Source organism: Pongo abelii, chromosome 10 (assembly GCF_028885655.2).
Source record: "Pongo abelii isolate AG06213 chromosome 10, NHGRI_mPonAbe1-v2.0_pri, whole genome shotgun sequence".
In the NCBI taxonomy this organism is placed as follows: domain Eukaryota; kingdom Metazoa; phylum Chordata; class Mammalia; order Primates; family Hominidae; genus Pongo; species Pongo abelii.
The window spans coordinates 108673332-108912213 of NC_071995.2; the positions used below are offsets into that span (position 1 = coordinate 108673332).

Sequence of the window (238882 nt, forward strand, 5' to 3'; positions counted from 1 at the left end):
GTAAGACAACTTCAGACACTGATGAGTATGTGAAGAAAATAAAACAGTTTAGTGACGGAGGATGACTGAAGCCTGTTGGCTGAGATCAGATGTGGGGGTTTGGGAGCAGTACCTCTGAAGAGGTGATATTTGAGCTGAGACCTAGAGGAGAAGTAGGATAGAGCCAGGTCAAAGACGGGGTGTGAGTCTGGCCAACATGGTGAAACCCCGTCTCTATTAACAAATACAAAAGTTAGCTGGGTGTGGTGGCAGGCGCCTGTAATCCCAGCTACTCAGGAGGCGGAGGCAGGAAGAATTGCTTGAACCAGGGAGGTGGAGTTTGCAGTGAGCCAAGATCGTGCCATTGCACTCCTGCCAGAGTGAGCGAGACTCCATCTAAAAAAAAAAAAAAAAGACTTGGGGTGTGAGGCACATGAGCAAAAGCCTTAAGGTAACAAAGGGCTTAGTGTGGTGCAAGGAATCGGGGGGCCAGGGGAGGAAATGGGAATGGGTAAGTGAAGGCAAGAGTGAGTAGGGTGATAGGAGTTGAGGTCAGGGAGGTGAGCAGAGGCTGGAGTATGTTGGGGCAGGAAGGGAGTGGTGAAGAGTTTGGATTTTTTTTTTTTTTTTTGAGATGGAGTCTCTCCCTGTCGCCCAGGCTGGAGTGCAGTGGTACAATCTCGGCTCACTGCAACCTCCGCCTCCCGGGTTCAGGCAATTCTCTGCCTCAGCCTCCCAAGGAGCTGGGATTACAGGCATTCACCACCACACCTGACTAATTTTTTTGTATTTTTAGTAGAGATGGGGTTTCACCATGATGGCCAGGCTGGTCTCAAACTCCTGACCTTGTGATCCGCCCGCCTCAGCCTCCCAAAGTGCTGGGATTACAGGCGGGAGCCACCGCGCCCGGCCAAGAGTTTGGATTTTATGTTAAAGGCAATAAGAAATCACTAGTGTATTTCTGCTGAATCTTATTGAATGTTTTCTTTGTTCTTTTTTTTTTTGAGAGACAGGATCTCACTCTATAGCCAAGGCCAGAGTGGTGTGATCACAGCTCCCTGCAGCCTCAACCTTCTGGGCTCAAGTGATTCTCCCGCCTCAGTCTCTCAAGTAGCTGGGACTACAGGAACATGCCAACATGCTAGGCTTTTTTTTTTTTTTTTTTTTTTTTGTAAAGATGGAGTCTTGCTATGTTTCCCAGCCTGGTTTTGAACCCCTGGGCTCAAGCGATCCTCCCACCTTGGCTTCCCAAAGTGCTAGGATTATAGGTGTGAACCACTGTGCCCAGGCTGAATGTTTTAATCTTTCAGGGGGCAGGTGAGAGAAGAGGTTCTTTCAAACCATGACCCAGGTAGAATCAGGAAGTGAGAGGGGCTGGGGGAGAAAGCTAACATCAACTCTTGCTCATACCCAGACCCTGACATGCCCCATCAAGTCAGATCTTCCACTGATAGGATCCCCAGCCATCAACTAGGCTTGTTCCCACCCCACCCAACCTCACTACCTCGAGCATCCTATGATACCATCTCCTTGAAGCCTCACTGGCCCGCCTCGCACCCTGTCCTAGGGCCAGAACCACACCCACCTGTCAGACGCCTCCATCAATTCCACACAGAGATCGCACCCTACATGGGGACCTCTGGCATCAGACAACACCCTGATTTCTCAACGCTTTCTATTCCAGACAAACCATTCAGACACTATAGCTGATTCAAGAAGCACCTTGCCATAGAACACAGGCTTGATACACTGAGATAGATCATTGCTCTGAGATAATGGAGCATCTTGAAAGTTCATCCATCCATTCATCTACCCCTTCATCAATCCAACAAATATGATCAGTGCCTGGCCTAGGATGGATATTTGCTTTCCCATAGCTTGTGACAGGGGCCAGGCTGGTAGCATAACTGGGTGCTGTGGGCTGAGTGTGACACAATGAGGAGTGGTGGAGGCTTTGGAGAACTGGGGGCCACATAGCCCATCAAAAGGGCACTATTAGTCATGCATCATGACAAGTGCTTGTAGTCCCAGCTATGTGGAATGCTGAAGTGGGAGGGTCCCTTGATCTCAGGAGTTGGAGGCTGCAGTGAGGTGATTATGCTATTGCTCTCCAGCCTGGGTAACAAAATGAGAAAAAAATCTTTTTTTTTTTTTTTTTTTGAGACGGAGTCTCACTCTGTCACCGAGGCTGGAGTGCAATGGCGCAATCTCAGCTCACTGCAAGCTCCGCCTCCCGGGTTCATGCCATTCTCCTGCCTCAGCGTCCCCAGTAGCTGGGACTACAGGCGCCCGCCACCATGCCTAGCTAATTTGTTTGTATTTTTAGTAGAGATGGGGTTTCACCGTGTTAGCCAGGGTGGTCTGGATCTCCTGACCTCGTGATCCGCCTAACTCAGCCTCCCAAAGTGCTGGGATTTCAGGCGTGAGCCACGGCGCCCAGCCGAATCTCTCTCTTAAAATTAAAAAATAAATAAACAAATAAATGGAACTATCAGGCTCTTCACCTGACTACTCATCCCCCAGAGCTGCTAGCTTTTCCAGTTCCTCAAGGGAAACCAGAAAACTAGATCTGTAGGTAAAAATTGCTTGATTTTTAAATGTTGGCAACTAACTCGAATTTGTTAAGAACAAGATGTCAGCCACACAAAGCATTTTTTCTTTTTTTTTTCTTTGACACAATCTCAAACTCACAGAAAAGTTACAACTACAGTCACAAGGTTTCCTTCCTGAACCATCTGAGCATAGGTTGCTGAAGCAATGCCCAATCACCCTGAACACCTGAACGTATATTTCCTCCAAACAAGGACGCTCTCCTGCAGAATCACAGTACATCCATCCATGCAGGAAATTCACCCTGATGTACTGCTACCACCTAATCCTCAGACCTTATTCAAGGTTTGCCATTTGTCCCAGTAATGTCCTTTGTTTTTGTTTTTGTTTTTTGAGATGGAGTCTCACTCTGTTGCCTAGGCTGGAGTGCAGTGTTATGATCTTGGCTCACTGCAACCTCCGCCTCCCAGGTTCAAGCGATTCTCCTGCCTCAGCCTCCTGAGTAGCTGGGATTACAGGCATGCACCACAACACCCGGCTAATTTTTGTATTTTTAGTAGAGATGGGGTTTCACCATGTTGGTCAGGCTGGTCTCGAACTCCTGACCTCAGGTGATCCACCCACCCCAGCCTCCCAAAGTGCTCGGATTAGAGGCATGAGCCATGGCGCCTGGCCCCAGTAATGTCCTTTGTAGCCTAAGGGTCCAGGACAATTGCTCTGTCTCTAGAGTCTCCTTCTCTCTAGAACGATTCCTCAGTCTTTCCTGGACTCCAATGACCTTGACACTTTTGAAGAGGACAGGACAGTTACTTTGTTTTTGTTTTTGTTTTTTGAGATGGAGTCTCGCTCTGTCGCCCAGGCTGGAGTGCAGTGGCACTATCTTGGCTCGCTGAAACCTCTACCTCCCAGGTTCAAGCGATTCTCCTGCCTCAGCCTCCCTGGTAGCTGGGATTACAGGCACCTGCCACCACACCCTGTTAACTTTTTATATTTTTGGTAGAGATGGGGTTTCACTGTGTTGGCCAGGCTGGTCTCGGACTCCTGACCTCAAGTGATCCTCCCGCCTTGGCCTCCCAGAGGGCTGGGATTACAGGCATAAGCCACCGAGCCCAGCCCCAGGACAGTTAACTTTGTAGAATATCCCTCATTTTGGTTTTGTCTGATGTTTCTTCATGATTGGATTCAAGTTGTACATCTTAATATTAGAAGCAGCTATAGAGTTTGTGTGTCATGAACTATCACAGAAGTGATGCTCTGTCCTTCTCATTGTAACATAACAGATGACACAATGATTTTTATTTGTCCCATTATTGAAAATCTGATGGTTTTTTTTTTTTTTTTTTTAGACGGAGTCTCGCTCTGTCGCCCAGGCTGGAGCGCAGTGGCACAATCTCGGCTCACTGCAAGCTCCGCCTTCTGGGTTCGCGCCATTCTTCTGCCTCAGCCTCCAGTGTAGCTGGGACTACAGGCACCCACCACCACGCCCAGCTAATTTTTAGTATTTTTAGTAGAAACGGGGTTTCACCGTGTTAGCCAGGATGGTCTCGATCTCCTGACTTCCTGATCCGTCCGCCTCGGCCTCCCAAAGTACTGTGATTACAGGCGTGAGACACCGCACCCCGCCTTTTTTTTTTTTTTTTTTTTTTTAAGAGGCACAGTCTTGCTCTGGTGCTCAGGCTGGAATGCAGTGGTGTGATCATAGCTCACTGCGGCCTTGAACTCCTGAGCTCAAGAAATCTTCCCACCTCAGCCTCCTGAGTAACTGGGACTACAGGTGTGTGCCTATTATTGCAGGTCTTAACTTTGATCATTTGAATAAGGTGTCTTCACTCTTCTCCACTGTAAAGCTATTCTCTTCCTCTTTGAAATTAACAAATATTTCACAGGGAGGCACTAGGTAAAGTAAATATCTCATCACTCATAAAACCTTCCATTTATTTATTTACATCAGTGGGGACTAGTGATTCCATGGGTTACAGTCCATTACTATTTATTTATTTATTCATTTTTAGACAGAGTCTTGCTCTGTCGCCCAGGCTGGAGTGCAATGGTGCGATCTCGGCTCACTAAAACCTCTACCTCCCAGGTTCAATCAATTCTTCTGCCTCAGCCTCCCGAGTAGCTGGGATTACAGGCGTCTGCCACCACACCCAGCTAATTTTTGTATTTTTAGTAGAAACAGGGTTTCACCATGTTGGCCAGGCTGGTCTCGAACTCCTGACCTCAGGTGATCGACCCACCTTAGCCTCCCAAAGTGCTGGGATTACAGGCGTGAGCCACCATGCCTGGCCTATTATTATGTATTTAGTGGCTCAAATTGTCCAAGATTTGGCCAGTGAAAGCCCCTCCAAGCTAGCTTCTGTGTGCTTCTGTCATGTCCCCATCATTAAGTCCTTCCTTACTCTCTAGCACAAGATATTCCAGGCTTATCTTGCACTTTCCCTGCCCTGGTCTCCAAACCAACCATTTCTCCAAAAAGCCCTGGTTCTTTTCTGTGGGCAATGGTATTTCAAAACCAAGATCTAGTGTGCTTTTTGTTTTTTGGAGGATTTTTTTGTTTTTTTTTTTGAGACAGAGTCTTGCTCTGTTGCCCAGGCTGGAGTGCAATGGCATAATCTTGGCTCACTGCACACTCCACCTCCCGGGTTCAAGCAATTTTCCTGCCTCAGCCTCCTGAGTAGCTGGGATTATAGGCGCGCACCACCACTCCCGGCTAATTTTCATATTTTTAGTAGAGATGGGGTTTCACCAAGTTGGTCAGGCTGGTCTAGAACTCCTGACCTCGTGCTCCAGCCACCTCAGCCTCCCAAAGTGTTGGGATTACAGGCATGAGCCACTGCGCCCGGCCTAGATGTGCTTATTGTTATCGGGGTGTCCCTTCTCCTAGATTCACTCAGTTTTATATGCACGCATACACATTCATGTCTATGTTTATCTATATTTGTTCCTATAGTCTTCTATCCATATTGAAAACCATATTTTCCTAAACCAGCTCCACCCAGTGTTAATAACATCTTCCCCAACTGAATCATCAAATCCTTGTTACACAGGCCGTCTTTCCTCCAGTGGCGTCTGTTGGGATGGGTAAAGTAGGCCGAGTTCGTGGTCTTGCTGACATTTTATCCAATAAATGCACCTTCTTTATTGAGGATAGTAATAATAATAATGACAGCTAACATTTATTGAATACTTACTATGTTTAAAGCTTAACACTTCTACTTTCTAGCTGTGTGGCCTTGAGCAAGTCACTTCCTGTGTCAGTTTCCTATGGCTGCTTGATGATTTAAAACAATCAAAATGTATTCTCTCACAGTTCTAAAGGCCAGAAGTCCAAAATTAGTATCACTAGGGCAAAATCAAGGTCTTGGCTAGAACACACTCTCTCCAAAGGCTCTGAGCTGGGCATGGTGGTACGTGCCTGTAATCCTTGTTACTTGGGAGGACTCCTTGAGTCAAGGAGTTTGAGACCAGCCTGGGCAACATAGCAAGATCCTGTCACAAAAAAAAAAAAAAAAAGGGCTGGGCGTGGTATCTCACACCTGTAATCCCAGGACTTTGGGAGGACGAGGAGGGAGGATTGCTTGAGCTCAGGAGTTTGAGACCAGCCTGGGCAACAGAGCAAGACCTCATCTCCACAAAATTAAAATTAAAAGACGACTCTGGGCCGGGTGTGGTGGCTCACACCTGTAATCCCAGCACTTTGGGAGGCCGAGGCAGGCGGATCACGAGTTCGGTAGATCGAGACCATCCTGGCTAACACGGTGAAACCCCGTCTCTACTAGAAATACAAAAAATTAGTCGGGCATTGTGGCGGGCGCCTGTAGTCCCAGCTGCTCAGGAGGCTGAGGCAGGAGAATGGCATGAACCCAGGAGGCGAAGCTTGCAGTGAGCCTGTTGCACTGCACTCCAGCCTGGGTGACAGAGTGAGACTCCATCTCAAAAAAAAAAAAAAAAAAAAGACGACTCTGGAAGAAAATCTATTCTTGCCTCTTCCAGCCTCTGGTGGCTCTAGGCATTCCTGTCTCGCTCCAGCCTCTGCCTCCATCTTCACGTGAGCTTCTCCTGTGTGTGTGTAAAGTCTTCCCTCTGTTGTCTCATCTGTAAAGTTAGGACAGTAGCGATGCTAACTCCCTGTCAGGGCTGATGTGAGGTTTCAATGGGTTAATGTAGATAGGGCAGTTTGCATGCTGGCAGGCAGGCGGCCCTCGATGAACGGTGTGGCTATTATGAATCGATTTACGGAGTTATTTCTACCCAGGACTGGCAATTGTGGGGATAATTGATTCCAGTGATGTCACCTCCTCAACTGCCAGGTTTTCAGCAGGACTAAATGTGCCAAATGAGCTTTGCTGAGCCAACTCCTCTGGGTGTTAAGAGCCACCATGCCAATTCTCCTTGCTGTTTCTCGGGGCCTGTCTGCCGCCTCTCCCTAATTAATGCGAAGGTGCACCCGCCAACAGGCCCACTTGCTGCCATCCCAGGAAACACCCAAGTGGGATACAGCCAAGTTTTGGACATTTTTTCAGTTACTGGATAAAAATAGTATTTTGGTCATTTAAACAGCACGGACAAGAGGGGGAATGCCACCCTGTCCTCCATCTACAGGGGCAGCCTCAGGGGCTGAGAGGGCCTGGCCTTTGTAGTCTCAAATGGATAAAATGTTCTAAGGAAGCCTGACCATGTCACAGTCCTAAGACAGTGTCATAGCACACTACCATTGTCATTAAATTGAAGAAACATAAAAATGAACCAACCTGGGCAACACAGAAAGACCTCATCTCTACAAAAAAAAAAAAAAAGTTAGCTGGGCATGGGGGCACATGTGCCTGTGGTCCCAGCTACTCAGGAGGCTGAGGCCGGAGGATTGCTTAAGCCCAGGAGATAGAGGCTGCAGTGAGCTATGATTGTGCCACTGCACTGCAGCCTGGGTGGGTGACAGAGCAAGACCCTGTCCCAAAAAGAAAGAGACAGAAAGCCAGCCTTTTTCTTTTCTCTTTTTTTTTTTTTTTTTTTTTTGGAGACAGGATCTCACTCTGTCACCCAGGCTGGAGTGCAATGGCGTGACCTCGGCTCACTGCAACCTCTGCTTCCTGGGTTCAAGCGATTCTCCCACCTCAGCCTCCCAAGTAGCTGGGACTACAGGTACATGCCACGACGCCCAGCTAATTTTTGTATTTTTAGTAGAGACCGGCTTTCACCACGTTGGCCATGCTGGTCTCGAACTCCTGACCTCAGGTGATCCGCCTGTCTCGGCCTCCTAAATTGCTGTGATTACCGGCATGAGCCACCATGCCCAGCTGACCTTTTTCATTCCATTCAGTTCCACAATCACTACTGGAACTTTTCTCTTAGGCCAGGCTTTGCCAGGCAATGTGGGGTCAAAGATGGAGCTCTCTCAAGGAGCTCACAGACTGGTGTTGTTAATGGCAATGAATCATGTATGAATCTGAGCATTCAAAAATGAGGACAGGCATTAGCACACAGCCTCTGCCTGGCAGATAACAAGTCCAGGTAATGGTTTTGAACCCCTAGGGTATTTGTTCCTTTCTTCTCTTATTAACTTCCCTGTGTGAAAATGTTTTGAATACGGAAAACGAAACAAATCACATTGGAATTTGTACCTCTATGGTAAACTACCTGTACAATTTTGATTCCATGAGAACACTTAGGTTTAACTTTGAAGCAAAATCTAAAGACTAAAGTTCCTCACTGAATCAATTTTATAGTAAGCACAGTTTAAACATCCTTCTCTATAGGAAAATTGTAACTTTTGCTTATTTTTATTGGTACTTCTAAAGCTGTGTAGTTGAGTGAGTAAATGTACTATAGTCAATTCTAACTAAAGGAGAAGATATAGTAATGGGCTTTCTTAATATTCCCTTTTTTTTTTTTTGAGACAGAGTCTCACTCACTCTATCGTTCAGGCTGGAGTGCAGTGGTACAATCTCCCCACTCACAGCAACCTCTGCCCCCCAGGTTCAAGCAGTTCTCCTGCCTCAGCCTCCCAAGTAGCTGGGATTACACGTGCGCACCACCATACCTGGCTAATTTTTTGGTTTTTTTCTTACTAGAGATGGGTTTCACCATGTTGGCCAGGCTGGTCTTGAATTCCTGACCTCAAGTGATCCACCTGCCTTGGCTTCCCAAAGCGCTGGGTTTATAGGCATAAGCCACTGTGCCCAGCCCTAAGATTTGCTTTTTTTTTGAGACTAAGTTTTGTTCTTGTTGCCCAGGCTGGAGTGCGCTGGCAAGATCTCGGCTAGGCTCACTGCAAACTCTGCCTCTCAGGTTCAAGCGATTCTCCTGCCTCAGCCTCCTGAGTAGCTGAGATTACAGGCGTGTGCCACCATGCTCTGCTGATTTTTATATTTTTAGTAGAGACGGGGTTTCACCATATTGGCCAAGCTGGTTACTAACTCCTGACCTCGGGTGATCCACCCTTCTCAGCAATATTTGCCTTTTTAGAGGACATTTTTCTGTTCTCAACGAAAATGGGTTTTAGAAAAGTACTTGGTGCCCAAGCTTTTTATAAGATTTAATCAGGCGAGACGTGGTGGTTCACACCTGTAATCCCAGCACTTTGGGAGGCCAAGGCAGGTGGATCACTTGAGGTCAGGAGTTCGAGGCCATCCTGGCCAACATGGTGAAACCTTGTCTCTACTGAAAATACAAAAATTAGCTGGGCGTGGTGGCACATGCCTGTAGTCCCAGCTACCCAGGAGACTGAGGCATGAGAATTGCTTGAACCCAGGAGGTGGAGGTTGCAGTGACCTGAGATTGTGCCATTGCACTCCAGCCTGGACAACAGAGCAAGATACCGTCTCAAAAAAAAAATCATTTATTTAATGCTGCAGTGAAAGCTATGGAAGAAAAATACAGTGTGTCCTGACACCAAGTGACTTGGTCAGAGGGAATCAGGAGGGCTTCTGCCAGGAAGGGACATTTACACTGGGATCCTGAAGTCTGAGTAGGAGTTAGCAGAGGGGAAGGGTCTTCCAGACAGAGGAAACAGCATGGCGGGAAAGGTGGTGGTGAGACATAAAGAAATGACCAGTGTGGCCAGTGATGTCAGCAGGGGACCAGACCAGGCTGGGCCCAGTGGTATGGGCTTCATGCCAAGGGAAATGGGGAGCCATGGAAGGTTCAAGGCTGAGCAGACGATGGAACTGCTCTGATGTGGTCTACCAGTCATCTTGAACTTTGGGACTTAGGAAGTAGAGGCTGTCTGTCATTCAGGAATGTCCAGTGGGTGCCTGTGGGCAGGAAAGTCACAGAAAACACAGGACTGGCCTGATGCCCCATTTTGGTGGACTGTGCCCCATACCTGACACCCCAGCAGAAGGGAATTGGTGTGGGATTTGGGATGGGAACCCTGATGCACTATAAAGACCATCAGAGTGCTCTGCCCAACTACTGTAAGCGTCAGTAGGGTTACTCTAACTCATACTCCTAGAGACACTGTGAGGATGAAGGTGGTCACCCAGGAACAGGACAATCAAGGTTCAGTAACTGGTAAGCAGGTGTTGGCTGAGTCTCCTTCTCTTTGTGGCTTCAGTTTCTGCCTCTACGCACGGAGTCTACCAGCCGCTTTCACTATCCCACTGGCTCTGCCACTTACCTCGTTTAGGCACACACTCCCCATTTCTGAGACCCCATTTCCTCCTCTATAAAGCAAGGGCTTTGGGTGGGGTGAGCTTCAGCAAGCTGGAACCTGTGGTCTTAAATTGTGAGCATCAGGCCGGGCACAGTGGCTCATGCCTGTAATCCCAGCACTTTGGGAGGCCGAGGTGGGTGGATCACCTGAGGTCAGGAGTTCAAGACCAGCCTGGCCAACATGGTGAAACATGGTCTCTACTAAAAATACAAAATTAACTGGGTGTGGTGGTGCATGCCTGTAATCCCAGCTACTCAGGAGACTGAGACAGGAGAATCGCTTGCACCTGGGAGATAGAGGTTGCATTAAGCTGAGATCTGCACCATTGCACTCCAGCCTGGGCAACAAGAGCTAAACTCCTTCTCAAAAAAAAAAAAAAAAAAATTGTGAGCATCAGATCCAGCAGGGCATCTTGTCACCAAGGATTGCTCTTGGGCCCAGTCCCCAGAGAGAACTCAGTAGGTCTGGGGAGGAAGTTGGATGTTTATCATGTGTCTTTCACAGGATCCTTCTTTATGCTGGTGGCTTGCCTAATGCCAAAGTGTCCCATGACCCATGACCAGGTGTCCTTCTCCCAGGAAACGTGTTGAGATCAGCTGATGCCCTTGTGGCTCTTGTTTCACCTATATCCAGTTCATTCCAAACAAGACAGACACTCTCTAGGAGAGCCTGACCGGGAGGGGTGAGCAGTGGGTTCAGGTGTGTTTGTCGAGTGAAACACAGAGGGAGCAACTCAACAAAAATAGCGGAAGCAATTTATTACTCACAGATCCAGACAGCAGCGAGCAGGGTTTGCATAGCCAATGGAAATGGGAAGCTATTTGGGACATGTGTGCTTAACCAATGGGGACAGACAGAGAGAGAAATATGGGCTAAAGACTTTATTGGAGGCCAGGCACGGTGGCTCACGCCTGTAATTCCAGGACTTTGGGAGGTTGAGGCACGTTGATTACTTGAGGTCAAAAGTTCAAGACCAGCCGGGCCACTATGGTGAAATGCCATCTCTACTAAAAATACAAACATTAGCCAGGCATGGTGGTGGGTGCCTGTAATCTCAGCTACTCAGGGAGGCTGAAGCAGGAGAATCGCTTGAACCCACAAGGTGGAGGTTGCAATGAGCCAAGATTACACCACTGTACTCTAGCCTGGGCAACAGAGTGAGACTCAGTCTTAACAACAACAACAACAAAAATGTAATCTCAGCACTTTGGGAGGCCGAGGCGGGCGGATCACGAGACCAGGAGATCAGGACCATCCTGGCTAACACGGTGAAACCCTGTCTCTACTAAAAAATACAAAAAAATTAGCTGGGCATCGTGGTGGGCACCTGTAATCCCAGCTACTGAGGAGGCTGAGGCAGGAGAATGGTGTGAACCCGGGAAGCCGAGCTTGCAGTGAGCCGCCAAGATTGTGCCACTGCACTCCAGCCTGGGCAACAGAGCAAGACTCTGTCTCACAACAAAAAAAAAAAAAAAAAAAAAAAAAAAAAAAGGCCGGGCGCAGTGACTCCGGCTGTAATCCCAGCACTTTGGGAGGCTGAGGTGGGCAGATCACCTGAGGTCAGAAGTTCGATACCAGCCTGACCAACATGGAGAAACCCCATCTCTACTAAAAATACAAAATTAGTTGGGCGTAGTGGCGCATGCCTACTGTAATCCCAGGTATTTGGGAGGCTGAGGCAGGAGAATCGCCTAAGCCCAGGAGGCGGAGGTTGCAGTGAGCCAAGATCGTGCCATTGCACTCCAGCCTGGGCAACAAGAGCGAAACTCTGTCCCCCCCAAAAAAAAGACTTTGTTGGAGTCCAGGGCATCCCCCTAGCAGGTTTCCCTCAGGGAGTTCTAATTGTTGGGTTTAGAGCTAGTGGGCATGCGTTCCAGGAGGTCACACTGTGACTGGTCACTGCAGCATGACTGTGCCATCCAGGCAGGGGGTGGGGTCAGGGGGGTGAGTCAAGTAGTTTGTCTTCAGCTGTCCCATAGGGAGGGGGTCAGCAGGAGGCGGTTGCGTAAGACAGATACCTGGGTTGACCACCTTGAGGAACTGGGAGGAGGTGGAGAATGGACTATGTCAAGGGTTGACTGAGACTTGCTTTTTATATGAGAAAGTCTAAAATATTCAAAATGGTTGCCCAGGCAACATAAAATTACAGGAATTCACTACAGTTCCCCAGCTGAAGTAATGATATGGTTCAAGGTTCAAGAATTACTTTTTTTTTTTTTTTTTCAGAGAGTGTCTCATTCTCTCGCCCTGGCTGGAGTGCAGTGGCTCAATGATGGCTGACTGCAACCTCAACTTCCCAGGCTCAAGCAATCCTCCCACTTCCACATCCCAGGTAGCTGGGACCACAGGTGTGCACCATGACACCCGATTAATAAAAAAAAAATTTCGGTGGAGATAGGGGTCTCTCTATATTGCCAGGCTGGTCTTAAATGCCTGGGTTCAAGCGATCCTCCTCGGCCTCACAAACAAAGCGTTGGGATTACAGGCGTGAATGACCTCACCTGACCTCATTGTTATTTTTTTAAAACACAAAGCTGGGGCTCTGAGAGGCAGCCTAGTAGCCCCAGGGTCTTTGAGCACACCTGTCTACTTCTGCTGCGGTCTTGTTTTCAGGTGGGGTGAGGTGTGAAGCAAGAAGCTGGAGTGGTTGGTGTTGAAATGTCATACCTTCATAATGGTACCTGCTAATTAAATGATAGCATTGTGCGGCTTCCAGTACTGTCATGTTTCATCAAATGGAGAGCGGCTCCCATAGCGTCACCCCCTCTCTCCGTTCTTGTTTTCTTCTCCCACGCTAGGATACCCAAAGTCACAAGTCCAGGAGCAGCTCCAACCTGCGGGTTCCTACCAGGGCTTTCCCTCTCAGCCCCCTGCACGCCATAGTCATTGACCTGTCATTGAATATTTCATATTGCCAAATTCTTTGTATGTTCACATTTGCAGGCCTCTTTTTTTTTGAGACAGAGTCTCACTCTGTTGCCCAGGCTGGAGTGCAGTGGCATGATTTTGGCGCACTGCGACCTCTACCTCCCAGGTTCAAGTGATTCTCCTGCCTCAGCCTCCTGAGTAGCTGGGACTACAGGCGCGCACTACCACACCCGGCTAATTTTTGTATTTTTGGTGGAGATGGGGTTTCGCCATGTTGCCCAGGCTGGTCTTGAACTCCTGACCTCAAGTGATCCACCCGCTTCGGCCTCCCAGAGTGCTGGCATTACAGGCGTGAGCCACTGTGCCCGGCTGCAGGCCTCTTTTAAGAGCTACACTTGCAAGCCACAAGCTCCCAGAAAAACACACTGAAGAGGGATTCAGTCTCAGAGATTTGTTGTAAATCCTGGCTTTTATAGTCTTTGCTGTGTGACCTCAAGAGAGTTGCTTCACCTCTCTGAGCCTCAGCGCCCTCATCTGCAAAATGGGGGCAGGAACACGCTCCTCCCAGGTTGGAGGGAGGCTTAAATGAGGTAATATATCTCCAAGCACCTGGCACATAGCAGATGTTCAAGAAATGCTCGTTCCTTTTCTTCTTTTTGCTTTCTCTTAACACCATAGATTCCTTTTTCCTTTGGAGGAGAAGAAGGTACTCAAAATTGGGGATCCATTCACTTTTTCATTCTCAACACAAATACAGATTGAGGCCGGGCACGGTGGTTCATGCCTGTAATCCCAGCGCTTTGGGAGGCTGATGCCTGAGGTCAGGAGTTCAAGACCAGCCTGGGCAACATGGCGAAACCCTAACTCTACTGAAAAAAAATACAAAAATTAGCCGGACGTGGTGGCGAGCACCTGTAATCCCAGCTACTTAAGAGGCTGAGGCAGGAGAATTGCTTGAACCTGGGAGGCAGAGGCTGCAGTGAGCCAAGTTCACGCCACTGCACTCCATCAGTCTGGGTGATAGAGTGAGACTCTGTCTCAAAAAAAATATAGCTAGCTAGCTAGCTAGATAGATAGATAGAGTGCTTACCACATACAAGGCATGGCATGCGGACTGCAGCAAGGAACACGATGATCCCTGCTCTTGTGTTGCAGCAAGAGGGCTTAGGCACTGGGATCAGGCAGAACTGGTTTCAAATTGTGGCTCAACCACCTATCAGCTGCGGCTCCTCAGGCAAGCCATGCCACCTTTCTGAAGCTTAGTTTAGGCAATTCTAAAACGGGGGCAATAAGATATCTCATAGAATGCCCAAGAGGAGCAAAGGAAAAGATACTTGTAAGGTTGCTTAATAGCGACAGCCAGCAGCCGTGTAATCAAGAGGTTCAGAGTTGAACTGTGGGGGCCGGTGAGGATGTCTGGCCAGCAAAAGAGATTAGAGGCTGCAACCTGGGGACCTCAGGCTTCCAGGATCGGGCCACTTAGGAATGGTTGCCCTCCGGCATGCTGGTCAAGCCCTAAGCCCTAAAGTTCTGCTAGTGGAGCTTATCTGGTCATTATACAGATGAAGAAACTGAGGCCCAGAGAGTGGAAAGGCCTTGCCCAAGAGGCACAAAATCAGGATCAGCTCTCCCTTCCCTTGCTCCAACTCACATATTTCTTTCTTTTTCTTTTCTTTTCTTTTCTTTCTTTTTTTTTTTTTTTTTGAGACAGGGACTCCCTCTGTTGCCCAGGCTGGAGTTCAGTGGTCGGATCTCGGCTCACTGCAACCTCTGCCTCCCGGGTTCAAGTGATTCTCATGCCTCAGCCTCCTGAGTAGCTGGGATTACAAGCGCGTGCCACCACACCTGGCTAATTTTTGTATTTTTAGTAGAGACAAGGTTTTGCCACGTTGGCCAGGCTGGTCTCGAACTCCTGACCTCAAATGATCCACCTGCCTCAGCCTCCCAAAATACTGGGATTACAGGTGTAAGCCACCACACCTGGTCCAATTCATGTGTTTCTGAAGTTCCTGTCGACAGACATTTATGTATTGGTCTCCTTTGTTGGGTGGGCATCTCTACTGAGTGACTGCAGTGGGCTGCTGCCACCCCTCTGCATTGGGGACACAACATGAAAGAGTGGCCATGAATTTGCCCAAGGGGGTAGGGATTAATGGGAGGGAAACTTGAGGACTCTAACGCATGCAGTGGGACAGACCCTGATTAAATGGGTGCCAGCTAAAGGCGGATGTGAAAGAAGGCTCAAGTTTGGGCTCACTTAGGATGCACTGGATGCTCTACTCCTGGGCATGCTCCATTTATTCTCACACAGGCAACCCTAGAAAGTTGCACTATTTTTTGTTTTGCTTTGTTTTTTGAGACAGAGTCTTGCTCTGTCACCCAGGCTAGAGTGCAGTGGCATGATCTTGGCTCACTGCAACCCCCGCCTCCTCGGTTGAAGCGATTCTCCTGCCTCGGCCTCCCGAGTAGTTGGGACTACAGGCGCCTGCCACCACGCCCAGCTAATTTTTATATTTTTAGTAGAGACGGGGGTTTCACCATGTGGCCAGGCTGGTCTCAAGCTCCTGACCTCAAGAGATCCACCAGCCTTGGCCTCCCAAAGTGCTGGGATTACAGGCATGAGCCACCACGCGCGGCCTGAAAGTTGCACTATTTTTACTCTCATTCCATGGACTAGGAAGCTGAGGCACAGACAGATGAAGTGACCTGCCCAAGACTACACTAGCATGGTATAGCTTGAAACCTGGGCGTTCTGACTGTAGAGACCATGTTTTGAGACAGGGTCTCGCTCTGTCACTCAGGCTGGAGTGCAATAGTGTGATCACGGCTCATTGCAGCCTCCTTGTCCTGAGCTCAAGTGATCCTCCCACCTCAGCCTCCCAAGTTGCTAGGACTATAGGTGTGTGCCACCACAGCCTGCTAATTTTATTTATTTATTTATTTATTTATTTATTTATTTAATTTGGAGATGGAGTCTCACTTTGTCACCCAGGCTGGAGTGCAGCAGCACAATCTCGGCTCACTGCAACCTCTGCCTCCCAGGTTCAAGCGATTCTCCTGCCTCAGCCTCCCGAGTAGCTGGGAGTACAAGCATCTGCCATCATGCCCGGCTAATTTTTGTATTTTTAGTAGAGACAGGGTTTCATCATGTTGGCCAGGCTGATCTTCAACTCCTGACCTCAGGTGATCCACCCTCCTCGGCCTCCCAAAGTGCTGGGATTACAGGCGTGAGCCACTGAACCCAGCTGAAGCCATGTTGCTGCATCCAGGAAAAACAGAGATGAATACAGAATGGAGAAATGAAGGAAAGAAGAAATGAAAGAATGGGAAAATGAAAGAAAAGAGAACAAACAAGTATTTTTCTTCATTTTCTTTTTAATGGAATAGTTGGTATGTAATACTTGTAGCACACGTGACTTATAAAACATACTAATAGAAGGAACACTTTTGAACTCACCACCAATATAAGACTATAATAGAAAGTTATCGGCTGGGCGCAGTGGCTCACTCCTGTAATCCTAGCACTTTGGGAGCGTGAGGCAGGTGAATCACGAGGTCAGGAGATCGAGACCATCCCGGCCAATATGGTGAAACCCCATCTCTACTAAAATACAAAAAATTAGCTGGGTGTGGTGGCGTGCGCCTGTAGTCTCAGCTACTCGGTAGGCTGAGGCAGGGTAATCGCTTGAACCCGTGAGGCGGAGGTTGCAGTGAGCCGAGATCACGCCACTGCACTCCAGCCTGGCGACAGAGCAAGACTCCGTCTCAAAAAATAAAAAAGTTACCAATAACTTCCATCTACTTACGCCAGCAGGTCTCTGCCCAAGTTGTACATTGAACACACCTGGGGAATTTTGGAAAATACTGATACTCTCAGATGGGATTTGGGGTTTCGTTTGGGCATCTGGATTTTTTAAAGGTATCTGGATTTTTTCTTCTTTTTTTTTTGAGACAGTGTCTGGCTCTGTCACCCAGGCTGGAGTGCAGTGGCACAGTCATGGCTCACGGCAGCTTCGATCTCCTGGGCTCAAGTGATCCTTCCGCCTCAGTCTCCCGAGTAGCTGGGACCACAAGTCCCACCATGCCCGGTTAAGTTTAAAAATTTTTTTAGAGACAGGAGTCCCTCTGTGTTGCCCAGGCTGGTATCTGGTGATTCTCACGCGCAGCCTGGTTTGAGGACCACTGACTTATACTCTCTTCCCCCTGGTTTCCACCTTCACCTTCAGGTGATGGTAACCACCATCCTGAAATACGTGTAGTGCACCGACGGATTCTTTGCCTCCATCCTTCCCTATTTCAAGGAGTAGTGACGTTTGCTATTTATCTTCCGCTGGCCACGACGGGGCACCAGAGAAAAACACGGGCTCCCTTCGCGCTGAAGGAGGCTTGGCCCTTGCGACGCTCCGTCGTCGGGCTCGTTGCCGGCGCAACCAGGGAGGAAACCGCCGGCGTTGCTGTAGCGCGTCTGGGAATTACACCGGGGTACTGGCCGGCCCGCTTCGTGCCTGCGGGAAGTCGGGCCGGGGGACTCTTCGGAAACTCCGAGCCTCAGAGAAATGTGAGTCGGGGGGTTGGACTAGGCCGGATCCGGCGTTAGGGCGGGGGCCCGCAGGCGGCCCGCGGGGGCGGGAACCGAGGCGGCAGTCCGCGGGCTCGAGCTCAGGGCGCCTCTGGGGTCCTCACTCCGCTCCCCACGCGCTGTGACCCCATTTGTTGCACGTGCATGTTCAGGTCGACAGAAGGATGCGACGTGTTCGGGGAGCAGCCCACCTTGTGGGTGGCCAATCCGGGACGGGAGTCTTAAACTTTTGACTCTTGGTGCAAAGACTGATCCACTGGCGGCTTTACGGGAGCGGGAAAAAAGTATGTGAAGCTTGCCACGGTCTCAAGACCGAGGTCACACGTTAGCAGCCCGCCGGCTACATTTGGACCATAGACGCAGAGTGTTTGTCCCCAAACCTGGAGGACCTCCAGTATGAGATTCTTGGCGTGCACCAGGCCTTTTCGCTCATTCAACAGGCGTTCCTACCCAGGCACCGCATCGACCCTGCACTTGAGGACAGCTTTTGGGTCAGGGGAATTGGTGCCTGGAGTGAGACTGCTCTCTGCTTTCAGGGCTCCAGCTGTATCCCTACATTGCTCAGGCAATTCCTCTCTCTAGGTCTCAGCTTCTTCATCTGCAAGATGAAAGGTCTGTCATCTATGGTAGCCCAACATACTTCCGAGTGTTATTATCAGGCTAGGCCCCTCCCCGGGGACTGCCAGACCCAGGGCAGGTTGGTCCCAACAGGCAGCCCCTTGCAGCAGAGAGAGCCTGGGCTCTGGTCTCAGACGGACATGAATTAGGAACCCAGCTTGTTTATTTCGTTTACTTCCTGGCTCTGTGATCCTGAGCAAATCACTTTGTAATGCCTAACCTTGTTTTTACTAACCTTGTTTTTTAACGCCTAACCTTGTTTTTACTAACCTTGCTTTTAGACTCTTTTTTTCTCCTTAATCACCTAGCCTTGTTTCCACATGAATAAGCTCTCCCTTAGCTGAGAAAGCCGGATGAACTCCATCTGGCTCCCTCATTTACAAGACATCAAGGATTCCTTACCCACCCCTTTCCTCAAGGAGTTAACTTGTGTAAGCAGAATCTCAACATATCAAAGAGTCCAATTAACTGATAAGTTACTGAAACAAGCAATGTACGAAGTTCCCAGGATTTTGCTCAAAAGATAACACCATAAAACCTTGAGTTTGTGTCCAGCAGAGCACCCATATCTAACATCTTATGAAAGATTTAGAGCCCCTGCACCTGGAACTGTTGTTTCTCTGTAACCATTTGTCTTTTAAATTGTTTCTCTGTGACTATTTGTCCTTTTAATTTTTGCATGTTTTACTTCTGTAGCATTGTTGCATCTGAGCTCCCCTCCCCTTCCTAAACCAAAGTATAAAGGAAAATCAAGCCCCTTCCTCGGGCTGAGAGAATTTATTAGCCGTCTCTTGGCCACTGGCTAAATAAAGGACTCTTAATTTCGTCTCAAAGTGTGGCGTTTCTCTAACTCGCTTGGGTACAACAACTTTACCTCTTCGACGTAAGTTTCCTCACCTGCCAAATAGCGAGGTGATTGTAAGAATGAAAAAAAGTCATATGTATTGAGTGCTTGGCACATACATGTGTTCCTTACATTATTGTCTCTGTTTAAGCAGAGCATAAATGCCCCCGATGTGCCTAGTCTAGCAATCTTAGGACAATCCCTGTGTCTGTCTGTTGTGTCCCTGGTGATGGCTGGCCCACAGCTGGGTGCATGCAGCCCAGAATTTTTGATGTTTTTGTTTTTTTGAGACAGAGTCTCACTGTCACCCACGTTGAGTGCAGTGGCGCTATCATGGCTCGCTGCAGCCGTGACCTGGGCTCAAGCAATCCTCCTGCCTCAGCCTCCTGAGTAGCTGGGACTACAGGCGCGCCACCACTCCTGGCTAATTTTTGATTTTTTGTAGAGATGAGTCTCATGATGTGGCTGGTCTCCAACTCCTGGCCTCAAGTGATCCTCCTGGCCTCAGCCACCCAAAGTGTTGGGATTACAGGCATGAGCCACTGTGTCTGGCTAAGGTTTTTTTGTTTTGTTTTGTTTTGAGATGGCGTCTTGCACTGTCACCTAGGCTGGAGTGCAATGGCACAATCTTGGTTCACTGCAGCCTCCACCTCCTGGGTTCAAGTGACTCTCCTGCCTCAGCCTCCCAAGGAGCTGGGATTACAGACGCCCACCAGCACACCTGGCTAATTTTTTGTATTTTTAGTAGAGACAGGGGTTTCACTATGTTGGTGCAGCTGGTCTCGAACTCCTGACCTCGTGATCTGCCCACCTTGGCCTCCCAAAGTGCTGGGATTACAGGCGTGAACCACGGCAAATTTAAATTGATAATTTGCAGCACTAGTGGCAGATCATTTTAAAAAATGCTGGTGCCTGGGCCCTACTAAGTTTTGATTGAATTAGTTTGGAGTGGGGCTCAGACACGTTTTTTTTTGTTTGTTTGTTTGTTTGTTTTTAAAGTTCCACCAGTTGATTTCACTGTGCAGCCAAGGGGTGGTGACCACTTGTTAAAGGGATGAGGCCAAGCTGGTGAGGGTTGCTGGGATTTGCAGTGGCTCACTTTCCTCCCATTCCTGTTCTCAGATGGCGCTCCCGACGCTGCCGTTCTACTGGTGCAGCCAGCAGCGCCTGAATCAGCAGCTAGCACGACAGCGAGAGCAGGAGGCCCGGCTTCGGCAGCAGTGGGAGCAGAACAGCTGTTACTTCAGGATGTCTGACATCTGCAGCTCCAAACAGGCAGAGTGGAGCTCTAAAACCTCCTACCAGCGGAGGTAATTGTGCGGTAACTGCCGATTGGATGGAAGTGGGGGCCACTTGCTGGTCAGGGGATGAGGCCTTAAGGATTTAGGGAGCGTAGGATTTGCCAGGCAACATGAATTACCTGCATGGTGATGTTTTTCCAGCTGGAAATGGAAAAAAAGATCATCAGTGCAGCCATACATTGGCATTGAAAAAGATAAAATGATGCAGAAGCATATGATAGAATTTGGAAGCCTGCTTGTAACCCCATATCCCCAGAGACAGCCACAGTTAACAGTCGGGCACATATCCTTCCATGCTGTTTCCCATTGGTATTTGTGCTTAAATACACACACACAAAGCTACTTTTATAGAAATACATGTAAAAACATGGAGGCCAAAAGCATAGGCTTTGAAGTCAGACCTGGATGGAAATCCTGACCGTGTCTCTTGCTGAATGTATGAGCTTTGGTTTCCTCATCAGTCAAGTGGGGCTACAGCAGACCTATGCTGTAGGATTTATGTGATGGATAATATATACATTATTTATACATTTATACATTTTCTTTTTGCAAAAAACAAGATTTTCTCTTACACATACTATTCTGTGACCTGCTGTCTCTGCTTTGGCTGGGGACACATTCCTATGTCGTCATGACACATCTACCTCAGCCTCTTTTACCGACACAGCAGAGTAGAGCACGTTCCCTGTGGCTGTAGCACGATTGATTCAGGCAGGCCCCCTCTCACTCAGCATGCACGCCTATCAGCGTGAGAAGATGAAGGAGGAGAAGAGGAGGAGTCTGGAGGCCCGACGGGAAAAGCTCAGGCAGCTCATGCGGGAGGAGCAGGACCTGCTGGCCAGAGAACTGGAGGAGCTGAGGCTGAGCATGAACTTGCAGGAAAGAAGAATCCGGGAGCAGCACAGGAAGCTGAAATCAGCCAGAGAAGAGCAGAGGAAACTGGTAACTCCCCAGAGGGCTTCAGGAGGCTGTGGAGCAGGAGTGCTCCCAGCCTGCATGTGTCACACATGTAGGGTCATTCCTGGGTGCTCAGGTCTGATGAGATGCCAGTTAACTCCAGAGCCAGCAGGAAAAGAGCTTAGGTCCTTGTGCAGGGACTGGGTTTTGGATCAGTTAGCTGTATTCTCTTTAGCCCCTTCAATCATTACATCTGAGTGCTTTTCCTTTCTTCCAGTTCTGTGGGTCCACAGAGATCTAGGACTAGTCTATTTTACCTTCCAAAGTAGTTATGTGAAACAGTGAGCCCTAATCTGTGCTTTTCATCCTGCTGTATTATTTTGAGACCCCCCTAGATAGGACCTCTGTGTGGCATCAGATTTTGGCCCCCTTTTGTCACCATTGCAAGAGTCACTTGGTAGTGCCATGTGGTTCTCAGAGCTGTGCGTGTGAAGCACGAGGGTTTGAACAGTGGGTGCAGTGACGGTGTGAATGGAGGCACTCATAGCCTGAGCTGAGTTCCACTGTGTGTCATCCAAAATGTGAATGGATTTGAAAAATGACATCAGGCTTTCCATTTTGTGTTTTCTTGATAGATTGCTGAACAACTTTTGTATGAACACTGGAAAAAGAACAACCCGAAACTTCGAGAGGTGAAAATCAGAGATCTCCATTGATTTACCTAAGTAGATGAAATCATGTTTCCAGACACTTTCTTTTTTAACACGTATCTTGTACTGGGTTGAAACAGAGGAGGGAACCTTGAGCCACCTGAAAAGAGCACCAGGCAGAAAATCTGGCACAGGCTGCACTGAGTGGCTCATTCAGTTGTTGAACAAACGTTGATTGAACCTCTGCTGCCTGGTCTACCAGGTGGGGGTATGGAGATTAGATGTGGTTTCTGCTCATTAGCTTGTGTCCAGCATGGGAGACAGTGGATAGCTCATTACAGGGCAGGATGCAGGGTGCTGGGCCAGCCTGAGAGGATGAGCATGGGCCAGCACACTCAACTCTGGAGGGGTCGGGGATGCTTCCCAGAGGAGTTCCTGGGGTAGAAGAGTTTGAAGGGATGTATGTGTGTAGAGGTGAGGAAAGGATGTTCTAGGTTGATGTGACTGTGAGAACCAGGCCTGAGACTCGAGAACAGAGCAAGCCCTGGGAGCTGAAAGTGTCTGGGTGAGGCTAGGATGTCAGATAGTGAGGGAGAACCCCAAGAAATGATGCTGGTGAGGCAGAGGGTGCCAGACATTGGAAGAGCTTGCGTGACCTTCCTCCAAAGGTGCTGGGGGCGGCACACAGGATCCCAGCTGCATTTCAGAGAGACCCCTCTGGTAGCAATGTGCCGGCCGGCAGAGAGGGGTGCTGCGACAGCCCAGCCGGGGGTTGGTGAGGGCCTGAACTGGGCTGGCAGGGGAGGAGGTGGCCTCTTGGCTTGGTGGCCTTGCCCGTGGAGATTTGGCTGCCGGGAGATCATCCCTCACTGTTGTTCATTTATTTTCAGCTTATAGTTTTTGTATACATTTGCTGCCTTCACGTTATTCGTAGTTACATTTAGAAATCGCCAGGCACTAAATAATGGGACATCTGGTGCTTTTGAGCAGTTTGCACTAATCTGTGGGAGGACTCCTTAGCCCTATTGGCTTCGGTGGAATCATCCAGAGCCGTTAAATCAGAAAAGTTTATTCAGAACATTCAAGTTAGTTGCCTATGTTCACAGCTGTAAGTTGGGAAAGATTATTTTAAAACTTTTTTGTAGAGATGCGGTCTCCCTATGTTGCTCAGGCTGGTCTCAAACCTGGGCTCAAGTGATCCTCCCACCTCAACCTCCCGAGTAGCTGAGACTACAGGTGGGCGCCACCATACCGGCTAATTTTATAAACAGTTTCCCAAACAAAAGATTTGGATTGAATGTTGTGATCCATTTTCTAATCCAGGAGATTATCTGTGCTCAAATCTCTTACGATCCTAAACTTGTTGCACCTACTGGTGTATCACTTGATACAGGGAGTATGTATTCCATCTGCTTTGCAGAGGAAGCTTCAGGGAGCCAGGCACAGGGTTGAGTCTTCTCACCCAGCTGTCTCCCAGGGCCTGGCATACAGTAGACCAACCCAAGGTGGCCTTTGAAATTGTATTTCCATTTCAGCGTCCAGCCCAACCCTAGGGCTAGTGGGAGGGAAGTCTTTGTTACTTTGTACCAGCTCAAAAGATTGGTGTAGGAGTGCCTGGTCCTTTGGTCTTCTGATTGACATGCATTCACACTGTACATGTTGAAGTCACCCCACGCTCTCTACTAGACGCCTGTGCCACTGAGTCCCCATGAAGGGAAGTCATGGCCACGTTCCAGCAGGTGGCACAGAGGGCAGCAGCACACTGTCCCCACAGTGCCCATCTGTCCGGTGAGGAAATTCACATCATCCCCCTTCCATCCTCAGATGGAGCTGGACCTTCACCAGAAGCATGTCATAAACTCTTGGGAAACACAGAAAGAAGAAAAAAAACAGGTGTGGTATGTGGCTCTGGGAATAGCTGCGTATTCTGCTGTGCAAGACTGTTCACGTCTTTGCATTCTGTTCACATCTTTGCATTCATTTACCGTTTTCAGCATCAGTGACTCAAGGAGTATAGTATACTCTTTCTTAGTTTACTTGACACATGTGAAAACTGGATGTTTGCTCTTACATATACCAGAATCCTATGTGGTAATTCCCAGGGCAGAATAAAGCCAGGTGACCAGGGCTGGGAGGTGGCACATAGAGCATGCGTCTTCTTTTTTTGTTTTGGAGGCAGGGTCTTGCTCTGTCACCCAGGCTGGCGTGCAGTGGCACGACTCACAGCTCACTGCAGCCTCGACTGGCTGGGCTCAAGCAGTCCTCCTAACTCAGCCTCCCGAGTAGCTAGGACCACAGATATGCACCACTGCGCCCAGCTAATTTTTTAATTTTTGTAGAGATGGGGTCTTGCTCTGTTGCTCGGGCTGGTCTGGCCTCCTGGCCTTAAAACGATTCTCCCACCTCGGCCTCCCAAAGTGCTGGGATTACAGGCGTGGGCCACAAGGTCCAGCTAGAACATGTGTCTTTAAGGGCATTTTTGTCTCTCTTTTGATGAAATCTGCATCATAAGCTTGCAGCCCTGGCTTACTGTAGCCCCTTTGGGGTTGAGCTTCCACACCTCTGTGCACTGGTCGCTTTGCTGCCTGGTTCATTTTAGAAAGTGTTTTGTTGAGTGGGAAGGAAACCCAACATTATCGAGTCCCTCCCTGACTTGGCCTCTGAGGGCGTTGTCATTTGGGATTCAGGCAGGATCTGCCTGGGCCCTGTGGCCTGCAGAACGGCGGCAGGAAGCTGGGTTTTTGTTGGCTTACGGAACAGATACTGACCTCCTGTGTTCATTTGGTCCCTTGTAGCAAGAAGCCACTGCAAAGGAAGAGAACAAACGGTATGAAAACGAATATGAAAGGGCCCAAAGGGAGGCGCTAGAACGGATGAAAGCCGAAGAGGAGAGGAGGCAGCTGGAGGACAAGCTCCAGGCCGAGGCACTGCTGCAGCAGATGGAGGAGCTGAAGCTGAAGGAGGTGGAGGTGGGCACAAGCCCCTCTAGGCCGTGACCTCCTCCACAGCTGCTCATTAGCATGAGATGGGCACTTGAGAGGCCGCCGTAAGAAGAGGCCATAGCAGGGCTGAGATTCTGCAAAGGACGGCAGCAGCCAGGTTCTCCCTCTCACATGCATCCCCTTCTGCCTCGTGCTTTCCCTTCCTCCTCGTTTGCATGCCTGAATTCCAGAACATTAACGACATGGAGCCAGTAGCTGTTCTCTTAGAGGTGGTTAGCGGCCTGCTGTTGGAGAACCTTCTTAGAATCTGGATTTTCCAGTGCACTGAGTAGACACAATTTAATCGGGTGGTCTAGCACCCAGCTCTCCGTGGGGAGCAGGTTTCGGGTCTCGAGGCATAACTGAGGGTTTTTGGTCCAGGGGCTGTTTTTGGAGAACATGGCACAGTTTCCTTGAAAGAGTTAGATCTTTCTATTTAGAAGAGGGAGGCCCATGCTCCTGTGACCTCACTTCCCCTTGCCCAGGCCGTGATTCAGCAACTACATTCTTAGTGCCTACTACTTATTCTAGGTGCTGAGCACTGGGTTGGGAACTAGAGATAGAGCCTGACCAAGGCCCACAGTCCTGACCTCCTGATGGGGGCTGTGTCAGGTGGAGGACAGTTGTTAAGTTACAGTAAGAGTGGACCAGTACAGGATCCTGTGGGAGTTTAGAGTTCAGGGCTCAGAAAGGCCCTTGCAGGAAATGGCTCAGATGGGATGGGATGAGTAAGTGAGTGGTGGGAGGGGATCGTGGCCACCGTTGTGTAGTGTCTGCAAAAAATGGAGATGGAGAATGAAGGAAGATCTGATTCCCACGATCTCAGATCTCAGTTGAGCTTACTCTCATCATCACCACAGGCGACCAAACTAAAGAAGGAGCAGGAGAATCTGTTGAAGCAGCGGTGGGAGCTGGAGAGGCTGGAGGAAGAGCGAAAGCAGATGGAAGCCTTCCGGCAGAAGGCAGAGCTGGGGTGTGTGTCAGAAGGGCCCCCCACTCTTCCCAGGCGGGTGGGCCTCTTGCTTTTTCAGACTTGCATTCATGTTGCTGAAACCATAAAGGAGACAGCCTGGTCAGCAGTTATCTAACTTCTATTTAATTCTTTCTGAGATACTGAAGGCAGCCCACATTTGATTCTCCTTCAGGCGCTTCTTGAGACATCAGTATAACGCTCAACTCAACAGACGCACACAGCAGATCCAAGAGGAGCTGGTAAGTCTGAAGAGACAGCCTGACATCTTTCTTAGCCTCTTCTGAAAAAAAGCCTTCCATTGCTTAGTATATGAGTGCATTCTCTTAAGAATGAAGACAGCGAGGGGTTGGGGGAAAGGGGAGATGTTGGTCAAAGGATACATCCCTCGGTTGGGAGATCTGGGAGTAGTGTCCATCATGTTGATCACGGCTGATGATACCATATTGTATTCTTGAAATTTGCTAAGAGAGCCAATCTTAAGTGTTGTCACCACGAAAACCAACTGTGAGGTGATGGATATGTTAATTAGCTTGACCATAAGGATCCTTTCCCAGTGTCTGTGTGTATACATAGATGGATAGATACAGATTTCAAAACATCAAATTATTTTTCAGTAAACATGTTACTTAAAAAACAGCACAACAACAAAGTGAGATCACCCCCTGGACCAGCACCTGCAGTCTCTGTCTGTCCCCAGAGGTGTCTGTTTAGTTCACATCTTTCTAGATGTGTTTACTTACAGAGAGGTGGAGGTTTTTGTTTTTGTGTTTAAATCTAATTGAGGCTGCATTCCTCAGCACCTTCAATTAACACTAAATCTCTTAATTTTTAAAAAGATCGGCCAGGTGCGGTGGCTCCCGCCTATAATCCCAGCACTTTGAGAGGCCAAGGCAGGCGGATCACCTGAGGTCAGGAGTTTGAGGCCAGCCTGAATGACATGGTGAAACCCCATCTCTACTAAAAATACAAAAACTAGCTGGGCATGGCCGGGCGTGGTGGCTCACACCTGTAATCCCAGCACTTTGGGAGGCCGAGGCGGGCGGATCACCTGAGGTCAGGAGTTTGAGACCAGCCTGGCCAACATGGTGTAACCCTGTCTCTACTAAAAAATACAAAAATTAGCCGGGTGTGGTGTCAGGCGCCTTAATCCCAGCTATTTGGGAGGCAGAGACAGGAGAATCATTTGAACCTGGGAGGCAGAGGTTGCAGTAAGCTGAGATCAAGTGGTTGCACTCAAGCCTAGGGGACAAGAGTGGACTTCTCCCAAAACAAGAACAACAACAAAAACTAGCCAGGCATGGTGGTGCATGCCTGTAATCCCAGATACTCGGGGGGCTGAGACAGGAGAATTGCTTGAACCCAGGAGGTGGAGGTTGCAGTTGAGCCGAGATTGCACCACTGTACTCAAGCCTGGGCAACAGAGTGAGACTCTGTCTCAAAAAAACAAACAAAAAAAGGTCATTATGCTTAGATTGAACCTGTTCTTTTCAAATAGCTCCTTTACATTTGTAAGTACTTTGATGAGCTCCCTTGCAGTGAGGGGGACAGACCCAAGCTGCCCTTCCCATCCCTGCCCACTGCAGTCAGGGCAGGACATGGGGCACAGTGGCACGGTTGGTCCTGGTGTGCAGCCGTTTTTTATGGGGTCTTGCTCTGTTGTCCAGGCTGGAGTGCAGTGGCGCAATCACAGCTCACTGCAGCCTCAACCTGCCAGGCTTAAGCCATCCTCCCACCTCAGCCTGGGACCATAGGTGTGCATCACAATGCTTTGTAGAGATGGGGTCTTGCTACATTGCCCAGGCTGGTCTTGAACTCCTAGGCCCAAGTGATCCTCCCACCTCAGCCTCCCAAAGTGCTGGGATTGCATGCACGAGCCCCGGTGCCCAGCCTCCTGCATTATTTTAATGCTTCTATTATGTCGATGTACATAGTAGCTAATTCCCCACCAAGAAGCATTTTGGTTGTTTCTGGTTTTTCCCTCTTACCTAAAAGCTGCAACGAGTGTTTTGCACTTTTGTGTCACTGTGGTCTTTGTTCTTACAAGTGGGATTTTTGCCAAGTTGTATTCCAAAAAGTTGTGCAACCAGGTATGTCCGAGGCCATGTGGTGGTGGCAGGGTCTCCCTTTAGCCAGAGAGAAGCTCCTAGGCCTGTGCAGTGTCTGAACCACCCCTCGTGATTATCCCCGGTCTGTTCCAGAAATAATCCAGCATCTTCCCATCTCTGTCTTGAGAACACTGTGTAGAATCACGAATGTCTGTGTAGAAAGGAAAGGGAGGGCAGGCCCCTCTGTAGGGTCTCATTGCAGAAGGGCTCTGTCCAGCCCAGCCACGTGCCGCCCTCTGCTTCCTCTAGGAGGCAGACAGGCGGATCCTGCAGGCCCTCCTCGAGAAGGAGGACGAGAGCCAGCGCCTCCACCTGGCCAGGCGGGAGCAGGTCATGGCCGATGCGGCCTGGATGAAGCAGGCCATTGAGGAGCAGCTGCAGCTGGAGCGGGCACGGGAGGCAGAGCTGCAGATGCTGCTGAGGTGAGTGGCGGCTGCTGACTAGGCTGGATGCTCCTGGCCTCAACTCTGGTACCTTGAAATGCCCCATGGATCCCCTGTTACTGAAATATCTATTGGCTGGGCGTGGAGGCTCACACCTGTAATCCCAGCGCTTTGAGAGGCCGAGACAGGTGGATCGCTTGAGCCTAGGAATTTGAGATCAGCCTGGGCAACATGGCAAAACTCCAGTCTCTACTAAAAATACATAAATTGGCCAGGCGTGGTTGTTCATACCTGTAGTTCCAACTACTCGGGAGGCTAAGTGGGAGGATCACTTGAGCCCAGGAGGTTGGGGCTCCGATTAGCCATGACTACACCACTGCACTCCAGCCTGGGTGACAGAACGAGACTCTGTCTCAAAAAAAAAGAAGAAATAGCTGTGTATGTTGTCCATCATTCCCGAGGAGCACATCTTCATAATGGACCTGGCCTCTGGGGGTGTTTCCCTTGTATTATCTGAGGTGGAAATCATTAAGGTTTAGAGTAACGATGTGTTCATCTGAAATCTTAGAGATTTGGAAGGAAATTCTTGTTTTTTTTGAGATGGAGTCTTGCTCTGTCACTCAGGCTGGAGTGCAGTGGCATGATCTCGGCTCACTGCAATCTCTGCCTCCTGGGTTCAAGTAATTCTCTGCCTCAGCCTCCCGAGTAGCTGGGATTACAGGCACCCGCCACCACACCCGGCTACTTTTTGTATTTTTAGTAGAGATGGGGTTTCACCATCTTGGCCAGGCTGGTCTTGAACTCCTGACCTTATGATCCACCAGCCTTGGCCTCCCAAAGTGCTGGGATTACAGGCATGAGCCACTATGCCCAGCCAGAAGGAAGTTCTTATAGAGATGTTGAATGCTGCTTACATCTATAAAACTGAGTTTGGGTCCTAAAGATTAAACTAGTAGATTGAGATCATCGAATAATAAGTAGCATACATTGAGCACTTACTGCATGCTGGACACTGTGCCAAGTGCTTTACAGGCCTCGTCTTACTGAGTCCTGACATCCAGCCAAGTGGTGGCTTGTGAGACACGGAGACTTGAAGAGGTCACTCGTCCAGGGTGAGCTATCAGTGACACAGGCATGTGGTGGCAGGGTTCAGGCACAGGCAGCGCCCTCCTTCTCTCCACGTTCTGATGGTTTCATTCATCTCTGTGTTAAACAGCCACGGTGTAAGTCATCCCAATTCCTTTTTATAAGGAGATGGGGTATTAAAAAGGTAACTTAAAATACTTCCAACAGAGCCAGGCACGGTGGCTCACGCTTGTAATCCCAGCACTTTGGGAGGCCAAAGCAGGTAGATCACTTGAGGTCAGGAGTTCAAGACCAGCCTGACCAACATGGTGAAACCCCATCTCTACTAAAACTACAGTAATTAGCCAGACATGGTGGCACACACCTGTAATCCCAGCTACTCAGGAGGCTGAGGTACTAGAATTGATTGAACCTGGGAGGTGGAGGTTGCAGTGAGCCAAGATCACACCACTGCACTCTAGCCTGGGCAACAGAGCGAGACCCTCTCAAAAATAAATAAAAAACTTCCAACAGTACTTTCCGTGGATGCTGTCCTTAATTGTAATCTTTTCAAAGTGCGTGTGGATGTTTATCTGCAGGGTGGCCCTGCAGAAGCCATGTGCCCTGCAGCCCTGTCTGTTCTGTAGCTCGCTTCCTGCCAGGGCGGGGAGGAGCCTGCGGTCATGCCTTTTGTGTTTGCCCAGGGAGGAGGCCAAGGAGATGTGGGAAAAGAGAGAGGCAGAGTGGGCCCGAGAGCGCAGCGCACGGGACAGACTGATGAGCGAGGTAATCCCAGCTGCGGCGATGTGGACGGGCTGTTGGGTCCTGGGCAGGTGTCTGGAAGTCCATGGTCAGTCACCCTGCCAGATGCTCTGGGAACAGAGTCTTCTCTGGTCATTTTAAGTGGGCTTTGAAAATCATTGAAAAAGTAATATGAGCCTAGTAGAAAAGAATTCAGAAGTACAGAAAGTAGAAATGAAAAAAAGTCCCCCAGAGCCCATTCTGTATGCAGCCATAGCTGCTTCTTCCGTCTGCTCTTCTGTTTCTATGCCTGACATTTTTTCTACATGTATTTCTTACTGTCTTGTGCTATTTGGCTTCAAGCGTTGTGACATGCTGTTACATCTTCATAAACGCCATGTCAGGGGCTGTATCGCGGGCTGTCCTCTGTCACCCGCTGCCTTTCCACTCCCTCTTATGGGTGTGCTGTGTTGTTCTAATTGGAAGCCATTCTGAGAAACGCTGCAGAGAGCCTCTTGGTGTCTGAGGCTCTTCCCACACGTTTCGCCCCTCGGGGTAGATGACAGCCGTGACCTGGAGGACATAAATGCTTTCCTGGTCAGTGTGTACACTGTGCATGGAAGACATACCCCAACCGCAGGGAAATCTGGGAGGAGAAGAGAGAGTGTTATCCATGGACTGAAAGCAGCTGTTGTAAAGTGGTTTCAAATGAGAAACTCTACGTTGTGTCTGGTAGTACACTGTATTTTGGAATCCACAGGAAATCGGGTCGCAATTGGTGATGTTTTGCTCTTGTAAATACCAAGAATTGTCCAGTGCCTTTTGATTTTCCTCATTTAAATTTCCCTCCTGATGGTGGCCGCTTTCTGTTCCCCCAGCCCTGCAGCCTAACTGTTGAGAGTGTCAGGTGGTTTTCTGCTCCTGACTGTGGCCTGGGCTGGAGTTGAGATGTCACACGGCTTTGGGGCCGGGTCTCAAACACAGCAGGTTCAGAAGGTTAGAGGATCACCCCAGCTCCACCTCTGGTCATCTGTGTGGCTTGTGGCTCTCTTGTTTTTGGAACCCGCTGATAGGAGGGAGACTCACCTTGTTGCTGCAAGGTTTCTGTGCCCCCCGGGGGGAGAGCTCCATCCCCATCTCCTTTGATTTCTTTGGCACTCAGCTGTCTCTCCATAATACACAGTCTGGATACATTTTGTGTGTGTTGGGGTGTGAGGGAAACATTTCTTGTATACTGGCAAGCGTGGCCGACATTGTGAGAGCAAATCCTGTCATCTGGCTCTGCCTCTGCATACCTGGGCCTGAGGCCCAAGGATGAGGCTGGGCCTTGCTGTGGCTGCAGCCTGTCCAAGGCTTGTAAAACCGGGATCTGTTAGGGTCAACCTCAAAGCTGTCCTTTTCTTTCTGCTGAGGTTAGGTTCTGACAGGGAGACAACAGCAAATACAAGAGAAGATTGAGCAGAACCGACGGGCACAAGAGGAATCCCTGAAACACAGGGAGCAACTTATTCGAAATCTTGAGGCGGCGAGAGAGTCGGCTCGTCGTGAGAAAGAGGAGAATGAAGAGCTGAAATCGGCCAGGAAGCAGGAGCTGGAAGCCCAGGTAGGGCTGAGCCCGAGGGCGGGAGGCACCGGGCCTGCCGGGTTCTTGCATCATCACAGGACAGGGTTCAGAGGCCCTGGACCGTCTGGCAGGGCTTGCGCGCGTTTGAGAGCACAGTGCTCCCGTTTGCATCCCGGCTGCAGTCCTCATCCTCTTGACTGTGGCTTCTTTCCCTCCACATCCTCCATGTCATGTGGGTGAGGCCGGCACTGCTGTCTGTTCTCTTTACCCTGTCTGCTTCTGCAAGCGGTTGGCTTACCGGGGGCCATAGTTCTCTCTTCATTTCAGTCCCTGATACATAAGACAGAACAGCTCTCCAAACACCCAGCCACGTGCCGAGCTTTTCGCGAGGTACACGCCACGCATACGTACAGCCTCTCCAGCTTTCCATGAGGTACACACCACACATACAGCCTCTCCAGCTTTCCACGAGGTACACGCCATGCATACAGCCTCTCCAGCTTTCCACGAGGTACACGCCATGCATACAGCCTCTCCAGCTTTCCACGAGGTACACGCCATACATACAGCCTTTCCAGCTTTCTATGAGGTACATGCCATGCATACAGCCTCTCCAGCTTTCCACGAGGTACACGCCACGCGTATAGCCTTTCTAGCTTTCCACAAGGTACACGCCATGCATACAGCCTCTCCAGCTTTCTACAAGGTGCACACCATGCGTACAGCCTTTCAAGTCCCGCATGCTCCCTTCCGTTCCTTGGCACGTGCATTGCTGTTGCTCAGCTGGATTCTCCTCCAGTCTGGGTAGGGCCGCAGGCTTACCTTCCTCATCAGAGGCAGGGATCTGCCCTGTGGGCCTTGTCTTGGGGTGGTGACTTAGCTCTTGGCACCCAGGTTGCGGAGCGCCGGCTGCAGGCATGGGAAGCAGACCAGCAGGAGAAGGAGGAAGAGAAGGAGGCCCGGCGGGTGGAGCAGCTCTCAGATGCCCTGCTGCAGCAGGAAGCGGAGACTATGGCCGAGCAGGGCTACCGGCCTAAGGTAGGAAGTCTGCCAGGAGACAGGCCAACACCGGCAAGACAGACTCTGCCCGGCCTCTGCTCCCCTGGGCCTGCTCATCGCCCCGCGCCAGGCTCTGCTCTCCGGCCATCCGGGTTATTCCTTGTTCCTCTTCTCTTGTATTCCTCTCTTCCCTGACCAGCAGGGAGCCCTGACACAGGGGCTGTTCCAGTCCTTGGTTGGGCCTCAAACCTTGAAGTGATTTTGCTCTGGCCTTGCCTACTAAGCTGCATGCCTGTCCACCCTCTTTGGGCAATCTAAGAAGAGCTGTGGCCACAGCTGCTGAGAGGGGTCAGAGCAGTAATCTAGGCCTCAACTGTTGAGACAGCGAAGCCCAGTGAACAAGAGACCGGTCCTCCTCCTCACCTCCCCTCCCTCCCTCCTGTGGGTATCCTCCTCCTCCCCTCCCTCCTGTGTGTGTATCTGTTTCTCTGCCTCTCAGTGTCTTTGTTCCCAGACCTGTCTGCACAGCACCATGGGGAGCACAGAGAAGCAAATGCTGCCTTCCCTGCCCTGAGGAAGCTGATGACTGAAGCACCTCCACTGCTGGCTTGTCCCCTCTGCCCTCCTTTACCCAGGGCCACCCTGGCCACCCGGTGCCTAGAGTGCATTCCCCAGGACACATGCTGCAGAATGAGGGCTGGCTCCCTCATGGTCAGATGACACTGGGAAACTGAGTGAAACATAATTAGAGCAGGTGCTGCGTTTGCCATAGGCCACTCGCCCTCAAACACTGACTCTCACAGTTGCAGGGAACAGCATTTCCTAAACCCACTTGGCCGTGGATCAGTGAGAGTGTTGGGGTCAGGGTTTCACAGATCATATGTGAAAGTGTTTCTTAGGGCTAGTACTCAAAACCAGAAAGATATCAAGTGCCTCATTTATGGCTTAGGGTCAGACTTTTTCAGCTGGAAATGAAACAGCCATTTATATTGTTCTTTTAGCTTGTAGTTAAAACAAGGCAAATTCCTCATGCTCCAGATACTGCTGATCTGATCTCTCTTATGTTTTCTTTCTTTTCTCAGCCTTACGGACATCCAAAAATTGCTTGGAACTGACTTCATGGGTACCATAAGTACAGAGAACAAGGGATGCTGAGGCTTCTGATCCCAGCCGCCAGGCAGTTTTACAGGGCTCTGTTACAGTCAGTGCCCGGGGCACTGTCAGATGGCTCAGCAGTGCCTGCTCAGGTTCATCATTGAAAGCATCCAGTGTTTGTCCAGACATTAAGGTGTTGTGGTCTGGAGCACCTGGTGAGAGGCCCTTTCATGCCTTTCTTACCCAAGCAAGGGTCTTTGATGGGCACATGTTTACAGCGCTGCCGCATAGTCTTGTAATATATTAACAGTCACATCAACTCAAGGTCAATACTAAGAGCCACAGGTTGTACCTGTGATGGGGCACGTGGTTTCCTGTTGTCTCACCTTTAATTGTCAACCTCCAGTGTTGAGTCTAAAAATATGAGGAAAGCTTTTCAGTTTTTAAAATTGCCATTTAAATTTAGTCTATTAAAAACAAACCTAGAGGTCTTGGTGCAGTTGATTTCAGAATTTATTAATTTAATGGTCCCAAAAGGATTACATCTTTTATATTCTGGAAGAAAAGAACTGTGAACAAATTAGAACCCCGGAACACTCTGACGTCCGTGGATGCATTCCAGAAAAGTGGCAAGAGATGAGTCTTTCCTCCTTCAGGAAGCATTTTGGTAGAATTTCCATAGAGCATTGTCTGTGAGTGACTGATCCAACATGTATGTTACCAAGCCCCAAAAGGAACCTCAAACTGGGTGTGGTGGCACGTGCCTGTAGTCCCAGCTACCCAGGAGGCTGCAGCGAGAGGATTGCTTGAGCCCAGGAGTTCGAGTCCAACCTGGGCAAAAGAGTGAGACCCCATCTCTAAAACAAACCAAAAAGGTACCTTAGAAGGTCACCTGGTTGGCAAACCTTTTAAAGGCAGGGGCGTGACACGTAGGACACATTGGGAATGTCTTGGCTACACGTAGCCTTCTGGGATATATGTGCCCAGAGGGAGAAGCACTGAGCCTGAAGAAACTAAATGAGTCTCAGAACCACAGACCAGCCAGAAATCTCTCCCACCATTATATCAGCATGATACAGGTCTACATTCATTTCTACAAACAGGAACAAGTTCCTTGCAGCAATATTATTTTATGACTTGTATTTCTACTATACTCTTCCTCTGAGGTTTAGTTTTCATCACATTATGTTCAAGATTCCATATCTCCATAAATTACAGCTAATTACAGGGCATTGTTCCATGGTTATTAAAAACCAGAGTTTATTAAAAATCCTGAGTCTAAGGGCTGCCTTACCTTTCACTTCCACCATCCTGTAGAAACAGATCAAGCTGCAAACCACGTCCTTCATCTGTTGTTCATTTTCTTGCAACTGTTTGACTCTGATCCCCTGAGCAGCACGTTCATCACGCATGCTCTCTGTTGCGTTCCCCGTTTCAGATGTCCAGTAATGGTGAAATAAAATCCTGCTTCGACAGCACGGCTTCCCGGCTTTGTTACGGATTTTGTGATTGACTGCCGTTAAGTGCATTGTTGGTGACAGGCTTTTTACTGATTGAATCCACATCTCCCACATACAGGCTTGGCTGTTTTCTTTTTTTTTTTATTTTTATTTATTTTATTATTATTATTATTATACTTTAGGTTTTATGGTACATGTGCGCAATGTGCAGGTAAGTTACATATGTATACATGGGCCATGTTGGTGCACTGCACCCACTAACTCGTCATCTAGCATTAGGTATATCTCCCAATGCTGTCCCTGCCCCTTCCCCCCACCCCACAACAGAAGCTTGGCTGTTTTCTATGACTGATCATGTTTTATAGGTTATATTCATTTTTCTTAGGAAAGTGGTTTCTCCCTTCTTTCGATTGGAACCACAGTGAACTGAGTTTAAACTTTTTTTTTTTTTTTTTTTAAACACGGCTTTGTTCTGTCACCCAGGCTGGAGTGTAGCAGTGCAATCTCAGCTCACTGCAACCTCCACCTCCCAGGTTCAAGTGATCCTCCTACTTCAGCCGCCCCAGTAGCTGGAACTACAGGTGTGTGCCACCAGGCCTGGCTAATTTAGTAGAGATAGGGCTCTTGCCATGTTGCCCAAGCTGGTCTCAAACTCCTGGGCTCAAGTGATCCGCCTATCTCAGCCTCTGAAAGTGCTAGGATTACAGGCATGAGCCACTGTTCCTGGCCTGAATTTTTTTTTTTTTTTTTTTTTTTTGATACAGAGTCTGACTCTTGTTGCCCAGGCTGGCATGCAATGGCGTGATCTCGGCTCACCGCAATCTCCGCCTCCCAGGTTCAAGTGGTTCTCCTGCCTCTGCCTCCCAAGTAGTTGGGATTACAGGCGTGAGCCACCACGCCTGGCCAGTTCTGTATTTTTAGTGGAGACAGGGTTTCTCCATGTTGGTCAGGCTGATCTCGAACTCCTGATCTCAAGTGATCCACCTTCCTCCTCTGTCTCCCAAAGTGCTGGGATTACAGGTGTGAGCCACCACGCCCAGCCTAATTTTTTGTTTTTGAAGCCTGGTGGTAATCATTAGCATTAAAATTATGTTACACTGGTTCACTGCCCTAATTAAATGTTTCTGCTCTACACTGGTCCAAAATAATTTGTTTTCTAAACTTAAAGTTTCCACTGTCTTACTATTTCTCCTGTGGCCCATACACCTCTGGGCCCAGGGTATTTGCATTTTGTACTTTTATTGTGTTGTAAAACATACATACACATATATGTATGTGTATGTAAAACCCATACATATATGGGTTTTATTGTTGCTAAGCACCTTTTTCTACTGACTCGAAATGAGTGATTTCTAGATTATTCTTTGGCAGTTTCTTCTACAAAGGTCCATTCCTTTGGTACAGATAGTGCTGAAACCACTGCTAGGAAATGCTTCTTGCACTGATATAGAAGTGATGACTTGGCCGGGCGCAGTGGCTCACGCCTGTAATCCCAACACTTTGGGAGGCTGAGGCAGGCAGATCACGAGGTCAGGAGATCGAGACCATCCTGGCCAACATAGTGAGTCTGTACTAAAATACCAAAGGTTAGCTGGGCATGGTGGCGCTTGCCTGTAGTCCCAGCTACTCGGGAGCCTGAGGCAGGGGAATAGCTTGAACCGGGAGGCGGGGGTTGCAGTGAGCCGAGATCATGCCACTGCATTCCAGCCTGGACGACAGAGTGAGACTCCATCTCAACAACAACAACAAAAACCCCTCACTTTCTGCTCCTCGTTTAGCACACGTTCTCTCTAGGGAACATACTAGGCCTGGGAAGTCACAGCTGACCATGAACAGCGACAAGAGTCAGACACTCGAATCGGACACACGGATGAGCAGACGTCACTGGCAGACACAGCCAGTTGTCACTCATGGGGCTGAAGAGATGTTTGTGCAATACAATCTATACATCTACATTTATGAATATGATTTTTTCATCTGGGTTTTTAGGTAGTTTTTGGTGTTCATAAAATATAGAGCAATCATTTAAAAGATATTGTAAAGCCTTTAAAAACATTGGCCTTAGCAGTTCTTGATGACCTCGACTAAATTCAGCCATGAAGCTCTGTGGAGTTGGATTTTAGGGAACTGATTTTACATTGTAATGTCTTCCTTTTAGAGGAATGTTTATGCCTTAATATCACTCAAAACACAGTATCTACCTCAAAGGATACATGCGTGGTTTTTTCCACAGGTAGCTGGAGTTTTTTATCGCTATAAGAAGCTGATTGATTGTATAAATTCACTATCATTGGTTTGTTCATTGTCACCTGTTTGGTTTCCAGTTTTTTCTATTAAAATGGAGTTGCTGGAATCCTCCATGCACGTAACTTCTAGTTCAGGTATTCCAGTTGATCTCCAGCAAAATGACTGGAAAGGGGCCACTTTCCATATTACAGCCATCAGGATCATGATGGAAAAGCCTGGATTTATGTCAGGGTACTGCCTTGACGCTGCCCTAGCGCTTTTCTTCTCATTTTCTCCCAATTAACTGCTCCAGACACTGCAGCTCCCTTTCTTCATTTCCCCAAAACACTCCCTCTTCCATTTCCATATAGAAACGCTTATGGTAGGAGGCTGGCGGGCGGGGATCCCCCACGTGAGGGTGCTCAAGCTGTGTGGCACTGTGGTTTGTGCCGCTGACTCCTGGCTCCTGAGACAAACCAAGCATCTGGACCTAAGCAGCTGGGCCACTGACGCTGGCTTCCAGTTCACATGTACAGCTCTTCTTGATCCATCGGGGTTGCTGATACACATGGGGTTCTGTGGGTACTTTGCAGTTACTGTGGCCTCTGCCAGTCATAATGGAGCAGTGCTAGTTTTCTGGGCCCAGGCCTCACCACACAGGCCCTCCTAGGTGATGTGGGCCAGGCCTCTGCCTTCTGCTGCCATCCTCATGTCAGTAACTCCTGGCTCTGCAGCTCTAGTCCAGACTCTGATGTCCCTACCTCTTTGACATCTCCGTGGTGTCTCAAAGGTGCCTCAAGCTCAGCATAGCCAAGACGAATGAGTGATCTCCCTCAAACCCCCATCAGAAAAAAACCCCAGACGCATCTGGCCCTTCTGCAGTGTTCTCAGATAAGTGCCTGGTGATGCCATCTATCCTGCCAGTTGATTATGCCTTAGACCGAGGGCACCGGGTCCTGGTGGCCTCCTGAATCTTTGGCCATCCACTTTGCTCTTTTATGTCCACCCTTCATGTCACCGAGCCAGCCCATTTTTTTTTTCCATCGTACAGTCAGAGATCGTTTACAAATAAACACCTGAAATGAGAATCGTCCACCTTCTTCAGTGGCCGCTCACCGCACTTAGTACCAAGAGCCAAATCCTTCCGTGGCCTACAAGGCCCTGTCCTGGCCGGCCCTGCAGAGCTTTCCTGAAATGTACTGCTCTGCCTTCTGGCCAGAAGACAGAAATACCGGATTGGTACAAAGATGTTGCTCACAGCATTAGTATGGTAACAGAAACCGATAACCTAGGCATCTAACACCAAGAGGCTGTTTGAGCTTGGGATGTTATGCAGTGAATTAAAGTGGAATGGAAAACAAAGTTATGGAGAAATGTTCTGCCACGTTAAAAAGTTAAGGCCAGCACTTTGGAGGCCGAGGCAGGAAGATTGCTTGAGCCCGGGAGTTTGAGATCAGCCTGGCAACACAGTGGGACCCTGTCTTAAAAAAAAAATAGGCATGGTGGTTCGCACCTGTAGTCCCAGCTACTCGGGAGGCTGAGGCAGGAGGATCACTTGCACCCTGGAGGTTGAGGCTGCAGTGAGCTATGATTGTGCCACTTGCAACGTAGCCTAGGTGACAAAGGGAAACCTTTTCACTAAAATAAAAAATCTGTGGTATATTCGTTCAATGAATACAACAATGACATTGAAAATGAACTAGGCTGGACACGGTGGCTCACGCCTATAATTGCAGCTACTTGGGAGGCTGAGGCAGGAGAATCACTTGAACTCGGGAGGCGAGGTTGTGGTGAGCTGAGATTGCGCCATTGCACTCCAACCTAGGCAACAAGAGCGAAACTCCGTCTCAAAAAAAAAAAAAAAAGAGAAAAGAAATGAACTAGCTACACACATTGACCTAGTTGAATCTTGCAACATTAAGGGAAAGAATTCATCAGTAGGTTTCTGTTTGCATGTTCAAAACCAGGCAAAACCCTAAGCTGTGACCTAGGGATGCACACAAAGGTTTGGTTCAGCTAAATGCAAGGAAGTGATAGGCACCAAAGTCTAAGGGGAAGAGGGACCCTGGGGTCCCTGTGCCACCCAGGCTCTATTCCTCTAAGCCTCCTTCCAAGGTGAGGAGAGGATCGCACAGGAAGCAGCCTTCTCAGGGGCCTCGCTCCTCTGACACTCCTAGGAAGGAGGACCAGGAGGAGATGGGAGCCCCCGAGTCTCTGCTCCACACCTCCCTCCCGCCGTACCACTGCCAGGGTTGCAGCCAGGGTTGAGAGAAAGGCACTGTTCTGTTTCTTAACCTGGTGGTAGTTACACAGGTAGCCACTTTGTAATTGCAAATAGATGCATCAGACATATTTCTTTGTTTATAGGTCACAATAAGAGAGAGACTGAGAGAACACTTGAATCAAGCGTGAGGGGAAGAACAGCCTGTGGCCCACACTGGCCCGGGTTCTAGTCCTGATGCTCACCACTTAAGTGGCTGGGTGACCCTCCTGGCCCAGTTCTGTGAAATGTGGAGAAGGGAGATGTGAAGATGTGAAAAGATAAGAGTAAGGAGGCATGGAGCTCAGGCCAGGCACAGTGGCTCATGCCTGTAATCCCAGCACTTTTGGAGGCTGAGGCAGATGGATCACCTGAGGTCAGGAGTTTGAGACCAGCCTGACCAATATGGCAAAACCCCATCTCTACTAAAAATACAAAAATTAGAGGCTGGGCACAGTGGCTCACGCCTGTAATCCCAGCACTTTGGGAGGCTGAGGCGGGCAGATCACCTGAGGTCAGGAGTTCGAGACCAGCCTGGCCAACATGGAGAAACCCCATCTCTACTAAAAATACCAAAAAATAGCCAGGCATGGTGGCACATGCCTATAATTCCAGCTACTTGGGAGGCTGAGGCAGGAGAATTGCTTGAACCCAGGAGGTGGAGGTTGCGGTGAGCCGAGATCACGCCATTGCACTCCACCCTGGGTAACAAGAGCGAAACTCCATCTCAAAAAAAAAAAAAAGCATGGAGCTCAGAAGGCCCTACTGTTTCTGCCAATAGGATGCTGCCCCGAGGAGTCCACCTGCCTGGGGTGGAACTGGCCATGGCTCTGCCTTTGGACTGGACTTGGGCAGGATTTCCATTGCTTCCAGCGGAAGCAGGTCAACTCCTGGCTGTGCACCTCATTCCCCAGCACTCCCTGGACAGGGAGACTCTCCCTCAACTCTGGGGATGGGGTGGACCAGCCTGTGCCATGCCCTGAAGGGAGGCTTCTGCTTCCGGCAGCAGGCGCAGGGCCACTCCTTTCAGAAGGGCTGCTGTGGGGGAAGTCATTGTGCTTGTGAATGAGGCTCCTCGAATCATTCCAGCAGTGAAACTGGGCAGCGTCCTGAACACAGAGTTCAGTCTTACCTGAGCAGTGGTTACTGAAGATCTCAATTTGAAACAAACAGAAAAGACGAGAAATATTTGTGGCAGAAGTAAGGAATTGAAAGACAAAATACAAACCCGGCCACCCAGGCTGTATTCCTGTGAGCCTCCTCCCAAGGCGAGGAGAGGACCACACAGTAAGCAGCCCCGCCAGGGGCCTCCCTGCTCCGACCCTCCCAGGAAAGAGGACTGGGAGGAGATGGGAGCCCCCAAGTCTCTGCTCCACACCTCCCTCCCACCACACCCCTACCAGGGTCGCAGCCATTCCTCACCCTCTCCTGGTTCCAGAAGGCCTGTTGTCCTTGGCCTGGACGTCCACCTGTGCCAGTCGAGCCCTGCGGTTAAGAGCACAGGCTCAGTGCTTTCACTTGCTCCAACAAAAACTGGGCTCCAAGGGCCGAGCCTTGGTTTCTTCATCTGCAAAATGGGGGTAGTTTTAATTCCTACTTGGGGAGCCTGCTTTCATAACTGACTGGGAAATGCCCAGAGCACTTAGCCCAGTGGCTGCTGGGAGTGCAGGTGTCAGCTCAGCCCCTCTGGTCTGAAAGCAACAGGCCGGGCTGGGGAAGAACCTGAAGTGGGGTCCTGGGAAGGGGCGGCGGGAAGAGTGGAGCAGAGAGCATTTTGCATCCCCGGGCCCAGAGGGGAGGACACTTTGCATCCCCTGGCTTGGAGGGGAGGGCCAAGGTACCACTCAGGCCCGGGGATGCAAATTGCAAAACCAAGTTAGACTTCAAAACGCCCCCATGAAGGGCCAGGCACGGTGGCTCACGCCTGTAATCCCAACACTTTGGGAAGCCAAGGTGGGAGGATCACCTGAGGCCAGAAATTCGAGACCAGCCTGGCCAACTTGGCGAAACCCATCTCTATGAAAAATACAAAAATTAGCCTGGTGCGGTGGCACATGCCTGTAATCCCAGTCACTCAGGAGGCTGAGACAGGAGAATTGCTTGAGCCTGGGAGGCAGAGGTTGCAGTGAGCCGAGATCGTGCCACTGCACTCTAGCCTAGGCGACAGAGTGATTTAAAAAAAGTAGTATGAAAAAGATGACAGCCGAGCGCAGTGGCTCATGCCTGTAATCCCAGCACTTTGGGAGGCCGAGGTGGGTGGATCACCTGAGGTCAGGAGTTTGAGACCAGCCTGGCCAACATAGTGAAATTCCATCTCTACTAAAAATACAAAATTAGCTGGGCATGGTGGTGCATGCCTGTAATCCCAACTACTCAGGAGGCAGAGTCAGAATAATTGCTTGAACCCGGGAGGCGGAGGTTGCAAGCCAAGATTGCACCATTGCACTGCAGCCACCTGGGCAACGAGAGCAAAACTCCATCTCAAAAAAAAAGAAAGAAAGAAAAGAAAGAAAGAAAAAGATGAATTGCTAACAGTGTTGGAGCAAGTACACAGTCATCTTGGAAAATAATAAAATGGAATCCCTCCCTACCTTTAAGAAAAAAAGAAAAAAAGCACTCCTCTATGTAAAGTGTTCTGGGAGAGATGGGGATCACAGGAATAAGCCAGGCCAAGAGGCCAGGGCTAGGGGAGTGGGATTCTGAAGGGAAGGGCAGTGGAGAGCCAGGCCCAAGGGGGCCTGTGGGATGATGCAAAGGAAGGGGAAGATGAGCCCCAAGAAGGGAAGGTGGGGGTTGGGTGAGAAGAGGGACTTTAGAGAAGGAGACGTGGTCTTTGGTGAGAAGCCTCCTTTGGGAGAGAAATGAGGCTGAGAAGTTCTGAGTAGGTTTGAGTGGTTTGAGGAACTGGAGAGATAGCAGCTGGGGAGCTGTGAGCCCAGCAGGGGACTAGGTGTGGGGCAGGACGGAAGGTGGAGCAGGTGGGAGGATGAGGCGAGGGTCCAGGCCAGCTTCTTCTCATCTCCAGCACCCCTCCCTTCGGGACTCGGTGGGAAGTTGACACACATACTTTGAACACAGCTGGGACCACCGGGCCTGGACTGAAGCGGAGTTCTGACTCCTGGTTCCATGGCTGGCTAGCAGACGTTGGGACCCCCAGAGTCCATAGACCACAGGGACCCGTTTCTGGACAACCTCACGTGCCCAGCCTGCTGGACAGTGAGCGGCTCCCGAGATGGTCACCGAGTGCACTTCTGCCCTATCAGCTTCAGGGGATGGAGACTGCTGCGGTCACGGTGTTGTGAGCAATGGGACAGGCGCTCAGACAGTCCTTCCAGTCAGCCATTCAACAAACGCTAGAGAGATCCAGGTGCCAGGGACTCAGCCTCCTGCTTGAGGGCCTCTGGGCTGTGAGGGCACCAGCTGTCAGGGCTGTGAAAGTTATCTGTTTACATAGCCTGTTGCCCACCTGCCCCCACCCCCCTATATCTAGACTCGTGCGGAGGAGGCTTTGAGGCGCTGCAGTGCAGCCAGCCCAGCAGTGCCAGCTCCACGTGGAGGCCACCTTCCCTGACTCCACTGGTTGTTTTTTTTTTTTTTTTGAAACAAAGTCTCGCCCTGTCACCCAGGCTGGAGTGCGGTGGCGCGATCTCAGCTCACTGCAACCTCTGCCTCCCAGGTTCAAGCGATTCTCCTGCCTTAGCCTCGTGAGTAGCTGGGATTACAGGAGCCCGCCACCACACTTGGCTAATTTTTGTACTTTTAGTAGAGACAGGGTTTCACCATGTTGGCCAAGCCAGTCTCAAACTGCTGACCTCAGGTAATCCACCCGCCTCGGCCTCCCAAAGTGGTGAGATTACAGGCATGAGCCACTGTGCCCGGCCCCGACTCCATTGTTGATGGTAGTGGCTGCTGCCATTGTGCCAGCCGCAGCAGGGAAGCACAGCTGGGGCTGCACACTCCATGGAGCCACTGGGAGACTTACCCCTTCTGGGTTGGGATGGGAGCTCTCCGTGCCTCTGCAGCCACCAAATCTGCAGCTGCAGACCCAGGCCTCCCGCTCCAGGAGGGTAGGGCTAATGCCGCCCAAACTGCAGTTGTGGATTTGAGCCTCCTTGCGCTCTTGGGCTCTTGGGGGAGCCACGAAGAGGCAGGATCTGCCCTCCTGGGTGCAGCTGCAGCCACTGGACCTACGACTGCAGACCTGAGCCTCCCGCTCCATGAAGCAGGCAGGAGCTGGGGACAAGTGGGAGCCCTTCCTCTTCTCAGTTGGCGGGGTGGGAGCTCCCAGGTGCAGCTGTGGCTGCCCTCCCAGGTGCAGGACCTGGGTGTCTCTGCAGCCTGCATCCTCGGGCACCCCAGAAAGGACCCCCCAGTCTCTGCAGGCTCAGGGGTGTCTGTTCCCACTGCCTGGCCTCTCTCAGCTCCCAGCACCCTCTCCCATCTCAGAGCAGGGTTGGGGCCAAGCCCTGGGGCCATGAATGGCAGCGGGAGGCAGACAGTCCTGGGTGGGAGTGGGCAGGATCCCCAGTAAGGCCTCATCTACAGGCCAGGGAGGGCCTGAAGGCTGGGGGCCAGGCTGCCAGTCCTGCAGACCTGAGTGGGGACTTGTGGTACCTCTTCCGGGCCTGCCCATGGCCACCCATGGACCAGTAGGCAGGTACTTCCTCCCCTCTGTGGTCCATAAAAGCCCTGGGCTCAGCCAGAGCAGACCAGAGGATGGAGAGGGCAGAGAGATGATGACGGGACAACCAGCTGCAGAGGGGAGTGCTCTCTCTGCTGACAGCTGCAGACGATGGGAAGACCAGTTGCAGAGAGGAGTAGTACCCTTTCCCCTGAGATCTGCAGAGACAACCTGCTGGCAGAGAGGAGCTACCCTCTCTACTGAGAGCTTCAGAGACCTGCAGAGACATCCGAATGACTTGCCTGTGGAGAGAAGCCACCCCCTCCAGGGCCTCCTCTCTGCTGACAGCTGAACACTTGATGGGACAACCTGCCTACAGAGAGGAGCTGTTCTAACACTAAATAAAAATCTTTGGCCAGGCATGGTGGCTCACGCCTGTAATCCCAGCACTTTGGGAGGCTGAGGTGGGTGGATCACAAGGTCAGGAGATCAAGACCAGCCTGACCAACATGGTGAAACCCCGTCTCTACTAAAAATACAAAAATTAGCTGGGCATGGCGGCGCATGCCTGTAATCCCAGCTACTCAGGAGGCTGAGGCAAGAGAATCGCTTGAACCCGGGAGGTGGAGGTTGCAGTGAGCCGAAATTGTGCCACTGCACTCCAGCCTGGGCAACAGAATGAGACTCTGTCTCAAAAAAAAAAAAAAAAAAGTCTTCACCCTCCACTTGTCTGCGTACCTCATTCTTCCAGGACGCAGGACAAGAACTCAGGCAAAGGCACTGGCCAGAGATTTCCAGCCAGAAAAATCGACACCCCAGAGATCCTGTAACATTGTGACTCCACCGGAGGCTGGGAAGCGCACCCTGGTGGTGAAGAGGAGTAAGGAGCATGACAGCAACTGACACACTCTCTCCTTGGATGTGAGGCTCGGCCTCCTGGGCTGTAAACATCCTTATCTGAAAAATGGAAAGAAACACTCACTTCATCCGGCTGTAGTGAGGATGAAATGAATGAACATGTGTCAAGAACTCAGCACAGGCCGGGTGTGGTGGCTCACGCCTGTAACCCTAACACTTTGGGAGGCCGAGGCAGACACATCATGAGGTCAGGAGTTGGAGACCAGCCTGGCCAACATAGTGAAACCCCGTCTCTACTAAAAAAAAAAAATACAAAAAAATTAGCCGAGCATGGTGGCACGCACCTGTAGTTCCAGCTACTCGGGAGGCGGAGACAGGAGAATTGCTTGAACCCGGGAGGTAGAGGTTGTGGTGAGCTGAGATCACGCTGCTGCGGTCCAGCCTGGGTAACAGACTCTGTCTCAAAAAAGAAAAAAAAAAAAGAACTCAGCACAGTGCCTGGCGCAGAGGAAATGTCAGCTAAAATTATAATGATGACTTCACATGACTCTCCTACACTAAAACATGTTTAAAAGCAGAAGCCAAGGAGCTGTGTGGTGGGAAAGGCCTGGAAACGGTCTACAGCAGAGCTTCGCAGTGTGGTCCCTGGAACCTGTTAGAAATGCTTGCCTACTCCTGGGCCCCACCCCAGAGCTGCTGAACCAGACTGTGGGGGCCCGGCCTGGTGAGCCCGCCAGGGTTCCAGGAGGCCTGCTGCTGGCTCTTTTGAGCCTCCTTGCCTGAGGAGGTTGCTCTGGGTGTGAGCTGTGACACTGGTCCTAAGCCTGCACAGACGTCCCCTGAACAAGTGGGATCACAGCGAGGACGTGGCATCTTTCCGACTTCTCACTTGAAAAAGTACCCGTGGTGCTCAGGCCCTACCCCACCCTTCTTCCATTTGGGAGAAGAGTCCCAAGTCACCTAACCAGAGGACAATCACTGGTGACCATGGGCAGCCCTGATGAACCACCATGCAAATCTATACCAGCTCCCCCTAGGAACCTGCACAGGGGGCCTTTCTCTGAAAATAAAAAAAAGACCAGTGGTTTTAAGACACTGAGCTCATTCCAGGACCCCATCACCTGTTAGGAAGAAGTGAGGGCATCTGTGCTGGGCTGGCTTTCACTGCATTTAAAAAATTAAACTTAGGGGCCGGGCGCAGTGGCTCACGTCTGTAATCCCAGCACTTTGGGAGGCCGAGGCGGGTGGATCACTTGTGGCCAGGAGTTCACACTGGCCTGGGTAACATGGTGAAACCCCGTATCTAAAAATACAAAAAATTAGCCAGGGGTGGTGGTGCATGCATGTAATCCCAGCTACTTGGGAGGCTGAGGCACAAGAATCGCGTGAACCCAGGAGATGGAGGTTGCAGTGAGCTGAGATCACACCACTGCACTCCAGCCTGGGTGACAGAGGGAGATCCTCTCTCCAAAAGAAAAAAAAGTTAAATTTAGGGAATAAATATATTAAGATGCATGGAACTAGTATCTTGATGCAGGGTTCAAAGAAAGCTATTTGCTCTGGGTGCCGTGCCTCACACCTGTAATCCCAGCACTTTGGGAGGCTGATGCGGGCGGATCACCTCAGGTCGGGAGTTCAAGACCAGCCTGACCAACATGATGAAACCCTGTCTCTACTAAAAATACAAAATTAGCCGGATGGGGTGGTGCACGCCTGTAATCCCAGCTACTTCTGAGGCTGAGGCAGGAGAATCACTTGAACCCAGGAGGCAGAGGTTGCGGTGAGCCGAGATCGCGTCATTGCACTCCAGCCTGGGCAACAAGAGTGAAACTCCATCTCAAAAAAAAAAAAAAAAAGAAAGCTATTTGCTAAGCACAGAGGAAGAAAAAGATAGTCATTACTGTAAAACTGCGGAGCCCCAAAGCATATGAAACACTGCATCTCACTAATGATGGCATTTTGGGAGAACTTTCTCAGACCTTTTACAGAGTATCTGGAAACATCAACTAATTGATGGGGAGCACAGCATTACCACAAAAACACTTGTAGAGCCTGTTTATTGCATAACTAGCAGGCACAAATTCCAAAATGATTTTACAACACTTACAGGGCACAATAATTACAGGAATAGAATGTACAACAAAAAGTACAGAATAATGAGTGACAGGGATCAAACAAGTTGGAATAAAAGGCATCTCAGTTTTCCTATGCAGCATTTTCTTTTCTAGGAACACATGTTACCTTCAACCAGGACAAGGAAAGAAAGAAAATTATACTATTAGAAAGCTCATGGGTGCCACTGAGGACAAAAACAGGCGAATTTTGCTCTTGGTTCTGCAACTGAATCGCTTGAGAAGCCGTGCACAGCTCCCGAGTTGTGCGTTTAGAATTCTGATTACATGAAATGCTGTGTTTGATCTTTGGGCCCAATTCACTGTTCTTTGGCAAATAAGAACTATTTGCATTCCAAGGCAGATGACGATTTCTGTGAAAGGAGCTTAGAGGTGCACCTGTTTCCTTCTGTTCAGCCAAGTGCCAGTTTCATAAAGTGCACCTCTGCCCTATCGGCTTTGGGGGAAGGATGGCATATGGGGAGGAAGGGATCATTGAGAATACAGGGTAAAAAAGAACGTTACCGAAGGTAGACATTGCTAGTGCAAGGTACGGAATCCATGTGCAAAAGGTGGCTGAAACAAATGTTCAGACAAGGTGCGATCTGCCAACAGGAGCAGAGAACTCTGACACCAGATCTCAGATGAGGCCAAGGAAATGTGCAGGGCACATACAGAGAGGACGACCTGCAGCCCTCCAATGGCCACGTCATTCCACCGGGGAACTTGTTTGGCGTTTTGGCACCGTGGGCTAACCGAGCACTCTTCTGACATATTCTTACAACTGGAAATGCTTTGTTGGTCCCCATGTTCCTTGACTTTCTCTAGGGCCATAAAGGCAACATCTTCTATTGCAGGTCCTCAAACGTTCCAAGGAAAACACTGCTTCACCTCCTGCAGACAGCTCATTTCCCAGAAGCCTCTACAGAAGCCCGTCCTCCCTGGGACAGCAGGGGCAGGGGTTTGCAAGAAAAAGGAGGGTCAGCTAAGGACATGAAGCCTGCAGAAAAGGCTATCAGATGGCGCCTGAACTTAAGGTAGGAGGCCCCCTTCTAGAAGGCATCCCGGGAGCATCCAACAGCAATGTGGCACTTAGGGCTGTGGGACAAACAAGTGGAAGAGTCTTTTGGAGATGTGGACCCTTTTCCCATGCTACTCACAGTGTAGCAAAACGCGACAAAAGCATCCACACACGGTGACTTAGTAAAGCAAGCACCGTGGGGGTGCTACTTTCATGACAGCATACGGTCAAGCTATAAAGGTGTGCATCAATCAGTCCTGTGAAAATAGAAGCTTAGTTATTAGCATGTATTGAGGCAACTTGTACTTTGATTCTTGTGTCTTCTTCACATGTGTGAATGACCACTATGGGACAGAACATACGGTTAAAAACAGGAGCGAAAGCAACATAACACACAGGGTTGGCCGGCTCCATTATGGGTAAGACTCAGAGGCTGCTCCAGGTGTGTCTGGGGAAGCCAGGCCCTCACACTGCACAGCTTACAGGGCCCTGGGGTGGGGGGCTGTGAGCTGGCAGCCTAGAGGACACAGCTCACCTGCACATGGTCTCTGAAAGTGTTCAAATTGGTTGCCAACATTTATAAATGGAGAGATGGCACCAAAAAAAATCTAGGTTTCTTGTCTCTTGAAAAATCAAAGCTGTGGCCACCCTAGGCCCACTTTTCCACATGGCAACAGGCGTGGAGCTGGGGGCTACTGCCCCTACTGGGTAGGCCATGGGCTCCCCATAGTCTCCTCTGCCTTGCTGCCGTGTACCTGGCTCCCTTCACTCATCCACATCACCGGCCCTAGGCCAGGGTCTGAACCACACATACAGAATGGCTGCAGTAAGCAGGAACGGGAAGAGCTTTCACATTCAGAACAAGAAGGGGCTTTTTAGTAACTAAAAAACAATCTGAGCATGTTCCAGCACTTCAGCCTTAACTCCTTCAGAGCTTTGGGGTAGCAGGCAGCCAGCTAGAGCACACTCTCTAAGGAATTCTTGAAAGTTGATGTCTAATTTTTAAGTACTCATGAGGCGATGGAGGAGAAACTAACTCAGATGACTGTGATACGATACATCTTTCCTTATAAGAAGTCCTTAAAGATGATGAAAAATGTGAAGCAAGTCATGTGAGAAAGCTGTAAGCGGTCAGAGAAGCAAGCTGACTTTTGGATGAAGGGTACAACACAATGTCAGGGAGTAAGTGATTTCTTTTCCCTATAGTTCATGGTAGTGATACCTGAATGGGTGGCACAAAATGAGTTCTGGCTTGTTAGACTGATGCTTCTCTTTGCTGCAGGTTTTGAACAAACTGCCTGGTTGAGGGGTGAGGGAGAGCACCTGACAGTGGGTGGTGATGTGCATGGAGCTCCTAACCTGAACATGGCTTCATGAGATGTCCTGTGGCGGGTCAATGCTTTATCTCATTCCATGGAGCCTTCAAGACGACAAGAAAATATCAAGAGATAGGAGCTTGAGATAACAACATTAAATAACACAACATGTGACAGGGTAAAACACTGACAAGAGATGGATCAATTCATTGTTTCCTTCCAAGAAAGACTGTGACACTAGTTTTAAAAAGTGGCAAAGTCCTTTCTCTACATACATGCTTGGAGATATCCCAAACTTAGAGATTCTGAAGTAGGTCAGGAAATTCACTTATTGCACGACGCTTGGTAGGGAACAAATGACGTTGATTTTTTTTTCTTTAACTGAACTCTCTCAAGAAAATGTTTTATGAAAAATTTCATTTATAGTTTTAGCCATAGGCAGGGAGTTTTAAGGGATGGAAAAGTTTTCACAAACTTTAGACAATGAAACTATACTTTTGGATGTATGTGATCAACTCGACAGTTGTTGACAACACAACCGAACATCAGAAACTAAACCAGCAAATAGGCACAAAATAAGGCAAGTGGGTTAAATAGTTGAAAATTGGTTAGAAAACATGCAAAAATAATACTGAGTTTTCTTTTAAAAAGTTTTAAACCATCATTAAATGTTTCTTTTTGTAGAAATCTGAAGAGTTCTGCATCTGAATTTGAAATTGGACTTTATAAAGCCTAGAAAACAGAGGAGGCGGTGCCCTGCCCTTGTCAGTTGTTGTTCTCTTTGGTGGTGATGGTAACCAGCTGCTTGGCAGCCTTGGCGATGTCGTACGCACACTGGATGACCTGCTGCGTGACCAGCTGGACGTCTGTGGGTGAGCCGGGGTCCCCTGGGAGGGTCTTCTTGCACTCTGACTGCAGTCGGTAGGCACTGGACGTCAGTAAACGAAGAGAAGTCCTCACCATATCAGACTTGGGTTTCTAAAAGGAAAAAGACAGCCGTTTACCCTGAACTGCGGGGCAGACATCCAAAAGCAGGGGACAAACATTCTTCTAAAGCAAACCAAGCTGCTCCCCAGAGTGAAAGGCAGTTTGGTCCTGCCCTTTCTCAAAGGGGTGCTTTACACACTCCAAGCTTCGCAGCCCACAGCGTAAGAGATGCTGAAATATTCTGATTCAGAGGTCAAAGTGCATGCAGGGTAATTTTAGTAGTATGTGGTATTTTGAGGTAGTTTTTGAAAAATATTAATCCGTGTGTAAAATATTCCAGAAAATCCTATAAATTTTAAAATTTGCCTTTTAGCACGACTTGTATATCCTTGTCTTATTAAATCAACATTCATGCAGAACAAAAATATTTCAAAGCTCTATACGACTGCATATTTTATTTTATTTTTTTTGAGATGGAATTTCACTCTTGTTGCCCAGGCTGGAGCGCAATGGTGCGATCTTGGCTCACCGCAACCTCCGCCTCCCGGGTTCAAGCGATTCTCCTGCCTCAGCCTCCCGAGTAGCTGGGATTACAGGCATGCACCACCATGCCTGACTAATTTTGTATTTTTAGTAGAGACAGGGTTTCTCCATGTTGGTCAGGCTGGCCTTGAACTCCTGACCTCAGGTGATCTGCCTGCCTCAGCCTCCCAAAGTGCTGGGGTTAGAGGCGTGAGCCACCACACCCAGCCTCGACTGCATATTTTAAAACTGCATGTGCTACAAAAAAGCTAATGTAATATATAGGTTATAACGAAATTTCTTGCTGTTCATTTAAAAGGATTTAAACCAAGTGAGCAGGAAGTGACTTACTTTGGGGAATAATGCTGCCATTTCTGTAACAGCTACATGTATCCTCTCTGAGCAGGGAATATAACTGCAAGAATATTGAAGAAGTTATTCAATGACAGTAAAAATGATTCGGAGGCAAAGAGTACTCAAGTGCTAGAACAGATTCTGTTTACATTCCCTTCATGAAGGGGCTGGGGCTGCAGCCAGCTGTGCATCCCACACCACCAGAGGGCACATGGTTATAAAGCAGGACTCTCATTGCTTCCTGAAAGTTCAATCTGATGAAAAGTCTCCAGGTATGAAATATGGCAACATACACTCTTGGTCAGGTGAGGCCACACAACAGTACAGAAACATAATTCACCCCTCCTCACGTCGGTCATTTACTTCTCATGTGTTTCATCGTCCTGATTTCTAGAAAGAGAAAGGATTTCCATGCAAAAGGCCACAGAAGTGAAAAATAAAGGACTGAAAAAATTCCTTAAAATTAGAATTGGAGTCTCTCAAGTAGCTGGAACTTCAGGCATGCGCCGCCATGCCTGGCTGATTTTTAAATATTTTTTTGTAGAGTCCCACTATGTCGCCCAGCCTTGTCTGGAACTCCTGGATTCAAGTGAATCTCTTGCCTCAGTCTCCAAAGTGCTGGGGTTACAGGTGTGAGCCACGGTGTCCGGCCCTTTCCCCATTTTTTAAACCATGAAGTTGGCTTCTGAATAGATTGTCATAAGCAACTTACGTATTTCACCTTTGTAATAAATCTAGTTTCAAAACTATTATAATTAAAACTGTCGGCTGGGCACAGTGGCTCACGCCTGTAATCCCAGCACTTTGGGAGGCCAAGGCGGGCGGATCACCTGAGGTCAGGAGTTTGAGACCAGCCTGAATGACATGGTGAAATCCCGTCTCCACTAAAAATAGAAAAAAATTAGCTGGGCGTGGTGGTGCATGCCTGTAATCCCAGCTACTCAGGAGGCTGAAGCAGGAGAATCACTTGAACCCGGGAGGCAGAGGTTGCAGTGAGCCAAGATTGTGCCACTGCACTCCAGCCTAGGGGACAAGAGCGAGACTCTGTCTAAAAAAAAAAAAAAAAAAAGACTGCCTACATTTTAAATTAAACCATTACATTTCAAGAAAATGGTTTATAGTATCCAAAAATGCCTTCATAGGAAATCCTGACTTCTACCTTTGTGAGCAATTAGAATCACAAACCATTTAATAACAAAAATTCCAACATATAAGGAGTTATTTAACTTGTAAATATGAAGGGGCAACAACCTATTTGGTCACACAGATTTCAGAAAGAGAAAAAAGCAATGTCCACAGCCGTCACATGTATCATGTATACTAATAAACTGTGTGTCTGTTAATATCACAGTGACTGACAACCACACTGAAGATTTTTTTTTTTTTTTTTTTTTGAGATGGAATCTCGCTCTGTTGCTCAGGCTGGAGTGCAGTGGTGCAATCTTGTCTCACTGCAACCTCCGCCTCCCGGCTTCTCCGCCTCCCGGCTTCAAGCAATTCTCCTGCCTCAGCCTCTCAAGTAGCTGGGATTACAGGCTTGCGCCACCACACCCGGCTAATTTTTGTATTTTTAGTAGAGATGGGGTTTCACCATGTTGGTCAGGCTGGTTTCAAACTCCTGACTGATCCAGCCGCCTCGGCCTTCCAAAGTGTCGGGATTACAGGCGTGAGCCACCGCGCCCAGCCAGTGAAGAGTTTTATATTTTGTTGGTTATGGTTTCATTTTTGAGAAATACGATTCACCCTTACCTCCTGCTACACAGAGAGGGAATCTTTCCTAAGGCCATCTCTCAAAAGCTCACTCATTATGAACTATGTGGGGAAGTCCTCAACAAAATAGAAAAGCAAGCACACCCAGATTAATGAGGAAGCCCTCCTCCTCTAACAGGAGTCCACATTCACAACTTCACATTGGTATCTTTCCTCAAAAAGGTTTTCATGCATAATATGTCATAATCACTGAATTGTATGTGTGTCTGTGTGAGGGCAGGAGTGAGGCTGGAGGCCCAGGAGACAAGACCAGACTTCAGGAAGGTCAGGGGCTGGGGTTGCTTACATGGATCAAGAGGAGAAAACAAGAGAAAAAGGCATGGGTTTAATTCGTACAATTCAAGATTATAAATAAAAGCATCTTGGGTATCTAAGTATCCAGAAATTTTAATATAGCATTGAACAATTTATGAAATATAAATTCTCTAGACCAATTATGGTTTTAAACCAAAAGAATAAGCTAATAATTAAAATCTCTGCATCATTCTCTCATGGTCTTAAAAAAAAAAAAAAGGAAATCAGATCATTATATGTGTTGTTGAATGGATTTGTAAATTTTAAAGAAAGAAAGAAAAAAAAAAAACCTTCCCAAATTGTACCAAGCACCATATTGCATCTTTGAAGCAGAAATGGCCTCAGGGCAGATATTTATATTTTTGACAACGACAGCAATATAAGGCAAGCACATTTTAGTTTGAAATACAAGCACAGCACTTCTGAACTAGAGGAAATGAAAAGTGAAGCACATTGACAAATGGGGTCACAGTGTTCGGGAAGGAAGTGTTATTGAATCATGATTACATTAAACGCTGTCAGGAACTTTGGCCAAGAACGGTGGCTCATGCCTGTAATCCCAGCACTTTGAGAGGCTGAGGCAGGCAGATCACTTGAGATCAGGAGTTCGAGACCAGCCTGGCCAACATGGTGAAACTCTGTCTCTACTAAAAATACAAAAAAATTAGCCGGGCATGGTGGCGTGCACCTGTAATCCCAGCTACTCGGGAGGCTGAGGCAGGAGGATCACTTGAGCCAAGGAGGCAGAGGTTGCAGTGAGCAAGATCATGCCACTGCTCTCCAGCCTGGGTGACAGAGCAAGACTCTGTCTCAAAAAAAAAAAAAAAAAGCTCTGTACTTTGGAAAGCCATGGGACACTTTGCTTTCTGTAATCAAATATGAAGTCACTCACTGCCAAGACTATGGTCCTGAGCAAAGTGAGTGTGCTTGTAACCCGTGAGGTCCAAAAGGCATGGTATGAAGAGAATGCCTGGGAAAGGAGGGAGGAGGAAGCCAAATAATTAGACAGTTTTTATCAAAGGAGGCTAAAAAGTTATGCAGGTTTCTCTTTTTCTCTGAGGAGCTTTCAGCAGTCCCTCCAGAAGACTAACTCTTATCTTTCAATAAACATGGATTATTCCCTTCTTTCCTAGTGGGAAATAAGGACACTGGGAGATGTGTGAGCCACATAAAAAAGGGTACAGAAAGGGGAGGTTGGCCCAGTAGTGCCAGGACTACAAAAGGGAATACAAAGGCCCAGATGCATGTCCGTGTGGAAGAAGAAAACAGAGAGAAGAGTAAACAGCACAGCATCCCTTGAACACTTTTTGCTTGTGCAAGGTGGGAAGAAAGTTCTTCACTGAAGTCCTAAACTTTGCTGACCTAATGAAAAGAATGAGATTTTTCTTGGGTTTGACTGAACTCTGCTAATTTAGCTAATGTTTTATGAGTGTCTACATCCTGCCAACCATGGGAAGCTAGGATGTTACCCCAAGCAGTTCACAACTCACTGGAAGTTCTCAGAGAATTCACTCTCAAAGAACAAAAGGCTAAGTTGGAGCAAGAGCCAGTCCCTTCCTCAGGGTAAGAATTAACCACAGGACATGCTTCTAGTCAGAGTAAACAGCCTCCCCTCTCATGTGCAGAGATGGATTTGGGTGATGATGAGATCAACTTTATTTATTTTGAGACAGTTTCGCTATTGTTGCCCAGGCTGGAGTGCAGTGGCATGATCTTGGCTCACTGCAACCTCCGCCTCCAGGGTTCAAGAAATTCTCCTGCCTCAGTCTCCTGAATAGCTGGGACTACAGGCACATGCCGCCATGCTCAGCTAATTTTTGTGTTTTTCATTGACACAGGGTTTCACCATATTGGTCAGACTGGTCTCGAACTCCTGACCTCAGGTGATCCACCTGCTTCGGCCTCCCAAAGTGCCGGGATTACAGGTGTGAGCCACTGTGCCCCAGCCCAGGATACCTTTTGTGTCAGCAGCCTTGTCCTTAGCCAGGCCAGGGTATAGCCATGGCCAGAAGCGAGGTGTAAGGTAGCCCCTTTCCCCCTCCACCTAGAACTAGCATTGTCGCCACCCTAACTATGCCACAATCCTGTTTCTAGAGGCATTTATTTTCGGAGCTTCATAACAAGATGAAAAAAAAGAAAATACCATGTAAATCAAACAAGACAAACCAAACCAAAACTGACATTGTTCTTAAGCCTGTTATGTAGACTTGTTTTCAATGACCTTGAAGTCAGCTGCCATTAGGAACGTGGGCATCATCCCTTTCTGGGCGCATAACACATGCTCTCCCAAAGCAAGGTCTTCAATCCTGCTTACCTGTCATGTTTATTTTCTTGGGCTGCTCTTAAGAGCTCCTGTATGTTTTTGGTGATCTGTTCAGTTTTCCTGATGACATCTTCGGTGCTAGGGAGAGTGGGGCTTGGGGCCACATGGGGTTCTGCTGTGTCTGGTACCAAGCCATCACCTGGCCATACCATACTTCTCTGCCGTCCCTTTCGGCTTGACCTGTGAACATTAAAGATGCAGTTAAATACAGCAGGTGCTTATCAGCTGCCCCTCTGCTTCTAGGAGCCACTTTGTATGCACTGGCTAAATGCATGAGCAGGCTGGTCTCGTCATTTCCTTTATCCTATCTAGCAGGAGACTCATGGTAAGGCTCTAAAATTGGCTATTTCACTCTACCATAGGGCTGGAAGTGTTGACTCTCACGGGAAGGGTGAAGGAGGGGAAAAGGGAGGGAAATACCTGGAGCAGGGAGGGTTTGTTTAAAAAGCCATCCCCAGGTGGGCCAACTCCTTGGGTACAAATGCAGAATGTAACCTAATGTTGTCTTCATGATGAAGTGGGGTAATGACTTTAAACACATTACAGACAGCTAGAGACACATAACATGCTGGTACAAAGAAAAAGGCCTTTCGGCAACAATGTGAGATGACAAGACATGTAAACTACGAGCATATGCTTGAATATTTTAAGACTTTATGAGTCTGAAAATAGAGAAAAGGGGTGTGTGTGGTGAACTGCTTCTGCTGGCCCAGGCCTGCCAGGTCTCTGGCCCTGGGGAGCCCCTCCCCTGGCACACTCGTCCTGTGGATGTACCCCATGCCATCTGGCTCCATGTCGTTGGGAGTGTTGTCGTAGTCACTCTCAGGTGTGCTGTTCTGCTTCTCCAGCCTGGATGCCTACAAGAAAGAAGAGGGACCCTCATGAGTTTGTAACATGAGACCCTTCTCAGGAGTCTTCCCCAGGAATTGTTACCTGTTAGGCTACTGGCCTTCACATCCCAAATCTCATTTGGGACAGAGGACAACTGTCTAGTGAAAATTTAGTAAAAGATGAACATTGGATCCAGAAATGGCCTCTTTCCTTCTTTGCACCATTTTCTTCTTAGCTCAGTGGCTACTTCCTAATCAGATCCTTAGTACAAACTAACAGACATGCAAGGCAACACATCCTCATTTAGTTCTCAAATTTATAACATAATGAGATGCAGTTAAAATACAGGCAGGGCGTGGTGGCTCACACCTGTAATCCCTGTATTTTGGGAGGCTGAGGCAGGACGATTGCTTGAGGCTAGGAGTTTGAGACCAGTCTGGGCAACATTTAAATAAATAAATAAATAAATAAATAAATAAATAAATAAATCAGCCAGGCATGGTAGCATGAACCTGTAGTCCCAGCTCCTCAGGAGGCTGAGGGAGGATTGCTTGAGCCCAGGAGTTCAAGGTTGCATTGAGCCATGATTGCACCACTGTACTCCAGCCTGGGAAACAGAGTAAGACCCTGTCTCAGAAACAAACAAAAAAACATGCCAGCACTTATATGACCACAGACCTTCAGCACTGGAAGCCACCTTCAGATTATCTGATTGAACCCCATATGAGAAAATGAAGGGCCAAAAAAGCTGGGTGGCCCACCAAAGGCCACAAAGTCTGCAGAAAAATAGGACCAAGCACCAGGTCTCCTGCCTCCTGCTACCTCCAATATTTCATGCCTGGGCTCAAATCTACCCCTTAAAATGTAAAGATTTGGTGCAACTGTGGTGATCAAAAATGGGATACAGATTCAAAAGAGGAATCCTAAAAATGTTTCGAACAAATGGCAGCACCGCTAAACACAGGATTTTCTAGGGTGATGAAATTTGAAGGGGACTTTATTCCTTCAAAGGGGACTATGTTCTGAGTATTTCATGAACATTATTTTCCCTATTTATTTCACCCATAATGCTTGAGAACTTCTCTGGAACAGAGATCAGTGGAGGCTAATTTAAAACCTAAACCAGTTACCTTATAAAATACAAGTGTGAGCTATTTCTAGCTTTACTCCTTGAATTTCATCCAAGTTAATCAAAACATGTGACTAAGGAGTTTTATTGATGCTGCAATAAAATGTGGCTAAGGACACAGATGTAAACTAAGAGCTTTGTTTAAACATATGGAAACCCTGTAGCTTCATCCAAAAGAGTGGCTACTTTTGAGTAAGTTGGTTTAAGAAGGTCTACATGGCCAGGTGCGGTGGCTCGCACCTGTAATCCCAGCATGTTGGGAGGCCGAGGTGGGCAGATCACTTGAGGCCAGGAATTTGAGGCCAGCCTAGGCAACACGGTGAAACGTCATCTTTACTAAAAGTACAAAAATTAGCTGGGTGTGGTAGTGCACACCTGCAGTTCAGCTACTCGGGAGGCTGAGGTGAGATGATCTCTTGAGCCTAGGAGGCGGAGGTTGCAGTGAGATGAGATCGTACTACTGCACTTCAGCCTGGGTGACAGAGCTAGACCCTAACTCAAAAAACAAAACAAAACAAAACAAAATAAAACAAAACCAAAAAAAAAGAAAAAAAAAAACCCACAAAACTCTACATAAAGCCTGACTGTCACTCCTTACTGATAACACCTGGTGGGTACAGACAAGGCAGCTGGACCCACGTGGAGGAGCCCCCCCTTATTCACACCACACTTTGTTTGCTATCCCCATAGACTCTCCTGCTCCCAGGGTGCATGTTCTCTTCTCTGTCAGCTGAGGTCTTCCATCCACACCTCCACACATGTTCTGTTTAGTTCCCAGCCGCTCAAATACAAGACACTTGCTGTGGGCTCCTAAAATTCACTATGAACTCGTGCCTCCTGCAGCCACTCAAATCCATCTGGCAAATGATTAAACGTTGGCTTGGAGCCATATGGGGAGTCTGTAAAGCTAATATCTGTAGAATCTACAACTTTGATGATCCCTTTGTTTATATCTCCTACTAATAAGTAGTTCTGCTTCCCTTGCTGCCTTGTTTTGATCTGGCTTTATGAACAGTCAGTGAGTTTGGCTGCTAGAAGTCTATAGCAGGAAGATCATGGGCAAGCACTGTGGTCTTCCAGAGATGAGCTTAGAAAACGAAACAGAAAGAAGAAAAACCCAAAACCCTTCTTATCTTTCACAGGGAATGCCTAACTTTCTTCTCTTTTTTTTTTTTGAGATGGAGTTTCACTCTTGTTGCCTGTGGAGTGCAATGGCGTAAGCTAGGCTCACTGCAACCTCCACCTCCCGGGTTCAAGCAATTCTCCTGCCTCAGCCCCCTGAGTAGCTGGGATTACAGGCATGCACTACCACACCAAGCTAATTTTGTATTTTTAGTAGAGATGGGGTTTCACCATGTTGGTTAGGCTGGTCTCAAACTCCTGACCTCAGGTGATCTTCCCGCCTCAGCCTCCAAAAGTGCTGGGATTATAGGTGTGAGCCACCGCACCCTGACAATTTTTTTTTTCTTTTTTTTTTTGAGACAGGGTCTCACTCTGTCGCCTAGGCTAAGTGCAGTGGTACAATCTCGGCTCACTGCAGCCTCGCCCTCCCAGACTCAAGCGATTCTCCCACCTCAGCTTCCTGAGCAGCTGAGACCACAGGCACGTGCCACCACGCTCGGCTAATTTTGTACTTTTTTGGGGAGACAAGGTCTCACTATGTTGCCCAGCCTGGTCTTGAACTCCTGAGCTCAAGTGATCCTCCAACTTTGGCCTCCCAAAGTGCTGGGATTATAGGTGTGAGCCACCACACCTGGCCCCAACTAATTTTTAAGTTTTATTTTGGTTTTTATATATACACCCACACAGAGGTGTATGTGTGTGTGTATACATATACACATATATGAATAGATAAAAACTTGCATTTACGTAATTATACTGAAAAATTTGCCCAGAGTTGCTCCAGTGGAAAACAAACTAGAAACAGAATTAAACCCAGAAAATTCTACATTTTTATAATGAATCTTTTTTATTTATTTATCTGGAGACAGAGTCTTGCTCTGTCGCCCAGGCTGGAGTGCAGTGGTACAATCCTGGATCACTGTAACTTCTGCCTCGGCCTCCCAGGTTCAAGCAATTCTCCTGCCTCAGCCTCCCAAGTAGCTGGGACTACAGGCGCCCACTACCACACCTGGCTGATTTTTTGTATTTTAATAGAGACAGGGTTTCACTGTGTTGCCCAGGATGGTCTCGAACTACCGAGCTCAGGCAATCCACCTGCCTTGGCTTCCCAAAGTGCTAGGATTAGAGGCGTGAGCCACCATGCCCGGCCTTTATAATGAATCTTTTTGCCTTCCCTGATGAAAATGTGATAAATCGCAAATCAAATGCATTACCCTCAATGATCAAAAGTACCAAGTTTCATTTAAACATTTTAGAAGAGTAGTGACTCATATACCTAATAAATGCATTCGGTAAATGTTTTCTCAAGTATGGAAAACAACATATAGCAGGAACCACCCAGGAAATCAGTTACTTACACGTTAGTTAAGTCCTTCTATCGTTGTCAACAAAAGCATATGTGCAGAATTTCAGTGTAGCCAGCATTTAATTGTATCAAAATTATTATAAACATGCAAAGCCAAAAGCTATTGGTTAAGAGTGCTGCTCTCTCAAAGCTGTTAATAGGAAGGTTACCTTATAGCTGGTGCTGGTTCAATTTATTTAATAGGTTTGCAGTTTTCTCTGAATAAAGACACGCCATAAAAATCTAAACTCATGATGAAGCTGTCAGGAACAATCAGGGTGATCAGTTTAAATGATTTTTGTACAAAACTCTGTCTCAGCAAGCAGTCCTTGCAATGATTTTTAAGGCTACCATACAAATTAAAAAACAAAATTTCACAGTAGACCAAAGAGGTTTGACTTACAAAATTTCTAATGAGATATTTAATCACTGTCTAACTGTCCTTTAGTTGTATCTGGGCTATTTTAATGAAACATTACAGTTCAATTTCAGAACTTCTCAGGAGACTTTTTTTTTTTTTTGAGACAATCTCACTCTGTCGCCCAGGCTGGAGTGCAGTGGTGCAATCTCGGCTTACTGCAACCTCTACTTCCCAGGTTCAAGGGATTCTTGATTCTCGTGCCTCAGCCTTCCGAGTATCTGGGATTACAGGCATGCGTCACCAACCCCCGCTAATTTTTGTATTTTTAGTAGAGACAGGTTTTGCCATGTTGGCCAGGCTGGTCTCAAACTCCTGAGCTCAAGTGATCCACCCACCTTGGCCTCCCAAAGTGCTGGGATTACAGGCATAAGCCATTGCACCCAGCCGACACTTTAATACAATTTATCAAGAATTCTTTTTTTTTTTTTAGTACAGTAATTCCTTTTTTTTTGAGACAGGGTCTCACTGTGTTGTCCAGGCTGGAGTGCAATGGCACAATCATGGCTCACTGCAGCCTCAATCTCTCATGGTGGGCTCAAGTGATCCTCCCATCTCAGCCTCCCAAGTACCTGGGACTATAGGTGCGCATCAACACACCCAGATAATTTTTTATATTTTTTATAGAGATGGGATTTTGCCATGTTGCTGAGGCTGGTCTTGAACTCCTGGGCTCAGGCAATCCACCCGCCTAGGCCTCCCAAACTGTGTGAGTCACTGCACTCGGCTGAGAATTCTTAATAGACTGAAGGTGAAGTGAAGAATTCCAAAAGGGTCAGGGCATGGTGGTGCATGCCTGTAGGCCCAGCTACTCAGAAGCCTGAAGTGGGAGGACTGCTTGAGCCCAGGAGTTTGAGGCTGCAGTACGCTATGACCATGGCTGTAAATAGCTACTGTACTACAGACTGGGCAACATGAGACTCTGTCTCTAAAAAATAAAAAAGAAAAAAAAGAATCCTGAAAGGGCCTTGGTAATCCATATGCCACTGGAACTAGGAAAGAAAGGCTCTCCATCATTTCTAGGTGTGGAGGGAATGGCAAAGGCCCAGTGCAAACCCCACCTTGCCTGTAAAGGTGGTCCCTTACCCGCAGCCACCTTCCTCCTCTTACCTTACATTACCCTTCCATTAAAAAAGAGATGGAGCCAGAACTGGGACATGGATTTTCAAAGCCTGTGCTCTTTCCACGGCTTTCCCAGGTTGCGGTCATGTACCACTCTTTATGCATGAAAGAATTTTTTAATTGACAGTGCCTTTGGGAGCAGGTGTGCCACCTAAGTCCTTAGGACCCTTTCATTGATTTATCAAAACGCTGTGTATGGAGGAGGTGCTTAATACTTACCACCTGACTACTCTAAAAGGGGCTTACCTGAATCATGCACTGCTATTGTGACCATAAATTATACACCAGTAGGTGAGGTTTAACCAACCCATACAAGTGAACAGCTTTAGGTTAACAGCTGCTTGCACAGCTCCAATGCCACAAGGTGTTACAATTCTGATTCAAGATGCAGGGACTTGTAAACCTTGGTTTGTCAGCACTTGTGGTGCTGACATAAAATGTGTCACAGGTTAAAAAAAAAAAAGGCATTTTAGTACTTCAGCGAGTCCACATACAGCAGTTTCAATCTGACAACTGTAGCCCTGAACAAATTGAACAAATTTGGCCTATTATAATATCTAACCAGCAGCCAGCTAATTTTCTGGTTGTTTAAAAAAACAGTATGCTCAGAATAAATGCTGTAGGGTGATTTGCAAACTTTGTTAAATATGACGTGAACATGAGCAGTGTGGGGTTAGAGAAAGGGAGGCGCCCTCGATGGGTGAGCGTGCATGTGCACGAGTGTGAGCCTGATGCACTGTGAGAAACCAGGAGGAAGTGCTGCCTCATGCAGGATGGAAGGGCAGTTAGCGAGGGACAGGAGGGCCAGAGCCCAAGCACAAAGCGCCCAGGAGCACGGCCCCTCCTCCAGAGAGCAGACCATTCAGAATGTACTTAACCCTTCGGGCGCTTTCGTCCCTCGACCAGGAAAGTGTGGAGGGGAAGGAAGGCAGAGATGAAGAGGAGGTCACAAGTGCACTCCTCCCGATCTGGAATGGGAAAGATAAACACACTCGGGAAAATATAAAACAAACCAAAAAACTACCACCTTGCCAGCTTCAGTAAAAGAATCCTGGAACACCACATATTATGTGACGTGAGTGCTGCAGTCTCAGTGGCCACCAGTGACAGGACCCCAGAGACGTTTAAACCCTTGGTGAAACACCTCCTGGAAATTACTCTGAATTTAATAAGGCTGCTTTTCCATAAGGGAAATACCTAACATAATTTGTCAAACTTGTCAATAAATTTTTAATGGATACTATGAAATGCATATTTGTTTTTCAATCAGGACTGATGTGAAATGAGAAACTATAAAAATGATTCTAAGTTGCTATACACTATCAATCTAATTTTTAGTACAATTACAGCGCCTTCCTGATATGATATCTTTATATTCTAATTTTTTCTAAAGTAAGACAGTATACTGAAAAATAACAAAGCTGTTTTTCCTAAATTTTGTCTTCAGCTATACAAAAATAAGATTCTTAGGGTGGGTGCGGTAGCTCACACCTGTAATCCTAGCACTTTGGGAGGCTGAGGCGGACGGATTGCCTGAGCTCAGGAGTTTGAGACCAGCCTGGGCAACATGATGAAACCCCGTCTCTACTAAAACACAAAAAAATTAGCCAGGCGTGGGAGCATGTGCCTGTAGTCCCAGCTACTCAGGAGGCTGAGGCAGGAGAACTGCTTCAACCCAGGAGGTAAAGGTTGCAATGAGCTGAGATCACACCACTGCACTCCAGCCTGGGTGACAGAGCGAGACTCCGTCTCAAAAAAAAAAAGATTCTTAACTTAGTTCAATGGCATTCCCATTACATCAAATGTATCAAATCAATTGCCTTAGAATGTTAAACCCAAATATCTTAAAAAGAATTTGAAATAAGAGACTCCCAATTATAGTAAAACAATATTGTAATTTTACCACACTGAAAACTGACAAAATTAAACTAGGGTTTAATTTACGAAACCATGTCCTTGCTTTGCATCTACCTTCAGAATTTTTTTGGAAACTCCCATAAAATTTGACTGAAGAAATAATAAACTTTGACACTCAAAAAGACAAATACTACTCTCTGAAAAAGCATCACATGAAAAAGTTTAAATGTCTGTAACATCTTGGCAAAACACATATTTTTATAATAAAGTAATCCAGAAGAAATATATTTGAAAACCTTATAACACAGTATGTATCCCATTGCAAAATAAGATTGTAAGAACCCTGCTGCAGAACACAATCTCTGGAATTCAGCGCTTCTAAGACTGATGTAGAGTATTACATTTCCTTTTCTGAGATGACAAAGCCACACTTCCCCCACCACGGGGGGAGGAGCAGGATGCAGAAGCGAACCTAGCAGGCACACTGAGCACACGTGGAGAGGCTGTGGAGGCCTGGAGCCTTCCAGCCTTTCCTGGGTACCTGGGCCACAGACTCAAGGCCACCTGCTTGCGGAGGAGCTGAAAAGGCGTCTTGGATTCTAAGGGTTCCAGTCCTTAAAGGAGCACATCCCTGTCTAGCTCCAAGAAGGCAACACTTCCTTCTGAGAGTGAACTTTATGATTTGTTTTTGTTTTTGGAAGTGGAGAATGAAGGAAGCTTTACCAAAAAAAGTTCCAACACTGGCTGGTTGAGAAATAATCATGGATGTGGGGGAGAAAAAAGCAGCAGTTCGGGCAAGAGCCAGAATCCCCAACTTGGTTAGGAAACCATCAGCCCATGGCCCTGTGTGCTTGTGGGAATATTGCAAGCATCTGTGGACATGTTAATACAGCAAACACAATGGTAACTCTCTTAGTCCAATTTGGCAAAGCAGAGGTGTGGGGACCTGTAGGTTCAGAAGAGGGAACAGAGTAGTCAGGCTGCACAGAGTGAACAGCAGAAGCGCCAGTGGTGTTACTTACGTGCGCGGGGAAGGGCTGGAGTCTCGTCCTGCTCTCTTCGGGGTGGCTCGCTTCTCCCATTGGGAGATACGGTTTCTGACCTGATCCGGTCTCGTACATGGACATGGGCCTACTGCCCCGGGCAGACGGACGTCTCTTTAAGGAAGAGTGGTTGGAAGTGTCTGTGTACTCAGAACCAGTTTGCACCTGATATATATTGGTTGTGGCCTGTTTCCTGAGGTTCGAATTTTCACTCTGGAGTGTTTGAAGCTGAAAGAAATGTTTGGCAGTGGGACTGTGTTTTTTTATAGCAAGCAGAAAAAGCAAACACCAAGTAAATGAATACAACTACCAGCTTTAAACAATAAGGACAGTAACAGCTAGCCGGGCTGAAAATAAAAAGCCAATACAAACAAGGACCCTTTCTTCTGGATTGGGTGAAACACAATCAACTCCCTTCATCACGTAAGCAAATTAAATAGCTTCATTTCTGAATGCGGAAAAGTTGTGGTTTGGACTTCCTCAAAACAAAATGTCTAACCACTTAAAAATTTGTCATGGTGGGGCTGGGAAATGTTTGCAGGCAAGCTGTACACTGGATTATTCTAAGGCTGTTTCAAGCAAGAGTTCGAGATCATTAAAACATCATTTAGGTAACTTGCTTTTCAAATGAGCCCTGAGCAATTTGCAAAGGCCAAAAATGACAGCAGACACCATGGAAGCAGCACAAAGATGACTAGGGTTGCTTTGCAAAGCAAGAAAGACAGAAGTTCAGCTCATGAAAAATCAGATCGCCTATTGCTTTCCAAAAAGCCAACAAGAAAAATTATGATCAACAAGTTTTTATTACATAATACTCTTGATATTCCAAACAATTCAGCACTTTGTAAAAAAAAAAAAAAAAAAAAGAAAGAAAAAAAGAGAAAACCGGATCATGGTAAGTTTGCTATATTAACATATCACGAAGAAAACTGGAAACCTATTATCTATGGAATTGACATCTTCGCATGGATGCTCCACGCAGCACGCTTGCTTCCGTCAGGTGAGTGATCATCTTTCGGCCAGGGCTGGAATATTTGGCCTTTCTCTCCTTTGGCTTTGTCACCCAAAAAACACGACCTCAGTGGTGTCAGCTTTGAACATGCTAATCTGCCCGGCACCACCCCATTTTAGAGACTGTCACTTGGAGGCCCTGAATGCTCCTTCCATTCCTCACATGCAGGCTGCTCCATGGTGCTGGATGGATTAGAGTTAAGGGGTCAGCAGGGAATCGTGTTACTCTTTGGCATCTGGCATTTTAAACACCATTCACCACGTCCATTCTGCGCAGGGTCCTTCCCTTCTGGTGCGCCTTCATCTTCCATGGACATTTTATAAGCTGGGTGTGGTGTGAGTTCAGCTGTCTACTCTTTGACAGAGATTGTAAAATCTGACCAAATTCCCCACCAGTGCCAAGGTTTAAGTCCACAAGCAACTGTTTGCACCGGAAGATCATTACTTTTTCAGTAGCAAACCCATTCAATGTTAGGAGTTACTTTCAATTTTTATTTAGAAAGCACCAATCTGTGAAAAATACACCAATAGTAGTTGCTCCTCTTCATTAATTAGCATCTTTTCCAAGCAACTGTTAAACGTGAAAGATCAGATACAAATCATGCTACTTTGTCAACTTTATGTATATTAAAAACTTTACCTAACTTTGAAATAAAATCAATACATCTTTGCTAAATAAACAAATTCTATATACTTTATATTAATCATGCCAAACTGCTGTGAAAGTGTGACTTACTGCCTCTTCCACAGAAAGACCACTCATTCTGTTTCCTTGAAGAGCAAGCCATTACAGAATGATAGATTGCTTTTATATCACAAAGGCTGGCAGGGTATAGCTCATATCTGCAATTCCCTTTCCAGGGAAAGAACAGCTGCAAAGTGACAAAGCAGCCCTGAACATTTCTACATTCCAGGATACAGACAGGCATGAAGTGCCTGTTGAAACTATTCATTAGAGAACCCAGGGCCTAGAGTGAAATGGTCAAGGTTCAAGGACTGAGGCGTGTAACTGACACATGTCCCTCAATGGGGCACTGGTGCATGTGATCACGTGTTTGTATAAAAAGCCTCTGTGGCAGTTATTTAGTTAAGGCCTTAAAATCTGAAACTTTATCCTAACACTTTTCATGCCTGGATTTTGTCTGAATGTGTTCTCATGAGCACAAGTTCTTGGTTTCAATTTTTAAAAATGTTAGTACTCTGTATTTAGAGAGATGTCTTCACATAAATTTTAATGATGTTTATCTTAATAAGAACCAGGCTACACTTTTTTATTTGGAAGGAGTATAAGGGAAAATAAAAAGTTATAGACAATTCAATAGTTTCAGAAATCAAAAGCACTTCTAAGAATTGATGAGATAATCAATATGCAAAAGCAAATAATTTCACTTTGCATTTCTCAAAGAAGCTCAAGACATTTGCTTTCAGAGATAATGAGGCTCTCTCTGGTGATTTCCAAAAATACTAAAAGAAGCATTGTTAGATTTTAAAAGGTGATGTGCAGCAGATTGATTTACAGTGGCAAAATCAGCATGTTTCAGAAATAGTCACCTGGTCAAAATTATTAGTCCAATTAATGGAACAAACTATAATCCACTAAATAAAATATATTCCAAAGAAGGCAGAGAAAATACAGGTCCTGTATGTTATGACAAAGGGGCTCTCGGTCTGTCTCGTTTACAGCTGCACAGCAGCCCTAGACAGGGCTGGGAGACACAGAACAAGTGTCTGTTCGTTTAAGGCTAGCTGATCTTGAGCATTCTTCATTCCCTGCTACTATAGGCATTAGAGCCATTTATTTCAAAAAGTCTCAAAAATGCTCTAGAACTCAACATAAAAAGAATCCTAGACCAAACTCCAGGCAAAAGTGCACAGCAATTTCCTTCCCTAGTAAATAGAGGGGCATGGGCCCCTTTTTAGTTCTTCCACCTTCCTTTAGGAAGCAGCACTGAAAAGAGTCCAGGCACACATGGAGTGTACCACGTCCTCAGGTCTTGAAAATGATTTGAAAACCTTACTTCTCAAATGACAGCCTAAAGACATAGATTATATATTTCATTTTGTTTCTGGTTAAGTAAAGTGTCCAAATCTCATTTTAGAGCTGAATGATGAGTGATACCCACAAAGTCATGGGCAAAATTTGGAATTTTTCGAATTCCCTTACTTAGCCTTCTCATAAAGAGTTGCATACACAATCCCCCTCCTACTAGGGTATTCCTTGCTACCATCAACCACACTCCTTTTAGGGATTAATATATTCACATGGTTCTGATTCTCTCAAAAGGTAATGAATGAGAAAATGCTGAGCAAATGAGATTGTTTTTTTTTTACCAGTGTGCAGCTCTTCCTAGTACAAATGAAATGTTTTTTCTTATTTTTTGAGAACCTACTCTGGCAGGCCCTCCTGAAGGCTCTGGGGATAATACAAGTTAGTAGTAAAAACTGGTGAGCAATAAGGTGGGGATGTGGGATAGGGCTGCCAGGGTGGGAGCAGGGTTTGAATGCTGACAAACATGCCCCTGCCCAGGGCTCTCATTGGCTCTGTCTCCATGGTGTGATCATCCTTCCCTAGCAATGGGAAGAATCACATCCATGGAGCCCCATCCAGGTTTCCAGGAAGCACAGAACAGTGCAAGGGTTATTCTAATGGGCACAAATGCTTAAATAGGATGTTAGGTTTCTCCTACCTGGGGAACTTACTCTGGATATATTTCATTTTAAATATCCAAATACATCCTGCTTCAAAAAGACAACTTGGCCCAAAGATTTCTAAGGCTGTTACAATAACTGTTTTTCTTTCCTCAGACCATATCACAGTGCCTGAGATTCTTCCTTGTACTATGGGATTACAGCGTCAACCACCCTGGCATTTATTAACATGTTACCTTTTTCTGCATAATTCTCAGCTCGTCACTCAAGTTGTTATTCACCTTCATTAGCTGCTGTATCTTGGCCTCAGAAGCCACTAGAGCGTTTTTGACCTCCATAAATTCCTGTACAGTGACTGGTCCATCTGATAAATCTGAATCTAGGCTCTAAAAATAAATTGGGAAAACGTTCACAATCTGAGATGATGAGAACATTAAAGACTAACAGCTCAAGAATTTCAAATTCTGACCAAGCCAGCTGAATTGCAAAGTTAGTCAAACCAAATCAAGGCCTCTGAGAGTAATGCAAAACTAAAACATAAAAGTAGGGTCACTATCCTATTTAAAAAATTTGAAAGTCAGTATTTTCTAATAGAACAGGCAGTGAGGCTACACATCTATGCTGACAATGACTGTCTAAGGAGGTCTGTCCTGTCTTGTAAGCCTTTCTCTCGTTCACTCGTTTTGTTTTTATTCATTCTTTCATTAATTCATTCATTCCAACATTTTCATTGAACATTAGGCAGTGTTCTAGGTGCTTGGGATATATTAGAAAAGAGACAAAGATTCCTGCTTCCATGGTATTTATATTCCAACAGCATGAGAGAGTATATATATTGCATGATTGAGGGTGATGAGTGCTGTAGGAAAAGATAAGACAGAGCAGGGTAGGGGACTGCATGTTAAGCGGGGAGCTGGGGTAAGCCTGTGAGTGGGTGAGAGGTGAGCAGAGCCCCAGGAGGTGAGGGGATGAGTCACATGAATCTGGAGGAAGAACATTCCAGCCTGCAGTGGAGCTCAGCTAGAGGGAGCAGGTGTGTGGGATGGATTGGGCAGGAGGCCAAGCAGTTGACAGAGGGCCTGGTCACAGAGGGTCTTGGAATGACCTCAGCTCTCACTGAGTGAACCAGGTGGCTTCCGGGAAGTCTGCACAGGGGTGTCCCCTGCATCTGCTAATGGTGCCATCTTTCTCACAATCATGTGGGCTGAAGAACTCCAAACACATCTTCTATAAGTCTATCTCCCCACTTCAACCTTCCGACTTATTGCCAAGACTTTTCTATTCTACCTTCCTATTCATCCATTCTCAAATGACTGCCAAGCCCCTCTGTGGGTGTGTCCTGGGGGTCAGCAGAGGGTGCACAGCCTGGGGTCCTGCCGCCCTCTCCCCCAGCTCACACTCTGGTGCCAAGGTCTCTCCCACCCGCACCATCCTAGCATGGGTCCTGGGGTGGCCTGCATCAGCTCCAGTATGGACCTCTCCCTCCATTCTCTAACCCACCAGAAGAGTCCTCCCCAGACATGGCATCCTGGGCTCTGCACTGCCTGTGAGGCCCACTCTCTTCCGTCGGGCGTCATACCCCTCCTGCTGCAGCTTCGAGTCCCATCCATTTTAGGCTGTCCCTATGCATGACCAGCTTCCCCTTAGATGCCCTGGTTTCACCTTCTTTCTGACTCCTCCACATGCCCAATCCCAAGCGTCCCTTGAGGTGCATCTTAAGAGCTGTCCTATGACACAGCCCCACCTGATGCTCCCAGCCATAGGTTCTCTCTCTGCTCACTCCCTCAGCCTGTGTGTGCTTCGTATGACACACATCACTTTGTGCCTTCTCCTGCAGTTCTCTCTCTCCTAGGCAATGAGAGCCTCACAGGAAAGGAACGAGGCTTCATTCAGGAGAGTAATATCCAGAGAAGTCACTCAGTAAACACTTGTTGAATGAATAAAACACACCAATCACTCCTCACAAGTTTTATAAAGTCTCAACTGCAGCAAGGCTGTGATGCAGGGACAAGGATCCCTATTTTAAAACCATTTAACCTTGTTTCACCTTTGCTTGGCCTGAGCTAGTAACAAACCCAACCTCACTGCACAGCAGCTTTGGCAGGGCTAGCCCTCAGCTGATGCGTGCTTGCCCTTCCATGGGACGCACGGCCTCTCACCTTCTGCCGGTTTGCTTTGTTTGCAGTGGTTTCCAAATCTGTGTCTTCGTCTGATGCCACGCTGTCATAGTCGGGCTGATCGTTGTCTTGACTCTCAACGCTGTGCTGGTTATTGATTGTTTTCAGTATGAGCTCCACATTTTCTATCAATAAAAGCAAACAACTTTACATCAGGCTTAAAACATTGCTTTTCTTCCAAAAAACTACGGAGAGGATTTTTTGGTTTAGCCATTTAAAGGACTTAAAGGGCTGAATGCTGTGCTCTTGCCTGTTATCCCAGCATTCTAGGAGGCCAAGGAGGAGAACTGCTTGAGGCCAGGAGTTTGAGACCTACCTAGGCAACATAATGAGACTCTATCCCTACAAAATAATTTAAAAATTATCCAGGCCTGGTGTCACATGCCTGTAGTCCCAGCTACTAGCTACTCAGGAGGCTAAGACAGGAGGATTGCTTGAGCCCAGGAGATTGAGGCTGCAGTAAACCACGACTACACCACTGTACTCCAGCCTGGGCATCAGAGTGAGGCCCTGTCTCTAAGAGCAAAAACAAAGACAAAAACAAAATGAACAAGGACTGAAAGAAAATGACAGAAATGGCAATGTTATATTCACACCAATATAGAGATAACAGAAAAAGTTTTCAACCAGGTGGACAGCTACATAAAAGACTCCAGCATTCTTCTCATCTACCTGCCAAATATGGGCAAATTAAACAGATGGCTTAGGAAGGAACTGCTCAGATAAAGAAGGCAGGTTCCCAAGTTTCTAGAGATAGAGCCTAGCTCCAGGTCATGAAGATAAGGCTGTAGGTAATGGAAGATAAACTGTAATTCTATGAATACCTATAACATATTTACAAGGTAATGTCAATCAAAACAGAAAGCAAATTGTTAAACTGGGGCCAGAACCTAGGCACTCAAAGAATAGAAACTTTGGGTCAGGCGCGGTGGCTCACGCCTGTAATCCCAGCACTTTGGGAGGCTGAGGCGGGCGGATCACGAGGTCAGGAGATCGAAACCATCCTGGTTAACACAGTGAAACCCTGTCTCTACTAAAAATACAAAAAATTAGCTGGGTGTGGTGGCAGGCACCTATAGTCCCAGCTACTTGGGAGGCTGAGGCAGGAGAATGGCATGAACCCGCTTGCAGTAAGCCAAGATCACGCCACTGCACTCCAGCCTGGGCAACAGAGTGAGACTCCGTCTCAAAAAAAAAAAAGAAAAAAAAGAATAGAAACATTGGCATTTAGTCAATTACCTGCATCTCAGTGAGAGAAAGAGATAGAGGAGAATGAATCAAACAAATACACATGTGCATGTTACAGGGAGTGTCTATTCCATAGGGAACAGGGATTATTCTACAGGATCTAATACACTTTGAACAAAAGATTTCACAAACTAACCAAGTCTCTCTGATTTCTTTCAGGCAACTCAAACTCTGACTTCTAATATTATTTCCCAGAGATGTTGAGGAAACAATGGATAGATGATATCTGAGTGATGAACTGTGATTATTTAAAAGGACTAGGTCCTAGCTGGGCGCAGGGGCTCACATCTGTAATCCCAGCACTTTGGGAGGCTGAGGCAGATGGATCACTTGAAGTCACGAGTTTGAGACCAGCCTGGCCAACATGGCAAAACCCCATCCCTACTAAAAATACAAAAATTAGCTGGGCGTGGTGGTGCACATCTGTAATCCCAGCTACTTGGGAGGCTGAGGCAGGAGAATCGCTTGAACCTAGAAGGTGGAGGTTGCAGTGAGCCGAGACTGCACCACTGCACTCCAACATGGATGACAGCGAGACTATGTCTCCAAAAAATAAAAATAAAAATAAATAAATAAATAATAACAATAATAATAATAAATAAAAGGATAGGTCCTATTTTAACTGTTTAAATATTTTAAAACACACAAATATAATTACAGAATAGTCAATATATTCAATTTAGAAACTAATGAACACGTAAGATAAAGTAATCACTTATAGCCATTGTTATTTGTTGATCTATTTCTTTCTAGGTTTTTTTCTGAGCACTTATAGCCACACACAGTCAATTCTTGTTATGCTTGGTAGTTATGTTCTTTTCTTTTTTTTGAGACAGAGTCTCACTCTGTTGCCCAGGCTGGAGTGCAGTGGTGCGATCTCGGCTCACTGCAAACTCCGCCTCCCGGGTTCACGCCATTCTCCTGTCTCAGCCTCCTGAGCAGCTGGGACTACAAGCACCCGCCACCACACCCAGCTAATTTTTTTGTATTTTTTTAGTAGAGACGGGGTTTCACCGTGTTAGCCAGGAAGGTCTCGATCTCCTGACCTCGTGATCTGCCTGCCTCAGCCTCCCAAAGTGCTGGGATTACAGGCGTGAGCCACCGAACCCAGCCTCTTGGTAGTTATGTTCTAAAAAGTTGCTGTGAATTGGCCAATATTAGATCAGTGCTTCTGGGGTTATCAACCAATCAATATATAACCTTGTTCTATGTGTGTTTCTGTTTAAAGATACCTTATTTAATACATAGTATTGATTCATTAACATTGAACTCATGGCCAACGGCACTATAAATCATGCCTGAATGACGCTTATTTAACACACATTTCTCCGTAGGGCACATCACAGCCTTCTTGCACTTAGAAACACTAGACAGCACTTCAGGACTATGCTTGGGGGCCACTTTTTTTCTTATTTTTATTGAGACAGGGTCTCACTATGTCACCCAGGCTGGAGTGCACTGGCATAATCATAGCTCACTATAGCTTCTAACTCTTGGGCTCAAGTGATCCTCCTGCCTCAGCCTCCAGAGTATGTAGGACTACAGACACATGCCAACACACCTAGATAATTTTTAAATTTTTTGGTAAAGATGGGGCCTTGCTATGTTGTTCAGGCGTGCACTTTTTTTTTTTTTTTTGGAGATGGAGTCTTACTCTGTCATCCAGGCTGGAGTACAGTGGTGCGATCTCAGCTCACTGCAACCTCCGCCTCCTGGGTTCAAGTGATTCTCCTGCCTCAGCCTCCTGAGTAACTGGGATTACAGGCACGCGTCACCATGCCTGGCTAATTTTTCTTGTATTTTTATTAGAGACAGAGTTTCACCATGTTGGTCAGGCTGGTCTCGAACTCCTGACCTCATGATCGGCCCACCTCAGCCTCCCAAAGTGCTAGGGTTACAGGCGTGAGCCACCATGTCTGGCCAAGGAGACACTTTTGAGATACGGTCACCCATGCTAGGGTGCAGACGTGATCATGGCTCACTGCAGCCTCAACCTCCTGGGCACTCAATTGATCCTGGGCGGGAGGGGGCCATTTTAAAACAGTGAAATGACCAATGAAAAGCACACAAATATGACTAACATGGCACTAAATAGACCACGGACACTTGTTTATAGCATGAATGCAGAAACAAGAAGTCAAGGAGTCTCCTCCCTGTTCAATCTCAGCTGGAAACATGTGCTTTTGGTGACTCAATTTTTTTCTCTGCTCTGTACATTTCTTAGAATGACCTTGAAAATGCTGTATAAATTTTGAGGTCACAAATTTTAGCAAGTAGATGAATTTGTAAATACGGGATGTGCACATGAGGATCAACTGTGTATTTATATTTACATGTGGTATACTCACTTGTACACATATATTTACACAAATATGTTTTCCTTACAAAACTGGGGTTATACAAAACCTTTTAAAAACTTTATTATTTGGCCAGGTATGGTGGCTTATGCCTGTAATCCCAGCACTTTGGGAGGCTGAGGTGGGCAGATCGCTTAAGGCCGGGAATTCGAGAATAGCCTGGCCAACATGGAGAAACTCCGTCTTTACTGAAAAATACAAAAATTAGCTGGGTGTGGTGGTGCACACCTGTAATCCCAGCTACTCAGGAGACTGAGGCACAAGAATCACTTGATCCTGGGTGGCAGAGGTTGCAGTGAGCCAAGATTGCGCCACTGTACTCCAGCCTGGGCAACAGAATGAGACTCTTGTCTCAAAAAAAAAAAAAAAAAAAATCAAACTTTATTACTTTATCTCATATAATTACTACTATAGTATAAATGTTTCTTCCCTCCAAATCTCATGTTGAAATGTGATCCTCAATGTTGGAGGGGAGGACTAAAGGGAGGTGTTTGGGTCATGGGGGTGGATCCTTCATGAACAGATTAATGCCCTCCCTTTGTAGTGAGTTCTTGCTCTGTTAGTTCCTGCTAGGACCTGGTTATTGAAAAGAGCCTGGCACCTCCCTCCTCACTCTCTTGCTTCCTCTCTCACCGTGTGATCTCTGCACATGCAGCACCCCTTCACCTTCCATGGGTGGAGGCAGGCTGAGGCTCTCACCAGATGCCCAATCCTCCAGTTAGCAGAATCATTAGCCAAATAAACCCTTTTTCTTTACAAACTACCCAGTCTCAGGTATTCTTTTATAGCTACACAAAAGGGACTAAGACAATTACATATTCTTTTAAAAAAAGATAAGTATGTACTTTTTTTTTTTTTTTTTTTGAGATGGAGTCTTGCTCTGTTGCCCAGGCTAGAGTGCAGTGGCATGATCTTGGCTCACTGCAAGCTCCACCTCCCGGGTTCACACCATTCTCCTGCCTCAGCCTCCCGAGTAGCAGGGACCACAGGCATCCGCCACCATGCCTGCCTAATTTTTTGTATTTTTAGTAGAGACAGGGTTTCACCGTGTTAGCCAGGATAGTCTCGATCTCCTGAACTCATGATCCGCCTGCCTTGGTCTCCCAAAGTGCAGTATGTACTATTTTAAAATGTGACTAACTGTTCCTCTTTATTACTTAGTTGCTTCTAATGTTTGTGTTGTTCTACGTAACATACATATAACATCTCTGATGATTTCCCTTCAGTTAACACCTAAGAATGGAATTATCAAATCAAAGAGCAGGTATTTTTTAAGATTTTGTTTTTTAAGTTAAAACAATTTTTTTTTTTTTTGGAGACAGATTATTGCTCTGTCACTCAGGCTGGAGTGCAGTGGCGCAATCTCGGCTCACTGCAAGCTCTGCCTCCCAGGTTCACGCCATTCTCCTGCCTCAGCCTCCTGAGTAGCTGGGACTATAGGTGCCCACCACCATGCCTGGCTAATTTTTTGTAGTTTTAGTAGAGACTTGGTTTCACCATGTTAGCCAGGATGGTCTCAGTCTCCTGACCTCGTGATCTGCCCACCTCAGCCTCCCAAAGTGCTGGGATTACACCACCTCAGCCTCCCAAAGTGCTGGGATTACAAGTGTGAGCCACTGTGCCTGGCCCCCAATTTTTTTTTTTTTTTTTTTTGAGACAGAGTCTCACTCTGTTGCTCAGGTTAGACTGCAGTGGTGTGATCTCGGCTCACTGCAACCTGTGTCTCCCAGGTTCACACAATTCTCCTGCCTCAGCCTCCTGAGTAGCTGGGATTATAGGCGTGTGCCACCACACTCAGCTAATTTTTTTGTATTTTTAGTAGAGATGGGTTTCACCATGTTGGCCAGGCTGATCTCGAACTCCTGACCTCAAATGATCTGCCCTCCTCAGCCTCCCAAAGTGCTGGGATTACAGGCGTAAGGCACCACACCCAGGCCATTTTAAGACTTTAAACGTATCCAAAGACTCTTGTCACTGTGCCTTCACCAAAATTTAATAAACCTTTTCAGAACTTCCTTATTCCTGGTTGAACAGATAAAATCAAATTCCCGAACAGGCAAGAAGAATGAATGAGTTGTTGTCAGTTAATGATTACTATCTTTGGGGAATGTGATACTGACTGAAAACTTAATTTTTATGGTACATATTTCTTTTGCTTAAATGACTTACAATGAAAAACGTCTAATTTCTATAATTAGAAAAAACCAATATGCATACAGTAATAGGGCTAGAGAGGAAGGACATTCCTAAGCATGCAGACAGGACCTGGGCTACTGAACTAGACTCAACAGGGCACCTGTGAAACAGATGCTCAGAGCTCTCCTTATAATTGTATATCACAGTAATTCTCACTGAAGACATTTAAAGTTTATGGCAACAAATTTTAATTATGTTGAACTCAGTTTTGTAGGTAAGCAACAGCAGATATTATGCAGTTTCAATCAGGAAGAGTTTTTCTTTTCCTTTTTTTTTTTTTTTGAGACGGAGTCTTGCTCTGTCACTCAAGCTGGAGTGCAGTGGTGCAATCTTGGCTCACTGCAACCTCCGCCTCCCAGGTTCAAGTGATTCTCCTGCCTCAGCCTCCCGAGTAGCTGGGATTACAGGCGCCCGCCACCATGCCCTGCTAATTTTTGTATTTTTAGTAGAGATGGGGTTTCACCATGTTGGCAAGGCTGGTCTCAAACTCCTGATGTCAGGTGATCCACCCGCCTCGGCCTCCCAAAGTGCTGGGATTACAGGTGTGAGCCACTGCACCCGGCCAAGAAAAGTTTATTTTCTTATGTCCTTTAACAAGATCTAAGCCAGAGTTTTGGGTTAATTTCAGGATGCAATTTTACAGGGTAGGTAAGTGTCCCAAAACAAAACAGAAATCATATATAAGATAAATATGTGTAGCAGTTAATAACTCTGAAATATTGTTAATTCACCAGGGCTCAGACAGGTAAACTATTTATCACAATATAGTACCAATAAAACTTATAGGGGTTGGGGCTGAGGGTAGGGAACCTAGAGGACAGGTCGAAAGGTGCAGCAAACCACCATGGCACACGTATACCTTTGTAACAAGCCTGCACATTCCGCACAGGTATCCCGGAACTTAAAGTAAAAAAACAAACAAAAAACCAAAAACCTATAAAACCGTCATGTTGATGACTGCTTTAATTGGTTTATAACTTTAACACTTGAGTCAAATTTAGAGGGCCAAAAAATGCAAATGTTTGGAGGTTTGAGCAGTTACCTTTTGAACCCGAGAGAGAACTGCCCTGCTGTCTCCTCTTGGCGTCACTGAGAATGTCAATGACCAGTGTGGCAAACTCATGGGCGTTGAACCGAGCTAACTTCTGTCTGCCCTAAAGGTGGGAAAATAATTGGAAATATTTCCCAGTGTAAAAATATATACATAAATAGTCACATAAAACTAGTCAGACTATTGACAGACTTCTGCAAATACTTTCTTCTGGCATGATCAAAGTACAATTAATCCCAGCCATAATCAAACCAAGTCAATGCTTGTTTTCCATATGAACAGTTTAAAACCATTTATATAAGAGAATTTCATAATAAATGTTATGGCATTTCTCACATATGCATTGTTCTCACAATGCAGGTCTATTTTGGTAAGCAAAAATAAAATGGTTCTACTGAATGCTTTTCTTCTATTAATGCTTCAGTTTGGAAGTAGACCCAGTAATAATAAATTAATTTTGAGGGGAATTTTTAAATTTTAAGTTAAGGCCGGGTGCAGTGGCTCACGCCTGTAATCCCAGAACCTTGGGAGGCTGAGGCGGGAGGATCACTTGAGGTTAGGACTTTGTACAAAAATTAGCCAGGCATGGTGGTGGGTGCCTGTAATCCTAGCTACTCGGGGAGGCTGAGGCAGCATAATTGCTTGGGTCCGGGAGGTGGAGGTTGCAGTGAGCTGAGATGGCGCCACTGCACTCTAGCCTGGACAACAGAGCAAGTCTCCGTCTCAAAAAAAAAAAAAATTTAAGTTAAACAAAATCATAGTCTCGATATACCCTATCCTTATATATAGCTGCTAATTATAAAGACTAAAACACCTTCCTAATTCATTCAACATTTCTCCTCTTGATGGATGTGTTAGCTGTTTTTAACGCACTATTATATACAGCAGTGCTTTGACGAAAATCACGTGCATAAATTTTTATTTTATTAGAGCATATTCTCAAATGAGAAATTCCCATGTAAAAGGATGTACTTAATTTTGAGGCTTCTGAAACTGGTAAACAAATTGCTTTTCTAACATCTATAGCAATTTAAAGTTCTATCTGTTGCAAGAGAAAGCTCAGCTTACCACATCCTTACCAGTTTGGAGTATCCTTTATTATATATTTTATTAATTTGACTGATAAAACTTGCACTAATGCTTTTAAGTTGCTTTCTTAGATTACCGACAAGGTTAAACATTTCTTCACATTTGTAAGCCATTTATATTTCTTCTGTGAATTGTTTCATATTATTTCCCAGTCATTTATTTATAGTCTATTGTTTTTCTTATCAATTTGGGGGTTGTGTGTCTATGTGTAAAGGATATTAAATTTTAATCAATCAAAACATTTAGAATACTTGTCCTGGGAAAATGAAACATCTGACATCAGCCATTCCCCAACTACTATTCCTTTCCAAACTGAGCCACTTGCCTGGTTTCGTGTTGATGAGTACTCAGGATTGACCGGAAGAAAGGGGACGACCGTTGTCTCGGTTACCAGGGCGCTGTGGTTTTGCGTGGCAAGCCAGACTAGCCAGAGGAAAGAGCCAGAGACAAACCTCATCACACACCTGTGTGCCACTGCTCCTGGGAGGCACAGCTCACGCACTACGAGGGGAAACACACTCTGAAGCCAACACACGCAAAGGCAAACGTTGACACTCGCACCATCAGGACAGCAGAAATTGGACTAGTAAAACACTGAGCCTGGCAGCTTTTCACTGCCCACTGATAACAGAAGCTTATTAGATAAAGCCACGTCAAGTCACCTGCATCCGTCTCTCGCCTGTCAACTTCATCGTACACATCCATGGCAAGTTCTTCAAACAAATGATTACTTAGCTGAAAGTAAAAAATATCAGGAACACAAGGGACAACGATTAACACCAGGAGGATGAGAGGGAACTGCAACTTAGTCACCCTTTTATTGCCTACGTCTTATCCAATGCCAGTGCTTGGTACATACCCACTGTTAAACAGACATAACATTTTCAAAATCGTACAGGGCCTCTAGAAATGTCTGCCAACCACAGCAATTTCACTACTTTATGACACAGACAGAGCTGCTGCTATGAAGGAGCTAAGAGGCATCTAAAGTGCATCATCTCAGAAGTAGGTTCCAGTTCTCTACTCTTCTTGTGATATCCTGTAAGCCTCCTTTTCTGCACTTAAAAGCGTTTATCAGTTCCCCAAAGTTTAAGGGATCCTATACCCTTGCAAAAACAGCCAGGCTCAGTGGTGCACACCTATAATCCCAGCACTCTGGGAGACTGAGGCAGGTGGATTGCTTAAGCCCAGGAGTTGGAGACCAGCCTGGGCAACATGGCGAAACCCCGCCTCTACAGAAAATACAAAAACTAGCTGGGTGTGGTGGTGCACACTTGTAGTGCCAACTACTCAGGAAGCTGAGGCAGGAGGATCACTTCAGCCCAGGATATCAAGGCTGCAGTGAGCCAAGAGCACACCACTGCACTCCAGGCTGGGTGACAGAGTGAGACCCTATCTCAAAAAAGAAAAAAGAAAAGCAAAAGCCATGCTGTTTTGAGAGGATAAAATGTGCCCTTGCACAAAAACGTAACCCAGACCTCAGCTGAGTTTCTTTGCTCTCTTTCTCAGTAGCAGTCCTACTGCTTCAGTCTCCAGAAGGAAGCTTCCTACCAAAGCACAGCCTGACTCTTCAGCACACAACAACCACCTCACAGCCTGCAGTGCCTCCCTGGGCACATGGAGGATAATTGAGGTCTTCCTGGCCCAGATGAGGTTAAGCCCCTTCTGGGGTGGCTCCGCCTCTCTCTGCTCTTTCTGCCTCATGAAACACCTTGACACGTGGTAGTTGTGACTGTTAAACTGTCTGACATCTGCTTTGGGAGGACAGATGCTGAATCTGTTATATTCCCTATTGGGTTCCTTACATCCACACATAGTACCTCACACTTTAAGAGGGGCTAGAAAAGAGGCACTAGCTGGCCAGAAGGGATTTAATGCAGCAATTTAAAATGCTGGCTACAGGCTGGGTGTGGTGGCTCATGCCTATAATCCCAACACTTTGGGAGGCAGAGGCAGGAAGATCACTCACTTGAGCCTGGGAGTTCAAGGCTGCAATGAGCCATGATGGCATCACTGCACGCCAGCCTGGGTGACAGAGTGAGACCTTGTCTCGAAAAAAAAGAAAAAACAAGTGCTGGTTACAGAGACCTCATAGGAACATGTTAAAATGGATACGATATATTATTGAGTGAAAAAAGCAGGTTATAAACGTCTATAATTATGATTAAGTTCCAGTTTTAAAAAAAGATATGCATATAAAATAAGAACTGAAAGAAATGTACCAAAATATTGAGCCTGACTCCATTAAGAGTATAGCAATGATGGTCCCCCTTCTCTATTTTCCAAATCTTCCCCAATGTGGTCGCACTATAATTAAAAACAAACCCAGAGAGCCTGTTGCTAGACAAGATGATGAACGATTGGGAGCTTGACCTTGCTTCATAAATATCCAGTTTCTTCCTCCATGGGACTACAAGCTAATGTTATTATTACTAGCAACAACTACAATGGCCAATGCTAATTAAGGGCTTATATCCCAGGCACTGTGCTAACAGTATCACATTTCACTTTTAACACCTCTATGAAAACAGGAACTACTATTGTCCCATCTTTAAGACAAGAAAACTGAGGCAGAGAAGATAGTAGCTTGCCTAAAGTCACAGAGCTAGTAAGTGACAGACCTGAGATCCAAGTTTACATTTTTGAAAATGCTAACATTTACTCATTCAAGGAATACATTAGCCTTTGTTATATTTCTCTCAGCTCTTCATCAGGAGGGAGAAGGAAAAAAGAAAGGAAAGAAAGGATGAAGGGAGGAAGAGAGGGAGGACAGGAGGAAGATATTGGAGGATAAACACTGACCTGGCGCTGATAAGATAGTCACCTGTGAGAAGGAGACCACAGGGTGAGGGTCAACAAGTAACGGTGGCAGCCCACTCTGAGCAGTTCTGGTTGGCAGCCCCTGCAGGATCCTTATCTCCCTTTTCTATGAGAGGATGCCAAGGCACAGGGAGGCTAGGAAGCTTGGCAGGGCTGAGATATGTACTGACCAGTCTGACCCAGAGCCGCAGCTCTTGAGAGCTGTACTAGACTCTGTTCCAGGTCTTTACTTCATGCCTGCCACATGCTAGAGATATTACAGGCATAATCTCAGCTTTCATGCAGCTTCCAGTGAAGCAAATGTAGGATAGTCTAAGAAAATGTGGGTTTTTATCTAGGTTTGAATTATTTATAATAAAATTTACTTACAGATTGTGAGTAGTTAAAAGGAAATCACACAATATTTAGTGCTATCTGACTCTAAAACTTATCATCTTGATCATCTTAGTTTACAACTTCCTTAAGGCAATAAAACACACAGACACACAAAACTGTAGATACAGAACACAGAGACACCAAACAAATTGCATAAAACACATTTATTTCATAATACAGTTAAATACTAGTAAGGATAAAGATTCATTTAATGTAATATTTAATACTATTATATGAAGTTTTAGTAAAGGGTCTTCTGTGAAAACGGAAATGAGGAGAAAGTCATAAATTAGGAAAGCTGCAATGTCAGAGTCAGGCTTTGGGAAAGCTGCTACCTACACTGGTCAGATTTCAGGTCCTTGAATGATCAGAGAAATGGAAGCTGGGAAAGGCAAACACTGTAGGCAAAGGAGGATTCCTGGAAGAGGACTTGAATGTGCAGCTCATGGCCTCAGAGCGTGTTAATCTAAAGACACACAGACACACACACACAGACACACACACACACACACACACACGGAACCAGATGGGAAGCAGGGCAATCTCTGAAAGGTGAGAGTTGAATGATGCCCTTACGGGTTACAAAAAGAAGTTAAGAATCTTGGTTCTGATCCAGAGCAATGGGAACAGCTGAGGAGTATACTTTGGTGGTTAAAGTGGAGAGAAGTGCCCTGGTGAGGCTTCATGTGAGAGAACTAGACAAAGAGAAGTCAATCCCAGAGAAGTAGATTTCCCAGGGCCTTGAGGCCTTGGGCCCTTAGGACTTTCCTAAGGCTGAGGTGGGCAGTCTGGAAGAAAGACACAGGCTAAAGGGAGGTTGTGGTACACAGCCGGCAAACTCTGAGCACGCACGTGGGCCAAGACCACCAGCTTTTAACAGCAGAAATTTAAAAAGCACTGATGAACGGCATGGGATGGGAAAGAGAGTTACAGTATGGCTGGATCCAAATGGCAGCCAGTGAATCTATGGGACTCGCCACCATTTCAGCATCAGCATTTACCAGCTCTAGAACCCTACGTGGCTAAGTCATCCCAAGAACGCGTGCCCTACTTACTCATGACACTGAGAGGAACTAGGGAACTCTCCTGAGGAGAACAACTGCCTAATGCCAAAGGTGCCATCTGCACTTGTTACATGACAGAGAAAAATGAGATTATCTGAAGCAGAACCAATGAACTGAATATACTGAACTTAATAGTCCTTGTGGTCATCACTGCTGTATACTCAATAGTCTGCTTCTAGTTTAACAAATAAAAGTATGAAATAACATCATCAGACGCAATAGGTAACCTGCATTGAGAGTAGGTATCAGCAGGGTGCACCGATTCTCATACTAGAGAAAACCAGTACAGAGAAATACTCACAGATTGAAGTTTCTTCTTAGCAGCTTTTGCCAATTCAGACAAATCCAGGCTGCTAAGAAAACATACAAAGCTAATAAGCAAATAAATAAAGCCAGATTTGTGAACTCTGTAAAGTTTAAGACACCCAAGAGATAAAAATATTAATTACAGTTCATGGACCATGTTAGAACCAAGCATTCTACAGCCGAATAGAGTCAGTGAGGAGCTCTAAACAGAACAATCTGGTGAAAGTAACTCCTTCTGAAATACCACAATCATGTAAGTGTTAAAGAGATAAAAAAAATCGTCCACCAACTAAATGACAAAAGCTATTGCCAGGTTACCTTCCAGGCCCTTATGTGAGGAGTCACAATTTTTGAAGTATTAAAAAAAAAAGCATGATATAAGAAAATATGCTGGGCTCGATGGCTCATGCCTATAATCCCAGGACGTTGGGAGGCCGAGGTGGGAGGACCACAAGGTCAGGGTTGTTTGTTTGTTTTTTTTGAGATGGAGTCTCACTCTGTCACCCAGGCTGGAGTGCAGTGGTGCAATCTCAGCTCACTGCAATCTCTGCCGCCAGGGTTTAAGCAATTCTCCTGCCTCAGCCTCCAGAGTAGCTGAGATTACAGGCGCACGCCACTGTGCCTGGCTAATTTTTGTATTTTTAATACAGACAGCGTTTCACCATCTTGGCCAGGCTGGTCTCGAACTCCTGACCTCGTGATCCACCTGCCTCGGCCTCTCAAAGTGCTGGGATTACAGGTGTGAGCCACTGCACCTGGCGAGGTCACGGGTTTGAGACCAGCCTGGCCAACATGGTGAAACCCCATCTCTACTAAAAATACAAAAAATTAGCCGGGTGTGGTGGCACGCATCCATAGTCCCAGCAACTCGGAAGGTGGAGACAGGAAAATTGCTTGAACCTGGGAGGTGGAGGTTGCAGTAAGCCTAGACTGCACCATTGTACTCCAGTCTAGGCGACAGAGCAAGACTCTGTCTCAAAAAAAAAAAAAAGAAAAGAAAAGAAAATACAAGGCCAGATGCAGTTGCTCGTAGGGAGGCCAGGGCAAGTGGATTGCTTGAGTCCTCGAGTTTGTAACCAGCCTGGGTAACATAGCAAGACCCTGTGTCTACCAAAGCAAAAAAAAAAAAAAAAAAAAGGGAAGATGTAAAAGATCGGGATGGCAAGATTATATCTGGAATAGCAGTTAGTCATTTCATAAACTCTTGACAGTTTCTGTGCAAAGGTAACTTGCAAAACAAGGGTTTAAGGTTCATTACTGTAGCAATGAACTCATCTGCTCTTATACACCAGGGGTCAGCAAAATTATGGCCTTCTTTTTGTTCAGTTGAGCTAGGAATGGTTTTTACGTTTTAAAATGTTTGGGGGCAAAAAGAAAAAACAATATTTCATAATGTGAAAACTATTTGAAATTCAAATTTCAGTCTCCAGAAATAAAATTTCACTGGAATAGACACACCCATTCATTTATGGAGTGTCCACAGATGCTTTCATCTACAACAGTAGAGTTAAGCTGTTGCAAAAGGGGCCATATTACCCACAAAGTCTAAAATATTTATTATTTGGCCCTTGAGAAGAAAAGTTTGCCAACCCCTGTCATAGACAATGTAATCTCCTATAATACAGAAGAATTCTGTAAATAAATAAATAAAAAATACTGTCACAACTGGCTAAAACAGTGACAATATCACTGGTTTCAATTTTCCTATTAGTAAAATTGCTACTTGTGCTCTTTGAAACTTAAGTTTTATATAGTGGTTTACTTACAGCCGTCTTATTTCCAAATGGTATAGCCATAAAAGAGAAAAATGTATGGGCTTTGTTAAACACAAATTATAATGTACTTAAACATAATACAACCAAGGAAATATTAGTGATAGACAAAACTAACTGGTATTTCAATGACCTTACCTGTCTGCCATTTGAGGTATTATAAAGTGCTGTCCATTTTTGTGATCTGAAACAGAAACCAAGCCAAAGTTTTGTTCATAGAAATGTTGATAAAGATGATCTGTAAAGGAACATCACCATTATTTCCTCAAACTAAGTTTTGCGATTAGTATTTGTGCATAATGACGAGTCATGTTGCTAGACTGGCTAAAAATTCCTGAAGACCCAGCTAGTAGCAAGGCTCATAGCCTTGTTTTTTTTCTGGTACAAAGGTCCAGGCATCATTTAGCAGAAACCTGTGCTCACCCCAATCCTTACGATTAGTTTGCCCTTAGTGTAACTGACAATCTTTGGCCATGGAAAGTGTGCTGAGGGAGCTGAATCAGCTCACAGCGGGTGTCCCTCAGCCCACGGTGTGGGACAGTGGATGAGCTCTAAGCCTTGCTCAAATGAATCTATTAGTATAAAACGGTTAGGGCTGGGGCAGGTGGCCTTTGCAGATCCAGACAGGGACTCCATCTGCAAGGAAGCTTACTGACTCAGCCCTAATCTAGCTCCTGGAGGACACTGATCCATGTGCCAATGAATAACGCCACTATCAGCACTCCTATGTAGGTTTTTCTTTAACATAAGTTTATCTTTCTTCTGGGTAAAGACCCAGGAGTAGAAATGCTGGGTTATATGGTAAATGTATGTTTAACTTGGTAAGAAACTGCCAGACTTTTTCCCTTGAGTAGCGCTATCACTTTGTTTTCCAAACAGCAATGTGTGAGAGTTATAGTTGCTTCCTGTCTTTCCCAGCACCTGTACTTTCAGTTTTTGTTTTGTTTTTAAAAGTTTAATCATTCTAATAGGTATGCTGTGGCATCTCATTGTGCTAATGACTAATCATGCCATGCTTGTCTTCATGTGATTTTTTTTGCCATCCCATATCTTGTCTTTGTCCCATTTGTATTGTGTTGTTTTCTTACTGTTGAGTTTTAATTTTATTTATTTATTTATTTATTTATTTATTTGAGACGGAGTTTCACTCTTGTTGCTCAGGCTGGAGTGCAATGGCGCGATCTCGGCTCACCGCAACATCCACCTCCTGGGTTCAAGCGATTCTTCTGCCTCAGCTTCCTGAGTAGCTGGGATTACAGGCATGCGCCACCACACCTGACTAATTTTGTTTTTTCAGTAGAGATGGGGTTTCTCCATGTTGGTCAGGCTGGTCTTGAACTACTGACCTCAGGTGATCTGCCCGCGTCGGCCTCCCAAAGTGCTGGGATTACAGGCGTGAGCCACTGTGCCCGGCTTATTTATTTATTTTGAGTCAGGGTCTCACTCTGCCCCCCATGGCTGGAGTGCAGTAGCGTGGATCTCGGCTCACTGGCAACCTCCACCTCCTGGGTTCAAGCGATTCTCATGCCTCAGCCACCTGAGTAGCTGGGACTACAGGTGTGCACTGCTACACCCGGCTAATTTTTTAATATTTTTAGTAGAAACAGGGTTTCGCCACATTGCCTAGGCTGGTCTCAAACTCCTGGGCTCAAGTAATCCACCTGCCTAGGCCTCCCAAAGTGCTGAGATTACAGGCGTGAGCCACCGTGCTGGGCCTGAGTTTTAAAAATTCTTTAAATATTCTGAATATGAGTAATTTGCTGGATATGTGATTTCCAAATACCTGTATTTTCTCCCAGTCTGTTGCCGGTCTTTTCACTTTCTTAACTAGTTTTCTCAGAACAAAACTTTTCCTTTTTTTTTTTGAAATGGAGTTTTGTTCTTGTTGCCCAGGCTAGAGTGCAATGGTGCAATATTGGCTCATTGCAACCTCTGCCTCCCAGGTTCAAGCGATTCTCCTGCCTCAGCCTCCCAAGTAGCTGGGATTACAGGCATGCACCACCATGCCTGGCTAACTTTTTGTATTTAGTAGATGCAGTTTCACCATGTTAGTCAGGTTGGTCTTGAACTTCTGACCTCCAGTGATCCACCTGCCTTGGCCTCCCAAAGTGCTGGGATTACAGGCGTGAGCCACTGCACCTGGTCAAAAATTTTCAATTTTGATAAAGTATAATTTATCAATATTTTCTTTTATGGATTGAATTTTGGTGCTATATTTAAGAGGTTTTTTTCTCCCCCTGGCAGAGGCAACGTCTTGCTCTGTCGCCCAGGCTGGAGTACAGTGGCATAGTCATAGCTCACTGCAGCCGCTACTTCCTTGGCTCAAGTGATCCTCCTACCTCGGCCTCTCAAAGTACTAGGATTACAGGCGTGAGCCACCATACTCAGCTGATAGCTAAAAGCTTTCATCCAAGATCACAAAGATTTTCTCTTATGTTTTCTTTCTTTTTTTTGAGACATAGTCTCACTCTGTTGCCCAGGCTGGAGTACAGTGGTGTGATCTCGGCTCGCTATAATCTCTGCTTCCTGGATTCAAGCGATTCTCCTGCCTTAGCCTCCTGAGTAGCTGGGACTACAGGCATTCACCACCACGCCCAGCTAATTTTTGTATTTTTAGTAGAGACGGGGTTTCACTATGTTGGCCAGGCTAGCCTCGAACTCCTGACCTCAGGTGATCCACCCGCCTTGACCTCCCAGAGTGCTGGGATTACAGGCGTGAGCCACCGTGCCCGGACCTCTTACGTCTTCTTCTAGAAGTTTTACAGTGTCAGGTTTTACATTTAGATCTATGATCCTTTCTAGTTTCGGGGTAAGGTGTGAGGTTTAGGTTGAAGTTCACTTTCCTGCACATGGATGTCTGGTCGTCCCAACGCATTAAAAAGACTATCCTGGGGCGGGTGCAGTGGCTCATGCCTGTAATCCCAGCACTTTGGGAGGCTGACGCAGGCGGTTCATGAGGTCAGGCGATCAACACCATCCTGACTAACACGGTGAAACCCCATCTCTACTAAAAATACAAAAAATTACCTGGGTGTGGTAGCGTGTGCCTGTAGTCCCAGCTACTCGGGAGGTTGAGGCAGGAGAATCACTTGAACCCGGGAGGCCGAGGTTGCAGTGAGCCAAGATCCCACCACTGCACTTCAGCCTGAATGACAGAGCGAGACTCCGTCTTTAAAAAAAAAGAAAAAAAACAAAACAACAACAAAAAACTATCCTTCCTCCACCACTGAACTGATTACCTTTGCACTTTTGACAAAAATCAATTGAACATATTTGTGTGGGTCTATCTCTGGATTCTCTATACTGTTTCAATGGCCTACATGTCTATCTCTTCATCGGTATCACAGTCTTGAGAACTGTACAGCTTCATAGCAATTCTGAAAAATTGGGTGTTGTACTTCCTTCCACATTATTCTTCTGCAAAATTGTCTGGGCTACTCTAGTTCCTTCACCTTTCCATTTGAATTTTTAAATTATTATTATTATTTTTGGAGATGAGGTCTCACTCTGTTGCCAAGGCTAAAGTGCAGTGGCACGATCATGGCTCACTGCAGCCTCAACCTCCTGGGCTCAGGTGATCTTCCCACATCAGCCTCCCGAGTAGGTGAGACCACAGGCATGCACCATCACCCATGGCTAATTTATTATTTGTAGAGATGAGGTCTTGCCATGCTTCCCAGGCTAGTCTCAAACTCCTGGGCTCAAGTAGTCCTCCCGCTTTGGCCTCCCAAAGTGCTGGGATTACAGGCGTAAGCCGCTATACCTGGCCTCCATTTGAATTTTAGAATCAGCATGTCTGTCTAATAAAAAATCCTCAATTGAAGTAAATTTATACATTTATTAACTTGTGGAGAATTGACATGTTGTTGAGTCTTCATATCCATAAGTGCAGTACATCTCTCCACTTATTCAGGTCTTCATTGATTTCTTTCATCAGCAGTTTTTGGCATATAGATACTACATGTATTGTGTATTTCATTAGATTTATACCTAAGTATTTAATTTGGAGCTTTTTTATTTTTTTGAGACAGAGTCCCGCTCTGTCGCTCAGGCTGGAGTGCAGTGGCGAGATCTCAGGCTTACTGCAACCTCTACTTCACAGGTTCAAGCGATTCTCCTGACTCAGACTCCCACTGTAGTCCCTGAATAGCTGGGACTACAGGCGCCCACCACCATGCCCAGCTAATTTTTGTATTTTTAGTAGAAACAGGGCTTCCCCATGTTAACCAGGCTGGTATCGAACTCGACCTCAGGTAACCCACCCCCTTCTGCCTCCCAAAGTGCTGGGATTATAGGTGTGAGCCACTGCACCCGGCCAATTTGGAGCTTTTATTACTGGTATTGTTTTTCTAGATTCAGTTTCCAATTGTTCACTGCTAGTCTAAAGAAATATGATGGATTTTTGGCAGGGTGCGGTGGCGCACACCTGTAATCCCAGCACTTTGGGAGGCCGAGACGGGTGGATCACCTGAGGTCAGGAGTTCCAGACCAGCCTGGCCAATATGGTAAAACCCTGTTTCTACTAAAAATACAAAAAATTAGCCAGGCATGGTGGGGGGCACCTGTAATCTCAGCTACTTGGGAGGCTGAGGCAGGAGTATTGCTTGAACCTGGGAGGCGGAGGTTGCAGTGAGCCGAGATCACACCACTGCACTCCAGCCTGGGTGACAGAGCAAGACTCTGTCTCAAAAAAAAGAAAAAAAAAAAAAAAGATGGATTTTTGGCTGTTGACCTTGTATTCTTGCAATCTTGTTTAACTCAAGGTTCTGGAAACCTTTTTGTAGGTTCCTTGTGATTTTCTACATAGAAATCATCTCATTTGAATGGGGACAGTCTGATTTCTTCCTTTTCAATCTGTATGCCTTTTATTTCTTTTTCTTGCCTCTTGACACTGGTTAGGATTTCCAGTGTGATGTAGAAGAGAAATGGTAAGAGTGGACACCCTAGTCTTTCTCCCAATTTGAGAGCAAACACTGTCTTTCATCATTAAATAGATACCGTTTATCAGATCAAGGAAGTCTCATCTATTCCTAGTTTGCTAGGAGTTTTTTTTAAAACATGAATGGATGCTGAAGTTTGTTGAATGCTTCTTCTGCATCAACTGATATGATTATATAGTTTTTCTTTTTTACTGTTAACGTGATAGATTAACTGATTTTTTTTTTTTTTTTTGAGACACAGTCTCGCTCTGTCGCCCAGGCGGGTGTGCAATGGTGCAATCTCAGCTCACTGCAACCTCCGCTTCCCGGGTTCTAAGTGATTCTCCTGCCTCAGCCTCCGAAGTAGCTACATGCATGCACCACCATGCCCAGTTAATTTTGTATTTTTAGTACAGATGGGGTTTCACCATGTTGGCCAGGCTGGTCTCAAACTCCCGACCTCAGGTGATCCACCCACCTTGGCCTCCCAAAGTGTTGGGATTACAGGCGTGAGCCACCGCACCTGGCCTGATTTTCAAATATTAAATCAGTCTTGCCTATCTGGAAATCCCACTTGGTTATGTTGCATTTTTCTCTATTTTTTTTGAGACAGGGTCTCACTCTGTCACCCAGGCTAGAGTACAGTGGTGCGAACACAGCTCACTGCAGCCTTGACCTCCTGGGCTCAAGCAATCCTTTCACCTCAGCCTCCAGAGTAACTGGGACTACAGGCACGTGCCATCATGCTAGGCTGATTTTTTTGTTGTTGCAGTTTTGTAGATGGGGTCTTGCTATGTTGCCCAGGCTGGTCACAAACTCTTGGCCTCAAGCAATCCTCCTACTTCGGCCTTTCAAAGTGTTGTGATTACCACTGTGAGCCACTATGCCTGGTCTGTATTACTATTATTATTATTATTATTATTATTATTATTAGAGATGGAGTCTGAATCTGTCGCCCAGGCTGGAGTGCAGTGGCACAATCTCAGCTCACTGCAACCTCTGCCTCCCAGGTTTAAGCGATTTTCCTGCCTCAGCCTCCCAAGTAGCCGGGATAACAGGCGCCCACCATCATGCCCAGCTAATTTTTGTATTTTTAGTAGAGACGGAGTTTCACCATGTTGGCCAGGTTGGTCTCGAATTCCTGACCTCAGGTGATCCACCTGCCTCAGCCTCCCAAAGTGCTGGGATTACAGGCATGAGCCATCGTGCCCGGTCTGCTTTGTATTTTTTTTTCAATTATCCTTCAATGTCTGTGGGGTTTATAGTGACAACTCCATCTGTATGCTCTCCTTTTTGTCAGTGTTGCCAGACATGTATGAGTTTTACTAATCCTTCTGAAAAACCAGCTTTTGGTTTCATTGATTTTTCGCTACTGTTTCCTTCTTTCAGTTTCATTGATTTTTTGCTACTGTTTCCTTCTTTCAGTTTCATTGATTTCTGCTCTTTACTATTTGCTGGCTTCTGTTTGGTTGAGGTTTATTTTGCTCTTTTTTTTTTAAAGTTTCTTAAGGGAGGAGCTTAGATTAATAATTTGAGGCTAGGCGCGGTGGCTCACACCTGTAATCCCAGCACTTTGAGAGGCTGAGGCAGGCAGATCATTTGAGGTGGGGAGTTAGAGACCAGCCTGGCCAACATGGTGAAACTCCATCTCTACTAAAAATACAAAAATGTGCCAGGCATGGTGCTGCATGCCTGTAATCCCAGTTCCTCAGGAGGCTGAGGCAGGAGAATCACTTGAACCCGGGAGAGGGAGGTTGCAGTGAGCCAAGATTGCACCACTGCATTCCAGCGTGGGTGACAGAGCAAGACACTGTCTCAAAAAATAATGATGAGAATGATTTGAGACCTTTCTTCTTTTCTAAGGTAAGAATTTAAATACTATAAAGTTTCCTCTAAGCATTGCTTTGGCTGCATTCCAGAAATTCTGATATGCTGCATTTTCATTTTCATTCAGTGGAAAATAATTTTTCCCTTAAGACTTCCTCTTAGATCCATGGATTAGTTAGAAGTGTGTTGTTCAGGGCTGGGCACGGTAGCTCACACCTGTAATCTCAGCACTGTGGGAGGCTAAGGTGGGTGGATCACCTGAGGCCAGGAGTCCGAGACCAGCCTGGTCAACATGGTGAAACCCTATCTCTACTAAAAATACAAAAATTAGCTGGGTGTGGTGGCACGCGCCTGTAATCCCAGTACTAGGGAGGCTGAGACAGAAGAATTGCTTGAACCCAAGAGGTAGAGGTTGCAGTGAGCCGAGATTGCACCACTGCACTCCAGCCTGGGCAACAGCGTGAGGCTCTGTCTCCAAAAAAAAGCAGCATGTTGTTCAACTTCAAGCACTTGGGTGTTCTCCAGTTTTATTTGTATTACCTATCTGTAGCTTAATACTATTATGGTCTGAAAATATACTTTATACAATTTTAATTCTTTTAGATTTGCTAAGGTTTGTCTTATGACCCAGGATATGGTCTATCTGGGTGAATGTTCAATATGTACTTGAAAAGAATGTATATTCTAATGTTGTCAGGTAGAAGAGTCTATAAACATCAACTAGATCTAGCTGGGTTTTGGTCTGGTTTAGTTCTATATCCTTAATGATTTTCTATCTACTAGTTCTATCTATTACTAAAAGATGAGTGTAGAGTCTCCAACAATAATTGTAGATTTGACCTTCTCTCCTTTTAGTTCTATCAAAGTTTGCTTCATACATTTTGAAGGTCTGTTGCTGGATGTGTACACATTTAGAACTATTATGCCTTCTTGATGAATTGACTCATTTATGATAATATTATGTCCCTCTCTATCCGTGCTAATATTCCTTCCTCTGAAGTCTACTTTGTCTGATATTAATATAGCCACCCTAGCTTTCTTTTCCTGAGCCTTTGCATGGTATATCTTTTTATACTTTTGGCTTTTAACTTATTACCTATATTGTTATATTTAAAATGGGTTTCTTATAGACAGTATATATTAGGCCTTATGGTTTTTTGTTTGTTTCTTGAGGCAGGGTCTTGCTCTGTTCTCCAGGCTGGAGAGCAGTGGCATGATCAGCGCTCACTGCAGCCTTGACCTCCTGAGCTCAAGTGATCCTCCCACCTCAGCCCCTCCTGAGTAGCTGAGACTATGGGCATGCACCACTATGCCTGGCTGCTTTCTATAAAATTTTTTGTAGTGAAAGGATCTTGCTCTGCTGCTCGGGCTGGTCTCAAACTCCTATGCTTAAGCGATTAGGAGAATTGCTTCAGGCTCCCTGAAGTGTTGGGATTACAGGTGTGAGCTGCAGCTCCCAGCCCCTTTTGTTTTTTAATTCATTCTGACAATCTCTGCTTTTCATTGATGTGTTTGGGTCATTAACATTTAATGTAATTATTGATATGTGTGTTTGGGTCATTAACATTTAATGTAATTATTGATATGTATGGATTTAAGTCTATGATGTTATTATTTATTTTCTATTTGGTCCTTAGTTTTTTGTTCTCCCCCCTCCTCTCTTTTGAATATTTTGAAACAAAATATCTTTTGATGATTTGAGTAATTTTTAATACTCCATTTTCATTTACCTCTAGCATTTTTGATCACATATCTTTGTAAAGTATTTTTTTTTTTTTTTTTTTTTAGATGGAGTCTCACTCTGTCACCCAGGCTGGAGTGGAGTGGCATGATCTCGGCTCACTGCAACCTCTGCCTCCTGGGTTCAAGCGATTTTCCTGCCTCAGCCTCCCAAGTAGCTGAGGCTACAGGCGCGCACCACCATGTCTAGCTAATTTTTGTATTTTTAGAAGAGACGGGGTTTCACCATGTTGGCCAGGATGGTCTCAATCTCTTGACCTCATGATCTGCCCACCTCAGCCTCCCAAAGTGCTGGGATTACAGGCGTGAGCCACCGTGCCTGGCTTGTAGTCTTTTTTCAGTGGTTATGGTAGAAATTACTACACACACACACACACACACACACACACACAAGCCACCGTGCCTGGCTTGTAGTCTTTTTTCAGTGGTTATGGTAGAAATTACTACACACACACACACACACACACACACACACACACACACCCCCCCCCCCCCCCAACTTTTCAGTCTACTTAGAAATCCTATTTTACATTTCCAGTAGAAGGCAGAAATCTTACCATTATATTTTTTACCCTACCCCCTTCTATATTATAGTTGTCAAATGTATTACACTGATATATGCTGAAAACCCTACTAGACAATTTTTTTTTTTTTTTTTTTTTTGAGATGGAGTCTCACTATGTCGCCCAGGTTGGAGTGCAGTGGCGCAATCTCGGCTCACTGCAAGCTCCGCCTTCCGGGTTCATGCCATCCTCCTGCCTCAGCCTCCCGAGTAGCTGGGACTACAGGTGCCTGCCACCACGCCCGGCTAATTTTTTGTATTTGTAGTAGAGACGGGGTTTCACCGTGTTTTGATGGTTTTGATCTCCTGACCTCGTGATCCACCCACCTCGGCCTCCCAAAGTGCTGGGATTACAGGTGTGAGCCACCGTGCCCGGAGTTTTGTTTTTTTTTTTTTTTTTGAGATGGAGTCTCCCTGTCGCCCAGGCGGGAGTGCAGTGGCACAATCTCGGCTCACTGTAACCTTTGCCTCCTAGGTTCAAGTGGTTCTCCTGCCTCAGCCTCCTGAGTAGCTGGGTTTACAGGCATGTGCCACCATCCCGGTTAATTTTTGTAGTTTTAGTAGAGACAGGGTTTCACCATGTTGGCCAAGCTGGTCTCAAACTCCTGACCTCAGGTGATCCGCCTCCCTCGGCCTGCCAAAGTGCTGGGATTACAGGCTTGAGCTACTGCACCTGGCTGAAAATGTTATAGCTTTAAGATATGTATGACAATTTCAACTTTTTGTTTGTTTCTTGAGACAGGGTCTTACTCTGCCAGATCTTTAACATTTCTGTTGTTTTTCTTTCATTCCTAAAGTTCCAAGATTCCCTCTGGCATCATTTCCCTTCCACCCAAAGAACTTTCTCTAGCATTTCTATTAAAGTAAATAATAATTCTTTTTTTTCCTGTTAGAATGTCCTTATTTTGCCTTCATTCCAAAGGTTATTTTCATTGGATATAGAGTTCTGGGTTGACAGCTCTTTTCTTTTAGCACTTTAAAAGTATTGTTTCTACCATCACAAAGAAGATGAGAAAAAATAATAATAATAAAAAATAATAATAATAAAAAAGGAGCAGTGGCTCATGCCTGTAATCCTATCACATTGGGAGGCCCAGGTGGGTGGATTACTTGAGCTCAGGAATTCAAGACCAGCCTGGGCAACATGGTGAAACCCCATCTCTACAAAAAATACAAAAGTTGTCTGGGCACAGTGGCACACAGCTGTAGTCCCAGCTACTGTGGATGCTGAGGTGGGAGGATCACTTGAGCTCAAGAGGTTGAGGTTTCAGTGAATCGAGATCACGCCACTGCACTCCAGCCTAGGCGATGGAGTGAGACCCTGTCTCAAAATAATAATAATAATAAAAGTATTATTCCGGCCGGGTGAGGTGGCTCATGCCTGCAGTCCCAGCCCTTTGGGAGGCCGAGGTGGGCGGATCACGAGGTCGGGAGTTTGAGACCAACCTGGCCAACATGGTGAAACCCTATCTCTACTAAATATGCAAAAATTAGCCGGGCATGGTGGCAGGCATGTGTAATCCCAGTTACTCAGGAGGCTGAGGCAAGAAAATCGCTTGAACCTGGGAGGCGGAGGTTAGTGAGCCAAGATTGCACCACTGCACTCCAGCCTGGGCAACAGAGAGAGACTCCATCTCAAACAAACAAACAAACAAAACAAAGTATTATTTCATTTCCTTCTCATCTCTATGGTTTCTGATAAGAAATCCACAATCATTCAAATCACTGTTTTTCTATATATGTTATGTGTCACTTTTTCCTGGCTGCTTTCAAGATGTTTTCTTCAACTTTAGTTTTCAACAGTTTGATTTTGATGTGTCTCAACTGTGGATTTGAGTTTATCTTCTTTGGAATTTTCTAAGTTTCTTGAATCTGTAAGTTTACATCTTTCACCAAATTTAGAGGTTTTTTTTTGTTTTTTTTGAGACAGAGTTTCGCTCTGTTGCCCAGGTTGGAGTGCAGTGGCGCAATCTGGACTCACTGCAATCTCTACCTCCCAGGTTCAAGTGATTCTTGTGCCTCAGCCACCTGAGTAGCTGGGATTACAGGTGCGCACCAACATGCCCAGCTAATTTTTGTATTTTTAGTAGAGATGGGGTTTCACCATGTTGGCCAGGCTGGTCTCAAACTCCCAACCTCAAACCATCTGCCTACCTCGGCCTCCCAAAGTGCTAGGATTACAGGTGTGAGCCATTGAGCCTGTCCCAAATTTAGAGGGGTTTTTTTGCCAATATTTCTTCAAATACGTTTTCTGCACACACCACTCTTTCTCATCTCTTATTGGGAATCCAGTGACATAAATGTCAGACATTTTAGTATTTTCCCACAGGTCCCTGAGACTGTTCAATTTTTTCTTCCTACTCTTTTTCCTTCTCTGTTGCTTAAACCAGATAATTTCTAGTGATCTGTTTTCAATTCGTTGACTCTCTTTGTCATCTCTATTCTTCTATTAAGCCCATCCAGTGAGTTTTCTATTTTTAGTGTTTGTATTTTTCAGTTCTAATATTCCTATTTGGTTCTCTTCTGTATCTTCTATTTCTCTGATGGGACTTTCTATATTCCTGTTTGTTTCAAGAATGTTTGCTTTTACTTCTTATAGCATGGTCTTACTAGCTGCTTTAAAATCTGTCTGATAACTCCAACATTTGTGTCATCTTGGGGTTGGCATCTGTTGGCTGCCTTCCCTGGCAAGTACATGAGAATTACTCATATGTCAAGTCATTATGGATGGTATCCTGGACATTGTGAATGTTATGTTATGAGACTCTGGGTCTTCTTTAAACTTTATGCAAAAATGTTAATATTTTTGTCTTAGCAGGCAACTGACCAGGTGAGGTTCTGCCTCCTGGGCAGATGGTGAGAGAATAGAGAGAAAAAGAAAAGCAATCAGGATCCCCCCTCATTCCCTTGCTCAGAGATTTAGGAACCTGTGCTGCCACTGCTGCTGCTGCTATTGCAGCCACAGGCTTGCCTAGGGGCTGGATGGGAGAGATCAGAAAAAGGGAGGAGGAGGAAAAAACCCCAGGGGAATCCCCTTCCTCTCTGTCCTGTAGAAGTCCCATTTCCTGCTCTTTAACCAGAAAAAGGCTTTTTTTTTTTTTTTTTTTGAGATGGAGTCTCATTCTGTCACCCAGGCTGGAGTGCAGTGGCACAATCTTGGCTCACTGCAATCTCTGCCTCCTAGGTTCAAGCAATTCTGCCTCAGCCTCCCGAGTAGCTGGGACTATAGGTGCCTGCCACCACGCCCAGCTAATTTTTTTGTATTTTTAGTAGAGATGGGGTTTCACCATGTTGGCCAGGATGATCTGGATCTCCTGACCTCGTGATCCGCTCACCTCAGCCTCCCAAAATGCTGGGATTACAGGCGTGAGCCACGGCACCCCACAGAAAAAGGCTTTTTTGCACTCATTATGTACTTCCAGGTTTCAGGCTGTCATTGAAGTCCTATCAGAAGTAAGACAAAGAGGACACTCACCACCAGCTGATGACACTTTGAGTTCCCTAATCCACCAACCAGGATTTACTTTTCAGAGTCTTTAGCTAGCTACTCCAAGCATTTGGTCCAGGTCTGTTAGTTCTATTTTGCAGGAGACACGGTGGGGTGTGCTTACTCCATCTCACCCAGAATTGAAACTACACTAGAGGCTCTTAACTCTATCGTACAACCAGGATGGAGAACCACTGCATACATGTATGTGAATGTTGTACATCAGGGGTTGGCCAATATTTTCTGTAAAGGGCCAAATAGTAAATATTTTAGGCTTTGTGGCCATCTGGCCTGTTGCAACGACTTAACCTATTCAACTCTGCTGTTGTTATGTGAAAGCAGCCATACACAAGGTATAAATAATTGGGCGTGGCTTTCTTGCAATAAAACTTTATTCATTTATTTTTTAGAGAGATGGGGGTCTTGCTTTGTCACTGCACCCAGGCTGGAGTGCAGTGGCACAATCATAGCTCACTGTCACCTTGAATTCCTGGGCTCAAGTCCCAGCCTCCCAAGTACCTGGGACTACAGGCACGCACCACCATGCCTGGCTGATTTTTAAAAAAACTTTTTTGTGGAGACGGAGTCTCACCCCTCTTGCCCAGGCTAGTCTCGAATTCCTAGGCGCAAGCAGTCTTCCTGCCTTGGCCTCCCAAAGTGCTAGGATTACAGGCACAATCCATTGCACCCGGCAGAAGCTTTATTTATTTATTTATTTATTTATTTATTTTGAGACAGAGTCTGATTCTGTCACCCAGGCTGAAGTGCAGTGGCACGATACAAAACTTTGTTTAATAAAACAAGTAGCTGGCTAGATTTGGGCTACAAACCATGGTTTGCTGACCCCTGTTCCCTATCACAAATAGCCAAGTTGGCTTTGGCAAAGTTTACTTCCGGACTTTTTTTCCATTCCTTAGGAAGAATTTTTCAAATAACTACAAAGGTTATTGCTTTGCTCCTACATTCGTAGTCCCACCATGTTCAAGAACTGTGGTACCCATTCAATTTTGCTTTGATTATTCAATCTGATTCTTGAAATAGTCATTTCTCTAGAGCTATTAAAAATGAAAAATCTAAGATTTGTCCAACTTTATATCTTTTACATGTAACTGACAATTCTGTAGTTATCCTTTCAAATTAAAACCCATATGTACAGCTTTCTCAGTGATATGTTAAAGCAGAGGAAGTAATAACAAATAGTGTCCCAACTTGTTTTTCTAGAACCTTCCCAACTGGAGATGTGAAACGGTCGTTCTCCATCCACTCACCTGGTTTCCTGCCACAGAGATAGAAGGCTAGTCTGTCCGTTAGCTCATACTGTATTTCCACAAGGCGCTCTGCCAGCTCATGGTGCCCTCCTTGCCTACCAAGAGAAAACAAAGTACCATTTATATTGCTCACTATTCACTGGCTTTAAAATGGAGAAGTACAAAGACGTCTCCTGAGACACCTGAGCAGTTTATCACACAAAACTTTTGAGAATCATTAACCTTCTTGTGGGAGGTAGATTTCTGAAGTCTACTTTGCATCCCACTTTTATAAACTGTTTTCACCATCTGAACTATCCCCTTTCCCTTATTAAGGCAAAAAATAGAATATTTAGTAAGAAATTCAAAGACTTATGAGAGGGAAGGATAAAAAATGACTTAATTTAATGAGGTAAAAAAATGAAATTAATCAATGGTTTAGGGTAGAGGTTCTCAAAAATTAACTAGCGCATTTCTAGAAATATACCATGTGCAGGCCCCACCCTTGGAAATTCTGAATCAATGGGGACAGGATGGGGCCAGGGGCCAATATGTTGAAGAAGGTCCTTCCCCTAGGTGATGCTGATGCAGCCAGTCTGACTCTGGATGAGAGTCTAGTAACCACTTCAAAGGCTTCAAGTCAGCGAGAGACAGGCCAACCTAACGCACAGCTCACGCCTACAGCTACTTCTGCCTCCTTATCTTCAATCTGCACAACAGAAAATATTAAGTTTACCTTTCAACATCCATAAAATAAACACTTAGGCTGCTTAGAATCCTTTCAGTGACAAGGATACAAAATATATTGAGATTATTATATGCAAGGTGCAAGTGCGAAAATTCCAAGGTAAGTGATAATAAGTATCATTTACCCAGGGCTCTCGTCCAAGATCAAGTATATTTTGTGGTTTTTGTCCTTAAAAATAATGGCAAAAACTGCAATTACTTTTGCACCAACCTGATAGTTTCAGCCAGCTTCTCTCCCCACCATTCAAGGCACTCACAACACCCTCCAACCTACCACACAGCTTTGATTTGTGAGAGGCACATCTTATTCTTTCATTTTTTAGTATTTGTGAAATCAGGAAGTATCCTACAATTGATGATACACCATAATTTAATTGGCTGAGCTCTTTTCTTTTTTAGTGCTCTGTGAAATAATGAAGCACTGTGCAATACTGTACTCCTGCTGTTATTCCCAGACCCACTCTGTTCTTTCCAGTCAGGTCTCCTGCTGTGCTGAACACACTTTGTCCCTCCCTGCCTCCTAATCTTGACTCCTGCCTTTCCTCTTACCTGGAATGCTTCAGCTCCTCCTTCACACATTCAAATCCAACCCATTCTTCAAGACCAGCTGAAGAAATTTCTTAAATGATTTGGACCACAATGAAGAAACCCTATATATGCTTTTTAAGACCAATTATCTATTTTGGCAATGAATCCCATATGGTCTTGCCTCCTTGAACTCTTTCAGGCATTTATGAATCATCTTTTCCAAGAGAGTAAATTCTGGGAAGGCAGTTTTGTTATTCGCCCATTTTATCCTCTGTGGAGCAGAGTATTGTGCTTCACAGTTAATAAAAGTACTTTGGAAAAAGAAAGAAAGATGATTGATCTTTGGCCATTTAAATGATATTCAAGACTAACCTACAGATTTATTTTTCAAGGACTTTATTAATAAAGAAAAATTTAAAGAATTTTTCAGTGAGCACTTTTTTTTTTTTTGAGACAGTCTTGCCCTGTTACCCAGACTGGAGTGCAGTGGCATGATCTCGGCTCACAGCAACCTCTGCCTCCCAGGTTCAAGTGATCCTCCTGCCTCAGCCTCCTAGGTAGTGGGATTACAGTTGCCTGCCACCATGCCCAGCCAATTTTTTTTTTTTGTATTTTCAGTAGAGACAGGGTTTCAGCATGTTGTCCAGGCTGATCTCGAACTTCTGGCCTCAAGTAACCCATCCGCCTTGGACCCTCAAAGTGCTGGGATTACAGGTGTGAGCCACCATGCCTGGCCTAGAGTGAGCACTTAGATGTCTACTACCCAAACCTTACAATTAACTTTTTACTATACTTGTTTAATCACATATCTATGTATATATTTGCTTTTAAGTTCAAGCAATAACTAAGAGTATTAAAAAATAGAAGAGTACATTCTGTAATTCTTGATACTTGATTTGGAATCTGACTACAGCTCAAACATCACTGTGTTATAAAGGATCAAGTAAAAGACTGGAAGCTTAGCACACTGGTTCATGATTCTAGCCTTCCTCAACTTTGCCAGGCTGAGCTTATATGCATTTGAAATGTCTTCATCTGTAAAATAAAATAACGTACATCTTTAAAGGGGTTAAATATTAACATATACAACTTAGCTACTTAACAAGGAATCATACCCAACAAAAAAATCCCAGAGAGAAGGAGCGAGAATCTAGGTCTCTTACCTTGCATAATCAACGGGAGTTTTCCCACTAGAATCCTGCGTGCCTGGGTCTGCTCCATATACTGCCAATAATTCAGCCTGTAAAATCTGCCCTGCTTTGGAGGCAACATGGAGTGGGGTGTTTCCTTTTTCCTAAGAATCATTAATAAAAAGCAGACAAAAGAGCACATTAAATAAAGGCTACATGAACACAACTCACTTAGTTTCAATATCTGAAGCAATTCATGTTTTCTTACAGGATGAAAGAAGTTGGCTTGTGCTCCTAAAGATAACAGTCTCAAACAGGTTTCAAGATTCCCTGTTCTCACGCTCGAATGGAGTTGCTGAAAAACGCAGAAACAAAAAAGGAATCGTGGTTAGAGGTGTAAAGAATGATGTCCTAGGGCAGCTGATAGACCATTTTAATATATGTTACATCAGTAAGGCATAATCTTTATTTGTCTCGGTAAAGTGCATGGACCAGTCTCTCCTTTGCCAGTCACAACTGTCCCTGGGCTGTAAGGTGGGGTCAGGCCACTTTACTGATAAGGAAACTAGGGCTGTGAAGGCTGACTTGCCCAAATGCATGACTTGTCTAAGAAGTGGCACAACCAGAACCTGAGTGAGAGGCAGGACTGTGTGAAGAGGTGACTGTGCGTGGCTGACGTATGACAGACCTGAATTTCAAACTATACCCACTTCAAGCTGTGTGGCCTGGAGAAAGGGCTTTAAGCAATCTGAACCTTACTTTCCTCATCTCAAAAATGTCAACAATGGCCAGATGCAGTGGCTCATGCCTGTAATCCCAGCACTTTGGGGGGCTGAGGTGGGAGGATCACTTGAGCCCAGGGGTTTGAGACCAGCCTGGGCAACGTAGCAAGACTCTGGCTCCACAAAAAATACAAAAATTAGTTGGGTGTGGTGGCATGCGCACCTGTAGTCCCAGCTACTAACGAGGCTGAGGTGGGAAGATCACCTGAGCCTGGGCAGTGGAGGCTGCAGTGAGCTGTGATCATGCCACTGCACTCCAGCCTGCGTGACAGAGCGAGACCCTGTCTCAAAAAAAAAAAAAAAAAATTAAAAAAGGTGGCATTTTTCTTTTTATAAAGGGTCTTGCTTGCTCTGTCATCCAGGCTGGAGTGCAGTGGAGTGATCATGGCTCACTGCAGCCTCAGTATCCTGGGCTCAAGCAATCCTTCCACCTCAGCCTCCCAAACAGCTGGGACTACAGGCGCCGGCCACCATGCCCTGCTAATTTTTTATTTTTCAATACAGATGAGGTCTCACTATGTTGCCCAGGCTGGTCTTGAACTTACGAGCTGAAGTGATCCTCCCACCTTGGCCTCCCAAAGTGTTGGGATTACAGGCATGAGCTACCATGCCCGGCCCTATTCACAGGGTTATCATAAGGATTTAGTGATATAATAAAGTGCTCAAAGAATACAAATGCTATAATAACAGTTATTATTATTAGTTGTTACTGTAATTAGGGCTTTAGGACTTCAAATTCTACACTGTGTAAGCTACAGGATCCTGCCTTATACAATACCCTCTCTACTACATTATTCTTGGCCTGTATAATATGCTGTAATAAAGTCTTTCAGGGTAGGAAAAGGCCCGTGATATACCGAATTCTGTACTACTGCAGAAAAGCTCTTATACATTCAGGAGATGAGCTGCCTTCCTTCAAATCTAACCTAGAATTGTCCAAGATGCAGTAACCCTTATCACAGGAATGAAGAAATCTACTCTAACATCTATTTCTAAGTCTTGTTTAATTTTTCAAATAGTTTTTTTTTGTTTTTTAAACACAGGGTCTCGTTATGTTGCCCAGGCAGAACTGAACCCCTTGGCTCAAGCAACCCTTCCACCTCAGCCTCCCAAGTAGCTAGTATTACAGGCATTTGCCACTGTGCCTAATTTTTTAAATCTTTGGTAAGGGGAAAAAAAAAAAACCCAACACATACCAAGTCTTATTAATCAATGGAAGTAGCTAGTATATGCATTTCTATGCAAAATTTCAAATTCTGAATTCTTCAGCCAGATTCTGCTGGGGATTAAAAAAGGGGGAAAAAAAAAAGGCCAGATGTGGTGGCTCACGCCTGTAATCCCAGCACTTTGGGAGGCCAAGGCAGGCAGACTACTTAAGCCCAAGAATTTGAGACCAGTCTGGACAACATGGTGAAACCCCATCTCTCCAAAAAAGACAAAAATTGGCCGGGCGCGGTGGCTCATGCCTATAATCCCAGTACTTTGGGAGGCCGAGGCAGGCAGATCACTTGAGGTCAGGAGTTCAAGACCAGCCTGGCCAACATGGTGAAACCCTGTCTCTACTAAAAATACAAAAAAAATTAGCCGGGCATGGTGGCGGGCACCTGTAATCCAAGCTACTCAGGAGGCTGAGGCAGGAGAATCGCTTAAATTCAGGAGGTGGAAGTTGCAGTGAGCCGAGATCGTGCCACTGCACTCCAGCCTGGGTGACAGAGCGAGACTTCATCTAAAAAAAACAAAAACAAAACACACACACACACACACACACAAATTAGCCAGGCTTGGTGGTACATGCCTGTGATCCCAGCCACTTGAGAGGCTGAGGTGGGAGAATCATTTGAGACTGGGGAGGTTGAGGGTGCAGTCAGCCATGATTGTGCCACGACATTCCAGCCTGGGCAACAGAGTGAGACTCTGTCGTTTAGGCTGGAGTGCTGTGGCATGATCTCAGCTCACTGCAACCTTCGTCTCCCCAGTTCAAGAGATTCACAGCCGAATTCTACCAGACAAAGAAGAACATCCTACTGAAATTATTCCAAATAATCAAAGAGGAGAGGCTCCTCCCTAACTCATTCTGTGAAGCCAACATCAGCCTGATACCAAAACCTGGCAGAGACACAACAAAAAAGGAAAACTTCAGGCCAAAATCCATGATGAACACAGATTTTTTTAAAAACTGTCAACAAAATATTAGCAAACCAAATCCAGCAGCACATCAAAAGTTAATCCACCACGGCTGGGCGCAGTGGCTCACACCTGTAGTCCCAGCACTTTGGGAAGCTGAGACAGGCGGATCACGAGGTCAGGAGTTCAAGACCAGCCTGGCCAACGTGGTGAAACCCCGTCTCTACTAAAGATACAAAAAAATCAGCCGGGTGTGGTGGCGGGCGCCTGTCGTCCCAGCTACTCAGGAGGCTGAGGCAGGAGAATGGCATGAACCCAGGAGGCGGAGCTTGCAGTGAGCCAAGACTGCGCCACTGCACTCCAGCCTGGGCCACAGAGCAAGACTCTGTCTCAAAAACAAAACAAAACAAAACAAAACAAAAACAAAATACAAAAGATTAGCCGGGCCTGGTGGCACGTGCCTGTAATCGCAGCTACTTGGGAGGCTGAGGCAGGAGAATCGCTTGAACCTGGGAGGTGGAGGTTGCAGTGAGCCAAGATCGTGCCATTGCACTACAGCCTGGGCAACAGAGCGAGTCTCTGTCTCAGGAAAAAAAAAAAAAAAAAAAAAAATTAACCCATCATAATCAAGTAGGCTTTTTTGCTGAGATTCAAGGCTGGCTCAACATACACAAATCAATAAATGTAATTTGCCACATAAATAGAAGCAAAAGCAGGCCAGGTGTGGTGGCTCCTGCCTGTAATCCCAGTACTTTGGGAGGCTGAGGCCGGCGGATCACGAGGTCAGGAGATCGAGACCATCCTGGCTAACACGGTGAAACCCCGTCTCTACTAAAAATACAAAAAAAATTAGCCAGGTGTGGTGGCGGGTGCCTGTAGTCCCAGCTACTTGGGAGGCTGAGGCAGGAGAATGGCATGAACCCGGGAGGCAGAGCTTGCAGTGAGCCGAGATCACGCCACTGCACTCCAGCTTGGGCGACTGAGCAAGACTCTATCTCAAAAATAAATAAATAAAAATAAATAAACAAATAAATAAATAGAAGCAAAAGCAAAAACCACATGATCATCTCAATAGATGCAGAAAATGTTTTCTTTTTTTGAGACATGGTCTTGCTCTGTCGTCCAGGCTGGAGTGCCATGGTGTAATCTCAGCTCACTGCAACCTCCGCCTCCTGGGCTCAAGTCATCCTCCCACCTCAGCCTCCCGTGTAGCTGGGACTACAAGCACGGCCACCATACCCGGCTAATTGTTATATTCTTTGTAGAGACGGGGTTTCGCCATGTTGCCCAGGCTGGTCTTGAACTTCTGAGCTCAAGTGATCTGCCAGTCTCAGTCTCCCAAAGTGCTGGGATTACAAGCGTGAGCCATCGCACCCGGCCAAAAAGTAATAAAAAAAGTTCCAAATAAGTAAGTCCTCATGCTCTGTGTGAGTAAGCATTTATCCAAGGCAGCGCTTTGAAAATAAATATGCACATTTCTTACAGCATCTCTGTAAGCATTTATCCAAGGCAGCGCTTTGAAAATAAATATGCACATTTCTTATAGCATCTCTCAAAAACATGCGAAGGCCTACATAAAGAAAATCACCTCACTCATTTTACAAGTATCATAAACCATTCTGTGTACTATAGCTTTGAGTCACACGTTGCTTTCCGAAGATCATACTCACTGTTCAACCTGGAAACCTGAAGAAGTCCCCTTCCTTTAGTACTTTTTCTAGTCCTTATTAAAAAGAAACAATTGTCCTATAAACTTTCTAGTCCCTTCTAGAAACAACTCTGAGATGGTTCCTATTTCAAAGTTAAACAAACAAAAAACTTATCAAAATATAATTTAAAAGCCATATTGGAAAAACACAAATAGCCTTCCAGAGACTTACTTTTCCTCTTTGCCCTGAACCTCCACTATATGAATGGCTGCCATTTGAATTCAGATTAAAGACGAAACCAACTGACAAAAAAGCTATTAATTAATTAATGTGCAGAAATGAGTTTTTGTTTTTCTTTCTTTAAAAACTTTTTTCAGCCTGGGCAACATAGCAAGAACCCGTCTCTACAAAAAATAAAAAATATTGGCTGGGTATGGTAATGCGCCTGCAGTTCCAGCTACTCGGGAGGCTGAGGTGGAAGGACTGCTAGAGCCTGGATGGTCAAGGCTGCAGTGAACCGTGATTGCACCACTGCACTCCAGCCTGGGCAACAGAGCAAGACCCTGTCTCAAAAAAACAAACAAAAAACAAAAAAACCCTGGCCGGGTGCAGTGGCTCATGCCTGAAATCCCAACACTAGGAGGCTGAGGCAGGCAGATCACCTGAGCTCAAGAGCTCGAGCCCAGCCTGGCCAACATGGCGAAACCCCATCTCTACTAAAAATACAAAAATTAGCTGGGCATGGTGGCATGCGCCTGTAATCCCAGCTATCCAGGGGGCTGAGGCAGAAGAATCACTGGAACCCAGAAGGCAGAGGCTGCAGGGAGTCAAGATCGTGCCACTGTACTCCAGCCTGGGTGACAGAGAAAGACTGTCTCAAAAAAAAAAAAAAAGCCCACAACCAGACTTTTCTTTGTTTTTCAAATAAAACAATATGCTGTCTCAGCCAGCTCTTTTAGGGATTTTAAAAGGTGTGACCCACCTTGCTAAGATCTTTGGCAGTCACACTATCGTCATCCCGGCAGGGCAAGCGATGGACGAACGCTAACATCTGATACTTCGCTCTGATGAATTCCGCTTTATTGGGACTGGTTCAAAAACAAAAAAGAAAACAGTTCACTCGTTCAGATACAACAATCCCCATTCTTTGTACTGTAAAAAGAAGAGGAAGTGACCCACATCCCCCACTTAAAAATAAAATGAACAATGCTCAAGTAAGTTTCAGCAAGGTTTAAGACCTGAAGTTTGAAAACATACATTAGTTATTATAATGGCTGGGACTCCAGAGTACCTGCTTTTTATAGTAGCCCTCTTCTCTGTGTAATTGTCTGAACTGACTTAGCAACCTTGGGAGAAAGCAGCATTTAGTCCCATCTTATAGGTGAGGCAACAGGCAGATGGGTGCCCAGACCTAGATTTCTGGTCTGATCGCCTCTTATTTGAGTATAAGTTTAAATCTGATTACATTTACAGACTCCAAGTCATGGTTTCCAACTGAGGAAGCCACTTACTCCTGCTGGGTGGCCATGCTAAACAGATGGTCCTGCCCCACCCCATTCTGCATTTCTAATAGCAAAGAACCTGATGCACGACTAGGGTAACCCCCTCCTCTGCTGCCCTTGTGGAGACTGACCAAAAATAGCTGCACTCCTTTCAGTGGGCCCCATTTGTTATGAAGAAATAAAAGTATTTATAAACATTCCACTCACTGTACTTTATCCTGTGGATTAGCTTTACGTTTTCCACTCATAATAGACGCAGGGTCCAGCAAAGAATGCTCCCATATAGAGTTAGCACCGTTATTATACAAGGTCTCAACCATCTAAAACCAAGCAGGATGACATAAGACTTTAATTTCTTTTCACAAATATTCAATGGGGATCAGTGACTGAACAGAGTAAACAAAGTCCTGTTATAAACACTCATTTGTTAGGAATATCATTCATATCATTGTTTTCTGATTTGAGAATGAGAAAGATGATCAATCTATATGCAGGATTCAGCTTTGACTGGTAGGATAGTTAAATACCTAAAGAAGTGTGACTGAACTGTTCTTATTCAGTATGAAAGAAAAGTACTCTGACACCTTAGAGCAGGGTTTCCCAAACCTAATTAAACACTATTTTCAACATTCTTAACGACCCATGTACTGTCTATATTATTCACTTAATATTTGTCTTTAAAGCCACTTACTTTTAAAAACAACTACAGTTTGATGTGCTAGTTATAGCTTTCCCATACACAGTAAAATAATGTAACCATTAAAAAAAACATATATTACCTACATCTGTCTTGAATACCACTGATGGTTCCACATTTGGGGAATTGTTGCTTTAGGGTCAACCCTGGCATTCTAAATAACTCATCTCTGGACTTTACTGAGATTCTGTAAAACAATCTGGCTTTGTAAACACAGACAGACCTGAGAGCAGTAAACAGCCCCTTTCACATAAGTGTGAGCGGTTAGAAACTTCTAAGCAAAAGTTAGTAATAAATCATATCTCCAAATTTCATTTCAAGGCATGACTCCTAAAACAGCCCCATCTGTTTTTTACAGCAGTGTAGTTATTTTCACATCAGAGATACAAACCCACTTGTTTTGGCTCCTTGGTTCACACACGCAAGTTTAAGGGATATGTGCAGCTGTCACAGATTCAGTGAAATGTGTGATCAAGACAAATGAAGGCAAAACACACACTTAACCTTGAGTTCCAAGAGAACTTGAAGAATGTGTACCCCAAGATAGAAGTAAAGGTGACATGACATTGGACTCCAAATAAAACAAAGAACTCATTTAACAGGGTATTCTACATGCAATCAAAACATATTAATTTAATTTGGTCTCTCTGACTAGTAACAAGAGCTTTAAGAAAACTTAAAATGTTTCAGAAGTTTCTGAGGAATCCCAGCCCATGCTACTATCAAAGCAGAAAAACATGTTCTAAAAATATTAGCAGGTACTCAGGAATAAGTACATTAATGAAAAGATTCTCAGGCAGTAGCCTTCAGAAACATTCATTATCATGCATAGAAAAGATGGACTACTGGCCGGGCGCGGTGGCTCACGCCTGCAATCCCAGCACTTTGAGAGGTTGAGGTGTGGATCACTTGAGTTCAGGAGTTTGAGACAAGCCTGGCCAACATGGTGAAACCCCTTCTCTACTAAAAATACAAAAATTAGCCGGGCATGATGGCGGGTGCCTGTAATCCCAGCTACTCGGGAGGCTGAGGCAGGAGAATTGCTTGAACCCGGGAGGCAGAGGTTGCAGTGAGCTGAGATCACGCCACTGCACTCCAGCCTGGATGACAGAGTGAGACTCCATCTCAAAAAAAAAAAAATTTCCGGTGACAGTCTAGAAAGTCAACAGAGCAAGAGTACCAAGATATTTTAATGACTATTCATCTATCTACCTATAATTGAGCTTTTTGAACAAGATTTATGTCAAGTAGGAAGAAAAGTCTTTAATGAATTCAATACAGATAATATTTGTAAATAGCATTGATGGGCATGCCATCTCTATTCAATTATGAAACAGTTTTGTCTTATGGAAGAAGTACACCAGGAGAAATTTTAGTTATTAACGTGATGAGCCCTAAAATGTAAATTACCAACCGTCAGGAGAATTCTTCTTATCCTTTACCTGAAGCAGTGTTGGAGGCCATGGTGTGTGTTTCAGATGCCTCACTTGGGAGATATGGCGCCCTAGACTCCGATGGACACTGCAGCACTCATCACATAAAAACGTTCCCCTATTTACTGATGCCCAGGAAGGATCTGGAAAGAGAGTGAAATCTCAGTGGCAGGGATACCAGCAGGTTGCTATACCACCAGATGGCAAAAGACGACTGAGGTTTGTCAGAAAAAGGAGACATTTTTGTTTCAGTACGCTCATCAATGCATCAGGCTGGTCATCTTGTCGGATGGTATGACCCACCTTGGCTGATTAGGTACAATGTTAATTGAGACTAAAAACACCAGTGGGAGCCTTGGGTAAACAGTTAACTTCTTTCCAGTTCAGGGCCACAGTTTGTAGCCCTAATGTGGATCTACCATTTCAGATGCACGCTTTTTCATTCAAGCTAAGAAAGCAAATTGAGAGGGTACAGATGAATGATTTTGGATCCATCTCCATAAAAATCAAGATAATACTTTCTTTTTTTTTTTTTTTTTGAGATAGAGTCTCACTCTGTCACCCAGGCTGGAGTACAGTGGCACAATCTTGGCTCACTGCAACCTCTATCTCCCAGATTCAAGCAATTCTCCTGCTTCAGCTTCCCGAGTAGCTGGGATTACAGGCATGCACCACCATGCCTGGCTAATTTTTGTATTTTTAGCAGAGACGGGGATTCATCATGTTGGTCAGATTGGTCTCACACTCCTGACCTCAGGTGATCCGCCTACCTCGGCCTCCCAAAGTGCTGAGATTACAGGCGTGAGCCACTGTGCCCGGCCAAGATAATATAATTTTGACAGTGAATTATGCAGATAGCATTTTCTGCAGTAAATGGTGTAAAGACTGCTGTCCTAATTCACTGCTATGAATCAACATGTCAATATGCTTAGCAGAAAGCTGCGAGTTACAGAATCATAAAATCACTCAGCTGCTATGGTTCTGAGGACAGGGAAACCTGGCCTCTTCCATTAGGAAATGTTCTATGATGTCCATGAATTGTGTTTTTGTTTGTTTGTTTGTTTGTTTTGAGACAGAGTCTCATTCTGTCCCCTAGGATGGAGTGCAGTGGCGCAATCTCGGCTCACTGCAACTTCTGCCTCCAGGGTTCAAGCGATTCTCCTGCCTCAGCCTCCAGAGTAGCTGGAATTACATGCGTGTGCCACCAGCTCGGCTAATTTTTGTTATTTTTAGTACAGACGAGGTTTCACCATGTTGGCCAGGCTGGTCTCAAACTCCTGACCTCAGGTGATCCACTCACCTCGACCTCCTAAAGTGCTGGGATTACAGGCTTGAGCCACCATGCCCAGCCAACCAATTGTTTTACATAAACTACCAAGTCCAATCCTGCAACTGATCTGAAAAAAAAAAAAAGTTGCAATAACAGCAGCTTCACAGAGGCAAAGATGTAAAATAAAAATGAATAATATTTTTAGTGTGTGTATAATACTTTTTTCCCTTTAAAGTCATAGAGCTTCATTAGCTGTCCTTTGAAACAAGGGATAATTTCATACTTGGCAAGCAGGATGGATCTGGGTAAGTAAACTGAGTATCTAGAAACCTCAAATAAAGAAAGAGCTACATTTCATCAGACTCACAATGGGGTGACAATAGGTGCCACTTAAGCTGCCTGGTCAAAGGGTTACATTTAAAAATTCTTCAATGTCCACAAAAATCTCTAAAATGCATGTACACCATCTTTACCATTTTTTAAGAGTTTATTCAAACGCTTTCAAACCATATAATGAAAAGTTATGGGCTTTCTATCAAAGACGAATCCTGGGAGCCAGTGAGTATGGTGGTTAAGAGGGTTGGCTCTAGAGACAAGCAGTTCAGGGTTTGAACCCCAACTCTGCCACTTCTTGCACAATGATCTCAGACAAGTTACTTGAGTGTTTTCACCATGGTTCAAATGAGAACAACAACATATCTCGGGATAGTAAGGATATAGAGAATAAGTGAAGTACCTCACACATAGTAAAGTAGTAATGTTAGTTATTATATCTTTTCTAAATTATTTTCTCAGTATTCAGATATTTTCTAGATGTGAAATTCATGATCACTGGAAAAAGTTTTTGATGGGAAATACTTAAAACATTGAACATTTCATGTGACCACTCTACTACTGTACTGAAAATCCCCATGGAGTTTTCAAGAAATTGAACTCAGAGTGGGATGTATTTGAAATGAACCAGATTCATTAAAAAAAAAAAAGTAGAATATTTAAGAAGATGTGATCATGGTTAAATGTTTGCATAAAATAAAACAGAATCAAAATAATTCAATTTAGTATAACTGTCGCTATTACTATATCATCCTAAAAAGCAGAGATTGGAAATGTCCCGATGAAGGAGCTCTACAAAGATGCATAACAACACTGCTTCCTGCAGTATAGTACTGCCACTAATGGCAAAAAAAAAAAAAAAAAAAAAAAGACTGTTTTGAAGCATAGCTTTGGTTTTCACTTATTCAGAGGATTTGCAGTATTCTTTTTTTAGCAAGTGTTTAACACATATTAATTAAGACAAGTATTCGACTAACCACTTTAGCATCCTGGATCAGAATCCCATGGAAAGAATATTAGAATGTTAACATAGTAAAATAAAAATGTTTGTATGAATGAGATTGGGTAAAACCCTTTAAGTTCATCTGGAGCCAGGGCTCCAGGGACACCACAAATGAACTTCAAAAATGTTTGTGACTCCCCTAGACAAATCTTAGGTAAATTCATTCACGTGCATTTTAGGGGAGAAGGCCTTAGCATTCATCAGAATCTCAAAGGGGTCCCTAACCCTACAGGTAATTCTCTCAGTAGGGCTGTGCAGAAAAGGCAGCACAAATTCCCAGCTGCTCAATTTCACAGAATATTTCAAGGTAGCCTAATTATATTCAAAACAGGAAGGAAGTGACTCAAGTCTCTGCAGATTAGGCGTATGAGACAACAACTAAAGCGATACAATGGAAGAGAAAATGTTCCGAAATACACAAAATGCTGCAAAAGTATATTTAGGATGGCAATGGAGGAACAATTTTGCTTTGCCCCGTACCCTATCAAGAAGCAAAACAATATGCATTCCAAGAGGAAGTTAGAAGCTAGACACATGTGAATCAAATACATCACAGTACGTTCAACTGAAAATAGGCAAGAAAATAAGGAAGTGGAACAAATAACATTTTTAGAGAAAACGATGGAGTGTGTATAACTCACACTAACTTGGTTTAGAAAATACTTCTTTTTAAACTCCTCCATACCCCCTCCCTATCTTCAAAGGAAACTGGTAACACCTGCACTGTACGGGCCATAAAACAACCACATGAGGTTTGAGTTATCACAGTTCTATTTACAATCAGTCTCCACTCCCAAATGACAAGCTGAAGATTAGAACAGTTGCAAAGCCAGTGGTGTTCAATGATTTAATTAAGATTGTTTATCGGACACTATTGTGCCAAGAAAGCCATGTTACCTTCGAATTAACTCAAAGCCAATACATCCAAGCACCTAAAACAGCATGTAATAATCTATCCAGAGACCTGACAATTCAGTTGCAATTGCTAAGACACACTTGATCTCTAAATGTGAATATTATGTATGAACAGTTATGCATCATTATGAAGGAATGGCTTTAGCGTTTCAATGCCCCTATATTGCTGGTGATTTTGCGTTTGTTTCAGTTGTAATCAACGTATGATTTAGATAGTCAAATATAGCTTTAAGGGACTGCAAGAGTTCTACTGTAGACAGCATAATGCAAAAAAGAAAAGCCTTAGATGATATGATCCTACGAGTATTCATTGAATCTTCCTCACCACTGAGCGTGATACTCCCGATTATCCTCATCGAAAAAATGAGGAAATCAAGCCAAGTGACCAAGTGAAGTCACCAGCCCAAGGTCATCCAGAAGCAAAATCTAGTTTGAACCCAGGCCGTTCAGATCCTCAAACTTGAGACAAGCACTGCCTCCTAAGTGCTGGTTGTGTTTGGAAGACCCCGATCTCCTGGCAATTCTCCCGGGCAGAGTAGCTGTCGAATGTCAGCAGCGGCGAAGTCATCTACCGGGACCCTCTGGCGAGTCTCAGGGAGTGTCATCCTCCCCGGGCAGGACACCCAGGCGGAGAAAGGGTCTAGTGGGAGGTGACACCTGCAGCCTCTGGAGGCTGCAGCCGGGAGGACGCTCACATTTTACTTCTGTAATTGGCTTTCCTGTGGATCGCCCAAGCCCCTTCCTGTTAGGGGAGCAGCCCTGGCCCCCGTCACCTCCCCAGTTGGCCTGGGACGGAGGGAACGGGAGGGAACGAGAGGGAAGGGAGGGCCGCGAGGGACGTGGAGGGCGGCGGCCCCCTGCCCGCCCGGCTCTGACAGGCCCGGGACGGTTCCCACCCCAAGGCCGCCCAGGGACCTCTTCGTTGCGACCCTAGCCGCGGGTTGCGGACGCTTGGCCGCGGGATGCAGCCTGACCCGAGGGGGCGGCCCCAGGGTAGGGGTCCGGGCCAGGAAAGCAGAGGGGAGCGGGCCCGGCCGGTGCGACTCACCCGGCCCGCTGCAGTCAGCGCACACCTCGCTGCTCCGGAGCCGTTTCGACATGACTCCCGCCTCCCGCCTGCGGGGAACTAGAGGCCGGGGGACAGCAAAGGCGGCGGCGGCAGCGCTTCCGCTCTAACGGGTCCCGGCGGCGGGGACGGCGGCGCCTCTCCCCTCAGCGCCTTGCAGCCTTGGCACAGCACGCACGCGCGGGGAGGCGCCCTTCTGCGAGTGTCAGGTCATGTGACCGGAAAGGGCACGCTGCCTTGTCGCCATCTTGAGTGAGGGCAGGAGACTGCCCGAGTGTCATCTGTCCTACCTTTAAATATTGAATTTGGGTCTCCTTCTCTGGCAGAGATTCCCCTCGTCCCAACTGATTAATACCAGGGGAAGTAGCAATATCTTGTGATGAGAACCCTTTAGCCACAACCTTCCTGAGGCAATCAATGGTCAAGTTCATTCATTCATTCCTTGATTCAACAAGTGTTTATCAAGCACTTACCATGTTTTATATACTGTCCCAGCCACTGGAGAAACGGCAGTGAGCAAAGACTGAATTTCTAGTCCTTACGAAGCTTGCATTTTAATGGGGTAAAGTAAAATAAGAATATATTATATGATTCCAGGCTGGGCGTGGTGGCTCACTCTTGTAATCCCAACACTTTGGAAGGCTGAGGCAGGCGGATCACTTGAGGCAGGAGTTCGAGACCAGCCTGGGCAACATGGTGAAACCCCATCTCTACTAAAAATACAAAAATTGGCCGGGCGCGGTGGCTCACGCCTGTAATCCCAGCACTTTGGGAGGCCGAGGCGAGTGGATGACGAGGTCAGGAGTTCAAGACCAGCCTGGCCAACATGGTGAAACCCCGTCTCTACTAAAAATACAAAAATTAGCCGGGCACAGTGGCAGGCGCCTGTAATCTCAGTTACTTGGGAGGCTGAGGCAGGAGCTTGAACCCAGGGGGTGGAGGTTGCAGTGAGCTGAGATCACGCCATTGCACTCCAGCCTGGGCGACAGAGTGAGACTCTGTCTCAAAAAAAAAAAAAAAAAAATTAGCCGGGCGTGGTGGCGCATACCTGTAATCCTAGATACTCAGGAGGCTGAGGCATGAGAATCGCTTGAGCCTGGGAGGTGGAGGTTGCAGTGGGCAGAGATCGCGTCACTGCACTCCAGCCTGGGTGACAGAGCGAGACTGTCTCAAAAACAACTTCAACAACAACAACAACAAAAATAACAAAAAAGAATATATTAGATGATTCCTTAGGCTTCAGTTTTAATCTCATGTTCAAAATTAAGATAATACATTGTTTACTTCTAGTCCACGATTTGTTTTTGTATGGCTTGCTACTTAAGAATGATTTTTACATTTTTAAAGGGTTGCGAGATGAAAATGAAGGAGAAGAGAGAGAGAGAAAGAAAGAAAAAGAGGAAGAAGAATACGCGACAAAACTTGTATGTGACCAGCAAAGTTAAACATTCATTTTGGCTAAGAACAGATGGAATAAATTATGGGAAAAATGTGATATATCTGCTGGATAGTAACCCCTCAGTAAATAGTAGCTCCCATAATTATGGATATTGCTATTATTTTCTAATTACTGTTTTTCTTCATATGCGTGGAATTTGAGAATAACAATAGCTAACCTGGGATAATTTACAGAATGGTGTGAGATAAACACAATGAAATGAGGTGAATCAGTGTGAAGGAGAAAGGAGATGTGACCCTAATACCAATGATTACTTATTGTCTGTCTTACATATAAACACAGCCATGATCTCCATTCAGCAAATATTGAATGCCTGTTGTGAGCCAGGTACTATTTTGGTTTTAGATACTCTGGTAAGCAAAACGATGTGGTTCCTGTCATTGTGGGGTTTTCTGATGAGTGAGATAGGGAGATTTTCAATAAACATGGGATGATGAAGAAGAAGAAGAACGTTAAGTTGCAAAAGGCATCTGAAAGAATGAGAAGTGCTGGAAGAGGCCTCAGAAGCACTGGTCTTGAGTCCATCTCTGCAGTGTGATAAATGTGTGATGGAGGAATCATCACAGAATTCCCACGCATTCCATGGTTAGAGTCTCCGGGTGCCATCCTGGTGCTCCTGCATCCTGTTTTGGTTTAACAACTCACAAATCTTCCGGGCTCCACATCTGTGGAGAATGGATTAGGTTGGGATTCTTGAACAGCTGTTGTTGCAGGCATCTGAAGAGCTGGATGTGCATACACTCAGAGGGCAGAGGGAATGTTTTCACAATGCATTAAATAGCTTCACCCAGCTATGTGGTCTAGTTGTAGACAGCTGAGCGGAAGCAGCAGCAGAAAGTTCAAGCCCATGAGTAACTAGCTGTAAGTTGATTTGGTTCTTCATTGAGTCAAGGAGGCATAGTGCCTGAAACTCAAAGAATAAACTTCATATTCGCAGACTGTGGTCAAATATGTATATTATTTATCAGTCCTTTCAGCCATAACCTCAAATCCAAAAAGCTAGCTTAAAAATGACATTCATACATGGACTAAATCACCACCATAGTTAGCTATTGAATCATAACCTGGTTCGGAGCTCAAATAGAAGCGGTTCTCAACTGAGGACGATTTTTCTCCCCGAGACGACATTTGGCTATATCTGGAGAGACATGTTTTGGGGAGTGCTACTGGCATTGAGTGGGGAGAAAGACCAGGGAAACTGCTCAGCATCCTACAAAGGACCGGACAACCCCCACACAAAAACTGCCCAGTTCTATATGTGCCAAGGTTGAGAAATCATGAAGTAGAAATATCCCCTTTTATGCAAATACTGTATTTGAAGCCACTTCGCCAGGGTTTAGCGTTCCTCCTTCAAAAATTGTCCGGTGTTGCCCACTTCCAAAATGGCTTTTGACCCATCGTGGAAGCATCTGCCCTGCTCCAAAAAGGCTGCAAGGGTGTCGGCAGCTGGAATGGTTTGGTCCGGGGCTCAGTTGTCACCCCCTGACTGCAGAGCCAATGGAAGAGGCCCAGTTGTGGACCGAACCACATGGGGCCGCTGGAGCAGGGGGAAAGAAGCTGGGGACAGGTAGACGGAACTTTCCGCGTGGAGATCTTTGGCGAAGAGAATGAGCCTCAGCTCTGTTCTGTGGGCTGCACTGAGTTTCTCGGTGTGAGCTGGAGATGGGGGCAATGGCGCGGACCCTGGACCCGGTTCCCGAGGTCGTCTACCCCCGCCGCGGCATGCGATGGTTCGCTCTCCGCACTTCCCTGTTTGGGGCAGTTAGGTCCGCAGAAGTCGGTCCGCGAGCTGTCAGCGCGGGCGGGAACGCCGCGGGGCGCGGGGTGGGCGCGGCCGACCTGGTCCCTGAGCCGGCTGGCGATTCCGGACCTCCCGCACGCCCCGCATCCGACCGGCTCAGCCGGCCGGCAGCGTAACGCGCCATTCGCTCGCTTGCTCGCCGGCCTCAGGGCAGGCAGGCGGGCGCGGGAGACCCCGCCGGGGCCGAGACTTGGGGCGGGCGACGAGGACCCGGTTACGGCCTCCTCGCCATGTCCTCGGCCTGCGACGCGGGCGACCACTACCCCCTGCACCTCCTAGTCTGGAAAAACGACTACCGGCAGCTCGAGAAGGAGCTGCAGGGCCAGGTGAGGGGCGGGGCGGGGGTCCGTCTCCCGGTGGGGACTTCAGGGAATCGGGGGTCGTTTCGCCTCCCTGAGCCCATTTCCAGTCCTCTGTCCCCGAGATCCCCAGACCCCTTCCACTTTGCAGGTGTGGGACAGTCCTAATAATAGGACACGTATCGAGTGCTTACCGTGCGACGGGCTTTTTAAATATCTTCTCTTTTCACCTTTCCAATAACGCTGGAGGGTAGGTACTGTTACTTTTCCACTGGACAGAGAAGGAAACAGGTCCTCAGACGCTACGTGCGTTGTGCGAGGCCGCCCCGCTGATAAATGCCAAGTCGGGATTTTAACTCGGGCCGGCTGGCTCCGGAATGCACCGTCTTAACCATTTTTAGGTTCTGCTGCCTCAAAGACGTAAGAATAGCACACCCTCCTTGTTGTAAGGAAGGGCTTGGTTGATTTTGGAGTCCAGGTTCTAACTTGCTCTGTGACCTTGGGCAAGGCATTTTCCCTCTCTGGCCGACGTTAACTTAGCTGTAGAATGAGGATGTTGGTGCTGGGGCAGAACTCAACACTTGACTCTATTGATAGGTCTGGGGTGAGGTCAAGGTGCCTGATTTTAACAAACTCCCCAGGGAGGCTGATACCTAGCAAAGTTTGAGAATCACTGGTTCTCAGGCTCCTTAAAATCCCTTCCTGTTCTACAGTGCTTTGATGCTTTAATCTTTTCATTATTGCCATCTCTTTAAAGCAGTAGTGCTCTCAGTTGGAGGTGATTTTGCACCCACGACCCCCCGGGGACATTTGGCAATGTATGGGGCATTTTTGGTTGTTGAAAGTGGGGAGTGGGTGCTTCTGGTAGTGGGTAGAGGCCAGTTATGCTGCTCAACATCCTACAATGGCCAAGACAGCCCCCCGCAACTAAGACTTCTCCGGCCCCCAAAGCCGATAGCGTCTTGGTTGAGAAACTCTGCTTTTCTTTCTTTCCTTCTTTCTTTTTTTTGAGACTGAGTTTCGCTCTTGTTGCCCAGGCTGGAGTGCAATGGTGCGATCTCGGCTCACTGCAACCTCCGCCTCCCGGGTTCAAGCGATTCTTCTGCCTCAGCCCCCCAAGTAGCTGAGATTACAGGGATGCGCTACAACGCCCGGCTAATTTTGTATTTTTAGTAGAGATGGGGTTTCTCCATGTTGGTCAGGCTGGTCTCAAACTCCCGACCTCAGGTGATCCGCCCACCTCAGCCTCCCAAAGTGCTGGGATTACAGGTGTGAGCCACCACGCCCGGCCGAGAAAGTCTGCTTTTAAAGTATCCCAACAATTCTGGGAGGTATTGGTGCCCTCAAGTTTCAAGCTAACAAACTTAGCAGTTAGGATGAGGATTTGTGATTACCCCTGAAATCTAGTATGGTTGTTCTTGTTGACTTCATACATTTTATCCAGTGTCTTACAGACCTAGTTTTTGAATGGCTCAAAATTGGTGCTATAATTGTCAAGAAATTGTAGAGGAAGAAGAGGATTGTTTGTCTTATGGTTGACAAAAATTGAGACAGGTTAGCATTACTCCATTTGGTGAATGGGTACTGCAAGCTGTGTGCTTGCAACCTGCCATATTTAAGGTGGTTGAGCCCCCACCAAAAGTCCAAAATTACCCTCATTTCTTTTTCTTTTTCTTTTTCTTTTCCTTTTTGATATGGAGTCTCGCTCTGTCATCCAGACTGGAGTGCAGTGGCGCAATCTCAGGTCACTGCAACCTTCGCCTCCCGGGTTCCAGCGATTCTCCTGCCTCAGCCTCTTGAGTAGCTGGGATTACAGGCTAATTTTTGTATTTTTAGTGGAGGTGGTATTTCATCATGTTGGCCATGCTGGTTTCAACCCCTGGCCTCAAGCAATCCACCCACCTCTACCTCCCAAAGTGCTGGGATTACAGGCATGAGCCACTGTGCCCGGCCTTTTTTCATTTAAAAAGAATTCCAGATACGATAAACTTTTGTGAGAGTCATCGTTTTTAATTAGATGACAGACCAACTATTTAAGAGTTAAGGAGATATGACACATGCCCTCGACTAAATGATTCACCATTAGGCATTTTAGTATATTGATCATTTAATTCCTTTTCTATTACTAGACATGGTACAGAGGTAAAAACTGTAAGACTCAGCTAGGACACTTTAAAAATGACCAGTTTTGTTTTTTAGGCATCTACTTCTTTTGGTGCCCAGGCTGGTCTTGAACTCCTGTACTCAAGTGATCTGCCCGCCTCAGCCTCCCAAAGTGCTGGGATTACAGGCATGAGCCACTATGCCTTGCCCAAATCCTGTATTCTTAACCCCTACTATACTTCTTTCAGTAAAAATGACTTCATTTCAAGATTATGGAGAATAAATAAGGAAGATAATGCACCTGAAAGTGCAGGCATATGGTAATTGGAAACAATATTTACTAGTAGCTGCTGCTATTATAATTATCATTTGTAAACCTGGGAATTGAGCTTCTTTTCTCTATATTCCAGTTTTTCTGCAAGGAAGATGTATTGATTGCATAATTAAAAACAAAAAATTCTTAAGTCCGGGCACGGTGGCTCACGCCTGGAATCCCAGCACTTTGGGAGGCTGAGGCGGGCAGATCACCTGAGGTCAGGAGTTCGAGACCAGCCTGACCAACATGGTGAAACCCCGTCTCTACTAAAAATACAAAAAATAGCCGGGTGTGGTGGCACACGCCTGTAATCCCAGCTACTCAGGAGGCTGAGGCAGGAGAATCACTTGAACCCAGGAGGCCGAGGTTGCAGTGAGCCAAGATCGTGCCACTGCACTCCAGGCTGGGAGACAGAGCGAGACTCCGACTCAAACAACAACAAAAAAATCAAAAAATTCTTATCACGCCAGCAATAAAGTGGCTGTTTCCCTTAATGTTTTGTTTGCTGGTGAGTTTCTGCTGTCAGTTTCCTCATTCCCTCTATCACCTGATTGAGACTTGGAGCATGTACACTGATAGCTGTAAGGATTTTTTTCCCAGGTTTTTTGTTCCTGTTCCAGGAACAGCAACACAAGAAAGAATCAAGTTTATCCAGATGAAGAGGATAAGCACATGTTTCTGAGTGCGTGTGAGCCAGCCCCAATCCCACTGTCTCACTAATAGCAGGCAGTTGTGTAACTATGCCAACTACCAGATTGTTTCAGGCCTTCGTTTGATCAGCAGAGGCATTTAATAAAGTGCCTCTTAACCCATCAGCTCATTGATATTCAGTGGGGCCTTGAAGTTGGTTGCTGAAGTTGAAACTGTTTGTGTTCTGCTTATGTCTTTTGCCACTTAGCTAAAGAAGTCTGTTAAACTTCTTTGGCCTTCTTACTGATGCTGAGACATGAACACTTAAGGGGACAGATGCAAAGGTGAGTCAGTATACCTTAGACAGGGTTGGAAAACCTGGGTTGTGTGAGGTGGAGGGTGGCAAATGAGGCCTGACTCTAGAGCCAGGCTCCCTGTTAGGAAGCCAGCAGGTGAAAAGCATAGCACCTAGGTAAGGGGAGGACATTCCTGGGGTTCTCACTCCAGCCTGGGGCAGGCCAGGTGAGGCCCCAGGCACAGATTCAAATCGCTGAGCCATGGGCTAGGCATCCAAGATGAAGAGCCTAGAGCCTGCTCTCCACATGTGCCCCCTTGGTCATCGGGGGTTCAAGCTCACCTTAGGAAACTGGCCTCAAGATTCCTGTTCCCACTGACTCAGGGTGGGGGCCACACAGGACCAGGATGGTCTGAGAGTGAAGAGGAGTGAGGGTGGTTGTCTGTGTTGACAGAGAGGAGGACTAGCCAGCAGCCTCTTGCTGGAGTCCCCCTAAAGGTGACAGTGAGTTTATGAAGCACTTCCTGCATGCCAGGTACCAAGGCACAGGGGAACTGATAATTCACCTGAGGCTAGTGGGCAAGCTGGAAGGGGTGTCCGGTTGTCTGGTTCTGCAGCCTGGCCTCAGAGCTCGGCAGGAGGATGGCAAGATAGTAAAGAGGGCTTTTGATTGAGGAGGCTGAGGTGGGGGCAGTGCTTGAGGACAGGAGTTCAAGACCAGCCTGGCCAATATAGTAAGACTCCGTCTCCTTAAACAATTTTTTTGGCTGGGCACGGTGGCTCACGCCTGTACTCCCAGCTCTTTGGGAGGCCAAGGCGGGTGGATCACGAGGTCAGGAGTTGAAGACTAGCCTGGCCAACATAGTGAAACCCCATCTTTGCTAAAAATATGAAAAATTAGCCGGGCATGGTGGCGGGTACCTGTAATCCCAGCTACTTGGGAGGCTGAGGCGGGAGAATCGCTTGAACCTGGGAGGCGGAGGTTGCAGTGAGCCAAAATCGCACCATTGCACTCTAGCCCCGGCGACAGTATGAGACTCCATCTCAAAAAAAAAAAGTAAATATTTTTTTAAGGCTTTTGAGCAAGAAAAGTGGATGGGCTGAAATGAGCAAATAGGAAGGAAACTCCTAGTTAAAGGGGGATGGGTATTTTTGTTTGGGTATAGCTCATGGCTAAAGAAACTTAAAAGAAAAACCTAAATGATCAGTTTCAAAAGTGAATTCCGGCCAGGCGTGGTGGCTCACACCTGTAATCCCAGCACTTTGGGATGCCGAGGTGGGCGGATCACCTGAGGTCGGGAATTCAAGACCAACCTGACCAACATGGAGAAACCCCGTCTCTACTAAAAATACAAAATGAGCCAGGCGTGGTGGTGCATGCCTGTAATCCCAGCTACCCGGGAGGCTGAGGCAGGAGAATTGCTTGAACCTGGGAGGCGAAGGTTGCAGTGAGCCAAGATCGCGGTGAGCCGAGATCGCACCATTGCACTCCAGCCTGGGCAACAAGAGGGAAACTCTGTCTCAAAAGAAAAAGTGAATTCCAGCTAAATTCTGAAAGTCCTTGTTCTCTGAACTCATATTATTAGTTGAAGATTCTAAGCCCCACTATTAACTGTAATGCAATTTGAGCAAATCCCTTTTAGGAAGAAAGTGACAGCTATATGAAACTACATAGTGTGGGCGTATGATAATAACAGATAACTCTTCTCAGCACTTACTGTGGTGTCAAGCACTGTGCTAAGTTAAGGACTTTCCCCTTGTAAGAACTGTAAGGTAGGTTTTTTTTATTGTTCAGTTTTACAAGCAAGCAAACTGAAGCTCAAGAGGAATTAAGCAACTTGTCAAACAGTACATGAGAGATTCATTTTATGTATTATATATAAACACATACACATTGATTTTTTTCAAAAGATTTTTATTGCGATATAGTTCACTTATATAATCTACATTTAAAGGTTATTCAATGGTTTTTAGTATATCTGCTGAGTTGTGCAACTATCACTACTGTCAAATTTCAGATTTTTTTTTTCTTTTTCTTTCTTTTTTTTTGTTTTTTGTTTTTTTGTTGTTGTTTTTGAGACAGGGTCTCATTCTCTTGCTTAGGCTGGCACCATCACAGCTCACTGCACCCTTGACCTTCTGGGCTTAAGCGATCCTCCCACCTCAGCCTCCCAAATAGCTAGGACTACAAGCAAGCACTACCACGCTTGGCTAATTTTTAAAGATTTTTTTGTAGAGAAAATATGTCCCTATGTTGCCTAGACTGGCCTCAAACTCCTGGGCTCAAGCAGTCCTCCTGCCTTGGCCTGCCAAAGTGCTGAGATTACAGGTGTTAGCCACTGCACCCACCCTGTAATATTTTCCTCACCCGAAAAAGGAACCCCATACCTGTAGCAGTCACTCCTCATTTCTCCCCAACCCCTGCAGCCCAGGCAACCTGCTAACCTACTTCCTGTCTCTAGATTTGCCTGTTCTGGACATCTTATATAAATAGAATCATATGTGGCCTTTTGTTTCCTCTTTTACTTAGCATAATGTTTTGGAGGTTCATCTACGTTGTGGCATGTTTCAGGTACTTAATTCCTTTTTATCACTGAATATATTCCATTGCATGGATGTACTATGTTTTGTTTGTTAGACAAAAATGTTTCTCCATTTGTCAGTTGATGGACATTTGGGTTGTCACTACTTTTTGGCTATTATGAATAATGCTGCTGTGTGTATTTGTGTATATGTTTTTGTGGGTTTCTTTTTTTTTGAGACAGCTTGCTTTGTTGCCCAGGCTGGAGTACAGTGGCATGATCCCAGCTCTCTGCAACCTCTGCCTCCTGGGTTTAAGCGATTCTCCTGTCTCAGCCTCCCTAGTAGCTGGGATTACAGGTGCACACCACCACGCCTGGCTAATTTTTGTATTTTTAGTAGAGATGGGGTTTCACCATGTTGGCCAGGGTGGTCTTGAACTCCTGACCTCAAGTGATCAGCCCACCTTGGCCTCCCAAAGTTCTGGGATTATAGGTGTGAGCCACCGTGCCCAGCCCCATGTATAAGTTTTTGTATGGGTATGTGTTTTCATTTATCTTGGGTATATACCTTGGAGAGGAATTGCTGGGTCATGTAGTTACTCTATGTTTTAACTTTTTGAGGAACTGCCAGCAATTTTTCAAAGTGGCTGCACTATTTTACATTTCCACCAGCAGTGTATGAGGGTTCCAGTTTCTTCACATCCTTGTCAACACTTGGTATTATCTGTTGTTTTGTTTGTACGCATCCTAGTGGGTGTGAAGTGGCATCTCATTGTGGTTTTGATTTGCATTTCTCTTATGATTAGTGATGTTGAGCATCTTTTCATGTGCTTATTGGCAATTTGTGTATCTTCCTTGGAGAAATGTCTACTCAAATCCTTTGCCCATTTAAAAATTGAGTTATTTGACTTGTTGAGTTGTAAAGGTTGTTTGTATATTCTGGATAGTAGGCCCTTATCAGTATGTGATTTGCAAATATTTTCTCCCATTCCATGGGTTGTCTTTTTTTTTTTTTGAGATGGAGTTTCACTCTTGTTGCCCAGGCTGGAGTGCAATGGTGTGATCTCGGCTTACCACAACCTCCATCTCCCAGGTTCAAGCAATTCTCCTGCCTCAGCCTCCCGAGTAGCTGGGATTACAGGCATGCGCCACCATGCCCGGCTAATTTTGTATTTTCAGTAGAGATGGAGTTTCTCCATGTTGATCAGGCTGATCTCAAACTCCCTACCTCAGGTGATCTTCCTGCCTTGGCCTCCCAAAGTGCTGGGATTATAGGCATGGGCCATTGAGCTCAGCCAAAATTTTGTTCTTTTGCATGTAGATATTCAGTTGTTCAAGCGGCACTTCTTGAAAGGACAGTTCTTTCCCAATGAATTATTTTGGCACCCTTGTTGAAAATCAATTGACCATAAATGTGTGGGTTTATTTTTGGACTCTAAATTGTATTCCGTTGACCTGTATGTCTGTCCTTATGCCAGTACCACGTTGTCTTGATTGCTGTAGCTTTGTGTAGTACGTTTTGAAATTGGCAAGCGTGAAATGTGAGTCCTCAGACCTCTCTCTTCAAGGTGGCTATTCTAGGTTTCTTGCATTTCCACATGAATTCTAAGATCAGCTTGTCAATGTCAGCAAAAAGCCAGTTGAGATTTTGATAGGAGTTGAATTGAATCTATACCTCAGTTTGGAGAGTTTTGTCATTTTAACAATACTGTCTTTTAAACCATGAGCATAAGGATGTTTTTCAATTTATTTAGGTCTTCTTTAATTTTGTGCGTTTTTTTTTTTTTTTTTTGAGATGGAGTTTCTACTATTGTTGCCCAGGCTGGAGTGCAATGGCACAATCTTGGCTCACTGCAACCTCCGCCTCCAAGGTTCAAGCGATTCTCCTGCCTCAGCCTCCCAAGTAGCTGGGACTACAGGCATGTGCCACTACGCCCGGCTAATTTTGTATTTTTAGTAGAGGTGGGGTTTCTCCATGTTGGTCAGGCTGGTCTCGAACTCCCGACCTCAGGTGATCTGCCCACCTCAGCCTCCCCAAGTGCTGGGATTACAGGTGTGAGCCACCACACCAGGTCAGATCTTCTTTAATTTTTTTTAAACAATGTTTTATGGTTTTAAGAGTACGTAAGCTTTATATTTATTGTGTTATATTTATTCCTAAATGTTTTATTTTTTGATGCTATTATAGATGGAATTGTTTTCTTAATTTCATTTTTGAGTTGCTCATTACAAGTATATAGAAATATAATTGATTAGTTATTGATCTTGTGTCCTGAAACCTTGCTGAACTCATTTAATAGTTCTAATAGTTTTTGGTGGATTCCTTAGGATTTTATACACAAGATCATGTCATCTTCCTTTCCATTCTGGATGCTTTTTATTTCTTTTTCTTGCCCAGTTGCCATGACTAGAATCTCTAGTACAATGTTGACTAGATATGGTGAAAGAGGACATCCTCATCTTGTTCCTCATCTTAGAGGGGAAGCATCCAGTCTTTCACCATTAACTATGTTAGTTGTGGGTTTTTTAGAGATGCTTTTTGAGGAAGTTTCCTTTTATTCCTAGTATGTTGAGAGTTTTGGTTTTTTTCTTTTAATCATGAAGGGATGTTGGAGTTTTGTCAAATGTTTTTGCTGCAGCTGTTGAGATGATCGTGTATTTTGTTTTATCCTGTGATATGGTGTAATACGTTAATTGACTATCTGAAGTTATACCATTCTTATATTTGTAGGATAAGTCTCAGTTGGTCATAGTATATAGTACGCTTTTTATATGTTGCTGAATTTAGTTCACCAGTATATTGTTGAGGATTTTTGTATCTATATCATAAGAGATGTTAGTGTGTGGTTTTCTTTTCTTATGACGCATTTGTCATCAGGATAATAGTGGGTTCATAAAATGAATTGGAAAGTTTTCCTTCTTCATCTATTTATTGGAAAAGTTTGTGAAACATTGGTATTAATTCTTTAAATATTTAATAGCATTCACCAGTGAAGTCCAGGCATGGTGGCTCATGCCTGTAATCCCAGCACTTTGAGAGGCTGAGGTGGGCGGATCACATGAGGTTAGGAGTTCAAGACCAGCCTGGCCAACATGGCAAAACCCCAATTTTACTAAAAGTACATAAATTAGCCAGGTGTGGTGGCAGGCACCTGTAATCCCAGCTACTCAGGAGGTTGAGGCACAAGAATCACTTGAACCTGGGAGGCGGAGGTTGCAGTGAACTGAGATTGTGCCACTACAGCCTGGGCAACAAAGTGAGACTCAGTCTCAAAACACAAAAAAAAAAACCATCTGGGCCTGCATTTTTTTGGTGGGCAGTTTTAAAATTACTAATTCAATCTCTTGTTATAAACTTATTCAGATTTTCGGTTTCTTTTTGAGTCAGTTTTGCTGGTTTGCATTTCTGTAGGAATTTATCTTGTTCATCTAAGTTGTCTAATTTGTTGGCATACAGTTGTTCATGGTCTTCTTTTATTTTATTTTATTTTTTGAGACGAAGTTTTACTCTTGTTGCTCAGGCTGGAGTGCAATGGCACAATCTCGGCTCACCACAACCTCCGCCTCCCGGGTTCAAGCAATTCTCCTGCCTCAGCCTCCTGAGTAGCTGGGGCTACAGGCATGCACCACCACGCCTGGCTAATTTTGTATTTTTAGTAGAGACGGGGTTTCTCCATGTTGGTCAGGCTAGTCTCGAACTCCCGACCTCTAGTGATCCACCCGCCTTGGCCTCCCAAAGTGTTAGGATTACAGGCATGAGCCACCGCGCCCGGCCCATAGTTTTCTTTTATAATCCTTTTTATTTCTGTAGAGTTGCTAATAATATTCCATCTTTAATTCCTGATTTTAGTAAGTTAAGTCTTCTCTCTTTTTTCCCTGGTCTATCTAACTAAATGTTCGTCAATGTTGTTGACATTTTCCAAGAACCAGCTTTTGGTTTTGTTGATTTTCTCTGTTGTTTTCTCTTCTCTATTTTACTCATTCCCCCTCTACTCTTTATTCACTTATTGTTTTAAAATCACACTGTCATCATAATACAATTACAGCATTTTTTTTTCTACTGCCTCTTACTTCAGATGAGAGAGATGCAGGAAGGTCTGAAGAGTTACAATTATCCAAGAAATGTGTGCTGCTCTGTGGCTTATCCATAGGTGCTCCTCTGTGGCCCAAAGTAGAAAAAAAGTTAACATTGTAATGTATTTGGCTTTTATTTTGTACATCATCTCTAACTGTTGCCCAGGAGTTTGAGTGTTTTCTGTTTGTTGTTTTGTTTTGTTTTGTTTTTGAGACGGAGTCTCGTTCTGTCACCCAGGCTGGAGTGCAATGGCACAATCTCAGCTCACTGCAACCTCCGCCTCCCGGGTTCAAGCGATTCTCCTGCCTCAGCTTCCCGAGTAGCTGGGACACCAGCCAGGCTCACCACCTCGCCTGGCTAATGTTTGTATTTTTAGTAGAGATAGGATTTCACCATTTTGGTCAGGTTGGTCTCGAACTCCTGACCTCAGGTGATCCACCCGCCTCGGCCTCCCAAAGTGCTGGGATTACAGGCATGAGCCACCGCGCCTGGCTGAGTTCGAGTGTTAATCCTTACTCTGTGCTTTTAGTTTTGCTCTGGGGTGTGAATTGTAGTAAGTAGTTTCCCCTTTCCCATGATAAACATTTTTACACACCTCCCCTGTGGCAGGTAGTGTGCTAAACCTAGCACCTTTCATTTAGATTGAATTTGTTAGGTAAGAAAATACTTAGTTTATGTAATAGACGTGTAGGAAGATAATGAGTTCGCTAATTATTTCTTTCCTGCTAAACTTCAACTGAATTCATAGTTCATAAGTTCATCGTCTTGTTACTTTTAAGAAAATATGCAAGTTAGAGACTAGGATAAGAGAATCTAGAAGATATTAATATGACTTGGATCCTACCCTTTGGAATTCTCCGTCTCTTTGGTGCGATGGACAAGTCATAACCTTGGGAAGAGTCAGGGAATCATGGGAGGTATGTGGACTGGGCTCCAGGATACAGGAAGGTATTTTCGCACTGGGGGAACACTGAGGCCTGGGCTTGGTCCAGGAGGACTTATGTTCAGCTAGCAGATGTCTTCAACCACGTCCCTATTCCTCAATAAGAGTTATCTTCACTGTGTAATAGCCATGACATAGTTTTCGCAAAACAGGGAAATTTGATAGCTATTGGATTGTGGTGGTTTACCCATGATCCTGCTTCACTTTCCTAAGTGGCACTTTCTGCGTATCTTCAGAGACTGCAGGGGTAGTACCTGAATAACAGCTAGCATCTCAAATCAAAATAAAGCACATTTTCTAAGATGTATTATGGCGTTTAAAAAGTTTTTACAGGCTGGGCATGGTGGCTCTTGCCTTTAATCCCAGCTACTAGGGAGGCTGATATGGGAGGATCGCTTGAGCCCAAGAGGTCAAGGCTGCAGTAAGCTGTGATCATGCCACTGCACACCAGCCTGGGTGACAGACTGAGACCTTGTTTAAAAAAAAAAAAAAAAAAAGTTGTACCTTCCAAAAGTCCATGGCAGTTTGTTGTATTCTTGGAAGAACTTTCAGAGTCACATTTGCAAGCAGTGCTCAGGCATTGAGACTTAGCTCACAGTAGAGAAATTGCTGCGTGGCTCTGGAGATGCAGTGCAGGTGCCAAAAGCGGGGCGAGAGTGGCAGAATAGGAATGAAGAGGTAAGAGCCAGGTGTGCATATCTAGCATGGGGAAGAAAACCCTCGATGGGATGGACGGAAGTGACGCATGTGCACTCGCTTATTTCTCTGTGAGTAGATCCACATACATGCCTGGCAGATCATGCTTGCGGTCTGAAGGACCCACAGATGCTGCTGGAGTTTATGTGCTACTTCAAGGCAGGTGGAACTCGATACACAATAATGAGAGTGGTGTTTTGGTGGGAATCCAGCTAGAGAATGTAATTTTATTCTGACCCAAATTATCTTCTGTGCTTTCAGTTTTGATTAAGGTTCTGTACTTCCTGTTCTAGACTTGAATGCTGATATGTGCTTGAGAAATCCCCCATGTTCAGTGTTGTCCGGTGATTGCATTTCATGAAAGCTCCTGGCCTTATTTAGACTTAATTTGAGTGCTGTCGAGAGCTTAAAGTTGTGTTGGATGATCTGGGGCCTGTTGCCAACATTTATTTATTAGGCACTTAACTTTATAGAAAAAGGAATTCAGTAACTATCACCTTCATATATAACCCCCAAATTCATATTTTAACTGTGCCCAAATGCAAACATACCTTCTTACATGTGTTGCTCTAATTAATGCATAAATATGTTTTCTATTTTTTGTACTTGAAATATCTGTCAAACACATTTCCCTATTTTAATGTAATACATCCAATTATATAAATGCCAGTGTTTCCTTCACAGAATGTGGAGGCTGTGGACCCACGAGGTCGAACATTATTGCATCTTGCTGTTTCCTTGGGACATTTGGAATCTGCTCGAGTCTTACTCCGACATAAAGCAGATGTGACAAAAGAAAATCGCCAGGGATGGACAGGTAAGTATACTTTTACAATAATTTAAAGTCCGCCTGAGCAACATGGTGAAACCCTGTCTCTACAAAAAAAAAAATACGAAAATTAGCCAGGTGCGGTGGCGCATGTCTGTAGTCCCAGCTACTCAGGAGGCTGAGGGGTTAGGATCACCTGAGCCTGGGGAGGTTGACACTGCAGTGAACTGTGATTGTGTCACTGCACTCCACCCTGGGCAATAGAGCGAGGCCTTGTCTCAAAAAAAAAGGTCATTCATTTTGGTTTCTCTTTCTGAATAAAGGCCAGTCTCAATTATACTTTTCCTTGGAGTCATCTTTATCTTAAGATTTCTCTCTTGGGACAAGGGATGGGGACAAGGAAACGGGAGCCCAGGATGATGCAGGTTGAGTCCCAGGCCAGAAACCCTTGGTAGAGAATGACTCCTCATCCAGAAACAGCTCTCAGTGCAAACTTCTTCCACCATACATGAATGTGGAAGCCAGTTTTCCCCTGAGGAATACGGTTACCTCCATTGAATCCATGAAAATAGGCAAAAATCAAAAATAAACTGTGGCTAAAAGGAGGCTCTTCCTGGGAAATCCTGGCATTTCACTTGTTTGTAAGCTCTTCTACCATTGGTCAGAGTAATTTTGTGTTGACTGAGCAGGGATACTGTAGGCCAAGCCCTGCCTGCCAGGTCTACCTATAACCACAGTTACATGTTGTGTGATCGTATAGTTAAAGCCAACTGTCTAAACACATTGTCAGGATTTTGGAACCAGTGGTAAGAATAGGGGTCGTGAGAGGTGGAAGGGGTTTGATCAAGGTGCTAAGGGTACTCTATGTTTTTTACTCAGTGAAGAGCTAGCAATCAGAAGTCATGATCATCAATGGTAAGGTTGGACTGCAGCCCTTTTCTTCTGAAGAAAATACTGGTCTTTGATCTAGATACTTTTTCAGCCTGGTTTTGGAATTTGTCAGAAAGTATAAGAATTAAATTTCACCCTTTTGTTTTCCAGTTTTACATGAGGCTGTGAGCACTGGCGATCCTGAGATGGTGTACACAGTTCTCCAACATCGAGACTACCACAACACATCCATGGCCCTTGAGGGAGTTCCTGAGCTGCTCCAAAAAATTCTCGAGGTATCCATGAAAATGTGGCTAGGCAATAATCTGAACTAAATGCTGATACAATTACTGGAGACACAGTTTGACATCCTTGTGTGCCTTCCTAAAGAGTTTTCTGATTTGTGAATATGAAATACTGAATACCGATTACATTATTCCTTGCCCTTCTAATTTGTGGAAGTGTGAGGTCTTTTACAAATTACACTTCTAAGTCACTGGGCTTACCCTTTTAAGTACTATTTAAAAATTATAATTTAGCCCGGTGTAGTGGCTCATGCCTATATTCCCACCACTTTGGGAGGCTGAGGCAGGAGGATTTGCTGAAGCCCAGGAATTTGAGATCGGCCTGGGCAACAAACAAAGCAAGACTCTGTCTCTAAAAAAAAAATTAGCAGGGCATGGTAGTGCATACCTGTAGTCTGAGCTACTTGGGAGGCTGAGGTAGGATGATCGCTTGAACCCAGAAGGTTGAGGCTGCGGTGAGCTACCCCTGAGTGAGGGTGCAGTGATCGCACCCCTGCACTCCAGTCTGGGTGACAGAGCAAGACCTAAAATAATAATAAATATAATAATATAATAATAAATGATAATAAAGTAAAAATTAGAACTTAAGGAAAATGGACATCAAACAGTTAATTTGTTTAGGTGCCTGTTTTCTTGAAAGTAGCCTCCTGAGCATCAGTAATCTTAAGGAAGTTGTGATGGGCATCACTTACTATGCAGAGATTTTCAGATTCTGTTAAGGCTCAGAGGTCCGTGTGTAACTTCTCCTTGCCAGGCTTGTCACTTCAGCTATTAGTATTTTGAGACCTTCAGTCCATTGCCCTAATTCATTTATAGAGAAAAATTAATAGCTCTATCGAGAAAAGGAACAACTTTATTAGAAATAAGACAATCAGCTGGGCGTGGTGGCTCATGCCTATAATCCCAGCACTTTGGGAGGCTTAGGCGGGTGGATCACGAGGTCAGGAGACTGAGACCATCCTGGCTAACACAGTAAAATCCCATCTCTACTAAAAATACAAAAAATTAGCCGGGCGTGGTGGTGGGCACCTGTAGTCCCAGCTACTCAGGAGGCTGAGGCAGAAGAATGGCGTGAACCTGGGAGGTGGAGCTTGCAGTGAGCCGAGATTGCACCACTGCACTCCAGCCTGGGTGACAAAGCGAGACTCTATCTCAAAAAAAAAAAAAAATTAGTGTCAAGGATTTTAATTTTTTTACTCATATTGGTCCATTGCGATGGACTGCACTGAATTGTATTCTTTGCTTCAAGTTATAGAGAGCCCATAAATGACCTGCGTACTTAGTGGCTCCAGAAGCTGTCATTGATGTCTTGTCTTTCAACAGTATCTCCTTATAACATACACCAGCCTTTCTTACCACCTGTCTCTTGGAGGTTGTCTTTGCTCATCGTTGGAATGCTGGCAGATTTTACTCCAGGGTCGATTCTTGGCCCTCCTGCCCTGTGCTTTGGTAAAAATCATGGCAAAGCCTTGCAAGTGTGTAGGAACAGGAAGAACACCTGGAATTTCTAGCATTTCTAGCATTTCTCTTGTTTTTTTTTTTTGTAACGGAGTCTCGCTCTGTAGCCCAGGCTGGAGTGCAGTGGCGCGATCTCGGCTCACTGCAAGCTCCGCCTCCCGGGTTCACGCCATTCTCCTGCCTCAGCCTCCCGAGTAGCTGGGACTACAGGCGCCCACCACCGCGCCCGGCTAATTTTTTTTTTATATTTTTAGTAGAGACGGGGTTTCACCATGGTCTCGATCTCCTGCCCTCGTGATCCACCCGCCTCGGCCTCCCAAAGTGCTGGGATTACAGGCATGAGCCACTGCGCCCGGCCGCATTTCTCTTCTTGAAGAGTAACTTTTAGATTTCTGAATCTTTAGGAACTTATAGGAATGGTAGGTAAGAGAATAATCCTAAACAGGGCTGCTCTGGTGGTTTAAAACTTCAGAAAGTCAAATTCTACATGTTTCAGAGGAAAGTGGAGAAAAATGTTATGTTAACTGGAGGGAAAATCAACTTCCGGAGGAAGTGAAGTCTAGCAACCTCTTTCGGTTTCACAGAGTAGTTCAATAAATAGGAAGCACTTGCCAGCACACAAACCTTTTACAGTCAAGTTCCTCGCTGAATGGATGGAATTGACATTCCCTGCCCTTTGCCTAGAATAGATGGTTACCCACATTTGCTTGGCAGTGCTTAAGCCCATCTTCCCAGGCTCATCTTTCTCTTACTGTTAGGAACCTGACTGGAACCCTGAATCAGGTTTGACTTTTATCCCCCTCCAATCCTCTTAGTCTCTTGCTTTCTGTTCACTTTCTTTCTTGATTTTTTGAGATGGGGTCTCACTCTGTTGCCCAGGCTGGAATAGTGCTATCTCAGCTCACGGCAACCTCTGCCTCCCAAGTTCAAGCGATTCTTCTGCCTCAGCCTCCCCAGTAGCTAGGATTACAGGCGTGTGCCACCATGCCGAGCTAATTTTTGTATTTATAGTGGAGATGGGGTTTCACCATATTGGCCAGGCCGGTCTCGAACTCCTGACCTTAACTGATCCACCTGCCTCGGTCTCCCAAAATGCTGGGATTACAGGCATGAGTGAGCCACTGTGCCCGGCCATCTGTTCACTTTCTTAATATCTAGACATATTTTATATCAAGGTAAAATAACACTCTAATATTTAATAAAATAAGTAATGGGCTTACACTTGTTTTTTCTTTTTTTCTTTTTTGATACAGTGTCTCGCTCTGTCGCCCAGGCTGGAGTGCAGTAGTGCAATCTTGGCTCTCTGCAGCCTCCACCTCCTGGCCTCAAGCAATCCTCCCACCTCAGCCTCCTGAGTAGCTGGGACTAGAGCGAGCCATCATAGCCAGCTATTTCTGTATTTTTTGTGGAGACAGGGTTTCGCCATGTTGCCCAGGCTGGTCTCAAACTCCTGAGTGCAAATGATCACCTGCCTCAGCCTCCCAAAGTTCTGGGATTACTGGCATGAGCCACCTCACCCGGCTAGGGGCTTACATTTTGTTTCTTCTTATTTTCTCTTTTCTTTTTTTTTTTTTAAACCCAGGGTTTTTAAGAACCCTGTTAACCCCTGCTTATGTTGTGTTGATAGTGCCAAGGGTAATCTGTTTTAAACCTTTGTCTGCCCTTCAGGCTCCGGATTTCTATGTGCAGATGAAATGGGAATTCACCAGCTGGGGTGAGTGGCTGTGGGCTCGTTATTTATTTCTCTTTCTAAATTTACTTAGCCCGCATGTAGGTTTATTTTTCCTATGTAAAAGTTACGTGTATTTTTTTTAGTCAAGGAAATACATAGTGAAGAATAAGGAAAAATAATCACCGATAGTCCCATTTAAACACAACTGTTAATGCTTTGGGTGTTTTTCATCCAGTCTTCCCCGCCATGCATAGGACTTTTCCTCCCAGGCATTCATGAAGGTAGTATATAGACAGTTTCATTTCCTCCTTTTGTCATTTATAGCCGACATCTATATTATTAGTTTTAAAATGTCACTTTATTTTTATTTTTTATTTTATTTTTATTTTTATTTTTTTGAGACAGAGTCTCACTCTGTTGCCCAGGCTGGAGTGCAGTGGCACGACCTTGGCTCACCGTAATCCTCATCTCCCAGATTTAAGCGATTCTCATGCCTCAGCTTCCTGAGTAGCTGGGATTACAGGTGCGTGCCACTGTGCCCAGCTAATTTTTGTATTTTTAGTAGAGAGTGGGGTTTCACCATGTTAGCCAGGCTGGTCTCAAACTCCTGACCTCAGGTGATCCACCCACCCCAGCCCTGACCCCAAAGTGCTGGGATTACAGGCATGAGCTACGATGCCCAGCCTAATTTTTGTATTTTTAATAGAGATGGAGTTTCATTATGTTGGCCAGGCTGGTCTCAAACTCCTGTCCTCAGCTGATCCGCCTGCCCCAGCCCCCCAAAGTGCTGGGATTATGCGCATGAGCCACTGCACCCAGCCCAAAATGTCACTTTAAATTGCTAGAATTTTAATAAGTAGATTTACCATAATTTACTAATTTCCTTATGTGGTTTAGCTTGATTCTTTTAAACTTGTTATTCTAAACAAGATGAGGTGAATATTGGAATAGCTTTTTTTTTTAACAAAATGGATATATTTCTCTAAAGTATTACATAGGCAGTTGACTGACAGTATATTTCCATAGATGTTCTACTTTTATTTCTTGTAGATAAATTAACGATAACTCCTAACTTACAGGGTTTCAGCTGTTTCCATTTCCAGACTTCCCTTTCAAGCAAGAAGTCATATTTGTATGAAATGTTTAAATGACATAAAAGTACGTAAAAGAATAGAACTTCAGATTGTTTTGAGAAATGAAATTTTTTTCTAATGCACATAGTCACTCTTATTTCAAGTTTTGTTAAAAAGTGGCATACTTAGGCCGGATGCAGTGGCTCACTCCTGTAATCCCAGCACTTTTGGAGGCTGAGGTGGGAAGATCACCTGAGGCCAGGAGTTGAAGACCAGCCTGGCCAACATGGTGAAACCCCGTCTCTACAAAAATACAAAAATTAGTCGGGCATGATGGTGGGTGCCTGTAATCCCAGCTACTCGGGAAGCTAAGGTGGGAGAATCACTTGAACCTGGGAGACGGAGGTTGCAGTGAGCCAAGATTGTGCCACTGTGCTCCAGCCTGGGCGACAGAGCGAGACTCCGTTTCAAAAAAAAAAGTGGCATACTTTAGACATTTGATACTCTGAATGGTGGGTATGACAATATGGTAGGCCATAGCCATATGGCAAGAGTTGCATATGTGAGTGAGGAAGGCCAGATGGACAGACATTATATAGTGGAGACAGACCCCACTATAAATTGGGGCTCATTTCGGGATCAAGAATACTCTTGGGAAATTTATTTAGACTTTTTTTCTGATGAATGGAACGGAAGGTTCATTTTGATTTTTCAAGAGTGATTTCCTGTATGGTAAATATGAGAACCAAGAAGTCCGTTGTTTGATGGTCACCATCTTGCCACTCCCCTCCTTTTATTAAATCAGAATCTTGATTTCCTGGCCTAGGTATTCTGCTTGGCCCTTAAGTTTTTCTCAGTAGTACACTTCTCTCCTCCAGTGCCCTTGGTTTCTAGAATATGCCCGAATGATGTCTGTCGCATCTGGAAAAGTGGTGCCAAACTGCGCGTCGATATCACATTGCTGGGATTTGAAAACATGAGCTGGATAAGAGGGAGGCGTAGTTTTATATTTAAGGGAGAAGGTGAGTAACTTCTCTCGTAGTAATCACTGCTCAAGCAAAATTACAGGGTGATTTTTAACCAAGAAAATGCTTTCACATTCATGTGACTTTTCTGTCTGATCCTTCCTAGGGCATGTTTTTTTGGTTATTCTTATTAATTATTCAGCTCCCATTCCTGTCTTCGTTCTTGTCTGGCTAGTTCTCCGTCATGTGTCCTTTACCACCCAGCAGTTACCCTTGTGATGTGTCTGCTTCACTTTCCTGAGCCTTTGAGCACAGGCCTTCTGTGTGTATCTCTGTGTAACCCTCCATAATCAGGCATGAGAAATGGCATTGCTCACCCAATGTTGTGCATACATAATTTCTGTGAATTCTGTAATAATATATTTTATAAAGGACATTGATGGAATATATTGCTAATAAGAATGCAAATTATTAAAAAAATTCCGCATCTTTGGGGAAGATGGCTCAGAGCTTCCTATGTGTTGTGGAAAGCTGGTCAGATAATCCCTGTGCAAATAGGTAGTCAATAATCAGTACACTGTAGGTTTTATCAGATAGCACCTGGGAGGACACACATGAAAGATGATACATTTTAACATACGAAACTTCCTTGTTTTTGCATCTTCCCTACTTTGCACTTAGTTATGCCTTTGTTTCCATTAATAGACAACTGGGCGGAGTTGATGGAAGTCAACCATGATGACAAAGTGGTCACCACCGAACGCTTCGACCTTTCCCAAGAAATGGAGCGCCTCACTCTGGACTTGATGAAGCCAAAAAGCAGGGAAGTTGAGCGGCGGCTCACAAGCCCTGTCATTAACACCAGCCTCGATACTAAAAATATTGCTTTTGAAAGGTACAAATTTAGACTCTAAATTTTAATGTCTAATCCCCATGCTGCCATCTTGAGTGACATGTATGTATTAATTGGAAATTATGGATGGATTGGGTTTTTTCTAATATGACATAATAAACACTAGTGGGTTTTAAGATTGATCTCTAACCAATAGAAATTGTAGCTGACACTCGACACCATCATCATTTTTACAGTTAAGTCTTAGAAGACTTAACCAACATGAAGAGTATGAAGAAATGTCTTCCTTTTCTTTTATGTGCCCTTTCTAGTGGATTTTACTTGAATCCTATTTTTGTCTTGGTGTTTATGGATCCACAATACTCAGTCCCAGACCACAGAGCGTGGAGTTTCTGGAGGTTAGAATTGACCCAGTACTGAGTTCAGTTGTACTGATATTGGTCAGTCAGATTCACACTTAATATATAGTTAAACGTTTGTTTGTTTGTTTAACCCACCTGTGAGGTTTAATAGTTTAGAGCAGGAATCTGGAGGGGATTCAGTTCTGTTCCAGACTCATAAAGAATTCTCCAGAGAGGTCTGTGCCTTGGTTAATCCAGATGAGAACACCATCACTGGTCATGTGCCTCTGGGCCACATGGAGGGCTTGGGGGGGCCTTTGAGTAGAGGCTGTCAAAGCTGTTCGCTTGTTTCTACAGTGGAGAACACTGACCCAAGGGAGTCCTAAGAGCACTGATAGTATTTGCCTAGGATGTCACATCCAGCTTTCTGCAAGCCAAAGTAGCTTAGCCTGAGAAAATGGACACTATTATCCTGATAGTATTTGCCTAGGATGTCACATCCAGCTCTCTGCAAGTCAAAGTAGCTTAGCCTGAGAAAATGGACACTATTTTCCTGATAGTATTTGCCTAGGATGCCACATCCAGCTCTCTGCAAGCCTAAGCAGCTTACCCTGAGAAAATGGACACTATCATCCTGGACTTAGGCCTTCTTTTCTCTTGATGAATATAACAACTGTCCTCTCATTATATTTTTCTTTTCTTTCTAGTATAAAATTGGTTAATAAATGTGTTTAGTCAAGCATAAAACTTGTTAAGTATCCTTTTCTTCTAATTTAGATTGAGCTGTGGAATTAGGACATCTGTTTGTAATAGAAGAAGAAACCAGTGTGTCCAGGGCTGCTGCTAGGGCAGGAGGGTGGCATCCCTGGAGGCAGGGTCAGTCCTCTTCTGCCAGCCTCCTTGCACTGGCCTGGCCAGTTGACATTCATGGTCTTTCAGGGACAGCAAAATTTAGGGACTGACTGGCTTTCCCTGGGAGGATCTTGGAAAGACATTTCCAGGCTTCCGCATACCCCTCTGCAGACAGGGAGGCCCCTTCAGCTTAGGGCTCTGTTCATAACCCCAGAAGGCAGAGGAGGCTGCCTTTTCTGCCACTGTTCATCCGTAGTGATGAGAGGGGGAGGAACTGAGTGCCATCAGCAGGGCTCCTAAATAACTGTGTGACTTTGGGCAAGTGGCCTCATCTCTCCAGTTTTCTGTTTTCCTTAGCTGAAAGAAATAATGGAGTGAATCTAGAGATGAAGTCTCCAAAGTCTGTGACTCTTAAGATGTCTTGAGAAGAGACATTGTTCCCCATATTGTTCAACAGTAGAGTTGCCAGAGTCATTGTTCGTTGAAGTGCGATTTATGAAGAGAGGGTGACGATTCCTGGCTATTACCCCACTGAGTATAAATGGGAAATGATAGCATATTCCATCTGTACCAAGGACTAAGGCACATTTTGTATTTTTGTGCCCACAGGGTTTTCAGAGTGCTCAAGCTAACTCTTTTGCAACTGACAGTGTGTAGCTGAGAGAGAATTTTTGGAAGACAGCTGCTTTGTTTTAATGGTGCTCAGAATTAAATGTGTGCTTGTCGTGCATTGAGCAAGAATTGAGCCACTCCTTAGGATTGATACCAGCTACGAAAAGAATATAGCTGCTCTTGAATGTGAGGTTTGTTGGTATAAAAAGTGTGTGAATTTACTTCTGATCAGAGGTGTGGGTATTCATTTTAATTTGGAAGGTGTGGCCTTCTCTCCTTTTCTTTCTTTCTTTTCTTTTTCTTTTCTTTTTTTTTTTTTTTTTTTTTTTTTTTTTTTTTTTGAGATGGAGTCTCACTCTGTCGCCCAGGCTGGAGTGCAATGGCATGATCTCGGCTCATTGCAACCTCCGCCTACTGGGTTCAAGCAATTCTCCCACTTTAGCCTCCCGAGGAGCTGGGATTATAGGCACCCTCCATCATGCCCAGCTAATTTTTGTATTTTTGTAGAGGTGGGGTTTCGCCATGTTGGCCAGGCTGGTCTTGAACTCCTGGCCTCAGGTGATCTGCCTACTTTGGCCTCCCAAAGTTCTGGGATTACAGGCATGAGCCATGGCACCCAGCCCCCTCTCTCATTTTTTGATGGTCACTTTTGTCCACTTTTTTCTAATCTGTTACTCAGAGCTTATGTGTGCAAATTAATACCGTGCCCTGATGAATTTTTGGCCTGCAGTATATACACTGTGGTTGCAGTTTGAATTTTTCCCTTCTCTGAAAGATTATGCTTTGCCCACCTCAAACAAAATATTCCCTGCCACCTTCAGAGCCTTTCTCCTGATTGTGTAGCAACCACCAAGACACAGTGCCTGTGAAGTGGCCTTTGGTGTGGTCTCAGTGGAGACAGGCAGAGGTGAAAATGGCACAAGAAGGAAGCCAGGTGTTCTATCATCTTCGGATGCTTTTGCATGCAAAGTTACCAAGGGCCACAGAGTTATTAGGAAATTAAAATTTAAAACAGGGTATGAACATTGGGTTGAATAACTAAACTGCTGCCAAGAGTGGAAATGCTGAGCTGGGCGCGCCGGCTCACGCCTGTAATTCCAGCACTTTGGGAGGCTGAGGCGGGTGGATCACGAGGTCGGGAGATCGAGACCATCCTGGCTAACACGGTGAAACCCCACCTCTACTAAAAATATAAAAAATTAGCTGGACATGGTGGCGGGCGCCTGTAGTCCCAGCTACTTGGAAGGCTGAGGCAGGAGAATGGCGTGAACCCAGGAGGCGGGGCTTTCAGTGAGCTGAGATTGCACCACTGCACTCCAGCCTGGGCGACGGTGTGAGACTCCATCTCAAAAAAAAAAAGAGCGGAAATGCTTAGGGCAGTAGAGGCAGGATTGCCAAAGGAGCAGAGGTAGCCCGGTGAGGAGCTTGGTGGTTCCTTGGGAGAAAAGCATAGCGCTGTATTCCCAGCATGCATGAAGGGTGAGGTGGAGCAGATGTAGTCATCTTTCCATCCATCAGAAGAGTCTGTGCCAGAAAACAGTGACTTCCTGTGGCAAGACATCAAATGGCTTAAGCAAACAAGGAACTGAGGATTGAAGGAAAAAGACTATCTCGATTTTCTGGTATTGATGATAAAAGGGGATTGTGGCTTATTAATCAATTGAGTCTGGTTCCTTACCTTCTGCCCCTGTGACTGTTATCTTGTTTCTGAAGTGTAAGTTGGAGATAGCATTTGGTATAATCCTTTTAGGATTCCTCTGTTTCCATCCACGGGTTGTGCTGTCCTAATTGTAGGCAACTGGTAGGAAAATGGGAGCTCTGATCCCTCCTGTTCTGATGGGCTAAAATACACATGTAAACTCATTATACCATCTGGACTAATTTCATTGACCAAATCCCATTAGAAGAAAAGCAAACTATTTGGAAACAAAATGCAAATAACCGCATATGTTCTTTGTAATGTGGCTAACCTGCTGCTGTTCCCTGAGCTTCCTGCATGACATCCCAACCCACTCAGTGGTCAGAGCAGAAGTCAGGCTATTGCCCTAGCCAGGGCCAAGAGGAGCTGGGATGTGATGTCCTAGACAAAGGGTAGGGCTGGTCAGGGATCCCCAGTGAGAGGGAGCATTTCCCAGGGCAAGCTGCTTTGAAAAAGAATCAGAGCCTCCTGGATGCTTTTGGCTCCTAAATACATTTTTTTTCAGGAGTATGTTGAGTTGAATAACTGAGATTTTGGGCATATTACCAATGCTGCATCTGCCACTGGAATGCTGGACTACTTTAAAAGGAGTTCCACAGAGATGGAATTAACAGCTGGGCTAAAAAAAATCTGTTTTTCACATCCTTTCCCCTGCTGCACCAAACCTGCCCAAACATGTGACTCACAGCCATTTTGCAGGCCTAACAGCATCTCCAAGCAGCTCACCGCAGTGATGAGTTCCTGGCCCACCTGCTCTTTTGTAAGGAGCAGGATGGTCTGTGCCTCATTGTTCTAAGAATTCCTCGATTGAGATGTGGCTACTTGTGGAGATCCCACCACTGACATCCATGTCCCCAGTTAAGATGACCCAGATAAATGCTCTGACCTGGTTACCACCTTGTGGCAAGCCCTTGGATGCTGCTCATCTTCAGTCACTTCTTTGGGACTGCTGTCCAATAAATGTCACCACCTTTGTCCTCAATGCCTGCAGTTTTGTATAGAAGCCAAGATTGGAGGCTTTCTATGCCTGGGGTGAGGCAAATTGATTAATAACTGTGGGAGGAGGGTGGAGGGTGCATAAGCCATCTGTCATTGCTAACCGTCTCCTGTGGACAATAGGACCATGATTTCCAAGTGTCCTTCACTAACTTAAGCTGGGGGGAAAAAAACTATAAAGGCTACAGATATAAATCTGAATGGCATATTGTACATGTAGAAATTTGTGGTGTTCACTTTTTATCAGAACTAAATCCGGATTCTGGGGCTGGAGGACAGATAAAGCAGAAGTTGTTAATGGTTACGAAGCAAAGGTAAAAGGAAACTCTTAAAATAAGATTTAATATAGCTATTTAGCTTCTATGCAAATGAGGAATCTGTTCCCATTTTTTTCATGCATCTGTGCCATGGAGATGCTCTGGGGAATGAGAACTGTCTAATGTGTCTCTCACTTGGATTTTTGATTTTGTCTTATTTGACTTTCAGAAAATAGGATAGCATGCCCTGAGGAGGTCTGTAGCTATGCTAAAGAGAAACAATATGGTAGAGAAATGAGTACAGGTACCAGTTGTTCTGGTAGGAATGACAAGCTAGTCATTCCCTTAATTATTAAAAAAAAAAAAAAAAAAAAGGAAGAGGAAGGATTAGACTTCACATGTGTTCAAATGTTGTGTAGTAGCTTTTGAGTCTCTTTTGTTAAATCAGCTTAATTGTAATCAGCAGGCTCACAGCCCATTTGCATGACATCAGTGCATTTAAAACATAGTTGTAATAGTGGAGACGATTGTTGATCCAGTCATCTGGCATTTTGTCAGCTGGAAAGCTGTTTCCCGGCCTTTCAGTCCCGCAGTACAGCAGGGATTGATGGCTTTTGGTGATGGAGCCCAGTGCTGCAGGGTCCTCTGGTGGCCTCTGAGTGAGCAAAGAAAGGCTTACGTCATGCTCAGCAAGATACGTTTAGAAGCACTTGTCCTAGTGCTGAGTGTGTTTTCTGCAGCTTTGAATGTTGGGGCTCCTCACGTGGCATATAGAGAGAATTCTTTGTTAACTGTTATGTTTGATTTTCTAGACCACCACATTCCCCAGTTATCCTTGATAACAGAGCATTTGCTCTGGCAGTTACAATAATTTTTGTCAGTGCACGGAATGCCTTTTAAATAGTGACTTGCTGGTTTTCTCTACAGCTCATAAGTCTATAGAGAACCTTGTGTTCATACCTTTCTCTTCTGCCCAGCAGATGGCTGTCTGAGTCATACTAGTATTACAAGACTACCAGCAGAGGCTGGGTGTGGTGGCTCACGCCTGTAATCCCAGCACTTTGGGAGGCCCAAGTAGGCAGATCACTTGAGGCCAGGATTTTGAGACCAGCCTAGCCAACATGGTGAAACCCCATCTCTACTAAAAATACAAAAATTAACCAGTCATGGTAGCACACGCCTGTAATCCCAGCTACTCTGGAGGCTGAGGCACAAGAATCGCTTGAACCCAGGAGGCGGAGGCTGCAGTGAGCGGAGATCATGCCACTGCACTCCAGCCTGGGCAACAGAGGGAGACTCTGTCTAAAAAAAAAAAAAAAAAAAAAAAAAAAAATTACCAACAGAAGTATAGGATCCTGGTTTGGGTACCTTAGTTTAATAGAAACCCAGGTGGAAACCTAGATTGCAGGGCATTTGTTTGAGACTATTTAGCCACAGCAGGGCACGCAGGAAGATGCAGCCTGTCACTGCTAACTCCTTGGTATTAAAACTGTCAAACATGGGCGGTAACTGCTGATGCATTTTTCAGTTGATAGTTTATATACTTTCTCTGAAGGATCCTAATGATAGTTAACCATTTCTCATTTTTATTTTGCTGGATTGTTTTCTGTTTTTTGCTTCAGCATTCTTGCTTTTGCTGTGCTTACTTTTGGAGTTTTGATTCCCTGTGTCACTGTTTTCTTTCGCATACACCTCTCAGGTTTACACAGTAAACAATGTGAACGTGATCACCAAAATACGCACAGAACATCTGACCGAGGAGGAAAAAAAGAGATATAAAGGTAATCACCACCACCCTCCCACCTCCTGTTTTGTTGTTATTTTTTAAGCCTAGAGGGAACTCTTTGTTGGCTCTGTTAAGTTTAGGGTTAATGTGATTGGGATGTGTTAAACCTAACCCTAACTTCTTCTTTTTTTTTTTGAGGCAAAGTCTCACCCTGTCACCCAGGCTGGAGTGCAGTGGCATGACCTTGGCTCACTGCAACCTCTGCCCCCCGGGTTCAAGTGATTCTCCTGCCTCAGCCTCCTGAGTAGCTGGGATTACAGGCACCCGCTACCACGCCCGGCTAATTTTTTGTATTTTCAGTAGAGACGGGGTTTCACCATGTTGGCCAGGCTGGTCTCGAACTCCTGAAATCAGGTGATCCTCACCCACCTTGGCCTCCCAAAGTGCTGAGATTACAGGTGTGAGCCACCGTGCCTGGCCCCTAACTTATTTTTTATAAAAATTTCTGGCCAGGCACGGTGGCTCGTGCTTGTAATCCCAACACTTTGGGAGGCCAATGTGGGCGAATCACCTGAGGTCGGGATTCAAGACCAGCCTGACCAACATGGAGAAACCCCATCTCTACTAAAAAAAATAAAAAATTAGCCGGGTGTGGTGGCCCATGCCTGTAATCCCAGCTACTCAGGAGGCTGAGGCAGGAGAATCACTTGAACATGGCAGGAGGAGGTTTTGGTGAGCCGAGATCATGCCATTGCACTCCAGCCTGGGCAACAAGAGTGAAACTCCATCTCAAAAAAAAAAAAAAAAAAAAAAATTTCCTGGCTGAGCACAGTGGCTCACACCTGTAATCCCAACACTTTGGGAGGCCAAGGTGGGCAGATCACTTGAGGCCAGGAGTTTGAGACCAGCCTGGCCAATATGGTGAAACCCTATCTCTACTAAAAATATAGAAATTAACCGGGCATGGTGGCACACTCCTGTAGTCTCAGCTACTGGGGAGGCTGAGGCAGGAGAATCGCTTGAACCCCAGAGATGGAGGTTGCTGTGAGCCAAGATTGTCCCACTGCACTCCAGCCTGGGCGACAGAGCTAGACTCTGTCTCAAAAAAAAATAAAAAGGAAAGAAAATTTCCTTAGACTGACTCATTCTTGGAGGTGTTTCCCCATAGTTGGCCTCAGCTGTAATTAAAGCTATTCGTGAGGGCTTGTTTATGCGTTATCAAGAACAATTGTTGAATTCAGCCAAAAAAGGAGATAAGGACATTTGAGAATATTTATCATTGGAATGACTGATTTAGTCCAAACTATTGTGATGAAAGATTTAGACAGAACTTGGGGTCTGAGCAAAAACATTGCATGTGGTTGCCACATCCCAGCCCCCTCCCAGCCCCACCAGTTCTATGGCCTTGTGAAATTACTTCTGCTCTGTGCCTTAGTTCCTCAGCAGTGAAATGCAGGCGATACCCAACCTTCCTTAGAGTTATTGAGAGGATTAGATGAGTTACGACGTGGAAGCCTTTAGAATGGCGCCTGCAGTATATGGTAAACATGCAGTAATTGTTCACCAGCACCAGCGCCACCATTGCCATTACTCCACTTTGACAGATGAGGGAACTAAGGCCCAGAACACATGGGTAGCGAGTGGCCAAGGTGGGGTTGGAATCCAGGTCTGGCTCACTCCAAAATCCAGACTCTTCCCATTATTCTGCTTTAATTCTTACAACTGTTTATCTAGTTTAGAGATCCTCATGAAAAGCACCCTATAAAGGATAAATTAGTTTATGGTTATTGTGAATGATTTGATCAGCCAGTCTGTAATTGCATTTCCTAATGAGGTAGCTTGGACCAGAAACTTTAATGAAGATCTTTTTTTATAGCCACGAGTAAGATATAATATTAGACTTTAAACTCCCCCCCCCTCCGTAGCGGACAGGAACCCGCTGGAATCTTTGCTGGGAACTGTGGAACACCAGTTTGGCGCACAAGGGGTAAGTTGAAGCAATGAGCTTTCATTGCAGTTAGATGAAAGGAAACAACTTGTCTGTGTCTGGGATGGCATTTACTGGATCCTGAACAGCCCACTCTTTGTAAAGGCCAAAGATACCCCCAAGCTGGAATTTGAGATACTCTTTTGGAAGAGAATTAGATGAGTGACTCTTTGAAAATAAATAAGGATTTTAGAGGAGGGGTAGTGATTATAGAAATCAGGTGCTTTCCCTCTTATCCATTATAAACGAGGGGCCTCTTTATAGAAATGGAACTTAAAAAGGATTCAGGACTTTATATTGCAACAGAGCACCTTAACAAATATTTTCTTACTTGATGCTCACAGTAACTATATGAACTTGGTATAGTGGATGTCCCTGCGGGTCAGAAAAATGAAATTACCTTTCCACTATCAAAGCTAGACAGGGAAACAGCTAGAACTTCAACTCCGAGTCTTCCAAGTCTCATGCACTTTCAGATGTTTCTTTCTTTTTTTCTTTGCTATAATCAGGAGATAAAAATGTAAAGGAGAGTAGAGAAATATTTTAAAATGAAGAAATCCATTACACTTCCCGTGTAGTTTGGTGATACCCTCATAGATTTTCTTGTTCCACGCAAAAAAGTTAGTGAATAGAACTTCCCGGTCTTTAGCTGGTTAACACGTCCACCTCAGACACTGAGTGCCACAGGCCTTCACTTATGAACATCATTTGGCATTTCTGACTCTCCTGAGTTCTGGCTCAGCAGGACCTCACCACGGAATGTGCTACTGCAAACAACCCCACAGCCATCACGCCTGACGAGTACTTCAATGAAGAGTTTGATCTGAAAGACAGGGACATTGGAAGGCCGAAAGAGCTGACGATTAGAACACAGAAGTAAGAGAGGTTCAGCTGCCATTTTCAACCTATGTATGTTTCAGAAATTGTGCTGTTTTATGGTGTAATGTTGGATCATTCCGCTGCCCTCCCCCCCACCCTTATTTTTTTTTCAGACGGAGTCTCACTCTGTCGCCTAGGCTGGAGTGCAGTGGCACGAACTCGGCTCACTGCAACCTCTGCCTCCCAGGTTCAAGCAGTTCTCCTGCCTCAGCCTCCTGAGTAGCTGGGACTACAGGCGCGTGCCACCACGCCCAGCTAATTTTTGTATTTTTAGTAGAGATAGGGTTTCACCATATTGGTCAGGCTGGTCTCGAACTCCTGACCTTGTGATCCGCCCGCCTGGGCCTCCCAAACTGCTGGGATTACAGGCATGAGCCACCGCGCCCAGCCTCCTCTGCCCCTTTTTATAAAAAATAATTTTAAAATTACTTTGCCATGAAAGCTAACAGTAGATTGTCCATGTTATTAGCTCTTTTCCAAATAGAATCTAGATTGGATGTAAGAATTCCTTTTTTTTTTTTTATTGCTAACCAGCTTCAGCTGATCAAATTCAAATGCAACTATTCTACCCGCTATCATTTCTTCATGCTTGCTGTCAATTAAGGCTTTGATCATGGCAGGTTGTCATGCAGGTCGCTTGCCTTTATTGCCAGATTTTAGGGTGATATGAATTCCTTGTGGCCCTAGACATTTGACCTTTAATAGGTCTGAATTAAGAGATGACTGGGCAGAGTGTGGAGTAAGGCTGCTGTTGTCTAGCCTACTGCATAGCAGTAATCTCCTTTTGCCATCTGGTGGAGATGACCTCAGTCTTTTCTTGGTTGAATTCTGCAGGTTTAAAGCAATGTTGTGGATGTGTGAAGAGTTTCCCCTCTCTCTGGTGGAGCAGGTCATTCCCATCATTGACCTAATGGCTCGAACGAGTGCTCATTTTGCAAGACTGAGAGATTTCATCAAATTGGAATTCCCACCTGGATTTCCTGTCAAAATAGGTACTGCTAAATAAACTTCAGCAGCACTTGGAGGTTCTGCCCATGTTTGTGGGTGGCAGCATGTGGGTGGCAGGATGCTTCAGGGAATTGGAGTGCTTTAGGTCAAAGTAGCTTATAGACATAATAGAGGAGGTCAGAGTTCTCCTGTGGTTTGATTTAAAGAAGTGTTATGATTGGTGGTTCATTTTGCGTATCAAAGTCAAGAGATCTCCAACCATCGTTTCTATTTGCAAATGGTGCTGACAGATATAAAAAGGCATAAAAACATGACACAGTCATTGTTTTAATGTCAAACCTTAATTCAGTGAGACTTCAAATTAGATAATTATTTGAGGAAGACAGTTGACACCAAGATCCTTTGATATGTAAATATGATCTACATCCCAAGCTAGTATGCATAATGCTATATATGTATATATCATACATACTACTCATGAAGAGTATTAATTTTGGATAGTTGTATGTTCATGATACTTGAACCCTGGCTTGATGACTTACTCACTGTGATCTAGGAGAAAATACATAACTCGTTTTCTCTTTTTTTTTTGAGATGGAGTCTCACTCTGTTGCCCAGGCTGGAATGAAGTGGCATGATCTTGGCTCACTGCAACCTCCGCCTCCTGGGTTCAAGCGATTTTCCTGCCTCAGCCTTCTAAGTAGCTGGGATTATAGACATGCACCACCACACCCAGCTAATTTTTGTATTTCTAGTAGAGATGGGGTTCTATCGTGTTGGTTAGGCTGGTCTCGAACTCCTGACCTCAGGTGATCAGCCTGCCTCGGCCTCCCAAAGTGCTGGGATTACAGGTGTGAGCCACCGCGCCTGACCGAAAATACATAACTCTCAATCTCAGTTTTCCCGTCTGTGTATTGGGAAGGGTTGTTATAAGGCTTAAATAAAATTATACTTATCAAAGTACTTGTCATAGTAAGCACTTAGTAAATGATAACTATTATTGTTATTCTCAGTAAAGTTTACTTATAAGAGTTTTTATTTTGTTTGTTAGAAATTCCCTTGTTTCATGTCTTAAATGCACGGATTACATTTGGAAATGTTAATGGCTGTAGCACTGCTGAAGAATCTGTATCTCAAAATGTGGAAGGGACCCAGGCTGATTCAGGTAAAAAAATAAATAAATAAAAAGTTTAGTTTTGTTATTTAAAAAAAAATTTATGGCCGGGCGTGGTGGCTTATGCCTGTAATCCCAGCACTTTGGGAGGCTGAGGTGGGCAGATCACCTGAGGTCGGGAGTTTGAGACCAGCCTGACCAACATGGAGAAACCCCGTCTCTACTAATAATACAAAAATTAGCCGGGTGTGGTGGCGCATGCCTGTCATCCCAGCTACTCGGGAGGCTGAGACAGGAGAATCGCTTGAACGGGGGGAGAGGCGGGGGGACAAAGGTTGCTGTGAGCCGAGATTGTACCATTGCACTCCAGCCTGGGCAACAAGAGCAAAACTACATCTCAAAAATTATAATTCAGTCATCATATTCATAATTCACTCTGAAGCTGGACTATCTGAGGGAGTAGATGTCTGTGTTGGATGAAAGAAAATTTCAGATTTAGTTTAGATTAAGCAAAAAAAAACTTGTAGAATATATATGATCCTAGTTATATTAAAAAGACAGGATGTTCTTAAAAATCAGCTTTATTGAGGTGTAATGTACATACAATAAAATGTTCTCATTTTAAGTGTGACGGTTCAGTGCATTTTTTTTTTTTCTCAAATACAGAGTCTCACTCTGTCACCTAGGCTGGCGTGCAGTGGCACGATCTCTGCTCACTGCAGCCTCTGCCTCCCAGGCTCAAGCGATTTTCTTGCCTAGTCTCCCAAGTAGCTGGGAATACAGGTGCATGCCACCGTGCCTGGCTGATTTTTGTATTTTTATTAGAGACTGGGTTTCACCATGTTGGCTAGGCTGGTCTGGAACTCCTGACCTCAAGTGATCCACCCACCTCAGCCTCCCAAAGTGCTGGTGTGAGCCACCATACCCAGCCACATTTTGACAAACGTATGCATCTGTGTAACCACCACCACAGTCAAGATAGATAGCATTTCCATATGCCCCCAAATTTCCTTACGCTCCTTTGCCATCAATACAATTCATGATTTTAGATGCAATTGTAAATGGACTTATTTTCTTAATTTCATTTCCAGTTACTAGTATATAGAAATATAATTGAATTTTGTATTTTGACCTTGAATCTTTTTTTAAAATTTTTTAATCTTTTTTTTTCTTGCACAATTGCGTGGCCAGCATTGACCTTGTTTATCTTGTAACATGGCTGAATTTACTTGTCTTACACTTTTTTTGTAGATTTCTTAGAATTTCTTACATATATGGTCATGTTGTCTATTAATAAAGAAAATTTTACTTTTTCCTTTCTATTTTAAGTTTTCATTTCTTTTTCTTGACTTACTGGACTGGCTAGGACGTCTAGTACAATGCTGAGTAAGAGTGGTAGGAATGGCTGTCCTTGTCTTGTTCCTGGTTCTAGGGGAGGAAGGATTGTTGTGCCATTAGGTATAATGTTAACTGTGTAGGTTTTTTGTAAATGTCCCTTATTAGTTGGAGGACATTATTCTCTTATATTTCTAGTTTGCTGAGAGTTATTACCATTTTTAAGTATTGATTTTTGTGAGATGCGTTTTCTGCAACTATTATGATGGTCCTATGTTTCTCCCCTGTAGTCTACCAGTAGGAGGAATTAAAAGCATTTTAATATATATAAATTAAGACTTCAAATAAAAACAATTGAACTTGACAATAATATACAACTTTACATTCCCATATAGCAATAAAGTTGGGTGATATGTGTTCATGAGGTTGTGCAGCTAAGGAACACTCGTGTACTCTTGGCAGGAAGAGGAGATTGGTATAGTTCCTTGAATAAAACATTCGGCATTACTGTATAAACTGAAGATGTGTATGACCTAGCAATTCCTAGATGTGTACCCTAAAGAAAGTTATGCACATGCGCATCTGGAGACCCCAGTACTGGGCAGCAGCATCCATTCATAACAGCAGAAACCTGGAAACGACCCAAATGTCCCGAGATGGTAGAATGCGCTATTGTGCTCTATTAATACAACAGAATAACATATAGTATTGAAAATAAAAATTTATAGCTATGTGCGTCAGAACTGTTGAATTTCAAAAGCATAATGTTGAATGAAGAAAATCCAATTTGAAGAATAAATTCCACATGATTCCATTTATGTCGAGTTCACAAACAGGCTAATACAAGCTATTAGGATGATATACATGTGGCAAACTCCAGAGGAGAGCTAGGCAGTGTAAACAACTATTCTGAATTATGTATTTACCTCTGGAGAGGAAGAAGGGAATATTGTTAACAAGGGATGTGCCCGCAGTATGGTATTGATAGTGTTTTTTTCTTTTTTTTTTTTGAGACGGAGTCTTACTCTGTCACCCGGGCTGGAGTGCAGTGGCGTGATCTCGGCTCACTGCAAGCTCCGCCTCCCGGGTTCACGCCATTCTCCTGCCTCAGCCTCCCAAGTAGCTGGGACTACAGGTGCCAGCCACCACGCTCGGCTAATTTTTTTTTTTTTTTTTTGTATTTTTAGTAGAGACAGGGTTTCACCATGTTAGCCAGGATGGTCTCGATGTCCTGACCTCGTGATCTGCCCGCCTCAGCCTCCTAAAGTGCTGGGATTACAGGTGTGAGCCACCGCGCCCGGCAGTTATTGATAGTGTTCTGTGTCTTAGGCTAGGTGAAGGGCACACAGGCATTTGTTTTATTATTATCATTTTTAAGTGTTCAGATATTTTATATATACTATCTTTTATATATTTACCATATATCTTCCTGCAAAAGGAAGAAACACATTGGTGTGACTGTGCGTATGTGTTTAGGGGGAGAAATCTGCGCTTTTCATTTTATAGTCTTGTGTATTTTTTTATGACTGTTCGTTGTTTCCACTAAAATCAAGGAAAAAGAAAAAAGCTGTATTCTGTCACTTTTTTCTGTCATGCTTCCTCAGAATCTCTCATATAATAGTAAGCCTTGATTATTATAATTTTGAGCCTTTCTTTCTTTTTTTTCTAATGTAAAACATTGCAAAAAATTGGAGTGGAAATTTAATGAACTCAGACACTGGACGGTTGCCTTTTGTGTTTCAGCTTCCCACATCACAAACTTTGAGGTTGATCAATCTGTGTTTGAAATTCCCGAATCTTACTATGTTCAAGACAATGGCAGAAATGTGCATTTGCAAGATGAAGATTATGAGATAATGCAGTTTGCCATCCAGCAAAGTCTGCTGGAGTCCAGCAGGAGCCAGGTGTGTTTATCAGAATATTCTAATGGCAGGGCGTGGGAGGTCTTACCCTCTGGGTTAGCCTCAGTGTTTGGCTAATCTGAAAGATTTATTCTAAATATCAAGTTTGACACATTCATGGTATTTGCATAGGTTATACTTTGTGCATCTGGTCTTCTTACAAAAGCTTGTTATGTAAGAGACCATTTACATAATCCCAGTCAGCACCATTCACAAGATGTCTTCAGGCAGACTTTCCTCTTCCTCATATTCACGCACATAGCTTGTAATTCTGTACTTTTCGAGATGTGCGTGCTTCATCATTTTCTAGCACTGAAGCAGTAAATTACTGCTGAATCACACCATCATGTTTTTCCTGAAGGATTACCTACGTATCAGTAGTCTCGGATGAAGGTAGTGAAGTGGATTTGAATCCCACTCCCTCCACAAAGGGTACCATCTCCCTAAACTCTCTCTGGGTCTCTAGTGAAACAGCAAATGAAGGACGGAACAGACCTGTGTAAGCAGTAGGCTTCGTGTGTGTGTGTGTGTGTGTGTGTGTATGTGTGTGTGTGACTCTATGTTGCCCAAGCTGGAGTGCAGTGGCTGTTCCCCGGCACGATCATATTGCACCCTCAAACTCCTGGGTTCAAGAGATCCTCCCACCTCAGCCTCCCAAGTAGCTGGGACTAAAGTCATGCACCACGGTGCCCAGTAGAACAGTTGCCTTTTATTGTCGTATCTGGTTCTCCCTCCATGCCTCACCTACCTGGGACAGTCCAAGGCTTGAGGTCCTCCTCCCCTAACATCAACTCCTTCCATCTGCTTCCTTTTGTGGCTCCTGGCTCTACTAGGGTAGGGTCTGGTCTGCCCCCAGCACCCTCTGGTGTGTCCTGGGTTCCTGCAGTCCATTTATTTGTTAATTGGCTTTTTCTTCCATTCTTCATTCAGATATTTGCAGAGTACCTTCTTTGTGCCAAGCTCTGTGCCAGGTGCTGGGAATTCTCTGGGAAGCAGCGCCTGCCCTCCCAGGGCTGCTGCTTTGAGAACAGTGCTCACACTCCAGCGTCCTCACTGGCTCAAGCTTATGGCTTTCTGGTTCTATTCCTGAGTCTTAGTGCTTGTGTAATGTGAGTCTACCTCCTCCACTTCCTCCTGCCACCACCATGGCCCCATTCCCAGACCCATTCAGTTTTCCGAGCCAGACCCCAAAGCAAGCATGTTCCCTTTGGCAGGCATCCTGGGAGAAGACCCCTGGACATCACCATCAGCCTGGTATGCTTTTCCTTTCCCTATGTAAGTGAGCTTAGCTCCCCCCGCCAACTCCCAAGTAGCTTCATAAACCTTGTTGACCATAAGTTTTAACAAGGGGAGTAGCCAAAGTCAAAGACTACCGATATGGAATTGTGTCTTCTAATCTTGCCCTAGAAGAATTACTGGCTGGGTGCAGTGGCTCATGCCTATAATCCCAGCACTTTGGGAAGCCAGGATGGGAGGACTGATTGAGCCCAGGAGTCTGAGACCAGCCTGGGCAACATAGTGAGATCCTATCTCTACCAAATTTTTTTTTTTTTAATTTTTGAGGCAGTGCAGGGGCTCAGGCTCACTCTTTTGCCCAGGCTGCAGTGCAGGGGCACAATATTGGCTCACTGCAGCGTCTGCCTCCCAGGTTCAAGTGATTCTCATGCCTTACCCTCCCGAGTAGCTGGGATTACAGGTGCGCACCACCAGACCCAGCTAATTTTTGTATTTTTAGTAGAGACGGGGTTTCACCATGTTGTCCAGGCTGATCTCAAACTCCAGACCTCAAGTGATCCACCAGCCTTGCCCTCCCAAAATGCTGGGATTAGAGGTGTGAGCCACCATGCCTAGCCTCTACCAAAAATTTTCAAAAGCCAAGTATGGTGGTGTGCACCTGTATTCCCAACTAGTCAGGAGGCTTAGGTGGGAGGATTTCTTGTGCCCAGGGGTCAAGGCTGCAGTGAGCTATGATCACATCACTACCCTTGAGCCTGGACAACAGAGTGCGACCCTGTCTCTAAAAAAACAAAAACCTGCTTTGGTCGCTTGAACTTTGCCCAAGGTCAGCTGTGTTTTTGCTTTTTGTTGTGTATATCTTCCACGTGGGTTAGCTGTATTTAAGAGATTGATTTTGTACAAAGGATGAGAAGGTTGTGGCTGTGAGTTAGGCTGTGGCATGTTACTACCTCCCACTTAGGTGTTGTTTTTGAGGTAACCCAAGTCCCTGTTAGCTTTTCACACAGCACTATTGATAATGGTCATGGAAAGACTTTTAATTTGGTTCTTGCTGCCATCGTTTCCTTACCAGAATGGCACCAATTTCTCCTAAGATGTATTCATGTCTATCACATTTGTCTTTGCCAGGAACTTTCAGGACCAGCTTCGAATGGAGGGATCAGCCAGACGAACACCTATGACGCCCAGTATGAGAGGTGATTGACTGACGTGACTCTGGAATAAACCAGGGTGGACACAGGCCTGGACACAGGCGAGCAGACGCATGGCACTGTGCATTTGGTCCCCAGGCAGATGTATGGTGCCACATACTGGCAGGAAAGACTAGAAAAAGTAGGCCAGGAGCGGTGGCTCACGCCTGTAATCCCAGCATTTTGGGAGGCCAAGGCGGGCGGATCATGAGGTCAGGAGATTGAGACCATCCTGGCTAACACGGTGAAACCCTGTCTCTACTAAAAAAAAATACAAAAAATTAGCCAGGCATGGTGGCGGGCACCTGTAGTCTCAGCTACTCGGGAGGCTGAGGCAGAATGGCAAACCCAGGAGGCGGAGCTTGCAGTGAGCCGAGATCGCGCCACTGTACTCCAGCCTGGGCGACAGAGCGAGACTCCGTCTCAAAAAAAAAAAAAAGACTAAAGTGTTGGCTCTCTTGCTTCCTCTTGTGGCAGTTACTTATAATAACTCTAGACTCTCAATAGCAAGTTTCCAGGAATGGGTGATAGAATTGCTGACTGGTTCACAGGTCAGTGCCATTGGGGGAAAGGTACTGAGTCAGTCTTTTCTGATTGGTTTGATCTTCTATGAATGATGTATGATCACAGGGCCTAGATGTCCTCAGTGGGAAGTTTATATAATTGTAAAGATAAGGAAGTTTGGAGGAACAGCTCCAGAGATTATGGGAAAAACTGCGAGGATTCATTTTACGAAGACCTATACTTAAGGTGTCTATGAGAGCCTGTTGATGAAGAACCTGAGTTTTGCTTTAAAACAGATCCAAGTTCAATTCCCAGCCCTATCACTTACTTGTTGGGTGGTCTTGGGCAAGAGTGTGGGGTTTCTCACCCGTATACAGCACCTACACCGCCAGTTATGTGGGATTAAATGGCATCATGCATATTAAATGCCTGGCACAGTGTACCCTTGGTAAGCGGTTAAGAAATGTAGTTACTGCTGCCACCATGATGGTGATAGTAGTGACTCTCTCTTTTTATCTGTTTTCCAACCCAGGGCCATCCAGGAGAGCCTCCTCACCAGCACAGAAGGCCTGTGCCCCAGCGCCCTGAGCGAGACAAGCCGTTTTGATAATGACTTGCAGCTAGCCATGGAGCTCTCTGCCAAAGAGCTGGAGGAATGGGAGCTCCGGCTCCAGGAGGAAGAGGCTGAGCTCCAGCAAGTCTTACAGCTGTCACTCACTGATAAATAGACCTTTCAGCCTGTGAGCCTCTGCACAAAGCAGAGGCTGTGGGCTGTCACAGATGCTGTGTCAACCAGGGCCCCAGGGCTGAGGGCCTGCACCTTGCGTGCATGCGGCAGGCAACAACTGCCCCTTCTTTATGCAGAGGTGCAGAACTAGGGACTCCTGGGCCCATCCAGGCCGCTCCCTGGGGTGGAGAAGGGACCAGGGATTGCAGGCCCCATCTCCAGGCTAAGGGGAGGAGAGCATCATCACTTTCCATTAGCTGTATTGGCTTGCAGGTCACATTTTTACTACCAGCTTTAGACAAAACCCCAATCCCCGCAGGTTTGTAGATAAATTTTTATCAAGGAGTGATAACAAGACAAGTTATTGCAGAGTCAGGGTGCTTTTATATATGAGAGCAGCAGCCGCCTTCGTGAAGTGTGGTCTATGAGAATTGGAGACACTTCTTTACTGTTCACCAAAGAAATGGGTAATCTGTGCTGATCTCCTTATTTTTACCTTTTTACAGGGTTTCTAGGACATTGTCATTATTCTTCTCCATCTCTATCTGATTCCATTCCTTCCACACCCAGCTAAAGTTAGAGGAGATACATATAGAATCTATTTTAGATTATTGTTAACTATTTGCATCAAATTAAGATACACAAATGGCCATGGATGTTGCCTTAGCCTTAAACATTACTAATAGTTTCACATCACCTCACTGCATGCATCGAAGGATCTGATTTGAATTTGTAAAGGCAATTCTTTTGAGAGCAGGATTCTCCAGGCTAAATCAAAGGCAGCTAATCCTGTCCCTGAAAGAGCAGCTAGGGGAACCTGAGGCTTGTTCTTGAAGTGGGCAAGCTGGCCAAAATATTGGAACACACAGAACCAAACCAGGTGTGTTCTACACCTGCACGAGTGAAGGATTTCCACGTAGACACCTAGGAAGAGCCCACTGCATGCCCTAGACTCACTCCAGAGGAAGGATTGATTTGCAACCAGAAAGGAGCTGAAAACCAGGGAGCTCCATGGCTCTTCATTCAAAAGGGAAAATAATGATTTCACGTTGCTTTTTAGAGTTCAAATCAACATCTTTCTGGATAAATCTATTTTTTAACAATATTTTTATTATTTGTAAAAGATATAAAAACAACTCCCATCAGTAGCAATACAAGGTTATACATTTTAACCAGATTTTCTCAGGCCTTTTTTGGATACCTTTAGTAGTTAACTCTCTTTTGTCAGACCCTCTTGTAAATAACCATCGCACAACATACAGAACCCTGGGGAATACAGCCAAGGGCACTGCTCACTGTGGCCCGTGTATTCATTCCCACAGGCTGCACTGAAATAACCTGGTAAACAATACCCTCCTCCATTTTGCATCTATTTCTTCTGTTGTGCTTCTTTGGGGATAGGAAGAGAAACATAACTACTGTTCCAGGTAACGTCTGTATCATACAGTTAGTGTTGCCAGTGAAACGTTCCCAGATACAAAGAATTGTGCTTTTAATTAGATTTCACCATCTGCTTTTTTTTTTTTTTTTTTTTTTTGTCATTGTCTGACCAAAATTCCTTCTGCACACGAGGCCAGTATAGGCAACGTCACATTTGTTTCAAATATGCAATGTGGCATTTTGTTTACTTTGCATTTACCATGAGCAAAGATACTTCTTGGAATGGCTGCAGTGAGGCCGTGTCATTGGCTCACAAAGGTGACTCATAGGTAATTTCTGTGTTTGCATTCCATTGCTCTGCTCCCTAAGGTCCTTGACTTTCTCCCCAGGAATTCACTTAAAAAGGGACTGAGCATTGTGTCAACCTGTTGCAGCGTTTTTCATATATGTGTTCACTCTAAAAATGCAAATAAAGACTGCTTCCTTAGAGGGTGCGCATACAATATTCCAGTCTTTGAGTCTTTTTCCTTTTCAGTTTTTTCTAGTCACTGGATGTACCCACACTTCCTGTTATGTATGTCAGTAGAACATTAGAATGCCTCACATCGCTCAGTTCATCACTGCAAAGGTGGCATGCTCCTCCCAGCCTTCCTGCCCAGGTTAACAAGCCCCATGCTGCTCGTTTCAAATGGCAACTAAAAGCAAGCCAGTGTTGGGCTGTTCTGACACCTCTGTGGTCCTCCTGGAGGGGAACTGGCTCTTGTGGGGTAAAGGAAGCCCAGCCAACATCAAAGCTCTGCATCAATGCTATCCCCTGAAGCCAAGTGCTTTGTGAGGCTGTTCCTAGAAGTCCAGATGATAAGGCTTCTAAACTCTTCCTGTATCTAAATAAGCTGGTATTAAAAACAACAAAGGCAGTGGCCAGTAGAAATGTATGGGTTCCAGAAATGAGGCTGTATTTCTGGGAAGATGTAAAGGAGCTGCTTTGCTTTTAGGGGAAAGTAGATATCAATACTTTGAAGCCACAAGGACACTATGAAGAAAACCATTACTCTTTCAGGTCAAGAGGTGCAATCACTATGGATTATTTAAAAACTGAAAAGCTAAGTTTGAGTGGCCCAATATCAGCAGAAAGTGGTTTTTTTTGTTGTTTTTTTTGTTTTTTTCCTGAGACGGAGTTTCGCTCTTGTTGCCCAGGCTGGAGTGCAATGGCGCGATCTTGGCTCACTGCAACCTCTGCCTCCCGGGTTCAAGCGATTCTCCTGCCTCAGCCTCCCGAGTAGCTGGGATTACAGGCATGTGCCACCATGCCTGGCTTATTTTTGTATTTTTAGTGGAGACGGGGTTTCGCCACGTTGGCCAGGCTGGTCTCAAACTCCTGACCTCAGGTGATCCACCCACCTCGGCCTCCCAAAGTGCTGAGACTACAGGTGTGAGCCACCGCACCCGGCCAGAAACTTTAATTGAGCAACTTCTGCACGTTAGACACTGCTAGGAACTAAGTTCCTAAGGCACTCTGCTCTATAAACAAGCTTGTCACACTACATAAACGTGGCATGTCAAGGAAGTGGAAGTCTGCTCTAAATAATGACAGGAAAGGGAAACTGCCATAACTGCCAGCTTGGTCGCAGTCTCCTGCTGACCACAAATGACATCAAGGAAGATGAACTGGATGTGGAGATTTCAAGTGATTCAGTGGTACAGTGAGTGATGAAGTTCAAAGTACCACCTAGGCCTCTTTAGAAATATGTGTAGGTTTAAGCCTGAGGTCCAGGTGGAAAAAAATACAACATGCTGATATGACTCCACAGCCACTAAATCATAGGCAGCACTAGGAGACTTCTTATCTCAACTTTAGGCCAGGCGCAGTGGCTCAGGCCTGTAATCCCAGCACTTTGGGAGGCCAAGGCAGGCGGATCACCTGAGGTCAGGAGTTTGAGACCAGCCTGGCCAACATGGTGAAACCTCATCTCTACTAAAAATACAAAAAAATTAGCCAGGCGTGGTGGCTCATGCCTGTAATCCCGGCTACTCTGGAGGCCGAGGCAGGAGACTCACTTGAACCCGGGAGGTGGAGGCGGCAGTGAGCCGACACCGCACCATTACACTCTAGCCTGGGCAACAGGAACCAAACTCCATCTCAAAAAAAAAATTTCACTTCACAGAGCTTCTTTAAGTGATTAGATCAAATTCAGACACACACCTGCATTTCAAACACTTGGGAAACAACTGGTGGAGTAAAACAATATATAGGATTTTACTTTAGTTTTAATTGACATTTTGCTCAAAAGCAAAGAACAGTGAACATTTCAATGGTTCAGTGTTACAAGATTACAAACAAAATCCTTCAGTTAAACAGTTAACAGTATCCTACTTCGGTTACTTCACATTAAATGCAGGTTGTTAAAATCAGTGCTGTGCTTGAACACAAAATAAGCATTTCAATTTAATAACAAAATTAAACCTAGCACCTTGAAATAAATATTGACGACAGCTTTATAAGTATGAAAGTATCATTTCAATAGGAGGAAAAAATCCAGTTCAACAACAGTGGAAACTAATAGCAGCATTTTCAAAGCTGAGATGAAATTTGTGTAAACACACACTGGCCCGCACAGTGGACATGCACTTCTGTTGGCTGGGCCCTCCCCACCCAGGGATGAACAGAGTGCCCACTGAGCCTTTTACATTCCAAATCTGGAAAGCTACCTCAAGTTTCAGACCGTGGGCTAGAAAGATTCAAATGCAGGGCAAGGGAGATCAATGTATTTAAGCAGGATGGGGTCCTTTTTGTAACAGGCCAACCTGGTAACATTTCCAGTCCAACTTCAGAGCATTCCAGGCCAAAGGTGCATATAGTAACAGGTCTACCTGATGTGACCCTGACTTCAGGGGGAGCACCTGAGTGCAGGGCAGGATGCAGATGAGGAACGAGGGCCCAAGTTCCCCACAGCTGACACCACTTTGCAACCAGCGCATTCTAGGCCAACTCAGGTAAGATTAAAAAAAAAAAAAAATCTGTGATTCTTAACCCACTGTAACCAAATGGTTCTTAAATATGGAATGTCTGCATGGTAAGTCTCCCTCTTAATCACATTTTCAAGCATTAATGATGAGTTCTTTACAGTGAGTTCATACAGGCACTCAAAAGTTTACCATGTTTTCTTTCTCATGAACACTCCATCTTTACACTGACCTTTGGAGCTTTCAGGTCTTACTTTTAACAAGTACAGTCAGAAACACTGAGAAGCAGACTCAGGGGCCAATTATTTGCACTACAGTGTTAGGAAAAAATAATTTCTAGTACATGTTTTCTTCTAATTCATTTAGCGTTTACCAACTGTCCAGACCAAAGGTCATTTCCAAGTAGGAAAGTTTTGATTCCAACTTCTCCACTGGCCTGTGTGCAACACAACTTATCCTATTCCCAAATACTCATTGAAGAACTTGTCTGGCTGTCACCGACGCCGAATGGGCTTGTAGACACAAAATGCCATAAGGATGACAGTCACCAGCAGGATGCTGAAAATGGTTCCCATCAACACTGCAAAGGGAAAACAGGTTACTTCCTAATGGCAGCTCCAGGTTAGGCAATTCATCCATTCACTGCCAACGATTTATCAAATGCCACTTGCTGCCAGGCATTATGTCAAGTGCTGTGCAAACAGCTGTAAACAGATCCTCTCTCCAGTTGTCTCTATGTATAGTTGGGGGAGAAACAAACAGATGAGAGCATTTCACATAGCTTGATATACCGTGAAAAAAAAAACAGTAACATGCTAGGGATGGAGACAGGGTGGGCAGCAAGAAGGGGGGACGGTCAGGAAGCATCCGAGGAGGAGACTCACAAACTGAGACAGGCCGAGTGTGGTGGCTCGTGTCTGTAATCTCAGCACTTTGGGAGGCCTAGGTGGGTGGATCACTTGAGGTCAGGAGTTCGAGACCAGCCTGGCCAACATGGTGAAACCCCGTCTCTACTAAAAATACAAAAATTGGCCAGGTGTGGTGGCATGAGCCTGTAGTCCCAGCTACTCAGGAGGCTGAGGCAGGAGAATCGCTTGAACCCGAGAGGCGGAGGTTACAGTGAGCCGAGATTGCGCCACTAAGCGACAGAGTGAGACTCCATCTCAAAAACAAAAAACAAAAAAGCTGAGACCTTACGAGTGAGGCTCTGCAGGGAGTGTGCTGCAGGCCCATGGATCAGCTAAGGAAGGGCCTTGAGGCCAGTATAAGCCCAACACACTCAGTGAACAGAAGGGAAGCAACCAGGCAAGGACTGCAGGAAGAGAGGCAGGAAATCAGGCCAGAGAGGAAGGCTGGGGCCGGTCTGTGCAGGGCCTTGGAGACCATGAAGGAAACATGGATTTTAAGTTTAAAGAGAAGCCACTAGGGGGCTGTAGGCAAAGGAATGACATCATCTGATTTAGTTGGAAAAAAAAAAGATTCCTCTGGCTTTTGTGTGGAGAATTGTTCAACTATAGGGGGGCAAGAGAGCAGGATGCCCAACTATGCCTTTAAAGCCATTAATAAAAATCTGGAGATTCAATAAAGTATTTCAGTCTCAAGATGAGTCTTGACAGGGCCTTTTGAGCAAAGAAGCAACTAACTCACAAATCTGCTATGTTTGGCCGGGTGCGGTGGCTCATCCCTGTAATCCCAGCACTTTGGGAGGCCGAGGAGGGCGGATCACGAGGTCAGGAGTTCGAGACCAGCCTGGCCAATATGGTGAAACCATGTCTCTACTAAAAATACAAAAAAATTAGCCAGGTGTGGTGGTGTGCGCCTGTAGTCCCAGCTACTCAGGAGGCTGAGGCAGGAGAATTGCTTGAACCCAGGAGGCAGAGGTTGCAGTGAGCCAAGATTATGCCACTACACTCCAGCCTGGGCAATAGAGGGAGACTCTGTCTCAAAAAAAAACAAAACAAAAACAAAAACAAAACTGTTAAGTTTTTAAGACTAAATTTCACATCTGAAATTTTCAAGGTGCTCAGGTGAGAAATGGGAACTACAGCTGATTACTCAGGTTGAGCCCTGGTGATACAGGATAAGGACCTGGGCTTTAAACTACTACATAACAAAAAAGAAAAAATAAATAAAGAAAAAAATAAACTAGCATAACCAGCAACCTGTCAGAGGTTTATTCAATAGCAGCAGTGATACGCAATCTTGTTTCTGTGACTATCTCAGCGATCTTGGGAAGCATTCAAAACAAGCAAATGTATACTGGTGTGTGTTTGTAGGGATGTGGGCCCATCCCAGGTTCCAGCTAGGGCCTAACCATGGTTGTTCTTCAGTCTCATTACTGTTCCTTTGAAAACCAAGATTTAGCCAGGCAAGGTGGCTCATGCCTGCAATCCCAGCACTTTGGGAGGCCAAGGCAGGCAGATCATGAGGTCAGGAGTTCGAGACCAGCCTGGCCAACATGGTGAAACCCCGTCTGTACTAAAAATACAAAAATTAGCTGGACATGGTGGCGGGCGCCTGTAATCCCAGCTACTCAGGGGGCTGAGGCAGGAGAACCGCTTGAACCCCAGAGGCGGAGGTTGCAGCGAGCCGAGATCGCACCATTGCACTCCAGCCTGGGCGACAGAGTGAGACTCTGTCAAAAAAAAAAAAAAAGAAAAACCAAGATTTGACCATAGTTTTATTTAAATCAGTAACTTTGTAGTATCTGTGACCGCCCCCCCCCACACACACACCCTCTACGCTTAAACCGATTATTATTTTAAAACCGACTATACAGAAAAATCAGGCCAGGTGCAGTGGCTCACGCCTGTAATCCCAGCACTTTGGGAGGCCAAGGCAAGCAGATCACCTGAGGTCGGGAGTTCGAGACCAGCCTGACCAACATGGAGAAACCCCGTCTCTACTGAAAATACAAAATTAGCTAGGCGTGGTGGTACATGCCTGTAACCCCAGCTACTTGGGAGGCTGAGGCAGGAGAATTTCTTGAACCCGGGAGGCAGAGGTTGCGGTGAGCCAAGATCATGCCACTGCACTCCAGCCTGGGCAACAAGAGCGAAACTCCATCTCAAAAAAAAAAGAAAAGAAAATTCATCCTTTTTTGGTGAGTGAGGGGGAAGAAGGAAGGAGAAGGTGACAAAGACAGCATGTCATAACTCCAAAGGCCAGAAGTAATTTTAAGATCTTTGTCAAACAAAATCTCCAACCTACGTGAACTAAATGTCATGTCTTAAAATAGCCCTTGTTAACTGAATACCTGCCCTAATTTTCAAAAGTCCTGAATTCTGAGTTTCTATGGTTTGGACTACAATTGGATTTAAAGTTGTCTTATTCCATTTAAATAAACCATTTTCTTGCATCTCGCATTTTGGAAGAACTCTAAAAAAAATTTAAAACTCCCGACCGTGCACAGCAGCTCAAGCCTGTAATCCCAGTGAGAGGCCAAGGCGGGTGGATCACAAGGTCAGGAGATCGAGACCACTCTGGCTAACATGGTGAAACCCCATCTCTACTCAATATACAAAAATTAGCTGGGCATGGCGGCAGGCACCTGTAATCCCAGCTACTCAGGAGGCTGAGGCAGGAGAATCACCTGAACCAGGGAGTCGGGGGTTGCAGTGAGCCAAGATCGCGCCACTGCACTCCAGCCTGGCAACAGAGCGAGACTCCATCTCAAAAAAATAAAAAATAAAAACAAAAAACTTAAAACTCCCAAAGCAGGAATGCAGAAGATTGGAATTGGGGAATGGAAATCTACCTTTAAAAAATAAAAAAGGCCAGGCGCAGTGGCTCACACCTGTAATGCCAGCACTTTGGGAGGCCGAGATGGGCAGATCACTTGAGATCAAGACTTCGAGACAAGCCTGGCCAACATGGAGAAACCCTCTCTGTACTAAAATTACAAACATTAGCTGGGCACGGTGGTGGGTGCCTGTAATCCCAGCTACTTGGGAGGCTGAGGCAAGAGAATCACTTGAACCTAGGAGGTGGAGGTTGCAGTGAACCAAGATCATGCCATTGCACTCCAGATTGGGTGACAGAGTGAGACTCCGTATAAAAAAATAATAATAAAAATAAAATTTAAAAAGGAGCTTAAAACCATGAGTTGTTAGGTACACAATGGCCATGCATTTGGGGCCTGATCAATTCTTCCACTCGCCATCTTTTCACTTCTCCCTACACTTTGCATGCAGTGACAGTTGCCTGAATGGCAGGCCCAGGCAGAACCTTAAAAGAATGTTTTAGGGCGGGCGTGGTGGCTCACACCTGTAATCCCAGCACTTTGGGAGGCCGAAGTGGGCAGTTCATGAGGTCAAGAGATCGAGACCATCCTGGCCAACATGGTGAAACCCCATCTCTACTAAAAATACAAAAATTACCTGGGCGTGGTGGCACACGCCTGTGGTCCCAGCTACTCAAGAGGCTGAGGCAGGATAATTGCTTGAACCCAGGAGGTGGAGGTTGCAGTGAGCTGAGACGTGCCGCACCACTGCACTCCAGCCTTGGCAACGAGAGCAAAACTCCGTCTCAAAAAAATAAATACCAACTGTACAGAACTGTCTAGGACAGCATTTCTCAAACTATCTATGGCAAAGGAGTAGTTTTTATAATTTCTAGTCTGTCCCAGACCACTACATAGCCCTACTGTGCAAGACTAATAACCAGTTCCCTTCATCTGCAAAGCATTCCAGTTCAGAGACACCTAGAACTGGTCTCTAAGTGCTTGGATGTTGCAACAATGTCAAACTGTTAAGTTTCCAAACACTCTCAATTTCTGTAGTCATCTCTTTGCAGATAACATAGTTTGCAGACTCTCATTGGTCTGCAGACTACCCTTTGAGTAGTACTGTTCCACAGCAGTGGGTCTCCAATGGGGATTTGGCATCCCATGGACATTTGGCAATGTCTGCAGAGATTTTGACTATCTTGATTAGGAGTAGGGGGTGCTACTGGTATCTAAAGGCTGGGGATGCCGCCAAACTTCTTACAGTGTTTAGGATAGCCCCCCTACTGCCCCTCACCCCCGAAATCATTTATCCAACATGTCGTAATATCCAGGTTGAGAAACCCTGTTGTGAAGGATCGAGTGGGATAATGTGTGGAAACTATTTAGTAGAGTGCTAGGTACACAGTAAGTCGTCAACACATGGCAGACACTGAGTTCATGTAGAGTCAAGATAATCCAAAATGATACTAATAGCCACTTTGTAGACATACAGATGTACCAAGGAGATACAGTGAGAAGGGAAGACTTTGGCGAGGGGCAGATTTATTGCGAAGTTTGCCAAGCTTTAAGTTCCAGAACTCCTTCCAAAGCCAAAGCCATGTACACACACGTATTTATGCAGTGTGTGTGTGTGTGTGTGTGTGTTGAAGATATCCTCCCACAACTTACGTTTCAAGCCCCCAAACAGGTTCTAGTATTGGCCTCATCATTTCCTAGCTATGTAACTTTGGGCAAATCACTTCACTTCTCTGAGTTTCATTTTCCTTATCTGAAAAATAGAGCTGCAACATCAGGTGTGGTGGCTCACGCTTGTAATCCCAACACTTTGGGAGGTCGAGGCAGGAGGATGGCTTGAGCCCAAGAGTTCGAGACCCCCATCTCTACAAAAAGTAAACAACAACAAAAAAATGAGCCAGGTGTGGTGGTGCATGCCTGTAGTCCCAGCTACTCGCCCGTGATGCTGAGGTGGGAGGATCACTTAAACCCAGGAGGCCGAGGCTGCAGTGAGCCAAGATCGTGCCACAGCACTCCAGCCTGGGTGACAGAGGAGACACTATTGCAAAAGAAAAAAAAAAGGGCTGCAAACCGTACATTTCTCATTAAGTTATTGTAAGGCTCAAATGAATTCGCGTATACAAAGTGCGTAGCACAAGACATGGGATGTAGGAAATGCTCAAAAACTGTTACCATTTTTGCAATAAATACTGGCTCCTCTGGGAAAGAAGAGGGGTGGGGTAAATGATGTGCCTTGTTGTCTAGCCTGAGCCCACATAGCCAGAGAGGAGAGGACCCAGAATGAGACCCAGGTCTCCCGATTGCAGTTCATTCGTGGGCAAGCAGTACATATTGAGAGCTTACTGGACACCATGCCAGGCTCGAGACCAGCCTGGCCAACATAGTGAAACCCCATCTCTACTAAAAATACAAAAATTAGCCAGGTGTGGTGGTGTGCGCCTGTAATCCCAGCTACTCGGCAGGCTGAGACAGGAGAATTGCTTGAACCTGGGAGGCGAAGGTTCTGGCACATATTGAGCACTTGCTGAGAGGTAAAGCTCAGGCCTTCTGCCCCAGGCTTTTGGAGAGGGAGTCTCGGGGCCCCCTGAGGGGCCTCACCTGCACCCCCCGCACTCACCCATCTCCCCACTCTATCCCCTGTCCGCTCCGTACGTGCCCGGCTCCAGCACCCGCAGCAGTGAAAGCTCAGGCACTACCCGCCGCCCGCCAGCCCGAGGGCCGCTCACCCAGGTTCTGCCCGCGCAGCACCGCGTACGGCCGGCTCCGCTCCAGCGGATCCACGGGGCTCGGGGCCTCTGCCTCCCCAACCAGCAGGCTGCAGAGGCCAAGGCACAGCCACGGTAACGCTGGACGCAGCATCTTCCCCAGCCCTGCAGAAGCAGAGAGGCCACTTCCGTCGCAAGCCCTGCCTCTGTCTCCTCCCAGGTCTCTCTGCGTCGCTGCCACCGCCCTTAGGGCGCGCGTCGTTGCCACGGTAACTGTGCGTCCTGGTCTAAGTTCCGCTTCTGCCTAAGATTTGTTCCGGATTAACGTTCCTGAATAACCAATGTTTCCCCCGGACCAACTTTCCGTTCAGATCAACTTTCCGTCTGTGCCAACGTTCGCCGCGATTACCTTTCTGCTGTGGTTAGCGTTCCCTCATCCACTGGGGTCGAGGTCTTGTAGGTCCATTTGGGGCCTATTGAAGATTTTTTACGAATCCATGCGTTTTCTTATTAAACCTTCATTACGGGCCTGGAAGATAGATACTGTGTTTCTATAGTACAAATGCCATCTTCTCAGGGAGCCCTTGCCCAGACATCCTTTTCTAAAATTGCAACCCTCCCTTTCCCTTAATGTACATTCTCCCTACCTTCGTTCTCTTCCATTCCCCCCACATTCACTTTAGACTCATCACCATTTACCTTATACATTTAACATACATTTGATGATTTTCTGAGGACCTGCTCCGCCCTAGCATGTGAAGTCCACAAGCACAGCAATTTTGTTCTTGCTCTCTGCTCTGTCCCAGAGACTGAGGGGAGAGAGAGACCCTCTCATATTGTTTTATACTCAGTACCTGTTTTAAGAAGAAACAACAAGGAAGTAAAACCAAAGACAGGCAGCCCGGTGCCAGGCCCGAAACCAGGCCTGGGCCTGCCTGGCCTAAACCCAGTAGCTAAAAATCAGCTCATAACTTAGAAATCGATGTTATTCATAGATTCCAGACATTGTACAGAAGAACGTTGTGAAACGTTCCCTGCCCTGTTCTGTTTCTCTCTTACCACTGGTGCATGCAGCCCCTGTCACGTACCACCTGCTTGCTCAAATCAATCACGACCCTTTCATGTGAAATCTTTAGTGCTGTGAGCCCTTAAAAGGGACAGAAATTGTGCATTCAGGGAGCTCGGATTTTAAGGCAGTAGCTTGCCAATGCTCCCAGCTGAATAAAGCCCTTCCTTCTACAACTTGGTGTCTGAGAGGTTTTGTCTGCGGCTTGTCCTGCTACAAGACTAGAAGAGTAGCATATTATATTCAGTAACTGTTTGCTGAATACACGAGGGAATTGAGCTAAGTGTTTGGCCCAACGCTGCACACACAAAGTGGCAGAGCTGGAATTTGACCCAAGCGTAGTTTTGAATCTGGAGGCTTTACCACCTCACACATTGCCTCACTTCCTGAAGGTTTGATTTGTAGTGGGATTAGTATCATTTACCTCACAATGGATGTGCAATACAAATGTCAGAGGCGTGTGAACCAGAGCAACTCCATCTTAAATAGGAGCTGGGTAAAATGAGGCTGAAACCTACTGGGCTGAATTCCCAGACGGTTAAGGCATTCTAAGTCACAGGATGATATAGGAGGTCAGCACAAAATACAGGTCATAAAAACCTTGCTGATAAAACAGGTTGCAGTAAAGGAGCCTGCTATAACCCACCAAAACCAAAATGGCGACAAGAGTGACCCCTGGTCGTCCTCACTGCTACACTCCCAGCAGCGCCATGACAGTTTACAAATGCCATGGTAATGTCAGGAAGTTACCCTATATGGTCTAAAAGGGGGAGGCATGAATAATCTACCCCTCATTTAGCATATCTTCAAGAAATAATCATAAAAATGCCTAACCAGCAGCCCTCGGGGCTGCTCTGTCTATGGAGTAGCCATTCTTTTATTCCACTACTTTATTAATAAACTTGCTTTCACTTTGCACTGTGGACTTGCCCTGAATTCTTTCTTGCACTAGATCCAAGAACCCTCTCTTGGGGTCTGGATCGGGACCCTTTTCCTGTAACGTATTTCTGGCAACCACAGAAGGGACTATAGTGCAGAAACCTGACCCAATGGCTACCTTTGGGTAAGTGTTGGGGTCTGTTAACACTACCAGGTGTTTGCCTGCAAAGGGAAGGTGTAATCTGCCGTGTTAAAGACACTGTGCACCAACTTCTTCATTTCTTTCTCCACGATCTCCTCTTTCACTTCTGCTATCCTTTTCACCTTGCTGTGCACAGAACTGATGACACGCTCTTTCCACTGGTACAGCTTGCCACTCACCAGAGCAAAGCTAAATGGCAGGCACAGGAAAGCATCAATGGGAGGCATAGCACAGTGGGTTGGGAGGCAGGCTCTGCAGGCCACTTCCGTTCCAATCCTAGCTCTGCTGCATGATTTGCTTCCGTGTGACTCGTTTTCCCTCTCTGCACAATGGGAAGCATAGTCATACCTGCCTCATGAATTGTGAGGATCAAATGATATATGTCTGCAAACTCCTTTGCCCAGTATCTGGCACATACTGAGCACTTGCTATAGGAAAGCTGCTGCCCCCAATCTCATTTTTTTTTTTTAATGGAATCTCGCTCTGTCACCCAGGCTGGAGTGCAGTGGTGTGATCTTGACTCACCGCAACCTCCACCCCCTAGGTTGAAGCGATTCTCCTGCCTCAGCATTCTGAGTAGCTGGGATTACAGGCGCATGCCACCACGCCCGGCTAATTTTTGTATTTTTAGTAGAGACAGGATTTCACCATGTTGGGCAGGCTGGTCTCGAACTTCTGACCTTGTGATCTGCCTGCCTTGGCCTTCCAAAGTGTTGGGATTACAGGTGTGAGCCACCATGCCTGGCCCCCAATCCCATTCTTTAACATTGCCTAACATGGACCCTCATAGATAGGACAGCTTCTCAAGTCATAAAGTCACACTCCAGTGGGTTCACCAGCTTGCACCTTCCAGTCAAAGGCTGTGTCTGGTGCATTTTCAGAAATACCCACCTGCTTTATCAATAACATTGAAAATGGCAGCTACTCTTTTTTTTTTTTTTTTTTTGAGATGGAGTCTCACTCTGTCACGCAGGCCGGAGTGCAGTGCAAGCTCCACCTCCTGGGTTCACGCCATTCTCCTGCCTCAGCCTCTCAAGTAGCTGGGACTACAGGTGCCCGCCACCACGCCTGGCTAATTTTTTGTATTTTTTTTAGTAGAGATGGGGTTTCACCATGTTGGCCAGGATGGTCTCGATCTCCTGACCTCGTGATCCGCCCGCCTTGGCCTCCCAAAGTGCTGGCATTACAGGTGTGAGCCACCGTGCCTGGCCTTCTTTTTTTTTTTTTTTTTTTTTTTTGAGACGGAGTCTCGCTCTGTTGCCCAGGCTGCAGTGTAGTGGCACAATCATAGCTCACTGCAGCCTCCAACTCCTCAGCTCAAGTTGATCCTCCCACCTCAGCCTCCTGAGTAGCTGGAACTACAGGTGTGTACCACCACGCCTGGCTAATTTCTACTATTTTTTCTAGAAACAGGGGGTCTCTTGATGTTGCCCAGGCTGGTCTCCAACTCTTGGCCTCAAGCGATTCTCCACCTCAGCCTCCCAAAATGTTGTGGTTACAGGTGTGAGCCACCACACCAGGCTGCAGGAGCTACTCTTTATTGGGCACTTGATACATGCCAAGTGCTCTACATGCAACATCCCCTTTAATCCTCACAACAGTAGGAGATAGTTACTGTGATTAATTACATGTGTGTGCCATCATGTCCAGCCTAAAGGGTTTGTTTTAAATGCTTTGTTTACTCATTCAATTTATTTATTTAGTCCCTTCTCTCTGCCCAGCTGCTGAATGATATTAGCAAGTCTAAGATGATGGCTGCCCTCTATGAGCTGACCTTGGGAAGCTGAGACAGAGTGGGCCAAGACTCAGCCCCAACTGTTCTCCATCTTGGCTATGTAACCACCCAGAGAGCTTTCAAAATTGCAGCTCCCCAGATCCATCCCTGGAGACTATGATTTCGTGAGTCTGGGGAGTTATCCAGATACCTATATATTTGTTAAAAGTTCATGGCTGGGCGCAGTGGCTCACGCCTGTATTCCCAGCACTTTGGGAGGCCAAGGTGGGCGGATCACAAGGTCAGGAGATCAAGACCATCCTGGCCAACATGGCGAAACCCCGTCTCTACTAAAAATATGAAAATTACCTGGGCGTGGTGACACATGCCAGCTACTCAGGAGGCTGAGGCAGGAGAATCACTTGAAGTCAGGAGGTGGAGGTTGCAGTAAGCCGATATCGTGCCACTGTACTCCAGCCTGATGACAGAGCTAGACTACGTCTCAAAAAAAAAAAAAAAAAAAAGTTCCCAGGTGATACTGGGCACGGTGGCTCACGTCTGTAATCCCAGCACCTTGGGAGGCCGAGGTGGGTGGATCACTCAAGACCAGAAGTTCGAGACCAGCCTGGCCAACATGGTGAAACCCCATCTCTACTAAAAATACAAAAATTAGCCAGGTGTGGTGGTGTGCGCCTATAATCCCAGCTACTTGGGAGGCTGAGGCAGGAGAATTGCTTGAACCTGGGAGGCAAAGGTTGCAGCGAGCCAAGATTGCACCACTGCACTCCAACCTGGGCCACAGAGCAAGACTCTGTCTTGGAAAAAAAAAAAAAAAAAGTTCCCAGCTGATTCTAATGCATAGCCAGGGCTGAGGACCACTGGGAGGCTCCTGAAAAGACAGCTTATAGTTGTCAATAGCAAGTATGTTTGAAGAAGAGCATTCCTCATGACCCAGCAATAAAACTCTTACATATGTGCCCTAGAGAAACTCTTGTACATGTGCCGGAGTTATGGGCAAGAATGCTTCTGCAGCATTGCTTGTAAGAGGGAAAGCAAGACATAACCTAAATGTTCTCACACAATAAATGGATAAATTGTTGGATTCATACAATGGGATGCTTTGGGCCAGGCGCGGTGGCTCGTGCCTGTAATCCCAGCACTTTGGGAGGCTGAAGAGGGAGAATTGCTTGAGCCCAGGAGTTCGAGACCAGCCTGGACAACAGGACAAAACCCTGTCTTGACTAAAAATACAAAAATGAGCTGGGTGTGGTGGCACAAGCCTGTAGACATGGAGGCCAAGGTGGGAGGATTGCTTGGGCCCAGGAGGTCAAGGCTATGGTAAGCTGTGATTGCACCCCTGCACTCCAGCCTGGGTGACAGAGCAAGACCCTGTCTCAAAAAAAATAAAATAAAATAATTTTAAAAATGGGATGCTTTGGAGCAGTGAAAATGAATTAACTAGAGCTGTGCATATCAACATGGAAATAACCTAACATTGAACAAACAAAGCAAGCTGCAGTGTGATATAAAGTTTAGAGAAATCCAAAGCAACACCATGTACTCACAACTACCTATTCATGAATGTGCATAGCAGCACTATTCAAATAACCCAAATGTACATCTATGGATGAATGGATAGGCAAAATGTGGTCTATCCATTCAATGAGATATTACTCAGCCATAAAAAAGGAACAGAGTACTCATACATGCTATTACATCGATGAACCTTGAAAACATTATGTCTGCTACCTCAAAGAGGCTAGTCACAAAAGGCCACACATATTGTTTGACTCCATTTATATGAAATACCAAGAATAGGTAAATCCATACAGACAGAGAGTAGATTGGTAGTTGCAGGCGACAGAGGGAGGGAGAAATGGCGAGTGACTACTAATAGGCATGGGGTGTCCTTTTGGGGTGATGAAAATGATCTGGAACTAGATGTGGTGGTTGCACACCTCTCTGAAATGCCACTGAACTGTTCATGTTTACAGTGGTTTATTTTGTGTTATATGAATTTCACCCCAATAAAAAAGTAAAAATTATATTTTTTACGTATGTAGACATATATGTGCTTAGAAATATAAAAACAAACAAGGGAATGACAAATGTCAAATTCAGGATTTCGTTTAGAGATGCAGTCTTGCTGTGTTGCTGAGGCTGGAACGCAGTGGCTATTTCACAGGTGCAATCATAGCACACTACAGCCACAAACTCCTGGGCTCAAGAGATCCTCCAGTCTCAGCCTCCCGAATAGGTGGGACTGCAGGTGCAGCCACTGTGCCCGGCTGCAGGGTGTTTATAAAGGGAAAGGTCAGAGAATGAGATGAAGGATGAGTTTGCAGGGAGCAAAACTGGATTAGTAATGCTTTATTTGTTAAATTGGATGCTGGTATGTGGGTGTTACGTTATTCACAATACATTTTAGTATTTCTATAGCATTTATTTAAAAAGAAAGATTGTCAAGAAAGATGTTGGGCTAAGAGGTAAGAGATCCAGATTTGAGGCCTAATCAGCATATATGAGACGAAGCTTTTTATTTTTTTTGAGACAGAGTCTCCCTCTGTCACCCAGGCTGGAGTGCAGTGGCACTATCTCTGCTCACTGCAACCTCCATCTCCTGGGTTCAAGCAATTCTCCTGCCTCAGCCCCCCTAGTAGCTGGTATTACAGGCATGAGCCGCCACACCCAGCTAATTTTGTATTTTTAGTAGAGACAGGGTTTCACCATGTTGGCCAGGCTGGTCTCGAACTCCTGACTTCAGGTGATCCACCCACCTCGGCCTCCCAAAGTGTTGGGATTACAGGTGTGAGTCACCGTGCCCGGCAGAGACAGAGGTATTAAATAGAATTGTAACTGCTCAAAGGGTTCACCTTGCCTGCTGCCTAGACAGAGCCGATTCATCAAGACAGGAGAACTGCAATAGAGGAAGAGTAATTCATGCAGAACCAGCTGTGGGGGAGACCGGAGTTTTATTATTACTCAAATCAGTCTCCCCCAGCAATCAGGGAACGGAGTTTTTAAGGATAACTTGGTGGGTTGGGGGAAGCCAGTGTGCCAGGAGTGCTGATTGGTCAGAGATGAAATCACAGGGAGTCGAAGCTGTCTTCTTGTGCTGAGTCAGTTCCTGAGAAGGGGCCACAAGATCAGATGAGTCAGTTTACTGAGCTGATCCATCAAGTGCAGGGTCTGCAAAATATCTCAAGCACTGATCTTAGGAGCAGTTTAGGGAGGGTCAGAATCTTGTAGCCTCCAGTTGCGTGACTCCTAAACCATCCCAACTACTTGGGAGGCTGAGGCAGGAAAATCGTTTGAACCTGGGAGGTAGAGATTGCAGTGAGCTGAGATTGCGCCATTGCACTCCAGCCTGGGCAACAGAGCCAGACTCCGTCTCAAAAAAAAAAAAAGTTTCAGTGCTGTGTCAAAGAAAAAAAAGAGGGAATGAAATCCAGTTTGCATACTTTACCTGTAGGAGGGGAATACTGTGATCACGAAAGTGAGTTTGTGGTGTCCTCCCTTTGGAAAGAAAGTACTAATGACCATCCCAGAAATACTCTCCCGACCTTGCTTGGTGACTAAGGCAAGCCATGTCACCCTTCCAGGTGTTAGGTTTAATCCTGAATGAAGAGAGAACTCTCAGCCTCCCTAATCCCAATGACCTTTTTGCTCTAAGAGGCTATAATTTTATGCATTCTACAGAAGGCAAAGCTGCTGGTGCCTGGAGCTAACAGGGGTGTGAAGAAGCTGAGGATTTTACTGGGCCAGGGAGGATGGGTAAATTTTGGGGGTGTGGTGGTGCATGCCTATAGTCACAGCTACTCATTAGGTGGAGGTGGGAGGATCCCTTGAGCCCAGGAGTTCAAGACCAGCCTGGGCAACACAGTAAGACTCCAGTCTCTTAAAAAGAAGAAAAAGAGGAAAGCTGGAAAGAGTCTGGGAGGTAGAAGAGAGCTAATGGGAGAGAAGTTAGGGCCATTGATATGGTTTGGGTGTGTCCCCACTCAAATCTCATCTTGAATTGTAGCTCCCATAATTCCCACATGTTGTAGGAGGGACCTGGTGGGAGACAGTGACTAAGTCTTATGAGATCTGATGGTTTTATAAGAGGTTTCCCCTTTTGCTTGGCTCTTAGTCACTTGTTGCCTGCCACCACGTAAGATGTGCCTTTCGCTTTCCACCATGATTGTGAGGCCTTCCCAGCCATGTGGAACTGTGATTCCGTTAAACCTCTTTTCTTTATAAATTACCTAGTCTCAGATATGTCTTTATTAGCAGCATGAGAACAGACAAATACATCCATCAAGGGGCACTCACAGGCAAGTCTGGATGAGGAGGAGCCCTGCAGTGGCAGGGAAATAAGGATGGAGGGTGAGGTTAAGCCCATGGAACCCTCAGGCTGCTTGCGCTGGACTCACCAAATGGAGATGAAGGTGTCCACCATAAAGTTGTTCTTCAGAGTCCCAATCCACATGCTCTGAATACGAGTGGCTTTCACAGACTTACACTGGCATCGCAGGTGGGATGGGCTCCATGCCAGCACGGTTAGATTGTTCTTCAAGCTCTGCAGGGAGGATGTGCCTTTCAGCAAAGTTCTTCTCCCCCTTACAGCTCCTAAGGTTCCAGAGCAAAGGTAACACCAAAGGGCTGAGCCTCCAAAGTGAACTGCCCTCATATCCCTTAGCTCATGACTAACCCAGGGCCAACAGACATCTTCATGGACCCCTAAAGAGCAGTGGCGCTGGGCACTGTGCCTGCAGTGCAGCACGGAGGAGCTGAGCATGCAGCCTCTGCTTCTCTTTTTTAAATCCAAAGAGGAGAATCTAATCAAGTTCATCCCTGGTCCACTAGGCCATGGTGGGGGCTCAGCAAGGGTTGAGGACCCAAGAGATGCTCTGAGAAGAAAATGGGGGAGAGCCCCACCCCCAAGGCAAGTTAAATCCCGATTATATTAGTTTCTGTAACAAATGACCACTAACTTAGTGGCTTTCAACAACACTAATGTATTCTTTTCCACTTTTGGGGGTTAGAGTCCTAAAGTCAGTCTAACAGGGTAAAAATCAAGGGCTAAAAAGAAAAAATATAAATTAAGATCCCAGCTGGGCGCAGTGACTCACGCCTGTAATCCTAGCACTTTGGGAGGCCAAGGCAGGTGGATCACTTGAGGTCAGGAGTTTGAGACCAGCCTGCCTAACATGGCGAAACCCCGTCTTTACTAAAAATACAAAAATTAGCCAGGCACAGTGGTGGGCGCCTATAATCCCAGCTACTCGGGAGGCTGAGGTGGGAGAATCATTCGAACCCATGAGGCGGGGATTGCAGTGAGCCAAGATCATGCCATTGCAAACTCCAGCCTGAGTGACACAGCGAGACTCGTCTCAAAAAAAAAAAAAAGAAGATCCCAGCACAAATCACTCAGACAATAATTGCTGAAACTTTTGAGTGTCTTCTAGATATCTCTTTATGTCCACACCAAGACACACAGATATACTGATGTTACGAACGTGGCCACACTACAGGCTGCAGGCTGTTTTGTAACTTGCTCTTTTTACTCAATAATATGTTATTAATTCTTTCTATGACAGTAAAGATATATCTGTGATAAAGATAGATCTATGATATACAATCATTTTTGTGGCTAAAGAGTATCCTAGTGATTGAATATATGAAACTGCCCATTTTGGCAGGTCATGGTGCCTCACGCCTGTAATCCCAGCACTTTGGGAGGCCAAGGCGGGCAGATCACTTGAGGCCAGGAGTTCAAGACCAGGCTGGCCAACATGGCGGAAACCCTGTCTCTACTAAAAATGCAAAAATTATCCATTTGTAGTGGTGCATGCTTGTAATCCCAGCTACTTGGGAGGCTGAGACAGGAGAACCACTTGAACCTGGAAGGCAGAGGTTGCAGTGAGCCAAGATCATGCCACTGCACTGCACTTCAGCCTGGGCAACAGAGTGAGACTCTGTCTCCAAAAAAAAAAAGAAAAGAAAGAAAGAACTGCCCATTTTGTAGGCCATAGCTATAGAATACAGGCAGTTCCATATGGCTCAAGCTAAGAGGAACATTGTGATAATTTGCCAGTCAGTCTCTGGGATAGATATTTAACTGGAACTTTTGTTCAATTTTCCCAATTATAAACAATTTTTGGTAACCCTAATATGTCCTTACCATGGGCCAACCACTCTTCTAAGTCTATTTTGCTGACATATATTAACTTTTGCAATTCTTACTCTCCCCCACCAATAAAATGAAAACAAAAACCAACTCTATAAGGAAGGTGCTAGTATTACCTCCACCTAATAGCTGAACAAACTGTGGCATGAATGAAGCGAGAAGCTTGTCCAAGGTCACATGGTAAACAGCAGCGCCAGCTCTGAACGCAGCCATCTGGCTCCACAGCCTCAGCTTTCTTAAATGCTATGGTAAATGGAATTCTTTTTCCAATTTCCTTTTCAAATGTTCCTTGCTGGTGTAAAAAAAAAAAATGCACACACACAATTAATTTTTGTGTGTTGATCTTGTTCCTTGCGACTTTACCTGAATTGGTTAATTAGCTCTATCTAATAGTTTTCTTGTGAATTCTTCGGGATTCTCCATATATGGGATTGTGCCATCTGTGACTAAAGATAGTTTTACTTCATTCTTTGCCATCTGGATGCCTTTTATTGCTTTTCTTGTCTAATTGCTCTGGCTAGAACTTCCAGTACAATGTTGAGCAGCAGCGGTGAAAGCGGGCATCCTCGTCCTGCTCCTGATCTCAGGAAGAATGCACTCAGGCTATGCTCCTAACAACTGTGCTCACTGTCTGTCCACCCCACATTCATGTTGCCAGAAATCCCTGCACAAGCTTCTTCTCACACCTAAGGCATTAAATCTGTAGGGCTTCTGGGTCAAAGGGTGTGCACAGACTTACACTGGCACTTTTCAGAACTTACACTTACTCAGAACACTTTTCTATCTGAGTTCATTTTCCTAAATCATAAATGCTTGAACCATTTCATGCTTCCATCACCAAAGCAAGAGTGTGTACACTGCCTCTCAAGAGGGGCTTGACAAACAAGAGGTGTGAACTTGGTTGAGAGAGTTGAGGGTCTGATCACCAGGCTGGGAGCACATGGCCTGTAGGATGGGGGCTGTGAGTTTGAAGAAGAGGAGAGACATAGTAGCAGTGTGCAGCCATTTGAAGAGGGACACAAGGCAAAACTCTAAGCAAAGGTGAAAGTTACAGAGGGAAAGATTTTGGCTTATTTTCTCAGGAAGAAAAGTGACAGGGCAGTCCCAGAGCAGAACAAGCTTTCCTTGTGGTTACTGCTGGTGATGGTGAGGAAGATGATGAAGATAATTTTCATTTACCACATCAACTTCCGTTTCTCTCCTGTCCCCTTTCCATCTGCACTTAACATCATTTCTCTACTAAAAATACAAAATTAGCCAGGCATAGTGGCGCATGCCTGTATTCCCAGCTACTCGGAAAGCTGAGGCAGGAGAATCGCTTGAACCCCGGAGGCGGAGGTTGCGGTGAGCCGAGTCACCCCATTACACTCCAACCTGTGCAACAAGAGTGAAACTCTGTCTCCAAAATACCCCCGCTTCAATCCTACATTCTCCTACCACCACTCCACGCCTCTCTTCTTCATAGCTAAGTCCCCTGAAAGAGTGAGTCATCATATCCATTTCTGCATCTCCATTCACTCCTCTGCCCACTCCAGTCTGGCTCCCACCCCCATCCCTTCTCTAAAGCCTCTCTTGCCAAGTAAACAACAATGTCATTGTCACTAAATCCAATAGACACACCACATAGCTGATCTTCCTGGAACTCTCAGCACCAGTTGACACTATGACCATGCCCCACCTCCCTCACCTCCTTCCCTTAGCTTGCAGGAATCCATCTTTGCCTGACTTTCATTGGATCTCTGTGGCTACTCCTTCTTAGAATCCTTTGGGGACTTCAGCACTCCCACCCCTTAAAGGTTAGCACTTCTCCGGGGTCGGTTCTAGGCCCTCTTGCTTTCTCATCTACTTCTTCTCTTGCTGGTGAGTTGCAGCTTCTTCCATGGTTCTAGTTCCCATCTATATGCTGGTGATACAGAAACCTACATCTCAGGCTGGGCGCAGTGGTTCACGCCTGAAATCCCAGCACTTTGGGAGGCTGAGGTGGGCAGATCACCTGAGGCCAGGAGTTCGAGACCAGCCTGCCCAACATGGTGAAACCCCATCTCTACTAAAAATACAAAATTAACCAGGTATGGTGGCGGGCACCTGTAATCCCAGCTACTCAGGAGGCTGAGATAGGAGAATCACTTGAGCCCAGGAGGCAGAGGCTGCAGTGAGCTAAGATCGCACAACTGCCCTCATATCCCTCAGCTCATTGCAATAGAGGAAGAGTAATTCATGCAGAGCCAGCTGTGGGGGAGACCGGAGACTCTGTCTCAAAAAAAAAAAAGAAACCTACATCTCAGCTCCAGATTCATATATCCAACCACCTATTCAACATCTACATGTATATGTTCCATGAACACCTCAAACTCAATGCCTTCAGTTCTGACCTCATCTTCCACCCCAAATTGGCCCTTTCTCCTGCATTTCCTATCCCAGCAAGTTATTCCAGCACCTATCAGTTGTCCAAGCCAGAAACATGGCACACTCCTTGACTCATTCTCTCCCTCTTTCCCTCTCACCCATTCAGTTGCCAAATCCTACTGTTTTACCTTCTAATATTGCTCAAAGTCATCTACCTCTCTCCTCTGCCTCTATTACCTCCTCAGTCCAGGTCACCATCAGCTTTCCTATCTGGACGACCCAATAGTCTCCTAAATGGTCTCCTTTCCTCCAGTCTTACCCTGTCCCCTCCACTCTCTATACTGCACACTGCATACTTTTTTTTTTTTTTTTTGAAACAGAGTCTTACTCTGTCACCCAGGATGGAGTGCAGCAGCAAGATCTCGGCTCACCGCAACCTCTGCTGCCTGGGTTCAAGTGATTCTCCTGCCTCAGCCTCCCGAGTAGCTGGGATTACAGGCATCTGCCACTACACTCAGCTAATTTTTGTAGTTTTTAGTAGAGACGGGGTTTCACCATGTTGGCCAGGCTGGCCTTGAACTCCTGACCTCGTGATCCACCTGCCTCAGCCTCCCAAAGTGCTGGGATTACAGGTGTGAGCCACCACTCCCAGCCTACACTGCATACTTTAATGAAAGCATGGACTACGGTGTGAGATGCTTAGGTTCAATCTCAGCTCTACCACTTACTGGCTACACGACCTTGGACAAGTTACTTAACCTTTCTGAGTCATTGTTTCTTCTTCTGTAATAAGAGGATATTAGGGCCGGGCATGGTGGCTCATGCCTGTAACCCCAGCACTTTGGGAGGCCAAGGTGGGTGGATCATTTGAAGTCAGGAGTTCGAGACCAGTTTGGCCAACGTGGTAGGACCCCCTCTCTACTAAAACTACAAAAATTAGCTGGGCGTGGTGGCGCACGCCTGTAATCCCAGCTACTTAGGAAGCTGAGGTAGGAGAATCGTTTGAACCCAGGAAGCAGAGGTTGCAGTGAGCCGAGATCGTGCCACTCCACTCCAGCCTGGGTGATTGAGTGAGACTCCGTCTCCCAAAAAAGAAGATATTAGTATTCTATTCGGCAGGGTTTCCAGTTTTAAACAACAGAATTTATTCTGCTGAATTTAAGAAGAAAGATTGTCCAGAAAAGACAAATCTACAGAGGCATAGAGTAGATTCATGGTTGCCTGGGTTGAGCAACCATGAGGAGAGAGTGGGAGTGGGGAGTGACTGTTAATGGGTATGAGGGCTCTTACTAGGCTGATGAAATGTTCTAAAACTGGATCATGGTGATGGTTGAACAACTTGGTAAATTTACTAAAAGTCATTGAAATGTGTATTTAAAATGGGTGATTTTATGATATGTAAGTTATACCTCAATAAAGTTGAGAAAAAATATAGAAAAAAAGTTTTTTTTTTTTTAGATAAGATCTCACTCTGTCACCTAGGCTGGAGTCTAGAGGCATAAAGATGACTCACTGCAGCCTCAATCTCCCAGGATCAAGCGATCCTCCCACCTCAGCCTCCCCAGTAGCTGGAACTACAGGCGTGCACCACCATGCCCAGCTAGTTTTTTTTTTTTTTTTTAGAGATGGGATCTCACTTTGTTGCTCAGCTGTTCTCAATTGGTCTCAAACTCCTGGGCTCAAGCAATCCTCTCATCTCAGCCTCCCAAAGTGCTGGGATTATAGGGGTGAACCCCTGCAGCTGGCTGAATAAAGAGATTTTTTTTTTTTAGAGTCTTGCTCTGCTGCCCAGGCTGGAGTACAGTGGTATGTCTCAGCTCACTGCAACCTTCGCCTCCCAGGTTCAAGTGATTCTCCTGCCTCAGGTGCCTGAGTAGCTGGGATTACATGCACCCGCCACTACGCCTGGCTAATTTTTGTATTTTTAGTAGACACAGGGTTTCACCATGTTGGCCAGGCTGGTCTTGAACTCCTGACCTCAAGTGATCCGCCCACCTCAGCCTCCCAAAGTGCTGGGGTTACAGGCACGAGCCATCGCACCCAGCCCCCCACTTTTTAAATTTAATTTTTAAAATTGTCTCCATATTTTTATTTATTTTTTATTGTTTTGAGACGAAGTTTTGCTCTCATCACCCAGGGTGGGGTGCAGTGGCGCAATCTCAGCTCACTGCAACTGCTGCCTCCCGGGGTCAAGCGATTTTCCTGCCTCAGCCTCCAAGTAGCTGGGATTACAGGTGCCTACCACTACGCCTGGCTAATTTTTGTATTTTTTTTTTTAGTAGAGATGGGGTTTCACCATGTTGGTCAGGCTGGTCTCAAACTCTGGACCTCAAGTGATCCACCCGCCTTGGCCTCCCAAAGTGCTGGAATTACAGGTATGAGCCACCACGCCTGGTGAGAGATTTTTATATTTATTTATTTATTTATTTATTTATTTATTTATTTATTGAGACCAAGTTTTGCTCTTGTTGCCCAGGCTGGAGTGCAATCGTGTGATCTCAGCTCACTGCAATGCCTGCCTCCCAGGTTCAAGCGATTCTGCAGCCTCAGGCTCCCAAGTATTAGCCAGGCATGATGACGGGTGCCTATAATCCCAGCTACTTGGGAGGCTGAGACAGAATTGCCTGAACCCAGGAGACAGAGGTTGCTGTGAGCCAAGATCACGCCACTGCAGTCCAGCCTGGGCAACACAGCGAGACTCTGTCTCAAAACAAACAAACAAATGAACGAACAAACCAATGAGCTTGGAAGTGAATTTTCCCCAGAGTCTCCAGACAAGAACTCAGCCTGCTGATGCCTTGATTTAGGCCTGTGGGACTGTGTCAGTTTCCACCGCTGTGTAACAAATAGAAACTCATACAGCCTCAGACAACCCTCATTCCATAGGGGAGCTAGCAGTCTGCAGAGGAACAGAGTGGGGCCCTCTAAGGCATGAGGTCCAGGGAAAGGGATCCCCTATTGTATGGTTCAAAGGGCAATACTTCCCTCTATTCCTGAATTTGAATTCTGCTCATATCCAGCATCCCATGTGATTCCTTGTGTATGGAAGTGTTGCCTGGGGCATACGTTTGGAAAGCTTGGGTCTCATGCTGTGTCCTAGCTGCAAGGGAACCTGGGACATTCAGTTGTGACATGTATTAGGGAGTGGAACTCATAACACAGAGAGTTCCCCAAACATGTTGTGGCCGTTCAGGTCATGATCAACCACTCCAACAACCAATATTATAGGATTATGTAGGAGGATCAAATAGGCCAATACATGTCACATGCTAAGAATGGAACCTGGAACCCAGCACATGCTAAGACCTCAGCAGCACTCAGTAGCTGTTATATTTCAAGCAAAATAATGTCTTTAAAATGAAAATAGCGTAAAACCTTTCACGTTTTCTGTATGTTTGAATATTTTCTACTAAGATGCTGGGGTTTGGGGGGACAGCTCTCCATGCTTTCTCAGTGCCCCCCAGATGCAGCTGAAGGTGCTCCACGATCTCACCCCTGCTAGCTTCCCCAGCCCCACCTTGGCCTCACCTTCTCGGCCACTGTACATGCCAGTTGCGGGCCTGTGAAGAAGCCAGACAAATTGCTCCTTCCTCTTCTCAACACTGTGCTACCCACGCAGGAGGGCTGAGAGGCTCCAGTGCAGGGTGAGAGGATGGGCTGGGGTGGTATCCCCAGTGGCCTGTGGGTGCAGGAGAGAAGCCTCCATCCTTGCCCCTCAAAACAAGAAAACCAGATACCAAGGCAGCTTTTCATAAGGCTATAGCCATTCATTTGAAAAAACCATGCTTATCTTTTGAGATAATGTGCTTCCAACTATTTGGGTGTTTTGGTGTTAGACATGAACAAAGAGATGAAGATAGATGGTAGTAGGCAGGTGTTTAATTGCTTGCCTGAGATCCTTTATTTATTTATTATTATTTTTATTATATATATGTATACATATGTGTGTGTGTGTATATATATATATGTATATACATTTTTTTTTTTTGAGACTGAGTCTCGCTGTATCACCCAGGCTGGAGTGCAGTGGTGCAATCTCGGCTCACTGCAACCTCCGCCTCCTGGATTCAAGCAATTTTTGTGCCTCAGCCTCCCGAGTAGCTGGAATTACAGACACCTGCCACCACGCCCAGCTAATTTTTGTATTTTTAGTAGAGATGGGGTTTTGCGATATTGGCCAGGCTGGTCTCGAACTCCTGACCTCAGGTGATCTGTCCGCCTTGGCCTCTCAAAATGCGGGATTACTGGAGTGAGCCACCGTGCCCACTCCTTGGTCTCTCCTCAGGTTGGTAAAAGGCGTCATCAATCACTCAGGAATCCAGAGCCATCCTTCACCTCCTAGCAAATCCATCAGTTCTGCCTCCAAAACACATCCCGGCTTTGTCCACATCTCTCTGGCTCCACCATCCCATTCCAGCCCAAGTCTCCATCTCCTCACATCTGGTGACTTCAGCAACCTTCTCACTGGTCCCTCACCATCATTCTGGTCCCACCGCACTCTATGCTCTGCACAGTGGTCCATGAGAGCTTCTAGAAACATGAGTCAGATGGTTTCACTTCTCTGCGTAATACTTTTCAGTGGCTTCCCATGGCACTGAAAATCAAATTCCAACTCTTCCCGTCCTGCCCCCTGCTCTGGCTCCACCCTCCTCTCTTACCAGGTTCTGGAACATGCTGTCCTTGCTGTTCCTCTTTTGTGCTTCCAGATCTTTGCATTTACTGTTCTCTTGGATCCGTGTATCACGTGGCTGGATTCTTCTCCTACGGGGTCACCTCCAGAACTGAGTCATCTCTGGCCTTCTGACCTCCCCCTCAAGCTCTCACATCACCTAGGTGTCAAGGGTGGGATGAGAATGTGGCAGGCCTCATGTTTCTATTTCCCTGAAGATGGCCAGGGGCAGGCCGGGCGCGGTAGCTCATACTTTGGGAGGCCGAGGCAGGCGGATCACTTGAGGCCAGGAGTTCAAGACCAGCCTGGCTAACATGGCGAAGCCCTATCTCTACTAAAATTACAAAAATTAGCCTGGTGTGGTGGCACACGCCTGTAGTGCCATCTACTCGGGAGGCTGAGGCAGAATCACATGAATCCAGGAGGCGGGTGTTGCAGTGAGCCAAGATCATGTCACTGCACTCCAGCCTAGGTGACAGAGCAAGACTCCATCTAAAAAAAAAAAAAAAAAAAAAGGCTGGGCGCGGTGGCTCACGCCTGTAATCCCAGCACTTTGGGAGGCCGAGGCCGGCGGATCACCTGAGGTCAGAAGTTTGAGACCAGCCTGACTAACATGGAGAAACCCCATCTCTACTAAAAATACAAAATTAGTAGGGCGTGGTGGTGCATGCCTGTAATCCCAGCTACTCGGGAGGCTGAAGCAAGAGAATTGCTTGAACCCAGGAGGCGGAGGTTGCAGTGAGCCAAGATCGTGCCATTTCACTTCAGCCTGGGCAGCAAGAGCAAAATTCTGTCTCAAAAAAAAAAAAAAAAAAAAAATCGGGAGCAGAGGGGCCACGCTTGAGTTGGATTTACTTCTCCTGGTGTCTGGTGTCTCCCCTACCTCAGTGCTGGGCTCACTTCTATTCAGCTGGAGGAGGCCCAGACCCACAGGTGTGTGGCCACCCACTGGGAAACAGGTGTCCAGCCAGGAGCTCCATTTTAATAGCCACGAACTAGTACAGCAACACCATCTCCATGGCGACAGCCAGCCTGGGACCACAAATGACAACACAGGCTCACTGTTGGCCGTAGTGGAGGCTAACTGGGCAGAGGAGAAGCAGCAGCTGTGAGTGGAGTTTGTTCTCCTGTCCCTCTCTCAACCTTCCCTAGTCTGTGGCCATTGGAAAAGCTTCTGTGAGGACTGGTCTCCAGGGAAGAGGGAAATCTTCCCAACACAATGCAACCATCTTTTATTCCTTTGCTTTCAATCTTCCCATGGTTTCTCAACTCACTCGGAATAAAATCTAAAGAATTCTCCTAGGTGGTGCCATCGCAAGCAGCTTGGTTTAAGCAATAGCTTGGTGGTCACAGAAACCAAATAGTAGTTAAGTACCAAGGTGAGCTGGCAGCCTCCGTGGGCCAAGTCGCACATCCCAAATGAGCAGGGCTTCTGGTGGGACTGAGGAAGGAACCAAGGTAAGAATAGGAGCGCAACAATTACCTAGATAGAGTCTCCACAGCCCAGACAAGCCAGGACTAGAGAAGTAGACTTCAGAAATCCCTGGAATTTCTGGCTTTTGGGAAGACCTTGTAACAGATCACTGTATTTTGTCTGCCTACCCTCTCCACTTCCTTTTCCCATTTTGTCTGGTAACAGGATCTTCCTTCCTAAGGAAAATCCACTGGATGTGGTTCAGTAGGGCTCACACTGCTCCGTCATCTTCTCGAACTCCAGACCTCAGGTGATCCACCCACCTCGGCCTCTCAAAGTACTAGGATTACAGCCGTGAGCCACTGCACCCGGCCGGCTCAGTCATCTTCCTCCTATTTCCTGCCACAGGAGCCAGCACGTGACCCAGACTGGCCAGTGGGATGACACCTTGGCCCAGGCGGTGATTGGTTCAGGGATGGATATGTAATTCACATCCAACCAATCAGAGTCTTTCCCTGGACTTTCCTAACAGAGCATCAGGAAAGACTTGTTTGCTCCTCTGAGGTTGCTAAGAAGAGAATGTAAGGATTTCTTGCTACAGAGAGAGCTGTTCAAGAAGGAAGCCAAAGGCCGGGTGCAGTGGCTTATGCCTGTAATCCCAGCACTTTGGGAGAGTGAGGCAGGCGGATCACCTGAGGTCGGGAGTTTGAGACCAGCCTGACCAACATGGTTAAACCCCGTCTCTACTAAAAATACAAAAAATTAGCTGGGCGTGGTGGGGCATGCCAGCTACTCAGGAGGCTGAGGCAGGAGAATCGTTTGAACCCGGGAGGCAGAGGTTGTGGCGAGCCAAGATCGCGCCATTGCACTCCAGCCTAGGCAACAAGAGGGAAACTCCGTCTCAAAAAAAAAAGAAGAAGGAAGCCAAATAGAAGCAAATAGAACCAAGACGTAGGGAGAGAGATCCTCCCTGATGACATAGTGTGAACCCTTATCTTCATCCATGTCCAAGGATAGCACCATCTCTTCAACTGCCCAGTTACATGATTCAATAAATTTCCCTTTGAGGCTTTGTGGTTAACGTAAGTTGGGTTTCTGTCACTTACTGCCCAAACAATCCTGGCTAACATAGAACTGCTTAGCATCCTATCTACATAAACCTGCAACACTAACTCCTCTTGTAGCTGCATCCCTGCCTCTGACTCCAGATCTGAACTTGGTTGTGAGAATAGAAGAAGCTGGACAGCTTCTTGTTTAATTTCCCCCATAACCAGTCCCCAATTTCTATCCCAGTTTCAGTAACTGAGGCCCTGTCTCCTTATTCTGGCTCTTCATCCTTCCAGCCCCAGTAGGGACAGCTGGCCAAAACCTGTCACTTGCTACTGTATCCTGAACATTGCTCTAGCCTGTCTGGATTGCCACCTATGGTCCACACCAGTCCTACTTGGTGCAAACTACTTCCACCAATTCCTACGCCCCATTGGTATACCCGCTACACAGATGGCTAAGTCATGGTTACATAAACTTAAGGCTTCACACTGCAACTTAAGGCAGCATTTCTCAAGCTGTGTACTGTGAGACTCCATTTGGTGAGATGATAATAGATAGTCCATTAACAAAGAGGAAAAAAGCAAACTGGCAATAGCTTTTTCTTCAATTTTATATTTTAAAATATAAACTGTGGAGAAACATTTTACATGGAGGTTATCTTCTCAAGACGGCACTTCAGATAAAAATCATGGCTCATCACCAGGCACGGTGCTGCACGCCTGTAATCCCAGCATTTTGGGAGGCCAAGGTGGGCGGATCACGAGGTCAGGAGATCGTGACCATCCTGGCTAACATAGTGAAACCCCGTCTCTACTAAAAATACAAAAAATTAGCTGGGCATGGTGGCGGGCGCCTGTAGTCCCAGCTACCCGGGAGGCTGAGACAGGAGAATGACCTGAACCCGGGAGGTGGAGCTTGCAATGAGCCGAGATCACACCACCGCACTCCAGCCTGGGCGACAGAGCGAGACTCCGTCTCAAAACAAACAAACAAACAAAACCATGGCTTATCAAAATTGCCTTTTAAACCCTTAAATTGTCCACGTAGCACAGCAAACAACTCCTTCTTCCCAGTGGGTCCACTGGAGCCAATTTCTAGCTCCGGAAAAAGTTGCTGTTTTTACAGTTTTGCTCCAGGTGAAGGTGAAGGAATTGGCTTATTTTAGGGGTCATGTGGCTGAAAATTAAGTACCTAGATTCAAAGGCAGAGCAGCAAGATACTCACTCTGTGAGAAGCACATGAGAACAGAGAATGATGGAGGGAACCCCAGATGCAAGTATCCCATCTCACACTTACTCCAGGGAACCCAGTTGCTGAATAATTGTACTAGTTATATTATTCTCTCTCTCCATGTCCCCATGGAACATGTATAACTGAATTTGAGGGAGTTAAATACATGCAAGTTATGATTTTATCACGTGAAAGAAAAATATTCATCATTATAAGGTGTTCTCATAGTAATGTTTTTATATATACAATAATCTGCTTTTAAAAAATTGTAGGCTGAGCACGGTGGCTCACACTGTAATCCCAGCACTTTGGGAGGCCAAGATGGATGGATCGCTTGAGCTTGGGAGTTCAAGACCAGCCTGGACAACATGGTGAAACCCCATCTCTACCAAAAATACAAAAAAATTAGCTGGGCGTGGTGGTTCCAGCTACTCAGGAGGTTGAGGTGGGAAGACTGCTTGAACCTGGGAAGCAGAGCTTGCAGTGAGCCGAGATCATGCCACTGCACTCCAGCCTAGGTGACAGAGTAAGACCCCATCTCAAAAAAGAAAAAGAAAAAGAAAATAAAAGAAATTGTAGGCCAGGAACAGTGGTTCACACCTATAATCCCAGCACTTTGGGAGGCCAAGGTAGGAGGATTGCCTGAGCCCAGGAGTTTGAGACCAGCCTGGGCAACATAAGGAAAGCCCTGTCTCTACAAAAACAATAAAAAATTAGCCAGGCGTCATGGCATGTGCCTATGGTCCCAGCTACTTGGGAGGATGAGGCAGGAGGATCACATGAGCCTGAGAAGTTGAGGCTGCAGTGAGCTGTGATCACGCCACTGCACTCCAGCCTAGTTGACATAGTAAGACCCTCTCTCACTTTTTAGAGAAAAAGTAAGAAAGAAAGAAATTGTATGCTGGGCCAGGAATGTCAGGAAGTCCCATCACCTGCTACATGGAATTATGACATGTAATCTCTGTATTAATGCAGAAGGGGGCATTTACTAATTACGCTCTTTTCCATTGGTCCTATGATAGCTGGTCTAAGTAATATGTCTTGTTTTCGATTTCAGCATGTTTTGTTTTGTTTTTGTTTTTGTTTTTGAGATGGAGTCTTGCTCTGTCATTCAGGCTGGAATGAAGTGGCATGATCTCAGCTCACTGCAACCTCCACCTCCCGGATTCAAGCAATTCTTGTGCCTCAGCCTACCGAGTAGCTGGAATTATAGACACACACTACCACGCCCAACTAGCTTTTGTATTTTTAGTAAAGATGGAGTTCCACCATGTTGGCCAGGCTGGTCTCAAACTCCTGACCTCAGGTGATTTGCCTGCCTTGGCCTCACAAAGTGCTGGGATTACAGGCATGAGCCACCATGCCCAGCCCAGTGTATATGTTTATCATTCAATATTTGTTGGGTAGTAAAAATAGGAATCAAATAATGATAATCCTAATGATAGCATTATTAAAAATAAAAACTAACACTTAATAAGGGCTTGCTATGTGCCATATATTTCTTGAACAACTTTGCATTTATTAGTTCATTTAATATTCCTAACAATTCTCCCCATTTTACACATGAGGAAACCAAGGCTCAAAGAGGTGAAGGATTTTAGAATCCACATTTCCAGATCTCAAATTCCAAACTTGGACATGGTTACTTTGAGGGTCAAAGGAGAGGATGTATATAAAAATACATATCTGTATTTTGTATACGAATATATATATAAAATACATTCAAAAAGATTATTTTAAAAAATGGATTCCAGTTATGGAGCTCTTATTCTATGTCAATCATCATGATAAGGGCTTCTCATGCCTTTTTTTTGTTTAATTGTCACAACCCTATGAACAGTTGCAGAAACAGAGGCTCAGAGAAGTTAGTAACTTGGCCAAGAAGACACAGCCAGTATTATAAAATAAGTTGCCTTGACTCAGTAAACTACACTGCCACCCTCTACAGATATAGGTTGTCATCATCATCATCATCATCATCACCATCATCACAGAGAATAAGAGGCAGTCACTCTTAGGGAAATGCAAATCAGAACCACAATGAACTACCACTGCACACCCACTAGCATGGCTATAATTAAAAAGACAGACAATAACAAGAGTTGGTGAGGATGTGGAGAAACTGGATCCCTCATACTCTGCTAGTGGGAATGTAAAACGGTGCAGCTGCTGTGAAATTCAGCTCCACAGTTCCTCCAAGGGTGAAACATAGTTAACATATGACCCAGCAATTCCACTCTTAGGTACATATTCAAGAGAAATGAGAATATATATCCACATAAAACCTTGTGCACAATGTTTATGGAAGCATTATTCGTGATAGCCAAAAAAGAGAAACAACCGAAATGTCCATCAGTGGATGAATGGATACATAAAATTGTTCCATCCATGCAACGGAATATTACTCAGCCATAAAAAGGAATGAAGTATCAGCCAGGTATGGTGGCTCACGCCTGTAATCCTAATACTTCGGGAGGCTGAGATGCGAGGATTGCATGAGTCCTGGAGTTTGAGACCAACCTGGGCAACATAGTGAGACCCCAAATCTAAAAAAAAAAAAAAAAAGTAATGAAGTATCAACATGTTACAACAGCTACAACATGGATGAGCACCGAAAACACGCTAAGTGAAAAAAAAGCCAGCCACAAAGGACCACATATTGTGTGAGTCCATTTACATGAAATGTCCAGAATAGGCAAATCCATAGAGGCAGAAAGCAGATTCATGGGTGGGAAGGAGGGGGAATGGTGTTGGAAATGATGGCAAAGGAGTGTGGGGTTTTTTTTTTTTTCGAGTTGATGAAAATATTCTCAAATTGATTGTGGGGATGCTTGCACAACTCTGTGAATAATCTGAAAACCATTAAATTGTACCCTTAAATGGTGAATTGCGTGGTGTACTGTTTCTTTTAGAAAAAACAAAAACCGGCCGGGCGCGGTGGCTCACGCCTGTAATCCCAGCACTTTGGAAGGCTGAGGCAGGTGGATCACATGAGGTCAGGAATTCTAGACCAGCCTGGCCAACATGGTGAAACCCCGTTTCTACTAAAAATACAAAAATTAGCTGGGCTTGGTGGCAGGCACCTGTAATCCCAGCTACTTGGTGGTGGGGGAGGATAGTGTGTGGGCAGGCCGAGGCAGGCAAATCTCCTGAACCCAGGAGGCTGAGGTTGCAGTGAGCCAAGATCACACTGTCACATTCCAGCCTGGGGTACAAGAGCGAGACTTCATCTCAAAAAAAAAAAAAAAAGAAAAGAAAAGAAAAAGAAAAAAACAAAAGGCAGGGCCTTCCCGATGTTGGTGACCTGAAGTTAAAATACGTTTATAAACCTGGTCCTATTCTTCCCAAGCATGGTGACTCAAATGCCAGCCTGATCGCCAGGAGTGCCCTGAGATCCTTGCCTCCTCCCTGGGAATCCAGGATGTTGCCCTGTGCTTTCCCACCTTCCCCAGGCACACCCTGCCTTGCTCTCCCTGGCGGGCCTGGAGTAGATCAGAAATGAATCCTGCTCGCCTTCCACGGCTTCTCTCTGCTGCAGCCTGGCACCGTTTCCTCTTGCCTGATGCTGCTTCCTCCCTCCCACCCAGTTTGCTGTGAAAGCACGTCCAAATTTGAAAACCATGTGAGATTCAGAATGTGCACCTGAAGCTGCCCCCTGGGGCTTTCTGTGCTGTCAACCACTGCAGAGATCTGGGGTCCTCCCTGCATCCCACTTACCTAACGTAGGAAAAGACGATCACGTGGAAGAACTTAATGGTGCCATAATTCATGCTTTGGATCCGGGTGGCTTTGTTTGTCTCGTACAGGAAAACATCACTGCAGCTGCAGCAGGTTGGCACGGTGACAGGCTCCCTCCCTGCGCGGGGCTGGACCAGGGCTCAACTCTCCCAGATGGGGCCACAGCAAGACCCCTCCCAGTAACTGCAAAATGAAACATACTGATTTTTAGCGGGAGCCTTTAACTTTGAGCTCTTCCAATGACTGTGGAGTGGCGGCGGGCCCTGGCAGTTGCCCCAGACGTGACTGCGATAAACAAGAAGGGCCAAGTCCTAAGGGCCTGGTTGGCAGATGACCTCGCCCCAGCTGGCCTCCCCCAGATGCCTACACAAAGATGGTATTCAGAGGATGGGCATTTTTAGAATTCCCCCTTTTCCCCCTTTCCTTTCGTTGTTTTGGACTCATTTCTGTTGGGAAAAGGGGGCAGCCTTGCAAATGTCACAAGACCCAGAGCTTCCATTGTACCTCAGAAAAGGGCTGAGAACTTTCTATTGCCTCAAGCCCCACTCAGAGATTGATTCATTCATTTCTACAACCCTTTATTCAGCCCCTGATGTATAGGAGCTCTGGGTAAATAAAGGTCTCCCCTTCTTCTTCTACCAGCCCTTATCATATTCTGGTCTGCAGTTACCAGCCCTTATCATATTCTGGTCTGCAGTTGGTGGGGAAAATCAGATTTGCAGGAGTGGGGATGCTAGGGGTGGAGGGGTTTTATTTATCTGCAGAATCTTTCTTGCTTGACCCTCTGAGTTACTCTCCACCCTGCTCTGTGTCCCGGAAGTTCGACCCATGACCTAGATCAATCAGCCCAAGATCACCAGGGACCAAGTGGCAGCCCAACAAAGCTAGGTTTATTGATCTATTCCGTGAGGGACACCACCCACCAGATGAGCCTCAGGACATCACCAAACAGCGGAAGACAGCGATTTATTACAGAATTCCGAGGAAAGTGGAGTTTAGATAAAATCTAAATGAAGTCATGTTTTGATAGACTCAAAGCAAAGCAGGCTTGTACAAAGCAGTCAACCTCAAATCTGGATTGCAAAGTGGACCCAGGGCCCTGTTTTCTTGGAAGCAACAAAGCTAAGATAAATGTCAAATGTGTCCAGAAACTCTTTATCTGAATCTCTGCTCCTAAGTTGTAAATTGAGGCTGCTTCTCTGTGTCAAGATGACTTAGATCCTCCAGGCAAAATTGGAATATTTCAGTCTTAGTCACGTAATTTCAAACAGCAAACTTTCTGATGGTCTGTGATTTTAAAGGACAATGTTTCAGCAGTCACTCAAAGATGGGGGTGGGGTAATATTATAACTTTACAGCTACAAAGAAACATTGTTTCCTGTTATCTTTGCAGCCGACTTGATCCATTTCTGTTACTCCAGTCTGCTAAGTGGCCAGGTAGATTTTTACTTTTCCAGTCTGAGCTAATTTGTACATTCCCACCCACACTAACTGTATTAGGGCCCCCCCTCCCCTATCCCCCCTCCCCTATCCCCCCTCCCCCAACGCCCCCCCCGACCCCCGACCTCTGGCTTCCAGTTCAGGAGACTGGAGAGCAGTGAGGATGGACGTGACTCCAGGCCCTACTCTTCTCAGTTGCATATAGGCGGGGCCTCTGGGCACCACTCCCTCCTTTAGTCCTGGGAGTGGTAAGGGTTCCCCACTCTTGCCAGCCCCAGGCAGTTCACTATCCCTTATTGCTTTTTCTTTTCTTTTCTTTTTTTGAGACGCAGTGTCGCTCTGTCGCCCAGGCTGGAGTGCAGTGGCGTGATGTCGGCTCACTGCAAGCTCCGTCTCCCAGTTCATGCCGTTCTCCCGCCTCAGCCTCCCAAGTAGCTGGGACTACAGGCGTCCACCACCATGCCCGGCTAATTTTGTTTTTATATTTTCAGTAGAGATGGCGTTTCTCCATGTTAGCCAGGATGGTCTTGATCTCCTGACCTTGTGATCTGTCCACCTCGGCCTCCCAAAGTGCTGGGATTACAGGCGTGAGCCACCGCGCCCCCACCACCACCTTATTGTTTTTTCTTAACTCTGCCCACACCTTTGTAAATGGTCCCATCATTAGTTACCCCACTTGAGTATACCATTGCTTTCCCACCAGGAATCTGAGTAATACAGTCATCTTCATCTGTAAAAAGAGAAGATTCACAGGTAAAGCCTGATGCTTAGAACATTGGCCTGGCCGTGCAGGGTGGCTCACACCTGTAATCCCAGCACTTTGGGAGGCCAAGATGAGCAGATCACTTGAGGTCAGGAGTTCCAGACCAGCCTGGCCAACATGAAAACCCCATCTCTACTGAAAATACAAAAATTAGCCAGACGTGGTGTCAGGCACCTGTAATCCCAGCTACTCGGGAGGCTGAGGGAAGAGAGTTACTTGAACCCAGGAGGCAGAGGTTGCAGTGAGCCGACATCACGCCACTGCACTCCAGCCAGGGCAACAGCAAAACTCCCTCTAAAAAAAAAAAAAAAAAAAAAAAAAAAAAAAAAAAAAAAAACATTGGCTGTAGGGGACTAATGGCCTGACTTCCAATCCTGGTTTCCTGGTTTCACATCTTACCAGCTCTGTGACCTTGGACAGCTCTGTTCATTTTATTCATTCACTCATTCATTCATTCATTCCCAAGAGCACCAGGAATAGTGGATATAGCAGTGGACAGGCAGACAAGTCAAATGTCCATCCACTGACAAATGAATCCACAAAAAGGGGTCTGTCCATAAAAGGGAATATTATTCATCCTTAAAAAGGAATGAAGCACTGACCCATGCTTCAACATGGATGAGCCTTTAAAACATTACACTAAGTGAAATAAGCCAAATGCAAAAGGACACCTTTTTTTTTTTTTTTTTTTGAGATGGAGTCTCACTCTGTCGCCAGGCTGGAGTGTAGTGGCGCAATCTCAGCTCACTGCAACCTCCGCTGCCCGGGTTCAAGTGATTCTCCTCCCTCAGCCTCCTGAGTAGCAGGGACTACAGGCGTGCACCCCCACACCCAGCTAATTTCTGTATTTTTAGTAGAAACGGGGCTTCACATGTTGGCCAGGATGGTCTCAATCTCTTGACTTCGTGATCTGCCCTCCTCGGCCTCCCAAAGTGCTGGAATTACAGGCGTGAGCCACCATGCCTGGCCAGGATACTTCTTTTATGACTCTATTTATAGGAAATGTCCAGAATGGGCAAATCACTTCAGCGTTGCTCTTGCTACCACTCTAAGACGTCCATTTTCTTGTCTTTTGTTTGTTTGTTTGTTTGTGACGGAGTCTCATTCTGTCGCCCAGGCTGGAGTGCAGTGGCATGATCTCAGCTTACTGCCATCTCTGCCTCCTGGGTTCAAGAGATTCTCCTACCCCAGCCTCCCAAGCAGCTGAGATTACAGGCACACACCAGCATGCCCAGCTAATTTTTGTATTTTTAGTAGAGACAAGGTTTCACCATGTTGGCCAGGCTGATCTCAAACTCCTGACCTCAAACGATCCGCCCATCTCGGCCTACCAAAGTGCTGGGATTACAGGTGTGAGCCACTGCGCCTGGCCTATTTGTCTTTCTGCTGAACTCTTGCACTGATCCCTCATGCTCTCCCCTCTCTACTCCTTCAGCCCTTGTCCTCTATTTCACAATTGCCACCTCCACCACTCCATGGATTCTGTTCTCAGCGAGGTTACCAAAGACTTCTCAGTAGCCAGACTTCGCTGATATATTTTATTCCTTATTTTACTTGATCTCTTGGATGCATTCAACACCACTGACCACTTTCTGCTTCTTGGAGCAGTTTTTTCCCTTGGTTTCCATGACTCTCCTGGGTCCCATGTTCTCCTGGTTTCTCATTTGTACCTCTACAACTCTTTATCTTATCTTTCTTTTTTAAAAATAATTTAATTTATTTATTTTAGAGACTGGGTCTTGCTCTGTCACCCAGGCTGGAGCACAGTGGCATGATCATAGCTCACTGCCGCCTCAAACTTCTGGGCTCCAGCGATCCTCCTGCCACAGCCTCCTGAATAGCTGGGACCACAGGCACATGCCACCAAGCCTGGCTATTTTTTTTTTAAATTTTGTAGAGATAGGGTCTTGCTATGTTACCCAGGCTGGTCTCAAACTCCTGGCCTCAAGTGATCCTCCTGCCTCAGCCTCCAAAAGTACTGGGATTACAGGCATGAGCCACTGCATCTGACCTTTGTCTTAACTTTCTCTGGCTCTCTTCTCCCTGTGAATTTCAGTTCCAACAAATTGTCTCTCAGCACTTTTTATGTTCCTATCAGGATAGGACAGGTAATGCTCAAATAAGAAAGCACTCTCAGAGTCTCATGGCTTATAACAGTGATGATTTAATTCTCACCCACACTACATGTCCATCATGGATCTCCCAGAAGGCTCTTCTCTCTGTAGTCACTCAGAGATCAAGGCTAACGGAACAGCCACTGTCTTGAACTCTTTAATGAGAACTATGGAGAGTCTCACAGTAGCAATTCAATGTTCTGAACTTGTGATGGAAAGAATATAAAGTTACCAAAAAAAAAAAAAAAAGCTCTGACCTAGAAATGCACTCACTTCTACTCATTACTCATTGGTCAAAACTAATCACTTAGTCCTACCCAACCACTAGGGAACCAGGAAATGCAATTCCCGCATATTATCCCCCATGTATCCAGAAACTGCAGAAGCAGAAATATTTGGTGAACAGCGCTAATGACTATTGCATCTTCTCTCTGGGAAATTTCATCCACACACATTGTTTTAAGAATAATCAAATGCTAAATGCGAAGCAGGTGGGAGGAGGGGGTATATATATATATATTATATATATAATATATATATATATAATATATATATAATATATATATAATATATATATTATATATATATTCCATGCATAATTAAACATATTATATATATATATATATAATATGTTTAATTATGCATGGAATATAACTGGAAACAGGATCTACTATATAATTTGCAAGGCCCAGTGCAAAATGAAAATGTGAAGTCCCTTATTTAAAAGTTAAACATTTCAAAATGGTGACAGCAAAGCGTTAAACAAATTCAGATTCCTTCTAAGTGTGGGTCCCTATATGACTGCACAGGTCCCATGCCCATAAAGCTAGCATGTCTGGAAGGATATACAAGGTGGTCTCCGGGAAGGGAGCTGGGGCTGGGGGAATTAGTCGGTGTTTGACGATTTATTTATCACCCTGCTTGTATCTGAATTTTTTCTACCATATGCGTTCATTACTTTTTTTTTTTGAGACAGTTTCACTCTTGTTGCCCAGGCTGGAGTGCCATGGTGTGATCTAGGCTCACTGCAACCTCTGCCTCCTGGGTTCAAGAGATTCTCCTGCCTCAGCCTCCTGAGTAGCTGGGATTACAGGCATGCGCCACCACACCCGGCTAATTTTTTGTATTTTTAGTGGAGACAGGGTTTCTCCATGTTGGTCAGGCTGGTCTCGAACTCCCGACCTCAGGTAAGCCACTGCGCCTGGCCTGCGTTCATTACTTTTTAAATCACCGAACGCTAAATCTGTATCTCCAGACCATATCTGAATTCTGTGCATAGTCTACGAACCTATGAACCTATATATCCCACAGACACTTCAAGTCACATCTTCAAAATGAAACCTTTCCCACAAAATAGTGCAAGTAAGGACTAATGAGAGGAGAGAGTGGAGACAGGCATGGACTATTTTTTCTATAGGCTTGGCTAGGAGGAAAAAGAGAGGTAAGAGGCCAGGTGCTGTGGCTCACGCCTGTAATCCCAGCACTTTGGGAGGCCGAGGTGGGTGGATCATCTGAGATCAGGAGTTCAAGACCAGCCTGGCCAACATGGCAAAACCTGTCTCTACTAAAAATACAAAAATTAGCCGGGTGTGATGGCGCCCGCCTGTAACCCCAGCTACTCGGAAGGGTGAGATAGAAGAATCACTTGAACCTAGGAGGTGAAAGTTGCACTGAGCCAAGATCGCGCCACTGCACTCCAGCCTGGGTGACAGAGCGAGACTCCGTCTAAAAAAAGAAAGAAAGAGAGGTAAGAATGGTCTTTAATGGAGTCATGGGAAAATGTGTGTGTGTTGCAAGGATGTAGAGAAAATGGAACCATTTGAGCCATTCAAAGATTTTGATAGACTAAGTGGGATGTTGAGAATGGTGGTCTCTGTTTCTTTGTGGAGTAGGAAGCCACGTGTGAAGAAATGGGGATTGGGGATTGAATGGTGGATTTCTTAGTCGTGTGTGTATGTGTTTACAATTTACAGAAAATCAGGTGACATTCTTCAGCAGAAAAGGGAGGTTTTTCTGAGGAAACACTTATCTCACAGAGCTCAAGTGCAGGAAATGTGGCCCAACCTCATGAGAACCTATTAATAGAATCAGAAAATAAACTGTTCTGAGCTGAAGTTGCTCTTTCAGTCTGAAGCTGCGTGGGCCCGCCTCTGTTTGTCTCTCTGTGCGCCCATTGTGAGCCTCAGTAAACAGTGGATTCCTCTGTTTCTCCCAGGGCACGTGGTCCAACGCTGCCTTCAAGGTTAGGTGTCCACAGTTCGAGTGCAAGCCCAGATCCATTACCCAGTTCCGGAATTCAAGGGGAACGATTGGCCTATTTATCCCCAGTCCAATCAGCTATGGCTGTGGGCGGGGCCACAAACAAACATGGCGTCAAACGCTGACGTTCATGAGGGGAGAAGAGAGGGAGAAAGGAGGAAGAAGAAAAGGAAGGAGCGAGAGAGAGAGAGAGAGAGAAAGAAGAGAGAGAGCTCTCAGAGAATAGCGGCTGGGGGACTGCTGATTAAATACCCCAATTCCCTCAGGTGGGACAGCACTGAGGCATGTCTAGGCAGTCTCCAGAGGGCCCTAGTGGGACAGAGCCCAGATGCCCACAGCCGTGACCTACCCTTCCTTTTTTAATTCCACCCCTCTCCGCTCCCACCCCTGAGATGGAATCTCGCTCTGTCGCCCAGGTTGCAGTGCAGCGGCGCCATCTCGGCTCACTGCAACCTTCCCCTCTCGGGTTCAAACGATTCTCCTGCCTCAGCCTCCCCGAGTAGGTGGGATTACAGGCGCCCTCCACCACGCCCAGCTAATTTTTGTATTTTTAGTAGAGACAGGGTTTCACTATGTTGGCCAGGCTGGTCACGAACTCCTGACCTCAAGTGATCCAACCACCTCAACCTCCCAAAGTGCTGGAATTACAGGCGTGAGCCGCCACGCCTAGTCGTGACCTCCTTTTTAGTGCTTCCTGTGTCGACTGCCTTCCCTTCCCTGCCTCCCTTCCCCATGCCTCTTCCTGGGTCACCTCCCAACAGACTACATTCACCTGAACCTCGTCCAGCCGTTATGTGCTGTTGTTAAGGAGTCTGTCTAGAATTTTCCCTGAGAGCAATAAGTGGGTTTATAAACAACGGTGTGGCATGATCTCATTTGCAACTCAGAGCACTCTGGCTGCACCCTGGAAAATGGGCGGAAAGGGCAGGAGTGGAGCCAGGGTCCTACCCAGGGAGAGGGTACAGTGACATGGAGGGGGGCTGAAGACAGCTCCCTAAAGGACACCAACATCAAGGAGACTAGCTGAGGCACTAGGGAGGAGAGGAAGACCAGGAGACAGTGAGTATCCAGAGGCCACGGGATGAACACTTCACAAATAAGCCGGTGGCCAAGGAGATATTAAGAGCGATGGTAAAGCTGTGTAATTAAAGCCCCTCTAGTAAGGGACCTGAGAGATAAATTACTGGAACAGAATGGAGTCAAGTATTAAACACGAAGATAGGTGGAGGCCGGGTGTGATGGCTCACACCTGTAATCCCAGCACTTTGGGCAGCCAAAGCAGCAGGATTGCTTGAGCCCAGGAGTTCAAGATCATCCTGGGCAACAGAGGGAGACCCTGTCTCTACAAGATATAAAAATAAATCAGCCAGTGGTGGTGCATGCCTGTGGTCTCAACCACTGGGGAGGCTGAGGTGGGAGGATCACTTGAGCCCGGAAGGTCAAGGCTGCAGTGAGCCATGTTCATGCCACTGCACTCCAGCCTGGGCAACAGAGTGAGACCCTGTATGAAAAAAAAAAAAAAAGTAGGAACTTAGTGTGTGATAAAAGCATTTACATCAGGGGAGAAATAAATTCCTCCAAATAGGATCTTTAAACAATTGGCTACTCTTTTAGGGGAGGTCCGAGGGGAGAGGAAAATGTACTCAAACTTTACAGATTGGAAAAGGTGTGTAACTTTTCAAAATATAAAGTGATAGAACTGTCATGGGTAAACTGAGTCCTTTCCTTACTTTATATCAGTTGCAAAGAAAGAACACCCAAATTGGGAAAAAAAAAAAAAGGCCGGCTGGATTTATTCTCTGGCCAGAGAAGAAGGGGTGACCTCTCACTCCAGAAACACCTCCTCCTCCCCAAGCTGTGGAAAGCTGGAGAATTTTAAAGAGTTAGATATGGGGTGGAAAGGTTTGTAAGTCTGTGTAGGGAGGAACTTTAGATGCGCAGGCACACCATAAACATGTCTCTTCATACAATGCATGGTCAGAAAATGGTAATTTTCTTCTATGGGTGGGGATTTTAGTATTATAATAATATGTTAATGATCTAAAGATAACAAGGGGTCCCTGATTCTGGTTTGCTCTGGTTTCCAGCAGGCCTTACCTTCCTCTGATAATTGGCGAAACATTTTGAAGCTCCCAGGGCATCTGGAGTCCTTGTAAACTAGCATACCTAGAGGTAAAGAGACTGAAAGAAACTGTTTAAGAAATGAAATAGAGCTTTTGCAGCTATCGACCACTTAAGAAAATAATGAATATTTAGCTGTTTTGCTCTCTCAGCTATTTCTCCAGGACTGCCCCAATAAGAGTCTCCAAAAGTGAGCAAAATCGCTACACAAAATGGGACATGCAAGTTACCATTCTATTTGTATTGCACACATTTTGCATTAAAGATAGAAAATGCAAACAGATAACTGGACACCCTTTGAAATTACTCAACTGATGATGACACCTCACTCTCCTCTACCTGGCTGGTGTTCCATACTTCTTCTCACAGACTCTGTGAACATGTCCGTACCAGCGGGGCTTTGCAGCCACGATACAAGGCTTTTCTTCTTTTTTTCTTTTTTTTCTTGAGATGGAGTCTCGCTCTGTCGCCCAGACTGGAGTGCAGTGGCACAGTCTTGGCTCACTACAAGCTCCGCCTTCCAGGTTCACACCATTCTCCTGCCTCAGCCTCCTAAGTAGCTGGGACTACAGGCGCCCGCCACCATGCCCAGCTAATTTTTTTGTATTTTTAGTAGAGACGGGGTTTCACCGTGTTAGCCAGGATGGTCTCGATCTCCTGACCTCGTGATCCGTGCAAAGTGCTGGGATTACAGGCGTGAGCCACTGCACCCGGCCAAGGCTTTTCTTCTCTGTCCGGTGTGCAATGTTCCAGCCATGGTTCACTGTGGTTTCTTTCTTGATAACTGCCATGACTAAAACAACATGTCAAAGCAATATTATTTTCCTCTATATTTCTCCAGGGCTATTTGTCAGTGAATGTGCCTTTTTAACTCTCTCTTGCTTCCTTCTCATCACCTAATTCAGAATTCCTTTTCTTTTGAGACTGAGTTTTGTTCTTGTTGCACATGGGAGTGGAGTGCAATGTCTCAGCTCACTGCAACCCCCGCCTCCTGGGTTCAAGTGATTCTCCTGCCTCAGCCTCTCAAGTAGCTGGGATTATAGGAATGTGCCACCATGCCTGGCTAATTTTGTATTTTTAGTAGAAACGAGGTTTCTCCATGTTGGTCAGGCTGGTCTCGAACTCCCGACCTCAGGTGATCCGCCTGCCTCAGCCTCCCAAAATGCTGAGATTATAGGCATAAGCCACTGTGCCTGGCCCAGAATTCTTAAAATAAGTTGATCAAGAGTCTATTACCTAGTGATGTCAGAGGGTTAGCAGAAACCCCCGTGCCTTGGTATCTGAAAATGTTTTTCTTTTAGTTATGCTAAACTGGTGCTGCCTAATAGGGTGGCCACTCACCCCATGTGGCTACTTCAATTTAAATTAATTAAAATGAAATAAAATTTAAAATTCACTTCTTCAGTTGTACAAGCCGTATTTCAATAGCCAGATGTAGCTAATGGCTACCATATTGAACAGCAAAGACATACAGAACTTGCCTACTATTGTAGAAAGTTCAACTGGACAGTGCTACAACATCTGTGGGATAGAGGAAAAGGTGAGTTTAGTTGCAAATAAGCAAGTAAGGTAAGGGTAGTCCCAATCAGATGGCATCTATTTTGTGTGAAGTCTTGTGCTCATGCCCATAGTCCCAGCTACTTGGGAGGCAGAGGTGGGAGGATCACTTGAGGCCAGGATTTTGAGACCAGCCTGGACAACATAGCAAAATAAAAATAAAAAATATTTTCTTTTTCTTTTTTTTTGAGACACAGTTTCGCTCTTGTTGCCCAGGCTGGAGTGCAGTGGTGCGATCTCAACTTACTGCAACCTCTACCTCCCGGGTTCAAGGAATTCTTCTGCCTCAACTTCCCAAGTAGCTGGGATTATAGGCGTGTGCCAACATATTCAGCTACTTCTGTATTTTTAGTAGAGATGGGGTTTCACCATGTTGGCCAGGCTGGTCTTGAACTCTTGACCTCAAGTGATCCACCCGCCTCGGCCTCCCAAAGTGCTGGGATTACAGGCATGAGCCACGAGATGGAGTCTTGCTCTGTCGCCCAGCCTGGAGTGCAGTGGCATGATCTTGGCTCACTGCAACCTCCACCTCCTGGGTTCAAGAGATTCTCCTGCCTCAGCCTCCTTAGTAGCTGGGATTACAGGCGTGCACCACCACCCCCAGCTAATTTTTGTATTTTTTTTAGTAGAGACAGGGTTTCACCATGTTGGCCAGGCTGGTCTCGAACTCCTGAGTTCAACACAAATATTGAAATAGGAGGCAGGGTTGTCCCAGCCACTTGAGAGGCTGAGGTAGGAGGATCACCTTGAACTCGGAGGTCAAGACTGCAATAAGCCATGATTGTACCACTTCACCCCAGTCTGGGCAACGGAGTAAGACCCTGTCTCAAAAAAAAAAAAAGAAAAAGAAAGAAAGAGAAAAAGAAAAAGAAGGAAGGAAGGAAAGGAAGGAAGGAAGGAGGGAAAGAAAAGAAAAGAAAAGAAAAAGAAATAGGAGGCAGAGTTGTCTGATGAGAATGAGAGGGAAGGCAAGAGGGTGGGAAGTGGGATGAGTGTCGAGAAGATTCAAAATAGTTGCTATGGTGAATGGGAGGAGAGCGCCAACAGGGAAAACAGGAATTCCCGGGTGGTGGTAAGAATTAGAGACCATGAATTTGTTATTGCCAGCAGTCTAGGTGACAGATTATGGGAGCAACCTGGGGCCTTCCCACCAACAGGAACGGCCTTCCACCTCCACACCCAGCAACCCACCAGGACTTGCCAAGTGGTTCACATAATTTTAAGATATGTCATCATTGGTGTCTACTGTTTGTTATGGTGTCAACATGTGTTACTGGGACTGTAACTAGCCAGGCCCAAGATACAGGAGCAAAAGGCTGATTCTGTTGCTCTGCCCATAGATCACCCTTTCCTGGGACTTGCATCCCCTGTCAGGCCACAACACAGGGCAGAAAGCTTTTCTTTGTCCCCTGACTCAACTCAGCCACTGGGAATGACTTGGTTCACTCAGCTTAATTTGGATATACCTACCCTACCTTCTTATAAATGCTGGGTTTATTTAAACCTCAAGATCTCCCCTCTATTCCTCTCTACCCAAGCTGAATACCCATGCTATCCTTGGGAAATTCAAAAAATATCTGTTTCCTAGTCAAGATAGCTGGCCATTTTACATAACAACCCAGGTCTTCTGCAACCCTAAACAAAGGCTGGAGATAGATGAGGAAAACTAAGGCTCTCCTAATGGTGGATGGTAGAGAGACGTCTGAGGTTTCTGGAGGACTAAGGGCCTTTTGTCTTCTCCACCAGTCTAACCAGAACAGGTATAAAAACACGATGGAAGGAAATTTACATTGATCCAGGATTGGGCTTTTGCCACAAGTTGCAAATTATGTTATTTAGGGTGCGTTTGTCTGAAAGTAGCAGAATGCCTGACTCAAGCTGGCTTAAATATGAAATAAATGATTATTTCATGTACTAGGATATTCTGGGGGAAGATAAGCTTCAGAGTGGGTTGATTTAGTGGCTTGACAACATAGTCAAGGATCTGGGTTCTTTCTGTCTCTCTGTACTGCCACCCTTGTTGTTGGGTTCGTCCTCAGAAAGAAAGATAATCAATTCTTTTGTCTCTTTCATGGGAAAATCTTTCCCAGAGTCCCTTTCGCCCCACCTCACTCTACCCTCTAGTGCTAGAAGTGAGTCACATGCCTGTTCCTCTCCTGACAAAAGACAGGGAATGACCATGACCCGCTTGGACCAACCATCTGGGTTGGAATGGATGTCGGGGAGTCGTTCACAACATCCGTGCCTGGATATAGCAAAGATCATGGAATCTAGGCTGGATGGGAAAGGAATTGGAGGAAGGAGGGTCCTGACCGGGAGAAGGTGGAAGGGCCAAGGCATTCTGGAGTTCAAAGAACTGCTAAGCTGGAATGATCAAAAGAACAGAAGGTGCAAGCCTGTGATCAGAGAAATGTGAGACTTTAGAGGAAGATTTTTTCCAGGAGAAACTGAGGTCCAGGACATGGTCCAGGGAGATGGTGGCTAAAGCAGAGTGGAGGTGAAGGTCATTGGAATAAGAAGGGACAGGAGCTGAGGGGCCAGGAGTTCGGCCAGGTCCTGGGTCATTAAAGTCACCAGTATGGCAGTAGGAACTGGAGTGAGAAGGATAAGCCAGTTGCCAAAGCCCTCTGAGAATAAGGGTTGATTGGTTGGTTGATTGATTGATGAGTAGGCATCATCAAGAGAAGGCACAGAAAGAAGGTGGTAGAGCCAGATGCCAGCAGCTTCAGCACTTACTCAAGATAGAGGCCTATGGATCTAGTAATAGAGGTGTGGAGGACAGAGGACACCATGGGGTTGGGAGAAGGACCACCATTCCCTGGTAAGGGCTTCAAGGACTGTCAGGGAAGAGCCAGGGCTTACTTAGGGCAGGAAGTAGAGGGAACTGTTTGTGCAGAGGTCATGACCTTAAAAATAAAGAGTACGCCCCACTCTTCCTTTACGCCATCTCACAGGTTGGAATGAGAATCTGTAAGTGAGCCACCTTCGACCCAGAATTTGGGAACTCATACTCCCCACTTGCTAGTTGGTAATAGAAGCACGCTTGAAACAATCCTTCCCATGTGTCCATTAATCCCGAGAGCTTGTCAGTCTCAGGGGTGTAGCAGACACTCAGTTGCCCATTTAAAATTCATTCTAAGTGGGGCATGGGAGCTCATGCCTGAAATCCCAGCACTTTGGGAGGCAGGAGGATCCCTCGAGCCCAGGAGTTCAAGATCAGCCTGGGCAACATAGTGAGACCCCTTTTCTCAACAAAAAATAGAAAATATAGCCAAGTGGAGGGAGGGCGTGGTGGCTCATGCCTGTAATCCCAGCACTTTGGGAGGCTGAGGTAGGTGGATCACCTGAGGCCAGGAGTTTGAGACCAGCCTGGCCAACATGGCCAAACTCTGTCCCTACTAAAAATACAAAAAATTAGTTGGGTGTGGTGGTGGGCGCCTGTAATTCCAGCTACTCGGGAGGCTGAGGCAGGAGAATCGCTTGAACCCGGGAGTTCTAGACAGGTCTCACTATATCAGCCCAGGCTGATCTCGAACTCATGAGCTCAAGCAATCCTCCCATCTCAGCCTCCCAAAGTGCTGAGATTACAGGTTTGAGCCAGTAGGCCCAGCCCCTACATCTTTCTTTAGAAGCCCCACAACAAATTTCCTCTTGTGTTTCATAGCCATACACTTGTTTTCATATCCATTCACTGCAGAGGCTGCAGTGAGTCGAGATTGCACCATTGCACTCTAGCCTGGATGACAGAGCAAGACTCTATCTCAAAAAAAAAACAAAAAAGAAAAAGAAAAAGAAAAAATAGCCAGATATGGTGGCGTGCGCCTACGGTCCCAGCTACTCTGGAAGCTGGGTGGCAGTTGGTGGGGAATCATTTGAGCCCAGGAGGTGGAGGCTGCAGTGAGTGCTGAGTGAGACCCCCTCTATAAATAAATAAAGAAAGAAACAAACAAACCATTCTATTTTCCTTGTTAACAGAATCCCCAATTTTATTCAGGTTTTAAATTCTTGAGAAAGACAACTTCATCCCCAATTCAGGAATATCATGTTAGTCCCATTCTACTTGTGGGTGACTGGTGTAGGAATGGGTATGAAAACAAGTGTATGGCTATGAAACACAAGAGGAAATGTGTTGTGGTGCTTCTAAAGAAAGACGTAGGCGCCGGGCTTACTGGCTCAAACCTGTAATCTCAGCACTTTGGGAGGCTGAGATGGGAGGATTGCTTGAGCTCAGGAGTTTGAGATCAGCCTGGGCTGATATAGTGAGACCTGTCTATAAAAAATTTTAAAATTAGCCAGGCGTGGTGGTGCGTGCCTGTTGTCCCAGCTACTTGGGAGGCTGAGGTGGGAGGATCACTTGAGTGCAGGAGTCAAGGTTGCAATCAGCTATGAACACATCACTGCACTCCAGCCTGTGTGACAGACTGAGATCCTGTCAAGGAAGGAAGGAGGGAGGGACAGAGGAAAGGAAGGAAAGAAGGCAAGAAGGCAGGAAGGAAGGAAAGAAGGCAGGAGTCATTCCAAAGAAACAGATGCGAGAAGAGATGGTCTTTCTGAAATGACATGCTCTGGATGGCAGAGCAGAATGATGGTAAGAACTTGGTTTGAACAATTGAGTTAACTAATTCAGGAGCTACCCTACTTTGGGACTTCTTTTTTTGTTTTTTATTTTTATTTTTTGAGACAGAGTCTCGCCCTCTTGCCCAGGCCAGAGTGCAGCGGCACAATCTCGGCTCACTGGGGATAATGCTGCTATAAACATGGTTCTACAAATTCCTGTTCATGTTTCTGCTTTCGATTCTTTGGAGATACAGCCAGTAGTAGAATTGCTGGGTCTTGTGGTAATTCTATATTTAAGTTTTTGAGGAAACAAGGTTTTTTGGGGGTTTTTTTGAGACAGAGTCTAGCTCTGTCGCCCAGGCTGGAGTGCAGAGGTGTGATCTTGGCTCACTGCAACCTCTGCCTCCCAGGTTCAAGCGATTCTCATGCCTCAGCCTCCTGAGTAGCTAGGATTACAGGAGTGTGCCACCACACCTGGCTAATTTTTGTATTTTTGGTAGAGATGGGGTTTTGCCATGTTGACCAGGCTGGTCTCAAACTCCTGACCTTAAGCAATCTGTCCGCCTTGGCCTCCCAAAGTTCTGGGATTATAGATGTGAGCCACTGTGCCTGGCCAAGTTTTGTTTTTTCTTTTTTCTTCTTTTAACACAAAGAACATTTCTTGTGTGTTTTTATGTAATCTACCCAGATAACCACCTGTGCCTGACAGCATCTCCTTTTTAACCCAAAAGCTGAATACATCGCCCTTGGAAGGAGAAATACCTTCCTTGCATCAGCAAGTCACCATCTCTCTCGCTAAAGCAGATATAAAAATTTTTAATTTAATTCCAACAGGGTATTTTGCTACAGAGCATGGAGAGGGGAAGCAGAGTAAAGTTATGCTGAATAGTTGGACATTTAGGACATGAGACAAAAAGCAGAAGCAGAGAGACCAAGAGAAGGAAGAGAGGAACTGAATGTGGAACTTCGGCATGAAGATTCCCTAGAGTGGTCTTCAATAGAGAGTTCCTCCCTAGTCCTGGACTCCAGGAAACCTGACTCATTTATGACATGTCCTCTTGTTTTCTACGAGATCTCGTCTTCCGTATTTCTCTCTGAGCATCTGTATACTAAGCCCTCAGTGTGTGACTGTCTATTCCTCACAATCAAACGAACACAGCTAAAACACAATCTCATTCCCTCAGCCCCCACCAAACTGACAGCACCTTCATGTCAATGGTATTGACTCACTTGGGCCCATTCTGTTGACTCAGTGACGTGCCATTCATCAGAGTAGTTGTCTCGATCCAGCTGAAGAGCTCCAAGTCAAATAGAGAAGCCAATGGAATGGGTAGGAAGTGGGATTGTCACCAGGCTGGGGGATGGAGATGGTGACATGGGATAAAGTAGGTACAGCAAACAGGACATGAGGGCCAGAACTGACGGGCAGGTCAGGAGGATGAGCTCAGGATCTCTGAAGGCCCCAGGAAGAAGGAGTAGGGAGAGCACCTTGGCTCTGCCCACCTGCAGGAAGAGGAGAGGGGATGGTGGTAGAGTCTGTGATTGAAGATCTATGTACTTCTCCCTGCCCATGCATAGCTCTTACCAAAACTCCCTCTTTTCACTGGCCTTTTTATCCAGTCAAACCAAATTTCCCTTGGCTCTCACTCGCTCTCTCGCTTTTTTTCATACCCACCCCCATTTCTCTTATGCCTAGAACAGTCTCCCACTTAGCATCTGCCTGCCCAGTTCTTTGCCTTCCTTTACAACTCCACCTACCACTTAGCTTCTCTGATTAAGTGAAAGTTGAATAATTATACTTCTTTCCCCAAAACACATCTCTGAAATCCCAAACATCCCTGAGGTTGCGATCTGTGAGGAAAGGTCTCTGATTGACTAATTTTCATTAAGGGAATTCAATGAGATGACTAATTACAAGCACCACGCCTGGCACCTAATAATGTTTAGTGAACTGAAGCTATTAATTAACAATGATATGTCATTAATAATAATAAAATAGTAATAGGATATAAGCTCTTCGAAGACAAGGACAGTGGCTACTCTATGCCCAGGTTCAGTAATCCAATATTCAAATATTTAATTGTAGCAGAGATTGATAGGCTTTTCTGCCATGCCCAACTTCCCCGTCTAGCTCAACCTGAAATCAACAGAGCTTCATATCCATAGCTGTGGCTTACTGTACCAGGGTGGACATCTGCCCAGGAGGGCCAGACTATTGGCTGGCCAGTGGCCGATTGGGACCTCTCTATTGAGAATATGAGCCAGGCACAGTGGCTCATGCCTGTAATCCCAGCACTTTTGGGAGGCCAAGGCAGGAGGATCTCTTGAGTCCAGGAGTTCAAGACCAGCCTGGGCAGCATAGCAAGACCCCATCTCTAAAAAAATAAAATAAAAAAGATTTTAAATTAGCCAGGCATGGTAGTGTGTGCTTGTAGCCCAGCTACTTGGGAGGCTGAGGTCGGAAGATTGCTTGAGCCAGGAGTTTATTTGCAGAGACGAGGTTATCCTATGTTGCCCAGGCTGGTCTCAAACTCCTGGGCTCAAGCAGTCCTCCCACCTTGGCCTCCCAGAGTGGTGGGAAAGCAAACATGGGCCACCACGCCCAGCCCCAGCTATGCCATCTATATGGTGTTACCCTCATCAGCATGGTCCTAAGTGGTTCCCACCAGAACTCAATTCTAAACAGAAGGCTGGAAGAAAAAGGAAAGGAGAAAGAAAGGGCATGTTCCTCCCTTGAAGGGCATGATCTATCACTGCCACTTGCTGGTCATTGGCCGGAGCTTAGTCATGCAGTCACACCTACCTGCAGTAGAAGGTGGGAAATGCAGTCTTTATTCTGTTGACCATGTTCCCCACTGAAAATCAGGACAACCAAATTGAGGACAACCAAGAATTCCGCCACCAGTACAAATGAAACAGTCCTCTGACCCGGAGCTGAATGACTAGCCTGTCCTACACGTGGAAGGAACTCTGGGTTCCCAGGGGATCTCGGCGGCTATGAAACGTATAACATAGCTCAGCCAGGAAAAAGCTCCCAGAAGAGAATTTATTTGTCTGGGAATGTACAGGCAAAAAATGACCATTCTGCATTTTTCCGGGGGAAAGAGGCCCCACCAACCTCATGTGGTTTGTTCTGTCCAGCTTGGCACTGACAGAGGCTGGTGGGGGCTAGGGGAGGGTCTGAAAGTTCAGGGTCTCAGGTATGAACTATTGCTCTGACCAGGTGCTAGGTTGTGTCCTGTGGGAATGTGCTGGGTCCCTAGATGACCTCAGAGGTCACTGATTTCACAAGATCCACAAACAATTCAATATTCAAATATTTAACTGTAGCAGAGATGGATAGATTTTTTTTTGCCGTGCCCAACCTCCCCGTCTAGCTCAACCTGAATGCAACAGGCCTTCATATCTATAGCTGTGGCTTATTGGACCAGGGTGGACAGGGTGGATGAGCCTTCCCTGATCCACCAGCTGAAAGAGAGTCATGCTCTCCTCTGAGGCTCCACCATACCTGGAATAGACATCTCTTGGTAGCACCATGCTTCCTATGTTTTCAGTTGATATGGCTCAGGTCAAGCTGTCCCCATCCACAAGTCCCAGGGCTGGGTCCAGGACACAGTCCTAGACAATCAAAGCATCATTTTCTCCTGGCTACTGTGCTTTGTTCAAGAGCAGGCACATGATTCAGGTTGGTCTAATATGAGTCTTGGAATTTTGGCTAAAATCATTGAAAAAATGGTGCTCTTTGAGCTGGAGTTGCTAAGCTGGCAGGTTATGTGCCTAAAGTTCTTGGTGGCCATCATGCCAGCAGGGAATGAAGTTGACTTAGAGGAAACCAGAGGGAAATGATGGAGGGATTTCTGACGACATCATTTGAACACCCTGATCAAGCCATACCTGCAACCTCGACTAGATTTAGGCACCAGTAACCTCCCTTTATTGCTTAAGCCAATTGCAGCAGGCATGCCTATCACTTTTTCACTTTTGACCAAAAGTCTTGGCTAACCTAGCATCTGTGTGTCCCTTCATAACATAGCTTCTCTTCTCACTTTGTAGCTGATGTTGCAATTATTCCTTCCTGAGCACATTTCATGGATCCTCTTTGGCTATGAGAATTTTTTTTTTTTTTTTTTTTTTTTTTTTTTTTTGAGACGGAGTCTCACTCTGTCGCCTAGGCTGGAATGCAGTGGTGTGATCTCGGGTCACTGCAACCTTTGCCTTCTGGGTTCAAGCGATTCTCCTGCCTCAGCCTCCTGAGTAGCTGGGACTACAGGTGCATGCCACCATGCCTGGCTAATTTTTATATTTTTGTAGAGACAGGGTTTCACCACATTGGCCAAGCTGGTCTCAAACTCCTGACCTCAAGTGATCTGTCTGCCTCGGCCTCCCAAAGTGCTGGGAGTACAGGCATGAGCCACCATGCCCGGCTGACTATGAGATCTTGAAACCAGAATTCCTCCTAGGTGCCAGGCACAACTCAGATGTTTGGGGAATACTTGGTGAATGAGTGGATAGATCGATGGATGGATGGATGGACGGATGGACTGATGGATGGAAATAATTAAGATAATACATGTTCCTCCAGAACGTCAAGTCCCCAGATTGCAGCCTATGCTTCTCCAGGCCTTTCTCAGAATCTTTGCCCCATCCTTGTGTTCATTCATCCAGGCAATACATGTTTATTGATCACTACGATGTGTGAGGCTCTGTGCCAGGGAATGTGTGGTGCAGTGGTGCAGAGTCCGTGCTCTGGAGTCATATGGACCTGGATTTGAACCCCATCTCTGCCCCTTAATCTTCATGTGACCCTGGACAGCTTGCTTAACATCTCTGAACCTTGATTTCTTCATATGTAAAATGAGCATTAGTGGTATTTTCTCCGTACACTTGTTGTGAGAATAACCAAGATAAAATGACCACTTACTATGTGCCCTTTACAAGTGTTAGCTGTAATTATGCTCTTGCCTTCCAATTTAACTAGCCAGATAGGTAGGCAAGTGGGGTGGGGGGAGAGAGAGAGAGAGAGAGAGAGGGAGGGAGGGAGGGAGAGGAAACAGCAAAAATAAATGCGTTTTTTTCTCTGTCTGATAATTTGTGGAAAATATACTTGTCTAGACCAGTGATTCTCAACTAGGGGTGACTGTGTGCCCCAAGGACGTTTGGCAATGTCTGGAGACATTTTAGTTGTCATGACTGAGGGAGTGCTACTGGCATCTACAGCCAGAGTTGCTGCTAAAATATAGGACAATCCCCGTGACAAAGAAATGTCTGGTCCCAGTATGCACAGTGGCTGCGACAGGCATAGTGGCTCATACCTGTAATCCCAGCACTTTAGGAGGCCGAGGCAGGAGGATTGCTTGAGCCCAGGAGTTCAAAACCAGCTTAGGCATTATGGGGAGACCCTATCTCTAGAAAAAATAAAAAAAAAATTAGCCGGGCATGGTGGTGTGTGCCTGTAGTCACAGCTATTTGAGAGACTGAGGCGGGAAGATAGCTTCAGCCCAGGAGGTTGAGGCTGCAGTGAGCCATGATCATGTACTGCACTCCAGCCTGGGCCATAGAGTGAAACCCTGTCTCAAAAACAACAAAAACAAACAAAAAACAAAACAAAACAAAAGTCCACAGTGCCTAGGCTGAGAAATCCTGGTCTGTAATGTGTTGACATCTTTGAAATCAAGTACCACAGTCCAAGGTACATAGTAGGTGCTCAGTGAATGTTTGACAACCACATGAATGAATGAATGAATGAATGAATCAATCAATCAATCAATCACAGAATGAATGAATCACTGAATGAATGAATGATTATATAGTTCATTTGTCATTTGGCTGAGTGCCTGGGACAGGGCTGCATCTGAGCAGCTGTTCAGTAAATGTTATTGACAAGTTCCTGTAAACATTCCCCTCCGAAGCAGTTGGGGAGCAAGATCCTGGCGGGTGAACACCCAGCCTCACAGCTATGGTTCCAGGTCATGATAAATTGCTGTGGGAAGCCACAGAGCAGACAGCTCATCACACATTGTGATGGATTCATTGTCTTCTATTGTGGCCCCCTTTATCTCAAACTCTCAGCAGAGAAGGATATAAAGGGGCTGAGCTGAGCAAAAGCCTGTGGATGCTGCTCTTCAGGAAAAGGAGGGGAAAATCAGCCCAGACTGGGGATCATCATTAACAGGAGCCTGTTAGAATTAGAGATGGGGGTGCGGATGGCAGTGGGACTCTCTTCATCCCCACACCCTATCTAATTTATTTATTCAACAAATATTTATTGAGTACCAGAGACTCTTTGGGGATACGTGAGTTAACAAAACAGACAAAACCCCTACCCTGTTGGAATTTATATTTTAAAGAAGCAGGATGAACAACGGACACATAAGTCAGACACACTGTATATGAGGAGCCCTGTACACTAGGAGAAAAATCAGGCAGGGAGGGAAGATAAGGCATGTTTGGGGTTGAGCTTTTCCATTGAGGTGAAATTCACATAACATGAAATTAACCATTTAAAAGTGAACAATTCGCTGGTGCGGGGGCGCAGGCCTGTAATCCCAGTACTTTGGGAGGCTGAGACGGGAGGATTGCTTGATCCCACGAGTTGGAGACCAACTGGGCAACATGACAAGACACCATCTCTATTTTTGTTATTGTTTGTTTGTCAGTTTGTTTTGAGACCAAGTCTCACTCTGTTACCCAGGCTGGAGTACAGGCGTAATCTCGGCTCACTGCAACCTCTACCTCCTGGATTCACGTGATTCTCGTGCCTCAGCCTCCCGAGTAGCTGGGACTACAGGCATGAGCCACCACACTTGGCTAATTTTTGTATTTTTTTAGTAGAGACAGAGTTTCACCAGAGTTCGAGTCCAGGCTGGTCTCAAACTCCTGACCTCAGGTGATCCACCTGCCTCAGCCTCCCAAAGTGCTGGGATTACAGATGTGAGCCACTGTGCCCGGCCTCTATTTTTTTTTTAAGTGAACAATTTAGTGGCATTTAGTTCATTCACAATGTTGTGCAACCACTATCTCTGTCTAGTTCCAGAACATTCTCATCGTCCCAGAAGGAAACCCCATACCCATTAAGGAGTCCGTCTCCATTCCCCCTTCCTCCAGCCCCTGGTAACCACCAGTTTTCTTTCTCTGTATGGATTTGTCTGTTTTTGGATATTTCATATAAATGGCATCACACACTATGTGGCCTTCTGTCACTAGCTCCTTTCACAAGAAGCTCACCTTGTTTTCAAGGTTCATTCATGTTGTAGCATGTGCCTTTCATTCCTTTTTATGGCTGAACAAAATTGAATTGCATGGATAGACCACATTTTGTTAATCCATTCATCTGTTTAAGGACATCTGAGTTGTTTCCATCTTTGGCTATTGTGAATAGTGCTACTATGAACATTCAGGTTACAAGTATCTATTTGAGGCTGGGTGCAGTGGCTCATGCCTGTAGTCCCAGCACTTTGGGAGGCCGAGATGGATGGATCACTTGAGGTCAGGAGTTCGAGACTAGCCTGGCCAACACAGTGAAACTCCATCTCTACTAAAAATTAAAAAATACAAATAAAAAACTTCTGTTTGAATCCCTGTTTCCAATTCTTTTGGGTAAAAACCTAAGAGTGGAACTGCTGTGTCATATGGTAATTCTATGTTTAACTTTTTGAGGGATGGCCAAACTGTTTTCTACAGCAGCAGCATCATTTTACATTCCTATCAGTGATATACAAAGGTTCCAATGTCTTTATCTTCTCACCAATACTTGTTATTTTTGAGAGAGAGTCTCGCTCTGTCACCCAAGCTGGAGTGCAGTGGTGCGATCTCAGCTCACTGCAACCTCCACCTCCCGGGTTCAAGTGATTATCATGCCTCCTGAGTAGCTGGGATTACAGGGACCTGCCACCACGCCCAGCTACTTTTTGTATTTTTAGTAGAGACCAGGTTTCGCCATGTTGGCCAGGCTGTCTTGAACTCCTGACCTCAGGTGATCTGCCCACCTCAGCCTCCCAAAGTGCTGGGATTACAGGCGTGAGCCACCGCGTCTGGCCTCCATTTAAAAAATAATAATCGACCTAGTGAAATGAAGTTGTATGTCATGTGGTTTTGGTTGGCATTTCCCTAATACAAATTATTATGTGGTAAGCATCTTTTCATGTGGTCATTGGCCACGTGTATATCTTCTTAGATAAATGTCTATTCAAGTCCTTTGCTCACGTGTGACTTGGGTTGTCTTTTTGTCATTGAGTTAGAAGCATGGGGTTTTATTTATTTATTTATTTATTTATTTATTTATTATTTTTGAAACAGAGTCTCGCTCTTGTCGCCCAGGCTGGAGTGCAGTGGCGCGATCTCGGCTAACTGTAACCTCCACCTCCCGGGTTCAAGTGATTCTCCTGCCTCAGCCTCCTGAGTAGCTGGGATTACAGGCGCCTGCCACCACAGCTGGCTAATTTTTGTACTTTTAGTAGAGACAGGGTTTCACCATGTTGGCCAGGCTGGTCTTAAACTCCTGACTTCAGGTGATCCACCCACCTTGGCCTCCCAAAGTGCTCCCAAATTACAGGCTTGAGCCACCGTGCCCGGCCTTATTTATTTACTTTTTGAGACAAGGTCTCACTCTGTCACCCAGGCTGGAGTGCAGTGGCACAATCATGGCTCACTGAAGCCTCAACCTCCTTGGCTCAAGCAATCCTCCCACCTCAGTCTCTTGTGTAACTGGGACCACAAGCATGTACCACCACACCAGGCTAATTTTTGTATTTTCTATAGAGCCCAGGTTTTATCATGTTGCCCAGGCTGGTCTCAAACTCCTGGTCTCAAGTATTCTTCCTGCCTCAGCCTCCCAAAGCGCTAGGATTAATAGTTGTGAGCCATGATGCCCAGCCTAAACTTTTAAATAGAGTGATCAGAAAAGATCTCCCTAAGATGATGACTTTTAAGTGGAGACCTTAAGAAGGTGAGAGGGTGAGCCAAGGAGATAACTGGGAAGAGCATTCCAGGCAGAGAAGACAGCAAATACAAAGATCCTGAGGCAAATCACTTTCATTTTTCTGTAACTCTGTTTTCCTGTCTGCAAATCGGGAGGAATAAGACCATGAAGCATCCCATCAAATGTTGGCAAATTATCAACACCTGGGCTCGCCCACTGCTCTTGCTCTTAAGCAAGATACTTAATCAATGTCTCAGAGCTTCAGTTTGCTCACCTGTAAAATGGTGATAATAACTGTACCAACTTCACAGTGTTGTCAGGAGAATTAAAAGAAATATGCTTTGCCAGGGCCTGGCACACAGTAGTGTTCAGAAATGTAGGGTTTGAACCCAGACTAGGAGGACGTCCAGTCCTGAGGGGTGATCAGCCTCGACTCCCCAGGCTCAGTGATCCTCCCACCTCAGCCTCCCAAGTAGCTGGGACTACAGGGCATCTGCCACCATGCCCAGCTAATTTTTGTATTTTTGTAGAGACAAGTTTCACCATGTTGCCTAGGCTGGTCTCAAACTCTTGTTTAGGGTCAAGTGATGTGCCTGCCTTGGCCTCCCAAAGTGCTAGGATTACAGGCATCAGCCACCATGCCTGGCCCCTCTTTTCTGTTTTTCAGACAGAGTTTCGCTCTTGTTGCCCAGACTGGAGTGCAATGGTGCGATCTCGGCTCACTGCTACCTCCACCTCCCGGGTTCAAGCGATTCTGCTGCCTCAACCTCCCGAGTAGCTGGGATTACAGGCATGTGCCACGATGCCTGGCTAATTTTGTATTTTCAGTAGAGACTGGGTTTCTCCATGTTGGTCAGGCTGGTCTTGAACTCCCGGCCTCAGGTGATATGCCCGCCTCAGCCTCCCAAAGTGCTGGGATTACAGGCCTGAGCCACTGCGCCCGGCTTCGCTTCGATTCTCCCCTCCCGTCCCCTCCCCCGCTCCTCTCCCCTCCCGTCCCCTCCCCCGCTCCTCTCCCCTCCCTTTCCTCTTTCTTTCCTTTCCTCTTTCTTTTCTTCTCTTTTTTTTTTTTTTGAGTTAGAGTATCACTCTGTTGCCCAGGCTGGAACGCAGTGGCACAATCATGGCTCACTGCAGCCTTGAACTCGTGGGCTCAAGCGATCCTCCTGCCTCAGCCTCCCAAGCTGGGATTACAGGCATGAGCCACTGCACTTGGCTCAGTTCCCCTCATTTCTGTGAGAAAGTCTGAAGGGTTTCATGGTGGGGAAGCCTGTGGTCCATCCTGACTGCCTCCCTATGTTTTCCCCTATCTATGTTTTTAAAAACATAATTTAACTAGCCTGGCCAACACGGTGAAACCCCATCTCTACTAAAAATGCAAAAAATTAGCCGGGTGTAGTGGCGGGCACCTGTAATCCCAGCTACTCAGGAGGCTAAGACAGAAGAGGTTGCAGTGAGCTGAGCTTGTGCCATTGCACTCCAGCCTGGGCAACAAAGGAGAAACTCCATCTCAAAAAAAAAAAAAAAAAAGCATAATTACTTAGAATTACTTAGATTCTAACATCAAGCAGGGAGATTAGAGCCTGAATCCCAGCTTTCACCGAATGACCTTGGGCAAATGTCTTAACCTCTTTGAACTCATTTGTTCATCTGTGCCTCAATATTGTGGACAGGATTCAGGATCATATTGTGTCAATAGGAGAATTAACAGAGATAACGCAAGTGAGTATCACCAGCACGTGACAGGTGCTCAAAAAAAGGTCTTCCTGGCCAGACACGGTGGCTCATGACTGTAATCCCGGCACTTTGGGAGGCCGAGGCGGGCGGATCATCTGAGGTCAGAAGTTCAAGACCAGCCTGACCAACATGGAGAAACCCCGTCTCTACTAAAAATACAAAATTAGCTGGGGTGGTGGTGCATGCCTGAAATCCCAGCTATTCGGGGAGGCTGAGGCAGGATAATCGCTTGAACCCGGGAGGCGGAGGTTGCCATGAGCCGAGATCATGCCATTGCACTCCAGCCTGGGCAACAAGAGTGAAACTCCGTCTCAAAAAAAAAAAAAAAAAAAGTCTTCCCTCCACTATGGCTTCATCGTGTGTCTGCCCAGCAAATACGATTCGGGGCAATCAAAAAACACAAGATTACATTAAATAGATCATCTTCAACACAATTACCATGGTGTTTTGCTTTGTTTTGTTTTTGGTGGCAAATAGATTGTGGGCCTTGGGGGGGTCTCAAGTGAGTGCTCAGATCCCAGCTTCTGTGCTTTAGTGGCTGTGGGACCTCCGACGAGTGTCTTAACCTGTCTGAGCTTTAGTTTCCTGGCCTAACTTACAAAGTAGTTGTAAGAATCCAAGATAATTTTCGTAAAGCACCTAGCACCCAAGAGGACTTTGGGCCTTATGGGGCTGCAGGTAGTTATCCAGCTATGAATAAAAGGACAAAAGGCCAGGCGCACTGGCTCATGCCAGTAATCCCAGCACTTTGGGAGGCCGAGGCAGGTGGATCACTTGAGGTCAGGAGTTCGAGACCAGCCTGGCCAACATGGCAAAAACCCGTCTCTACTAAAAATACAAAAATTAACCAGGCGTGGTGGCACATGCCTGTAATCCCAGCTACTCTGGAGGCTGAGGCAGGAAAAGAACTTGAACCCAGAAGGTGGAGGTTGCAGTGAGTGTAGATTCCAGCACTCCAGCCTGGGCAACACAGCAAGACTCTGTCTCAAAAAAAAAAAAAAGGACAAGAAACCCAAGCAGTTTGGGTGGCAAAGGAAGCCCAGGAGAGAGAAATTCCAATCAGGCTATTTAGAAACGCCATGCAGAGCTGGGCACGGTGGCTCACACTTGTAATCCCAACACTTTGGGAGGCTGAGACGGGCAAATCACAAGGTCAGGAGTTCGATTCCAGCCTGGCCAATATGGTGAAACCCCATCTCTATTAAAAATACAAAAATTAGACAGGCATGGTGGCGGGCGCCTGTAGTCCCAGCTACTCAGGAGGCTGAGGCAGGAGAATTGCTTGAACCTGGGAGGCAGAGGTTGCAGTGAGCCAAGGTCATGCCACTGCACTCCAGCCTGGGCAACAGAGCGAGACTGTCTCAAAAAAAAAAAAAAAAGAAAAGAAAAGAAACGCTGTGCAGAGCCTAGTGAGAGTGAAATAAAAATCAACGAGTTTCCAGCATTATTTTTCTCCCTCTAGAAAGAGCTAGGGATCAGGAATCTCAAATTTGGACTTCACTTTGTCCAAAGCTAACTCTGTGCCCTTGAGCAAATCTCTTCCCCTCTCCGTGTCTCAGTTTTCCAGGAATCCCTTTGTAAAGACCCTTTCCTCTCTGAAACCATGGTGGTACTGCTACTGACCAGCAGAGGGCAGTGATGCACCAACATTCTCTATGGATCTGCGTTGCTTTTGTCTGGCCTTGAACAAGAACATTGAAATAATTAGTTAGTGGTCTGTGTCACTCTTTTTCAAACAGCCATATTTTATCCTCAGCGCATGGTCAGAACAAGGTCTTGCCACAGTGCACAGATGAGGAAGTAGAGCCTCAGAAGCATAAGAAACTTAATAACTGGTAATTTTGGTCACACCACATCCTAAATTTAGACTATCAGAATGGTATGAACACATTGCTGTATGTCTGCGCTGCATAGCATTGGTAATCTATTACCTGCTTTATGGTTCATGAAGCACTTTCTGATCCTCAGTATCAGAATTCTCATCTTATTCTCCTCCAGTTTACAGGTGAGCAAACAGTGGCCTCTAGAGGTTATGTCATTTGGCTTAGCATTTTCTTGTTCTTTTGTTTCCTCCAGGTGTTTTTTTTGCTTGTTTGATTGTTTGTTTTGAGACAGAGTCTTGCTCTGACACCTAGGCTGGAGTGCAGTGGCGCAATCTTGGCTCAGTGCAACCTCCACCTCCTGGGTTCAAGCGATTCTCACGCCTCAGCCTCCCGAGTAGGTGGGACTACAGGCATGAGCCACCACGCCCGGCTAATTTTTATATTTTTAGTAGAGACAAGGTTTCACCATGTTGGCCAGGCTGGTCTCAAACTCCTGACATCAGGTGATACACCTGCCTCAGCCTCCCAAAATGCTGGGATTACAGGCATGAGCCACCAAGCCCCGCCTCTCCAGGTTTTATTTATTTATTTTAGCAACAGGGTCTCACTATGTTGCCCAGGCTGGCCTCAAACTCCTGGCTTCAAGTGATCCTCCCACCTTGGCCTCCCAAGTAGCTGGGATTTACAGCAGTGAGCCACTGCACCCGGCACTAGCATATTCACAATCAGCTCCATCTTACAGACTGGTTGACTCCCAGAAATATTAGCTTAACAACAACAGAATCTGGCGTTCTGCAGTTTTTATGTGATGAAATGTAGTGAGTGAGTTCTCATCCAAATATTGCTCCTTGTTTTACAAAAGGAATTAAGCCCCTTTCCCTGTCTCAGCAGCCACACCATTATTAGCAATCCCATAGGAAACTGGAAGCTTTACATAGACAGTGGTTCTCAAAAAGGACTATCAAATGACACACCTGTCCCCAACTCCAGATTCTGATATCCACACCCCAAACATCCAATCACTGGTTTTGATGGTCTTTTGATGTTGTTGTTTGTTTGTTGTTATAGTTTTTGTTTTTGTTTTGAGATGAGTCTCGCTCTGTCGCCCAGGCTGGCGTGCAGTGGCACGATCTCGGCTCACTGAAACCTCCACCTCCCAGGTTCAAGTGATTCTTCTACCTCAGCCTCCCGAGTAGCTGGACTACAGGCGTGCACTACCATAAATTTTTTTTTTTTTTTAGACAGAGTTTTGCTCATGTCACCCAGGGTAGAGTGCAGTGGCACGATCTCAGCTCACTGCAACCTCTGCCTCCCAGGTTCAAGCGATTCTCCTGCCTCAGCCTCCCGAGTAGCTGGGATTACAGGCGCCCGCCACCATGCCTGGCTAATTTTTGTATTTTTAGTAGAGACGGGGTTTCACCATGTTGGCCAGGCTGGTCTGGAACTCCTGACCTCAGGTGATCGATCTTCCCACCGCGGCCTCCCAAAGTGCTGGGATTACAGGTGTGAGCCACCGCGCTCGGCCTTGTTTGTTGTTTTGATCTGTTTGTGTGTGCTATGTCATCAACAGACTCCTGGGTTGGATAAGATGCTGTAACAGAAAAGTGCAACTCAAATTAGCTTAAACACGTAAACATTAGGAAAATTTCACCTAACAAGTAAACTGCAAGCTAGCAAAGGTAGCCACTAAACAACATCAGCAGCTTCTCTCCATTTTTTCACCTTCATCACGATGGGCAAAAGTGCGCTTCAATGTGAGTCCCCCTCATGGATACGAGATGGCAACTGCATTCCCAAGCATGGCAGCCAACGGGGGCAACATCCAAAGGAAGATAAAAGGCCTCTTCCTTGTGTCTCTTTATAAAAGGAACTACCCACCCCAGCTGATTTGCTCTCACATCTCATTGGCCAGAAATGGATCACATGGCCCTGCCTAAACCAATCACTAGCCAGGGAATGAGATTGACATGAAGGCTTAGGCCTCTGGATCTCAACCAGCGGTAATTTTATCCTGGAAGGGACATTTGGTACTGTCTGCTCACATTTTTGATTGCCACAACTGAGGGCAGGATACTACTAGCACCTACTGAGTAGAGGCCAGGGATGCTGCTAAAATCTTACGATGCAGGTCAGCCCCACAGCAAAGAATTATCTGGCCTTTAAAAAAAAAAAAAATATATATATATATATATATTTGTGTGTGTGTGTGTGTGTGTGAGACAGGGATCTCACAAATATATATATATATATATATATATATATATATATATATATTTTTTTTTGGTGAGACAGGGATCTCGCTATGTTGCCCAGGCTGGTCTTGAACTCCTGGCCTCAAGCAATCCTTTTACCTTGGCCTTCCAAAGTGCTGGGAATCCGTGCTTGAGCCACTGCACCTGGCCTTACCTGGCCTAACCTGGCCTAAAATGTCAGCAGTGTTGAAGTTGAGAAACCCTGGCATAGACCGATTCACTAGAGGATTCTTTCTCTACCACAGGGCTTGGGGCTGGTATCTGCCCTCCATGAAGCACATAACTACAAGGAGGAGGGAGGACACCACACAAAATTGAGGTTCAGAGAATTTGAAAGAACTTGGCGGGGAGTGGCTTTTGGGAAGGGGACCAACAGTCTCTGTTCTAAGCCCTGATGCTGTGAATTTAGCTCCCAGCAGGCTCTAAGGAGCTCTGACACCGTGTGCCCTGCTGCTGGGAGTTAGGAATAGCACAGAATCAACACGTGGCCCTTGCCCTCACATTGCTTATAGGCCAGCTGTTTAAACCAGACTGGCATTACTTCCTTTTTGCTATTATCATTTATAGTGTTTCTTCATGGTAGAAAATACAGAAAGGAATACGGAAACAAAGCCAGAATCGCTCATACTCCTACCACTCGGAGAGAGCCACACTAACATTTTGTTTGTTTCCTTTCAGACTTGGTACTGTTTTCTAATTATCACAATTCATACAAATTATCTCCTCATTCTTTCATTCAGTCCACAGCTATAGAGCTGAGTGCTGGTGTGTGCGGTTCAGATTCTCACTGCACTGAGAGTACCCAGAAGAACAAGTTCACTGGAGTTCAGAGCAGTTGGATGTGGGAGACTTGACTTGGGCAACCTGAATGGAGAAAGAGGGAATAAGGATGGCTTCCACAGAGCAGAAGGGCCTGCACCAGGAAGATTGCAGGTATTGTAGATATCTGGTTCTTTGACTTATTCAGCATTCATTCCTCACTTCTTTTTTTTTCCTTTTTCTTTTTCTTTTTCTTTTTTTTTAAGATGGAGTCTCACTCTGTCACCAGGCTTGAGTGCACTGGTGAGATCTCGTTTCACTGCAACCTCCACCTCCGGGGTTCGAGTGATTCTCGTGCCTCAGCCTCCCGAGTATCTGGGAAGGCACGCGCCACCAGGCCCGGCTAATTGTTGAATTTTTAGTAGAGACGGGGTTTCACCATATTGGCCAGGCTGGTCTTGAACTCCTGACCTCAGGTGACCCGCCCACTTCGGTCTCCAAAAGTGCTGGGATTAAAGGCATGAGCTACCGTCCTGGCCTCATTCCCCACTTCTGAGAAGAGCACCTGGCTTTCCTTTGGAGGAGTCATTCCTTCCCCACCATCAGCCCTCAGCTCCTGCTTGGGTGCAGCCAACCCTATCCCTCGGTTCCAGGTGGTCACATGACCCAACTCTGGTCAATCCCTCCCACCAGTGATTGGCTCACAGCTGGGCACATGACCTGATCAGGCCAATCAAGACCAAGGAGACTCTGTTCTATCTGTGGGGCCTGTCTAGAAAGGGAAGCTCTCTCTCCATTGGATTTGGAGCTATTAGCATGAAGCGTGGAGCTGCTGGTGGCTGCTTTGCTATCAGGAGCAGAGAGAGGATACTGGGAAATAAAGCCAACATGGTAAAGGGAAGAGCTGAGAGATGGAGGAAGTGTGACCACTCTGAGGGAAATCTTGGAGCTTCTCCAGCCAGTTGTATTGAAGTCCATGGCTTCTACGGATTTCCAGTTACGTAATCCAATCAATTGCCTTTTTTGGCTTAAGCCAGTTTCAGTTAACTTTCTGTCTTTTGCAACTGAAAGTTCAGACATACTTTGTTTCCTAGAGTAATGGAAAAAATGGACTCAGAGTCAAGAAGGACTTTGCTCTGCCATTAACCAGCTGTGTCCTTGGGTAAATCACTTCATCTTCCAGATTCAGTTCTCTAGAATGAAGGAAATAATACGTTCCTCTTGGGTGGCTGGAAGAATCGAATGCCCTCCTGTGGCTGGCAGTGCTTTGTGAACGTGAAGGGAAATATAAATGCAAGGAGTTCTTATAAATGGCAGAGATAATTTTAGGAAAGAAGTTTCAGACGAGCTTAAAAGGATGGCGGGCTCCAAGGTAAACTCAGATGCTATAGCAACCAGGTGGTGATGGAAGCCTATGAAGTGGTGGCAGGTATAAGGAAGATCAGGGGCCTTTCTGGTCTACTCTTTCCTTTTCTCTCTGATACATTTGTGAGACAAAGGAATATTACTGTAAGAAAAATGGCAGCACAAACGTGATGATCACCATCAACTGACACTGGGGCTTTAGGATCAGAGACAACAGGGAGTGGTGGGGACTGTGGCAGACTCGACAGTGCATGTCCCATTGTAAGCAAGCAGGCTTCCTCAGCTCCAGCCAATCTATGATTGTGGCCAGATTTTCTAATTTTTCTTTTTTTTCTTTTTTTTTAATAGAAACGTGGGAAATATCTTTTAATGTTTGAGTATTTTCTTAAGATTTTCTTTTTTTTTTTTTTCTTTTTGAGACAGAATCTTCCTCTGTTGCCCAGGCTGGCACCTCACTGCAACCTCTGCCTCCTGGGTTCAAGCGATTCTCCTGCCTCAGCCTCCCAAGTAGCTGGGACCACAGGCACACGCCACCACACCTGGCTAATTTTTTTGTGTTTTTAGTAGAGACGGGGTTTCACCATATTGGCCAGGCTGGGCTCGAACTCCTGACCTCAAGTGATCCGCCCGCCTTGGCCTCCCAAAGTGCTAGGATTACAGGTGTGAGCCACCACACCTGGCCAGATTTAACATTTTTTTGACTTAACACAATAATATAATAAAGGAATACGGCTCCCTTATTAACATAAATATAGTTTTTAAATATTCTTTTCATGAAGTTAACTGTGTTTATTTAGCCATTTTCTTAGCTTTTGCCATCATGGTTCTTGGAGAATTTTTTCTGTAATTGCTGCAGTGAGCTTGGAGATCACAGATGTATATAATTTAAATATTACTTCCTCAGGTTTATTCTTAGAAGTAGTATTACCAAATCAAAAGTTCTCAACATTTCTCAGGGTACTGCAATTTTTACATTGCATATCAAAACTGTTGTTACTGAAATCTGCATTCCTTTCATCAGTTCACAGAAATATGCAATCACAGACATCTTTAGATCTATGTCCAGCTGCGTTCATTTCACAAATTCAGAAATGAAGCCTAAAGATCTGAACCCAGAAGCCAGACCTCCAGACTGCCAGTCAGTTTCCTCCCCCATCCACTCTGATTTATTAAGCAGTTAGGCTGACCCTTCCTGACCCTTCCTACACAGTGGCAGAGCTTTTGCTCCTCTACCCACTGGAATCTACACTGGTCCCAGCCCCTCATCCAACTCCCGTGGGATGCCAAGCAATATGGAGTTCGGAGTTCGGAGTTTGAGAAGCACAGAAATCTCCTGAACCCCACCACGAGTCCACACTAGGCTGTGAGTCCACCACAGGGTCTCAAACCAGAAACTAGAAAAAGTAATTTTTCAAGGCAGCCTGGAAATCCAGATTTTTATGTAAAATGCCTCAATTTTATTTATTTATTTTATTTTATTATTATTTTTTGAGACCGAGTCTCTCTCTGTTGCCCAGGCTAGAGTGCAGTGGCGCAATCTCGGCTCACTGCAACCTCCACCTCCCAGGTTCAAGTGATTTTCCTGCCTCAGCCTCCCAAGTAGCTGGGACTACAGGCACATACCACCATGCCCTGCTAATTTTTGTAATTTTAGAAGAGATGAAGTTTCACCATATTGTTCAGGCTGGTCTCGAACTCCTGACCTCAGGTGATCCACCCACCCTGGTCTCCCAAAGTGCTGGGATTGCAGGCGTGAGCCACTGCACCTGGCCAGAGACAGGGTTTCACCATGTTGGCCAGGCTGATCTCGAACTCCTGACCTCAGGTGATCTGCCTGCCTTGGCCTCCCAAAAATGCCTCAATTTTAAATGTTGGTTCTTTTTTAAAAATACTCTATGAGCCAAGTACAGCTTATCTATCTAATTTAGCTAGTTTGTGGTCCCCTGTGTAGGTGCAGAGATGGATCTTGGGAGAATGAGAGGGTGGCTGGAAGGGAGATGTCCTTACAAAAAACAAGAAACAAGGCAGAGGGTTCACATCCTCTTCTGAAAACAAATGTGTAGCAATTCCATAAACTTTCCTATACATTAAGTCTTCACATCAGCCCTTTGAGTTAGGGCAGGTTAACTCCATCGTGCAAATGGGGAAACCAAGGCCGAGACACTAGCTAACCAGTAGCCCTTCAAGGCTGTGCTCTTTACTTCCTCACTGATGGAACTCAAGTCAGAGCTGACTTTGAAGATCACTAAGAAGCTCAAGACAATGCAAGGAAAATGAACACTTTTGCTTAAAGAAGGCCAACCTGGCTTTGTTCCCCACTGCACCACTGGTAGTCTCCTGAAAAGTGTACCACTTTTTAGTCTCCTTGCCTTAAGGTGAATGTAACCAATGGGCACCACTTTGATGATGTAGCAGCCATGTAGTGCACTGCTCACATCTCCCTCTAGAGAGTCTGCATGGCTGGGTGCAGTGGCTCATGCCTATAATCCCAGCACTTTGGGAGGCTGAAATCACTTAAGGATCACTTAAGGTCAGGAGATCAAGACCAGCCTGGCCAACATGATGAAACCCTGGCTCTACTAAAAAATACAAAAATTAGCCAGGCGTGGTGGCATGTGTCTGCGGTCCCAGCTACTCAGGAGGCTGAGGCATGATAATCACTTGAACCCAGGAGGTTGAGGCTGCAGTGAGCTGTGATCATGTCACCACATTCCAGCCTGAGTGACAGAGTGAGACCTTGTCTTAAAAAAAAAAGAGAGAGAGAGAGAGAGAGTCTGCACGGAGAGCACAGTTGACTCAGTCCTCATTCCCATTCCTCTGGATCCACCAAGTTCACGCCAAGGCCATGTTTCCTCAGATGGCTCCTAGCCAATGACAGCACAGCGGGGGTGGTAGCACAGCCCCACTGCTGCTGACCTGAGATTCATCCTACCAGTGACTTTGTTCAGGAAGCCCTCATCCGTCCAGCCAAAACTTTCTGAGACCCGCATTGCTGTCTGCAGCTCCTCCTCCTCACTCCTTCCTTCCCCGTCTCTTTCCCCAGGTGTTAGCCCAACATCCCAGTCTGAAGACATCCGCACTTCATCTTTCACAGGCATTCCCTTGATAAATCCCCTGCAAGTCTGAGCCTGTCCTGGCATCTGCTTCCCAGAGGATCCAAATTAACACAGATAACTTCCATTTTGTAGGATGAGATAATGAAGTCTACAACCATCCAAACTCACAATCATCTGTTGTCAAGGAAATACAGTTTCACACTGCAATGGTAAGGACCATGGGCTTTGGGTAGACCAGGGTGTGAGTCCTACCCACCAGCAGTATGACCTTTAGGAAATGTCTTAGCCCGCCCTGACCCTCTATTCCTTCATTCATGGAATCAGTGATTCTTAACTGGGAACAATTTTGTTTCCTCCAGGACAGTTTGCAATGTCTGGAGACATTTTTTGGTTGTCACAACTAGGGGGAGGGGAATGGTTGCAGCTGGCACCTAGTTGGGTAGAAGGCCAGGGACACTGCTAAATATCCTACAGTGCACAGAGCAGCCCCTCCATGACAAAGATTATCCAGCCCAAAATGTCCATAGTGCAGAGGTTGGAAAATTCTGTGTTAAATGGGGATGATAATAGTAAGCTAACTCAAGGAACTATTGTGAGGACTCAATGGGATCATGTGTTCAATATCCCTCGCCTTCCTTGTAAACTCCACAAGGGCAGGAACCAGATGATGTAGATCAATGTTCTGTATCATCAATGACTGGATCGTAGAAGGTGCAAAGTAAATTATTAATTGTTGAAATATTTATCAAATGAGTGCAAATCAAGAAATGCTAATTGTCATCATCATCGTCACCATTGCCATCTTTCCAGCCCCTGGCTCAGTGCCTGAGGCGTAACAGGTCCTCAATTTTGTTGAATGAATGCATGAGAAATGAAGGATTATTTACTCATTAACTACTAATCTGTGTGCTTTGGAGAGATATTGGAAACTCTTGAGAAATAGGCCTGGCCTTTTCCTTTTTATTTGCAACGAGGAATTTTGTTCGTCAAATAAATGACTTTAAAGGATTGGGGCCGCTGCCAAGCCACAGAGTCGGAGTCGAGAGGCCTGACTCAGAGTCATGGAGAGGTTAGGACACACATCTTGCAGGGCTTAGGCAAAAAAGGAAAATGGGCCAGGCTTTGTGCGAACTCGCCGTGAAACAAGAGCTGTTTTCAGGGCCCAGGAACACGCTCTGTCCCATGTTTAATTTCTTCCATCTGTCTGGTATCTGACCTCTGCTGCCCTTTAAGCCATTGCCACATATTGTCTGCGCACGTTCCCATATAAGGTGATCTCTCTCTCTCTCTTTCTCTTCCCTCTCCTCTCCTCTCTCTCGCCCCCCCTCTCTCTCTTCCTCTCTTTTCCTCTCCCTCTCTCCGGGTAGCAACACTGACTTCCTCCACCCTGTTCGCCCTCTCTCTGCTTTCCCTGGCAGACTCTGCTGTGAGGATGGATGGCTGGAGAGCAGGAAGGGGCAGGGGGCTGCCAAGGAATGTAACAGGTTTATTTTTGTTCAGGCTGCATTCTTTGCCCAGCCTGCAGGCCCCAGCCACTTGGGAATGTCACATGCCGATAAGAGTGGGGGTGACTGGGATCTGTGGCTCAAATCTGCAACACCCCAGGTGTGAGCCATCATCACAGAGTCAGGGAGCTAAGGGTGGGAGGGGCAGGGACTCGGAGTTCATGGGACTCACCTGTTCCCACTGCCCTGTGTCTGACTCCTAGAAAGACAAGTTTGGTCCTTCAGGGAAACAATTGCAGAAATTGAGATCCATAACCACGTAGGCCCATCTCTGGGCAAAATTCAACATCTACAGGAGAGTGGAGAAGAGCCAGGTGTCAGGGTGAAATTAACAGCTGTGTGACCTTGGGCAAGTTGCCTGACCTCTCTGACTCTCAGTTTCCTTCTTTGTTAAAATAGTATCAGTGAATCTGTTCTCCACTATATGGTGAAAATACACTCCCTGAGGGCAGGTATTATTGTCTATTTTGTTTCCTGTTGTTTCACCATCACCTCAAATAGTGCCTGGCACACAGTAGGTGCTCAAATATATATGTTGAGTAAATTAAATGAGATAATGTTTTAAGTGCTCAGCACCCAAGAAATGAGAGCTGATTCAACAACACCCTACTCAATGACCACATATTTATTAAGCACCTCTTAACAGCCAGACCTTATTAGGTGCTGAGGACACAGCAGCAAATAGGACAGACAAGGCCCCTGCCCTCAGGGAACTTACATTTGAATGGCAGAGATCTATAATAAAATAAGCTAAGGTCAGAGAGTACTAAGGGCTATGAAAGAAATTTTTTTTTTTGAGATGGAGTTTCACTCTTGTTGCCCAGGCTGGAGCGTAATGGCGTGATCTCTGGCTCACCACAACCTCTGCCTTCTGGGTTCAAGCAATTCTCCTGCCTCAGCCTCCCGAGCAGCTGGGATTACAGGCATGTGCCACCACACCTGGCTAATTTTGTATTTTTAGTAGAGACAGGGTTTCTCCATGTTGGTCAGGGTGGTCTCGAACTCCCAACCTCAGGTGATCCGCCCACCTTGGCCTCCCAAAGTGCTGGGATTACAGGCGTGAGCCACCGCGCTCGGCTGAAATAAATTTTTTAAAGGATATAGAAGTGTGTTTTTCCAGCCTTTTGACTATGACTCACAGAAAGAAATATGTTTATCATGTGAACCAATGCACACACATGCATGTTTATTAAAAGGGAAGAAACAACTGTGGTGGACTGTCTGCACCAACATCTGCCAACAACTTCTACCATTCATAGAATGCACATGTTGCTCCCCCATCAAGAGGCGGAGTCAAGGCTGGGTGTGGTGGCTCATGCCTATGATCCCAGCACTTTGGGAGGCTGAGGAGGGTGGATTACTTGAGGTTAGGAGTTTGAGACAAGCCTGGCCAACATGGTGAAGGCCCTGTCTCTACTAAAAATATAAAAATTAGCCAGGTGTGGTGGCACATGCTTGTAATCCCAGCTACCTGGAAGGCTGAGGCAGGAGAATCTCTTGAACCTGGGAGGTAGAAGTTGCAGTGAGCTGACATTGCACTACTGTACTCCAGCCTGGCTGACAGAGCAAGACTCCATCTCAAAAAGAGAAAGAAAAAGAAGTGGAGTCAAGACCCAGTGCAGAGGCTCGCACCTATAAACCGAGCGGGAGGCCAAGGCTGGAGGATTGCTTGAGGCCAGGAGTTTGATACCCACCTGGGTAACATAGTGAACCTCCATCTCTACAAAAAAAAAAAAAAAAAAAAGAGGTGGAGCCAGCTTCCCCTTCCCTGTTTTTGTTTATTTGTTTGTTTTAGAGACAGAATCTCAGTCACTCAGGCTGGAGTGCAGTGGTATGAACAAACTCATTGAAGCCTTGAACTCCTAGGCTCAAGTGATCCTTCTGAAACTGGCCCAACACTCCCATAGACTGTTCTTTTGGATAAACGTAGACATTGACCTTTCTGCTATTAAAGCTGTATTTGTTTTATCTGAGGACCTTCAGGCCTCTCAAAAACAAGTACTGAAGCACTGAAACTCACCAGATCAGGGCATCAGATGCCTTCCTGTCCCTCCCTAGTTCTTGTTTTCCCGCATGTTGTTACATTTCTTCCCCGCTATATAAACTCCTAATTTTAGTAGGCCAGGGAGTTGGATTTGAGACTGAGCTCCCATCACTTCAGCTGCAGCACCCAATTAAAGCCTTCTTTCTTGGCAATACTTGTCATGTCAGTGATTGGCTTTCTGTGTGGCAAGCAGCAGGACCTAGTCTGAACCCCTGGTGTTTCGGTAACACTCCTGCCTCAGCCTCCCGAGTAGGTAGGACTACAGGCATGCAGCACCACACCAGCTGATTTTTTCATTTGTTTGTAGAGTTGGGGTCTCACTATGTTGCCCAGACTGGTCTTGAACTCCTGGGCTCAAGCTGTCCTCCTGCCTCAGCTTCTCAAGGTACTGGGACTATAGGCATGAGCCACCACACCCAGCCTCTCCCTTCCCTTAAATCTAGGTGGCTCTTGTGATTTGATTTGGGCAATAGGATGCAGTGGAAACAACTTTGTGCCTGTTCTGGGCTTCGGCCTTAAGGGGACTGGCAGCTTCCACCTTTGTGCTCTTGGTACCCAGAACCATGAAAGGAAGCTCAGGTCAGACAACTGAATGATGAGAGGCCACAGGAGAATAAGAGCTTCCATATGAAGAAGTGGCCACCAACACTAACATCCAGATCCAAGAGGGATGCCACCTTGGATGTTCCAGCCCCACATGGACCTCCAGCTGGATTCAGCCATATGAGTGATCCCAGCAGATACAGCATGGAGCAGAACTGCCCAGCTGAGCCCAGCTAACCCACAGACTTGTGGGAAAAAAATGGTTGCATATCAATAAATTTGGAGTGGTTTATTAAGAAGCAAAAAATAGGCTGGGCATGGTGGCTTATGCCTGTAATCCCAGCACTTTAGGAGGCCGAGGCAGGCAGATCACTTGAGGTCAGGAGTTCCAGACCAGCTTGGACAACGTGGCGAAACCCCCATCTCTACTAAAAATACAAAAAAGTTAGCTGGGCATGGTGGCTCGTGCCTGTAATCCCAGCTACTCGGGAGGTTGAGGCAGGAGACTCGCTGAACCAGGGAGGTGGAGGCTGCAGTGACCTGAGATTGCACCACTGCACTCCAGCCTGGGCAACAGAAGGAAACTCTGTCTCAAAAAAAAAAAAAAAGTAAAAAAATTTCTGACACAGTAATATTTACCCTTATCCTTGTGTGATATTTTCTGTTTTATTTCATTTCATTTTTTAAAATGTTAATTGAGATCCACTAAATTGATTTCCATTCCCTCTAATAGGCCATGACCAACAGTCTGAAGAGCACAGTGATGGAGGGTGACTGGTGGGTTGGTTACTTTAAGTTAGAGGAACAGAAAAGACCTTGCTGGCTGGGCATGATGTCCCATGCCTGTAATCCGAGAGCTTTGGGAGGCCAAGGCAGGAGGATCCTTTGAGCCCAAGAGTTTGAGACTAGCCTGGGCAACATAGCGGGACCATGTTTCTATAAAAAATTAAAAATTAGCTGGGCATGGTGGTGGGTGTAGTCTCAGCTACTCAGGAGGTTGAGGAGGATCACTTGAGTCCAGGAGGTCGAGGCCGCAGTGAGCCATGATCATGCCACTGCACTCCAGCTTGGACAAGACCCTGTCTCAAAAAAAAAAAAAGAAAGAAGGAAAGAAAAGGGAGGAAAGAGAGAGAGGAAGGAAGGAAGGAAGGGAAGGACGAGAAGGAAGGGAATTTTTTTTTCAAAAAAATATATATAATTGAGATGAGAGTCACATAACATAAAACCAACCATTTTAAAAGGAACAATTCCATGGTAATTAGTACGTTAACATATATCGTACAACCACCTCTATCTATTTCCAGAACATTTTCATCACCTCAAAAGGAAATGCCTTTTTTTTTTTTCGGAGACAGAGTGTTGCTCTGTCACCCAGGCTGGAGTGCAGTAGTGCGATCTGGGCTCACTGTAACCTCCACCTCCTGGGTTCAAGCGATTCTTCTGCCTCAGCCTCCCAAGTAGCTGGGATTATGGGCCTGCACCACTGCACCTGGCTATTTTTTTGTATTTTTAGTAGAGACAGGGTTTTGCCATGTTGGCCAGGTTGGTCTTGAACTCCTGACCTCAAGTGATCTGCCTACCTTGGCCTCCCAAAATGCTGGGATTACGGGCGTGAGCCACTGTGCCCGGCCTCAAAAGGAAATTCTGTACTGATTAAGCACTTGCTTTGCATTTGCCCCTCTGCCTGGCCCCTGGCAACCACCAGTCCACATTCTGTCTCTAGGGATTTGCCTATTCTGAGTATTTCATATAACAGGAGTCATACAACGGGTGGCCTGTTGCATTTGGCTTGTTTTGCTCAGCATCATGTTTTTGAGGTTCATATATGCTATAGCATGGACCAGTAAGTACTTCATTTCTTTTTATGGCTGAATAATATTCTGCTGTATGTATATACCACAATTTGTTTATTCATTCACCCATTTGCCCATCATTTTGAGTCGATCATTTCATCTGTAGCGCTCTCATAGACCTCGATTTGACGTCATTAGCTGCAGGAGGATGAGAAGGTCTTGGCAACATGAAAGACAAAGCCAGTTTGTGCCCTGCTGTTCTTGTCCCCTCCCACCAACCTTCTCCTGCATGATTCTCAGCTTCCTGATAGCCCAAAATGCAGCTCCACTGCCGGTTACCCTTAAATACTCCCCCTGAATTCTATAAATACACCAAACATTCAGCTGGGAAAAAAAGAAACTTGAAAGGCATCTGAAATGAAAATACACTTTTTTTTCCCAGCATTGGCCAAGTGTTTTCTCTCCATCTTCCCCCTCTTTGATTTTGGGATAAGCGCTTGAATTTCAAACCATTAGCTATACCTGGGTGTGAGAAGAACTTCCTTGGCAAAGCCCTTGTAGGCAGAGAAGTCCAGGCACTGTGTTGATGTGGTCCCTCCCACGCAGAAAATCCCTGTGCCTCCCACCTCAGCAGCCTGATTTAGGGTTCTTTCGGTCTCTGCTGGGCCAGTTTGGAGCCAGTTTAGGAGGTTGATGAAAATGGCTTTGGAATCAGGCAGACCTATGTTTGAATCTTGTCTCAGCCAGCTACCAGCTCTGTGACCTTGGGCCTCTGTTAACTCTCTAGGTCTCAATTTCCTTAATCATAAAATGGAAAAAAATAATACTGTGGCTGGGTGTGGTGGCTCACACCTGTAATCCCAGCCTCTTGGGAGGCCAAGGCGGGAGAATTGCTTGAGCCCAGGAGTTCAAGACCAGCTTGGGCAACATAGTGAGACCCTGTCTCTAAAGAAAAATGCAAAAATTAGCCAGGCATGGTGGTGCTCACTTGTAGTCCCAGCTACTCAGGAAGCTGAGGCAGGAGGATCTCTTGAGCCCAGGAGGTTGAGGCTGCAGTGAGCCATGATCACACCACTGCACTCCAGCCTGGGTGACAAAGTGAGACTGTCTAAAAAAAGAAAAACAAAAAACTGTCCTTGCAGACTTGTTGTGAAGATTAGATGAGATTATGTAGGTGCAGGCAGTGTGCTGAAAGGAAATTAGGCCTAACTCACATAATGCCTGGAACTTCAGCTACAAGAGAGAAGGGCAGCTTGGAAGACATGGGGCTGGATTCGCTGACCCCACAAGGCCTGACTGCCCATCATTTTGATTGTGTAATTTTATCTATAAAGTCAGTCTGTCCCTCCGAATCCACACTGCTGTCACTTTTTTTTTAATTAAATTAAAATTTTTTTTTTTTGAGGCAGAGTCTCACTCTGTCACCCCGGCTGGAGGGCAGCGGTGCAATCTTGGCTCATTGCAACCTCCATCTCCTGGGCTCAAGCGATTTTCATGCCTCAGCCTCCCAAGTAGCTGGGATTACAGGCACGTGCCACCACACCCGGCTAATTTTTGTATTTTAGTAGAAACAGGGTTTCACCACGTTGGCAAGGCTGGTCTTGAAGTCCTTACCTCAAGTGATCTGCCCACCTCAGCATCTCAAAGTTCTGGGATTACAGATGTGAGCCACTGTGCCCGGCCCTACTGTTGCCATCTTCCTCCCCCTCTTTGTCCAGGGAGGCGCATCTGCATGGATGACCTCAGGGGAGCTCCCTTTCTCTTTGGCTCTCTGTTGGGTTTAGCTAGTGAGGAGCCAGGCAAGAAGAGATCAGAGGATAGGAGAGTGGGATTGGGACTGGCTGAGTCAGAGGCTCTTGCTAGGCAACTGTCTCTGTAGGGCTGATCTGTCAGGCTTTGTGTGTTTGTCCTCTTCTCTTCCTGCTTCAGGCTTAGGGGCAGCAATGGCTGCCTTTGGTGCTGTTCTCTTAGTTGCCCTAAATGCTGTCCACACCTTTATAAATAGCCCTTTATTAAGCTATCCTCAATTGCCCAGAGTGTGCCATCTTTATCCTGCCGGGATGCTAACTAATACAGAAGTTATCAGTTTTAGTCCATGACTCAGATTTGCAGGAGGAAGGACATTGTTTTATAACCAACTGAAATCCAATTCCGAGCCCCCATTCTGCTAGGTTGGAGAGAAATGTAATCTCGTTTTGAGCATCCCCCCTCCCCCGACACACATCCTAGGGGATACCAAGTCCCTGGGCTTTTTTGCAGTGATGTAGCTTTGGGCAACACCTGCAGTCTTCTGTCAGTGGCCCACCCTAGTGACTGCTTGGTCACCCATCCTCCCAGGCTACAGGTCCTTTCAGGTCCAATAGCATTGATCCTTCCATGTCAGGCCTGAGACAAAGAAAGCTTTGGTCAGACTGGAAGGCACTGGACTTGTGGAGTGGCCTCCTTAGGGTATTTCTCCCTTCCCAGAAGCTGCTCTGGACTTATCAACTTGTGACCCTTCCCACTCTCCATAACATCTGTCTTTTCTCTTCTTACTCTTATTTTGTCTCATTTTGTTTTGTTCTGTTTTGTGTTGTTTTGAGACAGGGTCTCCCTCTGTTGCCCAGGCTGAAGTGCAGTGGCACAATCCTGGCTCACTGCAGCCACAACTTCCTAGGCTCAAGACATCCTCCAGCCTCAGCCTCCCCAGTAGCTGAGACTATAGGTGCACGCCACCACGCCTGGCTAACTTTTTATTTTTTATAGAGATAAGGGTCTCACTATGTTGCCCAGGCTGGTCTCGAACCCTTGCACTCAAGTGATCCTCCCACCTTGGTCTCCCAAAGTGCTGAAATTATAGGCCTCAACCTCTGCACCTGGCCCCATCTTACCCTTGAAGGAACCCCCCTCTCCACTCCCTGCCTGAGGACAACCAGTACAATTTGCCCTAAAGACTTCAATTCTTCACACACCTACAGGGTCTGTAGGAAGTACAGATGTACTGGGCGAAGTACAGCTGGATTTTCAATCTGCAGAAGTCAAGACAATAAAAATTGTTTCAAGAGGACGGGAAACAGAAGGAGTACACACATAAATTAAAATTTGAAAAAATTCTGACACATATTTGAAGTATTCAGCAAAGTTCCTGACATATAGTAAGCACTCAATAAATGATGATATAATGATAATTTCAGCCCACTAAGAACGTTAGGTGCATCCTGGCTAGGCATGGTGGCTCACACCTGTAATCTCAGCACTTTGGGAGGCCAAGGTGGGTGGCTCACTTGAGGTCAGGAGTTTGAGACCAGCCTGAGCAACATAGTGAGACCTCGTCTCTAAAAAAAAAAATAGCTGGATATGGTGGCGCCACCTGCAGTCCCAACTTTTCGGGAGGCTGAGGCCGGGAGGTACAGGCTGCAGTGAGTTATGATCACGCCACTGCACTCCAGCGTGGGTAACAGAGTGACACCGTGTCACTGAAAAAAAAAAGTTAGATGCATCCTATATTTCAATCCATACTGATAACTAAGGAGTTACTATGAATTGCATATTATTTTGGCTATTCTACATTGCCCATTAATCTCATCAGCAATGTCCAGTCTTTGTGAACCATAGCACATTTATAAATACAAAACCCATTTTATAAAAGCCATCTGAGAAAAATATAGTACCAGGCACACATTTAAGAAGACCTCTGGAATCTCATCCATTTAAGTTGAGTGTTTCACATATTATTTATCTTTTTACCTTTTAAGAAAGCACATTCTGCTACTAAACATACCCACAAGATTAAATTGTCAGAACAGAGACAATTTAGGATATCTGCAAAATGCAATTCAGGTTTCCGTTCAGATTTAATTTCTTTCCTCTCCAAGTAACCTGGATGGCAAACGCATTAAGTGACAATTAATGGATAACAGAATAACCCACTTCTGAATTTGTTCCTGCGTCGGGGTCATTTTTCCCAGTTTTAAAAGAATGAGATAAAGTGGGCAGCCTGCAGAATAGCCCCAGATGGGATAGCATCTTGAATCCTGGCACTCGCTGAATACTCGTGCAGAATCCAGAAATATCTCATGGTCAGGATGAAAGGTCTAAATTTAATACCAAAAACAGAAAATTGGCTTGGCTTCCCTGTACTCTGCACAGGAAAGTTCTTGTTTGGAAGTTCTGAAATGAGAAGGGATTGGAGACATTATATTCGTGGCCATCCTCAGATGTTTGTGGGGGATCCGGAGGGGTCTGCTGTTATCCCAAGACCTCGTTTGGCCCACAGTGGAAGACCACATTGAAGAAAGATAATTCGTGGAAGGAAATCAGGGGGAAGGTTCTCATTGATACAGATGCTCTCTGCCATGAGTGCAGGCTCATTCCTTCCTCTTCTGGTTTTTCTTATGCAGCTTTCCAGATTTACCAGCCTTCCCTGACCACCTGGTCTTCCCTGATCTACTGGTCTTGTTTGCATAGCATCTCTATCTCTGATAAGAGGATCCAGCACTTCCTTTGGGTCTGACACACTTCAGACCAATGAGAGTGGGCCCTGGAAATTCGCTGGAACTATTGGATTAAAAGTTCTACTTTTTTTCTTTTTCTTTTCTTTTTCTTTTTTTTTTTTTAATTCGAGACAGGATCTCACTCTGTCACCCAGGCTGGAATGCAGCAGTACGATCTCGGCTCACTGCAACCTCCGCCTCCTGGGTTCAGGCGATTCTCCTGCCTCAGCCTCCCAAGTAGCTGGGATTACAGGCACCTGCCACCACGCTGAGCTAATTTTTGTATTTTTTTGTAAAGACAGGGTTTTACCATGTTGGCCAGGCTGGTCTCGAACTCCTGACCTCAAGTGATCCTCCTGCCTTGACCTCTTAAAGTGCTGGGATTACAGGCATGAGCCATTGTGCCCAGCCTAAATGTCTCTTTCTAAGAAGCTGGATTTGTTAGCCTCTTTTTTTCACTTCTCAGCTTCCTCAGACCTTGGGGGTAGGTTTGCATAGGCCTGCTCACCTCAGAACAACTTCACAATTACATGAGATAAAACCTCTTCTCTTTATTTTTTATCTTATAACTAAACTGAGGCTTGAAAAATACACTTTACCAGGAGTAATTTTCCCCCCTCTGAATAATCGGACCAAAGGTTCGAAACTGTGGATACCCCTTATTATCTACGCAGTTAAATAAGGAGATAAGAAGGGGCAGCTTCAAGTCTTTCTCACCTCCTCCTCACCTCGCTTCACCCTATCCTCCACTGGAAGATGGTGAACATTTGAAGCCCATCCATGTAAGCAGCATCTTCTTATCAGATGGCTTCTGGTGAGAAACAGATTGGGAATTCTAGTGCTTTGGTAGCAAGGGATGAGTAGGTTTCAGTAACAGGTCCGTTATATTATAACCAAAAACTACTAAAGGCTCCACATCTTGGGTCCTGTAATCTACAACCATGGGTACCCAACAGGCCAAAAATTAACAAAAATTGAAAGGAAGAGATACTGTAAGAATGAATCCTCTCTCCAGTCCTGCTGATGTATATACCCTGTCACCTGACCTAGGCAATGGAATCCTTATTCATAAGGGGGCAAAAGTGTGTATACAAATGTTCATAGCAGCATTATTCATAGTAACAAAAAAGTGGAACCAACTCAAATGTCCAGGAATAGAAAATGCATAAAGAAAATGTGGTCTATCCATAGAATGGAATTATTTGGCAATAAAAGGGAATGATGGGCTGGGCATGGTGGCTCACACCTGTAATCCCAGCACTTTGGGAGGCTGAGGTGGGCGGATCACTTGAAGCTAGGAGTTCAAGACCAGCCTGGTCAACATGGCAAAACCCTGTATCAACTAAAAATACAAAAAATTAGCCAGGCGTGGTGGCGCACACCTGTAGTCCCAGCTACTCAGGAGGCTGAGGCAGGAGAATCGTTTGAACTTGGGAGGTTTGAACCCAGGAGGCAGTGATTGCAGTGAGCCAAGATCGTGCCACTGCACTCCAGCCTGGGAGACAGAGGGAGACTCCACCTTAAACAACAATAACAACAACAACAAAAAACGGGAATGATGTATTGATCCATATATATATGGATGAACCTTAAAAACATTATATACTAAGCAAAAGAAGTCAGACACAAAAGATCACATTTTGTATGGTTTCATTTATGTGAAATGTCCAGAAAAGTCCAATCCATAGAGATGGAAAGTAAATTAGTGGTTGCCTAGGGCTGTGAAGTGGGGAGTTTTTCATTGTGAGGGTGATGGCTGAAGGGTACAGGGTTTCTTTTTGGTGTAATAAAAATGTCCTGGGATTAGATAGTGGTAATGATTGCATAACTTTGTGAATATGCTAAAAGCCATTGAATTGTACACTTTTTTTTTTTTTTTTGAGACGGAGTCTTGCTCTGTTTCCCAGGCTTGAGTGCAGTGATGTGATCTCGGCTCACTGCAACCTCTGCCTCCTGGGCTCAAGCAATTCTCCTGCCTCAGCTTCTTGAGTATCTGGGATTACAGGTGCCCACCACCATGTCTGGCTAATTTTTTTTTTTTTTTTTTGGTATTTTTAGTAGAGACGGGATTTCCCCATATTGGCCAGGGTGGTCTCGAACTCCTGGCCTCAGGTGATCTGCCCGCCTCAGCCTCCCAAAGTGCTGGGATTACAGGCGTGAGCCAGCATGCCCAGCCTGAATTGTACACTTTAAGTGGGTGAATTGTATGTATGTGAATTATATCTTAATAGAGCTGTTTCAAAAAGAGAGTAAGGAAGGAGTGGGAAGCTTTCAGAAAGGCTGTCGCATATGGCTGGAACTTCCCTCCCTCTATTAAAAATGTCAAATATAGTTCAGCCGAAAGGCATTGTTGGGAGCTTACAGAAAAGACTCAACATAGCATCTAAGGAGGAAAAAAAAAAGGCTTCACGGGTAGCTCAGCTGGGAGGAGATCAGCAATGCCTCTGTTGTTGTGAAATTGTTGCTGAGAATTCCCTCTTAGACCCTTCAATGAATCTACCCAAGGTTTTATGTTAAATGAATCAGGCAGCTGGGCGCAGTGGCTCACACCTGTAATCCCAGCACTTTAGGAGGCTGAGACAGGAGAATTGCTTGAGCCCAGGAGGCAGAGGCTGCAGTGAGCCGAGATTGCGCCATTGCACTCCAGCCTGGGTGACAGAGTGAGACTCCATCTCCAAACACAAACACACACACACACATACGCGTGCGTGCGCGCACACACACACACACACAGAATCAGGGGGTGGTAGCTAATCTTCCTTTGGCCTCGGGGACCCAATATATGCAGGTCTATTTTTTACTGTCAGTCGGAACATAAATTTTTCAATATACAGATTCCAGGAAGCATGCTGACTGGCTTCAAGTTCTTCCCCGTGTTCCAGAGCAACCACATTAAGCACAAAATCTATTCAAGTTTGAGTCCAAAGAGTGGATCCTCCTGCTTATTTGAATTTATACAGGATTGCAGTCTCATAACTGAAAGGTATAGTGTTTGTTGACCAGTGGCAACAGAGAGAAGAGGAACTAAAAGCTATTAGATAAACCACTCCTATCTAGGATTTCTATAGCCTATACCCATGAACCCTATAGAAGGTGTAAATCTAACCATCTTTTTTTTTTCTTTTTTCTTTTCTTTTCTTTTTTCTTTTTTTTTTTTTTTTTTTTTTTTGAAACAGAGTCTCACTCTGTTGCCCACGCTGGAGTGCAATGGCGTGATCTTGGCTCACTGCAACCTCTGCCTCCCAAGTTCAAGTGATTCTCCTGCCTCAGCCTC

At 45.8% G+C, this 238882-nt stretch overlaps 6 protein-coding genes and 1 long non-coding RNA gene across 39 annotated transcripts; 2 read left to right on the top strand and 5 right to left on the bottom strand.

The window, feature by feature from the left end:
- The first annotated feature begins 17358 nt into the window (after nucleotides 1-17358).
- Nucleotides 17359-35324, top strand: TCHP (trichoplein keratin filament binding). 4 transcript variants are annotated; one of them, NM_001131448.1, is given in 13 exon segments: nucleotides 17463-17609; nucleotides 20215-20402; nucleotides 21125-21335; nucleotides 21926-21982; nucleotides 23765-23833; nucleotides 24736-24909; nucleotides 25782-25894; nucleotides 26067-26133; nucleotides 28249-28421; nucleotides 30152-30233; nucleotides 31606-31791; nucleotides 32647-32790; nucleotides 33834-35321. In NM_001131448.1, coding segments are annotated over 12 exon segments (1497 nt in total). In that variant the 5' UTR covers nucleotides 17463-17609; the 3' UTR covers nucleotides 33867-35321.
- Nucleotides 35325-47311: 11987 nt separating this feature from the next.
- Nucleotides 47312-114046, bottom strand: GIT2 (GIT ArfGAP 2). Of its 25 annotated transcripts, none has more exons than XM_024256573.3 (20): nucleotides 113835-114046; nucleotides 109275-109408; nucleotides 107343-107455; nucleotides 106616-106721; nucleotides 101347-101433; nucleotides 101112-101242; nucleotides 98695-98789; nucleotides 85030-85075; nucleotides 83115-83166; nucleotides 79217-79289; nucleotides 78880-78977; nucleotides 77457-77568; nucleotides 70596-70738; nucleotides 68673-68822; nucleotides 64756-65004; nucleotides 62755-62844; nucleotides 56684-56766; nucleotides 55901-56089; nucleotides 51520-51583; nucleotides 47312-50697 (listed from the first exon to the last, which is right to left on the bottom strand). In XM_024256573.3, the coding sequence occupies exons 1-20, from the start codon at nucleotides 113884-113886 to the stop codon at nucleotides 50485-50487; spliced, it is 2280 nt and encodes a 759-aa protein (XP_024112341.1). In that variant the 5' UTR covers nucleotides 113887-114046; the 3' UTR covers nucleotides 47312-50484. The 25 variants fall into 25 exon arrangements, with proteins under 25 accessions (XP_024112341.1, XP_063567962.1, XP_024112338.1 ...); XM_063711892.1 differs by having other exon boundaries at nucleotides 68718-68822; nucleotides 113835-114040; XM_024256570.3 differs by having other exon boundaries at nucleotides 85030-85129; nucleotides 113835-114037.
- A 2809-nt stretch (nucleotides 114047-116855) lies between these two features.
- Nucleotides 116856-157145, top strand: ANKRD13A (ankyrin repeat domain 13A). 3 transcript variants are annotated; one of them, XM_002823729.6, is made up of 15 exons: nucleotides 116856-117438; nucleotides 129676-129808; nucleotides 130802-130926; nucleotides 134062-134107; nucleotides 136017-136160; nucleotides 136809-136998; nucleotides 141704-141770; nucleotides 143413-143494; nucleotides 145365-145426; nucleotides 146172-146302; nucleotides 147140-147297; nucleotides 148305-148418; nucleotides 151446-151606; nucleotides 153968-154035; nucleotides 155066-157145. In XM_002823729.6, exons 1-15 carry the CDS (start codon nucleotides 117343-117345, stop codon nucleotides 155259-155261), a joined length of 1773 nt encoding a protein of 590 aa, XP_002823775.1. In that variant the 5' UTR covers nucleotides 116856-117342; the 3' UTR covers nucleotides 155262-157145. The 3 variants fall into 3 exon arrangements, 2 of the variants coding, with proteins under 2 accessions (XP_002823775.1, XP_009246514.1); XR_008512388.2 differs by having other exon boundaries at nucleotides 116968-117438; nucleotides 146169-146302; nucleotides 153968-154091; nucleotides 155066-155171; XM_009248239.4 differs by having other exon boundaries at nucleotides 116968-117438; nucleotides 146169-146302.
- LOC134759454 (uncharacterized) lies at nucleotides 138833-146174 on the bottom strand. Its single transcript, XR_010135679.1, has 2 exons — nucleotides 145827-146174; nucleotides 138833-142368 (listed from the first exon to the last, which is right to left on the bottom strand). It is a non-coding gene; the product is annotated as an uncharacterized LOC134759454 (long non-coding RNA).
- A 1728-nt stretch (nucleotides 157146-158873) lies between the features above and the next one.
- C10H12orf76 (chromosome 10 C12orf76 homolog) lies at nucleotides 158874-166303 on the bottom strand. The gene is made up of 2 exons (XM_024256692.3): nucleotides 166073-166303; nucleotides 158874-160184 (listed from the first exon to the last, which is right to left on the bottom strand). The coding sequence occupies exons 1-2, from the start codon at nucleotides 166203-166205 to the stop codon at nucleotides 160099-160101; spliced, it is 219 nt and encodes a 72-aa protein (XP_024112460.2). The 5' UTR covers nucleotides 166206-166303; the 3' UTR covers nucleotides 158874-160098.
- A 1899-nt stretch (nucleotides 166304-168202) lies between these two features.
- On the bottom strand, nucleotides 168203-225293 carry LOC129047182 (uncharacterized). The gene is made up of 5 exons (XM_063711982.1): nucleotides 225128-225293; nucleotides 199205-199273; nucleotides 192615-192701; nucleotides 190511-190670; nucleotides 168203-168387 (listed from the first exon to the last, which is right to left on the bottom strand). Exons 1-5 carry the CDS (start codon nucleotides 225291-225293, stop codon nucleotides 168204-168206), a joined length of 666 nt encoding a protein of 221 aa, XP_063568052.1. The 3' UTR covers nucleotide 168203.
- LOC100453736 (uncharacterized) lies at nucleotides 172869-184993 on the bottom strand. 4 transcript variants are annotated; one of them, XM_054528217.2, is made up of 5 exons: nucleotides 184837-184992; nucleotides 183089-183259; nucleotides 176201-176376; nucleotides 174328-174523; nucleotides 172869-173039 (listed from the first exon to the last, which is right to left on the bottom strand). In XM_054528217.2, exons 3-5 carry the CDS (start codon nucleotides 176295-176297, stop codon nucleotides 173033-173035), a joined length of 300 nt encoding a protein of 99 aa, XP_054384192.1. In that variant the 5' UTR covers nucleotides 176298-176376; nucleotides 183089-183259; nucleotides 184837-184992; the 3' UTR covers nucleotides 172869-173032. The 4 variants fall into 4 exon arrangements, 2 of the variants coding, with proteins under 2 accessions (XP_054384192.1, XP_054384193.1); XM_054528218.2 differs by having other exon boundaries at nucleotides 184583-184992; XR_008512390.1 differs by lacking the exon at nucleotides 172869-173039 and having other exon boundaries at nucleotides 174159-174523; nucleotides 184702-184993.
- Nucleotides 225294-238882: the final 13589 nt, after the last annotated feature.

Bases quoted from the DNA above. Each gene is read 5' to 3' on its own strand.
- TCHP (XM_054526290.1), top strand. From the start codon at position 20,215: ATGGCGCTCCCGACGCTGCCGTTCTACTGGTGCAGCCAGCAGCGCCTG. The intron at 23,834-24,735 runs GTGTGGTATGTG...GGTCCCTTGTAG, and splicing joins AGAAAGAAGAAAAAAAACAG to CAAGAAGCCACTGCAAAGGA. The intron at 31,792-32,646 runs GTAGGGCTGAGC...CTTGGCACCCAG, and splicing joins AGCAGGAGCTGGAAGCCCAG to GTTGCGGAGCGCCGGCTGCA.
- LOC100453736 (XM_054528217.2), bottom strand. From the start codon at position 176,297: ATGGCTGCGTTCAGAGCTGGCGCTGCTGTTTACCATGTGACCTTGGAC. The intron at 174,524-176,200 runs GTAATACTAGCA...CTGGAACCTTAG, and splicing joins TGTTCAGCTATTAGGTGGAG to GAGCTGTAAGGGGGAGAAGA.
- C10H12orf76 (XM_024256692.3), bottom strand. From the start codon at position 166,205: ATGCTGCGTCCAGCGTTACCGTGGCTGTGCCTTGGCCTCTGCAGCCTG. The intron at 160,185-166,072 runs GTGAGCGGCCCT...TTCCCTTTGCAG, and splicing joins GCTGCGCGGGCAGAACCTGG to TGTTGATGGGAACCATTTTC.
- GIT2 (XM_024256570.3), bottom strand. From the start codon at position 113,886: ATGTCGAAACGGCTCCGGAGCAGCGAGGTGTGCGCTGACTGCAGCGGG. The intron at 107,456-109,274 runs GTAAAGGATAAG...GCTTGGTTTTAG, and splicing joins GGCCTCCAACACTGCTTCAG to ATGGTTGAGACCTTGTATAA. The intron at 98,790-101,111 runs GTAAGAGACCTA...TTCTCTTGGTAG, and splicing joins ACTCCCGTTGATTATGCAAG to GCAAGGAGGGCACCATGAGC.
- LOC129047182 (XM_063711982.1), bottom strand. From the start codon at position 225,293: ATGCCTGTGAAAGATGAAGTGCGGATGTCTTCAGACTGGGATGTTGGG. The intron at 190,671-192,614 runs GTGTGGGCAGAG...GGGAGAGTTGAG, and splicing joins TGATGGGACCATTTACAAAG to CCCTGGTCCAGCCCCGCGCA. The intron at 168,388-190,510 runs GTAAGTGGGATG...CCTGCCATTTAG, and splicing joins ATCGTCTTTTCCTACGTTAG to CTTTGCTCTGGTGAGTGGCA.
- ANKRD13A (XM_009248239.4), top strand. From the start codon at position 117,343: ATGTCCTCGGCCTGCGACGCGGGCGACCACTACCCCCTGCACCTCCTA. The intron at 145,427-146,168 runs GTAAGTTGAAGC...GTTCTGGCTCAG, and splicing joins ACCAGTTTGGCGCACAAGGG to CAGGACCTCACCACGGAATG. The intron at 151,607-153,967 runs GTGTGTTTATCA...TGTCTTTGCCAG, and splicing joins TGGAGTCCAGCAGGAGCCAG to GAACTTTCAGGACCAGCTTC.